Raw genomic sequence first — 279,875 nt, 5'->3', positions numbered from 1 at the left:
GAATACTAATACGGGGGTTCTGCCTTTAGAGCCTCAGTAAGTTGATTTCTTACATCACTGACCATGTTTAAAGCATAAAAAGTGCAGTTGAAAAAAACATTCTTCAGGCCATATAAACATTTAGTGTCAGGCCAAAATTTTAGGGTAGGTCGGGATACCGGAAACAAACACATTTTAGGCCTTACATCTGGATATTGCAAAGTACAGTCAAAGTGGACAAAACAGTAAGTTTTTGTCTTACCTGTAGCATACCTATACTGTCTGGTTCCTTGTTTGTCTGTCAAATCTACGCTGGTTCCAAAACTGTCTGGTATTGAGTTTGATTCTCCACCTAAAGCTTGCTGGAACCTTTCGCTGGCAAAACCCAGTTATAGAAATATGAAATAGAAATTCTACTATGCTTTTCGCTGTTAAAACACTCTTACGCTAGAATGACGTCACGTTAACGTGCGGGGACGTCAATGTTTTTGTTGCGACCAAGAAAGAGCGTTACTATATTTTATCTATTGTTTTAGATTAAGGGCATATTAGAATTGAAATAATTAATAACAAAACCGTGTTTTAACACTATTTAGAAACACGGTCGGTAATACGTCGTACAAATAATTTCGCCCGACGTATACCCGCCCATCGTGCATAAATAGTGTTAAAACACTCTTTAGCTAGATATATAAATTATTTCTTTAATATAGATAGCTTTGACAACCTCATATTTGATTCAGATTTCACAGTTATTCGAATTTCTTTTAACAGAAACTACCGGTCATGAAATTAATCTTCTTTATAAATTTCAGTGAATAGTCTTGGACCTATGTCGAATCTATGGCGGATGAGATTGACTGAAATGATGCTTTATTACAGAGCATAAAATGTGTTAGTTACTTGTGTGTGGGTGTGTGCTTGTATTTGGTACATGAATGTCTGCGCTACTGTGGTTTACGTTGTAGTGTAACTGTGATTAAGGAACGCAGCATTCCCCTTTTATATTCATCCTTGTTCTACTATCCCCTTCAACCCCCTCCCCCAACCCCTTTCTGCTCCTTACCCCTTCCTCCACCTCTATCTATATTTTTGCATAAAATTGAAATGTACTTGTTGGATTTTTTGAAGCAACCAGTCTGTAATATTTTTTCCGTTACAGCTTCTTTTTGTTGTGGGCCTACTTTGCAAATGCTTGGCTCTGAGGCTGTGTTTGTGGTGCTCTGTGCTTCCGAGAAATCTACCCTTACCTATTATCTTTAGTACATATACATTTTTCAATGATCTAAGACTAACTGTTCATAATGCTACCTTACATGTAGTCCATAGCTGGAATCAAGGGTTGCTTTTTTTAATGGTTCTTAGATTGCAAGATTGCAACGTGTATTCTGATATGAGGTTTAAAGACTGCAGAAACAAGTGAACGAAGTATTACCATGCAATACAAAGTCCCCTACTAGAAGGAGACTATAATTATCTCAACTGCAGCATAACATCGCGATATGATATCTGTCATTGGTGTATCTTTATTGTACAATACACAATATGTTATAACACACAACGTTTGGATTATAATTTGCATATATAAAAGTTACAGTTATTGAATGTTTATAACATCTTTAAATACAAAAAAGTATTTAATTTCAATTTTAATTACATTTCATTTTTAAATTGATGGGAAAATATGGGAAGAAATGTAACACCATATAAAACTTTTTTTTGAATGTTTGTTTATTTTCTTTAGAATTATTTCCCTTTTATAATAAAAGAATGCTAAAGAAAATAAACAAACATTTTTATTGGGTCCATATAACACATGAGCTTATGTTAAAAAATTTAATATATTTTACAAACAGGACAGGAAAAGATCAATGTTGACTTTTGACCTTCAATGGTGACCTTGACCTTTGAGCTAGGGTATGTGTATTGCGCATGACAAGTTTGCTCATTATGGGTATTTTTTTAAAAAATATTAAAATCTTTTCATGGATGACAGAGTAATGGACTGGAAAGGAAAACATACTGTTGACATTTGACCTCCAAGTTTGACCTTGACCTTTGAGCTAAGGACCAGGGCGTCACATTATAGGGAACATCTGTGCAAAAACCAAAAAAATAGTTATGAACTGGACAGGAACAAAATTACTGAACCTTGACCTCAAAGAGTGACCATGACCTTTGAGCTAGGGGTCTGAGTTTTCCGCATGACACATCGTCTCATTATAGAGAACATTTGTGTCACCTAATATTACAATCCCTTGATTGATGACAGTTATGGACCGGACAGGAAAAAAACGTATTGACCTTCGACTTTCGACTGCGATCTTGACCTTTGAGCTAGGATAAACGCATGTGCAAGACAATTTGTCTCATTATGGGGAGCACTTGTGCCAAATAAAATTAATATCCCTTAATGAATGACAGAGTTGTAGACCGGAACCTTGACCTCCAAGTGTGACCTTGACCTTTGAGCTAGTTGTTCAGAATGACAGGTCACCTGTTTATGGTGAGCATTTGTACCAAGTAATATTGTAATCCCTCAATGAATAACAGAGTTCTGAACCGGACACAAAACAGACCCTGTTAATGCCGATCTGCCTTTGACTCCAAGTGTGACCTTGATCTTTAAGGCAGAGGTCTGAAAGTTGTGCATGACACATAGACTTATTATGGAAAATATTTTTGCCTGGTAATATCAAAATCCCTTAATGGATTGTTGTGTTACAGACCGGACAAGGAAATAACCGTTACCCTGTTGATATCTGACTTCCAAGTGTGACCTTGACCTTTTGAGCTAGGTGTTCGGGTTATTGCGCATGACACGTCATTATGGAAAACATTTGTGTCAAGTAATATTACAATCTCTGATTGAATTACAGAGTTATCGAACGGACACGAAATTTCGGACGGCCTAACGGAATGACGGACGGACGGACGGGAAAAGCGCAATCCTATAATCCCCGAAACTGGTCAGTCAAATTACAATGTTTAACATCATTGAAACCGATTAACATAAATAAAATATTTGCTGAAATTTTTTTTACTGTTTCCGAATCAAGTTTTAACTTGATTTTTCTTTAAATATAAGGTAATACCATTCATGTTGTACGCAATTTTAACACTTATAATGCTGGACACGATTGATTCTACCTTTGCGTCCAGTGTAGATGATGATCAACGGGCCTTTTTTCACTGTGAAGGGGCAATTTTTCGCTGTGTAGCGACAGGGATTCACAATACTCAATACTTTTAATCATAATTGTCCATTTAAACACCAGGAGCTTTTGGTTCTGTATTTGTCTCAACAACTGCACCATAAAAGCAGTCTCTGCCGGCCACTAACTGAACAAGGAATTTTTCTTGTATCAAGCTCTACCGATATTGTTCAAAGAATTCCATTATATGCAGATCTCTCAGGTTTCATAGTGCTACACTCCTACCAGGTTACCTTGACTAGTTCATGAATGTGTTCATGAATGAATTCATGAAGTTCAAGAACCTTTTTCACAGGGGAGTTCATCAAATGTTCATGAACCCCAGTGGCCATTTGCTGTTCATGGGATTATTCATGAACCAAAGTTCGTCATTTATGAACTTTGGTTCATGAACAAATGATGAACTTGGTTCATGAACAGTTCATCAATTGTTCATGAACCAAAGTTCATGGTGCAGCCATTTGCTATTCATGGGATTGTTCATGAACTCTAGTTCTTGATTTATGAACTCCAGTTCAAGAATTATTCCATGAACTGGTCTCTATTTTTCGCAGGGGTAAGGTCAAGGTCACACTTCGGTCAAATGTCAAATTCATGAATGACTTTAATTGTCCGGAGTATTTCTTCTTCATGCGTGGAGGGATTTTGGTTTTTGGCACAAATGTTCACCACCATGGGGCTGCCTAGTTTTTAGTTTTTAGAATTACTTTCCTTTGTTGCCATTATAAATAATTTATATTGTAACTTTTTTTATTATTGGTCGTAGGGAAAAATCGAGACTGCTTTTCTGTGGTACAACATGCTTACATCGAATTGTTAGGTGTATTTTGACCTATCTCTACCTGGTAAAGAGTTTTGTGCGGACTAATGTTATATAGATTTTATTTTTTTAGGATTAACTTCCCTTTGTTGTTACTATAAATAACTTATATTATAACTTTTTTATAATTGTCCAAAAAATCCATATGAAAATACAGGTGCTAGTCTAAAGAAATTTGCTATTTCGGGCATATGGGCATATATTGTGACATTATGGCACTCTTATTTATATTTATAGATGTTATGAAACAATCAACAACTGTTGGTTTTTGTATATTATGCAAATTTTAATCCAAGTGTTTTGTTATAACATATGTTGTATATATAATACAATATTGTTTATACATCATTGACAGATATCAGTTCATTATGTTATTCTGCAGTCGAGAAAATTAGGGGACTTTTATGGCAATACTTCATTCACTTGTTTAAAACAGTGTCATCAAATAATAATTAGTGATTATTGATTCTTGTGACAAAGTTTTTTCTCTTTTTTTTTTTTTTTTTTTTTTTTTTTTTTTTTTTTTGTTTCAAATCGCTCCTCGCCCGCTCATAAATAGGTGGAATCCAAAAAAAATTTTTTTATTTCGCTCGCTTCTAAATTTTTGGAAAATTCCGATGACCAAGAAATCAATTTGGTGAGGCCTTACCGGGGATGGAGACAACAATGTTTTATTGCGGCCGGAAGGTTTAGACATCAAGATCAAGATCTTGCCGACTTAAAATAAAACTTTTCTTACCTAAAATATTTTCATAAATCTTATAAATATATAAGCGAACTTTAATTTATAGGTAACATTATACCTAATAGTGTATTAAGCTAATGTATAATTTAATAACGAAGTCTTTAATTTTATTTCCCGAAAATTTCTTATTATCCGTTTATATACAGATTGCATAGGATCATAAAATGGATGCATGCGAAATGTTTGTGCCATAAAAAAAAAAGAAGGAAAAAACTCACCCGTTTGCTCGCCGCTTCTTTCAAGCGAACAGACCGCCAAGAACTGAGCGGTGATTCGTTATACATTCACGAATAATTCATTCATGTTAGCAATTGAAATTTCATTGTTACTCGTTGCAATGTTGCTAGTGAACTGTTTGACGTTACTGTCATGTAAACGACGTTAAACGTAACTGACGTCATATTATCGGCTAAATTGGCCCTTTGTGTATTATTGGAGACGCGTGCTTTTCGCGCAGCCCGGAGCCAGGCTAGCTTTCTTTAAAGAGTTTACAGTTCTTCTTCTTCTTCCAGTTTACTGGCCATCTTCAACTGACAGTTGAACTTAATTGCCAGGTTAAATGCGCTAAGAGAATAGGAAAGAGTAAAAAGTGTGAAAGTATGTATAGTGCGATTAAAAACAGACAAAGACAATTAGATAAAGAGTTGGGACAGTTGAGCACGGAATGACTCAACTGAACCGGCTGACATGACGTCTGGTGGAAGACTGTTCCATTCCTTGATTGTACGTGGGAAGGACTGTTGACGATATTGTGTACGGCAGTATGGAATCTTGTAGGAGTGAATGCGTATGTTTCTGGTAGTGGAGGAGTTGTTTGAGATCAGCTGTGAGTTGTCTAGAGTGACTTTGTTGTTTATGACCTTGTAGAGCATGATGAGTCTGCATGGCCTCTTTGCGTCGTTCTTGGAGAGGTTTCCATTGTAGGTATGCTAACATGTCTGAGTACTTTTTTTATCCTATTTATAATTATAACATAGCCCCACCCCATCGCTATCTCTAATTTAGCATATGCCATGGAACTTATTTGGACCCGCCCAATGTTTGTTTAATCTTGCCTAAAATGCGTTTGTTAATTTCTATGTTTTGTTAGTAAGTAATTTGTATTTAATGGCGTCGGATGTAATTAAGTAAGATGCTCATACTAGACAAAAACCAACTTTCCATTAACTCGTCATTGTCAAAGAATTAATGTAGGCCTACAATTATTTCCTTAGCTTCAGCAAACCGGAACCCAGCGTTTGTATGTGGCCGAATGTGGTGAACAAAAGAGCATAAAAATCAATTGACAAAGCAAAACATATAGAGAAAACGACACTGGGACCTAATCAATCTCGTGGCAAAAACACCACCGGAGTTCAAACCGATGGAAGTTGATTACAAAGTTCTACAGTCTTTCAGGACAGTGAGAGGTCCCAGGCTCGATTCCCGGTCAGGGCTGAAAAGTGTGACTATTTCACCCAGTAAGATAACCATTGTTTTATTACATATACCAACAAAAAAGATTTACGCATTTTTATCAAAGTTTTGATAAGCAAAAGAAAAATTGTGTTTGAATAAATGGACCGGGTGTAAATATAAGTGCCGCAGATTGTCATCACTAGCCTGTTTACAAAGACAAAATTGACACATGCGCATAGCGAGAATCTAGTACTTCCGCAATAATAATAAAACAATAAAGCCTTTTTTCAATAAAGTGGTTTTCGTACTGATTCTAGTTAATTATGTCACGAAATAGACGTGAAACTGCTCAAGTCAGACGAGCCACTCATTCTGGCAGTTGGTATACCGATAATGGTAAGGGAACAATCCGTAAAAGTTGATTTTTTGCGAGCGTGCAGAATGGGGGACTGTCTCAAAGCAGCTTTTTCACATACCTCTTTTTCGGGGAAAACATCAAAATTATTTTTGTCTGTCAGAATAATTGTTACCGACCATGTCAAACAGGCTATTGAGGCAACCGAAGTACTGGACTTGGTCATTTTTTTTCAGCATCCTCCATTAATTTTGGTCTTTGTTTTTGTTTTGCCTCGGCTGTATGAATCGGAAGAATCAAAATTTACAATTTTGGTTTGGCAGTGGCTAGGATAACATAAGTATTTAAGACTCAAAAAGAGGCATCAAATATATGTTACGACATGTAAACTTACTTCTAAATTTCACTTAAAATAGCGATTTTTCATGCCTGCTGTATTATTTTTTGTGTTATCGATCCGCCATTTTGCAGGCTGGTATTAGTGGTAACATTGCCCGATCGGGCTTTCGACATAAAAACTAATATTTCTTGAAAAATAGTAAAGATATTTCTTTCAAACTTGGTCCATTTATTTAGCATTTCATTTGACACAAATTAAAATAAAAATAACTTGGTTGCCTTCAGTTTTGGTAGAATTATTTCCCCTTTTCAGATTTTTATGACGCATAATTTTTGAAGTCCAAACAAAATATGTTCTAATGCAAAGTTTAAAACAAAAAAGGGTTCAATGGCTTTCTAATGCTCTCAATTATTGCGCTAGTACATGAATGTATACATTTTACTGTGCTTTCACTAACAACGTTATAGAAACATGTTAGTTGTAAAAAAAATGTTCATACATCTGCACTAGAAACAAAGTATTAACCTTAAATACATAGAATAAAGGTATTGGCGCACAAGTTTTAAGCAATAGAAAACCGTTAAACCCTTTTCTGTTTTAAAAATTGAATTAAAACATAATTTTTTTGGACTTCAAAAATTATGCATCATAAAAATCTGAAAAAGGGAAGTAATACTAACAAAACTGAAGGGAACAAAGTTATTTCTATCTTAGTATGTGTCATATGTTATGCTTAATTAATGGATCAAGTTTGAAAAAAATATCTTCATTATTTTTCAAGAAGCATTAGTTTTTATGTCTAAAGCCCGATCGGGCAATGTTACCAGCCTGTTTTGGGTTAGGCCTAAAAAATACAATTTTTTGTTTCCGGTAAAGTGCTCAAAAAAATTAGGGTAGGTAGGTTGGAAACTTTTTTTCGGGGGGAGGTGGGGGGGAATTTTTTTTATTAAGGGAGACTTTTCGGAAATTATTTTTGTGTCAAAAAATGAATACAAATAAGGGGGTTATGCCTTTAGAGCATCAGTAAGTTGATTTCTGACATCACTGGCCATGTTTTAAGCATAAAAAGTGCAGTTTTGCAACTTTTTGTTAAAAAGTTGAAAAAGATATTCTCCAAGGCCATAAAAACATTTAGGGTCGGGCCAAAAATTTAGGGTAGGTCGAGATACCGGAAACAAACAATTTTTTTTTTACGCCTTAGTTTAATCTTTAACAATATATTAATGGCTGTGCGCGAAAATAACGTTGTCATCCTACTTTTTTTTTTGACATTTTTGTGTTCAATATGTTTTGCAGCAGCATCCAAAAAAATTCCAGCCAGCAATTTAGCAGCCTCTTCCTGGCCCATATCATGGCATACTCAGTTACTCTACTGATTGCTGAGTAGCATTTGCAGTAAAAGGTTAAAATAAAAAGGGTAGAGCAGTTAAACGAAGCAACAAAATAGATCAGGGGAGATATGAGGGTAGATCAATGTTTGCGAATGTTAGTGAACTGTGAGTTGTTATAGTTTGTAATTTAAGAAGAAACAGATGCTGTTGGAGGATAGCAATGCCCCTGTCCCCCTGTCCCCCTCTCCCCTACAAGTCAAGTACAAGTTTCATAAACATGGCCTGATGTTTATCTGAGCTGGTACCCTCCATCTACAATGTCTACATTCCATCTTTGTTTGGACTTGTGTCAGCTGATAAAACAAATGTAACGATAAAAAAGCAAGTGTATATAGCTATGTCTTCCAGTGGTTCATATATATGTTTTTATGCACAAACCTATGTTCAGGGTCCCTTACAATGGAGTTCATTGTTTACCACATAGAAGGTCTTACAAGTGCACAAACAGAGAGGGGTACGTTTTCTCATTTAGAGAGGGATCCGATATGCATGCACACCGTGCCAATGGGAGTAACATTTAGCTACTTTCTGAAATTCATACCACAAAGAATAGCGTAATAAGTTTCCTGTCACAATTCTTTGATGGGAGATGTGTTGAACTCAGTGATAACTTTTTGTTAAATGCATATACATTCATCATTGCTGTATTATAAAAAGTATATAAATGTAGTGCACTTTAAGTTTTTATAACCGTAATGTTTGTGTCAACAAATTATGTCATACATTGTACACATAGATAGCAAATTCAAAATTTAAACTTACTTTTCATTAAAAAAAGTAGAACTATTTTATTACTATGCAACAATAGAAATTGCCTGCTGCACAGTAAATGGGCCAAATGTGTTAGCATCAAAGTCAAAAATTAAAGTTAAAGATTTCTAACCTGTTAAGCCTTTTTCATGAAGTTATATGTTTTAACTTCATGAAAAAGTAAAATAATAGATAACTTTTTGCTGGTTTTTGTTTTTATACATCATTTTCTATCAGTGGTTGGGCAAGGGGACGGACGTTACATGGGAATGTAAAAAGCTTGTTTCTGAAGCTGTTTACTGTCATTGAGATGAGAAAATTCACCAAATCAATAAACCAGTACATCTTTACAAGAAACTTATAAAAAATTTGCCAAAAATTGAAAAAAAATAAAAAAATTGTTATTTTACCTGTCGAAGCAGAGAAGGAAAAAAACAGCCATACTCATATTTTTCCTGTTACCATTTATAATATTATACTTAATTGGATAACAACCTTTTAAATGAAGACACAAGATCATCACTTATTAAACAATTCAGTTTTTTGTATATTTCGTTTTTATTTAGGCTTCAAAACTAGTAAAGAGAAACTGATGGCAAAGGGGGACGGACGTTACATTATGAGGGGACGGACGTTACACTAATTATATACATTTGTTTATCAAGCTTTAATGTGGCTCTGCTGAATAAAAACAGATTCTGTTAATGTTAAACCTATCTAGATGAATGAAAAATGATACAAAGTAATAAAATAAAAAGAAATATGCTGAATTAGAGTCTTAAAATATGGAGGGAAAAAGAAAACAGTATTTTTTAATCAGGAAATTGATAGTGTTCGTCCTATGTATTCACTGACTTAATGAAAGGTGTTTCTAAATTTTCATTATTATGCAAATGTCATTCAATAAAAGATATGTGTGTGGTAATGGTACATCTTACTGCTAGAGTTAAGTAAATTAGGATGGATGTTACAAATTCACCATAATTTCTAACAATTTTTTTTTGCAAAAACTATGTTGAAGCATAAAACAAAACAAAATAGAACAAAATGAGAAAACGTATTAAAATATTTCTTTTCATGAACATGTAAATGATATGTATCATATAATATCATACACTTTTAAGAAAGTGACAGTAATCATCATCTCAGCACAAGAAGGGGATAAGAGCTCTGACATCAAACACCGAGGTGAGGAGGATCATTTTGTTTCACTTTGAATTTCACAGATTCCACTATAAATCATATTAATATACATAGATTAAGAAAAATCCCTTAAGTATGTAATCTGAAAGTAATGCTGAAAATACATTTATATAGACAGTATTTTCTATTCCCCTGTTTTGGGGATTGAAGGAAGGATCCATTAGGAGGGGGAAAATATACTGTAATAACAAATACTATTTGGGTCCTTAATATGAGTTTGAAAAAAAAATACCCTGGACCCTGTACAACAGTTGGTACATTTATTAAAATATCTGTGATTCATTGCCATGACACATCAGATTTTGTCTATGAAATGATCATAATTTAGACAAAAAATTTATTCAATTTAAGGGTCTACACAAACCATATGGCCATTATTACTGGCATGAGCCTGGATCATAAAATTAGTTCAACTTAAAAGAATTTCACACATTTAGTCCCACTCCTAATCTGCATATGACAGCAAGCTCCTCCCCTTTCTCAGTTTTTCAAAAGAAATCACTTTGTATATACAAGGTTCATTAACGAGTCAGTGTTTTTACAAAGACTAGGTATGGATCCAGAAATGTATATACAGGGTCCAGTTTTATGGCACCTTGTATAACGCTTAAGTTTTCCCAAAGTATGTGTTTATACAAGACTCGTTAAGAGGGTAAGTGTTGTTTTTAGAATCTTACAAGGATCCATAGATATATACATGTATAAACTGGGCCCAGTTAAGTGGGTCCATTTTATCAGTTTTGTATATTTTTCTCATGTTGTTTTTATAGCCAACTGTTGTTCCAGCAGGGGTCTCGTTACATGTGACATATTATTCTTTTGAATAATGTCCTCATATTTGTAAATAAATGTTTCATTGGGAATGATTTAACACACACCATCTTTATTTATCAATATATAACCTACAAAAAGTTACTGATGAATAACAAAATCAGAATATATGAAATATTCAATTATCACAATTTTTGTAACATCCGTCCCTTTTCTGTAACGTCCGTCCCCCTATTTTTCAGATGAAGATGATACAACATCATATAATTCTAAATGAATCTTTTTATTTCTTTATTACTTATTGATGCATGTCCTATCAAACAGGAGTTAATTTCATTTAAATTTCCTCACATAGCATAAAAAACAAAGATTTTTGCTCTAATTTTCAAGTTTTTTTCTAGTTTTCAATTTAAAATACTCAAAAGTATGAAAAAAAAAATTTTTCAACATTGCTTTTGATAATTTCATACTTTTTACATACTCTTGTGAAATAATAGTATCAGATATTACCATCAAAGCATGAAAACAATGCATTTTGTACAAGATTAAGAAAAGCATATATAGGGGGACGGACGTTACAGGGACGGACGTTACACATAACTTTTGATATTTCGTCATTTTTTTCCCAGCAAGGCTGCAAATCAATTTATTTTTCATTTTTTCATGATAGGTATGTCATTAAGCATATATGAAAGTAATTAATATCAATATATTCATATTCAATTATAAAATAATAGTGGGGGACGGACGTTACACTTTTTTTCACGCAAATGGTTTTTTGAGTGCTTAAATGGACTTTTTTACTAAAATGTCCATTGATAAGTGCTGCAAGCATTTTTTTCATATTCTACAAATACATAGTAAGACAGTGAGCAAGAAAATTATTTTGAATATGTAAAATTAAGACATTTTGTGTTCAATTCAAAATTTAGCATTTTTGTTAAAAACAGTGGTGTTACACGAGTCACTCTTTATTATCTTATTTATAAAAATGTAATGATTTCAGTGATCATCAATGTTATACATCATTTTAAAGCTAATAAAATTATCTGTTTAAAGGTATTCAAATCAAACTTATATTTTGTTATTTGAAAATACTGTAGCATTTTTTGAAAAGTGTAAAAATCCAATGCTAACGCATTACATGAAAAAACGGCCTATTTTCAGCCATAAAATGGCTTTCAAATTTTTTTTTTGGTTGATTATGTGATTTTTTTTTAATGCAGCATTTGAATACTAATAAGACACATTGAAAACAGTTTTAACAAAACTTGAAACAGATGTTCCTCTATAAATAAAATGCAGTTACATGTTTTTTGAAAAAATTGGCCCATTTACTGTGCAGCAGGCAAAATGTTATGTTCTTGCATATTTCAGCAAGTGAATTAAACAGTCAGCTGAGTGGATGGTTAACAAAATGTGAACGTGTTGATGCTCCAGTAAGGGCTCTTATTGCTCCGTAAGTACATTTCTGTTTTATGCATTAGCCTCATGTGGTGGAGACAGTGCGAGGCCATCCCTGCATGCAAAGTCATTTTGTAAGCACTTATTAACTACTGTCATTTCCTCATACATGGGTTATGTCTGAATAAAAGAAAACAACAAGTTCACACTCCAGACTTCACTCCTTTCACGGGTTTCAGTTTCTTTTAACCATTTATTTCACTTTCAAATTTTGAGAAAGAGGGATCAGTTAACACTGATTTATTGATAGCTGCCTTTGCCAAATTGGTATATTATGCTGAAATAGTGTTTTATGTCATAATGTTATATAGACAACAGTCTTATTGAACAATGCTATATTTAGAATTGTGTATTATTTCAGGCATGCTGGTTACTATTATTGTGGTTCCTGTGGAGCACATGCATACAAGCAGATGGATCCAGCTAAAATGTGGGTGCAACTTGTAACGCTTACAGGCTTACTTTGATAAATACCATGCTCTCTGCTAATGCCTACAAAGGCAGTAAACCAATATACCCGGTGAACAAATTTGAAAGAATATTATCTTTGTCAGAGCGACAACCCCTAGCACAACAGATAAATGTTAATTTTCCACACAGTGTTGACCTACTACACATTCTGTACATGTAAAATTCTTTCATTGTCTAATTATGCTTACAAAATACATGTAAGCAAACAGTTGAATTTTTGGAAAAGTTAACCAAAGTGGCTGCTTCTTTATTGCACTGTTTAATGTCAGTTTTCTGTTATAATTACTACCAAGCCACTCTGGTTGCTAAGCTGTGAATACATTATCTTGAATATCTAAGTGTTGTATTGCAGCTACTGAAAATATGACATTGAGAGTTCATGAGGTAGTGATACAAAATTATTTAATGTACTTTGAGCTTGCATGTAAACAAACAAACTTTCTTTTTATTTTATGCTTTTTTGGTTGTTTTCCATTTCGTAGTTCTGAAGTTTTCATACATATTTCAGGCCAATATTTCAGTTATTCTCTGCAGAACATACAATGACAGAGAATTCATTACAAGGAAATTTAGACTAAAAGTAACTGACATAGTTCTCTTGTATAGCAGGTTGGTGAAATTAACACAATGTAAACCACAGTAATAGTTAGTAATCCACTGAAACACACGTAATAAACTAAGTACATTTCAGAAAGCGTGTGTTCATACTTGGGCCATCGCATCATGTGAGGGTGTCTGGATGTGCCCTTACAGCTACAGAGAAATACCGCACACCTTTCTATGATTTGATTGTAGATGCAAAAAGTAAGTACATTCAGTTTCAATAAAGAATCTCTTTCATTCAGAGCAGTTTGGATGGAAATTTTAAAGTGGTGAAAGAATTTGAAATAAGCAACTAGGATTAATCCAGAGTATATTAGGAGATTTTTCATTAACTTGTTCCTGTGTTGTCAGCTAAGCAGTGTGTCTGATGCTTGTCACAAACTTTGTCAGAATGGAGCGTCTAAACTTTGTAACTCAATATAATTAGATTCCAAGTCATGTGCATAATGGGAAATAATGATATATTTGGAGATTTTTCATTTTTAGCTGGACTTTTCGAAGAAAAAGTAAAGCTATTATACTTGCCCCGGTGTTGGCGTCACCGTTGGTTAAAGTTTTTGATAAAGTCAAATATCTCTGTTACTATCAAAGCTTTTGACTTGAAACTTAAAATAGTTTTTAACTATCAAAGTCTTCACCAGGAGAAACAATCCCCATAACTCTGATTTGAAAATTGACAGAGTTATGCCCCTTTTTAACTTAGAATTTTTTGGTTAAAGTTTTATAAAAAATTTACTGGCAAAGCTCTAATTCAGAGTCAAGCACTGAAAAAAAGTCGAGCGTGGTGTCTTATTAACACATCTTGTCATATCACTTATTCCTTGCATTGTAGGTATTTAATGAATACTTGTAAACTAATCAATGTATTTGTTGTCTGTCACAAACTTTGTTCAAAATGGAGGTCCTAAATCTTGGATTTTTTTGTTGTTGTTGATTTTGTTTTCAGAAAAATTATATTCAGAGTCACCTTCATTACTTGGTCCTTTTTAAGTCCTTTTAGAGGCATATCTCTAGAACTATTGGATGGGATTTTCAAATTACTTCTTATAAAATGTCCACCATCTTAATACTATTTAATCTACACATGACCCAGGTTACAAAGTCCAAGGTCAAGGTTACAATTTCAGGTGAAGTACTTATATTTATTTTGTGCGCTCAGTATCTTCTAAAGCTGTGTAAGGGTTTTCACAAGACTACCATCACTTGTTTATGTTATCAACCAAGGTCACTACATCACACTTTACTCTGCTGACTTGAGATATTACAGCTGCACGAGAACATTGTGTACTCAACTCTTCATACAGTTTCCATCCAGTTAAAATGGAACTTGGTGTACCTCATCAACATTATAAGGGCATGCACATATCTGTTGGGACTCTCACGTCTGTTGGTTTTATATGGAGTTATGGCCCTTTTTGATGTTCAAGTCTTACAACTGTATCTGCACATTGTAAACTTGACACCTCTTACATTTTCTGTCCAATTTAAATTAAGCTTAGTAAACATCAACATCGAATAGACATGCACTATTTGTCTGGAGTGACATTGTTAGATTTCTTATAGTTTTGCCCCATTTTGATATTTTGTAATAATATTGTATCAGTTATTTTCTTGGGCATGTTTCATACAATGTTATTTTTTTTGTTTCAGTAAATTCTGAATTGAATGGTGCTGGTCCGTTTGAGGTGATGAGTATAGACACAGATGAAGATGAACACAGCATTGAAATGCAGCTTCCCTACATTGCCAAGGCTATGGAAAGGTGGGACATCTTAGCTTTCATTGAACTTTTCACTAGAGTCACTGAGTTCGATCCTCGGGCAAGGCATATGTTCTCCGTGCCAATTTGATAACAGACATTGTTAATTTGTGTCTAAAATCACTTGTCCTCCACCTTTGATCCACTATGTGAAAGTATTAGAAAAAAATTGCAAACTTTATTTTTAGAAGATTCATAGTTTACTAGGTGATATTAAAATGTTTCTGTCAGAAATCAGTTCCCTCTCAAGTAATCAGACTAGATCAAGAGAACTGAATTTGTACATGTGGTAAAGGTGTCCAGCTGGCTTACTGAATGATACAGATTATACAGGTGAAAAATATGGCCTCTAGAGATACAGGTTCTGCCTGATTAGAAAATGTTTTTCCTCCTTGGTAAAAACTACCTCGGTAGCCTTATGGTAGAGTGCCCACTTGGAGTGCAGTACGTCATTGGTTCACTTCCTGACCAAGTCCTACCAGAGGCATGAAAAATGGTGCCACATGGCGCTCAACAGTAAGACGACTAGGACTGGTCATCCCTGTGTCATTATAAGATGACTGGAGGGGTTATCATGTCACATGTCATTAGCATGATATTCCTGTGAGACAACACTTCCAAAGTTTGACAGTGTGCTCACTTCTAGAAGTAGACACCGTCATATATATGACTGAAAAATTGTTGAAGAAGACACTAAACTCAAACACACGCACACTCCTGTGTAAAAATAGAAAGTCATACAAAATTAATGCTAGTGAAACGAGAAAGAGACAAATTGTAGGTACATTTACAAGTTTGTAACCATCAATTTTAGGTTTGAGTAGTACCAGATTTTTCAGCTGTTTTAAAATCATGTATTACACATTCTTAGTAGTTCTGTTTGTATTTTAATACTTAATGTGAATTTATGATTAAATTTAGTCTTTCAGTAGCAAAATAACATGAAAAGTACTGGTAAGTGTTTTTCTATTTTTAGTCGCAAAGGTAACTTTACAGTGGTCCCAGTCCTGGTTGGGTCACTTACCCCGGAGAAGGAACAGATGTATGGAATGATTTTCGCTAAATATCTTGCTGACCCAGAAAACTTTTTTGTGATATCCTCAGACTTCTGCCATTGGGGTAGGTAATCACTTCTGATCAGTTGTAAACATTAGAATTTTGTAAATTGAATTAATGATCAGTGGTTTGTTATTGATATTGATAAAGTGTAAACATTGAGATGCTGTAGAAATAAAACCAGAAGATTCTTTTCATAACAGCTGGCAGAATCTGCAATGTTAAGAAAATGAAATGAGTTACGAAAATGATTATTTCATTCCATAGAGACTGATCATTTTGATTAGACCAGCAGAAACCCTGTTGGGCAACCAATTCATGAACATGATCCTTGATTTATATTCTTTAATGTTTAAAATCTGAAAAACCATCAGAACAGCAAATATTCAGTTGCCATAAGTTGTTTTTCTGCAGATTTATGATAATGAAATTTGACTACCGGTAAGTGCAGAATGCATGTTCATACAGTTTAATTACAGTCTGTTTTAATTGAATAATCACATAGCAGAAAGGAAATTTATCATTTCAGACTTAAAAGGTTGATTGATATGGGCCAAGAATGGCCTTAGATGTTTCCCGAAAGGACTAATATTCTCTGTCAAATTATAGTTAAAAGTAGAAAGATTTTTCTTCATCTGTATTAGTGTGTAGGTGTAAATATTTCTTTCATCTGAGGAGGGCTTCAGGAGCCATCCAGCTGGCATGTGGAAAATTGTAGGTTTTACAAGGGCACCTGTAGAAAATTGGTTGTTCTATAAACTTTAGGTGCCTGTGGAAAATTTGTGGTTCTACACAGACACCAGGTCCTGTAGAAAATTGTGGTTGTACACAGGCGCCTGCAGAAAATTAATGATTCTACTTGGGTGTCAATCCATACCTGTAATAATGTGTAGATGGACACCTTCCTTGAATTAAGTCAAGTACTCGCCATTCGACCATGATATTGTTGGTGTATCTTAAAACTGAACCACATTGATTGTCTGATTCTTGGAAGAGCTAAATTTGCCCTGGGCAGACATTAACTTAAACTGTATGTATATGTCTGTTATATGTTGTATTAATCTTAATCTCAAACAGGTGAGTGAAATTTTCAAATTGTAGCATATAAAATGTCCACCAGAATATGCAGTATGTGTTTAGCAATACATGGCTTATATCAGTCACTTATATTGACTTATTTTTATCAGTCTTCACGCTTAAACTTTGCAAAATGTATTTATCCTGTTATATTGCAGGACAAAGATTTAACTACACATTTTATGATAAAAGCCAGGGTGATATCTGGAAATCTATTGAAAGTTTAGATAAAATGGTAAGTTGTTCATACAAATATTTGTTAGTTTTGCAACTTGTAAAACAGATGCAAATGTTCGTTTGTCAAGGGAAGATGTTTGTTCTTGTGGAGCTGCCAGTAGTCTTTTACCTCACATTGGTTTAGTAAAGTGCTTTATTAAACTGCTGAAGCTATAAATAACAGAAAAAAAACAACTTTTGCGACAGCTTCAAAAGAAGGTACTTGACAGCATCTTGGACTCTCATTGAACATTATCTTCAACATAGAATTTACCATCAGAATCATGCTGACATTAACTCATTTTAGTTAATGTGTATCTAAGAATATAGAGCACAAGACTGATTTCTCAAGTTCACTCCCTGAGTGTACTCCTTGATTTTAAGCTTGACTATACGAAGTATGGAGAGCTGTCCTACTCGACCCGCGTCGGCGTCCTTCCGCGTCCGCACTTTGGTTAAAGTTTTGATCCACTTTCTCTTTATCTCTGTAATTACTTGATGGATTTGTTTCAAACTTAAAACAGTTATTCCTCATCAACACCCACATCAAATGGCATAAGGGCCATAACTCTTGCACCAATATTTCTTGAATTATACCCCCTTTTGACTTAGAATTTCAAGTTAAAGTTTTGGTGCACTTTCACTCTATCTCAGTTATTACTAAATGGATTTGATTCAAATTTAAAATAGTTGTTTCACATCATCACCCACATCATATGACACAAGGTCCATAACTCTGGAACCAATTTTCCATGAATTATGCCCCCTTTTTATTTAGAATTTCAGGTTAAAGTTTTGGTGCACTTTCACTTTATCTCTGTTATTACTAAATGGATTTGATTCAAACTTATAATAGTTGTTCCACTTTATCGCCCACATCATATGACACAAGGTCCATAACTCTGGAACCAATTTTTCATGAATTCTGCCCCCTTTTACTTAGAATTTAAGGTTAATTTTGATGCATTTTCTCTGTGTCTCTTTTGTTACAGAGAGGATTTGATTCAAACTTAAAAAAATAGTTGTTTAGCATCATCATTCACATCATATAACACAAGGACCATAACTCTAGCACCAGTATTGCATGAATTATCACCCCTTTTTACTTAGAATTTCAGGTTAAAGTTTTGATGCACTTTCACTCTATCTTGGTTATTTAATACTAAATGGATCTGATTCAAATATAAAGTAGTTGTTACACATCATCACATACATCATATGGCACAAGGTGCATCACTCTTGCACCATATTTCATGAATTATGCCCCCTTTTTGCTTAGAATTATACTTATTTAATGTTTTGATAACTTTATCTTTATCTCTCTTATTACTTAATTCCTTTGACACAAACATAAGCTATTGTCCAATACCTTCAACCACATTGGAGTCATTAAACACTCCAGTGACTGCGCTCCAGCTTCCTCAGATGTGCCCATTTTCACTATCCAGCATTGAAATAGTCGAGTGCGCTGTCTCCTGTGACAGCTCTTGTTTTGACAGTTATGAGGCAGTATGTAGTTTTGGGACCTCCGTAGCTAGATGCCATTATGGCTCAATCAAATCACTTGTCTCACTTAGATTTCAGCCTCTCATGATGCTTTTGATGAAGCATCTAACATATTGTGAATTTGATGGCTTAACTAGGTCCCACTATGCCAGAATAATGCCAGAAATGTAAGCCTTTGGACTTCTCCATCATGTAAAACTTTAAGCGTGAGCCATTTGAATCTTCATGTAGTCAAGGCTTAGCTCACCTAGTCAAATGCCATGGGAGTTTTAGATCACTTGGAGCCCATTTCTGACATTTCTTTAATGAAACAATTGTCAACATTTAACTCCTGAATGTTCTTAGGTCCCAGTTCCAGATTCCGTAAAGTAGGGTCATCATGCAGAATTGGTAGCATGGCAAATCAAAGGAAAAGTTTTAAAATTCCTCAGAACCACTGTTGACTGATTTATAAAATTTATCAGAAATGTTTTGTGACCCTACATATCCTTCAGATCAATTGTTTCATTAAAAACAGTCCAGAGGGGCGGAAGTTACTAGGTCATGGTCAAATCAGAAAATGTTTTTACTGAGTATGGGTCCAATTTCAACATAATTTAAGATAATACTTGAGTTATTCTACTAGATCATGTCTAATCATTCTGTTTTGTTTTAAAAAAAATGGCCTCCAGGGGTGGGACTAGTTTTAGCTATATTATGGCTATATGAAAAACTGCAAAATCTTTTTGCTGGACTGATTTCAGAATAATTTTACAGCAATGTTAGGTGACCCACCACCAAATTCTTTCAAATTGTTCTGTTTTGTTAAAAAAATTTGGTTGCAGGGAGCAGGATTAGTTTTTCCTATACGGCTATATGTAAAAATTTGAAAATCTTCTTTTCTGAATCTTCTTACCCGATATCAAAATAATTTGTCAGCAGTGTTCCTTCGGTAAGCAACTAAAGTCCTTCAAAAAAACTTGGGAGCAGAGCTAGTTTTCCCTTGTATATGGCTTTTTTGAAAACTTTGAAAATCTCCTGAACCACTTGCCAACTTTTAAATAATTTCACAGCATTGTTCCTTGTTCCAGAATTACTCAATCGAGCTATAAATGTTAGATGAGCAATCTAGAAGAGGGAATTTCGGCAGTGGTTCGAAATCGAGGAGTACTTTGGTTGGGTCAGTAAAGTGCCATTGCATTGCTAAAGATAGTTGAAAAGTTGTGCTAAACCCATCTAAAGCACTCATAGTGCCAGATTACAAATGAAATATTTGTCTATACATTATACAATATGTTTTTCAGGGTATGGATAAGATCGAGAAGTTAGATGCAAAAGGATTTAACGAATACTTGAAACAGTATCAAAATACAATATGTGGCAGATATCCTATTGGTGTTCTCTTACATGTAAGTATATTTCATTTATTTCTGTAAAGTATAACACATCAGTCTATAACCACAAAGTTATATATTATAATAAAGTAATCAAGCAGGAACCAGGATTTGAACCTATATCATCATGGCAACAGGACTTAGCAACAACAGTCCCAACCAGTCTGAAAAGAATGCTGATAAACATCTCAACAAAATTCTGCAGCAGTTTCATGTTGTAAGAAATCCAAAAACGTTTTCAAATAATTCATTATTTTGATACCTACCTGTTCTCGCATATTTGTTCTAGCCACATTATTCAGTTGGTAGTATTTGTAAACAGATCATGGGGTAACATTTTGCAAGCTCATGGAAAGAGCATGTGGCTATGAAATACGGTGAGCTTCCTTCCAGAAAGTGGAACATTGTCTGAAATATGTACATATTTTAAAGACATGATACAGTTAAACGTTTGACATCCTCCTTTGAGATCTAGAGAAGTCATGTTTCTTGCAGAAAGCATGCAGTGCTTTCCTTACTGTATGTTCGTCCCCACATCCATACAGTTGGTTTATCAAAATCACCTTTTGTATGCAACTGATAAGTGAACTGTATGGATCCAGATCAGACTGTGCAGGCTGATCTGGATCCATACTGGTCACAAATCACTAATGTTGGTTTTCACATAGTGGCACTAATTTGTTGTTTGAAGATAATCAAGGATCACAAGAAACTGACTTACAATGAAAAAATGTTCAAATGGGTATCTCAAACGCATGAGCAATGGTGGTGACTTTAAATAAGCGCACAGACAAAATTGTCTGATTTGCTCAACAAATGTAAGGGCGAGTTGATGTAGTGGCATGTATAGAAAAGAATTTAATTACACATATGCTGTTTTAGTCAGGCTGTATATAAGATGATTGGCTATGTTTCAAACTGTAAGAAGTTGAACGTACAGAATTGTTTTATGTATGTGTGTATTAAAATTATACATGGGGTTTTAGTTCAGGCTAACCATCATACTTCACAAAGTCTTAGTCCAGTGTGTTGACTATATGTATTTCTGTGACACAATCAAATAAAATACAATGTCTTTCATTTGTAGACCATAGAAGCGATGAGAAAGGTGAGCAATGGATACAAACTGTCTTTCAAATTTCTTCAATATTCACAGTCGAGTAAATGTTCAAGCATGCGAGACTCGTCAGTCAGTTACGCAGCAGGTGTGCTCATGATGTATTGACGATGGCTGTAAGTAGGGAGCAGGAACTACATCAACCAATGTCGCATTTTCCGGAGGATTTATGAATCTGCCATGCATATTTTTCCATTTCAATGTTCATTAGCTATAACTGAGTTTACTGGTGTAACCAATTAATTGAATGGAAAACATTTTCAAGATGATTTTTCTGTATGTATAGGTAAAATGCAAAACAACAGATTATCACAAAGTCTTGCCAACAGACTGTTTTTATTTCTTTTCAATTGTCTTCTTTAAATGAAATAAATGCTTTAATGTAAAATAGTAAAAAGAAAATCCAGTGCAGAATGTATTTATGCCGAGGAACGGACAGTAATCACTGTCAGTCTGTATGTTATCAAGTTCATCCATCATAAACACTGCTTCAGCTATAAGTTTTAAAACAATTCAAAAGTTTTACTTTAGTTCAAAGCATGCCGAGAAAATGTGTCGCCCATAAGAATCGGGTCATTACCGTGAATGTCTCCGGAAATGGCCTAACCTTGAACCACAGGCTAGGGCACTCCACTTTGGTGGCACTAGTCAGATACTTGCCAATCCTTTTGTAACTGTTAAAAAGACCTCTCAGCGTAAGCCATTTGTTTTGTTATTAAGGTAACAAAGAGTTTATTTTCAATACAAGTACTGGTCAGACAAAAGAAACAATACAAGTATTGGTCAGACAAAAGCGACAATCTATTTACATGTAATGGTTTTCATCAATCTCGTATATGTTGATGAAATGTCAAACTTCATTAGATCATGACCATCAAACCAGTCCTGTTTCTCAAGAGAGCTATTTGTTAAGAACGATAGTTCCGTCACTAAAACGTTTTACCACATGCATAAACAAGGATAGTTCAAAACACCTTTTTTGATATGTGTAAATGTAATTTTAGACTTGCTTGAATGTTTTAATTACACCCTTTATTACTATAGGCATGTGTTAACAATTTTGTATAGTGAAACATTGGTGGCTCAACCACCTGGACTCACTCAAGCAGTTCATATGGCCCAAGGCCATTTTCCTTTGTTAACTCAAAACTTTGTATAACGCGAGTATTTTTGTGAATTCTTTTGCAACCTTGAGGGATCTGTATTTTACTATATTGTTTTTATCAAGGAAAAAAAAAAGCTGTTCATGCAGACCCAATAAATGGATTGATTTCTTTGTATTTTGAACAGTTTCAGTAATTCTGCACTTTATCTCCTCACTGTGTCACCATGCAACTCTGTGATTATTTAGTATTGCATAAAATGTTAATCGTATGCTGTGCAAGTTTGGAATTGCTTCCACGTTTTCTACCAAGCTTTTTTCCTATTGTGTATTGTGTATTGTATACAATTGTTCCATCTTTTCCCATTTAAATGGTTTTACATCATCTGTTTTTTTAATTCTGTAAAAATATATGAATACATGCATGATCTTTTTCATCACAGCATGAATGAGTGAATTTTTTTTACTAGTAGATCTTCACCCTGTAGCCATCATCTATCAGGAGACAAGAAAATGAACATTAAAATTTTGTGATAAAAACACATGTGATACTGTAGATAGAACAACATTCATGGTGATTTTATTTTTGCTGACATTTCTCTTGCAAGAAACTATTGAATTAACTGTTGTTAATGTTAAGCAACATTTTTCTTTTTCAAAAATAGATATAAGCACAAATTGTGGCAGTTGTCTATCAAATTGCGAAATAAAATCACATGAAAGTTACTCAGTCTACAATAAAGGGTACTTTATAGAGTAATTGAAAGCATATTGCAATTGTTGGTTTTTTTTTTTAGTGACAGGTGAGCTTTTGTGATCGCGCGGTGTCCGTCGTCCGTCCGTGCGTACGTAAACTTTTGCTTGTGGCCACTCTAGAGGTCACATTTTTCATGGGATCTTTATGAAAGTTGGTCAGAATGTTCATCTTGATGATATCTAGGTCAAGTTCGAAACTGGGTCACGTGCCATCAAAAACTAGGTCAGTAGGTCTAAAAATAGAAAAACCTTGTGACCTCTCTAGAGGCCATATATTTCATGGGATCTTCATGAAAATTGGTCAGAATGTTCACCTTGATGATATCTAGGTCAAGTTCGAAACTGGGTCACGTGGGGTCAAAAACTAGGTTAGTAGGTCTAAAAATAGGAAAACCTTGTGACCACTCTAGAGGCCATATTTTTCATGAGATCTTCATGAATATTGGTCAGAATGTTTATCTTGATGATATCTAGGTCAAGTTCGAAACTGGGTCACGTAGGGTCAAAAACTAGGTCATTAGGTCTAAAAAAAGAAAAACCTTGTGACCTCTCTAGAGACCATATTTCTCAATGGATCTTCATGAAAATTGGTCAGAATGTTCATCTTGATGATATCTAGGTGAAGTTCGAAACTGGGTTACGTGGGGTTAAAAACTAGGTCAGTAGATCTAAAAATAGAAAAACCTTGTGACCTCTCTAGAGGCCATATTTTTCATGAGATCTTCATGAATATTGGTCAGAATGTTCACCTTAATGATATCTAGGTCAAGTTCAAAACTGGGTCATGTGGGGTCAAAAACTAGGTCAGTAGATCTAAAAATGGAAAAACCTTGTGACCACTCTATAGGCCATATTTCTCAATGGATTTTCATGAAAATTGGTCAGAATGTTTACCTTGATGATATCTAGGTCAAGTTCGAAACTGGGTCACGTGCGGTCAAAAACTAGGTCAGTAGGTCTAAAAATAGGAAAACCTTGTGACCTCTCTAGAGGCGATATTTTTCAATGGATCTTCATGAAAATTGGTCAGAATGTTTACCTTGAAGATATCTAGGTCAAGTTCGAAAGTGGGTCACGTGGGTTTAAAAACTAGGTCAGTAGATCTTAAAATAGAAAAACCTTGTGACCTCTCTAGAGGCAATATTTTTCATGAGATCTTCATGAATATTGGTCAGAATGTTCATCTTGATGATATCTAAGTCAGATTCGAAACTGGGTCACAAACTAGGTCAGTAGGTCTAAAAATAGAAAAAACCTTGTGACCTCTCTAGAGGCCATATTTCTCAATGGATCTTCATGAAAATTGGTGAGAATGTTCAGCTTGATGATATCTAGGTCAGGTTCGTAACTGGGTCATGTGCGGTCAAAAACTTGGTCAGTAGGTCGAAAAATAGAAAAACCTTGTGACCTCTCTAGAGGCCATATTTTTCATGAGATCTTCATGAAAATTGGTGAGAATGTTCACCTTGATGATATCTAGGTCAAGTTTAAAAGTGGGTCACGTGCCTTCAAAAACTAGGTCATTAGGTCAAATAATAGAAAAACCTTGTGACCTCTCTAGAGGCCATATTTTTCAATGGATCTTCATGAAAATTGGTCAGAATTTTTTATCTTGATGATATCTAGGTCACATGTGCTCAAAAATTAGGTCACTATGTCAAATAATAGAAATAATGACGTCATACTCAGTTGAACACTGGGTCATTTGGGGATAGGTGAGCGATTCAGGACCATCATGGTCCTCTTGTTTAATTGTGCACTTTGAAACCTGAATTGTATAACAGGGTTGTCTTGGTATAATTGTGAAGATATTTTGTGAAATGAGAGTAGAAACAAAGACAAGTCTTGTATTTTCTAATTTTAGATCAAGTTTTATTATTTACCTACATGAGTGTTGTTGATCTCGACTGGTTTGTCAAGTTACTGTCACATCACCATCATCCTTTGAACTGCGGTGAGGGTTGGGTAACACAACTAACTCATTGTTATACAAACCTCCAGGTCAACATACTAGTATATTCCTTGTGTATCAGCCCAGTCACGAGATTTTTGCCATAGCTGGCAAACATTTAAACAAACTGTATTTGAAAAATTCTCTTTACAACAAATTCTGTTATAAGTGCATCACTTCTTAAAAAAAGATTTCAGATTTGTGGTTCATCAGTTCTCAGTTAAAAAAGGCTGTGCTTATAAAAAATGTTAGAATAAACTGTATATTTAAAATATTTCTATATGCCTGAAGAGAAACGTGATGGCGCTGGTTGTTTGTCTGTCTGTCTGTTAGCAATTTACTTTCTGCTCAACTTGAGAATGCTTTGACCCTCAAACTTGATAGGCAGATTATTTGTGAGCAGTGGATGACCCCTGTTGATTTTGTGGTCAATGGGTCAAAGGTCAAGGTCTCAGTGACTGCTGTTCCTGCTCAGTATGATGAAGACTTGAGAATGTCTGCACCTGTGATCCTCAAACTACAAGGAGTCACATTGATCATGTGCAGCAGATGACCCCCTACTAATTTTGAAGTCATTAGGTTAAAGGTCAAGGTCACACTGACTGGTGTACAACATGCACATTCACCACTGACCCTGCATATTCTTTGTCAAAGGTCATGGTCACTGTCATGCTAAAAGGTAGGATAAACAATCATTTTCTCCGTATCTGCTGATTTACCTAAGGTTTTATTCAACACTAAACTTAAGAGCTGTCTTGAGGCGCATATTGCTCTACACAGTGGTGCTTTTGTAATACGTTTGGGTACAAATTATGGGTATGGCATGTGAATCTCTCACAAAATATTATTTTAACAGCAAGATTTATTATTCCTATACAGAGAGAAAATCAACCATTTTCCTGACAAAAAAGATGTATGCTTTTTCAAGGAAAGTTCACTGGGATAGCAAAACACATTTTAGTTGTGTTACAACATTTCAAAGAACATTCATCAATTTTGTTTGGCAGTAGAGTAAGCTGTTGTTTTGAGTCAGTGCTTAAATTATGTCCCATAACTTTTTATGCAGGGAAAAGAATTTTTGGAGAAAATAAATTTGTCAGTTAAAACTTGCAGTATAAATTCTGAGATTTTTTTCTCCTTTTCATAATGCTGTGTGCACTCAGTGTTGATAGTGAATGATTACCTCATGAAAAATGAAAAGTGCCAGTACTTATGATTTTTATGTCTGTCTAGAGAAAATCAAGCGGTATTATGGGTGGCATTGTCTGCCTGTCAGCAAACATTTTCCATTTCTGGACTATACTGTCAAAGATTAATAGTTATTTCTTTCAAACTTGGCGCCATATAACCTATACTGTGTTGGTGCGCCATAAAACCCAAATAAATAAATAAATTACGCTGCTGACTAAGCAGCCTTTTGAGGAGGATCCCTGCAGTTTTTGAAGTCATTTGGTCAAGGTATCGGGGAGACTTGCCTTAATTTCTGGGTGTTTTTTTTTTATAAGTCAGAAAATACAATAGCTACAGCTTTCAAACTTTACACATTGACCAAGGTACCACTTAAGAAAGTTCCCTTTTAATTTAGGGTCTTTGAGTCAAAGGGGTCCCCTCTTTCTTTTTCTTCTTTCTGTTCAGTTAATCTTAGTATCCTACATTCACACTGCACTCCCTCCCCATCCCCCACCCACTCCTCCAAAGTAATTGTTGTTTTTAATGCCTATTTTTACTACTACTCTGTCCTTTCCTGTTTGTGGACCGTATTATGCACCATAAGGCAGAGCTCTTGTTACGTAAGTGCAGCAACAGACTGTTGTCTTCTTCCTTTTGTCATTATTTGAAAATTTTAGATAAAATGATGCAGAACAAAAATAAAGACTGATTAAAATTACACTGGTTTAAGGTTAGCATTTATTAACAATCTATGGATGTATGTAGATGGATATTGACAGTTTATTTTATTGTTGTCATGTAAAGGTACATTTTTTAACAGAGATGTGTGTGTTTTTCGTTATTGCCACAAGTTAGACTTGTGCAATCATAGAAGTCTATTATTGAAAACGTCTTTCATTGGCATCGCAAGTTTTTGATGCTGTAGTTGTTCACAGTTCGGGTAAAAAAATGAATATTTCAGCTTGCGAATTCTGTTATATTATACTGTTAGTTTCGAAACTCACAAGATTATGTAAAAGGACCCTTTTACATTTACACACAAATTAAAATGTTTTGAGAGAACTTCCAAGAAAAGGGTGAGTGAGTTTCAAATGTTCCTTCATTTGTTTAAATTTATGCAAGGAGTATTTTGTAGTTTAATCGAGCTTAGTATTCGAGTTTCATACGTCTATGGTGTTGACTGGTAAATACATTACATGTACAGTCATGTAGTAGGAGTAGATTATAAAGCATGGATGTTCAAATTACATTTCAATTTTGCTTAAATTGCAATAAATATATAAAAAAAACAACAGTTCTTGTCTATTTGTCTTTCTAAGTGCCCTGTAAATAATAATAAGATTTTCTACAAGATTGATACCGATTAATTACAGAAAAAAACATGGATGAAATCGGAGATCGCTATGCTATTCCACTACATAAATGGTGACAGAGGTAAATAAAACCCAAGATAATGCCCAAGTGTTTCTTTGATGGTCTCCCACTACCATTTAAACTGACGTCTTCAGCAGACTCTCCTCAAAATCATAGTAACCAATATTGAAAAATTCCTAGCCTGTTCTTTAATTTCGTCTTTATGTTTAAACGATTGGTACCAATGCTTGAACAGTAGATCTACTTCATTAAAAATTTATAAATGTCACACGTGTATCAAGTTGATCCAGACCTATTCTATTATTTTCAGTATATTTTATACATCTTTTACGATGAACAGACCATGCTTAAACACTATTGCCGCCCATTTCTTGGTTTTAAAGTCTTTCACAAGCATAGTATCCCAATTCGCACTTATTTTGCATGGTATTATGCCAATATCGGTTATAACGTTATCGTCTGTGACAAAACCAGCTTTGTTAAAAGTCACTACTCTTTTATCGTCTTGAACACAAACATATATTAGTGATTTTGTACACAAAACACCGGAAACAGACCGAGGAACGGACGTTTTCCATACAAGTTTTCCACTTTCATTAATACAAACAACGTCGTCGCCCGTTCCAAGTACTATATGGCCGTCCGAGAACGCACCGATGCCGTGGATTTCTCTTATCTTGAAACCGTCTGCAAAAGTTAGTTCCTTGGCTAAAATATTGAACACTGGTGGTCGGCCTGGTCGTTTGGTTTGTCTGGCTTGGACGATGTCAATACAGTTGACTGGTTCCCTCGGGTAACCTTTGTATACGGCGGCGAACATATAGGACGGGTGTCGTGGACCGTCATCTGTGTTACCTATATGGCACAAGTCAACATAGGCCTGTTTAATATTTATCTTGTAAATAACAGTTATTCCGTATAGAGTGTCTAATACGGAGATGCATTTTTGTAACTGAAGAACAGCGAGTTGTGTGTGTGAGCCACTAATGGGGCACATCGTAGAACAATTTGCGAGCTTCATTTCTACCGCCAATTTCATGCCCTTCCGGTCGCGTTTCTGAATTTTATGTCCAAGAGAAAGTATTAAATTATCCTTTAAAATCAGCGCGTCTTCGCAACCATCAAGCTGAAACTTTTCCTTGATAACATATTTCGAACTTTTCGCATTTCTAAGAAATAGTTTCTTCACCGGTTTATCTGTCAAAACATCCGGAAGCGATTTCGATGAATTTTGGACGATTTGACCTTTCCTGTTTTTCACAGGTTGTGGTGTTAATGAAACATGTGGGAGTTTCAACCGTTCTTTGGCAGCTGCAATTTGTTTTTCGTACTTGTTAGGCAGCCTCGCGCTCTTCACACTGTTCTGTGCTGGGCGAGTTGTCGTTCCCGACAAGGTGAACGCCGGCGCGTTATTTTGCCATTTTAGTACCCCCGTCAATGTATTAGAATCGGAATCGACTGTTTCTTTTTCATCTGCGTCGTAAATATAGTCTGGTGGAGGTTTCTTCTTCTGACTGGCTTTATATGTTATAAGCAGTCTATTTTTCTCATCTATATCATCATTGTCGTCTGCTATATAGCCATTCATTCCGTGATCGTCTTCGTCTGCAAAGTTATACTCCTCATCAGACGACACCTGGTCGAAGCTCATGTACTTTGGCCTACCTCGGATAACGATGGGATCTCCATTGTAAGTTAGCATTTTCATGAACTTTGAATCAACAGTAACTTCGATATAATTCGGTAGGCTATATAGCAGCATATTTGCGCCATGAATCTGTTTCTTCACATATTGTAGTTGATACACCATATCCTTCGGCTTCTCGTGCCTACCGAACTTTTTTGGGGCCGCTTTAGATATGAAACCGTGAAGCTGTTGTCTCGAAAGATCAGAAAGTTCGTCTGCCGTGAAAGCTTTTATCTTCATCTTGGTTTGTTTAAGCTTTTTCTTCATATCTCTGTAGAATCTGTCAAGATGAATTTCTTCATCATTTACACGATACAAAAGGTTTCTCTGGTATGAACCATCGAGAATTCGCTTCCCCCTATCACGTAGATGGACCAAGTCTTGAATTTTCTCTTCCATTTCCAGTTGCAGACGGTCATATATATCACGCACGTGCAAACATTCGCATGGATGCACTTCGTGGTCTTTGTTCTTACATTTGAGACAACAATAACATTCATGATGCAGACAAAAATATTCCAACTTCTTTCCATGAATATCACACATTTTGTTAACTGAAGTGTCGGGTTTTAAATTTAAATCAGGATGTGCAATAGGCCTACATAACTAATAATTATAACCGAGTACAGCCATTTCTATGACACTTTCCCTAGCTAAAATCATACCATAAAAATCAATGTAATCGAAACCAAAAAGATAAAAGAAATATTTTCTTTATCTTTAAATGTTCAGCGAACCCTTTGCGGTAAAACAATAGTCAGTTCTACACTTTTCAACTAGCAAAAGAATTCAACAGACATTTTTAAACTATATTGTACCTTACATTAAACTGTTCGATTAAAAAACCTTTAGTGAATAGTTACTAAGGACTTTTAAAAGGCAGAAAACATTATTCAATGGATATATGTAACTGCTGATATAGGTGTATTAGAAAATTACCAGTTATTAGCTATTCAAAATGTGTGATAGACATAAGCAAATGCCGCTGGACCATTACTGCTTAGAGCATGAACTTATAATGTGCGCGCAATGCGCGACTGAGGAACACACACAAACTCCGTGTGAAAGTATGCCGATTATAGAAGCATCGACACATATAGTTCCAAAATTGGACATTGAAATGTCTGAACTAAGAAAGCTGAAAATGGTAAGCCAGTCTATACTTGATGGAAAGCGGCAGGATGATACTTTAAGAACTGTCTCTGAAGCTGAAACGCTCCTAGATAAATATGTGGAAGAGGTAAAGCAAAAATTGAGAAAAGCAAAATCATCGTTACGTCCATTTTCAGAGCTTTCAAGAGAAGAAAGATGGAAACTGAAAGCCGTAGTAACCAAGAAGATACCAAATGGACCTCCCGTGCGAGAAACTGAAGATTATCAAGAAGCGCGAGACTTAGTCACGAGACTTGAAGAAGTACGGAAGCAGACGAAGACCGTAAAAGAGACTTTGAACAGTTTGCCAAACTATGTAGAAGTATCTGTGAATCAAGACTTTATCAATTCTCTAAAATTTGACGGAAATCCTATTCTGATAAAAAGGAAAGGCGAGGTGGAAGATAGCGCGGACGAAATGGACGACTCCACCTCCTCGTTGACCGTAGGTCAAGAAACCGTGTACTTGATAGAGAAATCTTCATTTACTTTAGAGCACTGTACAGATATTGCTTTTGTCGGCGAACATTATATCATCGCGTCCGTTGGAGACAGTGTACAAAAACGGGATAGAAAGAAAATGTCATTTAGGCAAGCCATTACACTTCCGGGAGCGGCAAATCTTTGCGTTATCGGAGAAACAACGGAAGTATCGGTTCTGCAGCAGAGGTCGGGGCATATAGTCGTGTTAGAAACAGCATTAAACTTAACAATACTTTACAAGCTGATGATTGATAGACACTGTCTTGATATAAGTTATCTAGAGAGCGTGATGGGCACTAGGGGGTGTCCAGAACAGTCGCCCGTGTTTGTCGTCTGCTATAGTAGCCAAGAAGGTTTTATGACGGAGGAGTACGTTGACCTCATTCAAGCAAAGCCAACAAAGTATCCAGGAAAACCGCCAACATTTGCAATAGAAGCTAGAACCATTGCAGAAAACACATTCGGTAAAAATAAATCTCGTTTTCGCGGCATATGGAGCGTCTCCACTTTCCAGAACAGGCACGTCATCGTTGGTGCATCAAAAGGAGTCACCTGCATCAGCAAAACTGGGACATTGGTATGGACAATTGACTTGTATAAACAGGTAACGCAGGTAATGGCTTATAGAACTATCATCTTTGTTGCGGTGAAAGATGAAAGGAAGATAATCACAATAGGGAAGCAGGGTCACGTAATTGAAGAAAATATACTACCACCGATGGACTTGTATCCGCAGAAAATGAGCGCAGCTGAAGATATCCTTATGGTGAAATACAGCGGACAATACAAATGGGCTATTTTTAAGAAAATGTACGAAATGGTGGAATAACAACCGATATTCAAGTAGAAATAAGTATGTGGGTGGTTTTCAAAATAATGAAGCAAAAGTGTGACATAGGGGTTAAAAATTCAAACTTATTTCTTAGGGTGGTCATCTATTTTTTATGATAGCAAATACTTCAAATTTGAAGGAAATAACTTTGGGAAAGTGTTGAGAAATGCCAAAAAGAAAATATTTCAGCCTTTAATTCGAAAGTTCAGTGAATTTTTCGTAAGATGCGTGATAAATGTTGCAGCGTTTTATGACAAGGAAATATGTATAACAGTAATTTTTTCAACATAAATGATAAGTAATGGGTGTATGTGTATGGTTTGAAACTTTTTTAATCATATGTTTGTGGACATTGGTTTTTAAAATCACCCTTTCTGCACAAATCTGACATGAAAATAAAACCTAGAAAAGTTGTTGCTGAATGCAAAATAACTAACATGTAATTTTAAAACCTATTTTTTTCTCTCACTTTGCATGTTTATAAACCACATGCCAAATTTCAAGAATGTCCAGTTATTCTAATTTATAGAATTGTCAACTCAAAATTGAGTTATTTTACAGATGCACAGGGGACACATACTGAAGATCAGTGTAATATTCATCCATTATTAGTTTTCTATTCATAAAAAGACTAATGGTAATCAACTTTAGACAAATACTATTAAAAAATTAGTTTATTCCACAAAATAAATACAAAATTGAAAATTTTCACTACAAAAACATTCAAAATTCAACAATGTAATGCTTTAAATGAAAAAATAAGTGACTTTATACATAACTAACACATTGAAATCTTTTAGTTTACATTCAATGCTTATTCATGGTAGAAAAATGACAAAATACCATGCATGATAAAATGGAATAGTAATATTCATACATACTTTATAATGTTACTAAAAAGGGTGCACAGGGGACAAATTGTATCAAAATATTTATTCATAGAATATGTTCATGGTAAGTAAAATTCTTTTAACTACACAATATTTACTAGTGAACATTTACATATTTAGGTAAACTTAAGAGCTTAAGAAGCAACAAAATTGATGTTTCCACTTTTAAACTAGAAAATTGGCACATTCAGAAAAAAATGCAAACAATGAATTTTAAATTGTCCAGGCTTCTTATATAATGCTAAATTATCAAGTAATGCCTAAATTTTGCACTCACATTGCTAAGAATATAGAACTGCCACCACAAATTACAGTAATGCTATGATAATTGATATATGTCAAAAAAAGGGTGCACAGGGGACATCACTTTTGGCCCTATGAATGTTTAACAGTCAGTAATATGTGAAGTAGAACATTGCTTATGTATCTGTTGTAACTCCCTTTCAAGGAAAATAAAGTAAAATCCCATTTTATTTAAAGAATAAAAGAAATCTGACACTTAACAACTGAAAAGGTGCACAGGGGACATTTTTAGGTGTATAGACATCCATCAAGTTTCTGAAAAAGTTGATTTATTAAAGAAAAAAATCATACTATGTCTTCACAGCTGAAAGGATAAAGATCTTAGAAAAACATTAAGACTTTAGAAAAGTAATAAGGTTATGAAATTGTAGTGTTCAACATTTAAATTTAGTATTTTTTTCACTATTTTTTGTGAAGGGGGTTCCATCACAAGATGTGAAATATTGGTAACAATAAGATGTAGGTAATGAAAAGAAGTATTTTATTTAAATGTGCAGAGATTAAGTTACACAAAAAAGCCAAAGCTGTACCAATAAAGCATGGTTTTAAAAAGTAAGCCGCAGTTGAAAACTATAGTTCATGTAAAATGTCACACTTTTTTGGGTGCACAGGGGACAAAATTAGCTATATAATTTAATATAACTTTAAAACTGTTTGAGTCATTAAGCTGAAATTGCACACATTTATTGACTACATTGATTTGGATATTATTTGCCCCAAAATACATTCTAAAACTAAACTGAATTAAAGTAAGGTGAGAGAGAAGAAAAAGCTTCATTATTTTGAAAACCACCCATGTACAAGCAAGAGCGAAATAATTTCAAGGAAATACAACAGATAAGGAAGTATCTATTACCGTGACTTACAGAGTAATGCGGTTGTATAATCATAAGTGCATGCGTGCTTGATCAGTTAAGGAGGGTACAACGGCGGGACAATCGTATATGCATCACTCGAGAACTATTTCGTTGTTAAATGTTAAAATAACTAAATTTCTTTCTTACTTGACATATTCCAATTGAAACAATATTGTAAGGCCCTTCATTGCTTACTGCGAAATGCTACATGTACCATGTAAAGCTAGGCCTACTTTACTGTCTGTCTGTCTTCGTGTTAAAAAGGAGATAAAATAGATTCTTTCAACGTTTTTTGAAAAACTGTCAGGTTCTGTCCCGAAGCAGTATGAAAGTAAACGAAGTAGATATACAGGCTTGTTTCGGCTCTGAACAGATGGCCGAGCCTTTAGATAATTCTTTCTTTTTGAGCGCATTACTTTTGTTATTTGTAATACATATACGACCATTATCGGAAAGAACACCCTCATAAATTTATACATACACTTGTATTGTAAAGTACGGAAACACTGCTACATCCTCTCTGTAATACACACAAAAACTACACTACAGTAATATTCTAGACAGATTCAATATTAAAGCTTACAACAGAATTTACGGGAAATGGGACTATATCATCGCGAATTTGCACCACGTTGGTCCGTTATTTTCCGCTGTACGTATTAGCTTTCTGTATAAACTGTACCAATAAATCACCGCGGGCTGCACGAGACAGTGGTAAAAATGTACATCAAACATGTAAACAAAAACTATCAGCTTAACATTTGTGTTGTGTTCAATTTTCGAAAGATCTGGCACACACTCAACTAGGTCTTTATTGCGTTTGTTCCACACATACTTTTAATAATGTATTATGGGTTTCACTAGAAAATAAATCGCATCGCCTTAGTCGGTTTCCACATGAAATGATGGATATAATTTTTACATTAAATTTGGATGCCGACATGTATAATCCGAACTAGGTTCCCAGTGTGGTATTTCGTGGTACTTCCGTAACACTTGGAGGATAGGCTCGGGCACGACTGTTCGAGAAGGGTCTATCTCAGTATGTTCCCGTGCATTGGACTGTCGCAATCTCTTGCATGTTTCCCTGATGATTCCCGTGTACGGCTGCCGTAAAATGTTTCAAGTCACTTTTCTACTGACAAGCTGTTTATCCTATTCTGAAACACAGCAAAACAAAGCAATCGGATTTTGCAGTGTAAAATCCATGATTTTACCATGAATATAGTGAAAAAAATTCCAGAATCATGGCGGCTGACGTTCAATATGTATGTACACTGACGTTTTCATGGGCGAGTTCTGAGACTAGTTAACCCCACCGTGACAGTGAACAGCGAGGACCGTACTGGCTCTGCCTTCTGCATGTGTCTTCAACCTCAAGTGTGCCTATCATAACAACGTTGTTTATACAAGTATTTGAGTCACACAAGGCGGTCTGAAATCTTCTTACTACTCATATTGAAAGACGTCTCCAGGCGGTTATCAAAATCTGTCCACGCCAAAATTGCATTTCCATTAATTCTGACCAAAATGCAAATAGTTCGTTCACCATTTTTTAGAATCAAAGCATATAAAACAATTTTTTGTGTGCGTTTGTTTTGGGTTTAACGCCGTTTTTTCAATAGTATTTCAGTTATGTAACGGCGGGCAGTTAACATAAGCAGTGTTCCTGGATTCTGTACCAGTATAAACCCGTTCTCCACAAGTAACTGCCAACTTCCCCACATGAATCAGAGGTGGAGTACGAATGATTTCAGACGCAATGTCTTTTATCAAATCGTCACGGAGAACAAACGGCGCGCCCGGGAATCGAACTCTAAGACCCCGCGATCCGTAGATCTGCGCTCTCCCTATTGAGCTAAGCGGACTGGTTATAAAACAAGGTCATTTGCTATGTGACCTTGAACATTTAACATACGACCCTCCATAAATAGGGCGATCCATTGGCCATTGGCCGGGATATCATCCTATGAAGCGCGACCTGTGTAGGTCTAGATCTATCCAGTTAGTGATCGGGAAGCTTATTTTCGTCCCCACTGCCGCTGTAAGCTTAACTTTTGGCCAGATGGTCCAAATCACAAGATGTTCGTTTTGGGCTGTAGTCTCATCCACTAGCCGTTTTCAAAGTAACCATATTAACCTAGTACGTAAATTCGAAAACAAGAAGCTCGTCTACTGACCACAGGTAAGTTTGATGTCACATCCCTCTCTAAAAGCCAGTATGTCATACGGACTGCAGGCTTCGAACATGTTATGGAGTTTGATGACGTCCCCAGTTCTTGATTAAAACCCATTTTCAGTGACCAAATCACTGTGACCTTAAATCTACCAAACTTTCTACTTCCACTAAAAAAACCAAAAAAACATTTATTGATCAACAACTGTTTTCGGTCTCGAGGTTACTGTGACACTTTGACCTTTGCCCGCTAAAACAAGTGTTCATCTACTGACCATGGACAATCTTCCAAAGATGTTTAATAGCGATAAACACACGCTTTCACCAACATTTCTCTTACACAAGATCACTATGACCTTGACCTACTGACTTTAAAACTACAGGTGATAATTTACTAACCTGAGGTAATGATTCAACCAATGTAGGTTTCAATTTTGAGGTCATTGTGACTGTGGCCTAAATAGTAAACACCCTATAAACAAGAGCTCGTCGAACACGAAATGCCCACCTTGATGCATTCAGTAATTGCACAAGGAACAGAAATTATTTGCTCAATGTAAAAAAAACTTCTACTGTTCTGGTTCAATGTGACATTGACCTTTGACCTACTGACCTCTGCTGGTCATAATCAACCTACCTATTAAGTTTAGTGATCCTAGGCCCAAGCGTTCTCAAGGTATCGTCCGGAAAGGGTTTAACTGTCCCAGGTCAGTGACCTTGACCTTTAGCCTACAGACCTCAAAATCTATAGGGGTCATCTACAGGTCATGACCAACCTCCCTATCAAGTTTCATGTTCCTAGGCCCAAGCGTTCTCAAGTTATTGTCCGGAAACGGTTTAAATGTTCTGGGTCACTGTAACCTTGACCTACTGACCTTAAAATCAATAGGGGTCATCTGCTGGTCATGATGAACCTCTCTATCATCTTTCATGACCATTGGTCCAAGCCTTCTCAAGTTCTCATCCAGAAACCGTTTAACTGTTCCTGGCCAATCTGACCTTGAACTTTGACCAAATGACCTCAAAATCGATAGGGGTCATCTGCTGGTCATTATCAATCTCCAAATCAATTTTCCTGATCCTAGGCCCAAGCATTCTTGAGTTATCACCCGGAAACCGTTTTACTGTTCCTGGTCACTGTGACCTTGACCTTTGACCTACTGACCTCAAAATCAATAGGGGTCATCTGCTGGTTATGACCAACCTCCCTATCAACTTTCACGATCCTAGGCCCAAGCAATCTTGAGTTATCATCCAGAAACCGTTTAACTGTTCCGGGTCACTGCGACCTTGAACTTTGACATACTGACCTCAAAATCAATAGGGGTCATCTGCTGGTGATGACCAACCTCCCTATCATCTTCCATGATCCTAGGCCCAAGCGTTCTTCAGTTATCATCCGGAAACCGTTTAACTGTTCAGGGTCTATGTGACCTTGACCTTTGACATACAGATTTCAAAATCAATAGGGGTCATCTGCTGGTGATGAACAACCTTCCTATCAACTTTCATGATCCTAGGCCCAAGCGTTCTTGAGTTATCATCCGGAAACGGATTGGTCTGCATACAGACCAACCGACAGACCGACATCTGCAAAACAATATACACCTCCTTCTTCGAAGGGGGGCATAATAAGAATCTAGTGACCAGTCAGCTGTGAAATCCAAACAATGATTTTCCATTTATTGATCAGTTTTCAGTCTTGAGGTCACTGATCCTGACTTTTGATCTACTAAGACAATGGGGACAGACATCAGGTTATGGAGACAGATGTTACGAGGACAGATATCATGTTATGGAGATGGAGACAGATATCATCTTATGAGATCAGATAGCATCATATGGGGACAAATATCATCTTATGGGGACATATATCATGTTATGGAGACAGATATCATGTTATGGAGACAGATATCATCTTATGAGGACAGATATCATCATATGGGGACATATATATTATGGAGACAGATATCATCATATGGGGACAAATATCATCTTATGGGGACATATATCGTCTTATGGAGACAGATATGTTATGATGACAGATATCATCTTATGGAGACAGATATAATCTAATGAGGACAGATATCATCTTATGGGGACAGATATTATGTTATGATGTCTAAGTAAATGTGGACTTCTGACCTCCTGATCCCCGAAATTGTAGACCCAGATTTCTTAATAACCGACAGTATACTGAATTCTTTCGACAGTTTTGACCTACTATCCGTAAATGTTAAGCCACACACAGAACAATATCAAATTCAACACAAGACACATTTAACACTAGATTTTATTCTAAACTACAAAATATTAACAGCCTTACAAATAATTCACCATGATTTACAACAAATATATGAAGAAAACTTTAAACCAAAACATATTTTCCTGTAAATTTTTTTTTATCCCATTAATGTTATGTAGTACTTAATCTTTACCTCTTTTTCAACATGCCCTCAAAAAAGGCTGAAATGATACTTTTTTCCCAGAAACAGTTCTCTGAACAAGAATTATTTTGCAGTTACAATATTTTACTTTTAAACAGTTTTATTTACTTTTTGAAATTTGTGTCACTATATATAAGGGCTATCAACAAGAAACAGCATGTAGGTGATATCAAATAATGGAAATCCTGAAATATGAAAAGTATCCATTCCCCCATTGGTTGCAATCTGTTTAAAGCCCGAAACAACAGTAACTAAAATCTTCACATCACATCCCACTTTAAAAGAGAGACACAAAAATGCTACACTAAAAGCACCAATTATTTGCACTTTCTATCTACCCAGTATTACTGCAGGTTTAAACCAATCCAGGAATTATTTCCCATGTATTTCAATGTTATTTCCCATGTTTTTATTACTTCAGGTTTTCCCCAAAGTTAAAAGCATGCCATAAATCAATGTAAAACTGTCATGAAATTGTTAACAAGTGAACATTCTAAACAATATAAAATTGCAACACATGAAATACATAAAATTCAATTATTTCATTAATGTAAGTATCTACTGTGTTCTAAACCTCCCTTTTAGATTAAGCAGCCACTATATATTTCAATAAAAGCAATGATCAGTCTAAAATCCTAAACAAACACACAGGAGGTTTGATTCACCAAATATTGGAAGAGAGAGATGCTCAAAATTGAAAATGTATTATGTTTGAACTTAAATCCAAATTTCTGCTTAAATCTTAATACACAAGGCACTAGATGTATTTGTTCTGTTGGGTTTAATGTCACACAGACACAATTATAGGTCACATGGCTACTTTGCACTAAATGTATACCGAAGTTCAAATGACAATACAATATTTTATAGGTATAATTTCTACAAGTAAGCCAAACAGAGAACACAGTAGATGTTTTGAAAACATACTGAATCAAGTTAGACAAAACAACCACAACTAAATCATTAATCATACAACACAAACAGCTTTTTCACAAAACTTCATGTCCATTCTAGTGTCGATTAATCCCCTGGTCTCCCATCTCCACATGAAACGCTGTCAATCGGAGAGATCGTCAGTCCACTAGTTTCCCTCCATTTCCAAGGCAACACACAAATTCCTAGGTATACAACATCTTCCGCAATTCAAGCACTTGCTATTTTTTTGATCATTTTCTTTATTTATATATAAACATTAAAATATTCTTTTATTGTGATTTTTATGACGATTCCTATTTTACTTCCTAAACTTTCACTCCACCATTATTTACTATGGCGATTTTTTCACGAAAAATAATAACTTTGATGATACTGAAAAGCTTACTAAAAAGGCAGGTTTTTAAACATGCATTTTCAAATAAAAGGAGAAATACATGTACATCCACTAAGATGTCATTTAGACAAGCAATCAATTATATATTATACAGAAATGTATACATGTATTGTATGAAGAAATATTAAACCCCTGAAATGTATATCTTAACATAAAAAGTTTTTTTTAAATATTACATGTATTTTTCCCCATTCTTCATATATATTTTACCAACAAAGTCAATAAGAATTCACAACAGTTTATTTTTCATGAAAAATTTTCGGAATCTGTACAAAATGCTACTTTGCAAAGCTCCGAAGAATTTTGACAAAACATGACATTGCAGTCACAGCGGCAGTGTGATATACTTCTTCGTCAGCAAATATAGAAAACATCTCCTGTTTTCACAACTCCTCTCCCGAAGTCTTTCCTTCAATGCTAGATTTAGATTTGGAAAACCGGATATAAAACCAGGGGTACAGTTAAATATACAACACATTTCACATGTATAAAACACACAAGTCCTTTCTAAACACAATTTCCGAGTTATGCCATTGAGTATTTATCTCAGAGTATGAAATTTCGAAGCATTTCATAAAAATAATCATCGAAAGGTTTTACTTTTTAATTTCTTTTTCAGCCGGGCATTGAAAGATTAAAATCACTTGCCTGAAACTTTGTTATAAATCTGTTACTACAAATTATAATGTAAGTTGAATATAGCACATCAGTATTTGAGTCAATATTTCTGATCTCAATATTCTCTCAATTATCTCCTTCGCATCTTCTGTTTTGCTCCCGTCAAATAGAATTCTCACACTTGCAAATTAAAACTTAAACACAGCATTCTAAAACTGTATGTTTTATAAACGTATGCAATGGATTAATTACTTAAGACTTTATTCATTCTTTAACACATTTCAATGAAAAAGTTATAAAATCAAAAGCAGTCTGTGTGTTTTTCCCCCGATGATCTAATTGTTTTACGAGGCTTCGTCCAACACTTCCATATCTTCAAGGTCATCAACAACCTCAAAGTCACTGTCCATGTGCATACTCACTCCACTTGTCTCACTCTGGGCATCTGAAACACACGACTCACAAATGATACACCATTACACTATGTAAGATGTTCAAAGCTTAGCATAATAAACCTGGCACTTTAATACCTTTAAAACAACTCAATATCTCAATTTATATCTCATAACAATCTTTTTCAAAAGTGATGTACGTAAATCCTAAATTGATATACATAAAACCATTTCTGCAAATATTCTCCATGTTGAATAAAATGTAACAAGTGCTGGTTGTAAAACATATATGCCCCCCACACTCCTATGTTGGCCCACTGGATATAGTGTGTAATTTTTACAGGGCTTTTTTCCCCTATAAATCTACCTCCAGTAAACGGAGGTAATCCTAAAGCAATAAAGTATGCATTTTTCCCAATTCTGAATTTAAAATTCCCAAATGAGTGTAACCTTTTAGGGTTTTAGCTGTTTTGAAATAGTTTTGCTAATTTGTATGTATATTTTGGTTATTAAAACAACAGTTATACTGTTGAACAGTTACGGAAATGCAATCCATTACCGCTAACATTTTACACAAAAAATATCTTTACATAGATTTTGGTACTTTGCAAATTTTCCCAATTAAGGCAATTTCCGAGAGCATTTTCCCAATTCTGTTGGTGGCATTCCCAAAATTAAAGGCCTGTCTTAGTATAAATTTTAGTATGCTGTGACACTGACTTTTTGACACCAAAAACAACAGGGTCACCTAATGACACGAACAATTGTGCTATGAAGTTTGACAGCAAGGAGAAAATGTTCCCCAGTTCTTGATCAGCAGCCATTTTCAGTCTAGATGTCACCATCAAAATGGTATTTGGCTGTTTTGATTTTGCTTATACCTGGGACTTTCTTACATTCTTCTTAGACATCAAACGGAAATAATTCTAGAAATCAACATGTATGAATGCATCCACTTATATTGTACTTATACAAATTAAACTTTCAGCATTTGAGAATGAGTATTAATCTATACTGAACATAGAATTTATTTGATACAATTTTCTTCATCATGTGTATTCACAACTGACTGGTAGTAAAATATCTTTACATGTAGACTGTCACATGTTTAACAACAAACAGCTCTGCTGCTAAACCACACCACCCTTATGTATTAACAAAGTGAGCCGAGTATGTCATCCCCTGTGCTAGTCATGTGGTCAAATCTACTGCTAAGTCAGACAACATGTCGGTTTACATACATCAGTTTAAATAAATCGCTATCTGCACTAGTTAATTGGGATTTTATTGCCGTATCTGATCCATAGGCTATTAGAAGATCATGTTTTCTGATACAACACATTTATTAACTAATGTAATATGGAAGAAATGCATTATATCCCTAACTTTCACTTTAATGCTTCTTTTATTTTAAAAAAATGCCCGTTGCCAAAAAAAAAAAATATAATCTATTAGTACCTAGTCACAATTTTTTTTTTCAGGCCAATTTGGGACTAAAGGCAATTTGATTTTGTTCCCCCCTAATTTCAAAATTAAAATTCCCAAAGGTTTCGTTTTGTATTTTGCGTTTTACTATTTTTCCAAGACTGAATTTCCATGAAATCTTTAACATTTGAAACAAAAGGTAATATGCTAATTTAACACATTACCGAACAATCTTTTCCTCCTAAATGTAGAATTTAAACATAAAAAAAACCCCACTTCTAACAATTCCCAATTCAGACGTTTTACGACACATTTTTCCTAATCGTAAAAGTCCCGGCCCAATTCCCAAATCAAAGGAAAAAACACTGCCAGTTTCAAAACTATCAAGATTTTTAATTCTGTGTTTTGAAAGTGTCAGACATTGCATCATACTTCTTACAAATAATGGGAAATTAAAATTTAAGTTTTGCTTTCAAAGAAACACACTGTAAACCAAAGAATGTGCTTTATGACTCTCTGTAGACATGTTATTATTTCAAATATTTAATACTTCTTTTATTCTAAGCAGTTATTCTAAAACATCAAAAAACACCCTTCAGGAAAGATTTTCTTTTGTATATATTGTATTATTAAGAATGTTGACTTTTGTTGTTAATGCTATTGTAAATTTCACATCAATTTCATTAAATGAAGAATATACACAAAAGTTCTTACCCTCCTTGTCCGATGCTTCTTCAAGGTCCGCCTTTGCAGTGTCAGATTTTATTGATGTTTTCCTGGTCCTTGGACTGGAGGATTTCTTATTCTTACCACCTGTAGTTTTAGCAACCTGAACACTAGAATTTAATTCTAAATCTTTATTAGTTTTATTATTATCAATAGTTTCACTATTATCAACTTTATCAAAATCACTATAGGTTCTCTCCGGCTCCACAGTTTCTTCAGGGACTATTTCAGCTTTTGTTGATCGTGTTGATCTGGTGGACCTTGCAGGTGTTGCTTTAGCTTTACCACGTCCACGTCCTCTACCTCCTCCCCTTTTCTTCCCACGTCCACGACCTCTCCCTCTAGTTGTTGGAACAGGGCTTACGGGCTCATCTATTTCAGTGTCTGAATCATCAGTCTTTGCTTCCATTTTGCTGCTGTCATCCTCAATTAATCTTTTTTCTGAAGCTTTTTCATCAATATCATCAATTACACTTTCATTCTTACATTCAACATTTTCTGAATCAGGCTGTTGTTTCTTTTCATCTTCAATTTCCATTGGTACAGATTCCTTAACTTCTTCAACAGTTTTTAGTTCAGTGACAGTTTCTGTTGCAAAAGTTTCAGTATTTTCTACTTTAGTAACAGTTTCTGTTTCAAGAGTTTCAGCTTTATGTTCCTTTTTCTCTTCCTTCATTTCAACATCATTTTCTACCTTTGGTTCTTTTTGCTCTGTTTCAAGTTCACTTGTAGAATCTGACTTAACTTTAATCACTTTATCTGACTCTAGACTACTAACGGTTTCAGCTGTTAAGTCTGCCTTTTGCTCAACAACATCACTTTTTACTTCAGTTGCTTTAGACTCTCCTGGCTCTACTATTTTTTCTGGAGATTTTTCTTTTGCATATTCTGTCTCCTTTTCTGGCTCTGGTCTCAGGATTTTTTCATCCTTAACAGAAGAAGGAAGAGCTATTTCTGAAACAGTTACTGTTTCCAATACAGGTTTTTCATTTTCATCTGTCGTTTCTGAATTGAAAACTTTATGTACATCAGTTTCATCAACAGTTGCACTAGGTTTTTGATCAGGGAGAGGAACATTTTGTGATACTGGTGGTGGTGGTATCTTCTCTGCCAAGGGAACTTCACTTTCTGGATCAATTCCCATCATTGTCTTATCTTTCTCCTCTTTGATTTCTTGTTTTGTTTTCACAGTTTGATTTTTCTTCTCAGTAGCATTTGCTTTGTCTTCAGTTTTCTTAACAGTTGCTTTTGCTTGATCTGCTTCATTAAGAACAGTAGGTACTTCTTTGTCTTTGTATTTTCCACTAAAAGCTTCAAGGATTTCTTTTGCACTTATTTTTTTCTTTTCAGTTATAACAGGTATTTTTCCTTCACCAGAGTTTGTTGTAAGAAATTGGTCCAAATTTGCTGCTTCACCAGGTTTTCCTTGTGTCTCAGTCTTCTTCCCTACTGGCTGCCATGGTGGTAACAAAGGATTTTTCTTCTGGGCACCAGTTTTACCCACTAACGTTTTACCACTCAGACTAATATTGAAGTTAATCTTCCCTTTCTCCTGATTAGCTTCTGGCGTTTTCTCACCATTTTTTTGCTCTTCACTTTTTTTGTCTTTGTTCCAATTAAACTTCCCAAATCCTTTCTCACCAGTCTCACTCTTCTGATTCTGGTCTTTTAGACTTAGTTTTATCTGACTCTTGTTTCTATCTTGCGTTTTAGATCCAGAACTGACATCGTCCAAATCATCTACACTTTTGTTCCATTTTTTCTCATTTGCCCTTACTCTTGCATCTTTGTCAGTGTTTTTCTGTTTTGTCTGCTCCTTTGTTTTTTGCTCTTTTTTATCCTGCTCTTGTTTCTTTGAAGCTTTGTTTGCATTTAAGACTTTGTCTCTCTCCTCTTTGAACTTTTTCTCATAGATAGGATTCTCAACAAGGTATTTCTGTGAAAATGAAATAAAAACTGACATTCTGAAATAACTGGCATTTATGTATTATTTTGTACTGAGACAACTTATCTGTTTAAAGAAATAAACATAATAATAGTTAATTAACATGTCAATGAGGAAGAGAGTGATAAAATATTTTGTTAATAGCAGACTAATCATAAATTGAAATATGTGAAACAACCTTAGAAGTCTTTGAAATTACTTCATACATGACGATCTAAAGGTTCAAATGTTGACAGTGATAATATTTTTGTTCTTCAGAATGTGTCTCTCTATTCTAAATGACCAACACGATTTTTACGGCAGCCTGGTGTTCTGTAAACTCTGAGGAACTACTAACTGCCACTGTTCATAAAAATCTAGCAACCTGCTTTTGGTCAATTTTCATGGGGAAAAAAAAAACAAAACAAAAAAACAGATTATTTCTTTAATATATGGGATTCAAAGATATAAGCATCAGTCGTTCTTCTTACTCAGACTACATAAGAAGAGAATGCCTATCATCACTGTTCTTCAAAAGCTTCATATGTTGTTGTCACTTTAGCAAAGAAAAATTAAAGTACAAAAAAATCTTTTTTTCACACTGTTTCCTAACAAATGATATACAAACTAACAAAAATTGAGGATGTTCTCATATATAATTTGAGCCGTGCCATGAGAAAACCAACATAGTGGCTTTGCGACCAGCATGGATCCAGACCAGCCAGCAGCATGTTCGCCGTTCCCATTCTAGGTCGACCATGCATGTTCGACTAATCAGTGGTTCTGTCCATTCCAAAGGCCCTTGTTGATAGCGAACAGCATGGATCCTGACCAGACTGCGCGATGCGCAACTGTCTGGAATCATGCGGTTTCGCAAAGCCTACTAGTTGTTTTCCATGGCACGCTCATTTAATCATTTATTAACTTTCCTAACTGGTTATCAGATGGTAAACAAAGCATTGCCATGGAAATGCAGGAAATATTTCATTATAAAACTAACGTACAAGTCTTTTGGAGAACAGCAACATACTGTAAAATCTGTATAAGATGATGATCAAGTTTTACAAATAACTGATTATAACTGATCCTGACAACATAGCAATGTGGGCTTACTCTTCAACTTCTGTTTAACCACCCTCTTTCACAGTAAACACAAATTCAACCCTTGGTGTTTCTGTTACTTAAATTTCTAATTTCTGACACTGTGTCAACATTACCTGAGCAAGTCAAATGGTGTTTGTGTAATTCTAGCAAATTTACTTTTGCTTCCTATAGACAGGTATATAATAATTATGTATGTAAAACACCGATTGTAAAGTAATAAGGTAGCAATATGAATGAAATGAATAAAAAATGTATGCCTTTATTGGACATTAGGGAAGAATAAGTAAATTGTGTTCTTCAATATTATTAAGGACAAGTAAGAATATGTACTTGCCATATGTAAAACATACTTAGAACTATAAAACTATAACCAGTAAAGTTTACAAATGACAATTAAATTTGAAACAAAACAATAATCACAAATAACAAAAACTTACCTGTAAACCCCACTGGGCTGTTCACTGATACAAGTGACCAAGTTCTTAAGCTACCAACTGTCACTTAATCCAGTGACCAAGTCAGCCGTTGAGCCGACTGCGTTTTGGTGAGCATATCACTCGTAAGAAAGTACAAAATTTCTGTAACTCTTACGATGATAAGTGCTCAAAAATGTTACACATAGTATTATACATTTGTCTTTATTAACTTAGTAGTTACCTTAGAACATTATGAAATGTGGTAAATAGAGCAACCATTCCTCTATCTTAAATATGAAAAAAAGTAACTTGAGGAGGTAAATAAACACAAGGCATTCAATATAATAGCACTTCCTTATTCAATACAGTATAGACCATATATAATGGAAACCATAAAATCCTAATATGAATCTGGCTGAGTAGAAACTTAGTAATAATAGTAATAATATTCTTTCTAACGATTTGCAGGATTTATATAGATTAGTGTGTAGAAAAATAGGCTTATAATATTAAGAACCTTGGATTACTAAAAAAATATAAAACTCAACAAAGAATACACAAGTATTTGGAAGGTGATAACGAACTATATTGGAAATGTGCATCTGTTTATCAACAAACAGATATGTCACAAAATGACACTTGATTCCGTAACTCTTGTAAGGCTGATATTTCTATTAAAGACAAAAACAGTAATTCAGTGCTCCCATTTGGCAAACTGGGTAAAAGGGGAATACATTTTCACCATTTCTAAACGTTTCAAAATATAAGTGAATTTTCCTTCATTTGAATTACACAATACATCTTATTGTTTGTTTCAAGCCCCAAAGTTTAATGTAACAGCAAAGCAGTTGCAAACTAAACTTGTAAAGAGTAATGGTAAAATTTAACATATGCCCAACTGTAAATACCAGTGTACAAAGTAAACTCCCTGTAGGTATAAATATCACTATATAATGTATACTCCCTGCATGTGTTACCTTGTAATTAATGTAATGACTTTCACACTTGAAGTGGTCCGCACCAAATGAAACATCACCGAGAAACACCTTACACAGTTGGCAATAGTACGCCGTCACTGGCATCATGAATTCAATTCCTGTTAAAAAAAATTACGTGTATAATATCTGACACAGTATGTGGATCTTATAACAGGCCATTTACATGCATTAATCATTTTTATGAGCCAGAACTACCTGATTAATATATTTTCCAACTTTGGGCATGCTGATCATGAATTATGAATAAGCTTCAAGAAATTTTAAAGCTGTCATCATCAGGAAATCTGCAATTTAACCATTACAACACAACAATCCAAGGCCTTCAATGAACAAACTAATTCATTAAACAAGAGTGGCAGACTGTCACAAAATACGCCCGTCATCAAATTTGGCCTAATTCAAAGGCCATAATCCAAGAGTGCCTGGGGTGATTTGGCTGGTTATCGAACATGGCCAAGATATTAAGCCAACAATCATTGTCAGCAAGTTTGGTAAAGATCTGATGAAAACTGTTCGACTTTGAGGCTAAATTCGCACATTTCGAGTAATTCAAGGGTCATAATCCAAGAATGCCTGGGGCATTTTGGCTGGTTATCGAACTTGCCCGAGATATTATGCCCACAAACATTGTCACCAAGTTTGGTGAAGATCTGATGAAAACTGTTCGACTTGGAGGGCAGACAAGGCTAAATTCACAGATATCGAGTAATTCAAGAGCCATAACTCGAGTGCCTTGGGCGATTTTGCTGGTTATAGGTGTGACATTGTCGCCAAGTTTGGTAAAGTTTGGATGAAAACTGTTTGACTTGGAGAGCGGACATGCTTTTTGACGCCAACCGCCCGCATTGGGTGTCTCTTTCAGAGACGGGCCTATAAAAAGGTGAAAAATTATGACTCATCCAAATCCAATGCAAGACATGGTACCATGCAGCTCTATCACAAAGCAAACTGTCACACATACAGTGCATGCCTTCCACCCTATTTGCCTAAAAATTATATTGAAGGCCTCCGTGCAAATTTACCCAGTAAGCACTATTCCTAACACTCTGGCAGGATGTGGGCAAATGACCTCCAGTTCATTAAAGGGGCTGACAGATCAAACAGAAAAGGCTTAAATATAATTGGATTTTGTTTGTTTTGGGTTTTGCACAGTTTTTCAATAGTATTTCAGTTATAAAGCAATAGGTAATTTACGAAACTTGTCTTCCTGGATTCTGTACCAGCACTTAGATGTTCTCAACAACTAACTGCCAACTTCTCAACATCTATCAGAGGTGGAGGATGAACAATTTGAGAGACAATGTCTTCCAGCAAATAGTCTTGGATAACAAATGTCTTGCCACGGGATCAAACTCATCACGCAGTGACCTGTAGATCGGCACTCTCCCTTAAAGTGTAGTCTTTTGATTTTTTTACAACAGGCTAAATTGTGTCATCATACTGTATACACCTCGTCAGAATCGTGCTGCTGGACCATGTTTTACAGTAATAGATAGTTGTACAAATTGCATACATAGCTTTCTTCATTTGGGATAGAATTTAGAAACAATGGATGCAGAACATAAACCAAACAGTACAAACTGAAAGGGAGTATTACTAGTTTGTTGTGATTTAAGGATAACATGGTGTAATAGCCATATTTCATATCTTGTAACTGGATGGTAATATTTAAATGGAATTTGGTCACTCTAAAGACATTCAAAATTTAAAACATTTCACCGAGAGATTTTTCGAATTTTATCATTTTTTGGGGAGATAATCGATACTGAAGTTAACATTGATGCCTATGGGAAATATATAATTTCTTTGATTATGAGAATATGAGCTCAAGTTTCCAGAAAATTTTTCGGTAGAAAGCTGCATTATATGATTCTGATACAAATATCAAAAAGAAATCTAAAATTCCCCGTATGGAAAAGGAGAAAATTGCTTTTCTAGTTTTCAGGGGAGATAACTCATGGAAAACCAAAATTACCAATGGAGGTAATCTAAAGGAAATTTTTTTAGAACTTCTGTCACTATATGATTTGTCAATATGCACCTTTTTCTATCGTTTGACATTTTCAAAGCTTACATTAGCAAGTTGTATGTACGCTTTTGGTAATTTGAGGCCTATTACGGGTAGTCATCCTTAATTTCTTGTATTGATGCTACCACGCAAAAATCACCAATGAATATTAATGATTTCAGAGTACATTAACTTGTATTATAGTACGATTTGGCTGGATGTGAGCCATGGAGGACTTGCATATGATTTGGCTTGGTGTGAACCATGGAGGAATTGTATATGATTTGGCTAGGCGTGAGCCATGGAGGACTTGCATATGATTTGGCTAGGTGTGAGCCATGGAGGACTTGCATATGATATGGCTAGGTGTGAGCCATGGAGACCTGCATATGATTTGGCTAGGTGTGAGCCATGGAGGACTTGCATATGATTTGGCTAGGTGTAAGCCATGGAAACTTGCATGATTTGGCTAGGTGTGAGCCATGGAAACTTGCATATGATTTGGCTAGGTGTGAGCCATGGAGGACTTGCGTAGGATTTGACTGGGTGTAAGCCATGGAAACTTGCATATGATTTGGCTAGGTGTGAGCCAAGGAGGACTTGCGTATGATTTGGCTAGGTGTAAGCCATGGAAACTTGCATATGATTTGGCTAGGTGTGAGCCATGGAAACTTGCATATGATTTGGCTAGGTGTGAGCCATGGAGGACTTGCGTAGGATCTGACTGGGTGTAAGTCATGGAAACTTGCATATGATTTGGCTAGGTGTGAGCCATGGAGGACTTTCGTATGATTTGGCTAGGTGTAAGCCATGGAAACTTGCATATGATTTGGCTAGGTGTGAGCCATGGACGACTTGCGGAGGATTTGACTGGGTGTGAACCATGGACGACTTGCGTATATGGAAATACTACCGATCTGCCCACCTTCCCGACAGAATGGGAATACTCAGCCACTTCATTTAAGTACAATATCTAGTATGTTTTCTTATATTTACCTGGTAATGGCACTCTAATTCCTTTCTTGTTTATTATCATCCCATCATTAGCTTTATAGCCGTCCATCCAAGGTCGGAAATCACTTGGTAGAGTCTACAATATAACATTACAAAAGTTGAAAACTTACACCAACATATAGCAAAATAAACATTATAATATCTTCATACTGTGCTACTGCATTAATGATTTAAAATACCAAGGTTCACTGTAAATATGAATTTCCTCTGATTTTATTCTATATGTATAAGAGATTACAACACAGCTCATAAATTCTTTATCAAAATTTTAAACATAACTTAGGGTACTGTAAAATCATTTAATTTCGTGGGCATGAAATTTCGTGGTTTTGGTCAAAACGGCAATTTCATGGGGATATGAATCCGTGGATTTCAACTTTTGAACATAAAATGAATGGGAATTTTATTTGTTTGTTGGGATTAAATTTCGTGGATTGACTCAACGAAATCCACGAAATTAGTCCCCCACGAAAATTAATGATTTCACAGTAATCAAGAATGGACATTTGGAGACTCTCTTTCTTACTGTCCAACCCTCTTCTGGGATTGCTTGTCTGGGAGTAAAACATTCTTTTTTTACAGTATTTCGAATATGTTATGGAAGTATCTATGTTTACCTATATTTTCCTGCATCTTACTTTACACCTATGAAACAAGAACTTTGGACAAATTACTTTAAACATCGAATCTTCTAAACAAGAGAGTCACTGACACAAAAGCGCTCACCAGGTCCTGTGTACAAGGCTTCAAAAGTACAGTTTGGTTTCTTCTATGTTAGCATATATTATATACATGCCAAACACACTTTTGAACCTAGGGCAATAATTTGTACAATTATGGTAGACATTATAAATCTGATATCATATGCTAAATATCAAGGCTCTAGCTATAATTGATTCAAAGAGGAAAAGTGACCACACTTCATGGCAGCCATGTTTTTTGACGAATTGGAAAAATTAGAACAATCTTGGTAGAAGGTCACACAAGAACCATTTGTGCAAAATTATTCTAAAATCGGGCCAGCAGTTTCATACAAGAAGATTTTTAATGTTTCAATTATATACTTGTGTTATATAAAGTGACCACGCCCTCTGTCGGCCATGTTTTTTGACGAACCAAAATATTTTGAACAATCTTGGTAGAGGGTAACACAAGGACCATTTGTGTAAAATTATCCTAAAATCAGACAAGCAGTTTCATAAAAATAGATTTTTAAAGTTTCCACTATATAGGGAATATAGGGAAAAGTATAGGGAACCGTTTGAACAACTTTGGTAGAGGATCACCCAAGGAACATAATGGCATAATAAAAGTTTCATTAAAGTCCATTCAGTGGTTTTGGAGGAGATGTCGTTTAAACATAAATGTTGATGACGGATGACCTGACGCATGCATGGATGGATGGACGACAGACACAGCGTGATCACAATACCTCACCATGAGCACTTCGTGCTCAGGTGAGCTAAAAAACCATCTTGCTTGTATTAGAGTTGCTTCTGACATGTACTTCTTGTATCAGAAAAAAACACTACCCATTCATGTTTGTAGTCAGCTAAAAGACTTAATGTGCTTCTTGTGTCAGAAAAACCCCAAACCACTTTATGTTTGTAGCTGGCTAGAGTCTAAGACAATATATGGTACTTCCTTCTTGTCAGAAAAAAAACCTACCTGTTTATGTCTGTAGCCGGCTAGATGACATGTGGTTCTTCTTGTGCAAAGAACCTACCTGTTTGTGTCTGTAGCTGGCTAGATGACATGTGGTTCTTCTTGTGTAAAGAACCTACCCGTTTTATGACTGTAGCTGGCTAGATGACATGTGGTTCTTCTTGTGCAAAGAACCTACCCGTTTATGTCTACAGCTGGCTAGATGATATGTCGTACTTCTTATGTCAGAAAAAAAAACTACCTGTTTATGTTTGTAGCTGGCTAGATGATGCATATAGTCCTGAATGTTTGGATGTAGAGAGTTACATGCTTTACACCAGTGGTCGCCGACATCATGGAAATAATGTTTCATCAGCTTGCCCTTCTCTACCTTAAACTGCAACCATCAGCATTACAGAATAAATGCAACATTTTGTAACATCATGATGAAGTATTTAAAACTATACTTATTGCAACAATTAGTTTTACAAAAAATTCTAAATTGGAAAGTGTCAATATGTACAGAAATTATCACCTTAAAACCAGTTCTTTAAGAACAAGAGGACCATGATGGTCCTGAATCGCTCACCTCTTCCCACATGACCCAGTTTTGAGTATGACGTCATTTTTTTCTATTATTTGACATAGTGACCTAGTTTTTGAGCTCATGTGACCCAGTTTTGAACTTGACCTAGATATTATCAAGATAAAAATTTTGACCAATTTTCATGAAGATCCATTGAAATATATGGTCTCTACAGAGGTCAAAAGATTTTAATAATTTCGATCTACTGACCTAGCTTTTGATTGCAGTTGACCCAGCTTCAAACTTGACCTAGATATCATCAAGATGAACATTCAGACCAACTTTCATACAGATCCCATGAAAAGTATGGCCTCTAGAGAGGTCACAAGGTTTTTTTATTATTTGACCTACTGACCTAGTTTTTTATGGCACGTGACCCAGTTTCAAACTTGACCTAGATATCATCAAGGTGAACATTCTGACCAATTCTTATGGAGACCCATTCACAAGTATGGTCTCTAGAGAGGTCACAAGGTTTTTCTATTTTTAAACCTAATGACCTAGTTTTTGACCGCACATGACCCTGTTTCGAACTTGACCTAGATATCATCAAGATGAACATTCAGACCAATTTTCATACAGATCCCATGAAAAATATGGCCTTTAGAGAGGTCACAATGTTTTTCTATTATTTGACCTACTGACCTAGTTTTTGACCACAAGTGACCCACTTTCAAACTTGACCTAGATATCATCAAGATGAACATTCAGACCAATTTTCATACAGATCCCATGATAAATATGGCCTTTAGGGAGGTCACAAGGTTTTTCTATTATTTGACCTACTGACCTAGTTTTTGACCGCACATGACCCAGTTTCGAACTTGACCTAGATATCATCAAGGTAAACATTCTGACCAATTTTCATGAAGATCTCATGAAATATATGGCCTCTAGAGAGGTCACAAGGTTTTTCTATTTTTAGACCTACTGACCTAGTTTTTGACTGCACATGACCCAGTTTCGAAGCTGACCTAGATATCATCAAGATGAACATTCAGACCAACTTTCATACAGATCCCGTGAAAAATATGGCCTAAAGAGAGGTCACAATGTTTTTCTATTATTTGACCTACTGACCTAGTTTTTGATGGCATGTGACCCAGTTTCGAACTTGACCTAGATATTATCAAGGTGAACGTTCTGACCAATTTTCATGAAGATCTTATGAAATATATGGCCTCTAGAGAGGTCACAACGTTTTTCTATTTTTAGACCTACTGACCTAGTTTTTGATGGCACGTGACCCAGTTTCTAACTTGACCTAGATATCATCAAGTTGAACATTCTGACCAAGTTTCATGAAGATCTTGTGAAATATATGTCCTCTAGAGAGGTCACAAGGTTTTTCTATTTTTAGACCTTCTGACCTAGTTTTTAATGGCATGTGACCCAGTTTCGAACTTGACCTAGATATCATCAAGATGAACAATCTGACCAACTTTCATAAAGATCCCATGAAAAATGTGACCTCTACAGTGGTCACAAGCAAAAAGTTTACGGACGCACGGACGGACGGACTACGGACACCGCGCGATCACAAAAGCTCACCTTGTCATTTTGTGACAGGTGAGCTAAAAATGTACTGAAAATTTCAATACATGTACCAGTATTATTTTCAACAACTAACAGCAGCCTCTTTTTGTTTTGAAAACCAGTTTTCAACAGAGTTATGTCATAATGGTCTTTAACCTACATTGTGCTCAATGATCTTGTTTGTTTTGCTCATTACAAGTACTCTGAATATCAACATTAGACATCTACATAACATTAGAAAAACACAGATCTTCTAGGACTCAATTCACAATGGTATGCAGGGGCGGCAAATTCATTTGTCCATATTGCCCAGGTTGTCCCAAAGCTTGTACAGACAAGTGAAATTTGACCAGAATTTACTTTATAACTATCATATGGACAAGTAAAACTAAGCAAATGACAAAAACGGACAAGTAAAAATCAGATTTCGCCGCCCTTTGTATGTGAAAGAACAAGAGGGCTAAGACTGCCCTAAATTTCTCACCGGAGTTTCACACAACTATTAACATTTCTGCCATATTACGAAAACTAGATTCCACCCAGCAGCCATTCTTTTAAAAATAATAAATGTAGTAGAGGTCAATGAAGGAACATTTCTGTGAAAGTATACTAAAATCAGACTTCTTCGCGAGATTTTTTTGGAGATTTTCACATTACCTTCAAATATCATAACATTAGCTCTGGCAGCCATGTTGGTTTTTTTTTGAAAACTAGAATAATCGGAAAAATCTCTGGAAAGGGTCACTGAAGGAAAACTTGTGTAAAATCAAGCCAACAGTTTCTGTCAAAATTTATTAAAGTTCCCACTACACACATTTGTTCAGGTGTTTAGGGAAACTGGTGGCCATATTTTTGATAATTTGAATAACTTGTCATTTTGATCAATGTTGGTAGAGGGTCATCCATTGAACATTTGCAAGAAGTTATTTCAAAATCAGAAAATAAGTTTAGGAGATGTAATTAGACAATTTTTCTATTTTCAGCACTTACAGCACGTAGGTGTAACCAACCTGAACTGTTCAAACAACTTTAAACAAGAGGACCATGATGGTCCTGAATCGCTCACCTTTTCCCACATGACCCAGTTTTGAGTATGACGTCGTTTTTTCTATTATTTGATATAGTGACCTAGTTTTTGAGCTCACGTGACCCAGTTTTGAACTTGACCTAGATATTATCAAGATAAAAATTCTGACCAATTTTCATGAAGATCCATTGAAAAATATGGTCTCTAGATTTTTCTATTATTTGACCTATTGACCTAGTTTTCGAAGGTACGTGACCCTGTTTTGAACTTTACCTAGATATCATCAAGGTGAACATTCTCACTAATTTTCATGAAGATCTCATGAAAAATATGGCCTCTAGAGAGGTCACTAGGTTTTTCTTTTTTTATACCTACTGGCCTAGTTTTTGACCGCACATGACCCAGTTTCAAAACTGACCTAGATATCATCAAGGTGAGCATTCAGATCAATTTTCATGAAGATCCATTGAAAAATATGGCCTCTAGAGAGGTCAAAAGATTTTTATAATTTTAGACCTACTGACCTAGTTTTTGACCACAGTTGACTCAGTTTCAAACTTGACCTAGATATCATCAAGATGAACATTCAGACCAACTTTCATACAGATCCAATGAAAAGTATGGCCTCTAGAGAGGTCACAAGGTTTTTTATTATTTGACCTACTGACCTAGTTTTTTATGGCACGTGATCCAGTTTCAAACTTGACCTAGATATCATCAAGGTGAACATTCTGACCAATTTCTATGGAGATCCATTCAAAAGTATGACCTCTAGAGAGGTCACAAGGTTTTTCTATTTTTAGACCTACTGACCTAGTTTTTGATGGCACATGACCCTGTTTCGAACTTGACCTAGATATCATCAAGATGAACATTCAGACCAATTTTCATACAGATCCAATGAAAAATATGGCCTAAAGAGAGGTCACAAGGTTTTTCTATTATTTGACCTACTGACCTAGTTTTTCAAGGCACGTGACCCACTTTCGAACTTGACCTAGATATCATCAAGGTGAACGTTCTGACCAATTTTCATGAAGATGTCATGAAATATATGGCCTCTAGAGAGGTCACAAGGTTTTTCTATTTTTAGACCTACTGACCTAGTTTTTGATAGCACGTGACCCAGTTTCGAACTTGACCTAGGTATCATCAAGATAAACATTCAGACCAATTTTCATACAGATCCAAAGAAAAATATGGCCTTTAGAGAGGTCACAAGGTTTTTCTAATATTTGACCTACTGACCTAATTTTTCAAGGCACGTGACCCACTTTCGAACTTGACCTAGATATCATCAAGATGAACATTGTGACCAACTTTCATAAAGATCCCATGAAAAATGTGACCTCTAAGATTGGTCACAAGGTTTTTCTATTTTTAGACCTACTGACCTAGTTTTTGACCGCACGTGACCTAGTTTCGAACTTGATCTAGATATCATCAAGATGAACATTCTGATTAACTTTCATGAAGATCCCATGAAAAATGTGACCTCTAGAGTGGTCACAAGGTTTTTCTATTTTTAGACCTACTGACCTAGTTTTTGACGGCACATGACCCTGTTTCGAACTTGACCTAGATATCATCAAGATGAACATTCTGACCAATTTTTATAAAGATCCCATGAAAAATGTGACCTCTAGAGTGGTCACAAGCAAAAGTTTACGGACGCACGGACGGACGACGGACACCGCGCGATCACAAAAGCTCACCTTGTCACTAAAAAGGACTATCCAAGGAATATCATTAACTTCCATCATACTCTTTTGGGGATGTTGTTTAAAGAATACAGTTAAAAGAATGACAAAGAACAGATGGCAAGTTATCACAACAACTCAACCCCAAACAGTTTGTACCCAGATGAGCTTATACAAGTACGTACCTCTTCTTTTTCTTTCTTATCTCCTGCTTTCGCCTTTTCATCTTTTGACGGAATTTTCTTTGCTGTAACCTTTATCTCTCTCTTTGTGGTCTGTTCTCTTTTTAACAAAGCCGAATGTCTACTCTCAAAGTCATTCTTTTGTTTGTTTAATTTCACAATCTCTTTCTTTATTTCTTCCAACAGCTTTTTATTCTCAATTAAAATTGGGTCTGGTTTGCTATCCTTTCCACTTCTTTTTCTTAAGTCAAACTCTTGCTTTTTCAAATTATTAAATTCAGTTTCTAATGCTTTGATTTTAGTCACCATACTTTCCTTTTCTTTCAATATTTTAGTTTTCTCTTTTTCAGGATCTTCCTTCTTCTCCTCCTTTGAGGAGTATGAAGATAGCTTTGTAGTCTTTCCACCTATCACAATAACTCTTTCATTCGATGTTGTACTCGCCTTTATTTCTATATCTTCTGCCTTTGGTCTCGGTTTTGGTGGCAGTACAGTTCTATTACTACTTGATCCAGATTTTTCACTTTTTCTTTCGTCTCTTTTATCTTTACTTCTTTCTCTACTTCGTGATCTGTCTCGTCTATCCCTACTTCTTGATCTATCTCGTCTCTCCCTACTTCTTGACCTTTTCTCTTCTATTGGGCGCTCTGATTCTTTCTTAAGCTTATCTTTTGAGTCTTCACTAACTATCTCAGTAAGGTTTGATCGAACTGGTATGTTCAAAGGCATCTCAATTGTCCCAGGAGGTGCCATATCAGGCTCTGGGGTAATTGGAGGGGGCTGGCTTAAATTGGGAGGGCCAGGCATTGCATAGACAGTGCCTGGAGGTGCACCTGGTGGAGGAAAAGGGAAACCTTGTGGAGGGCCCATTGGTGGTCCCATACCAGGCGGGGGCACAGTGAACATTGGTGGACCAGGAGGACCTACCGGCACCATTCCTGGCTGTGAACCTGGAGGGAAGGTACCAGGTGGAGGGCCTGGACCAGGACCAAAACCTAGGAAAGGTGGGACATTGAAATCAGGAGGTGGTCCCTGAGGGGGAGGGTAATCATAGTATCTTGGTATATTTTGCTTCTCACCACGGGGTAACCTTAATGGAGAAGAAAAGTATCGTTTATTGGCTGGGCCATCAATATCTGAATCAGAGGATATTGATAAACTTCTACTGGCCTTTCTAGGACTTCTGCTACGATCTCTGCTCCGGCTCCTACTTCGTCTCCTACTTCTGTCTCGACTTGAACTTCGTCGACTCCTACCTGGACTACCTCTAAAAGATCTATCCCTACTAGTGCTTCTCCTTATTTTCCTTTCTCTACTTCTGCTTCTTGATGAAGGACCCCTTTTTCTACCTCTTGGACTAACACTTCTTCTCCTACCTCTAGGACTTGGACTTCGCCTTCTTGGACTTCTACTTCTTCTACGACCAGGGCTCCTACTACTTCTTCTCCCCATAGGACTTCTCCTTCTGAAAGGACTCCTACTTCGCCTTCTACCAGGACTTATACTTCGTCTTCTACCGGGACTTATACTTCTTCTCCTACTAGAACTCCTCCTGCCTTGACTTCTCCTTCTACCTGGACTGATACTTCTCTTCCTAGCACTTGGACTAACCCTGCGCCTAAATGCAGGACTCAAATCATCCAAATTAAATGTTCGTTTAATAACAGGACTTTTCCTACCACCTGGACTTCTATGTTCTCCTTGGGACATTGGAGATACTGGACTTAATGTTTGTTTTCTCACTGGAGATCTACTTTGCTTTCTTCCATGACTCGGTAAGCTACGATTCCAGCTAGGACTTCTACTTCTAGGTCTATTTCGACTTCTATCAGAATCTCTTGTAGGGCTCCTACTTAAACTTCTTTTCTTGTCCCATCCAGGACTTCTACTGCGATCAAGGTTCTGCCTTCTTTTGATAGTAATAGGGGGTAGATTAAACATAGGAGGTGGTGGCGACCCCTCAGCGCTAACAGGTGAACACCCCCTTTGGAGTTTCTCTGGTGACTGCCCCCTTGGAGGACTGCTCAATCTCCTTGGTGGAGAGTTCATTCTCCTTTGTGGAGAGTTCATTCTCCTTGGTGGAGAATTCATCCTTCTTGGTGGAGAGTCTATTCTTCGGGGTGGAGAGCTCATTCTCCTTGGAGGACTGTTTATTCTCCCTCTGGAAGCCTCACTACTGCCTCTCATATCTCTTTCATTAAACATGTCTCTTTCCCTTTCCCTATAGTTATCCCGGTTCAATTCAGACTGTCTTTCAACAATGCTGGCTTGGGCCTCTCTTTCACGCTGAAGAGCTCCGAGCGTAGATACCATTTCTTCATGGGACATTTGACTTCCAATGAAAGAAGCAGTTTGATTAATGAACTTTGGATCTCCAGGTTTGGCAGCTTGTGGTACAACTTCTCCACTAGTTTGTTTGGCTTTTTCTTGCATTCTTTTAGACATTTCGAAGTCAAAACCTATGGATTTCAAGATGTTTTCTATAGTAGGATCATGCGCTGCTGCAGGCTCTTGGGCCTCTTGTACAGGCTGTGCAGGGTAAGATGGCTGAGCAGTCTGTGCACTAAATGGAGGCTGGTAACTTCCTAGTTGGGGTTCAAACTGGTTTGGTTGGGGCTGTTGCTGCTGAACTGTCTGAACACTTTTAGCAAGCATACTCCATAAATCATTTCCACCACTATCTGCGACTGGACCTGCAGACTGCACTGGCTGTGAATGGTAGGGATCTCCACCTCCATATTGCTGAGGCTTCGAACTGTCCACATATTCACGCTGAGCGTTAACAAAATCTGATATGACACCTGATACAGTTTTCTCTGGGGCTGAAGGCTGCCATGACTGAGCAGCAGATCTTATATTTGTAGCTCTCATATCTTCAATTGGAACCCCATGTGGCTGTTGCCTATACTGCCCACTTTCTCTTCTGTCTCTTTCACCACTATTCCTTCTATCATCATCACCACCATAAAGGAACTTGTCTTCATCTTCTATATCATCCATATAGTTGGCTATACCAGGAAGTCCCGACGGTTTTCCTGGCAGTTTTTCTTCTGGAACTGGATCCGGTTTTTTCTTTAGAATAGATTTTAGTGGTCTTGAAGATGTACTAGTCTGAGCTGGGGAAGGTGCTGCTGGCTGAGGTGGTGGATAGCCTCTTTGTGGAGAGGGCCTTGAAGCTGATGGGAACAAAGGCTGTGAGGGCTGAGGGCGATAATCTGCAGGAGGCTGTTCATAACCCCCACCTCCTAGACCTCGCCTGTCCCCATATTCTCTTTCTTCCGGTCTAGCATATGGGTCTCTGCTGTAAGAATCTCGCCTATCATGCTCTCTTTCCTGTTCAAATCTATCTTTCTCTGGGCGTCCATACAAATCTGCCTCATGTCTATACATTTCATCTTCTCTTCTATAACCTGCCTCTTGCCCATGATCATAACTTTCCTTTGGAGGTCCCAGTCTTTGACTTACAGAAGGGCTCAGTCTACCACTGATGTTGCCATCATTTCTGTCTCTGAACTGGTCATTTCCAACAGTAATACGCAAGGATTCAGGTGCCTGAAAATAAAATAAAAGAAATTATGACTAAAATTAATACAGTAATTAAATAAGAGCTTTCAGTGGAGACAGTGTTATGACTATTTTGATGCTCTCAGATGTAGATGGTGATGTTAACAACAGATTGAGTCTATGCAAATGACTGATATTCTATACTGTGATATCATTTGAATTTGCATGCATGAAATTTCGCACAAACTACAAACAAGAGGGTCATGACGACCCTTTATCGCTCGCCTGTTAACTTGGCCTTGGAATCATCAAGATAAACTTTCTGACCAAGTTTCATGAAGATAATGTCATAAATGTGGCCTCTACAGTGTTAATGAGCTTTTCCTTTGATTTGAGTGATGACCTTGTTTTTGATACCACATGACCCAGTTTCCAACTTGGCCTAGGAATCATCAAGATAAACATTCTTACCAAGTTTCATGAAGATAGGGTCATAAATGTGGCCTCTTGGGTGTTAACAAGCTTTTCCTTTGATTTGACCTGGTGACCTAGTTTTTGATCCCACATGACCCAGTTTTGAATTTGGCCTAGCAATCACCAAGATAAACATTCTGACCAAGTTTCATGAAGATAGGGTCATAAATGTGTCCTCTAGGGTGTTAACAAACTTTTCCTTTGATTTGACCTGGTGACCTAGTTTTTGACCCCACAGGACCTATTTTCTAACCTGGCCTAGAGGTCAAGATAAACATTCTGTGCAAGTTTGTATAAATCAAAGCATAAATGAAACCTCTATGTGGCTGAAAGGGCCAAATAGAAAATTTTGCCGCTTTCAGGGGCAGTAACTCATGGAATGTAGCCAGTTTTCGAAAGAAACTGAGATCTTATTGTGACTTAAGTTGTATGCAAGTCTGGTTAAAATCGAATGTAAAATGACACTTCTATTGTGTTCACAAGGTAAAAATTAACAAATTTTGACTCTTGGGTCAAATAGGGGCCATAACTCCAGAACCTATGATTGGATCAGACGGATTCATCATGGAATTTAAGATTTATTGTTGTTAAAGATATTTTGTAAGTTTGTATCAAATCAAACCATAAATGAAGTCTCTATATGGCTGCAAAAGCCAAAATAGCAAATTTTGGCCCTTTAAGGGGCCATAATTCTGGAACCAATGATGGGATCTGGCCAGTTTTCAAAAGGAACCGAGATATTATGCTGATACAAGTTGTGTGCAAGTCTGATTAAAATCAATCGCAAAATGTGGTCTCTATTGTGTTCACAAGCCAAAATAGAAAATTTTGGGCCATAACTCTGGAACTCTTGATGGGATCAGGCCAGTTTTCGAAAGAAACCGAGATATTATGCCAATACAAGTTGTGTGCAAAGCTTGATTAAAATCAATTGCAAAATGTGGTCTTTACTGCGTTCATGGTCGGACGATGGAGGAAGGACGATTACAAAAGCTAACCTTGTCACTACGTGACAGGTGAGCTAATAACAAGAGCACCGCCTTGTGGGTGCAGACGCTCATCTGATTTTTTTGTCTCTGTATAATAAAAATATTGTCCTACCCATGATTTTATAAGTCCAAAAGGGGCCATAATTCTTGCAAAAAGCAATGTAGAGTTACGGTACTTGCTGTGCAGAGTCAGCTTTTAATGGGGAATAACTGCTTCGAGTTTTAAAGCAATAGCTTTGACCGTTAAGGAGAAAAATTGACCTAAATGCAAAACTTAACCAAGAAATCTGATATTTTCTAAGTCCAAAAGGAGCCATAATTCTTGCAAAAAGTAGGATAGAGTCATGTTTCTTGCTGAACAGAGTCAGCTATTGATGGTGAACAAGTGTTGCAACATTAAGTAAGTCATAAACACCCATTTAACAATGTAGATGGGATTTTTTTATCAATATCTGCCTGAATTCTTAATTAGCATGTGCAATGGAAGTACATATTTAAAAATGCCTTTAACGTTCTTAATTTATTCTTCAAGGAGGTCATATAAATCAGATCGCGATATTTTTAATGTATGATATAGGCTTTTAAACAATAACAACAAAAATGGCCGTGTCTGCAGACAATAAACTATTTCCATGCTTCTAAGTGATTAAATAAATGAGAGTGTCACTGAAGTACCAGTTTTGGGATTAAATAAATGATGTATAAAATGCGATGCTGATATTAATTTATCATTTTACTTTCCATTTTTATTTAATGACTTAATGAGGACATGTGTAGAACTTTGTTTATTGAATATTCTACCAAAATACTACGTGATCACCACCTGATAAAGCCATATATATCAAAATCAAAATACCGACATCATCAAAAAAGTACGTCCGTCAAAAACGTATAGCCTGTTGTGCTGTAGTTTCGATCCCCTTAACACTTCCTTCCACGCATGCGCATTAACACAGACATGTGCAAGGGTCAAAGTATATTTTGGGCATACCTCCAAAGATATAAATAGCTTAACACACAAAAAAACATAAAACATGTAAATTATGCATACATAAAACCAATCATGTCATCGGTCTGGATCACTAAAAAACTTTCTTGTTAATTCGCACCCTCTGAATGCATACAGTCGACATTGTATTAAGAGACCACCCAAGGGACTGCTTAGAAGTGGTCTCTTAATGGAATGGTCTCTTAATGAATTTCAGTCAGATGAAAAGGAAAGTTATTTTTAACTGTTAATGTAATTGTACTTATTATGAACATACATACATGGTTTCAAAATCTGTTTTAACATCATGAACACTTTTCCAAGTCCACAAACCGTGAAAATTATGGCTAGATTGTTTGTCAGTTTGACTGATACAAACTTTTTAAGGTAAATTGCATTCAGTCACGTGCAAAACGTACTCGCTTATTACACAGATTGAAGAAATGCCCGGTAGAATTTTGGTACCCGGTCGCTTAATAGATACTTTTGTCAAATATATTACCTGTTGGGACTACATTACTGTGGTCGCTAGTCGTTTAATAAAAAAGTCGTTTAATGGAATGAATTTATATACTGAAAACGTTCGGGAGGGATTTTGACTGGTCGTTTAATACAAAAATCGCTTAATAGAGGTGGTCGCAAGTACGATGTCGACTGTATGTGTATAAAGTCTTGTTTAATGTGAAAAATTAGTATTTACAGCACAGTTCATTTTGTTCATTCCACCCTGAAGCCACTTGTATGTAGAATTGTAAAATAACAATGTACAAACTGGATAGTGTAACTTTTTAAAAACACATGTCAACTGGGATTATTATTTTCTGGACGAAGAAATCAGTTTTAGGCACTGCAGCCTTATTTCGTTTGACCCTCTGTAAGACACCAATTAGTTGGTTGAACAAGAGCACCGCCTTGCGGGTGCTGACGCTTATCTGATTTTTTTTGTGTAATAGAAATATTGTCCTACCCACGATTTTCTAAGTCTAAAAAGGGCCATCATTCTTGCAAAAAGCAGGATAGAATTATGTTTCTTGATGTACAGTGTCCACTTATGATGGTGAAAAACTGTTGCAAGTTTTAAAGCAATAGCTTTGATAGTTTATGAGAAAAGTCGACTTAAATATAATACTCAACCAAGAAAATGATTTTCTAAGTCCAAAAGGGGCAATAATTATTGCAAAAAGCAGGATGGAGTTATGTTGCTTGCTATACAGGGTCAGCTTATGATGGTGAACAAGTGTTGCAAGTTTCAAAGCAATAGCTTTGATAGTTTAAGAGAAAAAGTTGACCTAAACATAAAACTTAACCAAGAAATCTGATATTTTCTAAGTCCAAAAAGGGGCCATAAATCTTGCAAAAAGCAGGATGGAGTTATGTTTCTTGCTGTACAGGGTCAGCTTATGATGGTGAACAAGTGTTGCAAGTTTTAAAGCAACAGCTTTGATAGTTTAGGATAAAAGCTGACCTAAACATAAAACTTAACCAAGAAAACTGATTTTCTAAGTCCAAAAGGGGCAATAATTCTTGCAAAAAGCAAGATGGAGTTATGGTTCTTGATGTACAGGGTCTGCTTATGATGGTGAACAAGTATTCCAAGTTTCAAAGCAATAGCTTTGATAGTTTAGGAGAAAAGTTGACCTAAACATAAAACTTAACCAAGAAATCTGATATTTTCTAAGTACAAAAGGGGCCATAAATCTTGCAAAAAGCAAGATGGAGTTATGTTTCTTGCTATACAGGGTCAGCTTATGATGGTGAACAAGTATTCCAAGTTTCAAAGCAATAGCTTTGATAGTTTAGGAGAAAAGCTGACCTAAACATAAAACTTAACCAGGCAACGCCGACGCAGACGCCGACACCGACGCCGACGCCGACAACCGCTCAAGTGATGACAATAACTCATCATTTTTTTTCAAAAAATCAGATGAGCTAAAAATCAAAAATACTGGCATTATTCAATAAAATGTATTATTAAATAAGATTCAAAGCAAAATCAAGAAATTTAGTGTCAAAAGAGCAAGTGCGCGGACAATTGCATGACCCAACAACCCACGAAACCGTCGGCCGCTTGCCTCATTTTGCATTAGGCATAAAAAAAAAAATTGTTTGTTTCCGGTATCCCGACCTACCCTAAATTTTTGGCCCGATCCTAAATGTTTTTATGGCCTTGGAGTATATTTTTTCAACTTTTTAACAAAAAGTTGAAAAACTGCAAAACATGGCCAGTGATGTTAGAAATCAACTTACTGATGCTCTAAAGGCATAACCCCCTTATTTATATTCATTTTTTGACATAAAAATAATTTCCGAAAAGTCTCTCTTAATAAAAAAAAAATCCCAAAAAAAACCATTTTCCGACCTACCTACTCTAATTTTTTTGAGCATGTTACCGGAAACAAAGATTTTTTTTGTTTAGGCCTTAAAAATGGTGGACCAGTAAGTATGAATTTAACGGTAAAATATGGGGTTTTTGGAAGGGGAGCAACTACCGGCTGAAAAATCAATACACACCTGCAAGAGTCTGGTTGCGTGGAAGAAAGTTTAGTGAAAATTAAATGGAAACCACAACGATTTAATGGCAAATAATGGGGAATTTAGGTGAAATTAATGTCGAATATTAGTGTTATTTCTAGAGCTCAAAAAGGGCAGGGTGCTGTCTAAAAGGGGCAGGGTGCTGCCAAAAAGGGGCATAGTGCCGTTTTAAACTGGAAAGTTAACGCAGCAGTAGTTTATTTCTAGAGGTTTATAGTTATGTATTTATTACACTTATGATTTTTGTGCACATACTTTTAAATCACAGAATAAAGTGGTAAAAGATATGTTCCCAAAACCAGTAAAAGAGTTTACAAAAGGTTTAACATTACTTTATATTTTTTGTCAAACCATTCATTGAAGCTTTTTTCTCAAAAAATGTTACCATTTGTTTGATGATTTATCTGCTTTTTGCTAGTGTTTTTCCCAGGACCAGAATGGGGCGTGGTGCTGCTAGGGCATAAGGGCACTTTTCCGCGGTTCGCTATGCAAAAAGGGCATTTTATCAGTTATTTTAGATCATTGAACTTTGATGAACAAAAAGTAACAACAATGTCTTAAACACACAATTTAATTCACTCTTTTACAAAAAGAACATTATTTCATATAGTACACATAAGACATATCAAATAAAGCATGTCAGTTAATACTATTTGTTGACTTTCTTAACTTAGGCCTACTTTATATTCTTAAACACACAATTTCATTTTCAATTTTACAAACAGATCATAATTATATCAAAGTTAATCATTAACAGAACATGGCCTCAAATTTATGCCCATCTGGGCTCATCTCTTTAACACACTGTAGCCAAAAAACAAAAACAAACAAGAGGACCATGATGGTCCTGAATCGCTCACCTGTCCCAACATGACCCAGTTTTGAACTGAGTATGACGTCGTTTTTTTTCTATAATTTGACATAGTGACCTAGTTTTTGAGCTCATGTGACCCAGTTTTGAACCTGACCTAGATATCATAAAGATGAACATTCAGACCAACCTTCATACAGATCCCATGAAAAATATGGCCTCTAGAGAGGTCACAAGGTTTTTTCATTATTTGACCTACTGACCTAGTTATTGATGGCACATGACCCAGTCTCAAACTTGACCTAGATATCATCAAGGTGAACATTCTGACCAATTTTCATGAAGATCCATTCAAAAGTATGGCCTCTAAACAGGTCACAAGGTTTTTCTATTTTTAGACCTAATGACCTAGTTTTTGACCGCAGCTGACCCAGTTTCAAACTTGACCTAGATATCATCAAGATGAACATTCAGACCAACTTTCATACAGATCCCATGAAAAATATGGCCTCTAGAGAGGTCACAAGGTTTTTCTATTATTTGACCTACTGACCTAGTTTTTGAAGGCACATGACCCAGTTTCGAACTTGACCTAGATATCATCAAGGTGAACATTCAGACCAATTTTCATGAAGATCTTGTGAAAATATGACCTCTAGAGAGGTCACAAGGTTTTTCTATTTTTAGACCTACTGACCTTGTTTTTAACCACAGTTGACCCAGTTTCGAACTTGGCCTAGATATCATCAAGATGAACATTCAGACCAACCTTCATACAGATCCCATGAAAAATATGGCCTCTAGAGAGGTCACAAGGTTTTTCTATTATTTGACCTACTGACCTAGTTATTGATTGCACGTGACCCAGTTTCGAACTTGACCTAGATATCATCAAGGTGAACATTCTGACCAATTTTCATGAAGATCCATTCAAAAGTATGACCTCTAGAGAGGTCACAAGGTTTTTCTATTTTTAGACCTAATGACCTAGTTTTTGACTGCAGCTGACCCAGTTTCGAACTTGACCTAGATATCATCAAGATGAACATTCTGACCAACTTTCATACAGATCCCATGAAAAATATGGCCTCTAGAGAGGTCACAAGGTTTTTCTATTATTTGACCTACTGACCTAGTTTTTGACGGCACATGACCCAGTTTCGAACTTGACCTAGATATCATCAAGGTAAACATTCTGACCAATTTTCATGAAGAACTTGTGAAAAATATGGCCCCTAGAGAGGTCACAAGGTTTTTCTATTTTTAGACCTACTGACCTAGTTTTTGACCGCACGTGACCCAATTTCGAACTTGACCTAGATATCATCAAGATGAACATTCTGACCAACTTTCATAAAGATCCCATGAAAAATGTGACCTCTAGAGAGGTCACAAGCAAAAGTTTACGCACGGACGCACGACGGACGCTGCATGATCACAAAAGCTCACACTGTCACTTTGTGACATGTGAGCTAAAAACAACAACATTAATTGCATAGACGGATAATAGATTTTATAATTCTAAGAAGTATACAAAAATCATAAAAATGGCCTTGAAATGTTCCCGTTTTTTTCCTTACGCACGACGTATATTCCACTTTATTTAATCAGTCTTTTGCATTTTTTCTCAATATTAAAAACAACCACATGAGAAGAATTTAAAAAACAAAAACAACAACAAAAATACGACTATGCACATACGGGCACACATTCCGTAAGAGGTGATCATTTGCGGGTTTCATTGCCGAAATTTACATTTCATGGCATTCATTTTATAGTGTATATCTTTCTACTATTTTCATCTATTTGCTTAGTTTAATATTCTTAATTTATGTTCATACGTTTCACTAAAAGAATAAAAATTCGTATGCATGTGCATCCTTGTAAATATCTTGTAGGGATGATAGTTTTCCCATATTTTACGAAAGAAAATGCTAACAATCATTTGCGGTTTCGATGCCGACATTTATATTTCACGGCGTTCATTTTCTTTTCTATTGTTTGACATATTTGCTTAATTTAATATTCATAATTTATAATAATACGTTTTCTAAAAGAAAAGAAAAACGTGTGTATGTGCGTCTCTGTAGATATCATGTATCAATAACAGTTTTCCAGAATTTTACGAAAGACAATACAAATAATGTTTGAATCTTAACAGAACTAATTATTACAATTATATTGCAATATCGCATTAAACTTCCAAATAGCGAAGTGTGAAAAAATAACGCTTGAATCATTAAATTTCAACTTCGAATTAGATAATTGTTATCAATACTGATCAAAGATAAAGTGACCGAAAAGCGAGCACACGCTGTCATGATTACGTCACTCAATTCATGTCACCCGCTATGCGAATCGTGAAATACACGAGCCGGCTTCCTGTGTCGTGTGTCATTCATTAATTACGGGTAAGAAATTATTAACACAGTGACAATTTTATGATAATTAGTTGTAAGTGGGCAATTCAAAAGGCAAGTGGCGCATATGGACCTCTTGAAAATGCCTAGGAAAAACACTATTTGCGCATATTGAGTGATCAATTCACGTTTTATGCTTCGGTGAATCTTCGACATATCGATCGTAACCGGTACTTGGCTGATGTCAGATGCATCCAGGGTTTTCCCTCGGGTTTTTTATTTGGGAGTCCATGGACTCCCATGGCTGCTAATTTAAGGGTCCCAAATAATTTTTGGGGGTCCACAAATTATTGATCTTGAAAATGGACATTATTACTATAAAAATTTACCCTAAAACCGAATGAACTTAATTGTATCTTTTTAATTTAGATAGCAGTTGATTCAATATTTCGGAATGGTATCTTTCAAAATGGCATGAGCTTCTCAATTCAGACTGATTACAAAAGGTGTGATAGTCTTTTTGTTATGATTAAATAGCCAGTAATTACCGGCAATTAACGTGTCACCTCGTGTCAATTATGTTGTTCACAGTTTTATCTCGGTTAAAGATAATACTCGATCCTTAATTAGTATCATAATTTCTGTGATTTATTAATATTTTTTCATGAAAATACTTTAAATTTATATGAAATTAATGTTGTTTAATAAAAAAATAAACCATTTGATCTTTTACGGAACGTAACGGCAATCTTAGATTTTAGCGGTGGCAGTTAGCGCGGAGAGTAGTTTCCCTTTACCAAAATGGCGAACATCGATAACAAAACTTGTTTCGAAGTTGGAAAATCGTCTATACCTGTGTATAATGAGCACCCACGATTCCGTGATGGTCCAGGTGGTAAAAAACTGCGCATTTTACATGGGTATCTGCGCAAAGGAGGCTTCAGTGCAAAGGAGTTTCGTGACCGATTTTGCGGGTCCAGTGGGACGCAGAGGCACTAAAAAATGCGAGTTCAAAGCAGTAAAAGCGCGTCAGGGACGCAGAAAACCTGCGTCCGGGAAAACCCTGTGCATCTCGTGCATTATTTCTGGAAATGCTAAGGGATCGAAACCACAGGAAGGGTCGAATTGACAAGAAGTAGGCATATATACGTAAGTCGTGGGGATAAACCTCTAGAAGTTGCAAATAATAAACCACAGGAGTCTGAAATTCTATCAATAAGACCATAGAAGTCTATCTTTACAAAAAATACCCCCTATATATATAAAATAAACACCAGGAATGAAACGTCAAAAACCCAGGGTCCTCTGAAAATACGCACGGAACGCAGGGTGATCGCAATTTAGCGAGCGTGGTGAAGAAATAACACTAAAATACACCTACCACACTCGACAGTATTCAAATCTGATACACTTCACGAGAGTAATCAGACATTTTCTGAGATTTTCCAAGATTTTCAGCTGTCGCCGAAGCCATTCGCTGACGTCACAACAACAACAACAATTACAGCGCCAAGATAAAGATAAAATACTTATTTTATCCTTTAAAATTTGTACATCGAGTAAATAAGTATAAGAATATTTATATGTTTACATCAGTCTATAATATCCCCTAGATATCTTTTGCAATAAAAAGATAATTTACAAAATTTGATTGGGAAACCCGGAAAGGGAGGTTACTCTTGGGATAATCCATTTTTCGATGCAGCGGAATATCTAAATTTCAGTAGAAAAATTTGATTCTTGGTGTACAATGACTTTTTTATATGAATAGAGAAATATGAAAATGTGTGTGATGTAATTTGAAGGCAAGACAGTACAGGAATTGCTACTTTCTAATTTTATCCCGGCGCTGTAATTGTTGTTATTGTTGTGACGTCAGCGAATGTCTTCGGCGAAAGCTGAAAATCTTGATAAATCTCAGAAAATGTCTGATTACTCTCGTGAAGTGTATCAGATTTGAATACTGTCGAGTGTGGTAGGTGTATTTTAGTGTTATTTCTTCACCACGCTCGCTAAATTGCAATCACCCTGCGTTCCGTGCGTATTTTCAGAGGACCCTGGGTTTTTGACGTTTCATTCCTGGTGTTTATTTTATAGCGAGCTCGAAGAGCAGGCCCAAAGGGCCTGCTCGAGAATCGAGCTTTACAGTAACGCAAGTATACTTCCACACTTGGTGATGGATTTGAAAAGTTTCGTCGGAAGTTCTTAAAAAGCGCACCCTAACGGATAGGTGCTCACAGGAAGTACTTCTTTCCGGAGTGAATACAGAACTTCATTCAATTGCTAAAAATATTCATCACTCAACAATAATGAAAGAATGCTTTCCAGTTGTTTGAAAAAATATTATTTTCATTTAAAAGATCAAGCATCGGCCAAAAAATGGAAACAATGTCATTAATAAGCGGAAAGAAACGGGAACACGGTAATGACGTCACCGTGACACCGGCTTCCCATAATTTTTGCAACGTATGATATTCACTGTTACAGGTATGGGATACTAAATGTAGACTTTTTCAAGTGAATAGGTTCTCCTGAATTCTTGTGAGTAGGGAATAGTTTCCTTGTGACAAATAAATGATGCATAATATTTTTAGCTAAATCCGATTTCTTTGAGCTCGCTTTGAGGCTTTGCCTTATTTCATATTATATATAGGGCGTATTTTTTGTAAAGATAGACTTCTATGGTCTTATTGATAGAATTTCAGACTCCTGTGAATAAACATGTCTCAGTGACAACCAACACAAAATTAAATAGGACATCATATGGCACACACTGTCTTTAGTTACAGAGCACTGCCGGTTATTTTCTGACTATTGCTGAGTTGCCCAGTTTTAAAATATAAAGACATCATAATTTATCAGATTATGCACCTGTCTCGAATCCCGTCCAACTGGATGGCCATGTGCGCTTCGAGATTCAAATGAAACTTCTCCAACACCTCGACCACGGCCTCTGTTTCCTCCTCTACCGCGTCCACGGCTTATGAAGACCATTCTATTTAGGAAATTAAAGCATTTTTCTGAACAAATTTTGTGTAATTTTCATCCTCTTTTTCTGACAGTTTACGGTAACTTCCTGTCGCATGCAGTCATGTCGTAAAATTAGGATCTGCTGCATGAGAGCATTTTAATCTTTATCTGGATGTTATTTCTTCTATTCATTAGTTTAAAGTAAAATTTAACCAATTATTTCTTGGTTCAAATTTTGTCTTTTACGACATTTTATGCAAATCAGGAGGCGTGGCTTAAGGCGGAAACTCCACCGGTTGAGTGACTCACACGAGAGATTGTGTATCGAGTCGGTGGTCGAAGATTTGTGAATTTAAAATATTTTCTGTTATGGATATAAATTCGCAGTATTGTGGAAATATTTGTTAATTTATTCGAACATGTCGGATGTTTTGAGAAGGCCACAGTTGGCCTCCAGAGGTAAGAAAAACCATGAGTTTATTATGAACGGTTCAATGAGTTCTTTGTCCAACCCGCTGTTGTGTATTGGTTGTGTATTAATCTCAAACAGTAGACGCTTGGCATTGTTTGACAGTTAAGTAACACGTGCAGTGGATGCAAAGTATATTCCAGCTTCAAATCAAATGAACATGAACCATATTGAATAATATACATTCTAAGATTTAAATCTTGCAGCAATTAAAAATTCCTAACTCACTGACTGGCACATAGAATCTACATTTTTTTCTGTATTTTTTGAAGTAGCTACTGGGTGCTGCCTATCACAAAAAAATCTCCAGTTCTGTTTCAGTGGAGAAGTTGTCAGCAACTCGTGTACATATTCATAAAAAAGGAACTTGATACGAAATCCATGAAGAAGTAGGTATAAGATCACCTTTAAATTACTGATAAAAGACATTTGATATAAACCCATGAACAAGTAGCTATAAAACAAGTGTGTACCCAGGGTGATATGAATTATACGCTCCGGAAAGGGGTGAGTGTGGGAGGGGGTGTCCCCCTCCTGCCGGTATTTCTTTTTTTAAATACTGACTTCATTTGGTGCAGTTTTGGCTGCTTTTTAGGGTGGTACTTTGACAAAAAAATTTACACATTTGCGTATTATGCATAACAGTAGTTACGCCCAGGTAAGATCACCTTTAAATTACTTATATTTAACTTTAAAAGACATTTGATATGAAACCCATCAACAAGTAGCTATAAGATCACACTTAAATTACTGATATTTAACTTTAAATGATATTTGATATGAAACCCCTTGAACAAGTAGCTATAAGATCAGCTTTATATTAAATTACTGATATTTAACTTTAAATGATATTTGATATGAAACCCCTTGAACAAGTAGCTATAAGATCACCTTTAAATTACTGATATTTAACTTTAAAAGACATTTGATATGAAACCCCTTGAACAAGTAGCTATAAGATCACCTTTAAATTACTGATATTTAACTTTAAAAGACATTTGATATGAAACTCTTGAACAAGTAGCTATAAGATCACCTTTATATTACTGATCAATATTTAACTTTTTAAAAAAGAAATTTGATATGAAACCCCTTGAACCAGCAGCTATAACTTATAAGATCACCTTTAAATTACTGATATTTAACTTTAAAAGAAACTTGATATGAACTGAACAAGTAATTTAACAAAGTACGTGTTGAAAAATAGCCTTTGTCCTGAACCCCAGCAGAAATACATTATAAAATAAGAATGAAATAAAGACATTGATGCTTTGGCTTTTACAGGTTGTAGACCAGAAGATGGAGTGAGGGATATGATTGTAATCAGCGACATTGATGAAAATGGTATCAACGAGAACCTAAAAGCTAGATATAAGAAGGACATCATCTATGTATCCTTTCTCATATTTTGTCTATGGTAAGGGCCGCGCCATTTAGGCAGACATCCAGTTGTGATCACTCTGCCTGTCTGTCCTTTATCATATTTTATATATCTGTTGTTAGAATCCCACATTTTAAGCAGAAGCCCAATAGTGATCACTCACTCTAACTGTCTGTCTGTCCTTTCTCATCTTTTATAAATTACATTACATGTATCTATGTATCCTTTCTTATATTTTATTTGTTGTTAGGGCCCAACCTTTTATGCAGAAGCCCAATAGTGACTGCTCTGTCTGCCTGTCCTTTCTCATATTTAATAGATCTTTAGGGTCCCACCTTTTAGGCAAAAGACCAATAATGATCACTCAGTTTTTAGCTCGACTATTCGAAGAATAAGTAGAGCTATCCTACTCACCACGGCGTCGGCGTCACACCTTGGTTAAGTTTTTTCGTACCAGTCCACATTTTGACAAAGTCTTTTGAGATAAAGCTTTGAAACTTTCAACACTTGTTTACCATCATCATGGCCAGTTATAGGCAAGAGCACATAACTCCATCAAGGATTTTGGCTGAATTATGGCCCCTTTTGACTTAGAAATCATGGTTAAGTTTTTCGTACCAGTTCACATTTTGACAAAGTCTTTTAAGATAAAGCTTTGAAACTTTCAACACTTGTTTACCATCACCATGCCCAGTTATAGGCAAGAGTACATAACTCCATCAGGGATTTTGGCTGAATTATGGCCCCTTTCGACTTAGAAATCTTGGTTAAGTTTTTCGTACCAGTTCATGTTTAGACAAAGTCTTTTGAGATAAAGCTTTGAAACTTTCAACACTTGTTTACCATCACCATGTCCAGTTATAGGCAAGAGCACATAACTCCATCAAGGATTTTGGCTGAATTATGGCCCCTTTTGACTTAGAAATCTTGGTTAAGTTTTTCGTACCAGTTCATATTTTTTGTAAAGTGTTTGACATATGGCTTCGAAACTTTTATCACTTGTTTAATATAATAGTCTCTATCTGTAGGAAAGAGAACATATTAACTCTGTCATCTATCTTGGCTGAATTATGGCCCTTTTTGGACTTTGAAATTGGTTCTGTTTTCATACAAGTCCATGTTTTGTCAAAACTATTTGACATATGGTTTTTAAACTTTGAACACTTACTTATCATTATGATTTACATCTGTAGGCAAGAGTACATAACTATTTTGACTGAATGAGGAACATTAGCTTGTTACTTCCCTTGAAAAGATGTATGATAAAGCGCAAAGATAACCAAATATTACATTGGTCCCTTTCAGTTGGATTCCTCTGACTTTTTCGTTATAACCTTTATCCAAGATGTTGCGGTTGGTCAAAATAAATATGCTTTTTATGAGTAGGTTTCTAAATAAAATGATTAATCCAACCTAAATTTAACAGAGGGCCACTAAAAGAAAACCTGTCCTTAATCATTTTCCAATCCAATGAAATTCAGTATAGATATTGCTTTTGAAAATTACAAAGAAGTCAACGATAAAAACCGAGGAAGGACCAATCTACTTCTTGGACATAATCAGGGGAAGTAACTGACTAATGTTCCCCATTATGGCCCTACTTTGAAATTGGCTCACACATTGCCATTTAGTGCAAGACTTATCGAAATCAAAGTAATACAGGAACATTGTTTGTCTAATCTATTTATTTCTTTTGTCTGAATATCCATGGAAATATTTTGACCCCATTCCTCAATCAGTTCTTCGAATAGTCGAGCGCGCTGTCATCAGACAGCTCTTGTTCTGTTCTTATTCGTATTTTATCTGTTCTAAGGACCTCACCTTTTAGGCAGAAGTCTAGTTGTGATCACTCTGTCTATTTGTCCTGTCTGGTATTTTATTTGTTGTTAAGACTCATTTTTCAGGCAGTAGCCCAATATTGACCACTCTCACTTTCATTTAAGTCTGTCTTTCTGTCTCTTCACATATTTTATTTATTGTTAGGGCCTCACCTTTTAGACAGAAACCCAATAGTGATTCCTCTGTCCATCCAGATATTTATCCTTTCTCATATTTCATATTTTGTTAGGACCCTACCTCTAAAGCAGAAGCCCAATAGTGATCAATTTGTTGGACAGTCCTTTCACATATTTTGCCTATTGTTAGGGCCTTACCTTTTTAGGCAGAAGCCCTGTAGTGATCACTCTGTCCGTCAGTCTGTCCTTTCATATATTTTATGCGTCAGAAGCTCTGTAGTGATCACTCTGTCCGTCAGTCTGTCCTTTTATATATTTTATGCGTCAGAAGCCCTGTAGTGATCACTCTGTCCGTCAGTCTGTCCTTTTATATATTTTATCAACTGCTGTTTTATGAGAGAGTTCCTAATCTGACATTATTAAATGACAAAAGAATAGACTGAATACTCATACGAGACAATTGTAAAACCAATGAAAAATGTATATATTTTGTTCATTATTTCAAATGCAACTACGCATTTGTTCTTTTTGCATTATTGCTCTTACAGTTTCCTGGATATTTTGAAAACAAAAGCAGAAAAGAAAACAAAAGTTTCATCAAGCTGTGATAGGATTTGTATTATTAATGTGTCTTTTTAAAACTATTTTCACCAGTGACACAAATGAGCATATCATTGGAGTAATGCTAAATGTATTGTAATTCATTGTTGGAATATATCTCCATTAAGTAATGAACTAAGTTGGCATGTATCCTCATTAAAAGTAATGAGCTAGGCTTGTGGACTCAGTGAGAACATTATGACCAGGTTTTATTGTTTCTGGGTTTTCTGATATATCTTAGCAGCTTGCTGTTAATAATACATGTATACATTTTGACAGGATTATCTTTATTGTAAGGTCATTAAATTCATGGAGGGAAACAGTAAATTTATATGATCTGTTAGGATCATGCTTTAATGATGACAGAATGCTTTATGGAGGTGAAGGGTTAATGATGGGCTCCAGAGTAGTCTCCAGAGTAGTCTGCAATATCATTTTTTCTGCCACTAGAGCAGTAGAGGTCCACTGTGGTACCCTGGTAGATCTAGGGACTGATGTGGCCTAAAATCCAAGCTTCTGTAGAAATGCTAAAAATGTCTGTAAGAGAAAAGTTTAAAAATATTTGGTTGAATTAAGCATCTTGTTGGTTCTTTCTGAGCAAGGTGTGTAAACTGACAGTGTCACATTCTGAGTTTGCATAAACCCCAAACTTATCATTAAATTGGAGCATGGAAAAGAAAATGTAGGCATGTAATATATATAGCACAGTTTTACCTTATCTTCAAGGGGTGAAATATTAATGTTTATAAATAATAAAGACCCTTTGTGTAGCATTATTCTTTTTTCACTTATCTTTTATGTAGTGATTTTTACTTCATTTCTCTACTGATTCCATATCTTAAAGGCCCTGCCTATAAATATTTTGGCATTATGTATAACATTTATGCAAAAATTGGCTGTGTTAGATTCTATGTTAATTTAACGAATACTGTGTAATCATTGATATCCATAGGGTACTAATTTTCATTGCATTAGTCCGCTAAATTTACTCCCAACAAACATGTAAACGAAATTTCTATTAATTTTGTCTTCAAAAGTTGAAATCATGAATTCATATTCCAACAAAATGCCGTTTTTGCAAAAGAATTGAAATTTTATGCCCACAAAAGTATATTGTTCCACAGTACAGTTTATTATAAGTTGGGATTTGTGTTTATTCCGAGCGCAAATATTTTTTCATACATGAAAAGCTGACATGTCGTGCTAAAGCCAAGATATTTTCAAATGGTTAGAAAGTGCTGAAAATTGACTCCTCAGTAGCAAAAAGAAAAAAGAAGTCCATGCGCATACATTTAGACAGAGTGACCCCTGCGCGTGAACCTGGCTATTGACCAATGCAAAATTAATGCGACTTTCGTTTTCAAGTTTAGCCTGTGTACTTTCATTTACTTTACTTTCGGGAAAAGCTGAAGGTCATCTGACGTCATTTTCTGTTTTGTCAAAAACATGTATATGCCTGGCGAGATTGTATAAAAATGTGCTGGCCGTCCTTAGGTTATAATGTACAGTAGATTAGGTAACTAAGTCTTGATTGATCTACAGGCTGAAGAATCATAAAGAACAATATTTCATATATCCTGGAAAACCTATTATTATTCCTATGGGATATGATGAACGTACTTGAATAATGTGCCCTGACAGCCGATAAGAGGTACTTATTGGTTTCTGTTTAATCAACCTTCATTGTTTAGTACCAATCAATGAGCGGACCCAGTTTTTTATGTAATTAATGCACTGTTGGGTCAAAAGAATGATTGTCTACATTTGTACAATCATGTCAGCTAGGTTAGTTGTAGAACTTCTTTTGCAAAATTGGTGTTCTGATGAATAACCTGATAATCTGAAAAGCGTTTTCTTACATCAGTTCTTTTATAAACATCCTCAATATAATGCAATATGAAAATAACCTTCTTGAAGATCAGAATTCTTCCAAATTAATAGGTACTACCTCATTGACCAGTGCTTGGTTCAGAAAAATAAACTTGGTGTTTGGTTTGAGCTCTGAAATAAATAGAATACCAAGTTTGGTGACCAAAAGCTGGAAAAGTCACCACATGATCTCAGTTGTGTTGGTGTGATTCTAAACCAACAACAAAAACAAACATACAAATAAAAGAAAATGGAAGTTGAACAGTGGCAAGGATTCATTCTTGAAACTCAGATTTAATTTTGGAGCAAGGTCAGACAAAAACAGACAAATAAAAGAAAATGTAAGTTGAACAGTGGCAAGGCCTTATTCTTGAAACTCAGGTTTAATTTTGGAGCAAGGTCATTTCTGGAAAGCGCATTATGGAGTGGTTTAAATATGGTAAATCTCAATCTTTCTTCACATCCAACCCTGCTTGGAAAATGAAGCCATACCCATATTGCTCAGAAAATGCAAACCTTACTAAATGCCAGGTAAATGATGGCTCATGTAGACACTCCAGAAATAAAACAAGCACACTAATTGATGGCTGTAGGTGAAAACAATTTTCCAGTTATTAAGACCTTCCCAGCTCAGACTGCAGCCATGTCATCATGTACTTAAACCAATCAAAATCAATTACTGAGGTTATTGCCTCCAGTTAACCTGGGGCTACTAGTCCTCAACACCAATTAATGCTCTTCTTTGCCGATGTATGAAATTAGAATTAATTCACTTCAGTCAGAATTATTGATAATTCTTAACAACCATGATATAGTAGTTAAATGGTTTGTAATATAATGATATAAAGAATAACAAAATTGTGATTTCTTCTGGTATTAAAATGCATTAACTTTGCTTTGCAGATTGATCAAATTGCCCCTGTAAAAATGACAAATGAAATGATTTTCTCAAATTATCCAGTTTGTTGAATGTACTTGTTGCTTGAAGGGGGAAACTGAAGTGCCATTTATTTCCCAGAGATCAATAGAATGTCCCAGGAAGTCTGGGAGGACCATAATTCGATGCAGCGATTTACATTTCATACAATGATCTTTTCATGAAACCTAATCAATATAGTAATGGTTCTGCTGCCAAATGGAAGCAATTCAGATACTTTTCCTACACTTCTGAAATCTTTGCTAAAATTCTATGCTTTATGCCAAAACTGTTCCTTTTTGGGGAAAAGAATTTGTTTATTTGAAATTTTATAGAGAAAAAATGTTTCGATCAGTAAATGATATTTTGTTTGTCATTTAATTTGAAAGAAAAAATGTTGAAAATAAAACCCTGATCACAGGTGGTTACTGTGGTTACTGTTACTTTGCTGTCTAATGGTGTATCAGGGGCCAAGGTCATAAAACTCACTCAGAGTTTGGAGACCAGTCTGTAATCCCAAGCATTTGATTGGCTGTTTCTAAACAGAAATTTAAATGGATCAGTGTCAAGGTTGCACCCTGAAACTGGTCTCTGAATTCTGTTTTATAACCTTTGATGCGATTTGCAAATTTACTGACCTGCGAAATTGGAAATTGACCAATTATCTAAGACTGAGTGGTCACCAGACTCAATTTTACAACCTTGAAGCCTGGTTGGAGTGGCCTCCCTAATGCATTGCATATACATGTATGAATAACGGCAATTTGAAATAGATAATTTCTGCGATATTGTGGTTAAAAAAATTATGAAGTCTATCGAAATTATTCTCCTATGAATGGTAATGATTCCTAAGTGTTTCTGAATATTCAGAAGAACATTATTCAGCATTGGGAAGTTTCAGAACTCTGTCTCTTGTTTCCAGTATTTACATATACCATTAAAAGAAATAACATGTTTTACGAGAGAACCTAGATTTATTGTTTCAGAGAGCATAATGCATTAGCCCTTTGTACAGATCAATACAGGCAATTTGCCTATTTCTAGAAAATAAACTTCACTTTTCAGAATTCAAAAATGGTTGCAATGCATTTTGAAAATTCTGTTTGTCACACATTTGAAGCTTCTGCACAAATTGTTGACATTAATTTGCTTATACAATAGCAAAAAATTTGTTGTTGTTTATTATGATAGAAACAGAGACATTTTCATTATTCTTTTGAAAGACTGACATTGAAAACAAAATGGTCTGGCCTTATTTTGACGTGAGATATGTCTTCAGAACTTAAAGATTATGTTTGGGTTTACAGACAATTATTTCAATTTAAATGTTTGGATAAGAAAGCAAAATGTTTTTTGCCATATTTAGATTTTCTGTGTAAATTAAGAAATAATTTGCATGGCCTTTATTTTGCTTCTATTGAAATGAAACACTGATTAAAAGTAATTACTAGTGAAACAATGTGATTGAAATCTATATGAAATTTTGACAACAAATCAGATTGTAGCTACATCTCAAAAGCGGAATGGAAAACTGACGTAATTTATTGAACGTAAAGTGCAACTCGGTGTTTTTCCAACAAGCCTTCGATTGCATCCTGTTTCTATCCATGCAGTTTTGCAACCAATTTTGCTAAGGTCAAGATAAAGGCAATGCAATTATTCCTTGTTAAAAATTGTTTAATGGCCTTGCAATATTCATAATACGAGATCAATAGGGAGAAAGATTGTATTGATGAAACATAAGAGGACTCTTATGTAACGAATATGGAAGGAAATTCAATTGTGCGTGACAAGAGACAGATGGCGAATACAGACACAGGGGATCTTCCTCTTGATAAGCGAATATAACTTGAAAGTATGACAAGGAACTATAATAACATTCAATGTGAATTTTGAATTCTGACCTTACCTAAAAGCATTACTGATGTGAACTTCAAGGTCTGTATGATGTAAATTTTAAGATCATGAAGTTCATGAAATGAACATCATGTTTGTCATATTCACATCATTTTAACATAAACTGTATTGAGAGGACTGAGCTCGAAGCTGTTGTACGTGTATATAAATAAAGAACAAGATACAGAAGTTTCGTGCTTTTTATGCCCCCCCCCCCCCCCCTTCCCCGGCATCTACTGATGCTGGAGGCATATAGTGATTGTCCTGTCTGTCTCTCCGTTCGTCCGTCCGTCCGTACAAGGTTAACCAAATAGGACCGTTTCCTCTAGCATCAATACCCCTTACTAGAATGACTTGATACTAATATCTTTACCAACAATTTACCTGTCCAATACATGTTTTACTGTATTGTCCAGTTGGATTGGATACTTACAATATTCTCAAAAAGTTGTCCCCCTTTAAAAAGTGCCATTTGTAAAGAGATAGAATTTAAATGAACAATTGCAGAAAACTGCATTAAAGGCACTGACCTCATACAGCAAAACAGCAAAAAAAGAAAGATTTTTAGGTATCAGACCCTTATTGTTATATTTCTTAAGAAGGCATTGAAAATGTCTTTAAACCTACTGCTCAGTGACATTATTGCAAATGCATTGAAACAAAGATATTACGTAACAATTCTTTGAAAAAGACGAATTTTAAAGGGGTTGAACTCTTGGAAAGTGTGGCCCCTTTATGCAGTCATTTTCCAGAATTCAATGCATTTATCACTAAATCGACAATTGTTTTGCAGAGTAATATACATGTAATATAATATTATGTTGTAAATAATTTTCATGTAAAAACACTAGTCTTTCTGTAATTTGATGTTGTTTGAATATTGTTTTTCAAAATATACGGAGCTATAGCCATTAACTGTTTATGAAAAACTTGATATAACACCTGAACAACTGGATTAATAAGTTGTTTTTATTAAACCATTGCTTACAATATATTTATTTTGTTAATAGTAAACCACTTCTAACAGTGTATATTTTTATTGTTAAAGGTATATAGTATGATCCTATTTCACTTGATGTGTAATAATTGATTAAAATGACTTATAATTGGTCATAATTCCGCATATTTAAAATACAGGTGTACATTCCTGTGTGATTTTTGTGGTTTTGTATTGAAGTGGAATGACAAGACTAACTTTGAAAACCTATCTGATAGCAATATAACATACTTTAATAATATTAACTTTTACAACGCCCATCTTTCCTTTTGGTTTTATATGTTTAATTATTGTTATATTATGCCATGGCTGTGCAGTAGGGGAGTATGAGTGCAAAACATGGGTTGTTGTATACATGGAACTTAAGAGTGCAGAAAAGTCAAAATGGGACAAAAAATGAATTTAAGTACCAAACAAATTATGACACTTTTTGAGCATTTCAAAAAAGCATAAGCGCCATGTATCTGTTTGTATAACTATATTCAGTTACAATTAAAGGCTCATAATGCCTTTGTTTAAAATGTGGATGCCACATTTTCCATTATGAACATAAAATATACAAATTTCTTGTTAAATTCTGTGTCTGAAAATTGTTTCCTCTAACTACTAATTACTATTAAGATTTATTTGAGACATAATCACATGTGGAAATGGGCAAAATCCAGTTATTATAGTCCCCTGTACAGATTGAATTGTGTTATGTCCACCTTGATACCTGACCACAACCCCTTATGGTGTGTTAAGGATAACATGGTGTAATAGCCATATTTTATATCTTGTAACTGGATGGTAATATCTAAATGAAATTTTTGGTCACTTTAAAGACATTCAAAATTAAAAACGTTTCACTGAGAGATTTTTTGAATTTTATCATTTTTTGGGGAGATAATCGGTATTGAAGTTAACATTGATGCCTATGGGAAATATATAATTTCTTTGATTATGAGAATCTGAGCTTGGGTTTCGAGAAAAATTTTGTGGTAGAAAGCTGCATTTTATGATTCTGATACAAATTTCAAAAAGAAATCTAAAATTCCCCTTAGGGAAAAGGAGAAAATTATATTTTTCTAGTTTTCAGGGGAGATAACTCATGAAAAAAAAAATTATCATGGGAGGTAATCAAAAAGGAAATTTTTGAGAACTTCTGTCACTATATAACTTGTCAATATGCACCTTATTTCTATTGTTTGATATTTTCAAAGCTTACATTATCAAGTCGTATGTACGCTTCTGGTGAAATTGAGGCCTATTACGGGTAGTCATCCTTAAAGTTATAGAAATTTACTTATATCACTAAATCAGTAATGATATTTTTTACCTCCCTTTAGTACTTTTGTTCAGTGTGTGTGTGTGTTCGGGTTTAACATCTTTTTCAACAATTTTTCAGTCATATAAACGATGGTGTCTACTTGTAGCAGTGAGCACAATGCCCAACTTTATAGTGCTGCCTCACTGGAATATCACACCGTAGACACGTGGCATGATACCCCATCCAGTCACATTATACTGACACCAGGCTGACCAGTCCTAGCACTATCATTCAGATGTGAACTTCATTTTTTACATACGGTTTTTCATTTGATACATATGACTGTATGCTAAATTCCTTGACTGAGTTCTAGACATTTACAGGGTCCATTCTGGTGGCTGTCAACCCATACAAGAGCGTCAACATCTATGAGCAGGTTAGTATGGAGTAAATATTTATTACTGACAGGTAATGACAAAGTGGCACCAGTCTTTCACAGCAGAATCTGAAATGTTAATTAATGGGGGTGAAAAGCATAGAAAAAGGTCATGTTTCAAATGTAGAAATGCACTGTGATAGAAGTCAAAAGAAGTCATGATTAAATGTTAAAGTAATTTATGATCCTTGTAATTTCGTTAAATGGACATTACAGGTGCATCTTTTAGTACTGCAATGTCATACTTCAGGTGGTCTTTTGGTACACTTTACGATTTTTCAAAATGTAAAGGATTTTATTGTCAGATGAAAAAATATATAAAAATGTCATTTTGGTGCAGAAATACGATATTTAGGTAACATGTAGTTTATCCTCTGACATGAGTAATAATACATTGTTCATTTGACAACACTTTCATTTATCAGCTACTGTACATGCTAAGTCATACTGTAAGACAATAGGTATTCATCAAGGAAAACTTAATGTCCTTGTTTCATATGAAAGCTTTAATGTTTGTTTTCTGTACATTTTATTGAGTCGTGTACTTCCAGTTTTTAAAACGGTTGATTAATTTATACTTATTCATGATTAAATTTGTTAGACGGTAGTCATGATATTGTGTGACATAGTCATGTTATTGTGTTGTATTTTCAATTCACATAATGACAAATTTGGATGATACAGCATAATTTAATCATAGGTTTTTTTTTATTCTCTCTCAGTTTCACAATTTAATATACTGAAACAATTCCTTTGTTCTATTGTTCTCATCCACTTCGTAGTTTTGCAGTCCACCCAATTTCCAAGGTGATAAAACTGAGTTTGGAGACCAGTCTCTGAATGAAGCCTTGTCATTGGTCAATTTCAAAATTGAGCTAGGAATCAACCAATCAAGTGCTAGAGCTCTTAGACTGGTCTCCAAAGTCTGCTTTTTTAACCTTTGACCTAAGGAAGCACAATGCTATACTGTTCAAAAGTTTCAAATTCAATCCCAGAGTGTTCTCCATGTTGATTTGGCTGAAGTCATTTGTCCTGCAGCTCTGAATACATAATGATAATAATATATAGTATGTGGGAAGTCCCTATTTTCTTGTGTAAGAAATGTTGATACCTGTATGGAATCTGGAAAGCATTGGATAAGATCACTGAGATACAGTTTAGTTCAAAATGGTATTACAACCATGTGAGACAAAAAACAAACAAATTCAGTTTGATGGTTTACAGTCACATCAATCAGTTACTTTGTCAGGTTCACTCCCTCCCGTCCACCCCTGCACACACACAGAGCCGCCACACCCAATGGTTCAATGTTTATTATTTCATTGAAAGATGCAACTGTGATTTTGTTATTGTGCTGATCTGATGTATATGGACATGTTAATAACCCATTTTTGACATCAGTAAAATAATGGAAGGACAGTAAAAATTACAAAATGCCATCTATCTAATGCCATGCTTCTGTTTCTCAGATGAAAAGGTCTGTATCCTTTTATGCACAATTGACTTATTATCCAGACATCCATTTAATGATGAACTGCAGAAAACCTTTGCCATAAGCTGCTGTATGGGATAGCTTTCTAGTTGGGGTGAAAATGGCATACCATACTATTCCCATGGGTGAATTTGATATTCAGTCAATTGGAATAATAGGTTTTTATCCATTTTGTTGGAGGCTTTGTCCATTTCTCCTCTTGAATAGCATAACACTTATTGTATCAAAAATATATCATCCCCCGTATGAGTTATTCATATGTTACAAGTTACAATTTATCCTTCTTTTGCCGGGTTACCTTAATTAATTACTGGACAGAGATATATTTAGTAATATATTATAAGGCAATAACTTTTTCAATGTAGACATTACGAGATAACTGTTCTTGGAACTGCTTGAGCCATTTTCATCGTGTATACGCAGTAAGCTACAATTTTTGTCAAGGTCAAAGGTATAAATGTTATGTCAAAATTTTTGGCTAATTGCTGTGAGCATAATTTTCCCAGAACATTCGACACTGAAGGTTAGTGTATATCCAGAATGTCAGATTTTCATTAAACGTTAACACCTTTGTGAATTTTAGCTGTTTTCCTCAAAATTTACTCTAGGAGAGGAAAAAAAGTTATTTTAAGCATGCAAAGTTTCATTAAGAAATATCTTAAAAATTTCAATATTAAAAATTGAATGTTAATTTGTTGATGAAACAAGCGTAAGTTTAGAATTAGTTATAAAGTGAAACAAGCATAACTTAAGAATAACTGATTCTGTTACTGACCATCATTGGACATATTTGTTGCTCCATTGACCTAGCAATGACAGTGCTGTTCTTCTGTCAAACAGATTAGTCATAACAATGATAAATGCCGATTTGTCCATGCCACGATTCTGTAATACCGATGATTCAGTGATTCAGAGTCGTAATTTTATGTCCGTATATTGCTTATTCATACATTTACTTTACGTTATTGGTTTCTTCAGAATCAGCTATTGAATATTATGATGCCTATAGAAGGCGGCGATGGCGAAACTTCAAAGTAATATTGAATCCATCATTCAAGAAAATTGTGAATCATTTGATACATTAGGATTTGTAAATATTTAAATAACTCCAGTTCCTGCAAAGAGCAACAGACCTGTAATTGTATATCTGGTTTATATAATGGAAGCAGATTTCCTGCCTTTGCAGTGTTTAGTTACTTTGCCTGAAATTAAATTGTTACATGGAAGCCATTTCTTTCCGTGTGTGATAGATTGGCTGTGGCATTTACTAATAAGTTTCATGTATGGCTGAAAATTTTACTTAACACTCATATGCTGTTCATATTTTGAAAAATATATGAGCCGCGCCATGAGAAAACCAACATAGTGGGTTTGCGACCAGCATGGATCCAGACCAGCCTGCGCATCCGCGCAGTCTGGTCAGGATCCATGCTGTTCGCTAATGGTTTCTCTAATTGCAATAGGGTTTGAAAGCGAACAGCATGGATCCTGACCAGACTGCGCGGATGCGCAGGCTGGTCTGGATCCATGCTGGTCGCAAACCCACTATGTTGGTTTTCTCATGGCACGGCTCATATATATTTTTTAATCTAAAACATCAGTTCAGCATTTCTCATTAAGTACTCTAAGAGTTGTTTTTGTAATGCATATATATGGTTAGGCTTGTAAATTTGTTGACCAAAATGTGGTTAAAGGGCCATAATGGCTTTGTTATTAATAATGTGGCTGCCAAATTTTTTTATGAATATAAAGAACATTAGTTTCTAGTTAAATTCTGTTTTCAATAATGGTTTTCTCATATATGTGTCAGAGGTTTCAATATTTGATTAACAAAGTAGAAGTGCTATTGAATCCATTGTATTTTATTACTTCCCTTTATTGCCATGACTTTAAAGGTGATATTAATCATGCAATTGAAAGGTGTGCTTTTCTACCATATTCTGTATTTGGACAGCTGTTTTGTCTGTTTTTAACATAAAATTAAAAGCTTTATAAACCTTTAAACTGCTTTGTTGCTCATACTAACAGCAAAACAGACATTTTCAGATTTTTCTCTAAACTTAAATCAGGGCAATGTGAAGAAACTTTTTTTTTGGCTCAGTTACAGACGTCTGTGGTCTCACTTGTTTTGCTATAGAGCAGCTTTGCTTGATTTTATTTGTTTTTGCTTCACCTCATGCAGGGGACACTTGGTTTTGTTTATTTGTTTGGTTAAGGGCCTCTTGTTTAAGATAGGAAGTACGACAGAGACCTCCCCCCAAAAAATCGTCATTGTTTATTCCAAGTATTCTTTGTCTAGTCAGGTCTTTTCATTTTTTACTTCCGAATTATTCAAGTTCTACTTTGTTTAATTGTATTGTCTGCATTTTCTGCTTGTCTGAGTCCTTTATTAATATCCAGTAACCTTGTTTCCTAATGTTTACATTGACAAACCATTGTTAAAAGGCTAGTCAAAAATTGACAGTTACCTGAGTATCGGTAAATCGTTTATTATTGAATGCGTGATATTATTATTTACGCAATGATATGTCATCTACATAATGCTTCAGGTCATATCCGATTGTTTTTGGTAATGATTTTGGCCTGTTTTTGTGTCATCTCTTACATAGTATGGTAATTATTGGTGGTATCTTGAAACTAATCAGGTATAAATAGGTAGCGAAAGTAATTATAGGCTCGTTACTGTCATCTCTTTGTGTCAGTTTGTACAGTGCAGGTTATCAGGTGAGAATGCATATTATTACTAGGTCATTTACATATTTGGGAGGAGCTTCTGCTATTTATACTAAAATGATGAGTTGATCAGGTAAAAATTCATAGGGAAAAAGTGTGTAAAAAATAGAAAGAAAATAGATAGCCACGAGTGTTGAATTTTTTAACTTTATCAAGATTTTCTTTTTATTTCATGTTTTTCAATGATTTTAACCAAAATATCATTTTTCCCACTAATCAACTTTATTTCACTCTAGTATGTAAGTAATTCTCTAAAATATATGCAATAAAAATGATTAAATCATGAATATGGTGGCCAATTCAGATCTTTCCCGCTTTCAGTTCTGATTAATAAACTCAGAAGCATAAAAGGATCTTTAATAATTCTTTTTATTTTGGGTTAAATGTAACAGGAGGTTGTTTTGTTTTTTTTTTAGCTTTTTTGGGCTCCAAAAGAAGAAATTGCATGCCAGAATAGATGTAGATATTAGTTCATTTATCACAGAAGAAAGTAATTGGCTATATTATGACATTACCGGGAATAGTAAAACGTTAATCACTATGCATTTGTGGGAATCCCAAACGCTGGCAATTAGTAAAAACTATAGTTTTTTTGTGGGGCAATATTCATGTTCCATTGATTTTGTCTGCAATTACTAGACCAGATTTTCTCTTATCATGATGTTAGATGGTAAATCATTTCAGACATTGAGTAACGCTGGCAACAATAGCCCCTGCTACTATGGGACATTTTAATCATGCAACAGGAGCGTATAATATTCCGTATTGAGAATTGCCGAGCAACAGTTACTCGTGCTGCTATAGGACATAATATTATTTCAACTATGCAACAGCAATGAGCATTTCATATCTCAATATCAGAGCCGTATTGGAGCTGATGTTTTCATATATTTGACTCAATGCATCACTTTCATTATTCTGTTAATATTACCGGTATTCATGAAAATATGAGCTGTCTTGGGGGACCTTATACATGTATAATGATACTCGTATGTATCTTTGTTTTCAATTATGACAAATGGTTGCAATATCACTAGCACAGGAGACTAAAGCTCAGCTCAAAAATAACGACATAATATTATAATAACAATTCAGTTATTAACAGTACTAAATGGTTTGCAAAAATGCTTGAAATATCTCGACAGTTCAACACCAAAATGTCCTGTAGAGTCGACTGTTAAAGGCTTTACAATATATACCTGGTGTTAACATCTGTAGTTTTCATTCTCTGAAATAAACAAAAACAACATACTCTACACCAGAAAAGGAAAAATAACTGAGACAGTGAAAAAATTGTTTTCATTATAAAATGCACGATTTTTGAAAACTCAGGTTTTGCACTGAAACAAAGGGAAACTCCTGAAAAACACATAACTATCAGTCAACTAGCCTGAAACCATACACAAGCCATTGTCAAAGTTAAAAAGCCAGCAGGAAGTTTTGAACATAACACATTTTGTTCCCATTTCTGGTTAAAAGTTCTGTAGAGTCATTGACATCACAGAATGAATACCAATGCGAAATGAAGGACTTTATTATCGGTTTACTCAAAAGATTTTTTTCCCTGAAAAGACCATTTTGTTGTTATCTGATAGCTGTATTATCTCTGTTAAAGATCCATAAGTTGATTTTTTATGATGCCTTTAAGCGGTTATGGGTGATAAAGAGTATTTCAGTATTTTGTTTCGACTCTTGGCAGAATCTTCAGGTTCTGATTTACAGAAATTAAGAAAAAATTTATCAAGAATTACAATGTTTTGATTTGCTTCAGTCAGATTCTAGTAAGGTCAGTTCAATAGGAATCTAGAGGTCACTGGGAAAAGTGAGACTTTTTGGCTCGGAGATTGAGAGTTGAACAAATTAAAATGAATTAGACTGAAAACAAGGCTGCTAAAGTGGTTCTACCCGATGCGTGCCAGTTTGACCAAAGGGCAACTGAAGTCTGAAGTGGCTAAATGTTTTAAAAACCAACAGAATGTACTAAAACAGTAATACTTTCAGATCAAAAGCCTCATTTTCTAATCTTCAACAATGAATGCCACCAGAAACACAATTTTTTTTTTTGCCTTAAACTACTAAAAGTTAGTTTGGACTGTATGAGGTGGGCAGCTCGGTATTCTCACTTTGTTACTGGCTATAAGTATCCATACAAATGGACATCTGGTTCATAGAACACCTGTTGGACAGGTTAAATACTATCTCAAACTTTTTGTCATCAGATATTTCATAGATTTCCTTTGTTTCCTTAATTAAATTATTGGGGAAGAAAATCAATTAATAATCTAAACTCTATATCACAAAGTGTTCAACAGTTAATTCAATTATTGCATTGTTGAAGATTAGAAAATGAGGTGATTGATCTGAAAGTATTACTGATCTTTTTATGGCCGATCAAAGCTAAGTGAAACAATTGTGTTTTTGTTCCTTATTAAAACAGTGGTTTTTATCCTGAAATTAGATGAATTTAAAAGTATTTTAAATTCAGATTTGATAAATGGAGTTGTTGAAGGATATACATGATATACTGTAGCATGTAGTTAAATACTATTAAAACTTGATAATTTGATATTAATTGAACCTTTTTGAAAGGAGCTTAAAACTCTATCACTAAAGTTAAAGTTTGATCCTTCAGTTAAGGAAATCCATATCTATCTTAGACCACATACTCCTCACCCCCAACCCTACACACCCTCAGGGTTTGGCTTAAACAAAAATAAGCCATTCAACTGCTGCTTATGGAAGTCCAATTATAGTTCTGGAATCAATTGATCAAGAGCTTACCTTAGCTGGAGGTTGCACCTGAAGGGGCACCTGAGGTCGTCCTCCACCATTAAAGCTGCAAAATCATATAAGCGTAGTTGTTGATATGACATAAAACCATACACAATTTTATTATACAGCAATATGGGCAGGTTGCTTGTGCCTTAATAAATAATGAACAAGAAATATAAGGAAATTCAGTCAATAAATTACCTTACTATCATTACTGAAATTCTTGTAAAACTGTTTTTGACCCAATAGAACAGAAAAAAATAATAGGAAGTTTTTTTAAGTGCATTCAAACTTTGTAGTGTGTTACAGAGCTTTTTCGGTAGGACTTTTATTTGTTGACAGTAAATTTTGACTGTTAATAATAAATTTTTATGACATTTTAATAGTTGCCAAATGCACTTCAGTTATACAACGATACTAAATTACGGTGATATACATGAAAAGAAATAGTTCTATAATGACGTTGTACACTAATGTATCTATTTTATATCTATCTTAATATGTTAGGTAATATTCACCGAGTCGTAAACTTTGAATCGATATAAACACAGAGCACATAAAGTAAAAAGATATTATGTTGACAATTTATTTAATAAGTCATCCAAAACATAAAATACTGGTTTTATGTACTTTAAAATCATTATATTCTTAAAGGAATAAGTTTTGTAAATTTCATATTGGTTGTGTCAATCTACAAAATTGAATAATAACCCTTACCCTGTTATATTTCTATATTGAACTTGTCCATCTTTCAATTTGGACAGTACCATTAACTGTTAAAAGGGGTGCTTACCAAAAAGATACTGACTGAATGGCGAACAGAGCAGAGCATGATCTACACTGGAGGTCGCAAAGGCAGAATCAGTCATGTCCAGTATGATGAGGGTTGAAGAACAAATAAAATTTCCATTCAACTACTCTTCAAAAAATGAAATCCATGAATGTTAATGCCGCAAAATTTCCATTTTTACTAAAACCATGAAATTTCATTTCCACGAAACTAAAGGATTTTGCAGTATATGAGGGCTGTCGTATAAAAATGCATTTATAAAGTTATATATTTATGCATTTCCATACCTCATGTTTTTATTTCGATGTAAATGAGATGTGGAACCAAAATTTGTAGTCCTGTTTGGTGCCATGTAACCTATACTGTGTTGGTGCCCTGTAAAAGTTTAAAACCCAAATAAATAAATAAATAAATATATTTATGCATGTTTTTTTTCATAATTTTTTTATTACATTTATCATGTTTATTGAATGACTGACATGAGTTTTATGAGAAAGCAAAAATTAAACTGATTTATCAATTAACATTAATACAGCTGTCCAGTTTTTTGTAAAGTAACAAAAGCTGTGGTTTGAAAACTAATTGTCATATGAAATTAACAAGAAACAAAAGAAAACTTGACAAACATGATATTTAGAAAGTTCTCCCACCAAAGAAAGTACCAGTGGTCAAGAGGTGGTGTGTGGTCTTGTGGTTTAGGTGTTTACCATGCATTCAACCTGGTGGTCTTAGGTTTGAGTTTTGCTTGGGTCATAAACTGAACCTGTTTGTTTGGTTCCGCAACTGGTTTTACCTTGAAGTGGAGTAGATTACTATAAACTAGTACTAAACATTGAGATACAGTCCGAAATAATTGTTGATATATTCTGTATATTTCATGGGGAAGGTGAAACAAAACCAAATTCTGTGTATATTTGCTTTTTCTGTATATTTTAAGGGCATTGCTATAAGGAAGGCTTAGTTCAACAGACTGTCATATATTCACTATTTCTATATGTTTCAGGAATATGACAGACAGAGATTGAATTCTGTAGAGCCTCATATATTCACAATTTCTGTATATTTTTAGGGGAATGTACAAGAAAATAACTGATAGAAACTGAATTCTATTGAATCTCGCTTATATTTGCCATTTCTGTATATTTCAGGAGCATGTAGATGAGTATAATGGACAGAAACTCAGTTCTGTAGAGCCGCATATATTCGCTATTTCTGAAGCTGCGTTCCAGAAACTTAATGACAATAACAACGGAGCAGACGGCAAGACAAATCAGTCGTGTATCATCAGCGGGGAGAGTGGTGCTGGCAAGGTTTGTTTCTCATGTGACAAATTAAAACTCTGCTAACTGACAGAATCATAAATGAAAATACTGGATATGATTATCAAGAGCTGCAGTTTTAAGTGGTTAGACTTTTAACATGTATCCCCTATGACTCAGAACTCGTGCAGTCCCTTGATGTTCAGTTTGTATCAGAATTGATTATTTGTTAATTAAATGTTAAATTTCATCTGATCAATTACAGGAACATTGATCAAAGCTCTATTATTTTAGTTTTTTTCCCATTCCCTCTATTGTAACATTATCGTATTTTTGTTTACTTACAGACAGAGAATACAAAGTTTATTCTGCAGTATCTATGTTCCGTGACAAATCACACGTCATTCTGGGTAGAACAACAGATCCTTGAGGCCAACACAGTACTAGAAGCTTTTGGTAAGGTCCCAAATACAGAGGGAGATAAATTACTTTCACTCCACATAGCTGACATGTTTTGCAAAGAACTAGTTAATTGGCAACACAAGAGTTACTGCCCTTTCTCTCTGCTTTAAACACTTTCTTCACATAGACAAAAGAGACAAATGGAGCTGAGCTGAGGCGCACCAAATTAGTTGCCTCGGTGTTTCTTCTTACAATCATTTAAACTTTTAGCTAAAGCAAGGTCGGACTTGTACATTAAGGTCCTGCCTCGGTATATTTTTAGCTCACCTGTCACACAGTAACAGGATGAGCTTTTGTGATCCCCCTTCGTCCGTTGTCCATCCGTCTGTCTGTCCAAGCAACTTAAAAGAAAGAGAGGGCCAGCGAAATGTAAAGAGAACAAAAGAGAACAATAGCTTCATTCCGTTAACAATAGATTATAGGGCCAGGGCCCCCTGTCCAACAAAAGAAATAACAAAGGATATGGCCCCCTCCTTCATTTCAGTGGCCTGTCTGGCCGTCCACAATTTCTTGTGAACACGATAGAGACCACGTTTTGCAATCAATTTTAATAAAAACTTGCACACAACTTGTATTGGCATAATATCTTGGATCCTTTTGAAAAGTGGCCAGATCTCATCATGGGTTCCAGAGTTATGGCCCCTTAAAGGGCGAAAATTTGCTATTTTTGGCTTGTGAACATGATAGAGACCACATTTTGTAATTGATTTTAATAAAACATGCACACAACTTGTATTGGCATAATATCTTGGATCCTTTTGAAAACTGGCCAGATTCCATCATGGGTTTCAGAGTTATGGTCCCTTAAAGGGCCAAAATTTGCTACTTTTGGCTTGTGCACATGATAGAGACCACATTTTGCAATTGAATTAAATTTAATGCTTTGAATTGAAATCAAAGAATAAGCTTGTTTACACTCAAGGGGGCAAATGTTTGATTCTATCTTCATAAAACTTGGTCAGAATATTTGTTATCATAAAGTCTTGGATGATTTCAAATCAGGGTGGATGGGGGCTGAAAGTGTTGGGGTGGGGTGGGGGGGGGGGGGTGGACCCCCAAGATTTTCCATGCATGCCTGTTTAATTATATATCACTGAATAAATCTAGTGCTAAAAGAGTTCCTTATTACCCCTAAAATTCAGTTGGGGGAGTATATCAGGCCATTGACTTTTAAGGATTACAAGCATGTCAACATTTTGATCCTACTGCCAACAAGGCTGTGAGAAAGTTGCAAGCGTGACAAAATACTTAAATATCTGTGTACATGTACATGCATGACATTATGTATATATATTCACAATTAAATAAGTTTTTACCACGGGATCACGTACCAGTAACTTATACAAGTTGACCTGCTATTACTTCCTAATTCTCTAAGTCTGTATTTCAACGACTGCCTTCCTGTTGTAACTTATCACTTCTAAGCGGTAGTTCCTGTCTTGCCACAATATCGTAACACAATTAGTCAAGTACATGTTGATATTGTGACATAAAGCAGAAAATGTTTGCCATGCAGACAATAATTGTATATTCAAAACGTATTTATTTTGCATGGTTATTTAAAATGGCTCCTACTGTTTCTGATAGTTCTTTAAAGGAAGTTTAGGATTTGGCAGACTATTGTCAAATTTTGCTAGTACGGGAACAACCTTCCATCCCTAAGACCAGTTTTTGGGACTAGAGGATTTAGCTTTTCCATCCGTCTGTCTATCATTCCATGTAAGTCGGTCAGTCCACATCCACAACTCTGATTCTGCCATACATCAAGGGGTTTAAATAACTGAGATATTTATCTAGGAACAATTTTGAACCATATAAGAATGCGGACATAAAAACAACTCAGTTACAAAAAGAAACATTGTACATTCCCATAGCGTCCAACGTGTAAATTTACAAAAAAAGTATTATGCTTTATGTGAAAATTATACTTATACAGCATCTTCATATTTCTAATACACCAGCACCTGATATAGAGATTTGCTATGATTGTGTTATTAATTTGATTGTAGGTAAAAGTTACCCTTCTGGTGATATGTTGGCATATTTAAATTTAATATAAAATACAGTAAACCTCACTTATAAGGAACTCGGATATAAGGAACACTCGGTTATAAGGAACAGTTTTCAATTCCCCGATGGAATTCCTTCTTTATTCAATATAAAAATCCTCGGTTATAGGGAACTCGGTTATAAGGAACCCTCGGTTATAAGGAACACTTTTTCCAGTCACAAAGTACGAAATTCAATGGAAAACCCCTCGGTTATAGCGAACAGACATAAAGAATAAAAATTATTGAAAACCGGAAATAATCAGGAGAATCGCTGGTGACGTCGGAGTAACGTCGGCACTTACACGCGCTTACAAAAATAAACACAAATTATTCAATTTTCAATTGCAACATTATGAAGTATGATCTTTAGTATGTTAATTCATGGATACGATAAAAAGAAAATAACATCATCATTAACATTTACCAAATACAAAACGATAGTAGACTTATATTTACTCAAGATTATGTTCAGAGCTACATGTATTAGGTATTTCAAGTTAACAATGGTGAACGAAAATCAGTAACGGTCAACAAACCTTGGGATATCAATATTGGTCATTACTGTCTCTATCCTAAATAAATGTGCTAATTACGTGTGATTAACAATGGCAAACAGTCCAGTTAACCAAATTTTCAATCGTAAACATTATAGCAGGTGCTAACATGGACTATAGCAAAACTATATAGGTATAATTTACACTTTTATCCGTATATAATGTTTTGATTTTTGCTATATTAATGACGGTTTCTCCTTTTGAAGAGTTGAGATCTATACGATATTTCCCTTGGACATGTTCATAACAATATGTGCAAAATAAAAATTTGAACATTTAATTTCTATTAGTATTGACGCCTATTCTCGAGCAAGGTAAGGTGAGAAACTGCAACATATCTTATAGTCATAATGTAGCACTCTCTAAGAAAAGAAGATAGAAATAGCCGACAAGAAAATAAACACAAATTACGGTCATTCTTACCGACTTTGTTTAGGTTTAACGCCGTGTTTCAACGCTATTTCAGTCATATACATGCAGGCACTCTCCAGGAAAGGAGCGGTACTACTAGGCTCGCAACTTTTTCACATAAAGATTTATGGTCGGCCCGGGGTGTGAACACATAGCCCTTTTCAAACTTTAGTCAAATAGTGTTCACTATGCAAATTGTATTCGTTATACATACCTCGGTTACAAGGAACTAGTTCGCTATACGGATATAAGGAACCTCGGTTACAAGGAACAATTTTTAGAGGTCTCAAGCTGTTCCCTATAAGCGAGGTTTACTGTATTTCAACATTCAAAAAACTAATTTTTTCTCAAAATAAATGAAAAGTTGTTTTCATTTTTGACGAGCCCGCTTGCGGAGAGCTCGATATAGTTGTCACTTTTGGTGTATAATTATGTGCATCCGTGCGTGCATCTGACTTTGTCAGGACCATAACTTCGACATGTATAGACCAATCTTGTTTATATTTGGCACGAATGTTAACTTCAGTGAATAGGAGTGTCATGCACAAACCCCATGTTCCTATCTCAAAGGTCAATGTCACAGTAGGAGGTCAAAGGTTAAATTGAAGTTTGTTAGAACCATAACTTTGACATGCATGGACCAATCTTGTTTATATTTGGTATGAATGTTTACCTCAATGAGAAGGAGTGTCGTGCGCAAACCCCTTGTTCCTGTCTCAAAGGTCAAGGTCACAGTTGGTGGTCAAAGGTCAAATTGAAGTTTGTGTGGAGCATTTCTTTATGAATGGTGGGATTTTGATGTAACTTGGCATGAATGTTCACCATTATGAGACGGGGTGTCATGCGCAAGAACCAGGTCCCTAGGTCTAAGGTCAAGGTCAAACTTAGAGGCCAAAGCTGCTGGCGGGCTTGCAGAATGTATTTCTAGTTTTGTTTTTTTATCAGATAATAAGCCTGTAACCTGTCTGTCATTAAACAAGCACCTGCATCCACTTACAGAACCCTTAGAACACATGCACCTGATTAGATCATTGCCAGACATAGCATTTTTTTCCCAGACATTCCTCTAATTTTTTCAATGTTTACAAAATTATCCTTCTTAACATATACACAACAGAAATCAATCAGTTCCAGGATGAATTCCAGTTCAGTTACCTGTAAACAGTTACAGCCAGTTTTGGGCTTATCAGCATTGCAGTATGCTGTTATACTTAGGATATTGGTTTTATCTTGCAGTTATGAAAACTAATCTTTTTGTTCTGGCCCAGTTTTCTACTAACCTTTATTGTCAGGAGATACAAACTTCTTGCTAAGAAATCCTTAATGGTCTTTTTTTGATAGCTTTCTTTTTTTCTGATAGATACCAATCAGTCTTTTGACAGCTGTCTGCAAGTTTCAGCTTGTTTTATCTAAGAAATAATGTTTGCCATGTGAATTTTTATTGTTAGCAGGATGTTACAATTATTGTACTGGCATTGAAACAATCAAAATTTAAAAAAAACATTAACAATATTCATTGGTAAATCTTTCAGTATTTGGAATGATATTTTGTATTAGATAAAGTCAGTTTCAGTCATATAAAAGACTACTGAAGAAAAAGTTCATGTATGTTGTCTAGGGTACTGACAGATTAGATTTATTTATAGATTGATTATAAAGACAGGTACTTGTACATTCATTTGAAGAAGAGATAAGGCCTATACCTATCCCATACGGTAGGGGCTTCCATGACGGAGTGGCTAATGTCATTGACCCTCACCGATGTGGGTTTGAACCTCACAGGGGGCATTGAATTCTTCATGTGAGGAAGCCATCCAGCTGGCTTACGAAAGGTTGGTTGTTCTTCCCAGGTGCCCACTGGTGATGAAATAATGCACTTAGTGGTACCTGGGGTCTTCCTTCAAGATTAAAGCTAGAAAGTTGCCATATGACCTATAATTGTGTCAAAGCCATGTTAAACCAAAACAGCCAATATCCCATATGGTTCTGAAACAACCTGTGTATGAAAAGAACCCAAACCACTGTCTTACCATTGCATTATCATATAAAGCAACTTTTAAGCATTAACCTGCTAAATTTCTAAAATGGACTGGTCCATCATTCAATTTGGGCAATACCATTTATTATTCAAAGGAGTGTTCTCTGAAAATTTACTGAACAGTGTAGGCATTTGCTGCCAGCAGACTAAAGGTTAAATAGGTTTTGCTGTATCTCTTTAATTCCTGCAGGTATAAAAGTTTTCATGTCGTACCTCATATTCTTATTTGGATGTAAGTGAGATCTGTACTGTGCTGGTGTGCCTTAAATAAAACACGCCCAGTGCTAGATAGCTTAGCAACTTTAAAGAGCACATGACATGAACTGCTATTCTATTACAAAAAAAAAAGAAACAAAAGTGAAAAGCAAACTTTGTTTATTTTCACAATGTAAGCTTGATTTATGGCATACCTGCAGATTTCTGTGCAATGTTTTGTTTCATGTGTTCTCTTATCTGTCTGTAAACTTCAGTTTTATTCCACACCTACTGGTCTGGTTTCACCCTCTGTCCTAATTTTTTATAAATTATGAACTTGATTTTAATAGGTTTTTTGTAATTTTCCAGGTACATATCTGGCTTTTAGGAATAAAAGAATGTTGTAAGATTAAATAAGTTTATAAAAACATAAAGAAGTCTGATTTGATCAAGATTTATTACATGAATTTCATGATTTTCTCAGCAATGCACCTGATAAAATTTTATAATTTTTTATGTAAGGTGCTTGTAGAGATTTAATTAAATTATTTCGCTCAGCTATTCAGCTGTATCAACATATCTAGATGTTTGTAAATAACATATAGCAAAGGGATTTTTTTTTTATATACCTGGTAGAGATCAGTTTCAGGGAATATAATTATGTAGGTGTCCTTTGTATCCCCTGTCATTGACAGTTTGTATTCGGGAGGTTAAGCCTTTAGGTATCCAGTGTGACTATTAAATCTTTAATGCAGGAAATGTGAATTACCCAAATACATTACTTGTAAAACTCATTGAAGGTTCCATGCTAAATAACATAACATCGCAGGCCTCTAATGTAAATAGCCTGTCGATATCAAATGTAAGAAACTTTCAAGTATCTATAAAAGTAATGTCCAGCTGTACACGAAGTCATTGATTTCTTTAGGCTTTCATTTGCTTTCTAACGTCGTGTTTTAATTTATATTTTATTTTTTTACAGGAAATGCAAAAACAGTGCGCAATGACAACTCCAGTCGGTTTGGAAAATTTGTTCAGGTGTGTTTCGACACTTCTTGTCAAATCAAAGGCTGTATTGTCCAAGACTACCTTCTCGAACAGTCACGTATCACATTTCAGTCAGCAAATGAACGCAACTATCATGTATTTTATCAGTTTATTGCGGGTGCTGAGGCGTCGCCAGAAATCAAGGACCAATACTGTGTGGGACCAGTGCAATCATATGCATATCTCAATCAGAGTGGATGTTACACTTTGGACGGAGTCAACGACTCGATCATGTTTGACAGACTACGATTAGCGCTAAATGTTTTAAATGTCGCACAAGAAATGGTGGATGGAATATTCCGGATATTGTCCTCAATTCTGTCATTAGGGAATCTAAAATTTGAAGATGTAGAAGGTGAAAAGAGTGAATTAACAGAAAGTGATTTAGATATAGTAGGCTTAGTGTGTGAACTTCTTGGATTTAATCTAGATGGATTTGTAGAGGCCTTATTGTTCCGACAGATCCAGGTGCGCGGAACAGTTACCAGTATACCTTTCAAACACCAAGAGGTAAGTCTAGTCTTGGTAGACACCTGAGCTATGTTAGCTATTGTGATTGTGCTGTGTCCTTTATCCAGGGTAACTGTTAACAACATCTTCTCAGGAAGCACATGATCGATATTCACCAAATTTGATCTTAACCATTCTTGGATGAAAATCTTCTTATATTTGTTATAATGGTTCTGCTTGACTGTATTTAGGGGTAACCAGTGCAAAAAATATGAAAAGACATTTTAAACAACTTCTTTCCTTGAACCATTTAATGGATCTTCACCAACTTGACCAGAAGCATTCTTGCAAAAACCTTGACAGGTTTCTTTTCATTGAGATTAGGAGCTGCCAGAGGTAAGAAGAGCAAAACCTTTTAACAACCTCTATGAGTCATTTGGATGGATTTTAGTGAAACTTTGTCAAAATCATCCTTGTATGTACCTCTCACTAGTATGTTCAAATGGTTACACTGGGCTGGATTTAGGGGCTGCCCAAGCTAAAAAATAGGAAAAACTGAAACAACTTCTGCATCATTACTGCTTGATGGATCATCACCAAACTGTAAGATCTTTGTATGTGCCTCAGATTTATTTAGTTGTTCTGCTGGACTACATTTAGGGGCCACCACAGAGCTAAAAACCATGTAAATGACTTTTTTTTCTGATTAATCCATGATAGATGTTAACCAAAATTGGTCAGGAGCAAGGTCAAAAGGTCAAGGTCCTCATAGACAAGTGACACAGGCACATGTTTTGTTGATTAGCAAAAGCTCTTTTCCGTTTCCATCAGAAGCTGGTGAACATGGCTGGTACTTACATTACCTTACAAAAAACAGCAAATTGGCAAATAAAACATAATTTGTAAAAATATCAACAGAAATTTTGACATCAACATTTTTGTAAAGACAGCAAAGGAAGCAAACAAGTGAGCAGCTGCATGGTCCATATCAAAAGTTCATTTTGTGATGTATCATACCATATTTATGATATTTGGGTCATATATTTGCTATTAAAGACATTGTAGATGGCAGTTAATCTAGTTTGCCTAACTTTAATTCTGATGCCAATCTAAGAGAAATTTTTTAAATCAAGCAATAGTTATTTTCCTAAAACGGTTATCTGAAATGAACTTTGTACTAAAAAAACTTATCTTTACTAGTAAAGTTTTAATTAAATATTAATGGACCATTCCAATTATAAACTTTGTCCAAAATGTTCCAGATAACAGTTACATTTCCAAATGACAGTGTACATTTAAAATAATTTAAATAATGTTCGCAATTGCAGACAAAAATTCTGCCTTCACTGATACGACTGTATCCTATGTACATATATATGTAAATTTGCATGGTCTTTAAGAGAAACAGAATACAGTAACACAATTATATTTATAAGATCATGCAGACAAAATGTTTCCCCTGTAGGATGATTTCTGCCCTGAAATTTACATTCCATTTCCATGTTAACCAAATTTTCTGCATAATTTGAATATTCATTACTACATGGAAACTCTAGCTTAAAATATATCTAGGATGCAGCTTTAATGGCAAAATCCTGTTAGAATAAGCTTTAAATGCAACGGAGATCATTTTCAGCAAGTGTCAGATATGAATAATGCATAATGCTGTCCAGTTCAGTTGATGGAAGTATTATTCTGTAGAATAATTTTAACACGGGAGCTGTAATGGTGTGGGTAAAGTTCCAGCCATGCAAACCAGAGGTTGTAGGAGTGGTGCAACATGTTCTCATAAAATGCAATCACTGTTGTTTTTTTTGTTAGTCCTTAGGGGGTGGGTGGGTGAGTTGGGATGGGGTCCCCGGAACGTTTTGAATTGATTATCAATTTTCACCCAGTATTTATGACCATCTTAACATCACCACCTAAACCGCATGCTCTCTTTAATAAAATCTGTAAGAAGATCTTTCAGAAGGGTAGAACACAAGCAGGTAAAATAACAGTAGACTCAGTTTTATTGAAATGTGTGACACCTCTCGTAACTTTAAGCACTAGCTTAAGCTATCATTCAAAACTATTGAATTGACTCCATGATCTCAAAGAACCAGAAAATGTAACAACACTAAATTCCACGATGTGTATACATCTTATGTTATAAGGTAACTTGGAGAAAGATTTTTTTTAGTAAATTCAACAAGTAAAAAAAAGTTTAATTTATCTTGAAGATGGCTTGGAAGTCTCTCAGATAAGCTTTAGATTCTTCACAATCAAGCTAAAATAAATAATTATGAAATAGAATCATCTTGGCAGGAAAATTGCAAGCTTTTCAGCTAGGATAGTATCTTGATGTAAGGATTCAGGAGTCAATGAGATTCCTAGATTCTGATTGCCTTCAAAGTCTGCAGATCCTGGGTAAAGATTCAATCACTTCCACATGATTGATTGAGGTCTTTAAATGATCAGATTGGATCAAATTCAAATTGCTCTCTCACCATTTCTTGATGAGATATGAAAATATTCACTGTGCAACAAGTTTGATGGTTTATTCAAATTACTGATAAGGAATCCTGGAGTAGCTGTACAGTTTCACAGAATATTGTGAAGATTTCTTAGCATGATGCTTTCAGGGTTTTATTTCCAATACAATTGTAGTGTTTTTTTAGTCACACCAACTAAATGAAATGTATCTGTATCTTGTTCCAGTGGAACTTTTAAAGCCTGCCTATTCTCATATTGTCATTTGCTTCGGTGTTTAGGGTCGGGTGGGGTGTCGAACATTCATGTTTGAAGATCAGTTTAGCTTTTTCTTCACTTCTGTGCTCAACTAGGAAAAACAATCAGTTCTGTTGCATATTTGTAAGTTTGATACAATATTACTAATTTACATTTCAGGCCTGTGAAAATCGCCATGCAATGGCAAAGTGCCTTTATTCACGGACCTTTGCGTGGTTGGTAGATGCTGTGAACAAGTGTACGAACCCAGGGCAACATCAGCTAAGATTTATAGGAATTCTAGATATATTTGGATTTGAAAATTTCCAGGTAACTTGCAAAGCCATTAATATTATGTATTATGTCCTTTAAAATAATGTAAAACTGGTGTCAATTTATGGTACTCTTGATTCAGTCCATAAACAAATCAACAATGCTGCCTACCATGCATCTGCTACCCATTTATCTTTTTATGCCCCCGGCATCTACTGATGCGGGAGGCATATAGTGATCGTCCTGTCCGTCCGTCCTTAGGTTTGGACTTAGGTTGCTTTATATGTTTATATGGGCCATCTTTTGGTTAACCAAATGGGACCGTTTCGTCTAGCATCAATACTGCTTACAAGAATGAGTTGATACTAATACAGATGTAACCTGTGACCATTCCTCATCTTCAAACATCACCTGACCTCAGTTTGACCTTGACCGTGACCTCATTTTGGACTTAGGTTGCTTTATATGGGCCATCTCTTGGTTAACCAAATGGGACCATTTCGTCTAGCATTAATACCACTTACAAGAATGAATTAATACTAATACAGATGTAACCTGTGACCATTCCTCATCTTCAAACATCACCTGACCTCAGTTTGACCTTGACCTCGTTTTGGACTTAGGTTGCTTTGTACTGACAACGATGCCACCGGGTGCATCAAGCGTTTATTGAACGCAGCTCCTTGTTCTTAATTGCCATACTCTCACTTGCAATAGGGGCTTCAATGGCCAAGAGGTTCAGGTCACTGTCTTTGAATCACAACCCGTAACAGATGTGGGTTCAAGCCTCACTCAAGGCATTGAATTCTTCATGTGAGGAAGCTGTCCAGCTGGATCATGGAAGGTCGGTGGTTCTACCCAGGTGCCTGCTTGTGATGAAATAATGCACAGAGGAGTAATCACAATCTTGCTAGAAACACTGCTGCAAATGTTGGCGAATTCTTAAAATTGGCAATTATTGAATGTTTATAAACATTTTTTAAGTATAGTCTAAACTAGTGTATGGTCAGTTTACTTGTGGAATTCTATATACCCAATACACTCACAAATATTTGTTAGCTAAGGTCAGGCTATCAGGCTAATGAATTATCACTCAAGAGAATAAGCAAGTTCTTGCCAGATCTGTTCATGCTAATTTGGCAGACAGTCTATTCAACCTGGTACTAGAGATAGCTTCATTAAAGTCTGATAAGTACCTATCTTTCCACTACATTGCTCTTTCTTAGTGATTGTTGTTTTTTTTTTCTAGCTCTTCAGAGTTAAATGCTTGGGATAAGCCATTGTGGTCATAAGTCCTTATTCTGTTGTATACTTGTTATGATGGCAGTGTCCGTCTGTCCGTCCGTTAGCAATTTCGTGTCCGCTCTGTAACTCTTGAACCCCTTGTAGGATTTCTAAGAAACTCGACACAAATGTTCACCACATCGAGATGACATGCAGATACCAGATTTGTTGGGCGCCCTTTTCATATGTAATATACGTTCAAAGGCGCTTTACAATTGAACATGTGACACATCGCAGAAATGTAGGAAAATAACAAAACATGACATATGCAATCACAAAACTGAAACTGAACAATTTGATTAAACGCCTTTTTTATAAATGATATTTTCAATGGCGTTGTACATAATAATAAAAAATAATATTTATTACAACAATATCATAAATGAACAATGATAATATTTACAGCCTTATTGTAACAAACAGCCATGACCGCACCCCCCACCCCTGAGGTCGTCTTACTCCTATTGCCAATACCAGTGCTTTAAACATCTGGTACGCCTAGACAGGCTGCATATAGTGGTTCAACCTCCCGGTAAATGGTGCCATCATGTACTGTTTTAGATAGCAATACCACACATTTCAAGTGAAACTCAAGTCTTGCGAAAAACACACACATAGAACGTCATAACCCTTAAAATGTGACATGATGAAATAAAAGATGGATTGTCAATTTAATTAATTACATGATGAATTGTACAGTTAAGGTCAAGGTCACACTTCGGAGTCAAAGGTCATATGACTTTGTTTCGTGTCTGCTCTGTAACTCTTGAACTGCTTGAAGGATTTTAAAGAAACTTGGCACAAATGTTCACCACATCGAGATGACATGCAGAGTGCATGTATCGGATGGATCGCTTCAAGGTCAAGGTCACACTTAGGGGTCAAAGGTCATAGCTTCGGGTGTATATTGCTCCGCATTGCAGTGCTCTTGTTCTTATGGACATCATATCACTTGCATTTGTCAATGGATTTCAACCAAATTTACACAGTAATTTATAACCAGAATATGATAGTTCCTTTTTTGAACCTGCCAAATTTCAGAATGATCTTGGATACTACATTTGACTTGAGTAGATTTTACATGACCTGGATCACACAAGTAATGTGCATAGACCAGTTTGATCTATCCTGGTAAAATCCATGGAAACCAAATACATTCTAGAACAAACTACTTTTATGATGAGCTTTTCTCATAAATATACCCTTACATGTATTTTTTATTTTTTCCAAATTGACAAAACAAGTAAAAATACTCTGGAAAAAAAACAACTGATTTTTTACCAGGTCATAAAATGTATTGAAAGTACCAGATAGTACAAACACGTGCAAAATACAGATTCAAATTTCCACCGTTCATTTGCAAAATATAGGCCATATTTTTTTACGGAATATTTATAGGTATATAATTAATACTGTTAAAAAGACTCCCAGAATAGTTATTTGTATTTTCGTTTTAAGCTACTCATAAATAAAACAAGTAGTTTCTTAATAGAGAAGTTTTTTTTCTTAAGTGGAAGCTACAATTGAACATGGATCAGCTGTGAAATGCTTGTTTTCAAGGAGATTTTGAAGAGAAAATCCGAAAATAGCTCTTGACCTCAATGAATTTATTTCCCTGCTACATGAAATTTTAATTGCTTCCATTGTTTTTTTTTTATATCCAAGGAAGTTTTATGGTAATAGATTTGTCTGGATATGTGTTGCAGATGAAGTTATGGAATTCTTGGTGTATCTGTTGTTAATTTAGTATATCTTAAGGCCTACAGCACAGTGAATGTCATTTGCAGGGAAATATGAGAAAAGTTAAGCATTATTATGATATGCCCCTTGAAGGCAAGGAGGGGAGGGGGCTGCTTTATCAGTTCTTATATTTGTTTGTTGCAACAATTTAGTCATACTTCCAAATTTAATAACATTCAAACGACTAGTTCCATCGTTGGGTTCAAATTCTTGATCAAAAGATAAGGTACATAAAGACAAATTGTCAAAACATCATATGGCTTTCAAAAATTAAGGGGCTTAGGTACCCATTTTGGTGCTACAGGTTGTGATAGGCTTTAGAAAGGCTTGTTTATATATTTTTCATAGAACTCCTTAATACAGATGCAGAAATTACAAAAAAAAAAACAAACTCAAAATCGGTATCAAATAGATCCACACTGCTGGCATTATCTCACATCATCAGAAAAGGTTGTGCATCTTATATCTATGTGTCTGATCTTTATAGTATCACACTTATAATGGATATATGTTGATAAAACACTTAAACATATACAGATTTCAAGCACTCACTACATGGCTCAGACAACAATGTTGTAAATATAATTTGTTTTAGCTCATACCGGCATCAGCATACTCCATCCATTCATCCATCCATGCACACATGCTGCCTTGGTTCCAGATTACAAAGCTTAGAATAGAGACCAGTCTGATACTTTTAGCCATTGATTGGTTTATTTTTAGTACAATTTTGAAATTGACCAATCGCAATGTTGCTTTCTGAGACTGGTTTCCAAGCTCAAAAGTTTTGTTATTCTTGAGCCATATGGTATGTATGTTTACTAATTAGATTTTCAGAAACATGATTTGCAACTTTTCTGACAGCTTATTTTCATTTAGAGTTCTGACAAAGTAATTATCAGACCTGTTGGTGCAGTACAAAAAATCTTTTTCCCAGATGTATTATTCCATTCACACAAGTGTAACTAGACAAGAATTTATGGGGAATTTTTTTTCAGTTGAATTTTACAAAGTTTGAGTAATTTTACTGTAATGACATAAATAATTCAAGAAAATTGTATGTGTTTGTTTGGAGGAGATGGGAGAGACGGAGAGGGCTGTCTGTCTTTATGTGGGTATTGTGGTGGCATGATGGTGGAGTGCATTTCCTGATCTCACACCTGGTATAGCAGTTGATGTTTATTTCGTTGATCAGTGGATTAGAATATCTGTTTATGTTATTATAGATGTGTGTACATCACTCATGATGTTATTATAAGCCCCATCTATAATGTTTGCTTGTTTTTATCTTGCTAAAACTAGGTAATTTATTTTATTTTCCAGGTAGGTCTGTCAGAGAAAATATCAAGTATTTATGCCAGTATTGATTACAAATTCTCAAATAAATTTCTTGCAGTTTATCTGTTATCAAAGGAAACAGACTTTCTTTAAGTATTCGCATTTACGTCATTAACTGTTAGATAAACTTGAAAAATTTAACGACTGGTAGCTTTTTGTAAATGTTTGATAACCATAGTGTGAATAGAAATGTTTGGAACCAGTCAGTTTTGCACAGGAAGTTGCAAGCCTGCTCTCAGTGTTTGAATACTGATTGGTCCAATATGTCAACAAGAATATTGTTATTTCCTGTTATAAAAATGGTATTGTCCATAAGTATTTACCTGGCGCTCATTAATCTTCGCCAGTATTTTGATTGTTTTTGTTGATTTACTAATTATATATATTTCCTGAAATTACTGATACTCGCCCAAAATACGTACTCTGTATTGTCAACTTTATCTCAAAATATTATATAATATTTTATTTGAAATATTATTCAGTATTTTACCTTGAAATATTATACAGTAATTTATTTCGAAATATATAAAGTATTTTATCTCGAAATATTATACAGTACTTTATCTTGATATATAAAATGTACAGTATTTTATCTTGAAATATTACACAGTATTTTAATAAGCAAGATCATGTAGCAGGAAGAACAGGAAACCTGGTCAAGCCCAGTTAGAAGAAAAAACAAAATGATTAACAAAAAGTGACTTATGTTCACACAATTATAATCACCGATCCTTGACTTCTCAAAAGACTTTATTTCCTGCATTGTTGAATCATATGCATTGTACAAGACTTCACAAGAAACACATCAAATGACTTTCCGAGTTAGGCAGCACGAGATCACCGTAAATAACACGTCATGCAACTCCGTTATGTATTGACCCGCCCAGAAAGTGCAGTAGGTACGTACAAACTTTCAGTCAAGTTTTCTTGTGTGTGATTCTGGAGTGAAGCAGTTGTCCTCTATGACAGTTTGACAAAATTACGATAATGTCTACAGATGACTGTCCACGAGTATAGGTGAACCATATGCTTTGAAATAAAAGGAAAATTATTACTGACCCTAATGTAGAAAAGCTTTTATGATCAGACAAGGTATTACTATAGTAGGGTGTTATGTAATAAAGGAAGTCTGGAAAGATTCATAATGTTGTTTTGAGTGCACATTCATTTCGGTAATATACAGATGCTAGTTCCAAGGGTGTTGCTGGAAACATAATGTTCTATTACTCTTATTACATATTACAGGCACCACTTGAATATGAATGGTTCTGGTGCAAAACTGTCAGACAAAAAGGTGTCATGCATTAAAAACAATAACCCCTGTGGCATAAAGCTGCCGTTCTGTTGAAGACTTAGAAGAAAGAAATAGGTTGTTGATATGATGAAATGTTCTCCAAGTCTTGAAGGGCAAAATTATGATATGGTGGAGTAATTTGGGCGAAACAACTGCTTGAGAAGTGTTGTCTAAAGAGATTTATTGTAATATCATTTTTGCAATTGCTGAAGTCTTCTCAAAATTTTTTAATAAGTACATGTAGTATGTAGCATTTATTCTTGCATTCAAAGACATAAATATACAACTTTTGTTTGTTTGTTTTGGGTGCAATGTCAGTTTTCAACAGTTTTTCAGTAATGTAGCGACAGGCAGTTCTCTGCATGTAACACACATATCGGAGGGGAGGACAAAATTGATTTTACATTGTCTTTTATGAAATTGTCATGGAGAACTTACGTTTGCCTGATGGAACACATAAACCCCATAATCCATAGATCTACGCCTTCAATATTGAGCTACGCATGCAGGCTTTAAGTGTGCGAGTAACTAGTGTTTAAATAAATCATATTTTCAAGGAAGTACTGTTTCAATCCGAGGCCATCATTTATCACTAATCCCTGTAAAGGCCTCTGTGCCCGAGTGGTCACTGACTTTGAATCAGTTGCCCCTTAAGGCTGGAGCTGGAGTTGCACAGGACCTTTCATTTGATGATGACATCAAGCTGGCTTGAAGGTTCATGTTCTACCCAGGCATGTTCCAATGTCTGAAATTATGCCTTAAGCAGCACCAGGTGTCTTCCTCCACAGCCCCAAGCTGGGAAGTAATCTTCACAGTTCTAATATATTTCCTTTTTCACCACATAAAGGAACTTTAAACAGCATGATGGTTGGCCTCTTGGGGGACACACCAGCAATGGTGGACTGCTGGTTGCGCAGACCCAAATTTAGTTTCAAGAAAAAAGGAAGCTGTGTTTTGTCACACTAGTAGCCAGTATTTATAGAAAATTAAAAACATAATAGGCAAGATCTTTAGAAAACAATTTATTTCAAGAAACTAGTGTTGGGAGTAAGTGACGGGCAGGAAGTGTAGAGTCAAGTAGGGCTGTTTAACAAGTGCTTATATAATTGGTGATGGCATTATCTTACAGTAGATCATGTATGATTTATGCCTGTGTCTCCTGAGTGGCAGACACATTTTGTTGTTTTGAAAAGTTGATTGTTGATGAGCTATATTGTGTAAGGGTTTTTCCATCCTTATCTGTATTAGAAAGAGTTTGAAGTGATTGTTTTCAACAGACTGGTACAAAATCTGTTGGAAAACCTGAAATACAGAGGTTGTTGTTCTGAAGAGGTCACTTAAATGAGGATTTTGTCAGACATTTTTATGGCCCCCTCCTCTCTCCCTCTCCTTCCCACCCCCTCCTCAGCCCTGGCTATGATAGAGCAAGAAGGGCATACAGGGTTACCCCTGCCTGTTTGTTGAGAGTATTGGTGTTTTCGTTTATGTGTTGAGAGAATCATGTCTGACAGAAATTATTCCTGCATTGACCACCATGATAACTGGATATATCATATGCAGGAACCTTATTGTAAGCTCAGAGGTCAAGGTCGCATTGGCTACTTAACTTTGCCCACTTTCCAAAATAACCACTGTTCATTTGTAGTGCATCACTATAAAAGTTCTTTATTTGGGTAGTTAATCCAGAAATATTAGAAGGTGTGTCTGTTTTCTGCGGCTTGCCAATGGAAGAGTAATATATTGTTGTGATTGTTTTTATAGGGTCTTTGACATGACACTATATCAGTCTGGCACTGAGAATAGGAAATAGGTAGCCATTTATGTCTGACTGTCTGTTTTTTCGTCTCTTGGGAAATTTGAAATAGTTGGCACCATTAATGCAAAAGACAAGTTTTAAATCATATCTTGAGTGCTTATTTCTTTCTATATTTGTATCTTGTATAGTTCGAAACCCCATATATTTTTCTTGCAGGTACTAGTACTTTGGTAAATTTGTCAAAGGTCAAGGTCATAGTGAGCTCAAGACAAAAAACATTTTGTGATCAATAACTAGAGAGAACTTTGCCCTTGGACTTTGTAGGATGAGTGCCGGTAGTTAATTAATAACTCCTTTTGTTTTTGCATTCAATAGGTCAAAGTCACTGTTTCCCAGGGTCGCCAAACACTTTTCTTCTGTAACTGGAGAATGATTAGTCCTACAGTAGTGAAACTTCATAAAATGAGATCCTTTATACCATCATTAGGTAGTTTCTGCTGTTTTAGTTAAAGGTCAAGGTCACTGTGTACATGAGAGCTAGTGACCCTGAACAGGCCATCATAGGTGAGGGGCATTCATGGTGACAAACAGCTCTTGTTTAAATATATAAACCACTTGCTGATAAGCCTGCTTGCTTTGATTGCATGCTTATAGCAAGTGTGCAAGTGTGGCAGCTAATTGGGGCTTCTTGAGTATGAAGCACTTTGTTTAGTAATGACCTGATATGACATTTGCGGTCGGAAGGGATGTGCTCTACAGTCTTTTAATAAACAATATACTTCACATGTGGTAATATTTTCTTTATGAAAATGGCTGGTGTACGAATTGCTTTGATATCAGCAAAAACGTTTACATATTAGTTGTTGCAAAGAGGGTGTTATTCAGTGGGTTTTCAGTAACATTTTTTGAGTAAAAGTTTAAAGGTCCAAAATGCTTAACCTTTAGCCTGCTGGCGGCAAATGATTTTACCTCTGCGACCAGTGCAGACCAACATCAGCCTGCACATGTGTGCAGGCTAATCATGGTCTGCACTGTTCGCTATTCAGTCAGTAAATTTTCAGTGAACGCCCCTTTGAATGATAAATGGTATTGCCAAAATTGAATGATGGAACAGTCCATTTTAGAAATTTAGCAGGGTAAAGCTTAAAATTTTTATCTTGAAAACTGATGAAACAGCTTTCCAAATAGATGTTATGCGTACTTACATGGTTAGCAAAGCACTGCTTTGAATATTATTGCATATGAACTGTTGTAGTTAGAGGCATAAAGGGAGATAATAAGAGACAATAGATTCATTAAAACATTCTAGTATATTTAGCAATTTTTCAAACCTTTGACAAATGTAAATGAAATTAATTATCAGAAATAGGATTTAACACGAAATTAAATTAAATGTGTTTTATGTTCTTAACGGAAAATGTGGCAGCCACATTTTTAACATTTTAAGGCATTATGAGAAATGCTCTTTGTTGTGTTTGTCACTGGGTACAATCATAATGCAGAGAAGAAGAACTTTAGCTGTAGTCAACTTCCTTGTTTCTGATTTTTAATAATTGATGGATGTTTCCAACTACAAATATATTTTTATATTTGATATGAATCTAGAGGCATCTCATTGTGTCCGATAAAAACCTTTTGTGATCAGTAATTTAGTCTTGTGTTTCAAGTTGTAATTAATATTGGAATCAGTAAAATTTTCCAAGTTGATTAATCGATCCAATGGATTTTAAACGATAAATGAGCCGCACTGTGAGAAAACCAACATAGTGCATTTGCAACCAGCATGGATCCAGACCAGCCTGCGCAGTCTGGTCAGGATCCATGCTGTTCACTTTCAAATCCTATTGCAATTAGAGAAACCGCTGGTCTGGATCCATGCTGGTCGCAAATGCAGTATGTTGGTTTTCTCATGTTGCGGTTCAAATTATCAGTTCTATTCTTATTTTAGTACAGAAGGCCCATGACATGTTGATTTTGCACAATGTGACGGTCATGTAAAAATCTTTTTTGCGTGCATATTGATAATAATGGCTGTTCTGTTGTTATGTACTTATATTTTAACTGTGTTGGGAATTATCAAAATTGGTCAATGCCATCTGGTATGAGCAACAAATAACATATTAATTTTGCAAATACGATAATTCTGCCTCTCATTATTGTAGAATGTTAATTAATGTACATTTGTAGAATTCCATATCTCTATACTAAAATTGCTGCTTCAGTTATTGCAGTTTCCATATCGAATGACTGTAATTATTTGCAGTGTAATTGTGGAATATCTTTATAATTATTGGAGAATCTTCTTCATTTCTGACAAGCGTTCACACTGGCCATAGCTTTATCAGATCAAGTGGTTCCAACGTTGTTTGAGCGGTGAATTTTACGCCGATCAGATGTAGAAATATGGCCGATACTACAAATTTCCGGTATTTTAAGTATGATTTTAAGGAATTTCTACCTGTTTAATAACTAATCAAATGAAAACGATGGGTGCACCTAGAGCGCAAATGTGTCTATGTTTTAGCACATATGTCCATTTAGCTGAGATTTGTGCCGTTTATTCAAACACTACTGTACAGTCCGGCGGGGGAAGGAGATTTTTGACAGTTTTTGACAATATCGCATCAAATATAGTATTAATCGGGAACAAGTAACTGTTAAAACACCTTTTATGTAAAGGGCTACCTCTTAAAACAAAGCGTGTGTATTTTCATAGAATTATTCAGGGTTATTTCTGAAAAATCGGCCGAAAACCTAATGCAACGCCGTTTCGAGTGGGTCGTTATGCAACGCAATCAAGTGGATACCGTTCTGTCTTACTTGCGAGTCTTATCCGTCTTAAAAACAGTCATTAAAGCCTAACAATTAATAAATTTAGTGAGTTTTATAGCATTATAATGATCCCGCCATTTCTAATATATTGTACATCGAATAATATCATTAAGTAAATAATAGTAATCGTTCGTAAAAACATGTCAAGAACCAGTTCACGGATATCTGTCTCCTCCACGAATGGTACTGAACAGCATACCAAAATCGGGTTGACTCTTTAAATCGGTATAGAATCTAGTTACAGTTGGTTACTTTTTAGTCCCTTAAAACCAATACATTGCGATTTCATTACTGATTTGTTGTGCATTTAAGCTGTTCGTACAAAATAAATAAAATTTGGTCCATGATAAAAGTATTAATCAGTTGTTTGTCAGATTTTCATTCATATTCCTGTGGTAGCGTTCATTTATTTTCAGAGAAATAAATCATAGAGAACGTTAAAATTGGCCAGGGAAAAGACAAGATTTTATTTGTCCTCCATAAAACAGAAACGACGTAATAAACCTCTATGGTCGCCGTTCAAAAATGAAAATACAAATGAAATACAGACACCAATAAAAGAAAATAAACTGTAACTATACTGATGTAAACGTAAAGAGTCAACCTGCTTTTGGTATGCAGTTCAGTACCATTCGTGGAGGAGAAATATCCGTAAAATGGTTCTTGTTTTTACGAACTATTACTATTATTTTTTTAATGATATTGTTCGATGTTCATCCTAGTTTTATGTTTTTGTGTTGATGTTTTTTGACAATTTCCGCAAAAAATATGTTAAATGTTAACCCTTAGCCTGCTGGCGGCAGATGGTTCTGCCTTTGCGACCAGTGCAGACCAAGATCAGCCTGCACATCCGTGCAGTCTGATCATGGTCTGCACTGTTCGCTATTCAGTCAGTAAATTTTCAGTGAAAACCCCTTTGAGTAATAAGTGGTACTGTCCAAATTGAAAGATGGACTAGTCCATTATAGAAATATAGCGGGTTAAGGGTTAAGCTAACATAAAAATGTAAAAGTACAATATATTAGAAATAGCGGGATCATTATAATGCTATAAAACTCACTAAATTTATTCATTGTTATGCTTTAATAACTGTTTTTAAGACGGGTAAGACTTCGCAAGTAAGACACAGAACGGTATCCACTTGATTGCGTTGCATAACGACCCACTCGAAACGGCGTTGCATTAGGTTTTCGGCCGATTTTTCAGAAATAACCCTGAATAATTCTATGAAAATACACATGCTTTGTTTTAAGAGGTATCCCTTTACATAAAAAGTGTTTTAACAGTTTCTTGTTCCCGATTAACACTATATTTGATGCGATATTGTCAAAAACTGTCAAAAATCTCCTTCCCCCGCCGGACTGTACACAAGTGTTTGAATAAACGGCACAAATCTCAGCTAAATGGACACATGTGCTAAAACATAGACACATTTGCGCTCCAGGTGCACCCATCGTTTTCATTTGATTCGTTTTTTAACGGGTAGAAATTCCTTTAAATCATACTTACAATACCGGAAATTTGTAGTATCAGCCATATTTCTCCATCTGATCGGCGTAAAATTCACCGCTCAAACAACGTTGGAACCACTTGATCTGATAAAGCTATGGCCAGTGTGGTGTTGCTGCGACCTTCTAGAAGTTCATCAAAACATCAAAAATCGTCATTAAATCATAAAACAATAAATCAGTGATGATTAAGTAGATATATTTTATGTAAGTTGTAAATAACAACTGCTAAATTCTTCTTTTTCTCGTGCACAGATACTAATATATATAACATTTATATGAAACCATGGCTTTACAAAAAATTTTCACTTATCAATACGTAGGAATTGGACTGAAAGGGCTTTAAAGTTTCACTTCAACACAACCAAAGTCACTGTAAATCAAATTTGACTTAAACAGAGTGAAAACACTTATGAATTTGACTGGACTTGAAAAGAAACTTGGAAATATCAAGCCAGAGATGTGCCCGGTTGCAGTTGGATTATGCACTTTCCTAGAAAATCATGCTCTTGATTACATAATGCATTGGCAATGTAAGATGCTGCAGTCTAAAGTGAAATTGACACATAAATTCTATGTTAGAGATATGAGTCATAATCCTTATCACAGTGATCACATCTTTTCTGCAAATAGAAATTATTGACAACGTTTGATTTATCTCTTTCTGGATCTGTTGTTGAGAAGCAGTGACGTGAAAATGAAACATGTCAAATTGACGAGTCTGGTTCTTCAGTGGTATTATCTAAAGATTTTAGTAAAGAATAAAGCTACTCATTTCAGGCCTTGATCCAGGCCCAGGGGCCCATGCCTCCGACCCCCTCCCCCTCTTCCCCAGTTTGCTGAGAAGTGACCTATACTAATCAGAGTTGCACCAAACTATTTTAGAAAAGGAATTATCTTTTCTCTCAACATTTTGACCTAAAATGCACCATTTCATACCTATATTTCAAGATTTTACAGGGAGGGATCCCCTTAACCCCCTCCCCCTAACACAAGCCGAGGGCCACCGTCTGTACCTACCCCACTTGGTGCTATGCGTCTTGCTGGTGACACCTAAACTGCATTATTTTGCAGACGGAGGTGTACTATTCAATATCGGCATGCGTAATATAGTTTGACATGCATATTTGATCCGACATACAGAAATCACAAAGGAAATGATAGTTGGTATTTAAGTTGTGCAGGTTGTTGATTTTGTTGATTATTCTGAAGTGTTATAACACAAATATTCAGGCTATCAGATCATCTAAATTACTATGTACAACATTGAATTTCATTAGTGTATAATATTCAAGTGCATTTTTGGCAAAGACCTTGTTCACTGTAACTATATCATGCATGAAAATAATTACTGCATAATTCAAAAATAATGAAATATATCACATAATAATAAGTTTACACAATATGCCACTTTAAAAAAAAACTTACTTAACCCTTAGCCTGCTGCAGGCGAATTTAACAGCCTTTGCAAACAGCTTGGAACCAGATCAGACGCCGATTAAATCGGCGTCTGATCAGGTTCCAAGCTGTTTGCTACTCTGACAATATTTCTTCCAATTCTGGAGCAAATTGAATGAACTTTACAATTTTAGCAGACGACATTTCCAGCAGACAACAATTTATCTAGCATGCTAAAGGTTAATATGAAAAAGGTTTTGTAACAGTTTAATTTTCGCTTAAAATTTGTGAACATGTCACTTTTAAGACTTTGGTGCATAACAGGCAAAATGATGAACTGTTTTGTGACTTCTTACTAAAACATAACGTTTTTAGTGACGTGGTATATTATTTGAACATAATTTTTATTTATTTGCCTATGTTTGTTGACCTAGTTGTTGCTGATCTTATAAGTGGTGTTAAGTTGTGATCAATCTGTCATTCATAAATCATAAAGACTTAGTAGCAAGTGTTACTTGTTGTAAGGGAGCTTAATCTGTTTGTATGTAATGCAGAGAACATTTAGCTGTTACTTCCCTTTGACAGGCAGAAGAATTATTGCCGGTTTCCTGCCTTGACGGGGTCTGATAAGGTTAGAAGGCTTTCAGGCTGGTGTCCATTCTACCTTGAATAATGTCCAGTGTGTTGCCTTCAACTAACATCATTAAATTAAAAGAATCAACTATTGGCTTTTGCTGTTACTTTTGCTTAAAGCCCAACAGAATGAGCAATCATTTAAAATCACAAACTTGTATAAATTTATACTTGCAGGTGAACAGTTTTGAGCAGTTGTGTATCAACTACACCAATGAGAAGTTACACAGGTTCTTCAACCACTATGTGTTTGCCTTGGAGCAAGAAACGGTTAGTTAATACATCAGTATAATTTATAGATTTGTCAGACCGTACCAGGAATTACTGTGTATGACATCAGCTCGCAATAATATATTTATATGTGTATAACACTGCACATTTATGACATTAAATTCAGAGGGAAATTATGCCCTTTTATAACTCCTCACAAAAATGAAAGAAATTCAAATAACTTGTAATTTACGCCATAATGGAATGACAGTTAATGCAATGACGGTTTTGCCACAAATCATAAGGTTTGTTCTTTTTAGGAGTATGTCCATAAAACGCAACAGTGCAGGGTTAAGTATGATGTAAATCAGGAAAACAATTGAATTCTGTGCTAGCTTTTGAAATTGAGTTCTTGAATGCCAAACTGAGACATATTATTGGTCATTTGTCAGATGATGCAAAACAGTCTTGCTAATATTTAAAAATGTTGTGTTAGCTTAATTTTGATTTCTCTTTGATTTCAGTACCGCAGTGAAGAGATTGCATTTGAACATATAACATTCACAGATAACACAAAGTGTGTAGAACTCATAGAAAAGGTAGGTTTATGCCTATAGTTTTAATGTAGGCTAAAGTAGTATCGTACCCCAAGATACAAAGTATATAGGGGGCTATATTTGGCGTCGCGTATGTCTGTTGGTCAGTCCATCATGTCCGATCAGTATCTTCTTCACTGCTCGGAAGATGTGCATGAAACTAGCATCAAAAGCACAACCCAGGTCACTAGGTCCAAGGTCAAGATCATCCTTGGAGGCTGTAGGTCAAATACAGTGGAGTCCGCTTATTTGCATACCCAGTTTGTCAAAGCAAAATATGCGGATAACCGGGCTATTCGTCTATCCGAATATACGTATATGGTTTCTGTTTCGGTATGCTTCAGCTGCTCTAGGAGCAATGGTTATTACTTTGAAATAATACGGCAACATTAATTAGAAAATGTGTCACTAATGGAGTGATTAATCATACCTGTGTATGTTTTAAACAGATAAAGCTGTAAACGACAATGTTTTTTTTTTATTTACCACTGACTGGAATTTACCCGCGAATCGTACAGATATCAAAACACCATGCCGGTAATTTTCCATTCCACGAGCACGTGCGACCTATCGTTATGCCTAACTTACAACGCCGTTACTTTTGTTCATCGACACGTATACAAAAAACGCGCGTCACGCATTCAATGTTTTATTTTATCACTTTAAATTTTCAACACTGATTGAGAAGTAATATAGTTTGAATTCTATAACGATTTAAAAAAGGTTTTAACAGAAATGTTGGCAAAATTCTATAAAAACGGTCGAATTTTCATAAAATTACTTGAAAAATTTCAAACAGCGCGATCCTAAATACTAATTACTTTCTAAAAGTAAATAGATGATACAAACTATGGGCATAAAATTCAGACTTTTGACCACAAAGTACAAAAAACAGAATAGAAAAATCTTAAATAATGAAAAGGCAGCAGCAATTTAAAAATATGAAGTAAAACGATTTTTGCACAGATTTCTGTTACGTGACCTCATGAACGTACATAGAAAATGCGGTTAAAAACAAAACAATAATGTTGTTGCGTATTTTTAATAAGTTTTGAATGAATCTTTGTACATGTACATGTATTTTTTGACACGATACTTTATAATAAGATATTCTTCTCAAACCATTTTGTAATTTCCTTCAGGGCAAATAGGTCACAGGGGTAAGAAATCCGCTATTATAGTTTGTCACGTTTACCTGTCAGTTTATACGGGATATTGACATTCGCTTTAACAAATTAAAAAGAAGCTTTTTTATTGATTGTTACAACACTAGATCTAGTTCTCAGCACTTAAGAACCAAGGCGGTACGATCAAACAGTGATGTGCAACATGGCGCAAAAACATGACGTAATGCCACGAAAATCTCGGGGAAACTATACAGCTTTTATCTCTACTTCTAATGTCATGATACCAACAAACTTCTTTTAGCTCTTTGAAGGGGTGTTAATTGATGATGAAAACAAGGCCAATTACATTGTTTATCAACAGAATAATTACCGATAATCGTCAAGGATTTTTTTTTCGCTTTCAACGCGGGTGGGTTGGGGATGTTACCTGACATTCATTCCGCAAAAACATACAACAAAAGGTCTTAAATTCTCGTGCAGATCAATAAAAGTGTAACAATACGTCACCTGTACATTCTTAATGTATTTAAATTACCAATTTACCTGAGTGATTCACACGTTGACGAATTTGTCACGCACCGATTGTCACCTAGGCGACGTGAAACAGCTGATCGGCTAGAGTAATTCACAGTAAATTTTCGGCATCTTTTGATCATTTTTATCGCTGTTTGCAACCAAATTAGTGGACTTTTAGCCAAATGTTTTATGCAATTAAGCGGGACGGATTAAAAATTCAATGCAATTATGCGAAAAACTTTAAAGGTAATTATATAGGGATCGATCGGTGCTTCAAGTTTGTATGCGAATATCCGGGATATGCGATTAACCGATATGCAATTAAGTGGAACGTACTGTAGTTCAATTCTTATATTGTCTAAATGGTTAGGAAGTTTAATCGATTGTTTACCTGATCAAGATTACATGCAGAGCACATGACCCATGTCACTAATTTCAAGGTCAAGGTCACACTTTCTGATCAGGTATCAAATAGCTTAAATTCATTTCCACCCCATATCTTCTAAACTGCTAGAATGAATTTCATCTATTAGCATCAGTTAATAACCCCATTCAGACAACATAATGAGTGTACAATCCAGGTGATTAGGGTGAAGGTCAAGGTCACACTTAAAGGTCAGTTCATCTCCATTCTATATCTTCTAAACCACTGGAATGAATTTTGTAAAATTGGCATCAGTTGTTAACCCTATTCGCGTACGACCCAGGTCAATAGGGTCAAGGGCCCAGGTACTTCGGAATTATGGTCCTTGAATTACCGAAAACCGCTCAGCTCTTGGGGCACATAAAGGACTAATATACTACTAATGTATATGAGTCATTTATGCCCAAAGACCTAATCATGTCAGGTGATTAGGCAGTTAAGGTCTTGATGCATGGTTGACTCATATACTACTATTCAGATGATTAGGCAGTTTTGGGAGACATGCGCTTTTCTCAGAAGCAGCTCTAGTTTACTGATTGATATATTTGTGTTTCAGGCACCAAGATGTGTTCTCAAAATGCTGGATGAAGAATGTAGATTTCCTCAGGTAAGACAGCAAGGCTTTTTAACCTTTACCCTACTAAAATTGTAAAACGGACTGGTCTGTCATTTGATTTGGGCAGTACCACTTCTTATTCACAGGACTGGTGTGTTCACTGAAAATTTACTGACTGAATAGCGAACAGTGCTTGGTCTGTGATGGTTGCAAATGCGAAATCACTTGCCACCAGCAAGCTAATGGTTAAGGGAACTAACCCTTTCCAGGGGGGCTAGTAGGGCCGTAGATGTTTCATGATTTTGAGAGTGTAGTTTCATTCAGTGTTTTGCTGATAGTTTGAAGCATAACAATTTTAAAACGGCTCATTCGTGCTGAAAATTTTTAAAATTTCTAATATGCTAATATAGTGAAATCCTTTAATTTGATAGGCTTGAAATCAGATGAAATTTCATGGTTTTGGTCAAAACAAGTGTTATGGATGGATGATAATATTATGTATTAGTGGATTTCAACTTTTAAACATGAAATGAATTGGAAATTTTCTTCTTAATTTGGATTTAATTCCATGGATTAACCCAACAGTGAGATCTGCCAGAATTAGTTCTTCCTCAAATATGAATGATCTTGCAGTACGACATTTCATATAGATTTTTTTACAAAATCAGTATTCTTCTTGGGATTATAAAGACATTTGATACTGGTTTTCAATTGTTTTGTTATTTCTTATTGCCAGATATACTGGTTCGTGTAAATTTTAAAACTTTTGGTGTATGGAAATATTATAAAGTTTACATCCCAAGTTAGAAAACTTCTGTTTGTTACTTACTTGCAAACTTCCTTTTGAGTTGAGCTGATCATTCTGATTTGAGTTGTTATTTTAGAATAAACAAAACATGAAGGAAATGTTTTTAGAGAAAACAAATAGTGTTAATTACAAACTGTACAAGTATTACCTCCTCTTAAGACAAGATCATACCTTCAGAAAATAATGTCTTTCTTTCAGGGAACAGACAAGTCATATCTGCTGAAACAGCATCAGGAATTGGAGGAACACGACTGTTATATAAAGGGTGATCGTCGCAAGTGGGAGTTGGAATTTGGAATTCTTCACTACGCTGGCAAAGTCACGTACACTGTGGCTGGCTTCCTGGACAAAAATAAAGATGTACAACAGGACCAATTGTTTGAACTGATGTACAACTCAACTAATGTGTTTGTAAAAGATCTGACCAGATTCCAGGTAATAATGGGTAAATGGTAAATAAAGATTTAACCAGATTCCAGGTAATAATGGGTAAATGGTAAACAAAGATTTGACCAGATTCTAGGTAATAATATGTAAATGGTAAACAAAGATTTGACCAGATTCCAGGTAATAATGGGTAAATGGTAAACAAAGATTTGACCAGATTCTAGGTAATAATGGGTAAATGGTAAACAAAGATTTGACCAGATTCTAGGTAATAATACGTAAATGGAAAACAAAGATTTGACCAGATTCCAGGTAATAATGGGTAAATGGTAAACAAAGATTTGACCAGATTCTAGGTAATAATACGTAAATGGAAAACAAAGATTTGACCAGATTCCAGGTAATAATGGGTAAATGGTAAATAAAGGTTTGGCTAGATTCCAGGTAATAATGGGTTAATGGTAAATGAAGATCTGACCAGATTCCAGGTAATGAAATGTATATGGTACACAAAGATCAATAAAATTAAACATTTTGTGTTGGAAAGTGCAGTAGAAAGCAAAAGATTCTTTACTACCCTCCAGTGAGTATGATGAAAAAATATTTTTTTATTAAAAGGACCTGCTTGGTGTGAGACTGGAGGATCTGAGTGGCCGTCAGTCCATATCGAGGACAACCAGGGGTAAGCCTACTGTGGGTGACACATTCAAGCACCAGTTGTCGGCCCTTGTTGACATACTGTCAACAACAAATCCATGGTATGTTGAAAAATTGAAATGATGTGATTGAATTACTTGTTTAAAAGTTACAGAATTAATGTTTATCTTTCGCTCTAGCTTTATTCAAGGAAATGTATATTCAGTCATTTTAAGATTCGGTGGGAATTAAAATGAGATCTTGTAAATGCATGTTGCTGCTATTTCTACTAAAATACGCAGGTTTTAATCTTTTGAAATTCATTATTCTTGATGAACACTAAGTCTTCAAGAAAAGTTTTATATTGCTATTTCAGTTCCATTTGAAAATGCAAGGTTTATATGTTAGGAATGTCAAGAGTATATATTTTATGCCCCCTTTCAAATAAGAGTGGGAATATTGTTTGACTCGTGTCTGAGGCCCTTGCATTGGTAGTGTTTTTGGTTTCAGATCTTGCACATTGGGCTTGGTAACATAAATGTAAAGTGCACAGTGAACTTTAGGTTTTAAGGTAGTTCTGCATGTTTGGATCGAAAAAATTTCTACATTAAACTCTGATTTTTCAAAACTTGAGAACAGATCTAGAAAATTTAGTAGATAAAAAAGATAGGGTCGTGTGCTTGATATTTTGCTAGACTGATTTGAAAAATTTGGACGTCACGCAATATTTTATAATGGGATTCAATGGAAAATCATAACTTTCATAACATTTTCGTGAATAGAAATTTTTCTACAATATAGATTTTGATGACACTTCTCACAGTTGTAAATCAACACATGGCCTATAGTTTGGTGAAATAAAATATATGGATCCATGCACTTACTTTTGAGATATTTGACCATGAATAAAGTGAACCCGATATTTTACGCTAATTTTAAGACATAATTTTGAATTTTTAATGTGTCAGATGTTTTAATGTCATATTTTGACTTTAGAAATATAGCAACAGTGCCATTGTAATAAATGTACTCACAGGTTTCGATTAATTCATAAAATGATTTTCATTTCCATACGCCGAATCCAGGCTTTATTCTACGTTTTCTGGATAAATGATGTTACGCCATCACTTCCGGTTTATCAGACGTGCAGAACTACCTTTAACAGTTTCTGATCTATATGTGTAGCGGGGCTCCGGAAATTTTGAGAACTCAATCGGTCTGAAATGAAAATCATGACATCGGCGCTACCCCACCCACCGTATTACCAATATACCATAGTTGTAAAACGTGATAGAGTAAAGAAATAAGTATGTCATGCATTAAAAATGATTTACCGGTCACCGTGAGTTACCACACAATGTAAACAGTCATTCAGTGTTATATGTGATCATTACTTTGTTTAAATTTCGATGTTTTTCGAGAAAATACTTGACAGGATAACATTGCCGAGGCATTGTTTTCTTGGCACCGTGTGCCTACCTAGTCTAAAGCCAACGCACGTGACTTCGGTACCGTATACACGGCAGAAACTTTGTGATGTTTCCTCATTATTTGACGGAATTTTATAAAATACAATTCGTCAAAGTGATTTACTCGACACAAAGTCTCTGCCAAACATCCTCAGTAATTTTAGAATACTCTGCCGCGGACCAAATGTGTACGTTATGTGAACGCTGAGATCGAATTTCCCATGTGTATGATACCAAAAGGTCACGTGGTTTGGCCGCGGATATTTAATTTCACTGGCGTTGTACTTCAGTAAGCAAACTGCATTTTATAAAGTTATGTTCTCTTCTGATGTAAACAAAATTTCATTTTGAAACGTTTTTAAGACCGATTTGATAAGCTGGCCCGGTCTGCCACTCCGGTTTTCATTATCATTCGGGTTTGCAAATCCTTTTTTTTTTGTACAGTCAGGTTGCAAAGACGATTTTCTGTACTTGTTTCAACTGGACTGCCAAATGAATCATGCAATTTTTAGCTCGACTATTCGAAGAATAAGTAGAGCTATCCTACTCACCACGGCGTCGGCGTCGGCATCGGCGTCACACCTTGGGTTAAGTTTTTCGTACCAGTCCACATTTTGACAAAGTCTTTTGAGATAAAGCTTTGAAACTTTCAACACTTGTTTACCGTCATCATGGCCAGTTATGGGCAAGAGCACATAACTCCATCAAGGATTTTGGCTGAATTATGGCCCCTTTTGACTTAGAAATCATGGTTAAGTTTTTCGTACCAGTTCATATTTTGACAAAGTCTTTTGAGATAAAGCTTTGAAACTTTCAACACTTGTTTACCATCACCATGTCCAGTTATAGGCAAGAGCACATAACTCCATCAAGGATTTTTGCTGAATTATGGCCCTTTTTGACTTAGAAATCTGGGTTAATATTTCGTACCAGTCCACATCTTGACAAAGTCTTTTGAGATAAAGCTTTGAAACTTTCAGCACTTGTTTACCATCACCATGTCCAGTTATAGGCAAGAGCACATAACTCCATCAAGGATTTTGACTGAATTATGGCCCCTTTTGACTTAGAAATCATGGTTTAGTTTTTCGTATCAGTTCATATTTTGACAAAGTCTTTTGAGATAAAGCTTTGAAACTTTCAACACTTGGTTACCATCACCATGTCCAGTTATAGGCAAGAGTACATAACTCCATCAAGGATTTTGGCTGAATTATGGCCCTTTTTGACTTAGAAATCTGGGTTAATATTTCGTACCAGTTCATATTTTGACAAAGTCTTTTGAGATAAAGCTTTGAAACTTTCATCACCTGTTTACCATCACCATGTCCAGTTATAGGCAAGAGCACATAACTCCATCAAGGATTTTGACTGAATTATGGCCCCTTTTGACTTAGAAATCATGGTTAAGTTTTTTGTACCAGTTCATATTTTGACAAAGTCTTTTGAGATAAAGCTATGAAACTTTCAACACTTGGTTACCATCACCATGTCCAGTTATAGGCAAGAGTACATAACTCCATCAAGGATTTTGGCTGAATTATGGCCCTTTTTGACTTAGAAATCTGGGTTAATATTTCGTACCAGTTTATATTTTGACAAAGTCTTTTGAGATAAAGCTTTGAAACTTTCATCACCTGTTTACCATCACCATGTCCAGTTATAGGCAAGAGTACATAACTCCATCAAGGATTTTGGCTGAATTATGGCCCTTTTTGACTGAGAAATCTTGGTTAAGTTTTTCGTACCAGTTCATATTTTTTGTAAAGTGTTTGACATAAGCTTTGAAACTTTTATCACTAGTTTAGTATAATAGTCTCTATCTGTAGGAAAGAGAACATAACTCTGTCATCTGTTTTGGCTGAATTATGGCCCATTTTGGACTTTGAAATTGGTTCTGTTTCCATACAAGTCCATGTTTTGTCAAAACTATTTGACATATGGCTTTTAAACTTTGAACACTTGTTTATCATTATGATTTCCATCTGTAGGCAAGAGTACGTCACTATTTTGACTGAATTATGGCCCTTTTTGGACTTTGAAATTGGCTCATATATTGCCATTTAGTGCAAGACTTATCGAAATCAAAGTAATACAGGAACATTGTTTGTCTAATCTATTTATTTCTTTTGTCTGAATATCCGTGGAAATATTTTGACACCATTCTTCAATCAATTCTTCGAATAGTCGAGCGCGCTGTCATCAGACAGCTCTTGTTACAAATCAAGTGATTATAAAAAAATATTTATGTCGGTTTCCCGTGTGATGTCTCATTAAATGCAATGACCATTTGTTTCTTTTTACCCATCTTCAAAATAAAGCAATCTGTCGGCTAATGATCTAAATAAAAAAAGTGGGTCCCCGTTAAAAGCATTTGGATCCAGTTAGAAGCATTTGGAAACCAGTCAAAAATGTTTAATATGTTGCTGTCGGCTGCCTGCAAACATTAAAGGATGTGGCGCGCGAGCACTGTTGTGTCACGTGCTAATTACGGACCGATTACCAAGGTGACAATCAGACCGTTTGACACATTTATTTATTATCTGAGGGTGCAACCAACAATTTCCTGCTTGGCAGTAGATCGTGTATTGAGATTTCAGACCGAAATATATACATTTTCTCCATTTTTATGGGACCGATTTTTTTCGTTTTTTCACTTCATGAATCGGTCTGTAAAGTCAAATATCGGTCCCAAACCGGCAAATTTCCGGAGCCCTGATGTGTAGAAAGTTTAGGCCTAAAGCCTTCAGACTTCTTAGAATGATTGCCTGTGGTGATTACCTGTGCTCAAAAGATGACCCATATTTTTGGGGGGTTTAATACATCCAGTCAGTCAAGGTCAAGGTCATCAAGGCCTTTGGAGATTGGAAACTGATTCCAATCCGTAATTGGGAAAGGTCTATTAAGCATATGTTCTTCAAATATCACTAGATGATTTCCTGCAGTAAGTAAATGACATAACATTGTATGGTTTTGTACCTGTGGCCATCCACCACATAGGATGACATCCTGTTGTCAGTAGATATTGGTATTTTGGGGGTCATTAGTGTAATGGTCAAGGTCACTCTACCTAGAACTGAAAATTACATACCAAATTATTTCCGTCAGGCCATTGTGGAAAGAGTGGGGGTATAGGTATTTTTCTGTTATTTTGAAATTTTATCTTGCAAAAAAAAAAAAGACTCATTTTGAGAATGTGACCCAGTGGAGTATGCTTACGCTTAGACAATTTGTAAGTAGTCAAAATAATAATGAACTGTGCTTAACAGTTACCATGCCATTATATTGACTGGTGTTTTTAAACAGGTATGTGCGATGTATCAAGCCAAATAATATGAAGAAAGCCAACAGTTATGTGGACAAAGATGTTATAGTGCAGCTCAGTTATTCTGGCATGCTGGATATCATCAGGATTAAAAGAGAGGTAGAGAGTTTTAAAATGTACTCCTCAGGCTATCAGTTACATTTATTACAAGATCAGGTCCAAATTGTATATCTGTAAAATGGTGGTCATACCGAAAAGAAAGCCTTCAGTTCTGCCTGGCCAGTGAGTGCAGTAGCCAAACTGCTCTACTGTCAAACCTGTATTTAGCAACCAACCATGGGAGCTACATATGAGCCGCACCATGAGAAAACCAACATAGTGCGTTTGCGACCAGCATCAGTCTGGTCATGATCCATGCTGTTCGCTAACGGTTTCCCTAATTGCAATAGGCTTTGAAAGGGAACAGCATGGATCCTGACCAGACTGCGCAGATGCGCAGGCTGGTCTGGATCCATGCTGGTCGCAAATGCACTATGTTGGTTTTCTCATGGCATGGCTCATATAAATCTGGTTGCTTAAGGCAAGTGGCTGAAATTAGAACAAAAAGGAAACAAATTGGATGTTAGTTGACTGGCTGTTTAAGGCAATAGCTGTGTAATACGGATTGCCACTGTGGCAGGTTTAACTGTACTATTAATTAGAAGTGGCTAGTATGATCCTTGGGAAAGGCAAAAATTTCTCCTGAGATGAGCTAACTGAAGACCATATGTTAGAAGGCATTGGTATCCCACTGATTCGTGTTGGGAATTTGACAAATTACTTTCGGAGAACATGTCACTACTGAAACTAAATGTACCGTATTTACATAACTGGAAGGTGTTAGTAAATAGAAGTAATCCTATATTTAACTAACACAAGTAAGGTTAATGCTGCTAATTTAATATTTGGTCAAAATACAAATTTTGCACAGGCCTTTGAAATTCTACACTTGTAATTGAAAGAAAATGTGTCAGGAGTAAAGGGGAATGACTGTTGAAGTGTTTGTAAGAGAGATCTGAACAAAATGGTTTCCCTTACTTCAAATCTTTCATGTATCATATAATTTACCAAATATGTAAAATAAAGTAATGGAACTTACTTGTATGTAAAATTTATTACTTGTGAAAAAAGGAAACATAAATTAATTTACAGGCAACTGACCCATTGGACATTTGACTGTCAAATACAGTGTGGTTAGAAGAGATAAATATTTGTTTATCTTGTTTATTTCATTTCAGTAAGTTAAAATGTTAAAAGTCTCTCTAGTTCTATCGTTTGTCAGACCAAAACTGTCCTGGCTGTATGTAAAATCTAGTAATGAATCATCTTGAAAAAACAAGGAAAACACTTAATTTCCCGTCAGCTGTTTTGTTGCCAGAAACTTACGTGAAACAAAGATTGAGGCTTTCATTACTTTCGACTTTCAATGGCTTCCCAAGATGATCTGTTGATAGTATCCTGAAAATAATGAAATACTTTGAATTCAGTTTTGCAAAAGGAATTTTGATTACTTGAAGTCTCACAAAGGTTGGATTTTGATTAGTGATAACTTCTTTTAAATCAAGGCTTTGAAGCCAACTCATGAAATTCCCAATGCTGTTCATTGCTTACAAATTGGTGAAATAAAGATTTCTGTCTGTCTTGTAATTTTTTTAGATCAGAAAGTACTTGACATGACAGTGCTTCATTGCATATATATGTAATCTGAAATCCAAATTTCAGTCTGGACAAATGTGTATTATATATACAGTTATCATAATGATATTATATAACTTTAAGGGAAACTTATTTGAACTGTAATTATTTATTTTTAAATACATGCACTGTGAAATTATTTGATTTCGTTGGCACAGCATTTCTAATTTTGGTGAAACCTGCTGTGTTATGGGGATGTAAATTTGTAGGTTCAGTTTTTGAACTTAAGTTTTTTTTAGATTAAATTTTGCAGATTGACTCTACCAAAAACTCCATAAAAATCAGTCCACCATGATGAATACTGATTTCACAGTATAAATGGAAGTACATATAAAAGTTTTCAGTATTTACTTTCAAGAATCATGAACAATTGTAACTAAAATGTCAAGTTTTATTATTCTGAAACAGGGCTATCCAGTACATGTGTCTTTAGAGAATTTTCTGGACAAGTATGCCTGTTTGCTGTCACTGAGGTCAACTGGTGATGATCCAAGGTCAGAGGTCAAGGTCATTCTGGATAGACTGAGTCTACCTAGCACTGACTGGCAAGTGGGGAAAACCAAGGTGAGTTATATAAGTAATGCAGTACAGGTAAACCTGTGCTGAAGAACACCTGTGAATAGTGACCACTATGGGTTAAACCTTTACCCTGCTAAATTTCTAAAATGGACTGGTCCATCATTCAATTTGGGCAGTACCACTTATTATTTTAAGGGGTGTTCACTGAAAATTTACTGACTGAGTAGTGAACAGTGCAGACCATGTGCAGGCCTGCACATCTTGGTCTGCCGTGGTCGCAAAGGCAGGATCACTGGCTGCCAGCAGGCTAAAGGTTAAAGACAGTAGTTTCACTCCCAGTTGGAATATTTGCAGGGTTTTTTAACCTCTGAATAGACACCACCTGCTAATGGTTTTTGTTTGCCAATATTATGATATTTATGTTAACAAAAGCATTATTACCATACAGTCAGGTCTATGTACAGTCAAATTTTCCACATAGATTGACCTCTGTTTAGCAGTCACATGCTGTAAGAGGCCGGAGTGATTTACTCCGTTGAGTGACTGCTTAAGACAGATTGTACTCAATATGCTACAAGTGGACAGTGGAAGTGTGAGATAGTCATGGGTGGATATTAAGGATTAATGTACATGCATTTTGTATGGGAGTTTAGTTAATACACATTGCCTGCTGCACAGTAAATGGGCCAATTTTTTCAAAAAACATGTAACTGCATTTTATTTATAGAGGAACATCTGTTTCAAGTTTTGTTAAAACTGTTTTCAATGTGTCTTATTAGTATTCAAATGCTGCATTAAAAAAAAATCACATAATCAACCAAAAAAAAAATTTGAAAGCCATTTTATGGCTGAAAATAGGCCGTTTTTTCATGTAATGCGTTAGCATTGGATTTTTACACTTTTCAAAAAATGCTACAGTATTTTCAAATAACAAAATATAAGTTTGATTTGAATACCTTTAAACAGATAATTTTATTAGCTTTAAAATGATGTATAACATTGATGATCACTGAAATCATTACATTTTTATAAATAAGATAATAAAGAGTGACTCGTGTAACACCACTGTTTTTAACAAAAATGCTAAATTTTGAATTGAACACAAAATGTCTTAATTTTACATATTCAAAATAATTTTCTTGCTCACTGTCTTACTATGTATTTGTAGAATATGAAAAAAATGCTTGCAGCACTTATCAATGGACATTTTAGTAAAAAAGTCCATTTAAGCACTCAAAAAACCATTTGCGTGAAAAAAAGTGTAACGTCCGTCCCCCACTATTATTTTATAATTGAATATGAATATATTGATATTAATTACTTTCATATATGCTTAATGACATACCTATCATGAAAAAATGAAAAATAAATTGATTTGCAGCCTTGCTGGGAAAAAAATGACGAAATATCAAAAGTTATGTGTAACGTCCGTCCCTGTAACGTCCGTCCCCCTATATATGCTTTTCTTAATCTTGTACAAAATGCATTGTTTTCATGCTTTGATGGTAATATCTGATACTATTATTTCACAAGAGTATGTAAAAAGTATGAAATTATCAAAAGCAATGTTGAAAAATTTTTTTTTTCATACTTTTGAGTATTTTAAATTGAAAACTAGAAAAAAACTTGAAAATTAGAGCAAAAATCTTTGTTTTTTATGCTATGTGAGGAAATTTAAATGAAATTAACTCCTGTTTGATAGGACATGCATCAATAAGTAATAAAGAAATAAAAAGATTCATTTAGAATTATATGATGTTGTATCATCTTCATCTGAAAAATAGGGGGACGGACGTTACAGAAAAGGGACGGATGTTACAAAAATTGTGATAATTGAATATTTCATATATTCTGATTTTGTTATTCATCAGTAACTTTTTGTAGGTTATATATTGATAAATAAAGATGGTGTGTGTTAAATCATTCCCAATGAAACATTTATTTACAAATATGAGGACATTATTCAAAAGAATAATATGTCACATGTAACGAGACCCCTGCTGGAACAACAGTTGGCTATAAAAACAACATGAGAAAAATATACAAAACTGATAAAATGGACCCACTTAACTGGGCCCAGTTTATACATGTATATATCTATGGATCCTTGTAAGATTCTAAAAACAACACTTACCCTCTTAACGAGTCTTGTATAAACACATACTTTGGGAAAACTTAAGCGTTATACAAGGTGCCATAAAACTGGACCCTGTATATACATTTCTGGATCCATACCTAGTCTTTGTAAAAACACTGACTCGTTAATGAACCTTGTATATACAAAGTGATTTCTTTTGAAAAACTGAGAAAGGGGAGGAGCTTGCTGTCATATGCAGATTAGGAGTGGGACTAAATGTGTGAAATTCTTTTAAGTTGAACTAATTTTATGATCCAGGCTCATGCCAGTAATAATGGCCATATGGTTGTGTAGACCCTTAAATTGAATAAATTTTTTGTCTAAATTATGATCATTTCATAGACAAAATCTGATGTGTCATGGCAATGAATCACAGATATTTTAATAAATGTACCAACTGTTGTACAGGGTCCAGGGTATTTTTTTTCAAACTCATATTAAGGACCCAAATAGTATTTGTTATTACAGTATATTTTCCCCCTCCTAATGGATCCTTCCTTCAATCCCCAAAACAGGGGAATAGAAAATACTGTCTATATAAATGTATTTTCAGCATTACTTTCAGATTACATACTTAAGGGATTTTTCTTAATCTATGTATATTAATATGATTTATAGTGGAATCTGTGAAATTCAAAGTGAAACAAAATGATCCTCCTCACCTCGGTGTTTGATGTCAGAGCTCTTATCCCCTTCTTGTGCTGAGATGATGATTACTGTCACTTTCTTAAAAGTGTATGATATTATATGATACATATCATTTACATGTTCATGAAAAGAAATATTTTAATACGTTTTCTCATTTTGTTCTATTTTGTTTTGTTTTATGCTTCAACATAGTTTTTGCAAAAAAAAATTGTTAGAAATTATGGTGAATTTGTAACATCCATCCTAATTTACTTAACTCTAGCAGTAAGATGTACCATTACCACACACATATCTTTTATTGAATGACATTTGCATAATAATGAAAATTTAGAAACACCTTTCATTAAGTCAGTGAATACATAGGACGAACACTATCAATTTCCTGATTAAAAAATACTGTTTTCTTTTTCCCTCCATATTTTAAGACTCTAATTCAGCATATTTCTTTTTATTTTATTACTTTGTATCATTTTTCATTCATCTAGATAGGTTTAACATTAACAGAATCTGTTTTTATTCAGCAGAGCCACATTAAAGCTTGATAAACAAATGTATATAATTAGTGTAACGTCCGTCCCCTCATAATGTAACGTCCGTCCCCCTTTGCCATCAGTTTTCTTTACTAGTTTTGAAGCCTAAATAAAAACGAAATATACAAAAAACTGAATTGTTTAATAAGTGATGATCTTGTGTCTTCATTTAAAAGGTTGTTATCCAATTAAGTATAATATTATAAATGGTAACAGGAAAAATATGAGTATGGCTGTTTTTTTCCTTCTCTGCTTCGACAGGTAAAATAACAATTTTTTTATTTTTTTTCAATTTTTGGCAAATTTTTTATAAGTTTCTTGTAAAGATGTACTGGTTTATTGATTTGGTGAATTTTCTCATCTCAATGACAGTAAACAGCTTCAGAAACAAGCTTTTTACATTCCCATGTAACGTCCGTCCCCTTGCCCAACCACTGATAGAAAATGATGTATAAAAACAAAAACCAGCAAAAAGTTATCTATTATTTTACTTTTTCATGAAGTTAAAACATATAACTTCATGAAAAAGGCTTAACAGGTTAGAAATCTTTAACTTTAATTTTTGACTTTGATGCTAACACATTTGGCCCATTTACTATGCAGCAGGCAACATGATGTTTGTTATTTGGTAGGAGAATTTGAGCAAGAAGCAAGGACCTCGGGGGGAAAATTACTACTTTTTATGACCCCATTTGAGCCCCTATGAAACCCATGTTTTAGGAGACTATATAATGCTGATTACATTTTCGTATGCAGTCAGAGCTGAAGTTTATTTGATGTGAATCTCATTTATGTCAAGTAACTTAGAAAAAATGAAGGAAAATCTTAGAAATTTGACCAGCTGCTGGTTCCCAGACACTGTCGGAAGCTTTAATACAATGAAAAAATATATCATTTAAATATTGAGATTCGGTATTATTTTCACTGAAGAAGTGGGTCGTCAAACTATTTATTTTAGATTATGGCAGGAGTCAGAAAGTCTCGTGTGACAATTGAAATGGAGGCAATTATATCTGACATGCAAACTAGTCATAAAAATGTGTAGAAAATTTGAAATATTGACAGTTTTGTGTCAGTTAGGATTTTGAGGAAGACATGCAGCTGTGGTGAAATATTCTTTAATGATGTTTTGTTTAGATAAAAAATACAAATTGGAAAACTATTTCTTCATCTTGTCTGGATATGCACATGGGATTTGGTTTTGAAAACCCCTTTCCATTTTAATGTATACTGAATGTTATTAACTGCCACCCACTCTCTCCAAACTCCCAGTGACATTGAAAATCCTGGAAGCATGTACTGTTTAAACTTGCCATTCATACTTTAGATCATCCATCTATCACACATGGGACTGTCATATCTGAGGATTTTTTTAGAGTAATGGCCCCTTTTTCTTGGACTTATGAAATATTACAGCTACATCAGAACATTATGAAGTCAACTCCGCCTACAGTCTCCATTCATTTGTAATGAAATTTGGTATACATCATAAAAATACATAGCAGAAATGCATATATTACCGAACTACCATATTCGATTGTTTTTTCTGGAGTTATAGCCCCTTTGTGGCCTTCATTTATCATTCTGTCAAGCATTTTCTAGGGGGAATGTGTTAAAAGAGTGTTGACATCTTTTTTTTATACGCCCGTTTGAAAAACGGGACGTATTATGGGAACGCCCCTGGCGGGCGGGCAGGCGGGCGGGCGTCGTCCACAGACTTTGTCCAGAGCATATCTTCTACATGCATGAAGGGATTTTGATGAAACTTGGCACAGTTGTTCACCATCATGAGACGGAGTGTCGTGCACAAAAACCAGGTCCCTAGGTCTAAGGTCAAGGTCACACTTAGAGGTCAAAGGTCAAATTCAAGAATGACTTTATCCGGAGCATATCTTCTTCATGCATTAAGGATTTTGATGAAAGTTGGCACAATTGTTCATCATCATGAGACGGAGTGTCATGCGCAAGAACCAGGTCCCTAGGTCTAAGGTCAAGGTCACACTTAGAGGTCAAAGGATACAAGAAAGAAAACTTTGTCCGGAGCATATCTTCTTCATGCATGGAGGGATTTTGATATAACTTGGCACAAATGTTCACCACCACGAGGCGGAGTGTCATGCGCAAGAACCAGGTCCCTAGGTCTAAGGTCAAGGTCACACTTAGAGGTCAACGGATACAAGAATGAAAACCTTGTCTGGAGCATTTCTTCTTCATGCATAGAGGGATTTTGATATAACTTTGCACAAATGTTCACCACCACGAGGCGGAGTGTCATGCGCAAGAACCAGGTCCCTAGGTCAAAGGTCAAGGTCACACTTAGAGGCCAAAGGTCAGATACAAGAATGACTTTGTCCGAAGCATTTCTTCTTCATGCATGAAGGGATTTTGATGTAACTTGGCACAATTATACACCATCATGAGATGAAGTGTCATGCGCAGTTCCCTTCTTTAGAATTACTTCCCTTTGTTGTTACTATAAATAGCTTATATTGTAACTTTTTCATTACTAGTCGTAGGGAAAAATCGAGACCACTTTTCTATAGTACAACATGCATTCTACATCCAATTATGAGGTGTATTTTGACCAATCTCTACCTGGTAAAGATTTTTTCGTGGACTTACAATTTTTTTTTTTGGATTTTTTTTTTTTTTTTTTTTTTTTTTTTTTAAGATTATCTTCCCTTAGTTGTTACTATAAATAACTTATATTGTAACTTTTTTATAACTGACCGTAGGGAAAAAACAAGACCACTTTTTTGTGGTACAACATAGATGTTACTTTCAAATTTTAGGTGTATTTTAATGTATCTCTACCTGGTAAGGAGTATTTTTGTGGACTTAGAAAAACAAAAGACTTAAAATGATTACTAAACAACCACAAAATTAAAATTCCATTTGCAAATACAGGTGCTAGAGTAAAGAAATTTGCTGTGACGGGCGTATATTGTGACATTCTGGCACTCTTGTTTTCAACTAGAATTGCTTGGAATTCACAAACGGACTGAGAGTAGTCACTAAACTAAAATTGAGCAGAATTTAAATGCTGGTAAAACTAAAGACTATTACTACTGTTGTTACCATGTATTACAGTTTTTCGCTATTGGCCTGATTTTTTTTATGGTAACGCATAACTTGAGGCTCATAAGTCTGTGCCACTGTGCAAACTTTCAGACTGTAAAATAATTTGAGGGTCCTCTGTGGCCAAGTGGTTAAGGTCGCTGACTTCAAATTACTTGCCCCTCATCGATGTGGGTTCAAGCCTCAAGCGGGATGTTGAATTCTTCCTCTGAGGAAGCCATCCAGCTAGTTTTCGGAAGGTCGGTTGTTTTACCCAGGTGCCTGCTTGTGATCAAATAAGGCACAAAGGGGCACCTGGAGTCTTCCTCAACCATCAAAGCTGGAAAGTCGCCATATGACCTATAATTGTGTTGGTGCGACGTTAAAACCCAACAAATTAAATAAATGAATAAATGAGCCGTGCCATGAGAAAACCAACATAGTGGGTTTGCGACCAGCATGGATCCAGACCAGCCTGCGCATCCGCGCAGTCTGGTCAGTCTCCATGTTGTTCGCTTTTAAAGCCTATTGGAATTGGAGAAACTGTTAGCGAACAGCGTGGATCCTGACCAGACTGCGCGGATGCGCAGGCTGGTCTGGATCCATGCTGGTCGCATACCCACTATGTTGGTTTTCCCATGGGAGTTATCACAGTGTCTCTTGGGGGGAATGTCCTTTTAATTGGATATTGATTTCTGTCTATATGGCAGACTATAAAACTTATATTTCTACTAGAACTTTAAATTTTACAAGATCAGATCAAATGTGTTGTGAAAGCCTGAAATAGAGCAGTGGCTGGTCTGATCCTGAGGTGGAATGTTTTCTGTGATTGGTTTTAACAGATGACAATGCACCTTAATTTATTTGACCTTAATGTGAAGAAGTTGTCAGTTGCTTTTTAATAAAAGGTTTGTACGCTTACATAATGCTGTTGCTAGGGAATTAAAAAAACAAAACCCTGTTACTTTGTAATAAAGAAAGAACTCTTTTACTTGGGAATAGAAAAAGACCCCTGTTATTTGGGAATGAAAATGTGTGCTATTGCATAATCCCATTACTTGGGAATAAAACGTTTGTACTATATTATAGTTCTGGAATGCTTAGGTATCAAACCACCAAAACTGTGATACTGTTGGAAAATGACCCATTACAAAACAAGCCAGTTTGACTGTCCACAGTCAATGGCTTATAGCTGAAAAAAACTTACAGAAAAAAAAACTTTGTCAGAACCAAAAAAATTTTAGTCATAATGATCATCAGGCATGAAAGAAGTTCCAGGATAACAGTACTGTCATTTAATTTGATAATTGGGATGTTCAGATGACACAGTTAAACATGTTAACAAATTTATTCTACATCTTTTTCCTGAAACTACATTCCTGTAATGTTCCAGTATCCTAAATAATTTCGAGATCGCCGACAATTCATACGATAATAAATGTCGGTTGAGACATTCTGTCTGTTAAATAGTTAAAATTATGGCCAAGTAAATAGCATCTGACAGACAGAAGAATACTTGAGGAAATTATTTCTTTTTTTTTTCTCTGTTAAAAAATTCTAATGGAAGTTTCCCGTGAATAGGAAAGACTGACAGTTTATTGAAATTTGTTGCCGGGATGTTTTGAATTACTGGTGGATGCCAGTCATTTTGGTTATTGATAATGATGATTCCTGGTTCATTTCTTTTCCCGATCGTATATTTTTCCCTTTTTTCCCCAATTTCAGCTCCTCATATTACTGTTTCTGTTACATTTTGTTCTGTTCAATTTGTAACACATTGTTATTTTTTATGGCATATTAAAAAATTTTGTTATTTTTTATATCCGAGCCAGCATTAAAAACCAGGCCTGCTTATCTTAAGAGTTTGAGAATAGGTTTTAATATTCTATCTAAGTAACTAGTATTTTATGTAACTTTTGCAGATTTTGAAGTGACCATAGACTTAAAGGAAATCTTTTTTGACCTAGTTATAGGCTGAATTTAAAACCACTTTGTGGCTCGTTCATCATTTGGTCGTGCAGTTTGTCATATCCTATTTGGAGCATTACTACAATATCTGTAAATGCATGATTTCGTAATAACACAGTTACAGGTCTGAAGTCGGTTGTAATGGCTTGAGACTGCTGGAGAAGGGTCGGTTCCACAGATCTAAGCTCATTCCTGGATATACTGATTATTCTATAAAATTATACTTTTATACTATTATAACTTTTTAGCTCAGCTGAGCACAAAGTGCTCATGGTGAGGTATTGTAATCACGCTGTCCGTTGTCCTCCGTCTGTCCGTCAAGTCGTCTGTCGTCAACAAATATGTTTAAACAACATTTCCTCCAAAACCACTGAATGGATTTTGATGAGACTTGGCCTGGATGTTCCTTGAGTGGTCCTCTTCCAAAGTTGTTCAAACGGTTCTGCTTGGTTACACATAGGGGTTGTCAGAGCTAAAAATAAAAAAATCTTGAAACAACATCTCCTCCTATTTTCCGCAAAGGGTCCTTCTGTCACCCTCTACTAAGATTGTTCAAATTATACTGATTTGTCAAAAAACATGGCCACCAGGGGGCGTGGTCACTTTTCCCTATATGTATAGTGTGGAAGCTTTAAAAATCTTCTTGTGAGAAACTGCTGGCCCAATTTTAAAATAATTTCACACAAATGGACCTTGTGTAACCCTCTACCAAGATTATTCAAATTATTTTGATTTGTCAAAAGATATGGCCTCCAGGGGGCCTGGTCACTTTTCCCTATATGTATATAGTGGAAACTTTAAAAATCTTCTTGTGAGAAACTGCTGGCCCAATTTTAAAATAATTTCACACAAATGGTCTTTTTGTAACCCTCTACCAAGATTTTTCAAATTATTTTGATTCGTCAAAAGATATGGCCGCCAGAGGGCGCGGCCACTTTTCACTTTATGTATATAGTGGAAACTTTAAAAATCTTCTTGTGTGAAACTGCTGGCCCAATTTTTAGATAATTTTACACAAATGGACCTTATGTGACCCTCTACCAAGATTGTTCAAATTATTCCGATTCGTCAAAAAACATGGCTGCCAGGGGGCGTGGTCATTTTTCCCTATATGTATATAGTGGAAGTTAAAAAAATATTCTTGTGTGAAACTGCTGGCCCGATTTTGAAATAATTTTGCAAAATGATCCTTGTGTGACCCTCTACCAATAATGTTCAAATTATTCCGATTTGTTAAAAAACATCAACAATTTGTTTAAACAACATATCCTCCAAAACCACTGAATGGATTTTGATGAAACTTTACACAAATGATCTCTGGTTACCCTTCTTTTAAAATTGTTCAAATAGTTCTGGTTCATTGAACATATGGGTCTTTTTGGTTAAAAATAGTTTTTCAGCTATCACTCTTCAAAATTTTTTTTTCTCCTGAGCTTTGATATTTGGCTTGTGATATAAAGGTTTAACTCTGTACCATAATTGACCAAATTATTGCCCTAAGGTCAAAAATGGCCACGCTCCTGTATGTGACATGTACTTACTATAGGCTTTTATATAAGAAACTTTGAAAATATTCTTCTCTGAATCAATAATAGCTAGAGCCTTGATTTTTAGCATATGATATCAGAGTTGTACTTCTAACTATTGCCCTAGGTTAAAGTATGTGTGTGACAGCTAACATAGAAGAAACCTATCAATACTTGTACCATTACGTTATACAAACACACTTAAAGCCTTATACACAGGTGAGCGCTTTAGGGTCAATGACCCTCTCGTTGAATGAGAGTTATTATTGATGTTTAATGTTCCTTCCTACGCTTGGGCACTTTCTGAGGGGTACAAATACAATTTCTTCAGTTTGTCTCTGCTATGTCAGTTTTGTAAGGAGTCGTAAAAGTGCATGCATATATGTGATAATTGTTGTGAATGATTAATTTTTTGCTGTATTTACAATATTTATTTAGCTGGTTTCTCATCATATCGTAATGATCACCAGTCTAGACCATTCTTGGAAAGAAACCAGTCAGTTCCTTTGCTCGTAGAACTCTTTCAATAGACTGTATTGTAGTAACTATATACTTTATCCTTGCCTTTGAACACACTAGCCTGTATTGTAGTAACTATATACTTTATCCTTGCCTTTGAACACACTAGCCTGTATTGTAGTAACTTTATACTTTATCCTTGCCTTTGAACATTATATTGATGTAGATTATAACAAGATGTTTTTTGTATTAATCATTTCCGCAAGAATTCATTTACTTTCATGATAATCTTATTGGGTCCCAACATTGATATTGAAAAGCGGGATTATTTGAAGTCCGTATAGCTGATAATCTAATCGTGGAAAACAATGTATCTTGTGGGACTTTAATTATCGCGGGATGTGTTGGTTAGGTTGGGAAAATAAATTCATTAGTATTGACAACAAGTACACCATGATGGGTGCTTTCTGAAACATATGTTTTGACTACCTAATGTTTTTCTGTTTATTTGCAAACTACTGTAAAATATATGCATTAATATTGAGAAAAATTGTGGTCAGCTCTTATTTTTCTGGATTTCTTGATAATGTCAATGGACAAAATTAAATCTAGATGAGCGAATCAAATTCCCAAATTTAAAACTTTATGTCCTTGAATTTATATCCAAACTTAACCTTTATCATGCTGAACATGATTGATTCTGCCTTTGCAACCAGTGTGGTTCATGATCAGTCTGCACATCCGTTGCAGCACTGCGCTCCGTTTCGGCAAACTTAATTGCATTTGCATGTCAGTAAATGATCTATAACCTATACTTACAATAGATTCATGCCTACTAAGAAATTAGAGCTTGAAATCCTTTAGATCTGATGTCAAAATCACAGTTTGCATGTAATATCTTGACATAAGCCCAAAAGTCAGTAGAATTTTTTTTTGTGGAGTGGGGGGAGGGAATGGTAGGAGGGTTTGCCATGAATCATTTTAGCAAATTAATCAAAAAAACACCAAACTACCAAAAATTAATTTCTTCCGAAGATTTGCAGTTTATTGTACTGGCGGTAATATTTTCATGAAAAACTGTGTTAAAAAGGAACGGAGAAATATCACTTACAGAATTCTGAGAAATGGTCACAGTAACACATTGATTTGAATGAATCATATCTTATTTGCATATTTTACATATCAGTTATGCAAATTCTGTAGCTAGGAATTGCTGTATGTTTATAAAATAAGACCTGATTGTGTGTTATCTGAGACACTGATGCGACATCTATAGGTAATTTATTGTCTCTCTAACGGCAGCTTCACCAGAAAAAAAAACAATTTTGTTCCAAGGTCAGAATAATCGTTCTCTTAAGGTAGCGGACTGGTAATTTCAGGCGGAAATTTCTCTTCGATTGTGTATTCTCCTTATGTGATTTTGGCATTCTCTGGTTTGAAAAGTAAGCCAGGTGGTTGTATGAACTACATGATTGTCCAACAATGCCATAATGCCATGCAAGAATTCATAATCACACAGAAATTATAGTCACAGAAATTAATAATAGTTTTGCAATTATTGGGCCACCACCTAAAAGCTTTCTTATTTCTTTTTTTAATTTTTTATGCCCCCAAAGGGAGGAATATAGTTTTTGAATTGTCTGTCAGTCTGTCGGTCTGTCAGTCTGTCCGCAATTTTTCGTGTCCGGTCCATATCTTTGTCATCGATGGATGGATTTTCAAATAACTTGGCATGAATGTGTACCACAGTAAGACGACGTGTTGCGCGCAAGACCCAGGTCCGTAGCTCAAAGATCAAGGTCACACTTAGACGTTAAAGGTCATTTTTCAGATAGTGCATTCGTGTCCGGTCCATATCTTTGTCATCGATGGATGGATTTTCAAATAACTTGGCATGAATGTGTACCACAGTAAGATGGCGTGTCGCGCACAAGACCCAGGTCCGTAGCTCAAAGGTCAAGGTCACACTTAGACGTTAAAGATCATTTTTCATGATAGAGCATTGTGTCCGGTCCATATCTTTGTCATCAATGGATGTATTTTCAAATAACTTGGCATGAATGTGTACCACAGTAAGACGACGTGTCGCATGCAAGACCCAGGTCCATAGCTCAAAGGTCAAGGTCACACTTAGACGTTAAAGGTCATATTTCATGATAGTGCATTGATGGGCGTGTCCGGTCCATATCTTTGTCATTCATGCATGGATTTTAAAATTATTGGGCATGAATGTGTACCACAGTAAGATGACATGTTGCGTGCAAGACCCAAATCCGTAGGTCAAAGGTCCTAAACTCTAACATCGGCCATAACTATTCATTCAAAGTGCCATCGGGGGCATGTGTCATCCTATGGAGACAGCTCTTGTTTTTTATAAAAATGAAGACATAAAATTAAAAATTGGTAATTCTGTATCGTTAAATAATAAAACACCAAATGTTTTACGCAGGAAAATTCAATGACAGGGCCCTCTCTACATTTTGGGGGATTGGGGCCGGGGCCCTTGGAGGGGGGAATTTCGCGTCATTTTCAAGGGATGGGGGAATTCATTCTGGAGATATGACATCTGATCATAACCCCTTAAATTAAGGTCAATTGAGTATTACAGATATCAAACTAATGTGAATATATAAGAAGTATTGTACAGAACATAATCTATTGAAAACAGGCAACTTTTATTTTCTTTTATTAAATCAGTTAGGTGACATCCAATCGAGGTTCACATGTCGTCATTAACGGAAGCACAAGCAGTATCCACGGACATTGTCTCAGCAGCAGCCGGAGCAGGGCTTCCCTTCATCGTATCTACCTGATTGTGCATGTCTGGCCCTGATGAAACAGCGGTGTCCATGACAGTAGTTTGTTTTTTGAGAGCATGCTGCTTAAAAAGCAAATCTGTTTTTGCGCATTTCGCCCAAGTTGCATCCGTGATCATTTTACTGTATGGTGTGGATTATGCAACATTTTTTTCAAAGGGAAGTAACTTTGCATACACGCATCCGGGGAACTGAAAAACGAGCGTATTTTACGGATCAGTAAAATCAGGGGTTCCACTAGACCTGAAAACCCAGGAGTCCCGGGACCCTTGGGTCCAAATTTTGAAGGGTCCTTTTTCAAAATACAAGAGTCCTGCCCCAACACATCGATACAATTGACTATATTTTCTTATAAAGTAATACTACGTAATTAATAGCTACTACAACCAAGAACATGTTACAGCATAATAACAATTTCTGTTTCAGGTCATATAATCTCATATTGTAAATAAATTTTTATCAAAATTCATTTTAATTTGATGAGGTTTTTCTTCAATATTTTTGTTTGTTAGCAGAAAAGTGCTAAAACACTATGTAAAAATGTATCCAAAAACGTACTATCCGGATACTGGTACACTTTTGGAATGTCGTCTGAAATGTTGTTTTTTGCCAGTTACTTGGTCCACTAAGGTAAACCAGAGATAGTTCCTCAAATAATGATGCTACTTTTCATTAAAAATTGCATTGAAAGTCAAGTTTTTTTTAGTGAATTTTGGAAAAATTGCATATGTCATCGGGTGTAATTAGAATCGTGAATGGACATTCTAAACTTATTTTTACTTTCCAAAATCATTTAAATTTGTGGATTTTCTCGTTGAAGTTAAGGTACAATCATTAAACAATGATCTAATTTAAAGTTTGCATGAAGAAATCTTGCAGGACACTTTTCACATGCTCGGTATTCAGCTGGTCGCTTAATTACGATAATTTAATAATTGGCGCCTTTTTTGACAGTATGCAGGCTCAATACAGGTAACGCTTTATCAATTAATGTTAACACTTCATTGATTCTCATTACCTATGTGCACTTGCCGTGACGTAACTTGCTGATAAAGAAAAATCAGCGTGGCATGTCCACAGGATAAAGGGCGGGAATTTAGCAGAAGATCAAAGGCAGGAGAGCATGACCGCGAGTGTTTATTTTGAATACACGTGTTTATCGTGGACATAGTTTTACTTTAAGAAATGACTGATAAGAGGAAGGATTATCAAAGGAAAATGGCAATTATCATGCCGGGTCCTTTGAGCGTCTTTTGAAAATCTCCCGGACCCGGGCTCCTAAGACTATGGGGTATCGATTTTTTTCTTGATTTTTTTTTTCTTTCGAGGGGGAATTTTTCTGTACTAGTGGGGAAAAAAACATACTATTTCGAGGGGGGAATGGGGCCGAATTTCGGCCCCAAAAATTGGCAAACGAGGGCCCTGAATGATTTCATAGTATATATTTTATTCCTCAAAATCTTTGTAATATGAAGACAGTCAGATGTTTTGCCCCAGCTGTATAGATGTAAAGGAGTAAGAATTCCGGAACTTTAAACTACTCCCTTAAAAGTTGCTAGAAGTTTTATTCCAGAATCTATTTGAATAATTTCTTGGTATCAATTCTGTTGGAATGAGGAAAAGGATGACAGTATATCTTAATACTTAAGCAATAAAATGTCACTATTTTCCTGGAGAGCAGACGTCTTTATTGCAAACAAATTAGATTTTCTACTGTATCATTGTAGACATAAATTCAGGATTTACGCTTACATCCTATATAAAACATTGTGGTGAAGAAGGGAAATGAATATAAATTTGTATATTTTATGGATTGTCAACCATACAGTGGTTGTATTCACACATTTTATTTATCGACATGCTCTATTGCAGTGCTCCATTGTGTTGTGATGGCACAAAGATCTGTGGTCAAATGTTGCGTCAGTTAATATTTCGTTTTTATCTTGAGAATAAGCGTAAGATGCTAATCTTAACCCTTATCCTGCTAAATTTCTGTAATGAACTTGACCATCTTTCAATTTTGACAGTGCCATTAACTGTTAAAAGGGGTGCTTACCTAAAATATACTGACTGAATAGTGAACAGTGCAGATTCATGATCAGTCACTGCACGGATGTGCAGGCTGATCATGATCTACACTGGTCGCAAAGGCAGATTTGGCTTTTACTGTTTTCTGCCTGGCTTCATAAGGTACAAGGACATAACCTGTAAAAGGAAGTAACAATGTTTAGATAAGATTAATTCTAGAGTCTGTGAAAATTAAAAGTTCCTAACTGCAGTACAGGACAGATATGAAAGTATAAGTTTTCCATTGGTCAGTTTCTTGCAGCGTATTGGTCAATTTCACTCTACCATGTCGTTGGTCAATATCTTGCAACCATGCCATTGGTAAACTTCTAGGTATTGAGACTTACATCCATCCCGTATATTGAGTTAACCCTTATCATGCTTAAAACACGACTGATTCTGCCTTTGTGACCAGGTAGATCATAATCAGCCTGCACATCCGTGCAGTCTGATCCTGATCTGCACTGTTCACCATTCAGTCAGTATTTTTTGGTTAGCTCCCCTTTTAACAGTTAATGGTACTATCAAAATTGAAAGATGGACAAGTTCATTATAGAAATTTAGCAGGGTAAGGGTTAATGGAATGGACCCATAATTGCAATCGTCAGTTTCCATGCTATTTCCTATTCTCGACTGTTATTTCGATATTCTTCAGATGTAAATAAAACTCAAACAAGGAATGGTTTCCGTAACAACTGTAGAAGGCTGAAATCGCATACAGAGAAAATATAATCAATTGCAAAGTCAGGTCCACCACCTTAAATGGGTCTTTATTAAGGCGTATGTAACTTAGATAATTTGAAATAAATGATAACTTGTATACACATCCCTAAGTAAACTAGTTTCAAAGGTAATTCAGGTGTAATCTGTATTAATCTGATTTAATGCAAAATGTATTATACATATATATCTATAATAATCAACGGCATAGGAAATTAGGCTATTGTCCTAGAAGTATAGTTGGTATTCCACTCATAATTGAAGGATTTCATTTGGTCAGAGAAAAGAGAAATCTGTAAAACTCTACTTTATCTGAAACTTATTTTTAGAAAGTAATCAAATTCCAGACTTTTAATTGTTTTATGGCCGTATAAATTCTTGGAATTGTAAGTTCAGAAATGGGTTTTATTTACATAGAATTTCAGCTGTATTGGGTACGATTCCATATTTAGAAATGTGGTTTAGGTGGGAGAGATGTAATTAATTCTATTTTATTGACTTTACGCCATCATTTGTGAAATGGTCCAACAGCAAATAAGACATTTTAAGGCATAAGTGGTAATTTCCGAGTCAAAGCTTAATTGGTTGAAGACATACCGTGCCATGTCTGATTGTGCGAGGGCAATTAATCTTTGTGCCTTGTAATTAACATCATTGATGAATTACTTTCAACTCTGGGCTCTTATTTCTAAATTTAGATCATCAGATGTCATTTTTTCCTCAATACAGACTTAAAAGGCAATTACATGTTGTCTAGTTGAATTACAAATATTTCCTGTTGAGCGTTCAATGTGTCAGATAGAAATGTCAGATTATTTTTTCATTTTATTCATAGAGAAAGTTTTGGTTTATTCAAAAAGTTTAAAGGTTTTCTCTTAAATGGATTTTCTGACATTCATCATTCATTTTTTGTTTCATTAGAAACAATACATTTGTTTTATCTTTATTGCATTGTTTTGTCAGTTTCCATACATCGTGTTGTTTTTCTAAATAGGTTTGATTCAATACTCCCATAGTTTTTGCTCTCGAAAACCAGTATATATCCAGACTTCTGGTTGTCACTTTCATAGTTTTTGCTTTCCAAATTCAGACTGTACCGGTAGTTCCAGTTTTGAGGCTGTTTTTTCCTTACTTTATACTCCAGAAATCTATAAGTAATGCATTTCCAGACATATTGTTGTTAGTTCCTTATTTTTCTGCTCCCAAAATTCAACGTTTTCGCTCTTCAAAACCAGTATTCCCACCATGTAGTTGTTTTTTTTAGCTTACCTGAGCTCAGGTGTTTTTAGTTCCGTACTGTTTAAGGGCCTCAGTAGCCAAGTGGTTATGGTTGCTGATTTCAGATCACTTGCCTGTCACTCCTGTGAGTTTGTATCCTTGCTTGGAGTCAGTGTAGAATTCTGTCATGTGAAGAAGCCATCAGTTGCCTTGGAGTGGCACCTATAATTTTCCTCCATCATCAAAACCTTGAAAGTTGCTATATGTCCTATAATTTTGTCAGTGTATTGTTAAATCCAACAAAATCGAGACAAAATGTATACAGTTGTTGATTATGTAAAAGTCTTATTGGCAAGAAATTTTAAAAGCATCCAGGCTACCAATGCTGTTGTAGTTTATCTTAAGAATGTTGCTAAATTTTTCAGGTACAAATGTATATACAGGAAATTTTTATGAAAGGAAAATTAAGAAAATCCCTTCTCATGTATTCTTGAAGAATTTCTGATCTGAATTGTGATCTGTTTTCAGGTGTTTATGAAGAATTCTGTGTTTGAACCACTAGAAGAAAGAAGGCATGAGTTCCTGAGACTCAAAGCTTTGATTATACAGAAGATCTGGAGAGGATTTGTAAAGAGAAGAGGTAAGGCTTGTTATGGAAAGCAGGAGTTGGGGTAAAATTCTTTTAAGTTACACTCAAAAACATGATGCATCTAGGCTGCTGAAACTTGGCAAAGATTTTTGTACAAGCAATTTTCATTTTCTAAGTTTAATTGAAACATGTGATAGCCTTACAGATTCAAGCTGTAATGCCTGAAGGGTTATGGTTTCTGATTTGGAATCACTTACTTCTCACTACCTGATATATTTATTTAAAACCCTTCTTGAGAATTCTTTCATGTGAGACAGCTAGTTTTGCTAGTCTGCGGAAAACCGATGGTTCTTACCTGTTTGCCTACCCTCACCTGAAATTATATTGGGAAGGGCACCGAGGCCCTTTTTCCTCAATTAGTTTATCTGATACTGATTCGTTTTTACACTCAACTATAAAAGCATTTTCTAGTCCACTTTTTGGAAAAAAATAGTACTGGTGTCATGTAAGGAGACACAGTCATGACCTCAGTGGGGCTAAAACCCACAACCTCTGGATTGAGTGGCCAACATTTTAACCACTAGAAGACTGCTTTCAACTTGCGCAGTTAAAACATGAGTCATTATATGACCTGTATGTTGTTAGTTTGAATTGAAACTAAAAGAAACAAAACAATTTATCCTATGTATTCATAGATTACCAGCAGTTACGTGAAGCAACCATCATTATTCAGACGTCTTACAGGGCTTTCAGACATCATATCATCTTCAGGAGAAAGAGGAAGGCAGCCATTTTGATTCAGGTAATTTAGGTTGTTGTGATGATTGACATGGCCAATACTTATTGAAACAAAAGGGCCTTGAACTACTTTTTAAGATTTTTATGCTCTCTGAAGGGGAAACATACAGCCGCCACTTCGTCTATTCGTCCATCCTGCTATTCTTGTCCAAAGTATTTCTCAGCAACCACTGGTTGGAATTTAGTCAAACTTCATAGGAAGCTTTACTATCAAGAGAAGATTTACTTATATCTTCATGATCTGGTCTGATGATTTTTAGCTCGACTATACGAAGTATAAGGAGAGCTATCCTACTTGCCCCGGCGTTGGCGTCTTTCCGCGTCCCCACCTTGGTTAAAGTTTTGGTGCACTTTCTCTTTTTTCAACTTATCTCTGTAATGACTTGATGGATTTGATTCAAACTTGAAATACTTATTCCTCATCATCATCCACATCATCTGACATAAGGGCCATAACTCTGGCACCAATATTTCCTGAATTATCCCCCTCTTTTCACTTAGATTTTCAGGTTAAAGTTTTAATGCACTTTCACTCTATCTCTGTTATTATGTCTCCCCCAGGAGACATATTGTTTTTGCTCTGTCCGTCTGTCCGTCCTTCTGTCTGTCCGTACGTCACACTTCATTTCCGAGCAATAACTGGAGAACCATTGGACCTAGAACCTTCAAACTTCATAGGGTTGTAGGGCTGCTGGAGTAGACGACCCCTATTGTTTTTGGGGTCACTCCGTCAAAGGTCAAGGTCACAGGGGCCTGAACATTGAAAACCATTTCCAATCAATAACTAGAGAACCACTTGACCCAGAATGTTGAAACTTCATAGGGTGATTGGTCATAAAGAGTAGATGACCCCAATTGATTTTGGGGTCACTCCATCAAAGGTCAAGGTCACAGGGGCCTGAACATGGAAAACCATTTCCGATCAATAACTAGAGAACCACTTGACCCAGAATGTTGAAACTTCATAGGATGATTGTACCTGCAAAGTAGATGACCCTTATTGATTTTGGTGTCACTCCGTCAAAGGTCAAGGTCACAGGGACCCGAACATGGAAAACCATTTCCGATCAATAACTAGAGAACCACTTGACCCAGAATGTTGAAACTTCATAGGATGATTGTACATGCAAAGTAGATGACCCCTATTGTTTTTGGGGTCACTCCATTAAAGGTCAAGGACACAGGGGCCTGAACATTGAAAACCATTTCCGGTCAGTAATTTGAGAACCACTTGACCCAGAATGTTGAAACTTAATAGGATGATTGGTCATGAAGAGTAGATGACCCCTATCGATTTTGGGGTCACTCTGTGAAAGGTCAAGGTCACAGGGGCCTGAACATTGAAAACCATTTCTGATCAATAACTTGAGAACCACTTGACCCAGAATGATGAAACTTCATAGGATGATTGATCATGAAGAGTAGATGACCCCTATTGATTTTGGGGTCACTCCGTCAAAGGTCAAGGTCACAGGGGCCTGAACATTGAAAACCATTTCCGATCAATAACTTGAGAACCACTTGACCCAGAATGTTGAAACTTCATAGGATGATTGGTCATAAAGAGTAGATGACCCCTATTGATTTTGGGGTCACTCCATCAAAGGTCAAGGTCACAGGGGCCTGAACATGGAAAACCATTTCCGATCAATAACTAGAGAACCACTTGACCCAGAATGTTGAAACTTCATAGGATGATTGTACATGCAAAGTAGATGACCCCTATCCATTTTGGGGTCACTCCATTAAAGGTCAAGGTCACAGGGGCCTAACATTGAAAACCATTTCCAGTCAGTAACTTGAGAACCACTTGACCCAGAATGTTGAAACTTAATAGGATGATTGGTCATGCAGAGTAGATGACCCCTAACGATTTTGGGGTCACTCCATTAAAGGTCAAGGCCACAGGGGCCTGAACATGGAAAACCATTTCCAATCAATAACTTGAGAACCTCTCGACCCAGAATGTTGAAACTTCGTAGGATGATTGTTCATGCAGAGTAAATGACCTCTATTGTTTTTGGGGTCACTCCGTTAAAGGTCAAGGTCACAGGGGCCTGAACATTGATAACCAGTTCCGATCAATAACTTGAGAACCACTTGACCCAGAATGTTGAAACTTCATAGGATGATTGAACATGCAGAGTAGATGACCCCTATTGATTTTGGGGTCAGTCTATGAAAGGTCAAGGTCATAGTGGCCTGTTCATGTAAAATCATTTTTTGGAAATAACTTGAGAACCACTTGACCTACAATGTTGAAACTTAATAGGATGATTGGACATGCAGAGTAGATGACCCCTATTTATTTTGAGGTCACTTGATCAAAGGTCAAGGTCACAGAAGCCTGAACAGTGACTTGAGAACCACTAGGCCAAAAGTGTTGAAATTTAGCAGGATGATTGAACATGCCAAGTAGATGATCCCTATTGCAGCCAACCATCAGTGTCTCTTTGACTTTCGCTCCTGACCCCTATTGACTTCTTGCCTGTAGGACTTTGCATTGGGGGAGACATGCGCTTTTTTACAAAAGCATTTTCTAGTTACAGAATGGATTTGATTTAAACTTAAAATAGTTGTTCAACATCATCACCCACATCATATGACACAAGGTGCATAACTCTGGCGCCATTTTTCATGAATTATTCCCCCTTTTTACTTAGAATTTCAGGTTAAAGTTTTGGTGCACTTTCACTCTATCTCTGTTATTACTGAATGGATCTGATTCAAACTTAACCAATTGTTCAACATCATTACCCTTATCATATGACACAAAGTGCATAACTCTGGGACCAATTTTCATGAATTATTTCCCCTTTTTACTTAGAATTTTAAGTTAAAGTTTTGATGCACTTTCACTCTGTCTCTGTTATTACTGAATGGATTTGATTCAGACTTAAAATAGTTGTTCAACATCATCACCCACCATATGATGCAAGGTGCATAACTCTGGCACCAGTTTTTCATGAATTATTTCCCCTTTTTACTTAGAATTTTAGGTTAAAGTTTTGATGCACTTTCACTCTGTCTCTGTTATTACTTAATGGATTTGATTCAAACTTAAAAGAGTTGTTCAACATCATCACTATATGACACAAGCTGCATAACTCTGGCACCAGTATTTAATGAATTATGCCCCTTTTTGCTTAGGATATACTTATATAGTGTTTTGTTACGTTTTATCTTTACCTCTCTTATTACTTTAAGTTGATATTTTTGACATAGACTCAGGCTATTGTGCAATATCTTCATCCACAATTGGAGTCATTTAACACTCCAGTGACAGCTCTAGTTTCCTCACATGTGCCCAGTTTCACTATCCAGCATCGAAATAGTCGAGCGCGCTGTCTCCTGTGACAGCTCTTGTTCACTGAGTTATTGCCCTTTGATTATTTAACAGTAGTATACTGTACCGCAGTATTTCTCAGCAATCACTGGTTGGAATTTAGCCAAATTTCATAGGAAGAGGAGATGTGCATATTATCTTCATGTTCTGATCATGATTTTTCACTGAGTTATTGCCTTTTGATTATTCAACAGTAGTATAATACAGTACAATTCTTGTTCATAGTATTTCTTAGCAACCACTATTTGGAGATTAGCCATACTTTATAGGAAGGTTCATCATCAAGGGGAGATGCGCATATTGTCTTCGTGCTGTGGCCGGATGATTTTTTGCTCCCAAAGGTGGGGGAGGTGGGGGAGCATACAGTTGCCACCTTGTTTAACTCAGTTATTATGTCTCCCCCAGAAGACATATTGTTTTTGCCCTGTCCGTCCGTCCGTACGTCACACTTCATTTCCGAGCAATAACTGGAGAACCATTTGACCTAGAACCTTCAAACTTCATAGGGTTGTAGGGCTGCTGGAGTAGACGACCCCTATTGTTTTTGGGGTCACTCCGTCGAAGGTCAAGGTCACAGGGGCCTGAACATTGAAAACCATTTCCGATCAATAACTAGAGAACCACTTGACCAAGAATGTTGAAACTTCATAGGATGATTTTACATGCGAAGTAGATGACCCCTATCGATTTTGGGATCACTCCGTTAAAGGTCAAGGTCACAGGGGCCTGAACATTGAAAACCATTTCCGCTCAGTAACTTGAGAACCACTTGACCCAGAATGTTGAAACTTCATAGGATGATTGGTCATGCAGAGTAGATGACCCCTAACGATTTTGGGGTCACTCCATTAAAGGTCAAGGTCACAGGGGCCTGAACATTGAAAACCATTTCCGGTCAGTAACTTGAGAACCACTTGACCCAGAATGTTGAAACTTAATAGGATGATTGGTCATGCAGAGTAGATGACCCCTAACGATTTTGGGGTCACTCTGTGAAAGGTCAAGGTCACAGGGGCCTGAACATTGAAAACCATTTCCAGTCAGTAACTTGAGAACCACTTGACCCAGAATGATGAAACTTCATAGGATGATTGGTCATGCAGAGTAGATGACCCCTAACGATTTTAGGGTCACTCTGTTAAAGGTCAAGGCCACAGGGGCCTGAACATGGAAAACCATTTCCAATCAATAACTTGAGAACCTCTCGACCCAGAATTTTGAAACATCATAGGATGATTGTACATGCAGAGTAAATGACCCCTACTGTTTTTGGGGTCACTCCGTTAAAGGTCAAGGCCACAGAGGCCTGAACATTGATAACCAGTTCCGATCAATAACTTTAGAACCACTTGACCCAGAATGTTGAAACTTCATAGGATGATTGAACATGCAGAGTAGATGACCCCTTTTGATTTTGGGGTCAGTCTATTAAAGGTCAAGGTCACAGTGGCCTGTTCATGTAAAATCATTTTTTGGAAATAACTTGAGAACCACTTGACCTACAATGTTTAAACTTAATAGGATGATTGGACATGCAGAGTAGATGACCCCTATTTATTTTGAGGTCACTTGATCAAAGGTCAAGGTCACAGGAGCCTGAACAGTGACTTGAGAACCACTAGGCCAAGAGTGTTGAAATTTAGCGGGATGACTGGACATGCCAAGTAGATGATCCCTATTGCAGCCAACCATCAGTGTCTCTTTGACTTTCGCTCCTGACCCCTATTGACTTCTTGCCTATAGGACTTTGCATTGGGGGAGACATGCGCTTTTTTACAAAAGCATTTTCTAGTTTCCCTTTGATTATTATGTTCCCCCCCCCCCCCCCACCCCATTATATTGTTTTGCAGATGTCGGTTGGTTGATCGGTATGTCGGTCAGTCCGTAGACCAATCTGTTTCCGGATGAAAACTCAAGAAAGCTTAGGCCTAGGATCATGAAAGTTGATAGGGAGGTTGGTCACGAGAAGTAGATGACCCTTATTGATTTTGAGGTCAGTAAATTCAAGGTCAAGGTCACAGTGACCCGTAACAGTTAAACAGTTTCCGGATGTTAACTCAAGAACGCTTGGGCCTAGGATCATGAAAGTTGATAGGGAGGTTGGACATGACAAGCAGATGACCCTTATTGAATTTGAGATCAGTAGGTTAAAGGTCAAGGTCACAGTGACCTGGAACAGTTAAACGGTTTCTGGATCATAACTCATGAACGCTTGGGTCTAGGATCATGAAAGTTAATGGAGAGGTTGGTCCTGACCAGCAGATGAACCCTATTGATTCTGAGGTCAGTAGGTCTAAGGTTAAGGTCGCAGTGACCAGGAACAGTTTAAGGGTTTCCGGATGATAACTCAAGAACCCTTGGGCCTAGGATCATGAATATTGATAGGGAGGTTGGTCAGGACCAGCAAATGACCCCTATTGATTTTCAGGTCAGTAGGTCAAAGGTCAAGGTCACAGTGACTCGGAACAATTAAACAGTTTCCATATGATAACTTGAGAACGTTTGGACCTAGGATCACGAAACTTAATAGGGAGGTTTGGTATGGCCAGGAGATGACCCCTATTGATATTGAGGTCAGTTGGTCAAAGGTCAAGGTCACAGTGACCAGGAACAGTTAAACCATTCCTGGATGATAACTTGAAAACGCTTGGGCCTAGGATAATGAAAGTTAATAGAGAGGTTGGTCATGACATGCAGGTGACCCCTATTGATTTTGAGTTCTGTAGGCCAAAGGTCAAAGTCACAGTGACCTGGGACAGTTTAACTAATTTGGGGACGATAACTTGAGAACGCTTGGGCATAGGATCATGAAACTTTATAGGGCGGTTGTTCATGACCAGCAGACGACCCCTATTGATTTTGAGATCAATAGGTCAAAGGTCAAGGTCACATTGACACAGAACAGTAGAACTTTTGTGTACAGTGACCAAATTATTTCTGCTCCTTGTGCAATTACTGAATGCATCCAGGGGGGCATTTCATGTTCTATGAGCTCTTGTTCAACATTAGTATATTATAGTATAATTCTTGTCCGAAGTTTCCCTTAGTGACCATTGATTTGAATTTAGCAAAACTTCAAAGTAACCTTTACTATCAAGAGGAAATGTTCATATTGTCTTCCATGTTCTGGTCTGATGATTTTTACCTAGTTATTGCCCTGATTATTCAACAGTAGTGTACTATAGTACAATTCTTGTCCAGAGTATTTCTGAGCAACCACTGGTTGGAAATTAGTCAAACTTGTCTGTCACAAAAGGTTGTCCATGCTATTTCTGCGAAAATACTGGTTAAATTTCAACCAAACTTGTTAAAAGGTTCAGTACCAAGGCTATTTTTGCCTCTCATTCATGTTAGGTTGAGCATAATTCATAGAGTTACAGCCCTTTGCCCAGTTTTGACTAAACTGCTGTATTTTCAGGTGCCATTTATGCCATGGGAAGTCAGTTCTCTGTCTTTTATTGATGGCATTAAATAGTTTAAAAAACCTTTACTGCCTTAACCCTCATCATGCTGGACACGATTGATTCAGCCTTTGCGACCAGTGTAGACCATAATTAGCCTGCACATTCATGCAGTCTGATCAATATCTTCACTGTTCACTATTCAATCAGTATCTTTTTAGTAAGCACCCCTTTTAACAGTTAATGTTACTGTCCCAATTGAAGATGGACAAGTTCATTAAAGAAATTTAGCAGGGTAAGGGTTAATCGGGGATACTTGATTGCTTTTAGAAGTATCTTGTTGCAATCTGCTTCCATTTTAATCTCTTTAAAGTTGATTAAAATGAGTTTCAAGTATGAGATGATCAAAAACTTACTTAAACAGTCAAATATTTGGGAAAAATCAGGAAAATTGTACATTTATTTGGCAGTCTTACCCATATACCATATTGCCTGAATTAGAAACTTTCATTTAGAAATAGCTTGCCAAATCAAATCTACAATTCAATATAGTGAATACAACAATCAGAATGGGTAAATAGTTCTTATTCTCAAACAGACTTTTCCCTGCAATTATGGCGTTATGATTATACAAATTGTCTCCGTTTGTAAAAGGTCAATGGAATTAGCTCATGTTTTCTACAAATAATCCCACCAATAATGAATGGAAGTTTGGAAATTCTGTAAAGAAGCAATATTGCTAGAGGAAACTGAATGTGTGTTAAAGTCTTATTTTTCAGGCAATTCAATTAAGTTTTTATATGGGGAGAAAAAGAAATTTGTCTGGCTTAGTGAATCACATAATATTACAAACAATACATCACAAAATCTTATTTGGGAATGGAAAGCTTAACTGAATTTGTCTATATAATTATATTTAGGATTGAGAAAAGCAATGTCTTCCATTTCAAGCATATTTTCTTTACATAAAAAAAAGCTAAATTTATGACTTGGCTGATAGTTAGCGGCCCCTTAATGACAATTGGAAATTCCCATTTGATTACGTACTTTTTGTATCCGATTTTGGAAATATTCGTCTGGCTTGTTTGAGCTATGTGAACAGCCGAAGAGTACTGAAGTAAGGTACGAAGCACTTCAGGTCCAGTGCCCTTTGTTTTGTTCAGCTATTGTCTTCAGTAGGAAGCAATTGTTTGGTTAAAATGCTACAAAAGTTAAGTTTCCTTATTTTTCCAAAAAAGTTGAATTAGGAAAAAAAATATCAGTGGATATTTTCCAAATGCTTGGCAGACTTGCCAAATATATCTCTACAACTAAAACATATGACATCCATTGGAAACTGGATGAGAAAAGCTTGCCAAATCAAATCAGCAATTCAAAGTAATGAATACATCAATCAGTCAGTGCAGCTCTAATTCATTCTTAGACAAACTTGTTCCTGTATTTTGAGTAATTATCGTGTTATGATTGTTCAGATTGTCTGTCTCTGTTTGCTAAAGGTCAATTGAATTAGCACTCATCTTCCACAAGTAATCCAACCAAAAATGAATGAAATGCTGGGGAAAGAACCAATATTGCTGAGGGAATGAGGGAAACAGCTTGTCTTTTACAGCCCATTTTTTGCAGATGTTTCAATTTAATTTTTTTTTGTGGGGTGGGGGTGGAGAGAGAGAATTCGTTCCACAATATGCATGCAGTAACAGTATAAAATCTTATTAAACTACAAATAGCTTTCTGGATTTGTCTTCAGATTGTATATTACAATGCTCCAAGATTATGAAAATGTAAAGAGTACACTAAATAATTTTTGAACTGAGAAGTAAAAGTCTTTGTAATATGAACAAATCCCTCAAAGTCTTTGTAATATGAACAAATCCCTCAAAGTCTTTGTAATATGAACTAATCCCTCAAAGTCGTTATGAACAAATCCCTCAAAGTCTTTGTAATATGAACAAGTCCCTCAAAGTCTTTGTAATATGAACAAATCCCTCAAAGTGTTTGTTATATGAACAAGTCCCTCAAAGTCTTTGTAATATGAACAAATCCCTCAAAGTGTTTGTTATATGAACAAGTCCCTCAAAGTCTTTGTAATATGAACAAATCCCTGAAAGTGTTTGTAATATGAACAAATCCCTCAAAGTCTTTGTAATATGAACAAATCCCTGAAAGTGTTTGTAATATGAACAAATCCCTCAAAGTCTTTGTAATATGAACAAATCCCTGAAAGTGTTTGTAATATGAACAAATCCCTCAAAGTCTTTGTTATATGATCAAATCCCTCAAAGTCTTTTAATATGAACAAATCCCTCAAAGTCTTTGTAATAGGAACAAATCCCTGAAAGTGTTTGTTATATGAACAAGTCCCTCAAAGCCTTTGTAATAGGAACAAATCCCTGAAAGTGTTTGTTATATGAACAAGTCCCTCAAAGTCTTTGTAATATGAACAAATCCCTGAAAGTGTTTGTTATATGAACAAGTCCCTCAAAGTCTTTGTAATATGAACAAATCCCTCAAAGTGTTTGTTATATGAACAAATCCCTCAAAGTCTTTGTAATATGAACAAACCCCTCAAAGTGTTTGTTATACGAACAAATCCCTCAAAGTGTTTGTTATATGAACAAGTCCCTCAAAGTCTTTGTAATATGAACAAATCCCTCAAAGTCTTTCAATATGAACAAATCCCTCAAAGTCTTTGTAATATGAACAAATCCCTCAAAGTCTTTGTAATATGAACAAATCCCTCAAAGTCTTTGTAATATAAACAAATCCCTCAAAGTCTTTTAATATCAACAAATCCCTCAAAGTCTTTGTAATATGAACAAATCCTTCAAAGTCTTTTAATATGAACAAATCCCTCAAAGTCTTTGTAATATAAACAAATCCCTCAAAGTCTTTGTAATATGAACAAATCCCTCAAAGTCTTTGTAATATGAACAAATCCCTCAAAGTCTTTGTAATATGAACAAATCCCTCAAAGTCTTTTAATATGAACCAAAAGTCTTTGTAATATGAACAAATCCCTCAAAGTCTTTGTAATATGAACAAATCCCTCAAAGACTTTTAATGTAAACAAATCCCTCAAAGTCTTTGTAATATGAACAAGTCCCTCAAAGTGTTTGTTATATGAACAAGTCCCTCAAAGTCTTTTAATATGAACAAATCCCTCAAAGTCTTTGTAATATGAACAAATCCCTCAAAGTCTTTGTAATATGAACAAATCCCTCAAAGTCCTTGTAATATAAACAAATCCTTCAAAGTCTTTTAATATGAACAAATCCCTCAAAGTCTTTTAATATGAACAAATCCCTCAAAGTCTTTGTAATATGAACAAATCCCTCAAAGTCTTTGTAAATATGAACAAATCCCTCAAAGTCTTTTAATATGAACAAATCCCTCAAAGTCTTTGTAATATGAACAAATCCCTCAATGTCTTTTAATATGAACAAATCCCTCAACGTCTTTTAATATGAACAAATCCCTCAAAATCTTTGTTATATGAACAAATCCCCCAAAGTCTTTTAATATAAACAAATCCCTCAAAGTCTTTGTAATATGAACAAATCCCTCAAAGTCTTTTAATATTAACAAATCCCTCAAAATCTTTGTTATATGAACAAATCCCTCAAAGTCTTTTAATATGAACAAATCCCTCAAAGTCTTTGTAATATGAACAAATCCCTGAAAGTCTTTGTAATATGAACAAATCCCTCAAAGTCTTTTAATATTAACAAATCCCTCAAAATCTTTGTTATATGAACAAATCCCTCAAAGTCTTTTAATATGAACAAATCCCTCAAAGTCGTTTAATATGAACAAATCCCTCAAAGTCTTTTAATATGAACAAATCCCTCAAAGTCTTTTAATATGAACAAATCCCTCAAAGTCTTTTAATATGAACAAATCCCTCAAAATCTTTGTTATATGAACAAATCCCTCAAAATCTTTGTTATATGAACAAATCCCTCAAAGTCTTTTAATATAAACAAATCCCTCAAAGTCTTTGTAATATGAACAAATCCCTCAAAGTCTTTTAATATTAACAAATTCCTCAAAATCTTTGTTATATGAACAAATCCCTCAAAGTCTTTTAATATGAACAAATCCCTCAAAGTCTTTGTAATATGAACAAATCCCTCAAAGTCTTTTTATATGAACAAATCCCTCAAAATCTTTGTTATATGAACAAATCCCTCAAAGTCTTTTAATATGAACAAATCCCTCGAAGTCTTTGTTATATGAACAAATCCCTCAAAGTCTTTTAATATGAACAAATCCTTCAAAGTCTTTGTAATATGAACAGATCCCTCAAAGTCTTTGTAATATGAACAAATCCCTCAAAGTCTTTGTAATATGAACAAATCCCTCAAAGTCTTTGTAATATAAACAAATCCCTCAAAGTCTTTGTAATATGAACAAATCCCTCAAAGTCTTTCAATATGAACAAATCCCTCAAAGTCTTTTAATATGAACAAATCCCTCAAAATCTTTGTTATATGAACAAATCCCTCAAAATCTTTTAATATGAACAAATCCCTGAAAGTGTTTGTAATATGAACAAATCCCTCAAAGTCTTTGTAATATGAACAAATCCCTCAAGTCTTTGTAATATGAACAAATCCTTCAAAGTCTTTGTAATATGAACAAATCCCTCAAAGTCTTTGTAATATGAACAAATCCCTCAAAGTCTTTGTTATATGAACAAATCCCTCAAAGTCTTTTAATATGAACAAATCCCTCAAAGTCTTTGTAATATGAACAAATCCCTCAAAGTCTTTGTAATATAAACAAATCCCTCAATGTCTTTGTAATATGAACAAATCCCTCAAAGTCTTTTAATATGAACAAATCCCTCAAAATCTTTGTTATATGAACAAATCCCTCAAAGTCTTTTAATATGAACAAATCCCTCAAAGTCTTTGTAATATGAACAAATCCCTCAAAGTCTTTGTAATATAAACAAATCCCTCAATGTCTTTGTAATATGAACAAATCCTTCAAAGTCTTTGTAATACGAACAAATCCCTCAATGTCTTTGTAATATGAACAAATCTCTCAAAGTCTTTGTAATATGAACAAATCCCTCAAAGTCTTTGTAATATGAACAAATCCCTCAAAGTCTTTTAATATGAACAAATCCCTCAAAGTTGTTGTAATATAAACAAATCCCTCCCCAATGGATAAAATATGCCATTGAAACTGGAGGTATTATGGGATCATTCTGTGACAGCAGACTAGTCTGTGTTCAAGACCCTATGCTTTGTTAACTGGCAATAATTCCAGAGGTTATTTGAACTTTGTATATTTATGTCCCTTTTCTTCTCAAACTGTAATTAGAGCCAAGAAATATCAAGTTAGAATATAAGAGTGAAATGAGTAAAAAAAAATTCAAAAGATTATCTAGTCAGTAGCCAGATTAGAAGCAGATGAGTGTTGTCCACAAAAATCGTTTACTCTAATTTGAGCAGTTCATATCCATTGTTCACAATGTTTACGGACATAATATCTTGATCAGGTTTGATAAGCAGCTGGATTCTCCAAGTTTCTTAGGAGTTATGGCAATTTACTCAAAATTGCGAAAATTGTCAGTGTCCGCTCTCTAAACTGAGCAGTTCTAATTCAGTATTCTGAAAACATGGTCACACTGTTCATGGAGTCAAGTTTGATAACCAGCTGGATCTTCCAGCTCTCAGGAGTTATGGTCCTTAAATTACTCAAAAAATATGCAAATTGACAGTGTCTACTCTCTAACATGAGCATTCCTTATCCAATGTTCACCAAACTTTGTCACATTGTTTATGGGCATACTATCTCAGACAAGTTTGATGACAAGCTATACTGGAGCTGTAACCTTTCAATTACTTTAAATTGGGAAAATTTACAGTGTCTGCTTAAAAACTTCGAAATAACTGCCTAATGCATTTCTTATCAAGTGTTCATCAAACTTAAGTCAGAATGTTTGTGTGCATATTATCTTGGTCAAGTTCGATAACATCTGCTCTTGAAACTGAGAGAATTGACACCTAGTCTGCTCCTAAGTAGAGTATTTCAAAAGGCAAAAAATGTTTGCTACAACAGGCATATATGGTGACAGTTTGGCACTCTCATTGATTTATGTCAGTATCTATATTTTTGTAATTTAAAAATTTTTAGTAAGCAAAACCAAAGATGGGGGTGGTGGGGACTTTGTCTGCCTGGTCAAATTTTGCCCTGCCTTCAAAGTCTCAGTGTTGGGAGACAAAAAAGGAAAAATTATTAATGCAGTCCTTTTATAAAATAATGTTAAATTAGAATTGTTGCGAAAAATGCATTTGGTGCAGTGAAAATCTTACAGAAATATGTTTGGCTTTGATATTGTAATGTAATTTCTTCTTTGGTAACATTAATGGAATTTTCATTTCTAAAAAAGAAAATGTTGAAAAGTGAAAATTCACGTTAATCTGAAAATCTGAAATATAAATCTAGAATCTTCATTCTTTCTTTGAATGTTCTTATTTTCTCTTCTATTCCTGAACAGGATTCAATTTTGCTAGTTTTCTTGCGGATTTTTTTTTTCATTTCCATCGGATAAGCTTTAAATTAATTTAGCTTGTTTTCTTGAAAACATGTCCATGGAAGTAGATATCTATACTGGGAATTCTCCCAGGAGATTTCTATCAATTCATTATTATTCATGGCTTTTAACAGCCTATAAATGATAGCAAAGATGAGTTAGTGTTACTGTCAGTTCAGGGGCATTGTCTAATTCAATATCTCTATGATTGAAGAGCGCGTATTTTCTGTTTGGTAATTTTGCTGGGGTTTTTGTTTAATCTGCAATGGTAAAACATAAACAGATAGAATTTTCTGTTTTCATTGCTGAATTCGTTACTGTTTTGACTCAAATCTTTGAATGTAAAATCCATCAAAGTGTTTTGCATAGAATGAAATAATACAGAAATATCTGAAAATGTTCTCGAAGGATTTAATTTTGCAATATTCGCTCATCTTTCATAAGTACTTGTGACAATGCTATTATTCATATCTTAGTTTACATTTAAGCTTGCTGTTGTTTCGAAAAATATTTGTCTTGGCCCTGTCATTACTGAATCACTTGCCGCAAAGTTTCCTCTCACCACTGCAGGTGTAAGCTTTGCCGTATTTGAATTCATTCATGTTAAGGAAGCTAAAAAGCAAACAGTCTCACTTATTTTAAGTTTCATTGACTTTAATTAGACCTTGCAGATGTTTTGATTGTGTGATACCTAAAAATCTAGAATAGTTTTAGATAAAAGATCGACTAAGTCCTTTATCTGTAATACCAGAACTTTCCTTTCAACAAAAATGACCTAACAATGACAAATTCTTTTTCATATGAGGTAATTGTACAAATTTGAACAAACGATTTGTAAGCATTGCCAAGAAATGAGAGCTATGTAAACTGACCTATATTGTAATAAAAGACAACGGAGATTTCCAGAGCAGATGATGAATGTGACCCATATTGTTTTGTTTGGAACATAAATGGTACTATATATGCAGGAACGTTTTCTCTTTCCATATAATATCATCTTACAAATTTGAACAAATGATTTGTAATCATTTGTGGAGAAATAAGAACTGTGTGAACTGACTTTTATTGTTATAAAAGACAATGGAGGTTTCCGTGGCAGGTGATGAATATGGCCTATGTAAGCTAACCCATATTGTTGGCAATATATATATTACTGTGGCATTTTTTTCCTCTTTTTGTATAATATCGTTGTACAAATTTGAATCAGTAACTTGTAAGCATTTGTGGAGAATTAAAAAATATGTAAACTGACCCATATTGTGATAAAAGACAACTGAGGTTGCCACAGTGGATATGTAATCTGGCCTAGGCCCGCCCGCTTAGCTCAGTAGGTAAGAGCGTTGGTCTACGGATCGCGGGGTCGCGAGTTCGATCCTCGGGCGGGGCGTATGTTCTCCATGACTATTTGATAAACGACATTGTGTCTGAAATCATTAGTCCTCCACCTCTGATAATTCATGTGGGGAAGTTGGCAGTTACTTGCAGAGAACAGGTTTGTACTGGTACAGAATCCAGGAACACTGGTTAGGTTAACTGCCCGCCGTTACATGACTGAAATACTGTTGAAAAACGGCGTTAAACCCAAAACAAACAAACAAACAATGTAATCTGGCCAATATGAATGATGCTTTTGTCAAGTATAAGATTATTGTACAAATATGTAAACATGATTTGTAAGCATTATCTTGTAAATGAGGCCTACCGTGAAATCATTAGTTTTCACAGGGAACTAATGTTTTTGGAATTTGTGATTGAGTCAGTCTACGAAATTTAATCCCAGTGAAGTAGAAATGCTCCCGTTAATTTAATGTTCAAAGATAAAATAACCATTTTGGCCCAAACCACAAATTTCATACCCACAAAAATAAATGATTTTACAGTACTTAAAATTTCAAAGAGAATTATTATAGTGGTTTCCACCGCAAATGACTGATGAATGAGAACATTGGTGCAAGACAGAGAGTTTCCTTTATTATTGCTTGGAAGTATTAGAATTCTATGAAGCAAGTTATAAACAAGAGATCACAGAGTGATCTTGGCGCCCACCAATGTGCCATTTTTGAGTGTTCCAAATTTCAAGACTTACTGACTAGCTCAAGGTCAAATTTCATTTCCGTACACAACACTGTGCATGTGGTCCAAATTCGAAAGCTGTAGCTTGAGAAATGTGAAAGTAGGTCACTAGATCAATCTTAAGGTCAAAGTTTAATTCGGTACACAAAACTATGCAAGTGGTCCAAATTTGAAGGCTGTAGCTTGAGAAATGTGAAAGTAGGTCACTAAGTCAAAATCAAGGTCAAATTTCACTTCAGAAACAAATCTATGCATGTAGTCCAAAATTGAAGCCTGTACCTTCAAAAATGTGAAAGTAGGTCACTAGGTCAATGTCAAGGTCAAAGTTTGTTTCGATACACAATCCTATTCATGTGGTCAAAATTTGAAGCCTGTAGCTACAGAAATGTGAAAGTAGGTCACTAGGTCAATCTTAAGGTCAAAGTTCATTTCGGTACACAAAACTACGCAAGTGGTCCAGATTTGAAGGCTGTAGCTTGAGAAATGTGAAAGTAGGTCACTAGGTCAATGTAAAGGTCAAAGTTTGTTTCGGTACACAAAACCATGCATGTGGTCTAAATTTGAAGCCTGTAGCTACAGAAATGTGAAAGTAGGTCACTAGGTCAATCTTAAGGTCAAAGTTCATTTCGGTACACAAAACTACGCAAGTGGTCCAAATTTGAAGGCTGTAGCTTGAGAAATGTGAAAGTAGGTCACTAGGTCAAAATCAAGGTCAAATTTCATTTCGGAACACGAAATTATGCATGTGGTTCAAATTTGAAGCATGTACCTTCAAAAATGTGAAAGTAGGTCACTAGGTCAATGTATGTGGTCCAAATTTGAAGGTTGTAGCTACAGAAATGTGAAAGTAGGTCACTAGGTCAAGATCAAGGTAAACTCATGTCAAGGTTCATCTTGCCACTCAAAACCATACATGTGGTCCAAATTTGAATGTTGTAGGTTATTGACAAGAAGTTTATAAAAGCTTTTCCCTATATAAGTCTATATGAACCATGTGACCCCAGGGCGGGGCCATATTTGACCCTAGGGGGATAATTTTAACAAACTTGGTAGAGAACCACCAGGCGATGCTACATTACAATATCAAAGCCCTAGGCTTTGTGGTTTGGACAAGAAGATTTTCAAAGTTTTTCCCTATATAAGTCTATGTAAACCATGTGACCCCCGGGGCAGGGCCATATTTGACCCTAGGGGGATAATTTGAACAATCTTAGTAGAAGACCACTAGATGATGTCACATACAAAATATCAAAGCCCTAGGCCCTGTGGTTTTGGACTAGAGGTTTTTCAAAGTTTTTCCCTATATAAGTCTAAATAAACCATGTGACCCCCGGGGCGGGGCCATATTAGACCCCAGGGAAATAATTTCAATCATCTTGGTAGAGGACCACTAGATGATGCTTCATACCAAATATCAAAGCCCTAGGCTCTGTGGTTTTGGGCAAGAAGATTTTCAAAGTTTTTCCCTATATAAATCTATGTAAATTATAGAAATAAACAAAGGGCCATAACTTAATAAAAATTTGTTGAACCAGTCTGATTTTCAGGGGGACACAACTAGGGTACCAATACATCATTCTGACAAAATTTGGTCAAAATCCCCCTGGTAGTTTCTGAGGAGATGCGATAACGAGAAATTGTTAACGGAAGGACGGACGGACGGACGGACGCCGGACCACGTACGCAGAGTGATTTGAATAGCCCACCATCTGATGATGGTGGGCTAATAAATACTATATAACTTTTTCTTTTGGTCTGGAGTAGGCTTAGAAAGGTTCCACTGTAACTTGATGTGACCAAAGCTTTAATTTGTGATATTAGAAACTGAAGAATGTTTAGATTAAGGATTATTTAAATCCAATATTTGTGACGCCAGAACTTGCCTTTCAGCCCTTTCAAGAGAAAATGACATTGATTAATGTTGCTTTTCTATATTTTTTCTTTTTATTTGATATGATTGTAAATGTTTCAAGAAATGATTTGCGAGCATTAGCCAAGAAATGACAGTTTTATAAACTGACCCATATTGTTTCCAAGACATCAGAGGTTTTCCATGGCAAATGATAAATGAGAACATCATTCGTGTCAGACAGAGAATCTTGTTTATTATTGCATAAAAACCTTGAAATAATCAAACTTTAGGAGGCATCTCTTATAACTTAATGTACGGAAAAATGATTTAATTTCATTGGTACATGATTTTGTGGTTTTGGGCTATTTCATGATCATAAGGATACAATTTTATTTGTGGATTTCAAATTTTGAACTTATCTAACATATTTAAATAGGAATATTACTTGTTTGTTCGGATTTTATTTCCCAGATTCACTCTTATTAAACCCGCAAATTTAATCTGTCTCGAAAATTAATGATTTCACAGTATACAACTGTATACAACTGAATGCTTTCTAAGAAATTTTGGTAATATTAGAAAACTTAAGTGGGTTTAGATAAATCTTTATTAGGTCCAATATTTGTGATACTAGAACTTCCCCATCGGTGGAAAGAACGGAACAATGATAAATGTTGCTGCGCCATATTTTTCCTGTTTATTTGGTATAATTGTACAAATTTGTATAAATGATTTAGCTTCAAGAAATGAGGCCTATGTAAACTGACCCATATTGTCAGAAAAGACAACGGAGGTTTCTGTGGCAGATGATGAATGAGGACATTCGCAGCAGACGGAGAATTTTTGTTCATTTATTTATAGTTTTCATCAGAACACAATCTCGTATCACAATTAATTAATTTGAGTATCGGAAGGAAATAAGTTATAGGTTTACAGTGACCTTATTCAGTAGCAACATATTCATAACAAAGCAATTTCTGTAAAATGTAGGAATTCATAGAAAACGAATAGCCTGGTTGTTCCCCCTTTCCCCCCCTCCCCCCCACCACCCCACACACAAAAAAATCATATATGGGATGGCACTTAAAATTTACTTGTCTGTACATCTGTCCGTCCAGATGTCCTTCTGGCTGTCATCCAAATTTGTGTTGTGTGTATATCGAGAAGAATTTGACTTAGAGTCATCATGCAAACATTTTGTTCTTCAGCAAGTTGTGTACCTAGGGTTTTGTTTGGGATTTCAGTCATCATGCATGACCAGAGTTAAGGCCTATGACTTTGTGAAAAATATACATAAAGGGTCTAAATGTTTATGTCACTGTGACTTAAGATTGGAAACGAATTCCATCCAATGACTGAAGAAGGCTTTGGCCTACAATCATCAAACTGAAAGGAGTGATTTCCTGTGGTCTGTAGATGACCCCAGTCGTTTTGGAGGTAGTAAGTCAAATGTCAAGGTCACAGTGACCTCTAGACTGAAATCAGTTTCTGCTTTATAATGGAAGAATGATTTGGCTGACAGTCATCATTGGAGGGTTGCTGATCTCTGTTGTTTTTGAGGTCATTTGTTCAAAGGTCACAGTATACAGAATTACATACCTGCTCGCCTGTGTCAGGTCATCATGGAAGAGCATAAATATATGATTTTCAAACAAATCCTGTCTGTCTGTTGTTTCCTGTCTGTTGTTTCCATCGAGAAAATCCTTGATATGAACTTAGATTGACTAATGACTATTCAATGCAGGGACAAAACTCGGAGAAAATTGATGACATGTTTTGTGGGGCATATGTTTTCATATGCATTATGTTGTATCTGGATATAGTTGAGCTTTTGAACTTCTAGTAAAATTTTTAATGATCTTGCGGTGAGGGGAATGAGGAATATGTGGGCACAGGAAGCTTTATGCTGTGCATAATTTTCTCAGTTTTAATGCAGTCTGATGCCTATAAAGAACATAGAAAAGACCTGATATTAAAGTCAAAATATTATCATAACATCAATTTTACCAATCATAAGGGAAATATAATTTATATAGACAGAACAGCTTAAAACCAACAGTATGGATGTATATGCTATTAAACTGTGATTATGCAAATTCTCTAGGATATTTTTTGTTGTGTTCCTATATATTTGATATAACTATCGGAATTTGTTTACTGAATTGATTAATATCAATATGTTTGACCTATTTTCTGTTATTTAAAAGGTACAATTTGATATTTTATATAGGGCAATTTTTCATGTATGCTCTATTCATAACTAGACATTCTCATCCAGAGAATGGGATCAAAATTTGGTCTTATGTCTGAAAGCACTATCTGTTCCCTAATGACAAAGAATGGCTCCAGTTGCATATCAGTTTCAGTGTAAATGTGAAACAACTATTATTTGAAATTACTCGAAATAAAAATAAACACACATTGCCTCCTCTATATGTTTAATAATTACCTTGCAAACAATTCTATCATAACAACAAATGTAACAAAATAAAGTGATCATAAGTTAAATAATTAATAACTTTTTATGTCAAAAATAAGTAACCTCCCCAACGGGACCGGGTACGCCTGAGGCTCCTGCCCAGCTGATGAAGGTTAATGAACTTAACTGCCTTGCCAACAATTCTGAACAAACTCAACAACAAAAATTAAATATGACAAAAATAAAGTTATCCGTTAAGTAATTAAAACCTAATTCAATCTTAAATACGCAGTAACATTTTCAACGAGACAGGGTAGGCACAGAAACTCCTGTCAAGTTGGTTTGAAGGTTCAATTCCATTTACATAATATTATAACAAGATGGGATAATATTATAATAAGATGGGTTGTAACAGCCGCTCTAATTAAACTTGATAGGGTAAGCGCGAGGGCTCCGACCAAGTTGATGAAAAATTCACTCGACGGGAAGGAGACCAAGCGTGACATGCCAGTCAGTCCGAATAATCAAAAATCATACCTTAACGGAAATATGAAAACTGCAACGCAATGCAACAACTTAAAAAAAACTAAGGTGAAATACCAATTGCGGTTCACGTTACTTGAGAGAAGTTTGGGACTATAAACAAGCGAGGCTCCATTCAAGCTCATAGTCTTTTTACTCACGTTGTTGACGTCAAAAAACCCAAATCATCAAAAAGAAAGAAGCAACCTTACATTACCTCAATCCAATTATTTACTACAGTGTTTTACTGTTTATTAATGCCTGTTACACAACCCCGAGCAATATAGGTCCTACCACACTATAAGAATCGATCAAAATACTTAACTAGGGAACGGCATCAAAACTGTGGTATTCTACTGCAATCTTACACTACATTACTAAATATTTACTGTAAAAATCTTTATTTTATTTAACGATGCCTTTTTACGCAACGCAAAGCAATCTAGGTCCTACAGTACTATAAGAGCCGGACAAAGTGATCCAAAGCAACTTCGAGTCATACGACTTTATTAAAGAATGGCATCAAACCTGTAGTATTCTATTGCAATCTAAACTAATTATTTACTGCCGAAAACTTTGTACTATCTACTGATGCCCTTTAAGCAACTCAACGCAATTTGGGTCTTGTCGTACTATAAAACCCGGACCTGTTGACCCAAGGCAAATTCGAGTCATAACAGTTTATTAAAGAATGGTATCAGACCTGTAATATTCCACTGCAATCTAAACTAAATACTTCCTACAGAAAACTTTGTACTACATACTGATGCCTTTTACGCAATGCAACGCAATCTAGGTCTACTGCACTATAAGACCCGGACCTAGTGACCCAAAGCAACTTCGAGTCATAACATTTTATTAAAGAATGGCGTCAAATCTATAATATTCCACTGCACACTTACTAAATACTTCCTACAGAAAAAATTGTACTGTTTACTGATGCCTTTTACGCAATGCAACACAATCTAGGTCCTACCGTACTATAAGAGCCGGACCTAGTGACCCAAAGCAACTTCGAGTCATAACATTCTATTACAGAATGGCATCAATCTAAATATTCCACTGCAACTCTTAACTAAATACTTCCTACAGAAAACTTTGTACTATTTACTGATGCCTTTTATGCAATGCAACGCAATCTAGGTCCTACCGTACTATAAGAGCCGGACCTAGTGACCCAAAGCAACTTCGAGTCATAACACTTTATTATAGATTGGCATCAAACCCGTGACATTCCACTGCAATCTTAACTAAATATTTACTGCAGCAAACTTTGCACTATTTACTGATGCCTTATACGCAATGCAACGCAATCTAGGTCCTACCGTACTATAAGAGCCGGACCTAGTGACCCAAAGCAACTTCGAGTCATAACACTTTATTATAGATTGGCATCAAACCTGTGATATTCCACTGCAATCTTAACTAAATATTTACTGCAGCAAACTTTGCACTATTTACTGATGCCTTATACGCAATGCAACGCAATCTAGGTCCTACCGTACTATAAGAGCCGGACCTAGTGACCCAAAGCAACTTCGAGTCATAACACTTTATCAAAATATGGCATCCAGCCTGTGAAATGTCACTGTAGTCTTAACTAAATTTAGTGCAGAAAACTATGTACTAATTACTGATGCATTATACAATGTAAGTAATCTAGGTCCTACCTAGCTATAAAAGATATACCTAGTGACCAAAGCAACTTCAAGTCAAAACAATTTGAGAATGGCATCAAACCTTTGGTCTTCTACTGCAGTCTTAACCAAATACTTACTGCAAAATCTTTATACTATTTACAGATGCCTTTTTTGCAATGCAAAGCAATTTAGATCCTACTGTACTACGAGTGCCGGACCTAGTGACCCAAAGCAACTTCGAGTTATAACACTTAATTAGAGAATGGCATCAAAACTGTGGTATTCTACTGCAATCATATAAATACTACATAAATAAATTTTCACTGAAAAGATCTTTATACTATTTACTGATGCCTTTTATACAACACAAAGCAGTCAATGTCCTACCGTACTATAAGAACCGGACTGAGTGATCCAAAGTAACTTCGAGTCATAACACTTTATTAGAAAACGGTATCAAAACTGTGGTATTTTACTGCAATCGTAGATAACTAAATATTTACTGCGAAGTGTTTACTATATACTGATGCCTTTCATGCAACGCCAGGCAATCTAGGTTCTACTGTACTATAAGACCCGGACTTAGTAACCCAAAGCAACTTCGTATCATAACACCTAAAACATTAAACTATTATGTATTGTAGTCTTAGGTAAAGCAAAGCTACACAACAGCGATTAAACTCGTAAAGCAACGGTTTGCAAGAACGTATGTGCATTGCGATCAACAAGCTAACTACATTATTGAAGCTGTCATGTCCCCTCGGGTACGAATTGGAAACGACCGACGAGAAATGATAGCTGAATGTCTAACAAGATGCTCTAGATTAGATATAATTATAAACGCTTCTAAATGCATTTAATATAGTTTATCACGGCAGTCTCCCCCTGCCAACTTGAATTCTCCGTAATAAATCATGATAACGTAGAGCGACAATTAAATCATTGTGTCGTAGGCTACCATAAAAGCATAAAATAAATAATTTTTCCCTTCAAAGCAAGTTCCATAACAAGCTTTAAAACAATATATTGTAATAACGTTATACTGATTGAAATCCAGAGTATACAAACACTTGGCATTAAAAACGCACATAATTAAATAACACACTTAAAATTGATAACACATCTTATGTTACTGTTTATCTCCACACTTGCTGAATGGCATATTATCCGTGTTCCAAAATCTAATCTTGTCTTCAGCAGTAAATACTTCGAGTAAATATGTGTGAATTGTCTTTGGAAACCTTTGATTTATTTGTACACTCATCCTCGTCAAGTAACGATCTGAAATATATGACTAGAGCAGAAAATCTGTCTCAACTTTCCTACTGAAACAGCTCGAGATAAAGAGAGGATAATATAATAATGTTGACAAAATGAACATAATTTATATGTAAATTATGTGGAATTGGTAAAGAAAATTAAATGCACTTCCTTTTGCTATGTCCTTGTTTACAGAAATTAAGAGCAAAGCATTTTCCAAGGAAAATATTATATCAATTTATGTACTCATTTATTACCCTTTATAAGCAGTAGCATAAACTACAATAAAAATGTTGCCATGTACGCATACTATGATTTCATAGAACGTAAACGTTTGCTTTAAATATAAAATATGTACTATATACATGAAACTAAAGTATACAAGTTAATAGGTTTATATTATGAATAAGATTTGATTTTACGTCCGTATTCCATAAATGTATACTGCTGATGTATATACATGCATATTTAATTTTGGGCCGGGTTTGGCCGTACATAAATAACTTCGTCATTATCATTGTCATATTGAAACTGGACGGAAACGCATTTTATAAAACAGAACATTGCAAGCGGCACCTTGTAATCTCATTATGGGGTTTTGGCGGGCGGGCAAAATTGTCAACTTTACATGTACTCGCTCAGCCAACGTACAAAACAGACAGAGAGCTGCACGAGAATTCTCAGCTTTTTATGCAAGTTTGACAGGATTACCGATATCAAATTTAACTAGCTACAGGCTTTTAAACGGTACCCATTATAACGATAAGCGTAGGGCGTATCGGTTCCATGCAACGATCGTGACATTTATTTCTCTTAAAAATAAATCAAATTATTTAAAAGAAAAATAATTTTTATAGTTGAAATTACTCGAAATAACAATAAACACCAGTTGCCTCCTCTATATGTATAATAATTACCTTGCAAACAATTCTATCATAACAAAATGTAACAAATAAGTGATCAAAAGTTAAATAATTATAACTTTTATGTCAAAAATAAGTAACCTCCCCAACGGGAACCGGGTACGCCTGAGGCTCCTGCCCAGCTGATAAAGGGTTTAAATGAACTAACTGCCTTGCCAACAATTCTAAACAAACTCACACCAAAAATTAGTACAAATAAAGTATCCGTTAAGTAATTTAAAACCTATTCAATCTTAAATAGCAGTAACTTTTCAACAGACAGGGAGGCACAGAAACTCCTGCAAGTTGTTTGAAGTTCAATCCATTACATAAATTAAACACATGGGATCATATTATAATAAAGAGGGTTTTAACGGCCCGCTCTAATTAAACTTGATAGGGTAAGCGCGAGGGCTCCGACCAAGTTGATAAAAATCACTCGACGGAAGGAGACCAAGCGTGACATGCCAGTCAGTCCGAATAATCAAATCATACCTTAACGAAACTATAACTCCCAACGCAAATGCAACAACTTAAACAAACTAAGGTTAAAAAACCAATTCGGTTCACGTTTGCGTCTATTATGACAACGCGCGAGCTAGATCAATCGGGCTTACACAATATGTTAAGTCAAAACGTTAAAACTGAACCGATTAACGAATCAACGCCCGGTTCACCTTCCAGTCGGATAGATTTTCCCCGCAACAAATAAATGTTCAGAAATTTATCACCCCAAAAATTCTTATCGATTGGAAGCGCATGTTCTTAGAAATAAGATCTTTACAACACAGTTGCCAAATGCGATCAGCCCAGCCTGCACAAAGATTGTATTACCTTATGATTCCCTTTAGCACACACAATACTTCTTCTTAAATTTTACCGTATCATTTATTTACTTACTAATTCATTTATTTATAAAATATTTTAATTATTTTGTTTGTTTTCTAAAATATAAGATGATATTTTCTGTTCAAAGTTCCAAGCCAGAATGCTGTCTTCTAATGTTTATCTGTTTATTAGCAAAATTTCCACAAAGACCCGAGTTCCCTTTCATGACTTACCAAACACTAAGTGGCAACTTTGCATGACGTCAAACGCTACTTTTAGGAAAGAATGAAAACAGTAAATCTAATGTTTATATTTAAAACGACATCTTATTCTGTACGTACACGGCCGATATAAGGTCACGCAACAAAACCTACAAACGCCTCGTGAATATCCATGTCGTAAAGTAAATGCTTGACATGTAAACCGTTACTCTTGGTTTTTAAATTGCTGCCACTTATTCTCATTAAATATTTTCTATACTGTTTTTTGTGTTTTCCGGCCAAAAGTTTGAATATTGCATAAAGTGTTTTCAGTATTTATATAAAACTAAAGTAGTTATTTATGATAGCGCCATATTAAAATTTCACATGTAATCCTGTAATAAAATCAGCTGTTTTTATGTAATTTGTGAACTTTCAGTCAATAATTTATCAAAATGCTAAAATCCACTATATTTTTTCCCTCTGCGGGTGCTTGTAAGTTGAGGCCATAATGATTAAATAATGAATTTAAAAACGCAGTTTTTTATGTACGACGCCCAAATTCCGTGAGCCGTTTAAATAACTATACTAGTTTCTTTACTGTTTATTAATATAACATCTTCACTACTACATTTTCTAATATTCACTGCTAAATTTCCATGATGACTAACCTCTTTATACCCAATTGTCCGACCGTGACACCAACCAGTATGTACTTTTGCCGTCCGATAGTAAACCCGTTCATCCTAGATTCGAACTAACCTTACCATAAAACTAGGTCAATGTAATGATTCAGTTTCTACGGGACGATACTAATAGGCGATACAAATGGGCCCGCAACCCTTCCTGCTTCATCTTCCTTATTTCTTTCTGTATACAAGAATTCAGTGAAAACCGAGCAAAGATTTTTAAAATTCGAACATCGAGAATAGGAAACTCCTGGTTTAAACCACCCATCACTTTACAATCACGTGCATATCGTTGCAAAGCGTTTATATTAGCTGGTGATTGGCTGAGTTAATTATCCGAGACTGAAAAACTCATCTTTGTGACCGCGATTTTGAAGGAATTAATTGGGCAAAAAAGATTTTTATACCATTGCTGCCGCACCATTTGAGATAAATTATTAGCACATTGAATATTGCTACTTATACAGTTATTAGCATATAACTACATCAGAATTGAAAGAATTGTTCAAAGTAAATAACATTGACCCACCAGAAGTAACCCTGTAGTATATGTTTCCTCTAATCGTCAATGTCACCAGTGTTACTGTTCAACCTTCAGTTCCAAAAGTTCGCCAGCAGGCCTTCTTTCAAGGTTACAAACTCGTCGGCTTTTCATTTACGATGGACCTCTCGTATTACGCCGTTCTCTCATGTCGGTTGTTGTCATACAGCCGCTTCTCTTATAAAACCCATCGCAAGCGTAAGAAATTAAATTCTTTATAAATTTGTCAACTCAAAATTGTCAACTTTACATGTACTCGCTCAGCCAACGTACAAAAAACAGACAGAGAGCTGCCCGAGAAATTCTCAGTTTTTTATGCAAGTTTGACAGGTTTACCGATATCAAAATTTAAAATCAAAAGGCTTGTAAAATCTCGGGTACCAATTTATAACGATAAGAGCGAGGGCGTATCGGTTCCATAGCACGGACTGACATTTGATTTCTCTAAAAATAAATCAAATTATTTTAAAAGAAAAATAATTTTTTTTATTTGAAATTACTAAATAAAAAATAAACACACTTGCCTCCTCTATATGTTTAATAATTACCTTGCAAACAATTCTATCATAACAACAAATGTAACAAAAAAAAAGTGATCATAAGTTAAATAATTAATAACTTTTTATGTCAAAAATAAGTAACCTCCCCAACGGGACGGGTACGCCTGAGGCTCCTGCCCAGATGAAGGTTAATGAACTTAACTGCCTTGCCCAAAAATTCTGAACAAACTCAACAACAAAAATTAATATGACAAAAATAAAGTTATCCGTTAAGTAATTTAAACCTAATTCAATCTTAAATACGCAGTAACATTTTCAACGAGACAGGGTGGCACAGAAACTCCTGTCAAGTTGGTTTGAAGGTTCAATTCCATTTACATAATATTATAAAAAAGATGGGATAATATTATAAAAAGATGGGTTGTAACGGCCGCTCAATTAAACTTGATAGGGTAACGCGAGGGCTCCGACCAAGTTTTAGAAAAATTCACTCGACGGGAAGGAGACCAAGCGTGACATTGCCAGTCATCCGAATAATCAAAAATCATAATCCTTACGGAAATATGTAACTGCAACGCAATGCAACAACTTAAACAAACTAAGGTTAAATACCAATTGCGGTTCACGTTTGCGTCTATTATGACAACGCGCGAGCTAGATCAAATCGGGCTTTCAATAATGAAGTCAAGAAACGTTTAAACTGATAAACCCTTAACGAATCAAACGCCCGTCACCTTCCAGTCGATAGAATTTTCCCGCCACATAAATTTTTTAGAAATTTTTCCCCAAATCTTACGATTGGAACCATGTTTTAGAAAATAAACTTTTAAACACAGTTGCCAAACGATAGCCCACCCCAGCCAAAGAAAATTTTATTTACCAAAAATGTCCTTTTAGCACACACAATCTTTCTTTCTTTATTTACCGGTATTCATTTTTAACTTACTAATTCATTTATTAATAATTTATTTTTAATTAATTTTTGTTTGTTTCTAAAATATAAGATGTTATTTCTGTTCAAAGTTCCAAGCCAAGCTGCTTCTAATGTTGTAGTTTTTTTTAGCAAAATTATCCACAAAGACCGCGGTTTTTCATGACTTACAAAACATCTAAGTGGCAACTGTTGGGCAATGAACTGTCAAACCTACTTTTAGGATGAAAACAGTAAAACTAATGTTTATTTTAAAACGACATATTTATTCTGTACGTACACGGCCGATATAAGGTCAACGCACACACCTACACGCCCGTTGAATTTGCCATGTCGATAAAGAGAATGCTGACATGTAACCGTTTCTTAGGTTTTAAATTGCTGCCACTTATTCATCAATAAATATTTTTTATACTGTTTTTTGTGTTTTCCGGCCAAAAGTTTGAATTATGTGTATAAAGTGTTTTACAAGTATTTATTAAAAAAACTAAGTAGTTATTTTTGATCGCGCCATATAAAATTTCACATGTTAAAAACCCGTATAAAATCAGCTGTTTTTATGTAATTTTGTTGAACTTTCTGTCATTATTTATCAAAAATGCTATAGAAATTTCCCCAAAATTTATTCTCTAGCGGTGCTGTAAGTTTGAGGCCATAATATTAAATAATGAATTTTACACGCATGTTTTTTATGTACTGACGCCAAATTTCGCGTGAGCCGTTTAAATAATAATTACTAGTTTCTTTACTGTTTATTACTTATACATCTTCACTACTACATTTTTCTAATTTTCACTGCTAAATTTTCCCCTGATGACTACCTCTTTCATACCCAGTTGCCCGGGCGTGCACCAACCCGTATGTATTTTTCCCTCCGATAGTAAACCCGTTCATCCTAGATTTCGAACTAACCTTAAACCCTAAAACTAGGTCAATGTAATGATTCAGTTTCTACGGGACGATACAAAAAGGCGATACAAATTGGGCCCGCAACCTTCCTGCTTACTTCCTTATTTCTTTCTGTATTATACAAGAATTCAGTGCAACCCAGCAAAGATTTTTTGAATTCGAAACAATCGATAAAAGGAAACTCCCGGTTAAAACCACCCATCTACTTTACAATCACGTGCATTCGTTTCAAAGCGTTTATATTAGCTGGGATTTGGCTGAGTTAATTATCCGAAATGAAAAACTCATCTTTTGTGACCGCGATTTTGAAGGAATTTACTTGCAAAAAGAGGATTTTATACCATTATCTCCGCAACCACTTTGGAATTATTATTAGCACATGGAATAAAGCTACTTATACAGTTATTAGAAAGAACAACAACAGAATTTGAAAGAATTTGTTCAAAGTCAATAACAATTGACCCACCAGAATAATCTGTAGTATCTGTTTCCTCTTCTCAATGTCACCAGTGTTGACTGTTCACCTTCAGGTGCCACAAGTTCGCCCGCAGGCCTGCTTTCAAGGTTACACTCGTCGGGTTTTCATTTACAGACCTCTCGTTTACGCCTGTTTCTTCATTGTCGGTTGTTGTCAGACCAGCCCCCTTCTCATTATTACAACCTCGGCAAGCGTAGAGAATTAAATTCTTTTTAAAATTGTCAACTCAAAAATTGTCAACTTTACATGTACTCGCTCAGGCCACGTACAAAAAAAAGACAGAGAGCGCACGAGAATTCTCAGCTTTTATGCAAGTTTGACAGGTTTACCGATATCAAATTTAACTAGCTACAGGCTTGTATAAACTCGGGTACCAATTTATAACGATAAGAGCGAGGGCGTATCGGTTCCATAGCAACGGACGTGACATTTGATTTCTCTAAAAATAAATCAAATTATTTTAAAAGAAAAATAATTTTTATTAGGCTTACACTACAGTGAACTAAAAAATTATCAGCTAATGGGTTATTACCTATCTCTACAACAAAAGCCTTTGAAATGGAGAAACTGTACTTATTTTTAGAACCTTTCTTAGTGATTTTTAATGGTTTTCCATCCAAAATTTCACCGGATTCAAGATTTGAAACGCAGCCTCTTAACCATTCCGCTCTGAAAAAATTATCACAGAATTCTGTTATATTAGTGGAAGTAGTCTGACATCAGACATATCTCCATTTATAAGGATTTAACGAAACCGACTGGGAATTAATTCACGGGAATATGTTAGTTTTCTATTGAATAGCAATACCAAATGTAACCGTTCTTTTATGTAAATGTTGAGACAATTTTCGTCTTTGATGGAAAAATTTGGTTGTTGCTGATATACAATGAAACAGAAATGGCATATCATATAAATTGCATAATATTTTCATTAATATTTGTCTATATAGACGGCTTCTTTTCATCATTATTTTTCATATTTATGTTTTATGTAAGAAATGCTATGGGCTGTTTGAGTTATTTATCTCCAGAGGTTTGATAATAATGTACTTTCTGCACAGACTGACTTTAATATTTCACTTGCCATAAGTGTGTATGTGAATATTCAGGTTAGGGACAAGTTATTAAGGCAGGAACGAGGCCCTGCAGAGTTTAACCAGAAATGTTACCCAAGAGTCAAAATATGCCAAACCTGCACCTACAACCAGTTGGTAAGATGGATTTTTATAGAGTACAGAAATTAAAGTGATGTTGAAAAATTATTTTTGTTTAATTTTAGTCTCAGGTACGTGGAATGCAAGCTCGTCGTCTGGCCGCAAAACTGCGAGAGATCAAGCGTATCGAGGAGGAACGCCTGAGACAGGAGCGACTGGAACAGGAACGTCTTGCAAGACAGAAAGCAGAGGAAGATGAACTATCAATTGAAGAATCTCTCAAGTAAGTTAAATACACCCTTTGTCATTTATATTTATGCTTCCTTCAATGTGTCATGCACCTGTGAAGAGGAACACACATTAACTTCTAATTTCTAACCACACTGGTACATATATTTATAATTTCAGTCCCACACAAGGGAAATTTAGTCTTTGACAATGTGATAAAGTACATGAGCCGCGCCATGAGAGAACCAACATAGTGGCTTTGCGACCACCATGGATCCAGACCAGCCTGCGCATCCGCGCAGTCTGGTCAGGATCCATGCTGTTCGCTGACGGTTTCTCTAATTACAATAGACTTTAAAAGCGAACAGCATGGATCCTGACCAGACGGCGTGGATGCGCAGGCTGGTCTGGATCCATGCTGGTCGCAAAGCCACTATGTTGGTTTTTTCATGGCATGGCTCACATTGCATCCAAAGTCGACAGTTTAACCAGTTTCCCCATCATATCGCATGGGAGCACTAGTTTGGTCTGGTTGGATTTCACTGATTGCTGTCAGGGTAACGAGACAGCAACAAATTTTTGAAATATGGAACTAAAAGATGTTTAAAGAACCAAAGATACAGAGTTTGCAACTTGGGTAAGCTTGAATAAGACAGGACTTCGCACGCTTGATCAACAGAGTTTAGATTTTGTTAGCACAAAACGTTGCTATGTCTGTTTGCTGCCTTGCACCTTATCTTGCATTATTGGCCTCTCCTACCAAGCTTTCAGGTTATACACAGTAAAGGATACAGATTTGCAGTAGCATGTACATGTCTGGGAAACGCTGTTCACAAGCAGAAGAGAGGATAAGAGAGTCAGAGATGCAACAGTTAAAATTACCATTTTTGATACTATTGTGATTGCCATTTGCATTTGGTGCTGTTGTGATTGTCATTTGCATTTGGTACTGTTGTGATTGCCATTTGCATTTGGTACTGTTGTGATTGCCATTTGCATTTGGTACTGTTTTTGATTGCAAGCAGAAGAGAGTATAAGAGAGTCAGAGATGCAACAGTTAAAATTACCATTTTTGATACTATTGTGATTGCCATTTGCATTTGGTGCTGTTGTGATTGTCATTTGCATTTGGTACTGTTGTGATTGCCATTTGCATTTGGTTCTGTTTTTGATTGCCATTTGCATTTGGTACTTCTGTGATTGCCATTTGCATTTGGTACTATTTTTGATTGCAATTTGCATTTGGTACTATTGTGATTGCCATTTTATATGGTGACAGTTTATTTGATCTAGAGAATGTTTATTAAGTGAAGGTACACATCCAGGCAAATAGGCTGAACTATGGATTTACACTTATTTATCCATATGGGATTTAAACTTAAAAAAGTTTGACAGTACCAAATGCAAATGGCAGTCAAAAATAGTACCAAATGCAAATGGCAATCACAATAGTACCAAATGTAAATGACAATCAAAAATAGTAAGTTAGTGAGCAGGACTGTCCCATCTCCAGCTCACTAACTTAGTCTTCACAAGCATCAGTTTCCCGGGAGTGATAATGTGATAATGTATATATAAAGAAAATCTGTTTGTTTTCTGCAGACATCTTAACTTTTATATAGGATAGAGGAGATAGATGATACAGCATTTGTCTAAAAAATTACGTATTTTTATTAACACAATCATGTGAAAGTGAGAAATAAGTTTGACAACCTGAATTGAATAGATATCTGTCTCTAGGTGACATAGACTTTTCAAGTTTATTTCAACTCTTCACATCGACAGTGCACACTTTTTCATGGCACTAGAAATGGTGTACAAAAAAAATTAAAAAAAATTGATAGGTTACTCAGATTATGTGATGCACAAAATTTTCTAACTTTACTTGGTGCATGCAGTTTATAGAAAAGAAAAGCATTCTTTTTATGATAAGTACATATCAGTTAGAAGCATGCACTATTATTTTAATTTAGGTCATTTATTTTTGAATAATTAGGTCATGAGATACTTGAACCATAGATCTTTTTTTTTTACAGTTTATCTGTATTTATTTTTAACTTGCTTGAATTTGTATCACTGTTAGATTTGTCCAGCCTTGCCAAGCCGAACTTTTCATTTACAAGACCTTGTAGTTACCTCCCCTTATCATATTACATTTTCATCCATCTTTTCTCATTTTTAAGAAATTAGTATATGAATTGTTGTAGACAAATGTTCACTTTTTACAGAAAATTGACACGGGAACAACTTTACAGGAAAATAAAGTAGGTTTCTTGATATTGTAATTACACATTACTATTGTTTTTGAACATAATAACAACTTTTTTTGTGTGTGAACTCGAATGAACTCTCAGTGCTATATTTAGTTCAAAATTCATCTTTACACCCTTTTCTGCATAGAAACTTTTATTTGGTTTGACGGGGTTTTACAACTTTGTTGACACCTCTTGTTTTGAGGCAAAAGAAATAAATGTAAAACAAAGACTTGATTGTTAAAACCAGTCTGTTCTATGTTCCTAGACAAAAAATATATTCCAGACACAATTTATATTGCAGGATCAGCCTGATAAATGCAGATCAGTTATTGCAAAGTTAGATTGCTCTAGACACATTTACTATTTATTCTGTCAATTCCTTTATATCTGTTGCAAACATATGCATTATTTTAGTAACTTCAGTATTTGTACAACAAGGTAGGGGAGATCACCATTACTACCAGTCTAGATTTTTATTTGCCTATCTAATAAAAAAAAAACAAAAAAACAATCATGTAGGCTCATTTGGTCTTTTCTGAGGAACAGCTCCTTCCAGTGGGAACATGCATTTCCTGCAGATTGAAATTCTTCCATATGTTTTCGTTCTGATTTAGCCAGAAGTTATGGGCAGATTTGAGAACTTATGTGTAGGCGAGTGCCCAGATAAGTTTGATTCTAGGGGCTTAGAAAAGTATTCTCTTTGATGATTCGGCAAAAGACAACATTTCTGAACATTCTCATCCTGCCAGAGATAGTTGTGAGTTAGTGCTGGCACAGATTCTGAAAACTCTGGTTATGTTAACATTGCTTCTTTACTTAAACACTGGTTATGTTAACAGTTGTATATACATATATACTATCTGAAATTACTATTCGTACAATGTATCATGAGTTTTTATGTACAGTACCAGTACGTAGAACCACCACATTGTGTATATGGTGATGAACATTATTAAATTTTATTAGGGATGGCAACGAATATTCGAATATTCGAATATTCGTTCATTACACGAATATTCGAATACTGTTCGAATATTCGGAAAAAATATAAGATCATGAAAAATAAATAAAACCCAAATGAAAGAACAAAAAATGTTTGTTTATCTAATTTGCCGAAACCCGCTTTCATTATAAATTCGCGCGAAAATGGCTTCTTTCTTTGTCAGACGTGTCATTTTGTATATTAGCAAAGTTTGAAACTTAAACTTGTATATTAGCGTACCGAGATTGTACATCGCTATGGTGATGACAGTGTACTCGTAGTTAATACCGCTAATTGCTTACCTTTAGAAATTTTTAATGGTCACAAATTGATGTAAATCGGTTAGAGCTCGCCTTGTTTTCAGTAGGTGCGAACCGTGTGTAATTAAAAATGATCAGACAGCACTTCAACTAATTACTCGGATTTCAATCAAAGTCGATAAAAGACGTATTTGTGTAAAGAAAAATGCCGAAAAGTGTAGCAAACAAGTCAAATGGGATGCATATCATTTTTTGACGTAAATCGGATTATCTGAATGAAATGACGAATAAATGCATTTTGTATGGTTAACTTTTTAAAAAAAAAATCAATACTCAATTTTCAGACAAAGAGACTTAAAGTTAAGCCATTTTTTTCCTTAAAATTACCCTTATCCCACCCGCAGTGCATCTACTGTCAAAATGCAAGCAATGCCTTTGAAGTATTTCACGCGATCATCCTATAAGAAGTCGGTTACGTGTAATATGCGTTGAAAAACTTCACTTACGCGAGGGCTACACCCCTGTAAGAAATAAATAAATTCTATATAAATTATTTGTATATAAAGGCAAACAACGAGTATTTTATACTCCAAAAGATAAACAAGCGATGAGAACGATTTGTCAGTTTTAATTCGTCAATGACTTCCGGTGTAAACGAAAGTAGAATTAATGCATGTCGCTGATTAGGGTATGAAAAACACGTAGGATTTTGAGCTGATTTGTTGATCACTTGAAGACCGAATATTCGAATATTCGTTCGGAAGGTTGACCGAATATTCGAATACCAAAAATGCTATTCGTTGCCATCCCTAAATTTTATGTTTATGCCAATAAAATCTTTGCCTTGACTTGATTGCTGAAATACTGGTGAAAAAAAATGTTATACCCATATCATGTCAAGGAAACAAATCACTGCAATACACAATTGAGCCACACCATGAGAAAACCAACATAGTGCGTTTGTGACCAGCATGGATCCAGACCAGCCTGCGCATCCATGCAGTCTGGTCAGGATCCATACTGTTTGCTTTCAAAGCCTATTGCAGTTAGAGAAACCGTTAGTGAACAGTATGGATCCTGACCAGACTGCACAGATGCACAGGCTGTTCTGGATCCATGGTCGCAAATGCACTATGTTGGTTTTCACATGCCGCAGCTCAAATATTATATGTTATGCACAATGAAATGTGAAGAACAAATTAATAAGTTTGTAAAGTCTGACATTCATCTGCTCATGATCATCCACTTTCATTTAGACTAAATCTTGATAAATCATATCACCTTTACCATGTTGTATGCTATGTTAGTAGTGTAACATAATTGTAACTGCTTCAAATTTCATATGTAAATATTGTCAATTCTCAAATACATATTTATAAATATTGTACAGCTGTTTATGTAGGTGTTGTAACATGATGCTATGCTAAAGTAGGTGTTGTAACATGATGTAATGCTGATATAGGTGTTGTAACATGATGTAAGACTTATGTAGGTGTTGTAACACAATGCAATGCTTAATATGCAGGTGATGTAACATGATACAAAGTTGTAGGTTTTATAAATATTTTCAGCTGTTACAACACAAATTAGTGTTTGTGTTGATACAATAATACATTATATTGCATATTCACATGATGAACATTATGGTAATGTTGATGCAGGGGTTGTAACATGATAAGTCTGTTCATACATACATATCTATGTTGTAACATGATGAATAGTTATATATATTGTAAATTCCCATATAAAGATGGCATAAATGTTGACGTAGGCTTTGTAGCATGAATCGATACACCTGTTTTTAAGATTCAGCACAATTACCTTTGTAAACATGATGTGAATATCTGTAAGTTTTGTAAATACCACTTTTTAAAAATAACATTTTTCTATATAGAACACTGCATGAAACACTTCGAGAATCTTTAAATCAGAATTCTGTTGACTTAAAACCTACAGAAATAGTAATTTTGCTACATTCTGAAACAAAAGTTTTCGGAGGAACAGCCGTGTATTATGTGTAATATATGTTTGAAAAAGGATAAATCTACTTACATACAGATAGAGCACTTGACATCTCATACAAATATCATTGAACTCACTTCTCTTTGTTTTAAAAGCAGTAGAATTTACAGCAAAACTAATCAATTTTCGAATCCCCAGGTGCTCTAAGGTCTGTTAGATTAAATGAAATCAAGCAATCCGCTAATGGATTAATTTACAGCAAAACTTGTAGGGAGACACATATCTGAAGACCAGTAGATATATAATATATGAGCACCGCTGTGCAAAAACCAGCTTTAGGACTACATAACCAGCAAGTCAGGGCATATCCAGTACTGTATGTTTATCACTACATCCATACTGTATGTTTATCCCTACATCCGTACTGTTTGTTTATCCCCCATCCATACTGTTTGTTTATCCCCACATCCATACTGTATGTTTATCCCCACATCCATACTGTATGTTTATCCCCACATCCATATTTTATGTTTATCCGAACATTTGTACTGTTTGTTTATCCCAACATCCATACTGTATGTTTATCCCCACATCCATACTGTATGTTTATCCCCACATCCATACTGTATGTTTATCCCCACATCCATACTTTATGTTTATCCCAACATCCGTACTGTTTGTTTATCCCAACATCCATACTGTATGTTTATCCCCACATCCATACTGTTTGTTTATCCCTACATCCATACTGTTTGTTTATCCTCCATCCATACTGTTTGTTTATGCCCCACATCCATACTGTTTGTTTATCCCCCATCCATACTGTTTGTTTATCCCAACATCCATACTGTTTGTTTATCCCCACATTCATACTGTATGGTCATCCCCACATCCATACTTTATGTTTATCCCAACATCCATACTGTTTGTTTATCCCCACATCCATACTGTTTGTTTATCCCTACATCCATACTGTTTGTTTATCCCCCATCCATACTGTTTGTTTATGCCCCACATCCATAGTGTATGTTTATCCCCACATCCATACTGTATGTTTATCCCTACATCCATACTGTTTGTTTATCCCTACATCCATACTGTATTTTTATCCCCACATCCATACTGTTTGTTTATCCCATATTCATACTGTATGTTTATCCCCACATCCATACTGTTTGTTTATCCCATATTCATACTGTATGTTTATCCCCACATCCATACTGTATGTTTATCCCCACATCCATACTGTGTTTATCCCTTCATCCATACTGTTTGTTTATCCCTACATCCATACTGTATGTTTATCCCCACATCCATACTGTATGTTTATCACCACATCCATACTGTGTTTATCCCCACATCCATACTGTGTTTATCCCTTCATCCATACTGTTTGTTTATCCCTACATCCATACTGTATGTTTATCACCACATCCATACTGTATATTTATCCCTACATCCATACTGTTTGTTTATCAATTTCAGCACCTGTATGCAATTGAGAAGCGGACAGAATGGATCCAGATCAGACTGGATGGATGTGCAGTTTTATCTGGATCCATACTGGTTGCAATTTTCACACTGCAGCACTGATGTGTACAGTATACAATATGTTAACCATGTAGGTTCGTTAGAGCAATAATTCATTTGTATGACTGAAATAAAGAATGGAACATCTGTATTCACAGTATTTCAAAAATAGTGATACAACATTAGTTGTCAAAGTTTTTATCAGGAATGAAAATCTTTTTGATTGCTTAATTTTGTTGCCATAAGGAGCCAGAATTCTGCTTGTAGGTTTATGACATCTACAGTTGACATTGTGTTAAGAGACCATCCAAGGGACTGCAAAGAAGTGGTCTCTTTATGGAATGGTCTCTTAATGAATTTCAGTCAGATGAAAAGAAACGTTATTTTAACTGTTAATGTAACTATAGAACATAGATGTATTGTTTCAAAATCTGTTTAAACATCGTGAACACTTTTCCAAGTCAACGAACTTTGAAAATTATGGCTATATTGTTTGTCAGTTCGACTGATACAAAGGTCAATTGCATTCAGTCACGTGCAAAACGTACTCGCTAATTACACAGATGAAGAAATGCTTTGTAGAAATTTGGTACCCGGTCGCTTAATAGATACTTCTGTCAAATATTTTACCTGTCGGGACTACGTTAATGTGGTCGCTAGTTGTTTAATAAAAAAGTCGTTTAATGGATTGAACCTATATATTGAAAACGTTCGGGAGGGATTTCAACTGGTCGTTTAATACAAAAATCGCTTAATAGAGGTGGTTTCAAGTACGATGTCGACTGTATAGGAATATCTTGTCTTTTGAATATGATGGTATAAAAAACTGTTTCTATAAGCAGATGTCTTTAATGTGATTCCGTTCTCATTTCTAACTGGTCGGTCACAGTAGAGTGTTTAGTTTGTATGTTTATTGCATCTCAAGGGGCACATAATGTCTTTGCAAGTCGTTGTTATAAAACAACAATATTTCCTAAAGCCAAAGCTCCTGGTTTGAACAGCTAATACCATTAACGACAATGCTGGGAATTGTATCTGGGTGAATTTTCTATTCTGGTGTTTAAAAGCTGTTTCTGTTACTTGCTTGTCATGGCTGATTTTTAGCTCATCTGATTTTTTGAAAAAAAATGTCGAGTTATTGTCATCACTTTGTCGGCGTCGGCGTTGCCTGGTTAAGTTTTATGTTAAGGTCAGCTTTTCTCCTAAACTATCAAAGCTATTGCTTTGAAACTTGCAACACTTGTTCACCATCATAAGCTGACCCTGTACAGCAAGAAACATAACTCCATTCTGGTTTTTGCAAGATTTATGGCCCTTTTTGTACTTAGAAAATATCAGATTTCTTGGTTAAGTTTTATGTTTAGGTCAACTTTTCTCCTAAACTATCAAAGCTATTGCTTTGAAACTTGCTACACTTGTTCACCATCATAAGCTGACCCTGTACATCAAGAAACATAACTCCATCCTGCTTTTTGCAAGAATTATTGCCCCTTTTGGACTTAGAAAATCAGTTTTCTTGGTTAAGTTTTATGTTTAGGTCAGCTTTTCTCCTAAACTATCAAAGCTATTGCTTTAAAACTTGCAACACTTGTTCACCATCATAAGCTGACCCTGTACAGCAAGAAACATATCTCCATCCTGCTTTTTGCAAGATTTATGGCCCCTTTTGGACTTAGAAAATATCAGATTTCTTGGTTAAGTTTTATGTTTAGGTCAACTTTTCTCTTAAACTATCAAAGCTATTGCTTTGAAACTTGCAATACTTGTTCACCATCATAAGCTGACCCGTACATCAAGAAACATAACTCCATCCTGCTTTTTGCAATAATTATTGCCCCTTTTGGACTTAGAAAATCAGTTTTCTTGGTTGAGTATTATGTTTAAGTCAGCTTTTCTCATAAACTATCAAAGCTATTGCTTTAAAACTTGCAACAGTTTTCACCATCATAAGTTGACACTGAACATCAAGAAACATAACTCTATTCTGCTTTTTGCAAGAATGATGGCCCTTTTTAGACTTAGAAAATCATGGGTAGGACAATATTTCTATTATACAAAAAAATCAGAGAAGCGTCAGCACCCGCAAGGTGGTGCTCTTGTTCTACTACAGTGAAACACCGCTCGCTCGAGGTCGCAAGGGGATGAGCAAAATGCTCGAGTTATCCATGGTTTCGAGCGACCCAAACATTGACCAACATACTAAGAAAATTGAAGTTTGTTTTACCAATTGTCATCGAGACCATTTGCAGAGGAAACGGTGATGCGTAATAATAACACACTCGTGACATTTTCAAAAAACGTATTACAAACGTTATTTATGATAGATCGTAAATGGCACATGTGAAGCAACAGCTAAGACATTTCATTTTTTTTTATTGAAATACTGTAATCGAATTCGCAATTTTCTTCTCCAAATTAAGATTTCATAATTATCGTCTCAATTTTATGAAAAGGCTATCTTATTTCCTTTATTTGCATGCAAACAACTGTTGATTAAAATATTAAAATCTCATAATTATCTTCTCGATCCCGCAGAAAAAAGTATTAAAAAAATATTAATTAATAACAATTTTGATCAATAAAATTTTTCTTCCACCTTTCATCAATAATTAATCTCATTATCAGATCAAATATACCGACAAACAAACATTTAAGATAGTCGGGGAATAGACCATGCAATTCTCACAACGTGCGAAAATTTTAAATTAACCGATACATTTTGATCGCCGACGGTGTGAAAAATTTTGACACCTCTGCTCGAGTTTGCCATAAGCAACAAAGAGTAAATTAATACACAGGGACCAGGTGTCATGCTCGAGCGATCGAGTTATCGATGCTCGACCCAGCCATGGTAATTTCACATAGAAAATAGAAGGAAATTGGCCGGGACCACATGAATTGCTCGAGCGAGCCCGGGTGCTCGAGTCATCGATGCTCGAGCGAGCGGTGTTTCACTGTATATGGTGGAAGCATCATGTAGATGAGTGATTAGGTTGCTGAATTATCTCATCCCTGGGCTCAAGCTCTGCTCTTGTCATCAAGAGAGGAAGCCATCCAGCTGCAGTGATTCTAACCCAAGTGCCTGATCACGCCCAAAATAATGTGGCGCCCCAGGGGTCCTCAGTGCACAAATATAGCTTTTAAAGTTGCAATAACTGTTACCTGATCAGGCTGTGTCCATGTGACCTAAACAAACAAATATCTACTTTATGGAATCACTTGGGCACTTGTGAAAATGCAGTGAAAGTATTTAAGTATTTGTAAAAAGTCAAGTATGAATTAATTTTCTCAGTACATTGCAGTAATGTGTTCTGGTCTCTTGTAAGCCAAATTATTTTCATTGTTGTTAAGTGACCAATGACAAGCACAAAATATAAAATTTGTTTTGTCAGTCAACATTCCTTAGTGTGTTTGTTTGCAGTTATATCCTAAAAATGTGTCTTTATGCCAGAAGATAATGTTCTTATGCCGATGTGTAAGGCCTAAATTTGGTTAGTTGTGCCTATGAACATGTAAGGTAACAATTTAGTGTTTTTGAACCTGCATACAAGCTCCATGATATACTGTTTTATGCCTCCGAAAAAACAACATATACTTTAGGAACAATATGAAAGAAAAAAAATACACATTTTACAACATGTAATACCATAAATACCCATATATAATGCACGCCCATGTGTAATGTGTACCACTGATTCGAGTAAAATTTTGGGAACGAAATTTTTTTGGTCAATCCAAAAGGAAGGAAAATAAAATAACCTGTAGGACTGTAAATATCAGGTGATCAAATTCACCTCTGGGAACAAGAGTCTTTATTAGAATCATTATCCATCAGACCCAGGTGGGCCAAAAAGCTGCACATTATAAATGGGTATCTACAGATAACTGCTGTAACCAAGGTTGTTTTTAGAGCTGTTAAAGTCATGGTTCTCTGTCTTCAGTATGAAATATTAATGAAATCTGAAGCAGCCTGTCTATGAAAGTGCTATTCATGTAACAACTTGGAAATGTCATTGTATAGAAACCATTGCTAATGGGCAAAATGTTACTTTTTACTGCTTTAATAAGAAATGAGGTTCAGCAGATGCTGTGCCAGAATTACTGGCAAACTGTAAGAACATTTGATTTGGTGAGAATTAAGTTTTGTGGTTTCTAGAAAAAATGTCAAGAATTTGTAGATAATACGTCTGAGGTTTAATTCTAGACTCGCACATGTTTTTGGATGTTTTTAAGATAATTGAGAAATAAAACTCATATTGTAATGTTCATAATATGAGCCGTGCCATGAGAAAACTAACATAGTGCGTTTGCGACCACCATGGATCCAGACCAGCCTGCGCATCCGCGCAGTCTGGTCAGGATCCATGCTGTTTGCTTTCAAAGCCTATTGGAATTAGAGAAACTGTTAGCGACCAGCATGGATCCTGACCAGACTGCGCGGATGTGCAGGCTGGTCTGGATCCATGCTGGTCGCAAAGCCACTATGTTGGTTTTCTCATGGCACGGCTCATATGATCATACTTCAGTTTTAAAAAAAGATGATAATTAGCAAAAATCTGGAATTCAATCCCTTTAGGATGAAAGTTTAAATCTGTTGAGACAGTTATATATATCTGATGTAGACATTCTAGGGTTATTTGGAATTTCAATACAATGGTGCAAGATAATTGTAATCCTATTATAAATTCTGGGGAATTCTCTGCTTAATGAATGATCTCAATTAAGATTTTATTGATAATTTTCCAGGTTTTAGATTAAGAACACCGAGATCTGAGATAAAAGGATGCTTCTGTTTATTTATTCTGTAAGAGAAAATAGATTTAAATGGATTACAGGCTATGTTAATTGATTTGAGCCGTGCCATGGGAAAACCAACATAGTGGGCGTGCGACCAGCATGGATCCCGACCAGCTTGCGCATCCGCGCAGTCTGGTCAGGATCCATGCTGTTCGCTAACAGTTTCTCCAATTCCAATAGGCTTTAAAAGCGAACAGCATGGAGCCTGACCAGACTGCGTGGATTCGCAGGCTGGTCTGGATCCATGCTGGTCGCACACCCACTATGTTGGTTTTCCCATGGCACGGCTCATTTGTAACCTTCCGATTATATACAGACCTACTTCAAAGCTTCCGGATCAATATTGTTCCTTACTTTGATTTATTCATTCTGTCATTTTATACTAAAAATCAATTGAATTGCTTTAAAATGGATTGGTTTTATGGTACTGTTTACTGCATTTTGTAACTTTACTGTTTCTTTTCTGTGTTTTATATTGCTGTTAAAATAGAGTTTTTTGTTTGCATTTTATCAAGGTGATTGTAAACGCATGTATTCAATGTCTCATTTTATGATGTTATTCCAAAAGTTTGTCAGCCTGCACTACCTAACCCACAACCTGACATTTCACACACATACACTATAGGCGTAGCCATACTGGAACAGTTTATTAGAATCTTCCACCAGTTGTAGGTGCCTACAAAAAATATCCAACTGGACAAAAAATATATAGAGTTACTACAGAGATGGTAATGCTACTGTACTGAGTTACCAGCAATAAGTACTAAATTTTCTTGCATATAGTATTCTACAAATATTAGTAGAAATAAATAAAACAAAAACAAAAAAAAACACAGGAAACTCCCAGCCAGTATGACAGTTCCATTCAGAGGGTCATTATTTTGGTCTGTGCATGAACAGCAGTCATTTTCCAGGCAGTTTGATTCTTGTGTGAATGGCAGATATTCTCTGGACAGTTTGATCATTGTACAAAAATGTTCCAAGTAATGCTTCAATCACATTCTCCATTTAACGAAAATGGCAGCGTGAAGTTGCATGACCATATTAAGACATTGGAATATAATTGTATATATTAAGTATATGTTAGTTATAAATGCTAATAAGCTATTATACAATACACAATTATACTTTCCAACAAAGAGTTGGAAAGTCGGTTCAGCTTCAGCTGTGGCATTTAGTCTGACATTTATTGAATCTTTAATTTAGTTTCTTCCATTTCCTCGTTGTTTTGACATTTTTAAGAAGCTGTTACACAAGCAAGGTTTTTACTTGTTAAGTGAGAGTGATGTGTGCCATCTTGGATGAAAGCACATTTAAATATAGTTCCTGTCAAAAATGGGATGTATTTTGGCAGTTTCAAGGCGTTCCAGGTTAGTTGCTGAAATGAGTTTGTAAAGTCATGATTTCTTCACAAGACGTTTTAGATACAATGTATTGGTTTTTTTTGCCAAATTCAGAATTTTTTTCTAAAGTCTGTAATGAGAAATTACATCTAATTTTAGTCTTGTAACAGTGACATTCATCAGTTTGAAAACTGAACATGTTTATTGCTGACATATTTTACAAAATTTGTTTAGAAAGTTATTGTAGCATTGGTACATTATCTATTCTCAATGACTTTTTCCTTGACTTCATCAGTCCTCGCATCTCTCATTGGGATTGCAACCTGAACAATGTCTGAGTGGAGAGAAAAAAGGCTCTGCCCCTACACCGCTGCTAGTCCCTATTGAGTTTGATTAATAAAGTCTGTAAGAAGATCCTTTGGAAGCAGAGAATGCAACCAAGCAGAATAGAAGCAGACTCGGTTTGATTGAGTCTGTTCATGAGAGGCACATGCCCCCTAGCACCGGCTTAAGCGGAACCCTATTACATCGGTATGGAATGGATTCCATGATCCCAATGAACCAGAAAATATAACAACACTGAAACTTTTTATGGGGAGACTTTTTACAGCTGGCACATGGCACATAAAGATTGCTGTTGTGATAATTAATAAAATCTAAAAGAAGATCCTTTTGAAGCACAGAATGCAACCATGCATCTTATGGAACTATGCACAAATCAGTTTTCAAGTCTTCTATTCATCAGCTCCTTCCATCCTTCCAATCCCTTGTCCAGCATTGCCTTCCTTTCAGTATAATTCCATTGAGAGCTGTTTTCCTTACTTGACACATTATTGTCAGAAAATAGCCTGTAAACAATTTCTCAAATCTGAAAGCAATCGTGCACAATACTGATATGATTGTCTGGAGTAGTCTGCCAGGCATTGTCAGTTGGGACAAAATTACTTGGCAGAAATGATAGAGTAATTCTTGTTTTCAGGTTTAGAGAATCCCTAAGGGGACTTAACTTAACCACTAGAAAGGATTTCCTGACAACTAGTCCATTGAGTGCAGGAAAATATAGATTTTGTGTAGGAAAAGTGTAAGATTAATGTTGATTCAAGAATGATATAGACTGTTTGGCACATTACCTAAGTTACAGAGACAGTTATTTAGTTTTCAGAAATAGTCTGAGAAATTATGAAGAGAGAATAGTGTTGCTACTTGGAGGAATGTAGTTATAATATGAAACAGTTTCTGCCACTAATTAAATTCTACTTTGGTTAAGGAAATTTCTGTCATCTTCATCAACAGATATGATGATGTCATAGGACTCTGACATCTGTTTAATATTAGTGTTAAAGATATTTTCCATGTCCGTGACAGACCCCTTACGGCCCTGTAAAACTTACTCAAACTTAAAGCACAGCTGAGTCATGGAGTTCTTCTATAACCCGCCCGCTTAGCTCAGTAGGTAAGAGCGTTGGTCTACGGATCGCGGGGTCGTGAGTTCGATCCTCGGGCGGGGTGTATGTTCTCCGTGACTATTTGATAAACGACATTGTGTCTGAAATCATTAGTCCTCCACCTCTGATTCATGTGGGGAAGTTGGCAGTTACTTGCGGAGAAAAGGTTTGTACTGGTACAGAATCCAGGAAGACTGGTTAGGTTAAATGCCCGCCGTTACATGACTGAAATACTGTTGAAAAACGGCGTTAAACCCAAAACAAAACAAACAAAAATCTACAAAGTGTTATATGGTATAATTATTACTGTCTTTAATTGGTATATGATTTGGCAAGCTTTGTCAGTTTGTACAAACTTATTTGGCAAAAATGATGGAGAATTTCTTGTTGTCAGGTTTACCACTAGACAACTGGTCCATTGAGTGATGATTCAAGAAACCTAAAGGCTTTTTTTTTAAATGAGTTTCGGAACAATTAACTTCTACGAAGATAGTTTTATTGTTATGGGAATAAGCTGGAGAAATATAAAGAAGAAAATAGTGTAACTAAGGCCAAGGCCAGCTAGTTTAAAATTGTGTCACAATTTCTAGAACTGTCTAATTCAATTTTATAATTGATTTAAGGAGATTTCTGCTGTCTGTTAGAACAAATACAAGTGAATTAGGAGATTATCCATCTGTTAAATTAAGCAATATTTAGTGCCATACTGTTCATTGAATCAGTTCTTCAAAATGTTCATGATATTTTAAGCTAAATTGATTCAGAAGTTCTTTGATACAGTTTGTATGGCCTCTGACTATCATTACATGTACTGTTGACTTCCAAGGAGCATCAGGTTGCAAAGGTGTTGGCCACTGAGCCTAGACATCACAGTTTTAAACCCAATGGAGCCATTAACAGTTTCTGCTCACGTAGCATTGGTACTTACGTTTTTATAAGAAATGGACTTAGAAATAGTTTGTTAATTTTCTTTACAGAATTAATGACCTCTATAATGAACTAGAGTAACTTAAATAAATGAAATATTGAACCAGGTTTTAGATCACATGTTGAAGAAAGCTTGCTTTGCCTTTGTTTAGAAGAAAATAATACAAGAATTGTTGTAATGTTATATAAGCAGTTATATTGTAGAATCAGCTGGAAAATATTGAGAGGGATGCATAGAACTGAGAGGCACATATGAGCCGCTCTGTGAGAAAACCAACATAGTGGGTGTGCGAACAGCATGGATCCAGACCAGCCTGCGCATCCGCGCAGTCTGGTCAGGCTCCATGCTGTTCGCTTTTAAAGCCTATTGGAATTGGAGAAACTGTTAGCGAACATAGTGGTCGCACACCCACTATGTTGGTTTTCCCATGGCACGGCTCATATGTGGAACCTTTATAGTACGAGAGTTGCTGTGATGATTTCTATGATTTTCTGCTGTTCCTGATTTCAGTTGCTGCAAAATCATTTTACAGTATGTCATCATTTTAAAATCTTATAGTCATGATGACGCTAAAGAACAAAGATATGATAATTAGCATGAAAAAAATCTTCTGTAACAATAGCAGTTTTTTCATGAAAAGAATTTTATAGTGGGTTTTATATCGTATTTTTCCTTCTGTTGATTACTTCTTTTGTGAATAAGAAGGATATGGTTGCTTTTAATCTCGTGTAGAAAAATCAATTTGCCGTGAGATCGCAAGATACCACATTGTTAATGCTTTTCTATATAAAAAATGGACAAGTAAATAATTCATAGAGAAGTGTAGTGTTTTTGTATAGGAGATTTCGTCATTTGTTTATGTATTTCATTTATAGATGGAAAGTGCTTGTTAATAGAAGCAGGGGAAGTATTAATACAGATCTGTAAACAAGAAACTGTGATGATTTAAACAGTCTGTATAAATGATCTCTTAAACATTGTTCTACAGAAGTTTTTTTCGAGTGGCAGTTTTGAAGTTTTCTTCTTTGTACACACAACACTTGAGTTGAAGCTTTTGATGTGAGGGAGAACCATTCAGAAAATATGTACATATGCTGATGTTGCAAAAATATGCTTTTTCTGCTTCTGTTATGTTCCCAAAAGTTGATCTATTATCTAGACGTGTACATTATGCATCGATCATTTATTCAGTCTTCAAATCAGCAACTGTGTAACCTTAAAACCTTCCAGCCACTTGTCCAACACTGGGCCTTCCTGCCAGTATATTCCATTGAGAGCTGTTTTACTTACTTAATCTATTATTGTCGGAAAATAGCCTGTAAACAATTTCTCAAATCTGAAAGCAATCGTGCACAATACTGATAATGATTGTCTGGAGTAGTCTGCCAGGCTTTTTGTCAGATGGGACAAAATTACTTGGCAGGAAAGATGGAGTAATTCTTGTCTTCAGTTTTAGAGAGTCCCTAAGGGGACTTAACTTAACCGATAGAAAGGATTTCCTGACAACTAGTCAATTGAGTGCAGGAAAATATAGATTTTGTGTAGGAAGAGTGCAAGAATGATAGATTTCAAATTGGTTTTGGCATATAAACATTGCAAAGACAATTTTATAATTTACAGAATAAGTTATAAATTATAGAAAAAATGGAGAATAATCTGGCTTCTGCGAGTATTGTATTAATTTTACTGTGATACAATGTCTGTAACTTAATAATATTTGATTTTACATTTAACTGTGAAGATAGTCTGATCTATGAAAGATGGCAGTGCATTCCTGCCAGAAATGTTTTCCACACCATTGACTGACCCTATATGACACTGCCATTTCTTGAAATTTAAATAAAATTGGGTCATCTCAGTTTATGCAGTTGATGTAGTGTGTATGGTATAAATTCCCACAGTTAAATTGTGTAACTGACTTCCAGGGAGCAGTAGTTTAGTGGATAAGTAGTTCAAATTAGCCACAGAGCCTTAGTGAGACTTCACAGGTTCAGAGCTCCTGGAGTGATGGCTGTTTCTCCTCATACTGTACTATTGCCATTTTCTTCCTGAAAACTTAAAAAGTGGACTTTTGTACACTCAAATTAAGCTTTAAACTTTTTCTGCAAATGATGTAGCATAAATTGAATAAGTGCTTTTTGATGAAAAGCCTTCCATTTAAGAAAGCTTATCAGAATAAATATTTATGTAATAAAAAAAGTCATCATCTTAGCGCAAAACTAGAAAAAAATTGTTGTAATTTGGATTAGCTAATTATGAGGTTAGGCAGCAAAATTGTTCTCAGAAATTCATAGAAATTGGGGACAGAGTCGCACAGTTGTCATTTCTGTTGTATTTCTGTATCTCTTTACCATTTAGTTCCAGATTTTCAGCTGTTTTAAATGCATTATTGTTTTAAAATCATGAGCCATAACAGCCCTATAGAAGAATACATTATGATAATCATCATGAAAAAAATCCCCGTAACATTTTATTGCGATTATTTTATAGGAAGAATTAAAAGAAGAATATTTTTTGATGTTTGTATTTCCTTCCAATGATTACTTCTTTTGTGAATAAGAGGGATATAGTTGCTTTAAATCTCTTATAGAAAAATCAATTGGCCATGAGATCGTAAGATACCACATTGTTAGTGCTTTTCTACATACAAAAATGGGCAAGTAAATAATTGATAGAGAAGTATAGCCTTGGTCTTTCTGAATTGGAGATTTCACCGTTTGTTTATGTATTCCATTTAAAGACACAAGGTGCTTGTTAATGGAAGCATGGGAAATATTAATTCAGCACAGTAAACACAGAATTGCAATAATTTACAAACTTTTATAAAAAGATTCCACAGGTATAGTTCCATAGAACTTTGTCTCATAACGTCTCAGAGGTGATTTTTTCTTCTTCTTTGTAAGCAACACTTTCAAATTGATGAATTGATCTTTAAATGAGAGGAAAATCCATTCAGGTCATGTGAAAGAAGGCTGATCTTGCAGAAATATGCTTTGTCTTGAAGATGAGGGTTACTAGCAGTTTGTGCAGCTTCTCTTATATCACCAAAAGTCTCTCTGTATTCCAGACATTATGCATCAATCATTTTACCAGTCTTTTTTAATCAACAGCAGTTACTGTGTAACCTTAAAACCTTCCAATCACTTAATTGTCCACTGCTAGGTCTTCCTTTTCAGAGTTGTTTTACTTACTTGACACATTTAAATATTGTCAGAAAATAGCCAGTTAACAATTTCTCAAATCTGAAAGCAATCATGCACAATACTGATATTATTGTCTGGAGTAGTCTGCCAGGCAGTGTCATTTGGGACAAAATTACTTGGCAGAAATGATAGAGTAATTCTTGTTTTCAGGTTTAGAGAATCCCTAAGGGGACTTAACTTAACCACTAGAAAGGATTTCCTGACAACTAGTCCATTGAGTGCAGGAAAATATAAATTTTGTGTAAGAAAAGTGTAAAATTAATGTTGATTCATGAAATATATAGACTGTTATTCAAATGGGTTTTGGCATGTAACCTTTAGAAGCTGGAGAAAAGTACTACGGTACCGTATTTCACCTAAGTCTTGGGACACCCTAAATCTTGGGACACCCTTAAAATGTGGAAAAATAATTATTTTTCTTGACCCTAAGTTTTTGGACATGTATTTTCTGAGCGTATTTTTCGTCCCTAAGTGTTGGGACTAAGGTTTGTACTGATTCAAGATGTAACCCAAATACCGTTATTATACATTGTATGGTGTTGTATCGATCAAAATATCAAACAATTATAAGAACCAAAGACTATTTTTTTTAACATTTTCGTGTCGTGTTTTTACTAGTAAAGTGTTGTATTTTTTTTTTGCTGCAGCCAGGAAGTCCATTTTCCGTTATTTGTTTATTTTTATTTACCACTGACTGGAATTTACCCGCGAATCGTACAGATATCAAAACGCCATGCCGGTAATTTTCCATTCCACGAGCACGTGCGACCTATCGTAACGTCTAACTTACAACGCCGTTACTTTTGTTCATCGACACGTATACAAAAAACACGCGTCATGCATTCATTTTTAGCTCATCTGATTTTTTGAAAAAAAATGATGAGTTATTGTCATCACTTGAGCGGTTGTCGGCGTCGGCGTCGGCGTCTGCGTCGGCGTTGCCTGGTTAAGTTTTATGTTTAGGTCAGCTTTTCTCCTAAACTATCAAAGCTATTGCTTTGAAACTTGGAATACTTGTTCACCATCATAAGCTGACCCTGTATAGCAAGAAACATAACTCCATCTTGCTTTTTGCAAGATTTATGGCCCCTTTTGTACTTAGAAAATATCAGATTTCTTGGTTAAGTTTTATGTTTAGGTCAACTTTTCTCCCAAACTGTCAAAGCTATTGCTTTGAAACTTGGAATACTTGTTCACCATCATAAGCTGACCCTGTACAGCAAGAAACATAACTCCATCTTGCTTTTTGCAAGATTTATTGCCCCTTTTGGACTTAGAAAATCAGTTTTCTTGGTTAAGTTTTATGTTTAGGTCAGCTTTTATCCTAAACTATCAAAGCTATTGCTTTAAAACTTGCAGCACTTGTTCACCATCATAAGTTGACCCTGTACAGCAAGAAACATAACTCCATCCTGCTTTTTGCAAGATTTATGGCCCCTTTTGGACTTAGAAAATATCAGATTTCTTGGTTAAGTTTTATGTTTAGGTCAACTTTTTCTCTTAAACTATCAAAGCTATTGCTTTGAAACTTGCAACACTTGTTCACCATCATAAGCTGACCCTGTACAGCAAGCAGCGTAACTCCATCCTGATTTTTGCAATAATTATTGCCCCTTTTGGACTTAGAAAATCATTTTCTTGGTTGAGTATTATGTTTAAGTCAACTTTTCTCATAAACTATCAAAGCTATTGCTTTAAAACTTTCAACAGTTTTTCACCATCATAAGTGGACACTGTACATCAAAAAACATAACTCTATCCTGCTTTTTGCAAGAATGATGACCCTTTTTAGACTTAGAAAATCATGGGTAGGACAATATTTCTATCACACAAAAAAAATCAGATGAGCGTCAGCACCCGCAAGGCGGTGCTCTTGTTTAACATTTTATCGCTTCAGATTTTCAACAACGATTGAGAAGTAATATAGTTTGAATTCTATGACGATTTTAAAAAGGTATAGACAGAAATGTTGGCAAAATTCTATAAAAACGGGCGAATTTTCATAAAATTACTTGCAAAATTTCAAACAGCGCAATCCTAAATACTTATTTCTTTCTAAAAGTAAATAAATGATACAAACTATGGGCATAAAATTCAGACTTTTGACCAGAAAGTACAAAAAACAGAATAGAAAAATCTTAAATAATGAAAAGGCGGCAGCAATTTAAAAATATGAAGTAAAACGATTTTTGGCAAACAGATTTCTGTTACGTGAACTCGTGAACGTAAATAGAAAATGCGGTTAAAAAACAAAAACAATAATGATGTTGTTGCGTATTTTTAATAAGTTTTGAATGAATCTTTGTACATGTACATGTATTTTTTGTCACGACACCTTATAATAAGATATTCTTCTCAAACCATTTTGTAATTTCCTTGAGGGCAAATAGGTCACAGAGGTAAGATATCCGCTATTATAGTTTGACACGTTTACCTGTCAGTTTATACGGGATATTGCACATTCGCTTTAACAAATTAAAAAGAAGCTTTTTTTATTGATTGTTACAACACTAGATCTACTTCTCAGCACTTAAGAACCGAGGCGGTACGATCAAACAGTGATGTGCAACATGGCGCGAAAACATGACATAATGCCATGAAAATCTTGGGGAAACTATACCGCTTTGATCTCCACTTCTAATGTCATGATACCGACACACTTCTTTTAGCTCTTTTAGGGGGTGTTAATTGATGATGAAAACAAGGCCAATTACTTTGTTTATCAACAGAAAAATTACCGATAATCGTTGTTTTTTTCCCGCTTTCAACACGGGTGGGTGGGGGATGTTACCCGATGACGATTATTGTGTCCATATTTTTGGGACACTTTTCAAAATAATTATTTTTCGGGAAATAAGTCTTGGGACAGTGAAAAAAATAATTATTTTATGCTGTCCCAAGACTTAGGTAAAATACGGTAACTAGAGAATAGAATGGCTACAGTGAGACAAGAGAATATGGTTATATGAGAACACTTGAATATGCAAGACAGTTCTTTGGATTTATGAAACTCTGAACATGTTTTCCACTATTATTACTATTTCAGACTACAGCCCATTAATTTTGTGAAGCATGGCAGTGATTACATGTTGAAGATAATCTAATTTCTATTTGATTGACCACAAGAAATTGGTCTCCTTAGTGTAAAAAAGCCATAACTGCATTGAAATACAGTTTTTGTGCTGAAATGATGATTACAAATGTACTAATAAGCTTTGATAATGTGGCAGTTGAGTCCAATAAGTCCAGGGGTGTTCGAAGGTAATCCGTCACAGATCTATTGTGCAGCAAATATTGGATTTACCTGTATTGGAAAATAAACAGTGTCGACTGTATTGAGGTCAACTGCCACATTATCAAAGTTTATTAGTATTATGGCATTAAATTTCTAAAAATCATCTCAACTGATCCATTAGTTTTGACATACATGTAGCAGCTATAAGTATATTGAATAAGGATCTGCCACTGAGCCTAGACATCTCTTGTTCAGACCCGTAGGAGTCACTGATGATTTGCCTCAAACAGTATCAGTACTGGCTTTTCCCTAAAAATTTGAATTAAGTGTGATTAGAATATTAGTTTTATTCTTTCTGTTCAATTTATCCAGATTAAATTAAGTATGAATTAAATAAGTTGATAAGCATACCAGCTTTGGGATAGCAAGTTGCACATTAAGTTTTTTTTGTCTACACTGAAAAAATGCAATCTCAAACTGTGCTTAATGTTTTGTAATTGGTCAGTTATAAGAGATGTGCATTGCAAAATGTTGAAATTCATGGAGTGTTAGAGACAGATAGGTGTCAGCTTTATTGGATGGGAGTTGCCTTGTTGATTATTTTCTGTCATAACTATTTAGTTCTTCAAATGCATTTTACAAGAATTACGTAATGATTTTAAGATTGGAGCCATAATGGTGCTGTAGAAGAATACATATGATAATGAACATGGAAAAACATCTCCATAACAACTGCGATGATGTTATAGAAAGAATTAAAAGAAGAATATTTTATAGTGTCTGTATTTCCTTCTGCTGATTACTTCTTTTGTGAATAAGAAGGATATGGTTGCTTTTAATCTCTTATAAAAGTGAGATCGCAAGATACCACATTGTTAACGCTTAAATTGCTGCATGAAAAATGGACAAGTAAATAATTCATAGAGAAGTATAGCTTTGGTGTTTCTTGGAGATTTCACAATTTGTTTAAGCATTCCATTTAAAGACACAAAGTGCTTGTTAATGGAAGCATGGGAAATATTATTTCAGCTCTGTAAACACAGAATTGCGATGATTAAGATACTTTTATAAAAGATTCCATTAGCATAGTTCTATAGAATGGTGACTCATGTTGTCTCAATGGCTATTGTTTTCTTCTTTGTAAGCAACACTTTAATGGATTGATCTTTAAAGCTTTAATTGTGAGGAAAACCAATTCAGGTCATGTGAAAGAATGCTGATCTTGCAGAAAAAAAGCTTTGTCTTGAAGACGAGGGTTACTAGCAGTTTGTGCAGCTTCTCTTTTATCACCAAAAATGACTTTGTATTCCAGACATTATGCATCAATCATTTCTTCCATCTTTTTTAATCAACAGCAGTTACTGTATAACCTTAAAACCATCCAATCACTTGTCCAACACTGGGCCTTCCTTTTCAGAGTTGTTTTACTTACTTGACACATTATTGTCAAAAAATAGCCAGTAAACAATTTCTCAAATCTGAAAGCAATCATGCACAATACTGATATAATTGTCTGGAGTAGTCTACCAGGCATTGTCAGTTGGGACAAAATTACTTGGCAGAAATGATAGAGTAATTCTTGTTTTCAGGTTAGAGAGTCCCTAAGGGGACTTAACTTAACCGCTAGAAAGGATTTCCTGACAACTAGTCCATTGAGTGCAGGAAAATACTGATTTTGTGTAAGAAAAGTTAAGATTAATGTTGATTCAAGAATGATATAGACTGTTATTCAAATGGGTTTTGGCATGTAACCTTTAGAAGCTAGAGAAAAATACAAACTAGAGAATAGCTTGGCTACAGTGAGACAAGAGAATATGGCTATAGGAGAACACGGGAATATGCAAGACAATTATTTGGATATATGAAACTCTGAACATGTTTTCCACTATTATAACACTTTAATAGTTTCAAACTACAGCCCATTTGTAAAGTGTGGCACCGTGCATTCCTCTTGGAGATAATATTATTTTTTATACCATTGACTCAGACCACATGAATCTGTCTCCCCAGTGTAAAAAAGCCATAACTGCATTGACATAAAGAAGAAGTTATCCAGTTTTTGTGCTGAAATGATGATCGTTTTGGCGCTAAATTTCTCAAAATTATCTTGATATTTATCGTCAACTGATCTGTTAGTTTTGACATCCAGGGAGCAATTATTAGTATAGCGAATTAGGTTCTGCCACTGAACCTAGACATCTCTTGTTCAGGCCCGAAGGAGTCACTGGTGATTTACCTCAAACAGTATCAGTACTGGCTTTTCCCTAAAAATTTGAATTAAGTGTGATTAGAATAAGCTTTATTCTTTCTGTTCAATTTATCCAGATTAAATTATTAATTAAATAAGTTATAAGCATGTAACGAGCTTTGGGATAGCAAATTATACATTATGTTTGTTTACAGTTTGTCTACAATGAAAAAAATGTAAATGTAAATTTATGTACTGTGCTTAATGTTTTGTAATTGGGCAGTTAGAAGATGTGCATTGCAAAATGTTAAAATTCATGGAGTATCAGAGACAGATAGGTGTCAGCTTTATTGGATGAGAGTTGCCTTGTTGATTATTTTCTGTCATAACTATTTAGTTCTTCAAATGCATTTTACCATATGTAACGATTTTAAAATCAGAGCCATAACGGCGCTATAGAAGAATACATATGATAATGAACATGAAAAAACATCTCCATACCAATTGCGATTATTTTATAGAAAGAATTAAAACAAGACTATTTTATAGTGTGTGTATTTCCTTCTGCTGATTACTTCTTTTGTGAATAAGAAGGATATGGTTGCTTTTGATCTCTTAAAGAAAAATCAGTTTGCCGTGAGATTGCAAGATACCACATTGTTAATGATTTTCTACATACAAAAATGGACAAGTAAATAATTCATAGAGAAGTATAGCCTTGGCGTTTCTGAATTGGAGATTTCACCGTTTGTTTATATATTCCATTTAGAGACACAAAGTGCCTATTAATGAAAGCAGGGGAAATATTTGTGCAGCTTATTAAACACACAATTGCATAGATTTACACATTTTTTTTTATAAAAGATTCCATTAGCATAGTTCTGAAGAACTTTGCCTCTGGTTGTCTGGGTGATGGCAGTTTTTAGCTCGACTATTCATAGAATAGTGAGCTATTGCACTCGCCCATGCGTCGGCGTCGGCGTCGGTGTCGGTGTCCGCGTCCGCGTCCCGATTTTGGTTAAGGTTTTGTATGTAAGCTGGTATCTCAGTAACCACTTGTGGGAATGGATTGAAACTTAACACTTATTCACTGTGACAAACTGACTTATATTGCACTGGTTCCATAACTCTATTTTGCTTTTTTACAAAATTATGCCCCTTTTTCGACTTAGAAATTTTTGGTTAAGGTTTTGTATGTAAGCTGGTAACTCAGTAACCACTCGTGGGAATGGATTGAAACTTCACACACTTATTCACTGTGATGAACTGATCTACATTGCACAGGTTCCATAACTCTATTTTGCTTTTTTACAAAATTATGCCCCTTTTTCGACTTAGAAATTTTTGGTTAAGGTTTTGTATGTAAGCTGGTAACTCAGTAACCACTCGTGGGAATGGATTGAAACTTCACACACTTATTCACTGTGATGAACTGATCTACATTGCACAGGTTCCATAACTCTATTTTGCTTTTTTACAAAATTATGCCCCTTTTTCGACTTAGAAATTTTTGGTTAAGGTTTTGTATGTAAGCTGGTATCTCAGTACTTACTAATGGGAATGGATTGAAACTTCACATACTTGTTCACTATCATGATCTGACATGCACTAAGCAAGTCCCATAACTCTTCTCTCTTTTTTTCAAAATTATGCCCCTTTTTCGACTTAGCAGTTTTTGGTTAAATTTTTGTATGTAATCTGATATCTCAGTATCCACTAATTGGAATGGATTGAAACTTCACACACTTGTTCACTGTGATGATCTAACATGCACTGTGAAGGTCCCATAACTCTACTTGGCATTTTTACAAAATTATACCCCTTTGACTTAGCAGTTTTTTGTTAAGTTTTTGTATGTAAGCTAGTATCTCAGTATCCACAAATTGGAAAGGATTGAAACTTCACACACGTGTTCACTGTCATAATATGACATGCAGTACAGAGGTTCAATACCTCTACTTTGCATTTTACAAAATTATGCCCCTTTTTCAACTTTTGTATTCATTCAATTGACAAGGCTGTTGAATAGTCGAGCGTTGCTGTCCTCCGACAGCTCTTGTTTCTTTTTCTTTTTATGCAACACTGCATGAATGGATTGATTGTCATGTAAGGAAGTCCAATTCAGATAATGTGCAATGTTGCAAAAATATTCTTTTGTCTAGAAGAGAGGCACTTGAACTTGCTTTAAAGTCTTGTCTTCAGAGGTCTTCTGTCACATAGAAATCACTAAGGCCTCCGAAATACAAGTACATTGTATATTTAGCAGTCATATTAATTGCATTTAGATTTCCTTTCATAATTAGTGATGTAGCATACCTTAAATTTATTAAAGATATTGACTTTAAACTTTGCATATAGGAAGACTGCAGTGAGACGATGTGTAGAGCGCTTGGTCTGACTCTTTAGGCCAAAAGTCAAGGTCACACTTGAGCTCAAAGGTCAAAATTGTCCATCATATTTTGTGTCCGAAGCATAAATAAATAGTCATGGAAGTTATTGACTTCAACTTTGGCATGTAGGTAGGTGGAGATGAGACAATGTGCAGAGCACATGAACCAGGTCTGTAGATCAAAGGTCAAGGTCACAAATCAGATTTGTCCGTTTTATTTCGTGTCCAGGCATAACTTATTAACTGTTCAAGGTATTGACTTCAAACTTGGGATGTAGGTAGCAGGTGGTGATGAGACAATGTGCAGAGTGCATGAACCAGGGTGATCGGTCAAAGGTCAAGGTCTTGGCAAGGTGAAATCTGCCATCAGGTCCAGAGCATAACACAAAAGCTATTAAAGATACTGACTAGAAAATTGAAATATATAGGCAGGTGATACAGACTGCAACAGTTTACATTGCAAGCCCCCCACTACCCTGCCCCACCTCCAAAAAAAAAGAAAGGAAGAATTTTTTTTTTCTCATTAAGTTTCTTGCCCAATTTAGTATTCTAGTTTTCTGCCACCGCCTGCCAAAAAAAAAAATTTCCTGTTTTTTTTTGTTTAGTTTCTTGCCCTTTCCTGTCATCACCACCACGCGCACACAGCCTGCTCCCCCACCCCTCCCACCTCCTCACAGTCTTTGAATTTTGCTTTTTCTTTCAATTTTGCTTCTCTTCTCCTCTGATATAACACTTCGGGCGTATATTGCCCCGCTTGGCAGAACTCTTGTTTCAGGTAGTTTTTAATAACTACCCATGACCTTAGCCTTGACCTACTTTCGTGTTATGAAAGGTACAGTGATGAAATTTTGACAAGGTGCACCTAAGCTGTTTTGCAAATGATTTTTAAAAAATTTGTACATTTATGCAGTTATGTTCAGGTGAGTTATATAGGGCCATCATGGCCTTCTTGTTAATCAATAACAAAGGGACACGCCCAATAACTTCACTGTATTAATGTAACCACTTATAAACAGGCATGTTACTCTTGTCTGAAAGCTAGGTCATTGTCAATTTGACTATTTTTGAATTCAAATTTATTAATATAATTATGACCTACGCATGGAGCTTGACAGGGAATTTTATACAAATTATTTATCCTTTTTGTCAAAACTGCTGTAAATTAAAGTATGATTAAGAAGTCCTAAATTTAATGTCCAATGAGTAAAGGGCATAATACTTAAGATTACATGATATTACAATTCAGTCGTTTTAGGAAACATTGAAACTAGTGGGAAGTTTTTGGAAAACAACATGTTGAGAACAATCGAAATTTATTGAAAATCTCAAAGTTGAAATCCCTCTGTGTTATTTAAAGTGATCTTCTTGAAGATATCTCATGTGAACCACTTGAATCGTTTATTGTTCATTTCCTTGGTAAACCCTTATATAGATAATTTGATTAGCAAGCTCTTCCGGAGTAGGTGGTGGAGGGATTATGTGTCATTTGTAATAGATGCTCAGCATTGTGGGTAATCATGTCGAAAAAGATGCCGCCAAAATGGCAAATTAACGTATCGAAAACAGCATATGGTCGGACAGTTATAATTATCGTGCCTAGATTGAAGTGAGTACATTTTCTTCTATTATTCAAAGACTGAGGAGAAATGTTACATAACTTAATTGTTCTTTATAGTTTTTGGGAAAGAACATGTCAGAAAACATTGTTGTTATCAGTATGATTATTTTCCTCCTCGGTAATTTATTTGGACAGATAGTGCTTACTAAAGTTTAACTTGTACAATTTTTCTGTGAATGTGGCAGTTGCATTATGTCATGTGACAAGAACATGCATGCATGTATATTCATGTTTAACTAGTACTGACCAGTTCCTGTGTCACATGGCTAATAGGCTGCCCAAAATGCATTTTCCATGAGAAATTGCTGAAAAAATGGGGATTATTAATATGAAAAAAAGTTTCTGCATAGGTTGATTGCTCTTAGCCAGTAGATGACCTATGTTGTTTTTGAGGTCATTTAAGGTCACGTCAGAAGTCAAGATCACTACATTCAAAATACATACCCGGTTGCCACTGGTAGGCCATCATAAGAGAGCATGATTATGTATTTCACAAACAGCTCTTTTTTTTTTCTCATTGTCACAGATTATGAAAATTTTTATAATAACTGTGGTGAAAATCTTTGTACCACAGTCATTAGGTAGAGAGAATAAATTTTTAGTTCAGAGTTTTCGAAAGATTTAAAAAGCATTGGCATAACTTGGTTGTAGGCTTTGTCATTCGTTAAGATTTCTGTTTAGGTCACTTTTCCTTGAAAATTGTGAGAACTATAGCTTTGAAACTTTATACACTGGTTTCTTGTTATTAGATTAACAAGGAGGCCAAAAACCATAATTCTCACTTGATTTGTCAGAATTATGGCCCTTTGTGTAATTCTTTGTTAAATTTTTTATTTGGGTCAACTTTTTCTTTAGAACTATAAGAGATGTAGCTTTGTAACTTTGTTCACTTGTAGGCCAGGTATAAATAACTTTCCCTTTTATTAGTCCCCTACTGATTGAAAACCAGTTTCGGGGACTATAGGAATGCACTTTTTCGTCCGTCATTCCGTCCGTCCGTCCGCAAATTCGTGTCCGGTCCTTAACTCTGTCATTCATGAAGGGATTTTAAAATTGCTTGGCACAAATGTTCCCCATGATGAGACGACGTGTCCTGCGCAAAACCGGACCCCTAGCTGAAAGGTCAAGGTCACAATTTGAGGTCAAATGTCAACAGGGCTTTTTTCCTGTCCGGATCACAACTCTGCCATCCATGAAGTAATTTTAATATTACTAGGCACAAATGTACCTCATAATCAGACGATGTGTCATGCACAACTTTCAGACCCCTAGCTCAAAGGTCAAGGTCACACTTGGCAGTCAAATGTTAACATGGCATGAACAGGGTCTGTTTCGTGTCCGGTCCATAACTCTGTCAGTCATCAAGGGATTTTAATATCACTTGGCACAAATGTTCCCCATGATGAGACAACGTGTTCTGCGCAAATCCCAGACCCCTTGCTGAAAGGTCAAGGTCACAATTGGGGGTCAAAGGTCAACAGGACTTTTTTCCTGTCCGGTCTATAACTCTGCCATTCGTGAAGGGATTTTAATATTATTTGGCACAAATGTTCCCCATGATGAGATGACATGTCTTGAGCAAAATCCGGACACCTAGCTCAAAGGTAAAGGTTCCAATTGGAGGTCAAAGGTCAATAGGTTTTTTTTTCCTGTCCAGTCCAGGACTCTGTCATGCATCAAGGTATTGTACCCCATGGTGAGACGACGTGTCATGCACAACACCCAGAACCCTAGTTTAAAGGTCAAAGTCACACTTGGAGATCAAATGTCAAATTCAAGAATGACTTTGTACGGAGATTTCTTCATGCATGGAGGCATTTTGATGTTACTTGGCACAAATGTTCACCACCATGAGGCAGCATTGTTTTTAGAATTACCTCCCTTTGTTGTTACTATAAATAGATTATATTGTAACATTTTTAGCTCACCTGTCACAAAGTGACAAGGTGAGCTTTTGTGATCGTGCGGCGTCCGTCGTCCGTCCGTCCGTGCGTGCGTCCGTCCATCCGTCCGTAAACTTTTGCTTGTGACCACTCTAGAGGTCACATTTTTCATGGGATCTTTATGAAAATTGGTCAGAATGTTCACCTTGATGATGTCTAGGTCAAGTTCGAAACTGGGTCACGTGCCGTCAAAAACTAGGTCAGTAGGTCTAAAAATAGAAAAACCTTGTGACCTCTCTAGAGGCCATATATTTTACAAGATCTTCATGAAAATTGGTCAGAATGTTCACCTTGATGATATCTAGGTCAAGTTCGAAACTGGGTCACGTGGGGTCAAAAACTAGGTCAGTAGGTCTAAAAATAGAAAAACCTTGTGACCTCTCTAGAGGCCATATTTTTCATGAGATCTTCATGAATATTGGTCAGAATGTTCACCTTGATGATATCTAGGTCAAGTTCGAAACTGGGTCACGTGGGGTCAAAAACTAGGTCATTAGGTCTAAAAATAGAAAAACCTTGTGAGCTCTCTATAGGCCATATTTTTCATGAGATCTTCATGAATATTGGTCAGAATGTTCACCTTGATGATATCTAGGTCAAGTTTGAAACTGGGTCACGTTGGGTCAAAAACTAGGTCAGTAGGTCTAAAAATAGAAAAACCTTGTGACCTCTCTAGAGGCCATATTTTTCATGAGATCTTCATGAATATTGGTCAGAATGTTCACCTTGATGATATCTAGGTCAAGTTCGAACTGGGTCACGTGGGGTCAAAAACAAGGTCATTGGGTCTAGAAATAGAAAAACCTTGTGAGCTCTCTATAGGCCATATTTCTCAATGGATCTTCATGAAAATTGGTCAGAATGTTCAGCTTGATGATATCTAGGTCAAGTTCGAAACTGGGTCACGTGGGACTAAAAAGTAGGTCAGTAGATCTAAAAATAGAAAAACCTTGTGACCTCTCTAGAGGCCATATTTTTCATGAGATCTTCAAGAATATTGGTCAGAATGTTCACCTTGATGATATCTAGGTCAAGTTCGATACTGGGTCATGTGGTATCAAAAACTAGGTCAGTAGGTCTAAAAATAGAAAAGCCTTGTGACCTCTCTAGAGGCCATATTTCTCAATGGATCTTTATGAAAATTGGTCAGAATGTTTAACTTGATGATATCTAGGTCAAGTTCGAAACTGGGTCACGTGCGGTCAAAAACTAGGTCAGTAGGTCTAAAAATAGAAAAACCTTGTGACCTCTCTAGAGGCCATATTTTTCAATGGATCTTCATGAAAATTGGTCAGAATGTTCACCTTGATGATATCTAGATCAAGTTTGAAACTGGGTCACGTGGGGTTAAAAACTAGGTCAGTAGATCTAAAAATAGAAAAACCTTGTGACCTCTCTAGAGGCCATATTTTTCATGAGATCTTCATGAATATTGGTCAGAAGGTTCACCTTGATGATATCTAGGTCAGGTTCGAAACTGGGTCACGTGGGGTCAAAAACTAGGTCAGTAGGTCTAAAAATAGAAAAACCTTGTGACCTCTCTATGGCCATATTTCTCTATGGATCTTCATGAAAATTTGTGAGAATGTTCAGCTTGATGATATCTAGGTCAGGTTCGTAACTGGGTCATGTGCCGTCAAAAACTAGGTCAGTAGGTCGAAAAATAGAAAAACCTTGTGACCTCTCTAGAGGCCATATTTTTCACGAGATCTTCATGAAAATTGGTGAGAATGTTCACCTTGATGATATCTAGGTCAAGTTTAAAAGTGGGTCATGTGCCTTCAAAAACTAGGTCATTAGGTCAGATAATAGAAAAACCTTGTGACCTCTCTAGAGGCCATATTTTTCAATGGATCTTCATGAAAATTGGTCAGAATTTTTTATCTTGATGATATCTAGGTCACATGTGCTCAAAAACTAGGTCACTTTGTCAAATAATAGAAATAACGACGTCATACTCAGTTCAACACTGGGTCATGTGGGGATAGGTGAGCGATTCAGGACCATCATGGTCCTCTTGTTATTACTGTTGTAGGGAAAAATCGAGACCACTTTTCTGTGGTACAACATGCATGTTCATAACATCCAGTTTTTAGGTGTATTTTGACCTATCTCTACCTGGTAAAGAGTTTTTTGTGGACTTACATTATATAATTTTTTTTTTTTTTTTTTTTTTATAGGATTAATTTCCCTTTGTTATTACTATAAATAACAAGTTTTACATAGATTTATATAGTAAAAAACTTTAAAAATCTTCTTGTCTAAAACCACAAGACCTAGGCCTTTGATATTTTGTATATAGCATTGCCTTGTGGTCCTCTACCAAAATTGTTCAAGTTATACCCCTGGGATGAAAAGAGGCCCTGCCCCATTGGGCTTAAGTTTTACGTAGACTTATTTAGGAAAAAAACTTTAAAAATCTTCTTGCCTGAAACTGCAAGGCCTAGGCTTTTGATATTAATTATGTTGCTTTTCCTAGTGTTTCTCTACCAAATTTATTCAAATTATGTCCCTAGGGTAAAAAGAGACCCTGCCCTGGGGGTACCAAGTTTAACATAGACTTATATATGAGGAAAAAAATTTAAAGATCTTCTTGTCTGAAAGTTCAAGGCCTAGGCCTTTGATATTTGGTATGTAGCATTGCCTGGTGGATCTCTTACAAGTTTGTTCAAATTATGCCCCTGGGGTGAAAAGAGGCCCTGCCGTGGGGGTCCCTTTTAAGCTCACCTGTCACAAAGTGACAAGGTGGGCTTTTGTGACCGCGCGGTGTCCGTCGTCCGTCCGTGCGTCCGTAAACTTTTGCTTGTGACCACTCTAGAGGTCACATTTTTCATGGGATCTTTATGAAATTTGGTCAGAATGTTCATCTTGATGATATCTAGGTCAAGTTTGAAACTGGGTCACGTGCCATCAAAAACTAGGTCAGTAGGTCTAAAAATAGAAAAACCTTGTGACCTCTCTAGAGGCCATATATTTCAAAAGATCTTCATGAAAATTGGTCAGAATGTTCACCTTGATGATATCTAGGTCAAGTTTGAAACTGGGTCACGTGGGTTCAAAAACTAGGTCAGTAGGTCTAAAAATAGAAAAACCTTGTGACCTCTCTAGAGGCCATATTTTTCATGAGATCTTCATGAATATTGGTCAGAATGTTTACCTTGATGATATCTAGGTCAAGTTCGAAACTGGGTCACGTAGGGTCAAAAACTAGGTCATTAGGTCTAAAAATAGAAAAACCTTGTGACCTCTCTAGAGATCATATTTTTCATGAGATCTTCATGAATATTGGTCAGAATGTTCACCTTGATGATATCTAGGTCAAGTTCGAAACTGGGTCATGTGGGGTCAAAAAAAAGGTCAGTAGATCTAAAAATAGAAAAACCTTGTGACCTCTCTAGAGGCCATATTTCTCAATGGATCTTCATGAAAATTGGTCAGAATGTATACCTTGATTATATCTAGGTCAAGTTCGAAACTGGGTCACGTGCGGTCAAAAACTAGGTCAGTAGGTCTAAAAATAGGGAAACCTTGTGACCTCTCTAGAGGCGATATTTTTCAATGGATCTTCATGAAAATTGGTCAGAGTGTTTACCTTGAAGATATCTAGGTGAAGTTCGAAACTAGGTCACGTGGGGTTAAAAACTAGGTCAGTAGATCTAAAAATAGAAAAACCTTGTGACCTCTCTAGAGGCCATATTTTTCATGAGATCTTCATGAATATTGGTCAGAATGTTCACCTTGATGATATCTAAGTCAAGTTCGAAACTGGGTCACGTGGGGTCAAAAACTAGGTCATTAGGTCTAAAAATAGAAAAAACCTTGTGACCTCTCTAGAGGCCATATTTCTCAACGGATCTTCATGAAAATTGGTGAGAATGTTCAGCTTGATAATATCTAGGTCAGGTTCGTAACTGGGTCATATGCGGTCAAAAACTAGGTCAGTAGGTCGAAAAATAGAAAAACCTTGTGACCTCTCTAGAGGCCATATTTTTCACGAGATCTTCATGAAAATTGGTGAGAATGTTCACCTTGATGATATCTAGGTCAAGTTTAAAAGTGGGTCACGTGCCTTCAAAAACTAGGTCATTAGGTCAAGTAATAGAAAAACCTTGTGACCTCTGTAGAGGCCATATTTTTCAATGGATCTTCATGAAAATTGGTCAGAATTTTTTATCTTGATGATATCTAGGTCACATATGCTCAAAAACTAGGTCACTATGTCAAATAATAGAAATAACGACGTCATACTCAGTTCAACACTGGGTCATGTGGGGATAGGTGAGCAATTCAGGACCCTCATGGTCCTCTTGTTATAATTATGAGTTATATAGGAAAAAATACTTCAACAAATTATCAGATCATATTTCCTAGACTTTTTAATTATAATTACCTGATGACCCCAAGCGATTAGGGATCACTTGACTGTAACCTTGACCTACTGACCTACTTTCTTGTTTTTTAACATACAGCCTTAAAATTTGGATGACATGTACAGTTTTGCATACCGATCTTAAACTGACTTTCAGTTACCATGAATATGACCTACTGACCTACCTTCTTAATATTTTAGCATCAGTTTGCCATTTGAAACATGTGGCTCATATTACTCAGGTGAGCAATCCAGGGTCATCATGACACTTTTGTTTATCTAAGTAGGCTAAGAACCATATATCTGCTGCAACAGGGTTAAAAATTGGCCCTTTATAACATAGAATATTAGACATTTGTTTGTTATCAGTTTGTGAGTAAGAAGGCCAAGAAACATGACTCTTGCCTTTTAATATCAAATGCTTTCAGAAGAATGCTGTCACAAAATTAGTACTTTTGTTTAAAAATTGTAGTATCAAATTTAAAAGGAGGATTTAAATATTGATTCAAAGCATTTTTTCATAAATTAAAATGTCAAACTTTATAGGGAGCATTTTAAAATGTATCAAGAGTACTTTTCAATTGCACTCTGTAACAGTTCTAAAATTTTAAACCAATCAATCTTGGATTTTCTAGTACATGTTTTTCTATCTGCTGATGAATAGAATAAATTGGAAGATGTTCAGGGAAATTAAACATGGAAGAAAAAAAAAACTTTTGGAAAAGTTCACTGCTATTGTTAATTAGATGATAAAAATTTTGAATGACATTTTAAGGCACTTGAAGAGATTAAAACTGTTTTGTGTAGTTTGACTTGACAATAGCCCATAAAAGATTCATCAAACTTTTTCTCACATTTATAGAAAATTTTCCTCTTTTTTGCAGGTTTCTCAATTAATGCAACTGTTTATGTAATGGATTTTGTGTTATCTAATGAAATATATCATTGAAACAGAATTTGCTACAAATTTCATTGCTTTACAAAGAGTGTACAGAGTTCAGTCTACATTGGTGTTGTATTCATTTTGGGCATGAAAAAAAAACATGCATAATTACTACTGTGGTCAGTGATTTGAAAAGAAAATAAAGAACAAACAAAGAAATGCTGTGAGGAGAGTGTGACATTTTTTTTACTGAAGTTCGTTAAGAAATCGAGGATAAAAAAGAAACCCACAGTGTTTCACATGGTAAAAAAAGTTGAGAAATCTACAGTTGGAAAGAGAACAATCTATGCTGCATCCACCTAGAAAATGAAAAAATGTTGAAAGATGATCACATTCAGTGTGTTTAGTTTGTCTAAATAAAATATATATATTCTAGAATGAAAGATGTAGTAAACGTTAAGAGGGTAATTATTGCCTGGCGGTAATTCTTGCCTTTTATTTCAAATACATTAATTTTACGTGACATAATGTCTGGTAAAATCTATATACCAGCTTGATTAAAAAAAGATGAATTAGAAATCTAAGCTTTATGTGTTCTTCTTGATTGCATGTTATATGACAAAATTTATTTAGGCAAGGTGGCAATGTGCAATTTCCAATAGATTTTAGTTAAGTTGTCTTGGTATGGAATTTTGCCTTTCTTGACACATATCAAAAGCTGTGTGCTTTAATTAATCCAGCTGGTACGAAAAGGGCTGATCTTGAAACTTCTGTGTCTTGTTCTTTATTATACATACAAGAGTGAGTTTGTCTGTCTGTCGGTCGGTCCATTGGTTTTCATGGTTTCCGGACAATAGCTCATAAAAAGCTTGACAGATTTGAACAATTTTTGGTACACAGGTGTAACATCATAAAATACAGGTCAAGTTCGACTTTGAGGTCAGTAGGTCAAAGGTCAAGGTCACAGTGACCCAGAACAGTTAAATGGTTTCCGGATGATAACTTGAGAACGCTTGGGCCAAGGATCATAAATTTTGGTACACAGGTGTAACATCATAAAATACAGGTTAAATATGACTTTGAGGTCAGTAGGTCAAAAGTCAAGGTCACAATGATCCAGAACAGATAAATGGTTTCCGGATGATAACTTGAGAATGCTTGGGCCTAAGGATCATAAATTTTGGTACACAGGTGTAACATCATAAAATATACGTCAGGTACGACTTTGAAGTCAGTAGGTCAAGGGTCAAGGTCACAATGAATTGGAGCAGTTGAACGGTTTCAGGATGATAACTTGAGAATGCATAAGCTGAGGATCACAACATTAATTGGGAGGTTAGTCATGACCAGCAGATGACCTTTATTGATTTTGAGGTCAGTAGGTCAAAGGTCAAGTCACAGTGACCCCAAACAGTTAAACATTTCCGGATGATACCTTGAGAATGCTTGGGCCTGGGATCATGAAAAGTTAAAGGAAGGTTGGTTATGACCAGCAGATGACACTTAATGATTTTGAGGTCAGTAGGTTTTAGGTCAAGGTCACAGTGACCTAGAACAGTTAAACCATTTCTGGATGATAACTTGAGAACGCTTGGGCCTAGGATCACGAAACTTAATAGGGAGGTTGATCATGACAAGCAGATTGACCCCTATTGATTTTGAGGTTCGACTTTGACATTGGCTTACTTCTGTGACAAAGCCGTATTGTGGGGGTATAATTTATCACTCCTGTGACAGCTCTAGTTTATATATAATGGTTACAACAGTATCGGGCTCAGCCCTCAATGTATATGACAAGCTGGCACCAGAAGCCATGTGCATATATGAGCAATAAAAACAGACAAAGATTGCTGAAATTTGATATGAAAATACGCTGACACACTGATGTTGTCGATTTTCATTATGGGGTCTGCTTCCTGAAATATATGTCCAGTGGACATTTAATTTCAATGACCTTCATTGTACTTGAAACTATGTATTTTGATCAAAAATCAAGGTTCTAAAATCAAATTTTTTTATTAACTTCATTGCTACTTGCAATCAGGTGTCCAAAAGACATAACTTCACTTTTACATGGCTGATTTGTCTTGATATTATTGTACCCCCCGACAACAAAGTTGTAAGGGGGGGTATACTGGTTTCAGGTTGTCTGTCTGTCCGTCTGTCTGTCCGTAGACACAATCTTGTGCGCACCATCTCTCCTCATCCCCTTGACACAATTTAATGAAACTTCACACAAGTGATCGGTAACAACAGTAGTTGTGCATGGGGCATGTTAGGTTCTTTCAGAAAAAGAAATTGCACAGTTATGGGACTTTGTTTTTTGTTACTATACTATATACATAGACACAATCTTGTGCGCACCATCTCTCCTCATCCACTTGACACAATTTAATGAAACTTCACACAAGTGATCAGTAACAACAGTAGTTGTGCATGGGGCATGTTAGGTTCTTTCAGGGAAAAAAATTGCACAGTTATGGGACTTTGTTTTTTGTTACTATACTATATACATAGACACAATCTTGTGCGCAACAGTAGTTGTGCATGGGGCATGTTAGGTTCTTTCAACGACAAAAATTGCAGAGTTATGGGACTTTGTTTCTTGTTAACATACTATGTACATACAGTCTGCATATGCAGTCTTGTGCGTGCCTAATCTTCCGAACCCTTGCACACAATTTAATGAAACTTCACACAAGTGATCAGTACCAACCCTAGTTGTGCATGGTGCATGTTACGTTCTTTTAGATAAATATTCTGCATAGTTATTTGTTATTAAACTGTATACATACAGTGACATAGTATTACAGTCTATATACGTACAGTCCACATAATTATGCAATCTTGTGTGCGTCAAATTGGAATGTACTGTGTCAGTGCATGCGAGGGGTACATTCATCACCTTTAGTGATAGCTCTAGTTTTCATTAGTGTTATAAAATGTATGTAAATCTTCATAGCACAAAGATATTATGATTTATGATAAACTTGCATGTCTTACCCATGCTAAAGGTAATAACATTTAGGGTCAAGTCTACTAGACCCGATACACCAGATACGTCTTGTACTGGCCAGAGTTATGGCCCCTTAATAAATAATAGCGTATAGCATTATGATAATAGATCATTCTCACCATTAAATGCAATAAAACATGAAAAAAATGTAAAAAAACTATATAAATTCATAGTTTGTTGTTGTTTCTTTCCAGGGAATCTCAGAATGAGTTAAATTCATTGACCCACCTGATAGAGTCTATGTGGACACAATATGAGCCGACCGTATCACCGAACAATCTCAACCTGGACGAGATCTTCTCGTTCCTCCAGAAGGAGCAGGGAGCAGACGGGAGAGGCAAGCAAGAAAACAAGACCCTGGATGAAATTACTGATGAGCTAAATGAGCTCAATGATTTGTTGACGCTAGATATGGTAAGAATTTTTGACCCAAATATTGAAAAAAACTTCAGTGAAAACCTGAATGTTTAGACCACACTCGGGAGAGCCAATGTCCATATCGGTGTGACTGTAGTGGCTGATTTCTCACTTCTGATGGTTAGCAGGAATTCTGACTGGTGTTGAAATCATCCAGTTGTCTTTGTTTTGGGTTGCTGGTGCTACAGTGTTTATGACATTAGAAAGACTTTCTTCCAGCTGCAGGTAGCCTTTATGACTAACTTGAATGGAATTGTTTTTGGAATTGCCTGATGCTTTATTTAGCTAAAACAATTACTTTTATTAGGCTAAAGCAAATGCCTGTATTGAGCTTAAGTAAATGCCTGTATTAAGCATAAATAAATGCCTTTATTAAGCGAAAACTAATCAAATTCCAAGTAAATATATTATATGACTTTTTGTCACTAATTGTGTGACTGTATTTAGACAAATGAAAATGACAATAAATATATTACTTTTTTGTGTACTTTAAATTATAATATGATATAAATAAATTGTTTACTTTAAATTTAAGTTCCACATTTAATTGTACACTGGGACCCCGTTATAACGCTGTCGTCAGGGTCCAAGGTTTGAGACCCGCGGATCTAGGGGGGTTAAATTTATAACGCGGGTTGATCGTATCAGTGGTATACGCAATACCCCACCCACCTGTAACGTATTTTGGATGCTGTTTTATGTTAATAAAAAATAAGAATCGTATTGACGGGACATTAATTTACCTTAAATGCTACTAAAAATTACATTAAAAGAATTATAACGCTGTGTCATCTTCTCATTTTGACGTGATTATAAAAGAAATTTGGATTTGTGTATCCCGGAAGTAAACATATATAACGCTGTGTGAGGAGTGCGTGGTCGTGAGAATTACATATGCAATGCAATTGCACTGGGGGTTTATGTAACTAAAAGAAAAAAACGCGGAGAGTCTTAAAAAAAATTAATTTTGAATAGATCTACATGAATAAATCGATAAATAAGATAGAAAATTTTTTAATCATCGTCGTTGATATACGATATTAAAAAGGGAGCACATTCTCAGTAAGGCTTTCAGTGCGTCGAATCTTCGTTATTTCCGATGAATTGAGTGTGATGATTACGAAAAACGGCTGCAGTTTATTACAAAATTCGATTTTTTTATTCACTCAAGTGATCATGTCATCTGCTGGTGCAAACTTAAAAGGTCTGATAGTTGACTGACCAATGTTACACGCTTGTTATGCAATCAATCTAATTTTGACACGGTACTGATTGCCTAATTGTCACATGTTTACATGTATTGAAACTTTAACAAAGGCGATAGCAAACAAGTAAGCTAGCAGATTGATTTTTGTGACAGTTGTCATGGAAAGGTGTTAAAGTACAGGTACTTGTAGTTTTAACGCTGGTTATGATCAAATTAAGTAACATCCGCGGATTTTTTTTTTTTTTTTTTTACCCTCTAAAATTTGGGCGCCAAGGCCATACATCGTTATACCAAGGACCGCGGTATATCGAGGAGCGTTATAACGGGTTTCGAGTGTACTTTTAATAATTTTGCCATGTACGTTGAACCTTTCTTAACCGAATGGCTTCGGACCCGAGTGTTCGGTTTGGAGGGGTTTTGTCACTCACTGGAATGTATGCTATATTACAAAAGAAACATTTATACAATTATTAGTTATTATACTAAGCTGATTCATTTTAAATCCTGGTCTTGTTTAGTTATTGTATGAAACAACACTATTTTAGGTTTTTATGAAAATATGATACCAAATAGAGTAAAGTTTTGTTACACGATTAACAGCAAGAATTAGTGTCAAAATTCTGATTGCCTTTAAAATTGTTGTTTTCAGGGATAATTTTGTTCAGTTTCTGGAATAGACGGGTTCCAGTTTACAGGGGTATTTTTCTAATGAAATTAAAAGGCCACGTTGTGGGAACACAGAATTTGTTCAGATTGGATTCATGGGTTCTGATTTAAGGGGTTTCCCATGCAAGGAAATAATGTTGACGGATTGGATTGATTATGTTTACACAGCTATATTTTCTTTGTTTTAATTTGCATGTTTTATTCACAAGCGCTTTCTCTAGAAATATTGCAAGTTAAGTTAGTTCTGCATGTCCAGATCAAAATTTATTTTACAATGTAGAAGTTGATTAAACCACGATAAATCTATGAAACCATGATTTTACGAGACACCATCATATACTAAGAAAATTTGGCCAATGAAAAAAGAGAAGGTTTTTGTGCTGGTTTTTTTTTTGCTAGACTTATTTTGAAAAGGATCATAATGGAAGTAATGTAAGAAATTGCAATTTTGATGACATTTTTACATACAGAAAACATTTTGACAGCATAGATTTTGATAAAACTTCTTTTTTGATTAGCTCCTACATCAATGCAAATATATTGTAGAATGTAAACAAGAGAACAGTTAACATGAAGTCAGCAGGAACTGTCTGTTGTTATACAGCATGGGTTCATAAAGTACTCGGCTTTTCTCATTATAATCGATGGGTTTTTCCATTGTTTTTTTTGTACAGAAGTATTTTACGTAAACAATATTTTGACAACAGTCTGGGATTAGCACTTATTTTCAGTTACCCCTATCGTGTCCATCTGCTCTTGTGTCTATATTCGTATAATTTATCTGGCCATGTCATTAGTTCTGAGAGAAAAATATAAATCAACAATATCTTTGAAGGAAAGAAAGAATAGCCATTAACTATTTAAAGAATTGTCTGTACGTCTTAAAATGACCTGTATTCCAAATTGTATCAATTCTGAGTCACAGCAATGCTCGGGGTCCGAATTATTTGTCTCTGATGGAAGCAGATACTAGGACAGGAATCTCCCACTAGCGATAATGGCCGAGCGATAATGGTCGTAATTGCTTTGTATATTGAGAGAACAATACATAAATATCTTGAGTGAAAATTACATGTTGGGAGAAATTATGAGATGACCAGTCAGACCCAGAGTGGCAATTTTTAGTCAGGGTGAGTTTTGGAAATATGGCATGGTGGTAAAAATGACAAAACCGGGATTGTATATAATTTAGGTCTTTTTATTATTAGTCCCCTACTGGTTGAAAACCAGTTTTGGGGACTATAGGAATGCTCTTTTCCGTCATTCCGTCATTCCGTCTTTCCGTCATTCCGTCATTCCGTCATTCTGTCATTCCGTCATTCCGTCCGTCCGCAATTTCGTGTCCGGTCCATAACTCTGTCATCCATGAAGGGATTTTAATATTACTTGGCACAAATGTTCCCCATGATGAGACGACGTGTCATGCGCAAAACCCGGACTCAAAGGTCAAGGTCACAATAGGAGGTCAAAGGTCAACAGGGCTTTTTTCCTGTCCGGTCCACAACTCTCCCATCTTTGAAGGAACTTTAGTATTACTTGGCACAAATGTTCCCCATGATGAGATGATGTGTCATGCACAAATCCCGGACCCCTAGCTCAAAGGTCAAGGTCACAATTGGAGGTCAAAGGTCAACAGGGCTTTTTTCCTGTCCGGTCCATAACTCTCCCATCCATGAAGGGATTTTAATATTACTTGGCACAAATGTTTCCCATGAGGAGACGACGTGTCATGCGCAAAACCTGGACCCCTAACTTAAAGGTCAAGGTCACAATTGGAGGTCAAAGGTCAACAAGGCTTTTTTCCTGTCCAGTCCATAACTGTCCCATCTATGAAGGGATTTTAATATTACTTGGCACAAATGTACCTCATAATAAGACGATGTGTCATGCACAACTTTCAGACCCCTAGCTCAAAGGTCAAGGTCACACTTAGCAGTCAAATGTTAACATAGCATGAACAGGGTCTGTTTCGTGTCCGGTCCATAACTCTGACATTCATTAAGGGATTTTAATATCACTTAGCACAAGTGTTCCCCATGATGAGACGACGTGTCATGCGCAAATCCCGGACCCCTAGCTCAAAGGTCAAGGTCACAATTGGGTGTCAAAGGTCAACAGAGTTTTTTTCCTGTCCCGTCCATAACTCTGCCATCCATGAAGGGATTTTAATATTACTTGGCACAAATGTTTCCCATGATGAGACGATGTGTCATGCGCAAACCCAGTACCCTAGCTTAAAGGTCAAGGTCACACTTTGAGATCAAAGGTCAAGAGGATTTTTTTCCTGTTCGGTCTATAACTTTGTCATGCAAAGCAGGGTTTAGATATCAGTTGGCACAAATATTCCCCTGGTTGAGACAACATGTCATGCGCAAGAACCAGGTCCCTAGCTCTAAGGTCAAGGTCATATTTAGAGGTCAAAGGTCAAATTCAAGAATGACTTTGTACGGACATTTCTTCTTCATGCATGGAGGGATTTTGATGTTACTTGGACCAAATGTTCAACACCATGAGGCACCCTTGTTTTTAGAATTACATCCCTTTGTTGTTACTATAAATAGATTTTATTGTAACTTTTTTATTACTGGCGGTAGAGAAAAATCGAGACTTTTCTGTGGTACAGCATGCATGTTACATCCAATTTTTAGGTGTATTTTGACCTATCTCTACCTGGTAAAGAGTTTCTTGTGGACTTATGTTATTATTATTATTATTATTTTTTTTTTTTTTTTTTTTTTTTTTAAAGATTAATTTCCCTTTGTTGTTACTATAAATAACTTACATGATAACATTTTTATAATCAGCCCAAAAATTCAATATGAAAACAACTGTGGGTTTTTATATATGCACATTTTAATCCAAGTGTGTTGTTATAATGTTATAACATATTGTATATTTTAGTACAAAATTGTTTATACATCATTGACAGATATCAGTTCATCATGTTATACTGCAGTAGAAAAAATTAGGTGCCTTCCAGTAGGGGACTTTGTATTGCATGGCAATACTTCATTCACTTGTTATCACAAGTATAGGACCAGAAAATAGGACATTTAAAAACTTTCAAGGTTAATTAACGTAGAAGACTGTCAGCAGGAACTAAATGTCTTATATGGTAGGAGACTAAATGTCTTATATGGTAGGAGTTCATAAAGTATTCAGTAATCTTTTAGACATTCTTGGATTTGCACTTGCTATCAGTTACTGCTATCAAGTCCAGTCTGCTGTTGTGTTGTGTATTAATCGCGTCTTGTCATTTGTTCAAATGAAAAATATAAATCAAAAGATATCGTGAAATAAATGAAAAAGAGGTAGCATTCTGTTTACAGTCTTACAATAGCGTGCTATTAATTCTTTAAGTCAGCAGCTTGCTCTGGGTCCAATTTATTTGTCTTATTTTCGAAGGAAGCAGATATTAAGATCATGGCCTGGAAGAAATCGCTAATTGCTATGTATACCAAGACAAAATAGTATATCAATCTCAAGTGAAAATTACATGTTGGTAGATTTTATGACCAACTGATCAAAGATTGGTCATTAGCTCGACTATTCGAAGAATAGTCTAGCTATTCTACTCACCCTGGCGTTGGCGTCGGCGTCGGCGTCACACCTTGTTAAGTTTTTGCATGCAAGTACATACAGCTTCATTTAAAGGCATATAGCTTGAAACTTTTTTTTTCTTTTTTTAGGTCAATTACCAACCTCATGGGTCAAGTTCCCTAAAATCTAACATGTATTTGAGCAATTATGCCCCTTTTTGGGCTTAGAAAATTCTGGTTAAAGTTTTTAAATGCAAGTTACTATCTCCAAAACTAATGCAGATATTTAAAATTTAAACTTCACATGGTCTTCGGGGTTTTTTAAAACTAGTTGATAGCACCAAGTCCCATAACTCTGAAACCCTTTATTTTGGCCAAATTATGCCCTTTTGTACTTAGAAAATTTTGGTTAAAAATTTGCGTGCAAGTAAAATACAGCTATTACTAAAAGGCAATAGATTTGAAATTATTTTTTCTTTTCTAGATCAATTACCTACCTCACTGGATCAAGTCCCATAACCGACATGTATTTTGGCCAAATTATGCCCCCTTTGGACTTAGAAAATTCTGGTTAAAGTTTTGCGTGCAAGACATACAGCTATTACTAAAGGCATATTGATTTGAAAATTATTTTCTTTTTCTAGATCAAATTTCCTACATCTCTGGGCCCAAATCCCCTAACTCTGACATGTATTTTGAGCAAATTATGCCCCCTTTGGACTTAGAAAACCTGGTTAAAGTTTTACATGCAAGTTACTATCTCCAAAAAATAAAAGCAGATATTAAATTTAACTTCACATGTTTCGTCGGGGTTATAAAACTAGTTGATAGAATCAAGTCCCATAACTCTGACATGTATTTGGGCAAATTATGCCCCCTTTTGGACTTAGAAAATCCTGGTTAAAGTTTTGCGTGCAAGTTAAACGTTTTTTCCAAAAAGGCATATACTTTGAAACTTATTTTTTCTTTTTTAGGTCAGTTCCCAACCTCACTGGTAGTTCCATAACTTTTTAACATGTATTTTGAGCAAATTTTTCCCCCCTTTTGGGGACTTAAAAAATTTGGTTAAATTTTTAAAGAAGTTACTTTTCCCCAAAACAATGCAGATATTAAATTGAAATTTACATGTTTGTGGGGGTTTTTAAAACTAGTTGATAGAATCGTCCCATAACTCTGACTGTTTTTGGGGCAATTTTTCCCCCCCTTTTGGGAAAATTAGAAAATCCTGGTTAAAGTTTGCGTGCAAGTCTCAGCTATTCCCCAAAAAGGCATATAGCTTTGAAATTATTTATTCTTTTTCTAGGTCATTTACAACTCACTGAGTCAAGTTCCATAATTTTAACTGTATTTTGAGCAAATTATGCCCCTTTTGGACTTAAAAAATTTTGGGTTTAAAAGTTTTAATGCAAGTTCTATTCCCCAAAAAAAATAATGCAGAATGGAATTAAAATTAACATGTTTTTGGGGGGTTATTAAATAGTTGATGCATCAAGCCCCAAAACTCTGTATGCATTTTGGTCAAATTATGCCCCGTTTCGAACTTAAAAAATCTTTTGATTTTTTAACATTTTGGGTAAAAATTTTCCTGCTTCTGTGACATATTTCAAAATAGTGGCTTGGCTGGCTTACGGACGCCTTTTTTTAAGTCAGGGATGGGTTTAAAAATTTGAGACAGAAAATTTGGTAAATCTTGATACTTTAAAATTTAAAAAATGTAGGTTTTTGGGGCATCTGTTTTAGGGAATTCCCTTTTGTTCATGGTCAAAAAATGTTTTGTAGCTTCCCAATGCAGCACCATGTAAAGTTCTTCACTTTACTGTGGTCCCTTCAGAGCTAAAAAAGAAAAATTTTTAAAATTTCCTTCTTGGGAAAAGTTTGCCCAGCCCTTAACAAACCCCCTTGTTTTGCCTCATATTCTGAGCCTAAAAATTTGAGGCCCCCACTAGGGTTGGGTTTCAATGAATTGGGTAGGAAAATTTTAAAAAAAATATTCCCCAAACATTTAAGCCAGGTTTTTTTAAAGTTTTTTTTTTTTTTTTTAAAATTTCGTGGTTATTTATATATAAGCTTTTTATTTTTTGCTTTTGTGGTTGATACCCCCCATTTTTTTCAAGGAGGTCTTTGGAAAAATTTTTTGGGGTTTGGGACCAGAGTATATTTAAATGCTCAGTTTTTAAGAAAAAAAAACTTCTCAGTAGGTAAGATTAGGTTAGGTTTTTGCAGAAAAATTAAGTGCTCCCCTACTAAGTCTTTTCATTATGGGTCACTGTGATCAAATTTGGGGATGCTACATTTGCCGTTAGTATCAATTTAAAAAAAAATTGAGAGAAAAAAACAGCATCATGTTGCAATAAACGAATAATTTTTTGATACATTACTTTTTTGTAAAGAACGAAATTAATATATTTTGTGTAATCATTTTAAATTATTAATATAATTTTCTAAAAGATATGCATATTGTGTCTCATGGTGCTATGTCTGATTGGCAAAGCAAAGTGCTTCAGGGACACAACATTTTCCGTGAAATTTTTTACATTCCCTAGAACATTTTTTAGTGAGCATTTCTTTGCTACCATATTACAAGCTTACTCTCATTTTCAGGAGTTTTGTTATTGATAGCTATACTTGACGGGGATTTTTTCCTAAAATAAAAAAAAAAATAGTAAGAAGGAATCTTAAATAAAATTTATTTCTTATTGATTTCGGGGAAAAAATTCCCGGGGAAAACCTTTAAATTTTATCCTCGACATTTTTTAGGGAAGGACCCCTAGGTTTCTGTCAATTTTCTGTTTGGGTTAACCCAAGCGATTTGTTTAGCAATAAGGGTTTGGTAACGCCACTACGGGAAAATAGTTCCAATTGTCAGTATTTGTACAGTTTATGCTTCTTTGTAAAAATTTTTTTTTTAAGAAAAAAACAAATATTTTTACCAATAGATTTATTTTATATATTTTGTTGTTGGTTTTAAGCACACATTTTTGAGCTTAAAAAAAGATCAGTTTTTTTAATTTTTCGTTTTCTTTGAAATTTTTAAAAAAAATTTGGAGTGTTTTTTTAAAATTTGTTGGAGTGAAAACGTTGAAGATAAAGAAAACAAAATATGCAGGCCAACGTGTAGGCACAGAGAAAATTTAGTGAATTATATTGTGCATGTGTTGAAAAAAGTTGGAATTTTAGAGAGTTTTCTAAGTGAATAAAAGTGTTTTACATAACAATAGATGTGCAATTATATTATATTTATATGATGTAGATATCACAACAAAAAAATAGCAGCTGCATATAACTGTGTTGGACAGCTGTTTTAAAGTGATCCATTTTGTCATTGTTTTTACTTAGGATACTGAAAAGGTAAGTACCCTGAAACTGTTCATTAATCCAGTTTAAAAGATTTTTGGCATGGAAATTATTTACCATTCTGTGTATTAACTCCTCTTACCTTTGTAGAAATTTGATTAGAGATAATAAAAATAATAAAATGGAAAAACCTAACGAATAATAAAACTTAGGAAATGATCCCAACTTACCCAAGAAGTCTAATTACCTATTCTTAACACTATTTAGAGAAATTGGTCCCAGTTAAGCTAGGTCAGAAATTCAAAGCTAATTTTGTTCAACATTCCATAATTTCTTATTAATATGTCACGAAGAGGTAAAAGGCTATTTAGAAGAATTAAATGAAAGCAAGCACTAGAAAAATTGAAAGGAGGGTTTATTACCTGTAACCTGCAAAATTTATCTTTGATTCACCTGTTTCCTAACAATTTTTTTCCTTTATTAATATAATATTAAGCACAAATCAGCAGTTACGACTTTGTAAATGGATTGTTACAAACTTTCGGGGAATCTTCAATTTAAGTTAGCATAAAGCAAACTTGGGAAAAAATTTCATTTTTTTTTTCAAAATTTCCCGTTTTCCCCCTTTTTTTATAAGGGGAAAACAATACTTTTTTGGCCTAAAGATGACTTTTTTTAAAGAATTTTAGAAAAACAAAAAGTCCTATCCATCACGAGATTTTAATTAAAAAATGTATAATTTTAGTGGATTTTGCAGACAAAAAAAACCTTGTTAAGATAAGGTTTTAAAGGCCGTATTAAAAAAAAATGAAAGGCAAGGTTTTTCTTTACTGTTCATGTTTCCAGTTTTGTGTAGAATCAGCAAATTTAAGATATCTTCATGATTGTACTCCACACATTCACAATACATGCAAGAAATATGTATTTCCTTTTTCTGACATTAAATGGTGACACAGGTATTGAAAACTATAACAAAATTGATTTAAATGTTAAAATAAAATTTTGTAGTTAAAGGACATTTCATTGATTGTCTTGAGTCACAGGTACATTATGCTGTTTGCAGAACTAGCAAATGTTACCCGTGTTAAATATATATTTCACAAAAAGGATTGAAAATTAAATTTTCATGAATGAAAAGATTCCTGTTTGCAAAATAAAATCCTTTTATTTAGTCTTCAAGCATTCAGTTCGTCAAATATAAATGTGATATTGTGCGTTTTTACTTTAGTATTTAATGAAATAAAATTGTTAATATTTTTTAAGTAATGAAAAAGACGAAACCAGTTTTTTTAAAAACAAATTCCCTTAGTCTTTAAATAGAATATTTTGGGGCCCCTGTTAGCTTCCATGGTGCTGTATGTCTATGAAAAAAAATTAAGCTGCAAATTTTCCCGGGCAAGATATCGGGGACAAAATCTTTATCAGCAACTTTGTTTCAAATTTTGTAAACAATTGAAAAAACTTTATAAACTGCATTTCTTCTTTGCATTGTTAACTAATTCAATGGGCAAGACTTGAATGGTTAGCTCATCTTATGTGGAGTAAGAACTGAATTAGGGTCAGCATGAATGGTTAGCTCATAATTTTAGCACATGACTGAATTAAGGACCGTTGAAGGTTAGCCAGTAATGGGGCCCAAGACTGAATTTGGGCCAAATAAATGGTTGTCAGTAAGTGGAGTACGGACTGTTAGAAACATAAATGGTTGTCAGTGTGGAGCGAAGACGGATTTGGGACCAAATAAAAGGTTAGTCAGTAAGGGAGTACAGGACTGATTAGACCAACAAAATGGTTAGCCAGTAAGTGGAGCACAAGATGAATTAGGGGGCCCAAAATAAAAGGTTAGCCCCGTAAGTGGAGCACAGGGTGGATTAGGGACCAACAAAATGGTTGCTCAGTAAATGGAGCACAAGCTGAATTAAGGACCGACAGAAGGTTAGCTCATAAGTGGAGACAGGATAATTGGGCCAACATGAATGGGAAGTCCGGAATGGAGACGGGCTGAAATTTGGGACCGCATGAATGGTTAGTAGTAAGTGGGCACATGACTGAATTAGAGCCAGTATGAAAGGTTAGCTCGTAAAATGAGCAAAATGAATTAGGGACCAACATGAATGGATGTCAGTAAATGGGCACAGGGCTGAATTGGGACCAGCATGGTGGTTAGTCAGGGAAGGGGAGCACAAACTGAATTAGGGCCAGCATGAAAGGTAGCTCAGTAAGTGGAGCAAATCTGAAAATTTGGGACCCAAAATGAATGGTTAGTCAGAAAGTGGAGCACAAGATGAATTAGGGGCCACATGAATGGGGTTGCTCAGTAAGTGGAGACAAGACTGAATTAGGGACCCGCATGAATGGTTGGCTCAGTTAGTGGGACAGGATGAATAAGGGCAAAAATGAATGGTTAATCAGTAAGTTTGGTGAAGACTGAAAGGGGCCAAAATTTGTTGGCTTTTTTGGTGGAGAACAAAATGAAAAAGGGGCCAGCATGAATTTTTGGCTTAGTAGTGGAGAACAAAAGAATTAGGGGCCCCTATGAGATGGTGGTCGTAGGTTGAGCACAAGATGAATGAGGGGCTTTCAAGCAAAAGTCCGGTTAGATCGTGGTTTTTTTTTCTGTGACAATTTGACTGAATGTTTTGTCTGAAGCACTGGTTCTCTGTCTGTGTTGAGCTTGTTGAAGAGAAGAAGGAGTATAGTTAAGAAACGGTGACACTGGTTAGTTTAACTGATATCTGTTTACAAATGTTTTATCAAACCAGTATCTAACAAACAGAAGAAACAAAATTGATGACCAATAGAAATGTTAAAAGACTTCCCAATTTATCTTGTCCTGCCTTTATCAATTAAGAACTTGTTTTGGTACTATATTTGCAGAGTTGAGGATCATGATTTTAGAAATAACAGTGCTTGAAAAAAAGTAAAGGAGACAGTTTTTTTGTATAAACAGCTTAATCAAATAGGGTTGTTTTAAACAGAATTTTAAATAAAGTTGAACCCCATGCAAAAGGATAAAACACTTTTAGAAATGTTTAGCTTGTTTTTGAATGTGTTCAAGAATGTCAGAAAATTTTAAGTGTCAAAAACATTTAAGTCTTTTTTTTAAAAGTTTAAATGGCAAAATTTTTTAAAAAACAAACTGTTCTTAAAAAGTTTCGTTTAGTTCAAGAACAGTTTTATGACAAGAACTTTGTTTTAGGAACAGTTGTCCCGACTTGTTCCCAAAATTAGTTTTTGACCTTCTCTTGAGATGAAACTGTAACATTTTTAAGAACAGTTCGAGAACTTTGTTTCAGGAACAATTGTCCTAGAATTGTTCCTAAAATATAGTTTTTGAACGTTAATTCAGTTCAAAGGCCCATGCAGAACTTTTTTAAAATATTTCAAGGACCTTTTTAAGAAAATTTCAGTGTCTAAAAGTTCTTAATGTGCAAAAAAAGTTTTAAAAAAACCCTCAAGACCAGTGAAGAAAAAAGCTGTTTATAAAGGTTCATAGGTGCAAAAATTGTTTATAAAAAAAACTTAAGGACCCTATAAAGAGCATAAAAATTTTAACATGTGCAAGAATTAGTTTATAAGAAAAACTTTAAGGGGCAAATGAAGAACACCCCAAAGCTCCAAAATGTTAATGTGAAAAAAATTGTTATCAAACCATTTCAGGGAAAAAATGAAGGACCCCCAAAAAATTTTAAAAACTGTTCTGGATATGTTTAAATTGTTTATAAAAACATTTTTAAGGGAAATTTAGTTTTTTTAATGTTCTTAAAATGCTTTTTTACTTCTTTAAGGACGTATGAACACAAGGACTTTTAAAAAATTCGAGAAATGTTCTTTTAAAAAAGTTTTGAAGTTCAAGAAAGATGTTCTTACTAGTGGTTTCAGTTGCAGTTCTATTACAATTTTGCAAAGTTCTTGAAAGATCTTAAACTAAGAAAATCATTCAACTGGGAAGTCAGGTTTCTGCTCTTTTTACCCCACAGGGGGTAATCTCCCGGTAATTGAGAAGTAACATAGCTTCAGTTTTTTACAGAAAAAGGGACTTAGGCCTTGGTGTTTTAGACATTTACCCACTTTTTCTAGGATATCTGCCCATGTATTTACAAACTTTGCTGGTGTCATGGTTATTTTCTCCAACCCCTGGGAGGCTTATATTTTCTTTTTTTCTGGTTTTCTTGTTCAACAAAAAATTCTGTGTAAAAAGATTCCTGTTTCTGCTTAATACGGGAGGGTTTTTCAGTGGCACTTAACTCATTCACATACATTTTGTCTAAATTATAGTCTTTAAAACATATAACCGCTAGCTTGTATACTATAAAATTTCCAATCTCTCTGTTATACACATTCATTTGAAAGACAAAGTTTTCATTTTACAATCAATTTCTAGAAAGTTGTCATAAATTTATATTTTGCCTGTCATTTTCGTCTGTTGGAGAAACTTTTCCTTCAAGATAATGATCCCTTAGACCTGTTTTTGGAATATATTAAAAAGACTGTTTCTAAAAAGAAAAAAAAATTTTTTTTTCGATTGTCTTGGGGAAAATGGCACAAAATTAGGGAAAAATTTTTTCCCCCAAGATACTGATTGCTGTGACACAAATTTAGACAAAAAAGTTGGCAAGTCTTGGGGGAAAAGAATCATTTACTTTTTTTTTGTCAATTTTACAGATTTTTAGAATTTTTATTTTTTTTTTTCACAAGATTTTACAGAAATTACTGTTATTTCTATCCCTATTTTATAACCACTGTTTATACACAAGAATTTTTATTTTCTACATATTTAAATTTGAATGAGATAAATTCTGTTTTGCAATCAGATTTTTTAAGTTTGTCAAAATTTTTATTTTTAATCGTTTTTTCCCCAAATTTGGGGTTTTTGGAGATAATGCCCGTTAGAGTGTTAAATGAACTATATAAATTTTGTTTGTTTCTATGCAAAAATTTTGTATGAAATGTCATGGAAAAAAGAGTATGAATTTAGAAGAATTTTCCCTCTTGGTGATACTAATCGTTTTTGACACAAATTATAGTCAACAAGTTGGCTTGTGTCTCTGGGAAATGAAGCATTTCTATTGAATTAAGATGTTCACTCAAGACCAGTTTTCTGCATAGGAAGGAACTAAGTAAAAAAAATATTAACCGCCCAAATGATGATTTATAGCCCAAGATAAAAAAAACAAGTGCTTGGCTATACTGAAGTCTGGAAAGGGGGGAAACCCCGAGTTATCAAAAAAAATGAGCCGCCCCCCTTTAGAAAAAACCCAAAATAAGGCTTTTGGACCAGCATGGTCCACACAAGTGCGCATCCGCGCAGTTGGTCAGGATCCAAGCTGTTCGCTAACGGTGCCCCTAAATGCAATAGGCTTTGAAAGCGAACAGCATGGATCCTGACCAGACTACGTGGATGCGCAGGCTGGTCTGGATCCATGCTGGTCGCAAAGCAACTATGTTGGTTTTCTCATGGCGCGGCACAAATGAAGATTAATGTGAAATAATGAGTTGAGCTGTACTGGCAGAATTTTAGATACTTATTGTAATAATGACATGTTTTAGAAGATAATAGTAAGTGCGAGGTTGGCAGTTGCCCTAAACGCATTTAAACCCCCCAGTTTCCTTTACATAGGTTACTGACCATTCCAAGGCAGTGCCCCTATTTTCCAGAACATTTGTTAGGACAGACAACTCTGTATAACGTGCTATTTCTGGAACAATGGCTAGGACAGACAACTCTGTATAACTTGTTATTTCTGGAACATTGGTTAGGACAGACAACTCTGTATAACTTGCTATTTCTAAAACATTGGCTAGGACAGACAACTCTTTATAACTTGCTAGGCTAAGACAGACTACTCTGTATAACTTTCTATTTCTGGGACATTGGCTAGGACAGACAACTCTGTATAACTTGTTATTTCTGGAACATTGGCTAGGACAGACAACTCTGTATAACTTGCTATTTCTAGAACATTGGCTTGGACAGACAACTCTGTATAACTAGCTAGGCTAAGGCAGACAACTCTGTATAACTTGCTATTTCTGGAACATTGGCTAGGACAGACAACTCTGTATAACTTGCATTTAACAGAACACTGGGTAGGACAGAGAACCCTGGATAACTTGCCATTTCAGGAACAATGGCTTGGACAGACAACTTTGTATAACTCGCATTTCGTTAGGATAGACAACTTCATATAACTTGCATTTCCCAGAACATTGGGTTACTAAGGACAGACAACTCTATATTACTTGCTATTTCTGGAACATTGGGTAGGGCAGACAACTCTGTATAACTTACTATTTCTGGAACATTGGCTAAGACAGACAACTCTATTTAACTTACTATTAATGGAACATTGACTAAGACAGACAACTCGGTAGAACTTGCTATTCAGAAACATTTGCTAGGACAGACAACTTTGAGTAATACTATTCCTGAAACACTGGCTCAAACAGACAACTCTGTATAACTTGCTGTTCCCATAACACTGGCTAGGACAGACAGTTGTGTATAACTTGCTGTTCCAATAACCCTGGCTAGGACAGACAACTGTGTATAACTAGCTGTTCTCATAACACTGGTTCAGACAGACAACTGTGTATAACTTGCTGTTCCCATAACACTGGTTAGGACAGACAACTGTGTATAACTTGCTGTTCCAATAACACTGGTTAGAACAGACAACTCTGTATAACTTGCTGTTCTCATAACACTGGCTAAGACAGACAACTCTTGTATAACTTAAATACTATTGATAAATGGTGTTGAATCTAAATTACAAAAACACAAAAACTGACAAGTTCACTTTTGCTCTATTGAGAAGGTCTTTTTTTCAGAATTTACTTGAACTTTCCCAAAAGTCTGCAATTTAAACCTTTTTACCACTAAGTCAATGGATCAACTAAAAATTGCACCATGATCATGCATTCATACAATCGGTAACGATTATAAAGATCAAGCACTTTAATTATTTGTAGGCCTATGACTTGAAAAATCTGGGGCGTTTTTTTTGGTCAAAGATTAAAGAACTAAGTCAATAAGTCTGTGTTACACTGTTTTTGATATTTGTTAAGTATGTCCAACTATATTATGTAGCATAGCTCTGTAAATGAGACGGGAAGGGAACTGATTCATTAGGCTAAACTACTAACGGACTTCTAACATTCATTTATACCCAAATCAGTTCATCAGAGCTAAAAGGTTTTAGAAAAAAATATATCAGATATTAGATGATATTATAGTGCCTGTACTTAAAAGTACAAGATTTTCAGACACCATTTGGCTGTACTTTGACGAGCATTTCCCCAAGGAATATGTTTTAATCGTGATTAATTAATATGTAACCTAGGTATACTCTCTCACCATTAGAAAAAATTACAGCAAACAAACTGTCACTCCATTAGCTCGACCCTTAATTGACAATAAAATTCCCTTACTGTTTGTAGTCTTATTTTCCAATATATGAAGCTATGAAGCAAGTTGAAAATTTTCATAATTGATATGCCAGAAAATCAGTTGACATAAAATGGCTATGAAAAAGGGAGGTAATCATAATTACAAACTTCAGATTTCTTTTTTACTTATATTCTGACAAATTCCAAAGTTCCAGGCAAACTATTTCCTAAGATTTAAGAAATCCTTTGCACATCTTAGTTTTGGTTTTCAACTTTTACTGAAAACAAACATTTTGAGCCATAAGACAGCATGCACAATTGCCTCCCCTGTTTTTGTCATAAATGGGCTGTAAGTCACCTCTTCAGACTACATTGGATAAAAAAAGTTCGAAGATGTATGCAGATTATCCATGCGTTTTGCATGATTACCTAACTGGTACCATTAACATACAGTAGCTAGAAATGGTTTCTCTAATACAGCTAATAGAATGTTTTTCAGTTCTTGCCTGCCACTTACTGCATAGTTGCATAACATTCTAAATGCTAAATCCATTTCTCCAGATTTTTGTAGTAAATATGATGGTGAGTTCATGTATGTGTGTTCCAGGTAGATAATATAAAAGAAAAAGATTTTAAGAAGCAGTGTCAGAGCTTTGACTCTACAGGAAAATAAACTGTTTGTTTTATTATTCCCCAAAAGAGGAACATAAATTAATATTTTCAGCTTGTGTCTTACGACCTAAGTTTGCATTTGAAAATGTTATGAGCGAATAAACATTATATACGTGCTTAAAGGTTTTTTTATCGTCTGCTTTTATATATAGTTCAATATGTTGCTTATTGCAGGAGAGACAGGACCAGGAAGCAGAGTTCCAGCGTGAAACACGTGAAGCCAGTATTGACAATCTCCCGCCACCTCCAGAGATTACAGCTAGCACTGAGAATCTTGCCGATATAGAGCTTGAGACCTTGCCACCACCTCCCAGTGGTGAAGAGGCAACTGTTACAGTACCACCTGAGTTCATCCCACCACCTCCACCACCACTGCCACCGACTGGAGTTCCAGCTCTGCCCCCAGTTCCTGCAATAGCAGATCCAAACCGCGGACGTCCCTTACCCCCTCGTCCACCAGAGAGGAGAGACAGCCACCTCTCAAAAAGAGGGTCTCAAAGGGGCAGCTCATTAACCTCTTTAGAATATCAAGAAATCCAGAATGCTATAAACGAGATTGAAAGTATAGAATTTGACTATGCTCCAAAACCCCCTGTTCTTCCACCCCCACCCACTATACCAGCACCTCCTTTACCTCCAGGTGTAGAAATGAGCCAACACGCTAAAGAAAAACTTGCCAAGAAACAGAGCCTGACAATAGAAGTGCCAGATAATGTGAATCAAAACAAACTTCAAGTGCAGGGTCCATCTAATGTAGAGGCATTATCTCCAAAAATGGAGGAGAAATTGCATAATCTGCTAGAGGGACCAGAACAGACTTCAACAGAGGAGAGCTTGATTCCAAATGGAAGAACCCCAATGACTCCTCCTACCCCAATGAGCCCTGTGTCAGATGGAGGGGGAGAATTTGGAGAGGTGTATGACATGTTGGACTATGCTGAGAAATATTTCAATGATCATCCGAAAGATATAAGTGGTACACTGATGAGGAGCTTAAAAAAGAGACATTCACAAGATGTAAGTTCAACTTTATTTGATTTTTAACTTGACAGTTCAAAGAAAATACAGCTATTGCACTCACCCTTGTTTTTGTTTTTTTGACTTGGCTCATGCATCACGTTTTGGTTAGGTTTGGTATGTAAGTTGTTCTCATTGTCCATTAATGGGAATTGAATGTAACTTCACACACTTGATCACAGTGATAATCTGACTCGGTTTCATAACTCTACTTTGCATTTTGACAAAGTTATGCCAATTTATAGACATCTGCATTCATTCATTTAACTTACTTTAGTGACAAGGCTTTAGAAGAGTCAAGCATTGCTGTCCTTCAATAGCTCTTGTTGAGTTAAAACTTGAACTTTGAGTAAAAACTTGAACTTTTTAGAAAGACCCTCACTTGTTTAATATAAACTTGCATGTTAAGAAATAGCAGCTTTCAAAATAAATTATAAAAACAGATTCCCTCTCTGTAATACGTCATTGTTTGGTGTGCTTAAAGAATCATGTGCAGTTGAAATGGTGAGGGTACTTTTGCAAAACTAAGAGTTTTTAGCTCACCTGTCACAAAGTGACAAGGTGAGCTTTTGTGATCGCGCGGTGTCCGTCGTCCGTCCGTGCGTCCGTAAACTTTTGCTTGTGACCACTCTAGAGGTCACATTTTTCATGGGATCTTTATGAAAGTTGGTCAGAATGTTCATCTTGATGATATCTAGGTCAAGTTCGAAACTGGGTCATTTGCCTTCAAAAACTAGGTCAGTAGGTCTAAAAATAGAAAAACCTTGTGACCTCTCTAGAGGCCATATATTTCACAAGATCTTCATGAAAATTGGTCAGAATGTTCACCTTGATGATATCTAGGTCAAGTTCGAAACTGGGTCACATGCCGTCCAAAACTAGGTCAGTAGGTCTAAAAATAGAAAAACCTTGTGACCTCTCTAGAGGCCATATATTTCACAAGATCTTCATGAAAATTGGTCAGAACGTTCACCTTGATGATATCTAGGTCAAGTTCGAAACTGGGTCACATGCCATCAAAAACTAGGTCAGTAGGTCAAATAATAGAAAAACCTTGTGACCTCTCTAAAGGCCATATTTTTCATGGGATCTGTATGAAAGTTGGTCTGAGTGTTCATCTTGATGATATCTAGGTCAAGTTCGAAACTGGGTCACGTGCGGTCAAAAACTAGGTCAGTAGGTCTAAAAATAGAAAAACCTTGTGACCTCTCTAGAGGCCATTTATTTCATGAGATCTTCATGAAAATTGGTCAGAATGTTTAACTTGATGATATCTAGGTCAAGTTTAAAAGTGGGTCACGTGCCATCAAAAACTAGGTCAGTAGGTCTAAAAATAGAAAAACCTTGTGACCTCTCTAGAGGCCATTTATTTCATGAGATCTTCATGAAAATTGGTCAGAATGTTTAACTTGATGATATCTAGGTCAAATTTAAAAGTGGGTCACGTGCCATCAAAAACTAGGTCAGTAGGTCAAATAATAGAAAACACTTACGACCTCTCTAGAGGTCATATTTTTCATGGGATCTGTATGAAAGTTGGTCTGACTGTTCATCTTGATGATATGTAGGTCAAGTTTGAAAGTGGGTCACGTGCCTTCAAAAACTAGGTCAGTAGGTCCAATAATAGAAAAACCTTGTGACCTCTCTAAAGGCCATATTTTTCATGGGATCTGTATGAAAATTGGTCTGAATGTTCATCTTGATGATATCTAGGTCAGGTTCGAAACTGGGTCAACTGCGGTCAAAAACTAGGTCAGTAGGTCTAAAAATAGAAAAACCTTGTGACCTCTCTAGAGGCCATAGTTGTGAATGGATCTTCATGAATATTGGTCAGAATGTTCACCTTGATGATATCTAGGTCAAGTTTGAAACTGGGTCACGTGCCTTAAAAAACTAGGTCAGTAGGTCAAATAATAAAAAAAACCTTGTGACCTCTCTTGAGGCCATACTTTTCAATGGATCTGTATGAAAGCTTGTCTGAATGTTCATCTTGGTGATATCTAGGTCAAGTTTGAAACAAGGTCACGTGCGGTCAAAAACTAGGCCAGTAGGTATGAAAATAGAAAAACCTTGTGACCTCTCTACAGGCCATATTTTTCATGAGATCTTCATGAAAATTAATGAGAATGTTCACCTTGATGATATCTAGGTAAAGTTCAAAACAGGGTCACGTACCTTTGAAAACTAGGTCAATAGGTCAAATAAAAGAAAAACCTTGTTACCTCTCTAGAGACCATATTTTTCAATGGATCTTCATGAAAATTGGTCAGAATTTTTATCTTGATAATACCTAGGTCAAGTTCAAAACTAGGTCACTATGTCAAATAATAGAAAAACGACGTCATACTCAAAACTGGATCATGTTGGAAAGGGTGAGCGATTCAGGACCATCATGGTCCTCTTGTTTATTTTCTTTAGATTAGACAATTTATAAGACGAAACATTATATTTTAATGCTAGTTTCATGTCCATGCTTTGTGTGTTTCTTCAAAATAATTTTTATCATGTGCAAAAACTTAAGTCTGTATAAACTCCTTTGTTAAATCATGTAAAAAGGAAAGTGCCGAAATATCTCCTCATTTAGAAATGAGCCATGCCATGAAAAAACCAACATCAGTCTGGTCAGAATCCATGCTGTTCGCTTTCAAAGTCTATTGCAGTTAGAGAAATCGTTAGCGGACAGCATGGTGTGCAGTCTGGTCAGGATCCATGCTGGTCGCAAAGCCACTATGTTGGTTTTCTCATGGCATGGCTCAAATTAATTTTCCTCCTTGCTGAAAAAAACTGATGAATCATCATTAAAAATTCATAATGACATGCTGTCTTTTATTTGTTATCCGTGATATTAGGAGTGTAAACCTTAATATTGAATATTTTTTCTGCTTTTTTTCAGCGTGATTTCCTCAGCAAAGAACAAATGTTGACGTTCTGTAAATCAGGACTAATTGCCACGTCTCATGTGAAGATACACGATACAGAGAACGTCTTCCTGGCTTGTTCAATATTTAAGGTGAGATTTCTTCAATCTGTAGTTCATTGGTAACACTGTCTGACTACCAAACCAGGGGTCATTAGTTCCATCCCCAGCTCTTCCAACAAAATATAAATAACTGCCAAGTAAGTGTGCTTAATATGAGGAAGCTATTTAGCTGGCTTACGGAAGTTGGGTGTTTCTACCCAGCCTGCCTGTTCCTCCAGCATCAAACATTGTATTGGTGTGACATTAAACCCAACAAGAGTGCTTTACTCCTGGCATACAGAAGAACCAGAGAAGCTTATAGAATTGGAGTATCTTTCTTCATCTTATACTTCCTACCATTAAGAATTATTAACAGTCTTTTTAAGAAGTTGGATTATTGGTGGTGACTATAAGATTTACCCACACACAACAATAGTGCATATTGATAGATAAGGCAGAGGTTGAGCATGCAAGGTCCCTGTTCCATCAATCAGTACTAATCTTAAGTATTTTAACTTCTTAATTTGAATTTTCTGCATCTTACCTTTCGAAAGTATTTTTTGTGAAAATTAAAATTTCATCTTAAAAACGTACAGATTTTCAGAAATCGACTGAATTGTATTGGAATTGTATTGCTCAGACTTTCAGAATGAGTGAAGTGCTTCTGAAGAGTACTGTCATGCAATTACATTTTTAATGAAAAATTCTGTCAACGAAATAGTTACAATTTATAATCAATATGTGACATTGTAAATTTTATTTTCTTGCTGGTCAAAGGTTCTGTTCAGCCAGAAAAGCTTCGAATGTCCCTGAGGGATGTCTGATATTGGATCTAGTCATGCATAGTCATTTAATATTTGAGCCGTGCCATGGGAAAACCAACATAGTGGCTTTGCGACCAGCATGGATCCAGACCAGCCTGCGCATCCGCGCAGTCTGGTCAGGATCCATGCTGTTCGCTTTCAAAGCCTATTGCAATTAGAGAATCTGTTAGCGAACAGCATGGATCCTGACCAGACTGTGCGGATGCGCAGGCTGGTCTGGATCCATGCTGGTCGCAAAGCCACTATGTTGGTTTTCTCATGGCACGGCTCATTTCTGTCAGGTTACTGATACGCCAAAGTAGTAAAAATCACAAAGAATACACGTATTTATTATTTGTAAAAAATTATGGCTGTTTTGGCCTTCATGAGGTAAAACAAATACTTAATCAAGGAAATAATGTCAGTGTCATATAATGACATGAATGTTATCAGAATTCAACATGAGAACAGAGAAAATGTTATCCTGGAAATAATAAGTGTCACACAATGACATGGATGATGTCAGAATTTAACAAAATAATAGAGAAAATGTTATCTTGGAAATGATGTCAGCATCATATGACAAATGTTATAATGAGGATAGTTTGATGGAACAAAGATCACAAAAAAGATCATAATTATTATTACTGGTGAAAAATACATGAAAGGTGCAATGTTTTTATAATGGATCCATTAAAAAAGTTACAAAATAGTGGATAATACTGTAATTAATTATGTCTTCCCCCACTGGGGGAAACATTGTTTTTGCCCTGTCCATCACACTTCATTGCCAATCAATAACTGGAGAACCATTTGACCTAGAACCTTCAAAATTCATAGGGTGATAGGGTTTACAAAATAGATGACACCAGGTCCTATTGTTTTTGGGGTCACTCGTTCAAACGTCAAGGTCACAGGGGCCTGAACACGGAAAACTATTTCCGCTCAATTACTTAAGAACCACTTGGCCCAGAATGTTAAAACTTAATAGGATAATTGGATATGCAGAGTAGATGTCCACTATTGATTTTTGGGTTACTCAGTCAAAGGTCAAGGCCACAGGAGCTAGAACATGGATATCTGTTTCCAATCAATAACTTGAGAACCATTTGACCCAGAACTGTAAAACTTCATAGGGTGATAGGACTTACAGAGTAGATGACCCCTAATGTTTTTGGGGTTACTCGATCAAAGGTCAAGATCACAGGGACCAGAACATGGAAAACTGTTTATAGTCCATAACTTGAGAACCACTTGACCCAGAATGTTGAAACTTCATGGGATGATTGGACATGCATCGTAGATGATCCCTGTTGCATTTCAGTCACTAAGCTAAACATCAGTGTCTCTTTGACTTTCGCTCCTGTCCCCAATTGACTTCTTGCCTGTTACTACTATCCTTTGGGGGAGAAATGTGCTTTTCTACAAAAGCATCTTCTAGTTTCATTCAGATAAAAGTTGGTAAACAACATTGATTTATAGTTGTTTATCACTGATCAGTTGCTAAACAACTTTGATATATAGTCGGTTATTACTGTTAACTTAGTAAACAAAATTAATGTATGATTGATGTATAATCATTTATCACTGATTAGTTGGTAAACAACATTGATACATAGTCTGTTATCACTGATCAGTTGGTAAAAAACATTGATGTATAAATGTTTATCACTGATCAATTGGTAAACAACATTGATGTATAATTGTTTATCATTGAATTTACAACAGGATCTGACTAAGTGTATAAAGGATGACGTGAAGGATGACTCGGCAGCTGCTGTCATACAGACTGTTATCCGGCACGGCATCGAGAGGATCGAACTTCGTGACGAGATCCTTTGTCAGCTGATCAGACAGACAAACGACCCACCAGATGATAGCTGCCTCATTCTCGGCTGGCTGTTTATGTGTCTCTGTACTGCTTCATTTGCTCCTAGTAAAAACTTGCACAAGGTGAACTTTTTTTTTATATTAGAATTGCTTTACAAGTGATGAAATTTATGATGTGTAAAATATTTTGACAAAGAAAATTTATGTTAAGGACTACTAATTTCTAGCAGATATGGCCTATTAGGTCTGATGTGTTAGAGTAGAGCTATACTGTGTTGAAAGATATTGCAGATTTATAAATAAAACTGATTGATGAACAATACATACTTTTATTTGTATTTGGGTTTTGCACTGTGGCAAAATTTTTAATAATTGGAAATAAATACCAAGAAACTGCAAATGATTTGAATAATTTCAATATTTATCTTGTTACAAAATATGTTCTGCAGAGCGGTAAATTTAAACTGATGACAGAATATTTCAGTGCTGAATAATAAAGAAATTAATGACATATAATGTAAAAGTAATGTTTTATTTGAACATTATATCAAGTGATCACTGGTATTTTAGTCTAAAAGTTTGACATATTGAAATTTGGAAGACAACTTTATATTTTGATATTTGATCTATGTGTATCTAGAAATGTGTAGTTTAGATAGCAGTGCTTTATCACACAGTTCCGTGTGTGTTTATTTTCAGTATTTAGTATTTCCAATAATTTATATTTGTTGAACCCACCAAGATATGCTAAAACTATCTAGGAAATTTAAAGGACTCACCAAAAGGATGGATGGCTGCTTTTAGCTATATAATACAACGGCTTTGGCTGTCACTTCGGAATGACAACAAATATGGCTGCCATACAAAGAAGATGGCGATCCCACAATCCTCTTGGGCCAGTGTTTTATGCCGGAACCCGTGATCCGGAACTGTTCCAAAACATCCGCTCACTACACTCCTCCCCACCCTAAAAAGGAGAGCCTTGTAGGTGTAGAATAGCTGGGATCTACATCAATACTGGTTGTTTTTTCCAGCAAGGTGAGTTGGTACTTACTCTTCTCAGCTGGTTTGGCGAGAGAACTGCTGCCAAGGTTGGCTGTGCTTGCCAACCTGACTCTTGGAACTATCTTTTGAGTCCATTACATCCAAGGGGACTGGCCCTGGACATATAATCGGTCTGCATTCTGTGAAAGGAAAACAAACCATAACAACTGACCTCCAATAGCCCTACCCATTTTCTACAGGTGGTGCCTTAAGATTCACATTATCATCTTGAGTTTTAATCAGGTCAGGAATGGAGAACCCCAAGCTACTAGGTTGATTCCCCGAGGTCCCACAGTTACCATCTACTTAAGGTATTGTCTGTTTTGGTGGAATGGAGCCCTGTTCAGGTTCTGGACAGGTTTATCTTGATTTACCGGATGACCAGGTAGCTGAGGTTTTGCAGCTGCCTGGTCCGCCTGTTTACTCTGTTTTGGGACAGGCTTCTTTTGGTTTACCTGACGGCCAGGTAACTCTGGTTTTGGAGCTACATGGCACGTCTGGCCGTGCTGATCCCTGGAGTCAGGAGCTCCACCTTTTGTCGACTGAACTGGAACTGGACCCTTTTCCCTGGCCCTCACCTTGTGACCATATTCACACTGGCTGCATCTGCTGAAAATCCCTTTCAGCATTCCATGGGATAAAGACCACTACTGCTTTCCAGCTCCTAACATCAGTTATGTCCACTGCACACTCTAGTCCAGATTAGGTTGTTCACATATCTCACACCCTAAACACACCTGACTCCAAAGGATTTCCTGTTCCTCACATTCTAATGTGAAGTAACCTTTTACCGCCCGCACCGACTTCTCACTGAGACAGCCCGCTGAAGATTCAATTTCACTCCCATGGACGAAGCGCCATTGTGTGTGGGACCCCAAACCCTGAAAGACACTAGGTTGGCCAAACCACTCCATGCCTTCACCCACTGGCTTGGACCCCAACAACACCTCATCGTCTATATCGGTGAGGAACAAGACCCAGCTCTCACTGGTCTTCTTGCAATACCGACTACCGCCACAGGGCAAGTTCACCAGTCGCACCCCAACCACCAGTGCCCTACACTGCCCACCACACCGGCCCTCTGGACAGTGCATCTGCAATAGTGTGGTAACGACCTAACCGGTGCTCCAGCACCATATTGAGACAGTTCCTCCAATCATCTCCCCAACTGCCCCATGCGGCCATTAAACCTCATCAACCATCTCAAGCTCGAATTGTCGATACGGACTTTGAAAGGTTTGTCTACAGGTAATACTTGAACCATAGACTATCACCTTTTCAACCCCTTGTAGCACCTAAAAGAGTTCCAAACGAATCGCCCAATCAGATGCATCTGTATTTGATACATAATTGTCATTAACATTAGGCAATGACAACCCTGGAGGTTATGTTTTAAAGCATCCTTTAGTGCTTTAAACACTGTTGACTGCTCATCAGTCCACTGGAAGGCTTTTTTACCAGTTACCGCATAATTTCTGGTCAATCCTTTGCTCAATCCGACTCTCTAATTCTCTAAGAGCCTCCCAGAAATCATCCCCTCGCCGGCTGGGTGTTTCAGCTGACACTTGATTAACCGTCTGTGGTTGACCAAGCTTCCTTTCCAGTCGAGACTCCATTTGCTCAAGAGCCTCCTGAAAATCTGCCGCGGGTGGGTCAGATTCAGTTACTTGATGTACAGCACAGGGGTGCTCATCCATATCATCCACCCTCCTGCGTCGTTCAGGCTTGCCTATGCCATACATCGCCAGGTGGACCTGCTGAAATTTACGGACCAACTGGATTGCGTTTTGCACTGTGCATGGGTTTTGCATGCACACATGATGACCTGCCTCACGATCCAGCATTCCCTGCAGAAAGCGATTAACTGATTGCTCAGTGCAATACTCAGACGGTAACTTCTTGAAGGCCCGGGCTGCTAAAGTAAGCACCCTATCTGCCCAGTCATCCAAACTTTCATCTACCTGCTGTGTGGCTTGCTGCAATCTAGTTTGAGCAATAGCTGGAATTTCTTGTTCTCCAAATCTGGCATCAAATTTCTTCAACAACAACTCATATGAAAGTGTCTGGTCCTCATCAGACACAATTTCATAATAGTCTAGGGCCTTACCCCTCAGACTCCACACCAGACAATCAAGTGCTTCTTGTTTTGACCACTCGAAAGTCCTAACATACCGCTGTAGCTGCAACTTAAATGCGTTCCAGTTTCCCTTTCCATCAAATGTCAAGTTTCTGGGTAGGGAAGCTACAAACTCCTTAACCCTGGTATGAGCACCACAAGTCGGCCTTGGAACTAGTGTTGGCATCTGGGTAATGTCAGTAAGATTTAATGACTGCATACCTGAAACTGGAACACTCTGCAAAATACTACCTGTAACTGCTGGCTGCACTGGGGTGAAGACCAGGTTTTGGGTCTCCCCCACAGCAGGACTACTAGTGTAGTCTGGCTCGCTTTTGATATCTGCCACTGGTTTTAGCGGCATCACCACAGGTTCCTGAAAAGATAACTTTTGCCTTACCTTTGCTTGTTTAAGCATGCTTGTTTTTCTCGCTGCAGCCAATACTGCCTCTTTCCATGCAGAAGTGGGCGGTTTTGGCCCAACTTCCGTAGCTTCATCACTGGAACTCTCCGAGCTTGAACTCTCCAGCTTCACGTTGGGGGTAAAGTCGATTTGAAGGAGTTCATCATCAGAAAACTCCCGTCGGGACAGAACATCAAGAGTTTCGGGACTAACATTACCACTACTCCGCCTAACAGCTAAAATGGCCTTGGCCAACCTCTTACCAACACCAGGTATCTGCTGAAGTTCAGCTTCACCAGCATAGTTTATCTGGACAGCTGGCACCTTTGTAGAATCAGATCCACCAGTTGCCATGACAGGTTTTGTGTCAAAATGGCAGTGCACTAAGGAAAGAACTAGGTTTTGGTTCTTTACTTACAGGTACACTCGATTCCAGTCTAGTGCAACTTTAATTTGGTCACACTCTCCTTAAGAAACTCTAAAATATCGGTCAAAATATTTTAGCAAAACCAGTTGAGAATTTTACCCCAACACCGGCTTCACGGAAATGGTTTGTTTCCAGAATGGCCGACAGACATGCGCAGTGATGCGTTATGAGTTAAACACGTTTTTTTCACTGCCTAAACAAGTAGCAACCCAAAAATCAACGTATATTCCCTTTTTCCTCTCCCCCAAAATGAATTAGGGTGGCAAACGCAGTCCTATCTTGGTGAATTAAAAGATAGACCTTTTTCCCACGGTCGGGTAGCGATTTATTATCAGCGGTCTTATTGGTTCGAATAAGGCGCTGCCACCATTGTTGAACCCACCAAGATATGCTAAAACTACCTAGGAAATTTAAAGGACTCACCAAAAGGATGGATGGCTGCTTTTAGCTATATAATACAACGGCTTTGGCTGTCGCTTCGGAATGACAACAAATATGGCTGCCATACGAACGAAGATGGCGATCCCACAACCCTCTTGGGCCAGTGTTTTTATGCCGGAACCCGTGATCCGGAACTGTTCCAAAACATCCGCTCACTACATATTAATTTTGTTAATTTCCAATATCTGGAAGTTATTTCCAATATTTCGTTGTTTTTTTTTCCAGTAATTGGTATCCTTTTAAAGAATTTCGTAATTATTTCCAATATTTAGAATTTATTTCCAGTATTATATTGTGGTATTTATTTCCATTATTTGTTGATTATTTCCAGTATTTGGTATTTATTTCCAGTATTTGGTATTTATTTTCAGTATTTGGTATTTATTTCCAGTGTTTGGTATTTATTTTCAGTATTTGGTATGCTATGCAAAGCAACACAGGTCTCATCCTGTGATTGGTAAATATGCTCAACATGTTGTCAAACAGGTGACAGTGCCTCGTGCCATGGCAAGGAAATATCCACCTTCATTTGCTGAAATTATGGTGAGTTAACCATTTATCTTTTGTATCAGTGATCTTCTTGATAGGTCAGTTAATCATATGATATTTTATGTGATTCTTTGTTACTCAGTTACCTCTGTGATACTTTGTTACTCAATAACCTATGTGATACTTTGTTACTAAATGACTTATGTGATACTTTGTTACTAAATGACCTATGTGATACTTTGTTACTAAATGACCTATGTGATACTTTGTTGCTTAATAACCTATTTTTGTTGTTATTTGAATTAAATAGGATTATCAATAGTACACATTTATACTGTGAAATCATTATTATTCGTGGGGATTAATTTTGGGGATTTCTGAGGCCCGACCACTATAAATTAATTTACCTATAGTTGTACTAACTACCATGCTGCAAACTAAACGCTTAATAGACGCTCATCATCACGGACGAGGGGCCGACATTTTTCACATCTTTAAATTCATAAAGACAGTGTTTTACGCACATTTAATTTCATCCAACAAGAAGTTTTTTAGCAGATGATAAAATATAATTGACACTTAACACCTGTTAATTGAGAAGTTTGGTAGGCTTATTACCATAGCAATGCATCTTTGATCGGATGGAAATCACGTTTCCTTACACTTGTCAACAAGTCAGCAGCACAGTTGCCGAAGATTATATGGTATTTCTTAACCAAGAATCGAAATCCACAAATTTATGACCCCACGAAATTGCTTTTTTTTTCTTGCAAACCAAGAAATTTTATGCCCATGAAATGGTTTCATAGTATTTTGTTCTTCGGAAAATATGAAAGCTAAATATTACCACTGATTGCACTAAAGGTAACAGCAGAATGTTTCCAATTTCATTGAAGTTAAAAGTAGAATGATTATACCAGTACAGTTTAATAATTTTTCACTGTTGTGATATTTTCAGAGTATGAGAAATCTGAGTCCACTGATATGTAAGGTACACTTTATGGATGGGAAGACGAAGGCCGTGAGTATAATGCCGTGTGACACCACACAGGACGTGCTCAGTAAGGTGGCCAAGAAGATTGGTCTGCAGTCCGTGGAAGGATGGTCAATATACGAGGTATTCACACACTTTCTGTCAGATGGCAAAAATGTATTTGATAGCACAAGCTGAACTTTTGAAGAAGAATTTTAGGATCGGAAGTGTCGGGTCTGTTTTTAATTACATGTATTAGATATAGCCACAAGATGAAACCATATCATGACGCTCAATAACTGTGTCTGTTCTGTTCTGTTCAATAATTTATTTACAAATTCTCACTGGTTTTAGGTTACTACAGAGTACGAGAGGTATATAAGAGCATATGAATATGTAGCAGACGTCCTTGCTCACTGGGAAATGTAAGTTTATATACAACATTGGCAGATGCATTTTTACACTTCGAAATTGGCCATTCTGGTTGAATTTCATATTTTCCAAAATAGTTGATTTTGTTAAGGAATTAATCAAAGAGATTGAAGGTCCTGATGTGGCTATGAAATACATTGGTAAATGTATAGAGGCTACAGGTGTACTTCAAACACAACCAGTCTGTTTCATAATCAAATAGAAATTAATAAAACTCAGAGTTTTGAAGTTATAAATCTCAGAAACAACAGACCTAGGATAATCCAAAGTTTGTAAAATTCTTTTGGGAATGACAGAAAAGCATTTTAATTACTACACGTAACTGTATAGAGCAGTCCATTCACTTTTATATTGACTTCAATCTAAATGTCACTCTTGAGTGTTTTAGTGGTAATCAAGAGAGATTTAGTAAACATGACATTTGCATCTCTCAATAAAATAAATGCATTTTTAATGAATCAGGTCTTATAAAGGGCTTTTTTGTAAAGTTTTTTTTTTTTGTTAATTAGCTCTCTGCAGAATTGATATTATGTCGGAAAAAACAGATTTTACGATTCATCTTTGATCAAAGGTGAAAAAGTAAAAGATTGAAATCCACCTTTTGAAAGACAAGCAAAATGTTTGTGTTATTGATAAATCTTTGTTCATTTAAGGGTGGTAAAAGTGTTGTAGGGATTGGGATTCAGAGTCGTTTCCCAGAGGTCATTAGATCAGTTCCAAACTTTTAAGGCAGACAAGTTTAACTACAATAGTCTCAATGTAGCCATACTAGACCCAAGTTTATAAAAACTGAAATTGGAGACCAGTCTGAAAATGGCAGCATCTGATTGGTTATGTCTAAGCCTTAAATTTAAAACTGACGAATGGGAGAGTTGCATTTTTAGACTGGTTTACAAGCTCAAGTTTTATAATATTTGAACCTTATAAGATATCAAGGAAGCAGTCTTAACAAATTTTACAAGAGTATTCAAGATCAGCTGTTAAATTTGTTCTCATCTTTGACATTTCAGGTGTGAGAGGCAGTCTTCACAACCCAGCAAGTATGAGACAGTATCAAAGAAAGGACCAAAACTGGCACTAGGTGGCAGCGATGCACGACTTGTGTTCCGAAAACGCGTGTACAAACACGTTCATGACATTCCAAATGATCCAGTAGAGTATCACCTACTGTATGCCGAGGCTGTAAATAAAGTTGTTAAGGTAAGTAAATAAACAAATTAAGATAGTGGAGACTGTTTATGCTCCACCGCGGCTTCATGTTGGAAAGTTGTCAGATACTTGAGAAGAATTTTGTCTACTTTTGAAAAATCCATCATCAGTAATTTTGCTCTAGTTGTATTTGAAAAGAACAATTAATTCATACCAAAAAATGAAGCAAAATATTTTCTTGAAAAGTTATTGTTCCAGTACCCATTCTGTTAACATCAGCGAACAAATACCTCCAATACAAAAGTTCTCAGGAGTAACGTCCCCTTTGCAAACAAATTCCAGTCTTGTCTGCTGTGTATGCTGTACAGGTGCTGTTCATAGAAAGATATTGGTAACCCAGTCATAAGGTTATAAATCTGAAATTGATGGAACCATTCTAAAACCTTCAGCCTCTGATTGGTGGTTTATGTGTGCAAATTTTCAATTGACCAATGGCAAGTTTGCATTTTTAGACTGTTCTCTAAACTCTGTTTCATGACTTTGGACAGAAGATTCTTTTCTTTGTTGAGATATATTTCTTAAAAGAGATTATTATATTTCAGGATGAATTCTCGGTATCGGACAAGGTGGCTCTACAGTTGGCAGGTCTTCAGGCTCAGGTTATACTAGGAGATTACGAGGAGGGTAAAGGTCAGAGGTACAAGGAGGTTGGACAGTATCTGTGCAAGAGGATCCTCAATTATCAAGGCCTCGACTGGAGTCAACAAGTTGCTCAGGCCCACAAGGTTTGTACTGACTATACTTAGTTTTCCAGAAATGATTATAAAGTCTGTAAGGCTAAGACCAAGTTTTTCAAAATGTATCTGTTGAGCTCAATTTTAAGTCGTTTCTACACAATATATGTCATGTAGTGTTAAAAAAAAACAGGAAAAAGACACCTGAAAGTTTGATAAAAATGTTTGTGTTTTTATTTTAAGGTTTCTTTTTTTACATTGAAAGCTGGGGGTGTAATGTAGTTATACACTTAGTACTAGGATTTTTTTGTTTTCTCATATTGGAGTTCAATTATTAAACCTTAAAAGAGCAGAGAAAATTATGTTTTGTTAACAGGAAAACAGTAGAAAAGAACTAAAAAAGACTAAAACATATTTATAAAATGATGTACTTTTTCTAAAAATGTATTTATATATAATGTTCATGTATTTATAAATTTGAATAGGTGTAACAAGATCTTTATGCCCCCGAAGGGAGGCATATAGTTTTTGAACCGTCTGTCTGTCTGTCGGTCTGTCAGTCTGTCGGTCTGTCGGTCTGTCCGCAATTTTCGTGTCCGGTCCATATCTTTGTCATCGATGGATAGATTTTCAAATAATTTGGCATGAATGTGTGCCACAGTAAGACGACGTGCAGTGCGCAAGACCCAGGTCCGTAGCTCAAAGGTCAAGGTCACACTTAGACGTTAAAGGATAGTGCATTGATGGGCGTGTCCGGGCCATATCTTTGTCATCGATGGATGGATTTTCAAATAACTTGGCATGAATGTGTACCACAGTAAGACGACGTGCAGTGCGCAAGACCCAGGTCCGTAGCTCAAAGGTCAAGGTCACACTTAGACGTTAAAGGAGAGTGCATTGATGGGCGTGTCCGGTCCATATCTTTGTCATCGATGGATGGATTTTCAAATAACTTGGCATAAATGTGTACCACAGTAAGACGATGTGTCATGCGCAAGACCCAGGTTCGTAGCTCAAAGGTCAAGGTCACACTTAGATGTTAAAGGATAGTGCATTGATGGGCGTGTCCGGTCCATATCTTTGTCATCGATGGATGGATTTTCAAATAACTTGGCATGAATGTGTACCACAGTAAGACGACATGTCACACGCAAGACCCAGGTCCGTAGCTCAAAGGTCAAGGTCACACTTAGACGTTAAAGATAATTTTTCATGATAGTGCATTGATGGGCATGTCCGGTCCATATCTTTGTCATTCATGCATGGATTTTAAAATAACTATGCATGAATGTGTGACACAGTAAGACGATGTGTCGCGTGCAAGACCCAGCTCCGTAGGTCAAAGGTCCTAAACTCTAACATCGGCCATAACTATTCATTCAAAGTGCCATCGGGGGCATGTGTCATCCTACGGAGACAGCTCTTGTTTTTAATTTCAACTGCATTCAGCTTCAGCATATCAAATATTTAATAACAGTTTTGATATTACACAGAATTGTCGCCCCCCCCAACCCCCGCAATATGTAAGAATGTTTACTATTTATGTATTTTTTCAGCAATATGGTACAGGCAAGACTGAGTTGGAAGCCAAGGTGTGGTATCTGACCTGTGTTAAACAGTTTTCACTGTATGGATGTACGTTATTCCCCATCGTACATAAAGGACTATGGCAGCATGCCCACGATGCCCTGCTTGCGATAAACATGGACGGTGTCAAATTCGTACGTGCCAAAGATAAACTAGTCCTCCATGACTTCAAATATACAGAAATTGAATCCATTGCATTGGATCCGAATGATAATTATGTAACAATGGAATTAAAGAATGGAATGGCAGTAGATTGCCCGCAGCGCTGTTTTATGTTCGAGACCAATCACAAAGAAGATCTGGGAAATTTGATATCGAGTTACTCACCTGCTCACGCAAACTGGCTCAAACCGGACTATGAAGGAGTGAAGAAGGTAATGTTCTTAATTTTATTTTCAAAACATTTTTCCTTTTTTCTTAAGGACAAAAAGAGTGTTAGTAAAGCTTTCTTACCTTTTTTCAAGTTTGGTATTTTTTCATGGGTGTTGTGATTTAGATGTAATGTGACCTGCTTTGTTTTCCTTGATTTTATACAGTTGAACCATCATATCATACCATCTTTATATCATTTAGAGTATTTGTTTTATCAAATTACCAGAGCTCATTGAAATTTGATGTAATTTAAATCAATCAATAACCAATTGTTTTTGTTTTCCTATTGGTTCATGTTTTGTAAGCTCAAACTAGTTTCTTACTTTAATTCAGAGCCTAATTTTCATACATTTTGTTCATCATGTTTTGACTTAATGATACATCATATTGTTATGTGTGTTATTATGTTGTAACATCAAATGGCATTTATTATAATCATGTTAAACTATTTTGTTTTCAAGTTATATTATATCTCATTGTTATAGTTCATACCATATCACATAGCTGTTATATCTCATTGTTATCGTATCATGTTATAGTTCTTTTATATCTCATTTCTAATACATCATGTCAAATCTGGCAACTGCTATATCATGTTGTATCTTATTGTATCATCAGATATCTCATTACTATTATATCACTTTATTTTTCATTGATGTCATGTCATGTTATTTATTATTTGATATCATATCTTATCCCATTTCTCTCATATCATGTTGTTTCTCACAAATGTCATATCACATTGTATTTTTTGGTATTATATTATACAATTATTGCCTTCGACATCACTAAGTCTTGTCCTAGGTTTAGAAATCCTGATATTGACGAAACCTTATAGGCAACAATTGTTTTATCATTAAGGTAATTCTGCACGTTTGGATCGAAATTTTTTCTACAATGTAGAATTTGATTAAACTCTGATTTTTCAAAACTTCAGAATATACCTAGAAAATTCTGCAAATAAAAAGGATAGGGTCGTTTGCTTGATTTTTTGCCAGACTGATTTGAAAAATTTGGACCTCACGCAATTTTTCATAATGGGAGTCTATGGGAAAATAGCAACTTTCATAACATTTTCGCAAATAGAAAAAATTCCACAATGTAGATTTTAATGAAACTTCTTACAATCGTAAATGAACATAAGGCCTGTAATACAGTGAAATAAAATGTATAGGTCCGTGTGCTTATTTCTGAGATATTTGGCCATGATTAAAGTGAACTGCCTATTTGAAGCTAATTTTAAGACATTATTTTGAATTATTTAACGTGTCAGATGTTTTAATATCATATTTTTACTTTAGAAAGATAGAGACTGTTACAAATTGATAAATTTATTCACAGGTTGCCTTTAATTCATTAACTGATTTTCATTTCCGTACGCCGAATCCAGGCTTTATTCTATGTTTTATGGATAAATGACGTTACGCCATCACTTCCGGTTTATCAAACGTGCAGAACTACCTTAAATCCAACAAGCAGATGGTTACTTGTGGAAAGGGTTGCAACATTTGCAGCAGTTGTTGTCTTTTGCATGTGTCATGGTCTAAAATTGGGTACATGTACTATGTCACATTTTATGACATCACAATGTTATGATGCTCATGCTGAAGGTCAGTGTTAGTTTATTGCTCTGCTTTTAAGTCAGTATGACCTTTTATCACTTACCACATGCTGTGTTCAGACCAATGGAAATGACTGTAAATATAGATTTAATGATAACATGTATTATCTCGTTGCTGACCTATCGTGCTGTACAAGATACTGTTGCTATCATGTAATGTTACATTTATGTAATCATGTTTTATCTCATTTCTGTCATGTTATATATCATTGCTATCATGTCATATCATATCATTACTATTATATCATGTTATATTTCATTGCTATCATATCATGTTATATTTCATTGCTATCATATCATGTTATATTTTCATTGCTATCATATTATGTTATATCTCATTACTGTCATATCATGTTATATCTCATTACTATCATATCATGTTATATCTCATTGCTGTCATATCATGTTTTATCTCATTACTATCATATCATGTTATATCTCATTACTGTCATATCATGTTATATCTCATTACTATCATATCATGTTTTATCTCATTGCTATCATATCATGTTCATTTCATAGCAAGTGAAGAAGGTGAGACAAAGAAAAGTTCTCTAGTTCATTTAGATAATCTTTGTTACTTTTTGTCACAGCATTTGAATATGGACTTCTTCAGGATGTTCACTTGAATTAACAGACTGAAAATTAAATACAATTTCTCATTGGTTTTTGTAATATAAATTCTCAAGAAATTTTGAAATCCTGTTTTGAGCTTTTGGTTGCAATTTCATGCAGTGAAATCATATTTATAATATAAAGAAAGAGATTAATAGCTTAATTTAATCTTATTGAAATTCTTAAGAGACCTTATAATAACCTCCCCCTCCCCCCCCCCCCCCCCCCCCCCCCCCCCCCACCAAAAACAAAAAAAAAAAAACTTAGCATTGACTTCAGTCTGTAATTTTTAAAAGTAAAGTATTAAATGATCCCAGCTTTGAGATAAAAAGAACAATTCAGGCTTTTTTGGTTTGTCTGTTATTTATAAATTTTGATGCTCCCACGAGGGTCATAAATGCAGACAGTATGAAAATTCAAGTGAACATGTTTATGATTTCCAGTCAGTCTGTCTGTACACTTGCATGATTACTGTGATGTTTCAGAAACTCTTTATTGTTTGAAATTATGACATAAACAATCTATCTTTTATCAAATAATCATTATTGATTCCACAGACTGCTTTGTGTGCATGGCCATATTCAGTCTTTTATGAGCCGCACCATGAGAAAACCAACATAGTGCATTTGTGACCAGCATGGATCCAGACCAGCCTGCGCATCCACGCAGTCTGGTCAGGATCCATGCTGTTCACTTTCAAAGCCTATTGCAATTAGAGAAACCATTAGCGAACAATATGGATCCTGACGTAACTGCGTGGATATGCAGGCTGGTCTGGATCCATGCTGGTGGCAAATACACTATGTTGGTTTTCTCATGGTGCGGCTTATGTTTTTTTATGCCCACAGAAGGGAGTGATATAGTCCACTTTAAGTCAATTTGTTAGTCCGTCCTAAAGACTTTGTTTCTCAGTAATTATATTTAAACGATATAATGATTCTAATGAACCTTTACACAAATGTTTGGCATGATGAGAAGTGTCCGGCCCATGATTCAGGTCTGTACCTCCAAGGTCAAGGTCACAAGAAAGGACCCAATGCTATACCTCTAACACACAGGCAAGGCCTTTCAACTTCAGGGCCAGTTATCCCAAAAATGTCTGGAAATTTATTATAAAAAAGACAGAAGTAGATGAACGTATTGTCATTGGTCAGAGTTGAGTCTCTGGCATAATATCAGTTTTTAGCTCACCTGTCACAAAGTGACAAGGTGAGCTTTTGTGATCGCGCAGCGTCCGTCGTCCGTCCGTCCGTCCGTGCGTAAACTTTTGCTTGTGACCACTCTAGAGGACACATTTTTCATGGGATCTTTATGAAAATTGGTCAGAATGTTCACCTTGATGATATCTAGGTCAAGTTCGAAACTGGGTCACATGCGGTCAAAAACTAGGTCAGTAGGTCTAAAAATAGAAAAACCTTGTGACCTCTCTAGAGGCCACATTTTTCATAAGATCTTCATGAAAGTTGGTCTGAATGTTCACTTTGGTAATATCTAGGTCAGGTTCGAAACTGGGTCACTAGCCGTCAAAAACTAGGTCAGTAGGTCAAATAAAAAAAAATCCTTGTGACCTCTCTGGAGGTCATATTTTTCATGGGATCTGCATGATAATTGGTCAGAATGTTCATCTTGATGATATCTAGGTCAAGATCGAAACTGGGTCACGTCAAATCCAAAACTAGGTCAGTAGGTCAAATAATAGAAAAACCTTGTGACCTCTGTAGACGCCGTATTTTTCATTGGATCTGCATGAAAATTGATCAGAATGTTCATCTTGATGATATCTAGGCCAAGTTTGAAACCGGGTCAACTGTGGTCAAAAACTAGGTCAGTAGGTCAAATAATAGAAAATCCTTGTGACCTCTCTAGAAGTCATATTTTTCATGGGATCTGCATGAAAATTGGTCAGAATGTTCATCTTGATGATATTTAGGTCAAGTTTGAAACTGGGTCACGTCCGATCCAAAACTAGGTCAGTAGGTCAAATAATAGAAAAACCTTGTGACCACTCTAGAGGCCATAGTTTTCATGGGATCTGCATGAAAGTTGGTCTGATTGTTCATCTTGATAATATCTAGGTCAAGTTCGAAACTGGGTCAACTGCATTCCAAAACTAGGTCAGTAGATCTAAAAATAGAAAATTCTTGTGACCTCCCTGGAGGTCATATTTTTCAAGGGATCTGTATGAAAATTGGTCAGAATGTTCATCTTAATGATATGTAGGTCAAGTTTGAAACTGGGTCACGTGCGGTCAAAAACTAGGTCAGTAAGTCAAATAATAGAAAAACCTTGTGACCTCTGTAGAGGCCATATTTTTCATGGGATTTGCATGAAAATTGGTCAGAATGTTCATCTTGATAATATCTAGGCCAAGTTGTAAACTGGGTCGCATGAGGTCAAAAACTAGGTCAGTAGGTCAGATAATGGAAAAACCTTGTGACCACTCTAGAGGCCATAGTTTTCATGGGATCTGCATGAAAGTTGGTCTGAATGTTCATCTTGATGATATCTAGGTCAAGTTTGAAACCGGGTCAACTGCGGTCAAAAACTAGGTCACTAGGTCTCAACATAGAAAGACCTTTTGACCTCTCTAGAGGCCATATTTTTCAATGGATCTTCATGAAAATTCGTCAGAATTTTTATCTTGATGATATCTAGGTCAAGTTCAGAAGTAGGTCACATGAGCTCAAAAACTAGGTCACTATGTCAAATAATAGAGAAAAAAAAAACGATGTCATACTCAGATCATGTGGGGGCAGGTGAGCGATTGAGGACCATCATGGTCCTCTTGTTTAATAAATCAGACCCCTCTTATGGTATATACAAAAGAAACAGAATTTAATAGTTTTCTGATGTAAGTAAGTAGTAAGAAAGTAATGACCTTATTTAAAGAGGCTACGCATTAGGTGTCCCCATCTAGCATGTGGGCCTCTGTGTATCATCTATATACACTTGTAACATTTAAAAGCTGGTAGTGTCAGATACTTGCGCAAAGGAGAAGTCTAGAAGAACAGTTCAAATTTTTTTTTTATCTTACAGATATATTTCATAATGGACTCTGAGAAAACAGTATTTTAATCAACTTAGAATATGATAAATCCTTGGACAGAGAACATTTTTTTTCGACAGATCTACTTGCAAATGTTAGTAAATACCTAAGGTGTGTTCACATTTTTGTTCAATATACTCTGGATACTCTGGTATTCATACATCAGCACTCAGAAGAAAATGTATAAAAAAAACAACATCTAAATATAGAATTTTCCGAATGTTAAATTATCTAGTACACTGTATGAATACATCTTGCTGGTCAGTGAATTATTAACAAGAAGATAATTAGTTCCAGCTGGGCCTTTTACAGTCTTCGTTATAAAAAGTTATGGAAGAATCTATTTTGGGGAACAAAAATTATGTTTAAATGAACAAGTGCCAGTTCTAATTATGCTTTGCAGCATAATAGATATTTACAGTGCAACTGACGCCTCTGTGGCCGAGTGGTTAAGGTTGCTGACTTCGAATCACTTGCCCCTCACCGATGTAGGTTCCAGCCTCACTCAAGGCATTTAATTCTTCATGTGAGGAAGCCATCCATCTGGCTTATGGAAGGTCTGTGGTTCTACCCATGGAGGTTCCCCGCCCATGATGAAATAATGCATGGAGGGGCACCTGGGGTCTTCCTCCTAGCACCAATAAATTTTTTATTGCTATTTCTGTGTAGCATCACAGTTGAGAATTCGTAAAAATAATTTCTCTAAAATCTGTAATTCCTGTTGATAGAACGCGAACATGTAAAATCATTCATTTCCATAATAAACAACAGATTAACAGAATAAAATCTGCAAGTTTTCTGAACAAATGCCATGTTGATTACATTTTTGAAAGCCTTTCAGTGATTCTGATTAATCAAGCTTTTGGAAATGATAAATATCCTAGTTACACTGATCAGATAGGGTTGTTTCTGTCACTCAGATTCAATTAAAGAGATAAAACACAAGGATGTTGCAAATTAAAAGTTGCTGATTCTCATCTTGATTACGTTGGTCAGGATTTTAATAGATGTATAAGGAGTTAATGCCCTTGCCATTCTCAGAATAAGGCCAGACATATAGAATTTGAAGTTCAAAATACAGGACTTGTCGCTCATATGCACTGCTTCCTAAAGGTCTCTTGCATATTTAAACTTAGGATGCCACAAATATGGGGCATTATATTGCTTTAATAGCTTGTCGCAAAGTTTTAAGACAAATCAGGTGCAAACTGAAGGAGGTTGGGAGATAGGGACAGGGGTGCACCTAGTGCAAGCCCCACTAATATATTATCTGACAAGAATATATTTCTGATAGCCTACAATACTTCAACTGGATGACAGTCAGAATTAAAACATTTGGAACAAAGTGCTGTTTTTGGAAAATATACAATTTTTTTTAAGATGACATAGTCAAATATTTATATATCACATTGAACCACTTCAGGTATACTCACCAAAGAAAATTCAAGTGGGCACATCGCTAGACACCCATAGGACTTGCATGCTAGAAAACTCCCTCCCCATCTCCCCAATGAAAATTTTAGATCCTCTACTACGAATGACATAGTGGGATTCTTAAACTGTGTTATACATGTTGCACTATGTCTAACACTGCACATTATAATTATCTACATTTTAGTTTGTTCTATGTTTAATGTTCTTATGTTATCACCTCATGTATTCCACTAATTTCAGCATGGATGCATGGTCGACATAGTATGTATTTTACTATTTGTGTAAAAACTGACTTACATGTACAAGGCCACAACAGAAAGATATATTTGCCATTTCATTTTCCTTGAACTTCATAAACACTGAAAAAAATTGACTTTTTCCATTATTCTTTTTATTTATAAAATTAATTTAGTTCTGTGAACAAGCAAATTCTGTGTTCATACAGACAAACCAGTGCTAAAGACAGCTTGTGAATAGAGGCGGTCTGACTGCAAAGACCACAAGGATCGTTTCTGATTGAAACATTTTCATTGTCTTTTTACATGTGAATAAACACTTGCAAATACAGGCTACATTTTGCAGTTATGTTATATTCACCAAGTGTTGGGACACCCTTTATATTGGGACATCCGCAATATTTGTAAAAATAATTATTTTTCCATACCGAACATTTTGGACAGAAAATTTCTTAGATATTTTTATGTTCCTAAAGTTTGGGACGGTATGTAAAACAATAATTTTCCCATAAAAAAAAAGTCGATTAAAATTGGGGGAAAAGGTATTTGTAGACCCTTATATACAGGTTTGACTGTACACAGTAATAAAATTTAATATATAGCACCAAGATGATGCCATGTCACAGAAGGTTTCTTCAGTAGGACTGGTGTTTAAAACATCCTTTTGTTGTGGCCTGACCTCAGATTTGATTTTGGCATTTCCTTTATGGTGAAACAGGGCCATGTAAATGGTATACTGTTGAAAATGTGGAATTCTACATTCTTGGTGGATAATCTTAGCCAGTACATTCCTTTAATATCCCAGTTAAAGATAAAATGAGCCATGCCATGAGAAAACCAACATAGTGGCTTTGCGACCAGCATGGATCCAGACCAGCCTGCGCATCCGCGCAGTCTGGTCAGGATCCATGCTGTTCGCTAACAGTTTCTCTAATTCCAATAGGCTTTGAAAGCGAACAGCATGGATCCTGACCAGACTGCACGGATGCGCAGGCTGGTCTGGATCCGTGCTGGTCGCAAACCCACTATGTTGGTTTTCTCATGGCGCGGCTCAAATATGTATTGACAATTCTTTTCACTTTGATAAGGATTCAGCGTAATTGAGAGATAATTCTTAATGCAAAAAGGACTATTTTGAGATAAAAATGTAATAACAGCATTTCATGTATAAAAATTGAACTAAACTATAGAAAATCTTCTCTTTTTCACTTAGTTTCTTACAAAAAACTTTTACTTTAGAAAGTCTAAGTTTGGAAAAGTCTGGTGATAGTTTGTGTCAAGATTTCTCATGTGATGTGACTTTTGTGGCGGTGTAGGCTATTTCGATATCGAATGTCTTGTCATAACATGCTCATTAAAGCGAATCACTCAGGTAGAAAATACAAATAAAAAATCTGCTTAATTTTTTTTTTTTGCTGTCCTAGGAAAAATTAAGAAATACCCTCAAATTAACACTTCTTGTATATTATGGCTTTAATATTGAGTGCTGCTTATGTAACTAACCAGATATGTGAATATTACATATTGCTTTTACTTCACAGCTGTCTTGTATCTTATTAAACCTTTTCCTAACTTAACCAACTATGAATTGTATCAGATTAATTAATACGTTGCAAATGAATTTAATGTTAGACGTAAAGACATAAAATTTCTTTTAGTAGCTTGATATTTAAGACCAAACTGTAGCTTTCATAATGTTAGACATAAAGACATAAAGTTTCTTTTAGTAGCTTGTGATTTAAGACCAAACTATAGCTTTCATAAAAGTATTTTTTGGCTTTTGGGAGTGCAATGTAATTTGCAGTTATGTTCAATTTTTAGATGTAAAATTATTAAAGGTGAAGGTCATATTGCTTTGGTTTGTGGCTTCCCCATCACTTTTTTTGGGAAAAGAAATATCACCTATATGAGAAGCAAGCTTGTTATAAATATGATAATATTGCTTGTGTATGCTAACACAATAATCTTACACAGACATATCTTTTAAATATTTTAAGACAAAGAGCAATCTTCAGTTTTCATCTGTTTGGTTTTACCTAAACTATTATTTTTGTACTTTTTGTTACGCAGATGAAAATGACAGATGAGGAGAAGTTGAAATTGTATGAGGACTTGGTGCGCGCACGGCGTAGCCTGTCCGAGACAAGGCTTCTCCACAGGCCGGTCCAGGACAGAGACTCAAGTTTCTTCAAAAATACGCTGAGAAGGTATGATAATATTGACCCTGATCTAATAACTTTTTAACCATGTTATAAATACGTTTAAACCATGTGGTAATAAAAATGATGGCAGTGTTCTTGTAAACTCTTAACTAAAATAATTTTTTTTCACATAAAAAAATGGAAGACATTTTGACGCAGAGTCAGATCTATAACAAAGTTCAAATTTCAAAATTTTAAAGTAGACACGTGCATAAAGAGTGATACAAGTCACTAATGTATTGATGATGTCTGCCAAAATCATATATTTTAGAAACATGCCTGCTTTCTGACAAGGAATTCCTTATAATTGCTGAGTTTTATTTGATATTTAGCCCTGAAATTATTTTAGATAGCGGCAGTGTCTGGAGATTCCATTATTAGATTTCAAATTTTGTCACTTTTGCATAAAACTTTCCGTTGACATTTGAAGTGCGAGTCATTCGGGCAGTAAATTTGAAATTCCAAGCAAGTTTACCCTGATGAATAATTTATAGTTTCAGAGTAGCTGTTTATATATTATTCAGTAGCTAGCTACTGATTAAGAATATATTGTTTTCAAGCATGCATCTGTTTTAAAGATTGGATCAGTCCAGTACCGTATAGCGAGTTAATTCTGCGGGTTTTTATTTCTGCTAAATCTGCGGATCGAGGCTGTCACGCAGAAATAAAATCCGCACATTTAAACTATCAGCAGAATTTTTTGACACAGAAATAAACTTTGATATTTCGCTTAATATAATGACCCCTTATCTTTATCTCATGAGTTTTTCGTCAGCTGTCAAGTTATTCACACCGTATCGATTGTGGTTGATTGCTTTTGTTATTGTATCAGTCTGTTGTCCACTAATGAATGGTTACCATTTTGGGCATGTAATCTTTACAAGTGTATATCACAAAACACTAGGTTTATAAAAAGTTAAACAAACTAATTAATGCGTATTGTAACTGAATGGACTGGGAATGGACTATGTACAGTTCATTTTCGTAAACATCGTGTTTGTCAACATTAAAGATTACGTTTTGTAACCTTAACTCAGGGCTCCATATTTTAGTGTGTTTTGTATAAGAAAAACGTGAGCTCAAGCTAAAACAAGACATGATAAAAAATTAGAAAGGTCATTTTGTAAGTAGAGAAAGTTTGAAAGTTTGGGTTGAAAACGTGTAAACACAGATGGCCTAGTAATCGAACTGTATATAAAAAAAAAATAATAGAAAACAATAATGAAAACGTTATCGGAAAAGTCGGTTATGTCTTTATTGGTAATTCAGGGTTTACTGCATGGTAAATCTTAGTCAATAGGATTAAAAAGTAGTACAACTATTTTGTCACGGATAATGGTTTCACTACCCGATTCCCCTTTTCTCAGTAATAACATAAACGTTACAAATACCATGCCCGATTAGTACTAGATTTTGCATTTGTATATATTTGTAAATAAAATGTAAATTTTTCTACCAGCAGTATTACATTTTATAAAAATGCCTTTCAAAATGAATTACCAGTGCTAGACCTACAGTATTTATTTTTAACTATGATTTTTGATCATGCACGGTAATGAAAAGAAATCAGATTTAAACATAAATCAGCTACGCAGACTTCACTGTCCTAGATTCCGACCTAGATAATGCCACCAATAATAATGCATTTGAGTCGTTAATTATGACGTACATAGTCAATGCGGTACTTATTTCCCATGCACAGAATTTACTTACGGTTTATGCAAACCACAAAAATTAATTCCTGCTTTTCTCGAAGGTCGCAGAAAAAAACCCACAGAAATAAACTAGGCCCATTTTAGGACAAAACCGCAGAATTTTTTGCCCGCAGAATTAACCCGCTATATGGTACTGTAAAACATATCATGTTTGTGGAAGTTTTAGTTTCGTTATATCGCTGCTTTCTTAAGACATTTATAGCCAGTATAATTGTGTGTTTATTCCATTTGGGAGCCACCCAGCTGACCTGCACCTGGTCCATGGTTCTACCCACGTGCCAGGGCATACCTGAAATAATAGAAAGAGGGGCACCTCGGGTGTTCCTCCACCATGAAAGCTGAAATGGCGCTATATGACATATAATAAGTGTGTGGATGTGATGTTTATCAAATCTGTCTACAGGGATATAAATTAGCAGGGGCCCAGTAGCCAATGATCCCTAGATTTTGGGCTGGGCCCCTAAATTTTTGGAGAAAATGCCCATATACCAAATGTTTAACATTTATTTTTGACAGTCTGGGCCCCTAAATAAAAACAGCTATATAGTTAATATCCCCGGTCTATATATCAACATTCTTTATTATGTCTCCCTCTGGGGAGACATATTGATTTACTCCTGTCTGTGTGTGTGTGTGTGTCTGTCTGTCTGTCAGTCTGTCCCAAATCTTGTCTGCACTCTTAAGTCGAACATTTCTCATCCGATCTTCATCGAACTTGAACAAAATGTGTTTGCCAGTAAGTCCTCAGCCAAGTTCGATAACTAGCCAAATCGGCCCAGGTACTTTTGAATTATGGCCCTTGAATTACTGATCGGAACCATTCATCCAAACCACCCAAACCACTTTGAATCACTAAATGATTAGGCAGTTGTGGGAGACATGCGCTTTTCTCAAAAGCAGCTCTAGCTTCAATTGTTTTAATTTTAATTATGCCCCCAAAGGGAGGCATATTAGTTTTCAACTGTCTGTCCGTTCGTTCGTTAATTAGTTTGTTAGTCAGAACGTTAACTTTTTGCATGAAGGCACTTTACTCGCGAACCACTGCACCCAGGACCTTCAAACTTCACGTGCTGATAGTACTTACTGAGTATACCACCCCTACTGACTTTGGGGTCACCAGGTCAAAGGTCAAGGTCACAGGGGCCAATGTTAACTTTTTGCATGAAGGCACTTTACATGCGAACCACTTCACCCAGGACCTTCAAACTTCACCTGCAGATAGTACTTATTGAATACACCACACCTACTGACTTTGGGGTCACCAGATCAAAGGTCAAGGTGCTGTGGGGGCATTTGTCACCATTAGTGACAGCTCTTGTTTCATTATGAAATAAAGGAATATAAATTTGAATTGGCTATACAAAACTTCGGACATAGGATCAACTCCCATTATTTTACAGTAAAACAACTTTACTTCTGTAGAATTTTCAGACAATATAATATAATCATCATAAATAATGATTCAAGCATTTCTTGAACATAGTACATGAATTGTCAGTCAGCAAAACATATGCTTTATTATTTTCTAGCTTAATATTTAAAGTGTGTACACACTCTCTTAAAAAATTGGGTTTGCTGATATCTTTCTTGGTTTAATAAGCACCTAATCATTCCTTAAGCAACCCTTAATAATAACCTTGTTTATAATGATTTCTCTGTCTTTAAGAGAGAATATATTCCAATTTTTATACGCCCGTCTCTGAAAGAGCGGGGCATATTATGTGAACACCCATGGCGGGCAGATGGATGGTCGGCATCCAAAAGCATGTCCACTCCAGTCTAACAGTTTTCACACGATCTTCACCAAACTTGGTACAATGTTTGTGGGCATAATATCTCGGCCAGGCTCAGTAACCAGCAAAATTGCCCCAGGCACTCTTGGGTTATGGCCCTTGAATTACTCGAAATCTGCAAATTTAGCCTTGTCCACCCTCTAAGTCAAACAGTTTTAATGTTTTAATCCGATTTTCACCAAACTTGGTGACAATATTTGTGGACATAATATCTCGGCCAAGTTCGATAACCAGCCAAATCGCCCCAGGCACTCTTAGATTATGGCCCTTGAATTACTTGAAAAACTGCATATTTAGCCTTGTCCGCTCTGTAAGTCAAACAGTTTTCATCTGATCTTCCACAAACTTGCAGATAATGTCTGTGGGCAAAATATCTCGGCCAGGTTAGATAATCAGCCAAATCGCCCCAGGCACTTGGATTATGGCCTTGAATTATTCGAAATCAGCGACTTTAGCCTTGTCCGCTCTCTAAGTCAAACAGTTTTCATCTGATCTTCACCAAACTTGCTGACAATGTTTGTGGGCATAATATCTCGACCAATTTTGATAACCAGCGAAATCGCTCCAGGCACTTTCGGATTATGGCCCTTGAATTAGGCCAAGTTCGATGACAGGCGTATTTTGTGACAGTCTGCCACTCTTGTTTGAATCATGATAAATTTGATGTATTTTAGGATAACAAAATCCAAAATGGAGAGGTTACGAAGCTGTTATGCTGGTGGAAACATTGGCATGTTTGACGTTAGTTACTGGTCATACAGTAAGGTGGCACTCAAACAGTCTCTGACAGCCATGCAGGAACCAGCTGCGGAGGAGCTCGCGCTCAAAGTATTCAACTCAATACTAATTTATTCTGGAGTTATAGAATCAGGTTGGTACTTAATTAAATTTTGATGTTACTCAAAATATGCTCATATATATCCTAAGCCTTTTAGCCCTCTACTTTAGCCGTCAATTTTACTTTTCATGAAGTTATATACACCTGTTGCTTTTCCATTTCCTGCAAAATCTATTGACCACAAAGGTGGATAGAGGCCTCCATGGACGAGTGGTTAAGGTCACTGACTTGGAATCACTTGCCCCTCACTGATGTTGGTTCGAGCCCCTCTCAGGCGTTGAATTCTTCATGTGAGGAAGCCATCCAGCTGGCTTACGGAAGGCTGGTGGTGGATAATTTTGGAGGTCATAATACTTGACTGGTTACGATGGTCTACATTCACAACCTTTACATATGAGATGCATGCATTTTACTTGATGTTGCCCATGGAAAGCACAACTAGAATGTTTGCTAATCTAACAGCTGCTCTTACAGGACCATTTTATTCTTTTACATGTTTTTAACCAGACGTATGCAACATTGGATCAACTAAAACAATGTGAAAGAAAGAGAAAACTAAAATGTAAAGATTAAATATAAATTGCAGTTAGTATTTTACATCTGTATAATTATGAAATACATGTGTCGGGAATGTTTTTTGAGGTGGGAATCAAGTAAGATTGAGACAAACATGTATTATACAGGAAAGCTTGATATTTTTTCAGAGGAAAACACAAAAACATGCATTTAAACAAACATTTCCCACACTATTTTTCAGGGGAGTATGGTAATGTAGACCATACAGAGATGATACAGACTGTGATTCAGAAATGTCAGGAGAATGAGGCTCTGTGTAATGAGTATTATCTTCAGCTAATCAAACAGACCACGGACCATCCAGGTACAGTTGATTTATTGTTAGGTTGATTTTGATCAGATGTTTTTTAATCAGATTAGCTTGACCTTTTATGATGTAGTGCATGCAAAAAGGAGGAAAACATTCTTAAATACATATTAGACATAAATTTTCAAACATTTAATGACCATACTGCCTGCATTTTATTGATTTCTCTCACCTATAAACAAAGACAGATCTGTAACTCTACAGAGAACGAAATCTCATTTAGCTTAATATAAGAAATACTTTTAAAAATTGCAGGATTTTACTGATTTTCTAGGTAGCAAATATCTAGAAGAACCCAATGCTGTGGGGTTGTAAAGTTCTAATCTGTTTCAACTAAAACAAAAAGATGTTGAAATTTATTCTTAATTTTAAATTTAGATCCAAACAGCAATGTAAATCGACGTAACTGGCAGTTGATGTGCGTAGCAACCAGCTGTGTGGTGCCAAGCAACAGTCGGGTAATGAAGTACCTTAATTGTCATCTGAAAAAATGTTCCTTGGATACCACAACAGAGGAAGGGAAGTTTGCAAGATTCTGCAATAAGGTAAATTGAGCTACTGTGTTCATACATTTTATTTTTGTATATTTTTTGTAAGAATACTTTTGCACTTAAAATTTGTACAGATATTTTTTCAGTGTATTTTTATGCCCCCGAAGGGAGGCATATAGTTTTTTAACCGTCTGTCTGTCGGTCTGTCCACATTTTTCGTGTCCGGTCCATATCTTTGTCATCGATGGATGGATTTTCAAATAACTTGGCATGAATGTGTACCACAGTAAGACGACGTGTCGCGCGCAAGACCCAGGTCCGTATCTCAAAGGTCAAGGTCACACTTAGACATTAAGGGATAGTGCATTGATGGGCGTGTCTGGTCCATATCTTTGTCATCGATGGATGGATTTTCAAATAACTTGGCATGAATGTGTACCACAGTAAGACGACGTGTCATGCGCAAGACCCAGGTCCGTAGCTCAAAGGTCAAGGTCACACTTAGATGTTAAAGGTCTTTTTTCATGATAGTGCATTGATGGGCGTGTCCGGTCCATATCTTTGTCATTCATGCATGCATTTTAAAATAACTACGCATAAATGTGTGACACAGTAAGACGACGTGTCGCGCGCAAGACCCAGCTCCGTAGATCAAAGGTCCTAAACTCGAACATCAGCCATAACTATTCATTTAAAGTGCCATCGGGGGCATGTGTCATCCTATGGAGACAGCTCTTGTTTTCCTCATTTATGTATCAATACCAACTTGTCTTCTTTGATTAACAAAATTAATACCTAAGCTTTGCCCTGATTTCTGGAATTTTCCATTAGTATTTTGATCTGGCATGAATGTAGAACAAGATTTCTGTGCTGTTAAATCAGTTTAATGAGAACCAGTCTACCAATCCAGGGATAATGTGTTTTTAATTTCTGCTTTTTATAATTTGCGTGGAGACATTTTGTCTTTAATTTTGTTCATTTGGGAAATTATGAGGTAATTTCCAAGACACAGTACTCATTAGACTCCAAGATTATTAAACTAGAATGGAAACCAGTCTCGGGATGCAGCCATGCCATTAGTCAGTTTGAAATATTTGCTAAAAAAACATCCAATCAGATACAGGAGTTTTAGACTGGTCTCCATTAATTGGATCTTGGACTGTGTTTAATTTACTGAAGTTTGTAACAGAATATAGATACTATTGAAAAGGCATTAAATTCAAACAGACTAAATCATATGTTTGGATGTTTGTCGTAACAAGACTTACTTAAATTCAATTAAATTGGCATACATATTTAGGTATAATGACCTATATTTGTCATTTCAGTGTTTAACAAGAACACAAGAAAAGAAGAAGCGCAAGTTCCCGCCGTCAACAAAAGAGATAGATTGTGTAATATCACGTAAGCCGATCAACGAGAAGGTGTTCCTGCTAAATGGTGATCATAGAATCATAGAGTTTGATGCCGCTGCTGTCTGCGGAGAGGTTAGTCTTTGATCAACTTTGCTGTAGGGATTGCAATAAATGAGCCGTGCCATGAGAAAACCAACATAGTGGGTATGCGACCAGCATGGATCCAGACCAGCCTGCGCATCTGCGCAGTCTGGTCAGGATCCATGCTGTTCGCTTTTAAAGCCTATTGGAATTGGAGAAACTATTAGCGAACAGCATGGAACCATGACCAGACTGCGCGGATGCGCAGGCTGGTCTAGATCCATGCTGGTCGCATACCCACTATGTTGGTTTTCCCATGGCATGGCTCAAATGGTCATACCTAAATGCAAATAGATCAGATATTTGCTGATAGTATCGGGTAAGGCCAGCATTAAACTGTTGCTGGAGACACAGCGACGCAGGACAAGAGCAACATTCTCTTGACCCTGAGGTCACCTGGGATTCAAATCCTAGTAAGAGTCGAAAGTTGACCATGACCTCTTCAGTTCTTTACTAAGGTGCAATTACTGGTCAAAAGTCAAGGAAATATCATAAAGCATAGTGGAGGTAGAAGCTTTTTTTTGCAATCCGTGTCAGACAGGCAAGTTATAACTGAAATGTTCCAGCTCAACATCGGTCACAATGGCATCAAGTCTGATTCCACATCTTAGAAGAGTCTTTGTTCAGTTTGATTCCACCACGTAGAAGAGTTTTTGTTCAGCTTCACCTAAAAACTCAATACAGAATTTCCAACATAATACCAAATGTGTAAATGAATGACTAGAATGGGTGATATCAAGTTCTGTTCAGGATTAATAATTTCATTCTCCTGCTGCAGCCCATCCTGGCTGTGAAAATGCATTCTCTAGAGAGTATTTGTCATCATGCACAGATAAATATTTTGAATGAAAATAGATTAGATATCTCCATCAATTACTGTAATCCTTTCAGGATGAAAAATAAAGTGAAGCAATAAATGTCAAAATTACATACACTGACTTAAAGTTATTTCTGAGATAAACACTTGAAACATTTAATGGGACAGTTAAGCACTGCAATTTTGTATCTTAATTTTGACTACTTTTGGAATTGACTGTAGAAGAAACAAAAAGAAACAGGCAAAAAGCAGCAAGCCTACTGTGGTAATAGGGGAAGGGATTGGGGCTGCCTTATTCATTGTGTATGAATGTGAAAAAAAAATCTAGACTTCTTAAATTTTGATAGGAGTGAAATCATAATTTTGAAAAACCAAATTTGACTTTTATTTGCATGAAGTGTATGATGCATTTAGATTGATAATTGAGCCGTGCCATGAGAAAATCAACATAGTGGCTTTGCGACCAGCCTGGATCCAGACCAGCCTGCGCATCCGCGCAGTCTGGTCAGACTCCATGCTGTTCGCTAACAGTTTCTCTAATTGCTATAGGCTTTGAAAGTGAACAGCATGGATCCTGACCAGACTGCGCGGATGCGCAGGCTGGTCTGGATCCTTGCTGGTCGCATACCCACTATGTTGGTTTTCTCATGGCGTGGCTCATATTTCTGTTGCAGGTCTTGAAGACAGTGAAAGCAAAGATAGGGATGAGATCTGATGCAGAATGTTTTGCTCTGTATGAAGTCACTAGTGGATCTTCAGGTAACTTTGTTATCTTACGTTTGAATCACAGTTTTCATAGATTTCCTTAAAATTTCTCTAGACAATGCCATGATGTGATATACACTTAAATCTGTATTAACCTATAGTCTGCTGGCGTCAAGTGATTTTGCCTTTGCGACCAGTGCAGACCAAGATCAGCCTGCACATCCATGCAGTCTGATCATGGTCTGCACTGTTTGCTATTCAGTCAGTAAATTTTCAGTGAATCCCCCTTTGAATGATAAGTGGTACTGCTCGAATTGAATGCTGGACCAGCCCATTTTAGGTATGTAGCAGGTTAAAAGTTAAGCAGCCAGCCAAGGGAGCTCCATCTGACTACTTAAGGCATGTGTTGCTTTAGTTGAAATTAAAAGTAGGGATGGCAATGAATATTCGAATATTCATTCATGACACGAATATTCGAATACTGTTTCACTATTCGAATATTCGGAAAAAAATATAAAATCATAAGAAATAAATAAAAACCAAATGCAAGAACCAGTATGTTCGTTTATCTAATTTACCAAAATTCGCTTTCATAGTAAATACGTGCAAAAATGGCTTCCGTCGCCGTCAGACGTGTCAGTTTGTATATTAGCGTGCCGATATTGTACATCGCTATGGTGATGACATCGTACTCTGTAGTAAGTACCGCTAATTGCTTACCTTTAGAAATTTTATTAGTCCCCAATTGATGTAAATCTGTTACAAATCGCCGTGTTTTCGGTAGGTGCGAACATATAATTAAAAATCATCAGAAAGCACTTGAACTAATGACTCGGATTTCAATCAAAGTCGATTCAAGATGTATTTCAGTAAAGAAAAATGCCGAAAAGTGTTGTAAACAAGTCAAATGTGATGAATATTATTTTTATGTAAAACGGATTCCTCTTGATAATAAATGCATTTCGTATGTAAAAAATAGTAGAATCTACTCAATATTCAGACAGAGGGTAAAGTTAAGCAAAATTTATCTTTTACAAGACTCCCCCACCCCCACAGTCTTAATTTTACACCTCGTTTAATCGAGAATATTGTTGATGCTATTACGTGAATCTACTGTCAAAATGCAAGCAATGCCGCCTGTCTTTTTAAAGTATTTCACGCGATCCTCCGATAAGAAGTCGCCTACGTGTAATATGTGTGGAGAGAACCTTACTTACGGGAGGGCTACATCCCTGTAAAAACATGTAAAAGTAAGTAAAACCTATATAGATTATATGTAAATGGAGGCAAATAACAAATATTATATATTCAAAAAGATGAACAAGCGATGAGAACGGTAAGTCAGTATTAATTCATCAATGTCTGAATTACTTCCTGTGTAATCGAAAGTAGAATTAATGCAGAGCGCTGCTAAGGGTACAATAAATTCATAAGATTTTGAGTTGATTTGTTGATCATTTGATGACCGAATATTCGAATATTCGTTCGGAAGGCTGACCGAATATTCGAATACCATAATTGCTATTCGTTGCCATCCCTAATTAAAAGAAATTGTCTATTTGGAAAGTTAAATGGCAGCTTCAAGAATGTAGTTGCTTAATATAGGTGGCTGCTAAAACAGAAGGTAATGAAGCTTTTTTGAAAAGGTTATAAGGTTATATGAAAGGCAATAGTAACAGCAAGTTTTGATATGTATGTACATAGTTATATGTTGTACAGAAAATATACCCTTGTGTATAATTTTAGAACGGTGTATGAATACAGACGAGCGTATGTCTGATACATTGAGTAAATGGGAGAGGATATCGAAAGGTTCATCTACACGAGAAATGAAGCTGGTCTTCAAGGTAAAGTATAAACAGTTGTCAAATTGTCATGTGTGGTTGGACTATTTTTAATAAACAAAACTTTGTCCATCAAATCAACTTTATTGCTCTTTTGCACACTTTGTCATTATTTTGTGTATCATTTACTTTGAATATGTGTTAAGTACATTCAAAGGGCTACTGTATGCCCAAAAATTTATTCGCCTTGGTTGAGGGTAGTTTTTTAGTTTGGTTTATCAATTTGACAAAGAAAATATGCCGTTACAAAGCGTTTGTTGGGAAGTTTCAATTTTAAGATTAAAGTCTTGAGTTCGTATTTCTTTTGCAGTTTAGAATTACTTTGATGTAATTCTACTTTCTTTTGTTTTTACCTGTTTCAGAAACGTTTATTCATAGAGCCCTATCTGAACCCTATAGACCCGGTAGAATGTGATCTTGTGTTCCATCAGTTAATAGAGGATGTGTTCGAACACAGAGTTCCACTTACCCCACAGGATGCTGTAAGTTAATAACTTAGAACTTTTTTAAGTGAAATGTTTTAGTTTTACATATATTGATCTAAATTTCTGTATCTCTGTGAAAGGTTTCAGTTATAAACTAACAAAACCTAAGGTAGCACTCTTATTTAAATTCTTAAAAGTTTTTAAAAAAATCTGAAAACTTTGTACCAGAGGACAAATGTCAGCTTTATGTTAAATGTATACATTTAACATATATTTATTTTTCAGGTGCGTCTTTGTGCCTTAAAAATCCAGTCGGAGAGCGAAGAAATTAAACCTGGTGATATAGATTACAGGTAAATCTCACCATTCCTGTTTATACCAGCTACTTGCATAAGGATTGCACAGGATTTAATTGCTAGCCTGTTGCAAGTTTATTATAGGATTACCCTAAGTCATTTTAGAATTATTTTAATGTGTTTAATTACAAGTACCAATAATGGCAATAAGTACTTTTCAGTACCAATTTTTCATTTTTAAATGATTCTGAACTGTGCACTTGAAATTACAAAAAAGAACTATTTGCCATATTTTGAATAGAAACCATGATCATCATATAGAAAAAGACCTAAATAAGAAAATGAGTGCTCACACTTGTATGTTTCATTCGTTTTCTAATATATAATATTTTAGATTTTATTGAATGTATGGTGTATCATTGATGCAAAGGGAAATATTTTTTACTCTCCATTAGATTAAAGTCTTCATAAATTTACCTCTACAATAAAAAATATATTGCTGAAGTGGCAAGAAGACGAGCAAAATGCTTCAGTGTGCCAAGGTTTGAGCAATCCAAATAGAGAAAGTGTAAGAAAAACAGCCGGGGACCACTTTAATTGCTTGAGTCAGCCCTGATTCTCGAGCCATCAGTGCTTGAATGAGCAAACTTTCTTTGTTTTTTGTTCAAAGTCTCTTTGTTTTTTTTTTTTAAATTAAAAATAGACTGAAAGCAGTAACATGTTTTTTCCGTATATTCACACAGTTCAGTGATGCGTATTTTACCACGAGACATGAGGCCTCATGTTCGACTGGAGGACATAGTAATCCTACACAAATCTCTGGCAGACTTGACACCCGGGCAGGCAGTTCTACAGTTTATAGAGGTTCTGAAGTCATGGCCTCTGTTTGGTGCTTCCGTATTTGATATCTCAGTAAGTGGTACTGTTCATCTGTAGGGCTTTATAATAAAGGAGGCATGCCTTCTGATGTATATGAAAAAAAAAATTAATTTCCAAAAAGATAGCATTACCTATAAAAAAAGAATAAGTAAGAATTATTTAAGTCAGTGTTTTTAGCATAGTCTATTGCTATTTCTACTTGAATTTGTACATTTTATGGACAAAATTAAAGGATACTGCAATAAATTTCAGCAATCGTACACTTCCTCATTGCCAAAGACACTTCTCCTGGCTGTTGAACAACGGGGAGTTCATCTTCTGGAAACCAAAACTTTTGTAAGTTTGTTCTTTTCTTGTTTTGTTTGAGTGTGAAGTTTGACCAGCAGCTTGATTTATTTTGCAACTTTCAAGTATTATTTCTGGAGTTAGAACCATTATTAGCATTTTATAACTGAAGAAAGTTATTTTGCAGGTATCTGGAATGAGTGAAAGATTTCCAATTTGAAGACTAAAAACTCTTAAATTGCTTTTCTGCTCCTAATGAAAATAGCTTCAAATATTTTCTAAAAGCATGTACAAAGTTATGACATTTTTAAGTAAGAAATGTGTTGAGAAAAAGTATAATTATATAATTCTGTAGCAAAGATTCGAACACAAGGCCTTAACAATGATGGTGCGTAATGCCAACAAAAAGAAAATGTGTTACATTAAAAAACTGAAAAGCATTAAGTGAGTGCAATCTAATGATGTCACATTTTACAGTTTGAGAATGATGCAGTATATATTTACACAAGTGTTACACAATATTCTATGTACATTACAGAAAATTATACACTCATATGAGTACACAGATGTGTTACACACCAGTCCTGCATTGAACAGTATTATGATGATAGTGGGAGATGTTGCCAAGGGGACCAAATACATGTTCCAAACTACACACGTAATATAACATTTTTATAACATAAAACTGTATTTTACCACTTTTCCTACCCTGTTGACTCTGACATTTGTTTTTGGTTTAACACTTGTTTTTAACAGCACTTCAGTTATGTAATGGCAGTCAGATATCCTGACCAGTGTTCCTGGATTCTGTACAAGTACTGACCAGTGTTCCTGGATTATGTACCAGTACTGACTAGTGTTCCAGGATTCTGTACCAGTGTTTCTGGATTCTGTACCAGCACTGACCAGTGTTCCTGGATTCTGTACCAGTACTGACCAGTGTTCCTGGATTCTGTACCAGTACTGACCAGTGTTCCTGGATTCTGTACCAGCACTGACCAGTGTTCCTGGATTCTGTACCTTCCTGATTTCTGTACCAGTACTGACCAGTGTTTCTGGATTCTGTACCAGTACTGACCAGTGTTTCTGGATTCTGTACCAGTACTGACCAGTGTTCCTGGATTCTGTACCAGTACTGACCAGTGTTCCTGGATTCTGTGCCAGTACTGACCAGTGTTCCTGGATTCTGTACCAGTACTGACCAGTGTTCCTGGATTCTGTACCTTCCTGGATTCTGTACCAGTACTGACCAGTGTTCCTGGATTCTGTACCAGCACTGACCAGTGTTCCTGGATTCTGTACCAGTACTGACCAGTGTTCCTGGATTCTGTACCAGTACTGACCAGTGTTCCTGGATTCTGTACCAACACTGACCAGTGTTCCTGGATTCTGTACCAGTACTGACCAGTGTTCCTGGATTCTGTACTACATTTAATGAAGTCATTGTAAACTAAAATTAGAAATTCCTGTTTTCAGGCGAGCCAAGTAGCACACCTTATCAAAGAGTACACAGAGGAGTTGAAAAATCGTTCATTGATCATCCCTCCACAGAAAATGGACAATTCCATGATACAGAAAGCTTGTAGGTCAAGCGTTTTTATCGACTCTTATGATGAAGAGCTACTGTCGGCCATGTTGATAACGAACAAGACATAGCGAGAATGTCGTGAAACTGTGATTTCAGTGATGATGTTTTAAAGTATTCTTGTCGTTACAACGTACGTTACATTCTACACAACTGTTTATTCCAAAATTCTCGGTATCAGATCATAACACTGAGCCCTGTTTGTTGCCAGTATTGCTGCTTAGTTAAAATTAGTAACTAATTCATAGCATTCATATTCAGCAAGAAACTAGAACCAAAGTTTGGTGTCTATGTTATAGATATTGAATAAATTACTATAAAAAATGTGTTTTAAATCAAAAGAGCATATTTTCAAAGTAAATAAATTGGACCCATGGGCCGAGTTGTTAAGATGTTGAGTTCCGATGGCTCGTCATTTATTGCCGTGGCTGGGAGTTGCCCTCTGATGTAGAATTCTTTCAAGGGAGGAGGCTGTCATGGTGTCTTGTGACTGGTCACTAAAAATGTCACTGACATATTTCAACATGGGTAAAAGTTACGAAGTCGCTACATGTCTTTAATCAAGCTAGTATAAAAATATGGGGCAAAAGAAACAGTAATAGTTATGTGACGAACAGATTGTGTGTACACGATTGTTGAGCAGATTTGAACAAAACATTCCTGATGGATAGATGGAAAATCTAAACTTCCGCATAATACACAACATTTTATGGAGTTTGAATCTCACATATAACCAGCTGATGAATCTCACATATAACCAGTCAGCTGTTTTTCTTAGTATTCCAGATATTAGAGGAAGTTTTATACTCCAAAATACTAAGTTTGAAGGGAGTAGATAGGAGTCATCTTATAGTTTGTTATGTAGTCAGTCTCGTGCAAAACACTTCGGGAACAAACTACTGTCATATAGTAAAGGAACTTCAGTGAATATTCATTCATATGAGATTCAAAAGTGTAGATTTGTTCCACTTTTTTCAGGGTCAATCTAAGCATTGCACAATTGAAGCCATTGGTCTTGACAAAATGTGTACTCATCACTTTTAGTGATAGCTCTAGCTTTAGTAACTTTTGCCATGTTTGATAAAAAGAAATTAAGTTTAGCTACATGTTTATCACTACCAATTAATTGCAAACTTTTAACATGCGTGACAGCATCATGTTTTATTGTTTATGTAGATATGAAAGCTAGTGTTAAGCATAGTGATGCAGTATAAATTGAAAACTAATAGTTTCAGGAGTGATAATTTTTACTGACATTCAGGGTATGGTAAACAGAGATTACGATTTACCTCAATTTTTGTGTCTGTCAGGCCCAAAATTTACGCTTTCACATACTTTATGATTTAAAGACTAAGCCATAAGCTAAAATACAAGGCAGAACTATTTGAGGGCAACCTGGGTATGCTCCTTTGAAAAAAAGTGAACACCTTCCTTACCATTTCTCAAAGAGAGGTATTTGCCTTGTCAGGTCTCGGCATAACTACGTCACAGCATGTACAAGGATTGCTGATGAAACTGTTTTGCTGTTAATTGGTAGTAACAATTGCAGATATGTAAATTGTATTGTTATTTCTGTTTTTATGCCCCTGGCATCTACTGATGCGGGAGGCATATAGTGATTGTCCTGTCCGTCCGTCTGTACGAGGTTAACCAAATGGGACTGTTTCGTCTAGCATAAATACCCCTTACTAGAATGACTTGATACTAATGCAGATGTAATCTGTGACCATTCCTCATCTTCAGACATCACCTGACCTTAGTTTGACCTTGAACTTGACCTCGTTTTGGACTTAAGTTGCTTTGTATCAACAAGGATGCCACCAGGGGCATCAAGCGTTTATTGAACGCAGCTTCTTTTTTTTAATGTTTTTTTTTTCTTTTTTTTTGATATTGTATGTGAATGTGTTGTTACGTGTTTGAAAGTGCAATCTTAATATTATTATTATTTTACATAGTAGAATAACTATGCAATTGTTAGCTTTTGTAATCTGCATAGCCAATGTTCAAAATTAATGTTCTGTGACATGTGCTATGATTGTATTTATGCTCATAAATAAAACCAAGTTTTCCAGTTGGCTGATGTTGAATCTACTTCAGCCAATGGCAGTCATGATTGAATATTGTTCAGCCAATCAGAAAGCTTGTGACATGTGCTTATAGCTGTAGTTAAAGTAATCCATTATCAGTCTCAGAATGCAACCTTACCATTGGTCAGTTTCAAAATCAATTAGATGCTGGAGTTACAACATAGCTCAGGTGTTTCTCTAACCAGACTCCAGCGTTATTTAAACCTTACCCTGCTAAATTTCTAAAATGGACAGGTCCATCAATCAATTTAGACAATACCATTTATTATTCGAAGGGGGGTGTTCACTGAAAATTTACTAACTGAAAACGAAACATCTTGGTCTGCACTGGTCACAAAAGCAGAATCACTTGCCGCCAGCAGGCTAAAGGTTAGCATGGCAGCACATGTGTATCTGTCTCCAGGCTCCAGGGTTATGAAATTTTCTTGCACTCTATCTCTCATAAATGATTTAAAATGTTAAATAATATGTGTGCCCAAAGAATTCCACGAGTGAAAGTTAATGATTCTCGCAGATCTAGATAGTTCTGTAGTATCTGCTCTTGTGTTAAGTATAACTCTGGGCAAAGCAGCAGGGATATCACTTCACAGTTAAATGGTTAAGATATTCATTTCATGTTTTCAGAGATCATTGATGCTTCTTTCCAAGATTAGCCTTTACCCTGCTTTTCTATAATGAACTTGTCCATCTTCCAATTTGAACAGCACCATTAACTGTTAAAAGGGGTGCTTACCAAAAAGATACTGGCTGAATAGCAAACACTGCAGATCATGATCAGACTGCATGAATGTGCAGGCTGGTCATGATCTACACTGGTCGCAAAGGCAGAACCAATCATGTCCAGCATGATAAGGGTTAGTGCTGTTACATGCAAGTAACAAAAATCTGGATCCAAAGTTATAAAACAAATTTTGGAGATCAGTCTAAAATCTCAATTCCAGCAACTGAATGATCGTTTCTGTTGACAAATGGTAAGGTTAAACTAAAACTCAGTTTAATAACCTGTTGACCATTCAGGTTTTTTTTAGCTCACCTGAGCACGAAGTGCTCAAAGGTGAGCTTTAGTGATCGCCCTGTGTCCGTCGTCGTCCGTCCGTCCGTCCGTCCGTCGTCAACAATTTGACTGTTAACACTCTAGAGGTCACATTTTTGGCCCAATCTTAATGAAACTTGGTCAGAATGTTACCCTCAATAAAATCTTGGACGAGTTCGATACTGGGTCATCTGGGATCAAAAACTAGGTCATCAGGTCAAATCAAAGGAAAAGCTTGTTAACACTCTAGAGGTCACATTTTTGGCCCAATCTTAATGAAACTTGGTCAGAATGTTACCCTCAATAAAATCTTGGACGAGTTCGATATTGGTCATCTGGGATCAAAAACTAGTCATCAGGTCAAATCAAAGGAAAAGCTTGTTAACACTCTAGAGGTCACATTTTTGGCCCAATTTAATGAAACTTGGTCAGAATGTTACCTCAATAAAATTTGGACGAGTCGATATTGGGTCATCTGGGTTCAAAAACTAGGTCACCAGGTTCAAATCAAAGGAAAAGCTGTTAACACTCTAGAGGTCACAATTTTGGCCCAATCTTAATGAAACTTGACCAGAATGTTAATCTTGATGATCTTAAGGTCCAGGTTGAATCTGGGTCATGTAGGATCAAAACCTAGGTCACCAGGTCAAATCAAAGAAAAAGCTAGTTTTAACACTGTAGAGACCACATTTATGACCATATCATAATGAAACTTGGTCAGAATGTAATCTTGATGATCTTAAAGTCAGTGTAAATCTGGGTCAGGTGGGGTCAAAAACTAGGTCACTAGGTCAGATCAAAGGAAAGCTTGTTAACACTGTGAGAGGCCATATTTATGACTGTATCTTCATGAAACTTAGTCAGAATGTTAAACTTGATGATCTTTAGGGCAGGTTTGAATCTGGGTCATGTCGGATCAAAACTAGGTCACCAGGTCAAATCAAAGGAAAAGCTAGTTAACACTTTAGAGGCCACAGTTATGACCATATCTTAATGAAACTTTGTCAGAATATTAATCTTGATGATCTTTAGATCAAGTTTAAATCTGGGTCAGTTGGGTCAAAAACTAGGTCACTAGGTCATATCAAAGGAAAACCTTGTTAACACTCTAGAGGCCACATTTATGACTGTATATTCATGAAACTTAGTCAGAATGTTAAACTTGATGATCTTTAGGTCAAGTTCGAATCTGGGTCATATCGGGTCAAAAACTAGGTCACGGGGTCATTTCAAAGGAATGGCTAGTTAACACTTTAGAGGCCACATTTATGACCATATCTTAATGAAACTTGGTCAGAATGTTAATCTTAATGATCTTTAGGTCTGTAGGTCAGGTGAGCGATACAGGGCCTTCATGGCCCTCTTGTTACCTGTTCTTCTTTAGGGCTGTCATCAGTGAAAAAAATCAAAATATTGATGGCCAGATATGATAATACATTGATCTGTTGAAAAATTTGCAGACTGAATAACAATATACCGGTAAGTAAAATCTAAGGATTAGGGAACTGTCTGATAGCTTTGAAATTGTCTTAAGGAGGTAGGTTACCTTGTTACAAGGGTAAATTCAAATTAGTTGAAACGCAGCATTATTTTGCATTTCGTGTAATATGAAGTTTTAACTGCTACAATTTCAATTTCGTTTGTCTCTGTCCCTTCAAGTTCAATTTTAATCCAGGTTTGAAGAACATGACCCTCCAAAGATATTTCATATTGAAAGAAGAAGGGAAATACGGATATTTAACACTTTTCATTGTATTTTAGTTTTATTGATATCCGTAGAAGTCTGCATAATTGATCATTTTACTAGCATGCACATTAGCTTTCTAATATAAGCTTAAAATGTATATGTCGCGGGCTCGTGTTTCCATGTAACGCATTTTCTCTCATTTTAAACAACTATGTATAAAATAGGGGTTTTCGACGGCTTCAGTGCCATTCTGTTAATGACCAACATGGAATATTTGGTAATATTATTAGCAAAATACCAAGCACTTTATATGGTACCCTATTTTCTTAAAGTTTAAAGTAACCATGCAACAGAGATGTTTAAAATAGCTTTATCTTGCTTTTTGTCGTAATTTCTTATAAAAAATAATGAATAAGATTATCTTTCTAGTTGATTTAGCTTTAAACATATTATTTAACGTAAGTAATATTTTCGTGTTATTTGCATTTATTCAAACAAATTTCACAGCTTAGAATACTTACAGCAGTACCCTCGTCGGGCATTTTTCATGGAAAAATCGTAAAGCATGCTGCTAATATTCTCATAGATATTGTTGAAATGAAAATAAAAAGCCGAAGCTGTGTTTCTTAAATAGACCAGTGTCAACGCTTTTGAATTTTACATTTAGATACATAGGTCACGGGCTTCGTTTCCATGGTAACATCAATTCAATTCAAGAAACCACAGTTTTCTACTGAAATTTGAACAATTTTAGATCTTACTTTTAGTAATAAGTAAACAATTATCAACGGAACCTGAAAAATAGGTATTACAAATCAAACTGCGAGATCTTTTATTTGAAAATGGCCGTAACAAGTAACCTTTACCCAACTATACTCCAAATAACATTGGTTACCATTATCCATTTTTTACATTCCGCATAACATTTCGTTATAACTACATAAAAGAAGCAAAATATTGATTATTATTCAGAGCAAAAGACTCTAAAAATTATTTCAGCTAATAATGGTTATTTAGAAATAGTTAAAATAAAGAAAATGCACAGAATTACGTACTTTCAAGATAAAAGCTATTAACTTTGCGCGGTAACTGACACGTAACGTCATGACGTCAATGACGTCATTTTAAGACAACATTGTTTTGAAGCGTTTCTGCGGCAATTTATTCATTTTTTCTGCATTATTAAACCATAAAGCATCGGATCGAAGTCAGGTTCATGATTTTTTTTCAGAAGAATGAATATACAAACACATTTAGTTTGTCGTAAACGTCGCCGTAAATCGTCACGTTAGCTTCCGGTTGGACATGCGCACATACAAATATGAAGGTAACCTACCTCCTTAAGTGATATGCATCTTTTAAATCTGATAAGGGAGATTATTAAAGATTTTTTCCTTATTTCACTTTTTATAATAATATCAGTATCTGAAATTCTGTATCGGTATATTATAGCTTTGGTCACATTTTTTAATACAGTAGAATGACAATTAATGATGACAGCCTTACCGTTATTATTTTCTCCT

At 35.7% G+C, this 279,875-nt stretch overlaps 3 protein-coding genes across 7 annotated transcripts; 2 read left to right on the top strand and 1 right to left on the bottom strand.

Moving 5' to 3' along the window:
• Positions 1–6,384: 6,384 nt before the first annotated feature.
• Positions 6,385–27,880, top strand: LOC123540276 (protein MEMO1-like). The gene is made up of 9 exons (XM_053546111.1): positions 6,385–6,553; positions 12,345–12,426; positions 12,793–12,861; positions 13,594–13,706; positions 15,156–15,267; positions 16,241–16,383; positions 17,556–17,632; positions 20,403–20,507; positions 21,580–27,880. Exons 1-9 carry the CDS (start codon positions 6,481–6,483, stop codon positions 21,715–21,717), a joined length of 912 nt encoding a protein of 303 aa, XP_053402086.1. The 5' UTR covers positions 6,385–6,480; the 3' UTR covers positions 21,718–27,880.
• A 10,737-nt stretch (positions 27,881–38,617) lies between these two features.
• LOC123523070 (uncharacterized) lies at positions 38,618–72,143 on the bottom strand. Its single transcript, XM_053546101.1, has 7 exons — positions 71,949–72,143; positions 57,423–60,971; positions 52,651–52,785; positions 50,727–50,820; positions 47,702–47,820; positions 43,269–45,216; positions 38,618–41,182 (listed from the first exon to the last, which is right to left on the bottom strand). The coding sequence occupies exons 1-7, from the start codon at positions 72,069–72,071 to the stop codon at positions 41,082–41,084; spliced, it is 6,069 nt and encodes a 2,022-aa protein (XP_053402076.1). The 5' UTR covers positions 72,072–72,143; the 3' UTR covers positions 38,618–41,081.
• A 196-nt stretch (positions 72,144–72,339) lies between these two features.
• Positions 72,340–275,704, top strand: LOC123540295 (myosin-VIIa-like). Of its 5 annotated transcripts, none has more exons than XM_045325189.2 (42): positions 72,340–72,506; positions 73,801–73,907; positions 83,753–83,815; positions 92,751–92,912; positions 93,209–93,317; positions 99,555–100,129; positions 102,959–103,108; positions 117,012–117,104; positions 117,569–117,643; positions 120,264–120,314; positions 121,270–121,506; positions 122,077–122,216; positions 126,870–126,987; positions 128,971–129,126; positions 146,756–146,867; positions 147,512–147,618; positions 177,932–178,089; positions 216,575–216,794; positions 225,546–225,557; positions 233,739–234,581; positions 237,475–237,591; positions 240,072–240,296; positions 245,016–245,147; positions 246,052–246,210; positions 246,421–246,491; positions 247,509–247,698; positions 248,250–248,432; positions 249,938–250,342; positions 257,297–257,317; positions 259,363–259,499; positions 263,676–263,872; positions 264,597–264,719; positions 265,101–265,267; positions 266,542–266,700; positions 268,201–268,285; positions 269,978–270,078; positions 270,438–270,557; positions 270,786–270,853; positions 271,540–271,708; positions 271,928–272,011; positions 272,499–272,618; positions 273,437–275,704. In XM_045325189.2, the coding sequence occupies exons 1-42, from the start codon at positions 72,467–72,469 to the stop codon at positions 273,614–273,616; spliced, it is 6,741 nt and encodes a 2,246-aa protein (XP_045181124.2). In that variant the 5' UTR covers positions 72,340–72,466; the 3' UTR covers positions 273,617–275,704. The 5 variants fall into 5 exon arrangements, with proteins under 5 accessions (XP_045181124.2, XP_045181128.2, XP_045181137.2 ...); XM_045325193.2 differs by lacking the exon at positions 257,297–257,317 and adding an exon at positions 252,484–252,495; XM_045325219.2 differs by lacking the exon at positions 72,340–72,506 and adding an exon at positions 72,628–72,905.
• Positions 275,705–279,875: the final 4,171 nt, after the last annotated feature.

Source organism: Mercenaria mercenaria, chromosome 1 (assembly GCF_021730395.1).
Source record: "Mercenaria mercenaria strain notata chromosome 1, MADL_Memer_1, whole genome shotgun sequence".
NCBI lineage: Eukaryota > Metazoa > Mollusca > Bivalvia > Venerida > Veneridae > Mercenaria > Mercenaria mercenaria.
Note: the sequence above shows the minus strand (reverse complement) of the source record. Positions and strands in the feature narration are given on the sequence as shown.

Bases quoted from the DNA above. Each gene is read 5' to 3' on its own strand.
- LOC123540276 (XM_053546111.1), top strand. From the start codon at position 6,481: ATGTCACGAAATAGACGTGAAACTGCTCAAGTCAGACGAGCCACTCAT. The intron at 16,384-17,555 runs GTAGGTAATCAC...GTTATATTGCAG, and splicing joins CTCAGACTTCTGCCATTGGG to GACAAAGATTTAACTACACA. The intron at 17,633-20,402 runs GTAAGTTGTTCA...TATGTTTTTCAG, and splicing joins TTGAAAGTTTAGATAAAATG to GGTATGGATAAGATCGAGAA.
- LOC123523070 (XM_053546101.1), bottom strand. From the start codon at position 72,071: ATGGTCTTCATAAGCCGTGGACGCGGTAGAGGAGGAAACAGAGGCCGT. The intron at 52,786-57,422 runs GTACGTACTTGT...TGATGGTTGCAG, and splicing joins ATAAGAAAGAAAAAGAAGAG to TTTAAGGTAGAGAAGGGCAA. The intron at 45,217-47,701 runs GTAACACATGCA...TCATTTTCACAG, and splicing joins GTCATTACATTAATTACAAG to AAATACCTTGTTGAGAATCC.
- LOC123540295 (XM_045325189.2), top strand. From the start codon at position 72,467: ATGTCGGATGTTTTGAGAAGGCCACAGTTGGCCTCCAGAG. The intron at 126,988-128,970 runs GTAGAGAGTTTT...ATTCTGAAACAG, and splicing joins TCATCAGGATTAAAAGAGAG to GGCTATCCAGTACATGTGTC. The intron at 234,582-237,474 runs GTAAGTTCAACT...GCTTTTTTTCAG, and splicing joins AAAAGAGACATTCACAAGAT to CGTGATTTCCTCAGCAAAGA.